The 288,358-nt window shown below is 42.3% G+C and overlaps 1 long non-coding RNA gene and 1 pseudogene across 1 annotated transcript; one reads left to right on the top strand and one right to left on the bottom strand.

Annotated features, from left to right (window-relative positions):
• The first annotated feature begins 58,338 nt into the window (after positions 1-58,338).
• On the top strand, positions 58,339-242,121 carry LOC126249585 (uncharacterized). The gene is made up of 4 exons (XR_007545618.1): positions 58,339-58,438; positions 178,958-179,031; positions 193,124-193,198; positions 241,483-242,121. It is a non-coding gene; the product is annotated as an uncharacterized LOC126249585 (long non-coding RNA).
• Positions 242,122-265,953: 23,832 nt separating this feature from the next.
• LOC126249830 (5S ribosomal RNA) lies at positions 265,954-266,071 on the bottom strand (annotated as a pseudogene).
• Positions 266,072-288,358: the final 22,287 nt, after the last annotated feature.

Here is a 288,358-nt window from a genome sequence, read left to right as displayed (position 1 = left end):
AGTGTGCCCGACCTTGTTTACGCGGTGCTGACTTTCGAGTGCTGGGGCCAGGGCTGTGGCTGGGGCACAGGTTGTTTGCCTCTAGTGAAGCAATAAATGATAGAAATATTACTCACCTAAATTTTGAACTTCGCGTGCATCGATAACTTTAAGCACTTCCCTGCGGCTAGGGTTGTGGTGCTTTAGAATTTCAGTCCGCAATCTTTAACATGATAGATTCTGAATTATAGCATTGTGAAGCATTTCATCCTGATAAGTTGAGCCACAGACAATTGAATTTACAGTCTCTGGTCATGCTCTGCAATTGCGCAATCCGTTCTTTATAGGATTGATCACTACGACGTTGCATGTCGAAAAATTTATACTATGCAGCAGCACTTGTATTAAACTCTCAAAAACTTCGCCCAGTCTTGCAATTATGATCTCATAGGGCCGGGTTGTGGCTCACTGTGGAGAAACAATTTCACAATGAGGCGGTAGATGTACACTCCTTGACATGAAAAGAAAAAAGCACGTCGTGATTCGCCTGTAGTTTTGTAGGCGTCGAAATGTTGATGCAGCTGCGTAATGTATTCTTTCCATATTCCCTTCGTCTCGCTGAACTGTCGGAAGGTGAGTTCCTTCTTTAGCTTCCGTCGCCTTTTGCTGCTGGGCTGCTTGGACTGTACGAAGCAAGAAACTGCTGACAGTAATTTTGTTATTTTTTGTCTCTAAAACTGAACAAGAGATGTTAGACGCTACTCAGCATTTACATATTGCTCTCCCTGGTTTGCCATGATTCCTTAAATATTTCAGCTTATGTATTTCAACTTAACACACACACAAAGAACTCCATAGAATGAAGAAATTGCCCTGATCTGGTGTCCAATGCTCCTTGTCCCACTATCCCATCATCGTCGCCAGTCTGTTATGTCTTCCTTGGCGCGCTGTGTGGATCTTTAGTGGATGAAGGAGCGAGGAACAGATGCCGTTCATGAACAGAGAATTCAGATATAAAAGTAATACACAACTTTGTTGCTGTATTTGGAGCGTCAGTTGCTAACAGTAAGTTTGAATGTTGAATCATATGAAATACAAAATACTTATAACTCTGTCACTGTTCAATACAATTCTATTGAGAAGATGTCGACCACTGCCCACTATGAATAGTCTGTAAATGTTATCCAACTGGCAAACACATAAATTGGGGGTCAGTGCATGAATTTTCGAACTTAAGTACACCCGCCGCATGAGCTCCAGAGAGGGGATGCTTGCATGTCTTTGACGCAGGCGTAATCGTTCGTGGCAGTTCCCCATGACGTGATGGAGGCTGTAGGAAACGCGACGGCGTAACTGGTGGTTCTTGTGTTTGAAAGTGTTGCCCTACCAGATAGCAGCCGTTACTGCAATTAGCATTTCCAATGTCCGTGTACAGATGGAAATGGGTAACACTGCCTGGACTTGGAGCACATTTGGGCTTGACCTCCACCCGATCATCTCAATGTAAGAGTCTCTAAGTGTGTGCTGTCTATGATCATCTTGTTGATAGAGTTACATACTTCCATCCTCGTGTCCCGATTTTCCTCTCGTTGTACTACCGCCTTTCGAAAATAGCACTGTTGCCGTTGGGGACAGAAAAACAGTTGCTACAGGAGCGCAACTTCCGGTAAACGCGGCCTCTCGAATCCTCAGATGGAGTGGGGGAAACCACACGGCTGCTACGGTCGCAGGTTCGAATCCTGCCTCGGGCATGGATGTGTGTGATGTCCTACGTCTAAGTAGTTCTAAGTCTAGGGGACTGATGACCTCAGATGTTAAGTCCCATAGTGCTTGGTGCCATTTGAATTTGGAGTGGGGGAGTGGGAAGGGAGGGGGGAAATAGTTGTGACGTCACTAGAATCTGTCGTCCTGAACGTGTCGAGGGCGGGGCCGCCGCCTGTGTGGCTCACCGATTAAGAACAGTTGATATGGATAGGTCTTGTAGGGACGCTGATGATCTTATAGCCTGTTCAAAAGCTCGAAATAGCGGAGACAAGGCAACAACGAAGGGGCATGAGTCTCAGCATATTGTTCCTAAATCCTTCATCCAGTGAATATAGGTACAAGGGTGATTTCTCTAAGGAAAGAGTCAACATAGTATTATTTACACTCCGAATTGATGCACTAGAAACAAAAACAGCCAAAAAGAACCTGTAATTGCATTATCAGTTCTTAGTACTTTTTGCCATTCGTTTTGTGATAGTTAAAAAATTTGTGGCAGACAGTGGCCACATGTACCTGGGAATCAAAAGAATTTGATAATTTCGTCTAAGTTGGTCATAGGATACACCCGTGTGGTTTGACCTCTGGATTCAACTATTGAATGAGTTTATAAACCTCAGCACCTTCATAGGCTAATAAAAAGGTCCATTGCGGAGTATCACCTGAGAGCCCATATACGACCAAATGCTGTGGCAGACGTGCAAGCAATTTGGCCCTAGGTTTCACTTTCTTATCAAATTCAGGAAGCGACATTGTCGTTGGCCAAAACCCCTTTGTCAAGGAGTTGATTCGTGAAAGTCTGGTAGATAATTCCGGCGACACTGTGAGACCTGCCAGAGTAGCGTAGAGTGGCACGCCGCGCAGCACTCCGAGCCCGCGGGCCCACCACAATGTGCGCGCTGCGTCACACCGCGGGCAACGCTAGGTGGACATGCCGCACTACCGATGGGGCGCACGCGACACGCGACACGCCAAACGTTACTAAGATGCATACGCTTTCAACTGCACCGTCAGATGCCCTTGCTGTAAGATTTTTTTATTCACAGATGTGTTGCACGCATTTGTCAGACATCTTTAAAGCGACCTGAACGAATGTGTGATGACAACTTTATGTGATACTTTCGTAACAAAATACCGGACTTTTGGTTCTGATGATACTCATAACAGTGGAAGTCGGGAAACAGTAATGTTTTATATACAACATTTTCGATCAACACACTTGTGAATAAAATACATTTATAAATACTAAATTTAAAGCAATTTGAGGCTGAAATAAAGCTGCCAAAATTGGCCCTGCTACTCGCTAATAATTTGGAAATAAACTGAGTTTTATTTCATTTTAAAAATTCAAAACTAATTTGAAAAACAGTGTACCTAAATTAAACGTACGCAACAAAATGTGCAATAAACGAAAACTTTTCCACCACCACAAACAATGGAAAACGAAACCTAATGTCAGAAAAGAGTTTCAGCATATTTTTACACTCATTTGACTCGGGTACAGTTGCTATGAATAAAAAGGAGAGCATGTGCATTGTCCTGGTGTGAAGGTGACCGTCTTGCGTTGAGAATAAAACCGGAAGATCTAAAATTTCTTTCAGAAGCAGAGTTAGATGCTTGTCTACACAGTATTTTTCTGGCGATCTTCTGAAGAGTCGGAAAATCTTTCACACTCGTTTTCCAGTAATAATCCAGATTTTCTCCCATTTTGCTGTTCTGATTTAATTATCTCTTCACCTCATCTATTGGAGTAAGACTATCATCGACATCTTCTTACAAAGCAAACTTCTTTACTTTCTATGGTAGTGGAGTTTTCGTGGAATCTGGTGAAAGAATTGCTTCTTCGTCGTTTGTACATGCCTCTTTCAACATAATGCTTTTTACGTGATTGGAAAAATACTAAATCTGTTTAATGTGTCGTTTTGCAAACCCGCGCCAATGCGAACCATACTCTGAACATGAAAGTTTATTGAAAATAAAACCAAATATTTTTTTATTCAATTTCAGGGCTCCGCCAAGGTCGCTCACTAATTCAATATGGCGAGCTGATAAAGCATTATAACATATTCGGCTATTTTTTTAGGTGAGGCTTCATCGATGCTGAACATGAGGCCCATACTCGATTCTGTGACCGCCCTTGGTTTCGACTGAGAGTCGTCAGTTTCTTTTGGAGCTGGCCACTGGCGAGCTATTAACATTGCACTAAATGGATTGTACGTCTTACCATTGCATGCCGGCCGGAGTGGCTGAGCGGTTCTAGGCGCTGCTGTCTGGAACCGCGCAACCGCTAGGGTCGCAGGTTCGAATCCTGCCTAGGGCATGGATGTGTGTGATGTCCTTAGGTTAGTTAGGTTTAAGCAGTTCTGTTCTATGGGACTGATGACCTCAGAAGTTAAGTCCCATAGTGCTCAGAGCCATTTGAACCATTTTCTTACCATTGCCATGTGTATTATGTATTGAACCGGGAACCTAGAAACGACGGGGAGGCTTCGTCCCGCCATAGCCCTCAGTGGTTCACAACCCCACAATAGGCCACAGCAGTCCACCCACCCTACCGCCACCCCACATCGAACCCAGGGTTATTGTGCGGTTCGGTAGCCAGTGGAATCCCCTGGGAACGTCTCATACAAGACGAGTGTAACCCCAAATGTTTGCATGGTAGAGTAATTATTGTGTGTGCGTACGTGGAGACAGTGTTTCCGCAGTAATCGCTGACACAGTGTAACTGAGGCGGAATAAGAGGAACCAGCCCGCATTCGTCGAGGAAGATGAAAACCCGCCTTAAAAACCACCCACAGGGTGGCCGGCACACCGCACCTCGACACTAATCCGCCGGGCGGATACTTGCCGGGGACTGGCACGCGTTCCCGCTCGGGAAGCAGCGCGTGAGACCGCGCGGCTAGCAGCGGCGGGGGGTCAGATATCACTTTTAAATGAGGAAATGGTGGCCAGAGATAAGTCATTACTTCGTGCATCTCTGGACAATTAACTTTTCCCCTAAAAATAATTTGAGGCGTTTATGTGAAAGTCCTATTTCAGGGACATCCCTGTCCTGAGAAGCCTGACTCAAATACTGTAATGCTGTAGTCTTCCATGGCATCAAAATGTGCATTGTAGATGATTTCTCCAGTTATAATTACTTGGACGCCTCCTCAAAGGGGTGCAAAAACACCATCTTTTAAAAACTATAAAATAAACGATAACGTATAAAATGAAATGGAATGATCGTATGGTATTGATGGCCGGGTGTCCACACCCAGGGAAGTTTGGCCGCCGAGTTGCAAGTCTGTTCATTTGACGCCACTTTGTCGACTTGAGTGTCAAATGGTTCAAATGGCTCTGAGCACTATGGGACTCAACATCTTAGGTCATAAGTCCCCTAGAACTTAGAACTACTTAAACCTAACTAACCTAAGGACATCACACACACCCACGCCCGAGGCAGGATTCGAACGTGCGACCGTAGCAGTCCCGCGGTTCCGGACTGCAGCGCCAGAACCGCACGGCCACCGCGGCCGGCACTTGAGTGTCGCTGATGATGAAAGGATGATGATGACCACACAACATCCACCACACAACATCCAGTCCCTGAGCGCAGAAAACCTCCGACTAGCCGGGTATCGAGCCCAGGCCCATTTTATGGCAGTCAGACGCGTTGACCACTCAGCTAAGGGAGCAAGCAGACTATAACGTATAAGAATGACAGTAAAAGAATGACATACATACAGTGAGAAGAGAAATTAGTTCGTTCATTAGCGTGATAACAATTCCTTCAATTCGAGCTATTTCTCCCGTCTCAGAGAGCTCTTCGCACAAGGCCGAATATTGAATTGCTACCGATGCTAAACTGTCAACTGCGTATTCGAGCGAGTATCGCTGGACTGTTCCAGTGATCTATGAGGAGCATTAAGAAGGCCACTTTTCTTTGCGTTAGTGAGGAACTCTTTTGCTGCAGTCAAAAGACCACAGATTTGCGGAAAATTGACGTACATTCAGGGCGAATCACCTATAACTTGTGCTATAAGTATTGCAGAAATACAAAGAGCTGTTGATGTGCAGTTTTCACAGAATTTATTGGTAGTCATGGGCTCGTACTGTTAACCAATAAACAGATTCTAATAAGAAAGTATTTTTTTGTGCAAAGATATACTTTCTAAATGGGGAAGAATGACTATTGACATTAACAAACTAAAAGTAGGGTAAATTGGGATGTGAGTGGTGTTTCTTGCACGATCCTAGTGCGAGTCATATATTAACAAATTTCCATACCGACACTTGGTTGCATCATACAGCCTGGATAGTTGCCAGGTAGGATGTTGTTATGTTTGCTTACAGTGTGCTTGTGTGTTTCATGAATGCAATGCGGCTCGCTAGTCTGTGTGTGTCAGTCTAAGAAGTCAGTCGTGAGTGGACGATGGAATTTAACAATTCAGAAAAAGAAGAATGCAGTTCGTTCTTGTACGGTGTATGCGGCAGGATATCCTAATAGACGTCAGCTATCTCGGCATTTATTTATCAACCTCTTCAACCAGTTACGTGAAAGTTGTTGTGTAACACCTAGACGGCCGGCCGAAGTGGCCGTGCGGTTAAAGGCGCTGCAGTCTGGAACCGCAAGACCGCTACGGTCGCAGGTTCGAATCCTGCCTCGGGCATGGATGTTTGTGATGTCCTTAGGTTAGTTCGGTTTAACTAGTTCTAAGTTCTAGGGGACTAATGACCTCAGCAGTTGAGTCCCATAGTGCTCAGAGCCATTTGAACCATTTATAACACCTAGACAACGTAATAGAAGGAAACAAGTGACGACATAAGAGGGGGAAATTAGTGTTCTTGTTGCTGTTGCAGTTGATCTTCACGTTAGCTCCCGCGCAATCGCACGAGGAAATGACATGAGTTACGTGAGTGTCCTACGCATTCTCCATCGACACAGGTTCCATTCCCATCACATCTCTCTTCATCGAGAACTGATTGGAAACGATTACGAGAAATGTGTTAACTTCTGTACATGGGCATTAAGACAGGATAATCCAGATCTGTCATGTATCTTGTTTAGTAATGAAGCCACATTTACCAGTCATGGCCGAAACGTGCGCTATTAGCCTGCTGACAACCCCCGTTGACTTCGTCAAGTGGAAAGTGAGCTTCCATGAGTGTATACGTGTGGTGTGGAATGGTGAATCATCAGTTAATAGACCCGTTTTTCATAGACGGAACACTGTACACGCCCAAGTATCGCAGCCTCCTAACAAACCGTCTTCCACAGACGCTAGAAGACGTTCCTCTGTATATCGTAAACGGCTCGCACTAAAATCCTGCAACAAACAACACTGATATTCTGATTTGCACTGCTTTTAGGTTTTAAATGTCTATAGGCATTGTTCTATTTAAAAAGTGTATGTTTGAAAAAAAAACAATTTCTAAGTATTATTACAACCTGATGATTGGCTAACAATACGAGACACTCAGTACCAATTCGTTTTGTGAAAACCGCACATCAGTGATACATTCCATTTCCGCAGTATCCGCGGTTCAAGTTTTAGGTGATTCGAATGTATACTCCACATTAAAGAATTTCATAGCTCTGTATTTAGCATTTGGTAGGAACAATTCAATCTTGAAGAATCTCCCAGTGCAGAGACACAGTTATCACTTAACTGAGTCGTAAGAAATGCATTTCTTTCAAAGCAGAGTCGTGGATACCAAGAGACGTAAATTGTCCCAACATTTTTCTTCGAAGAATGTTATCGCTCGTTTTTGGTTTTCATCTGGACACTGTGTTATAAAAAGACACGAGATCTGAGTCCAGTCAACAAAACACTAGACGGTACTTGTCAGAAAATGGTTTCTTGTTGCGCCGCATGTCCGCCTGTCTGTAGTTGCTGAGCATTCACATTTTATTATATGAGTAATTACCTCAAGTATAATTACACTGACGAGCCAAAACATTATGACCACCTGTTTCATAGCGTGGTGGTCCACCTTTGGAACGCAAAACAGCAGAGATTCTACGTGACATGGGTTACACTAGTCCATAGTAGGTTTCCGGATGTATGTGATAGCATATGTCACTCCACAGGTCATGCAGTTCCCGTAAATTACGGTCTGGTGGTTTGTCGGTTGTTGGTACGGAGTTGACGCCCGATAGCATCCCAGATTTCTTCTTTCGGGTCCATATCAGGCGAATTTGATGGCCAGGACACCAGCGTGAGTTCACTGTCATGCTCCTCAAATCATTTTAGCACGAGTCTAGGCTAGTGACACGGACAGTCATCTTGATGGAAGGTGCCATCGCCATCGTGGAAGACATCAACCTTCAAGGATTAAGGTCTCCAAGATACGTGATTTTTCTAACCAAGCAACACTTTTCATTGGTTTATTCATTGGTTTGGGGTCCACTTTCTATGCTCCCGTGTCTGCTGCAATCGTAATTGACTTTGTAGACGGGTCAACACGCAAAACGCACAGGTCGTTTGCTGCAGAGTCCCCTGGTTGTGGTCCGCAGCTCGTGGTCTCGCGGTAGCGTTCTCGCTTCCCGAGCACGGGGTCCCGGGTTCGATTCCCGGCGGGGTCAGGGATTTTCTCTGCCTCGTGATGACTGGGTGTTGTGTGATGTCCTTAGGTTAGTTAGGTTTAAGTAGTTCTAAGTTCTAGGGGACTGATGACCATAGCTGTTAAGTCCCATAGTGCTCAGAGCCATTTGAACCCCCCGTTTGTGCCCTGAACGATGTGCTCCAAAACACTTACGCCCATAGATCGTCACCTATCGTACTTTACAGAGCATGCAATTTTCCAACCTCTACGTTCTGTGATGAGGCGTGGACGTCCAACACCTTGTCACCTGCTCGTTGTTTCATCGCTCTTCAGATACTTTTCATAGATGCTCACCACAAGAGTGCGCCAACACCCGACGAGCTTCACAGTTTTTGAGGTATGCGCGCCAGGTAAAAACATTTTTCATAGTCGTTTACATCAGCTGATTTCCCCATCTGCGGCCCATATTATGACTCGAATCATTCCCCACTCGTCTCTGCTCCGCTTATATATTATTCTTAGAGCGTTACGTGACCGCCAGCGCCACCGGCGGCATTCAATGTCGCGGTGGCAGTGGGCATTATGTTTTGGCTGGTCAGTTTATATCTCATAGTCTTTTAGCACTTTCTTCCAAGTTCCGCAACACGGTTGTGGGATGAGATATAATAGGCTTTGAGGATACTTTTCCGTAAGTCACTTCGGTGACTTACTTCTGAACAAGGAACCGATGACCGTCGCAGTCTGGTCCCTTTAATCCCACAAGCCAACCAACCAACCAACTTCTGAACAAGATAAAAAAAGGCGTCACTTACTATACTTCCGTACGACCTTAGTTCTCACGTATATATAGCCATAATTCATCGAGAAATATCTCCTGAGCAGGTTTATGAAAGGAGGAGGAGGAGATTAGTGTTTAACGTCCCGTCGACAACGAGGTCATTAGAGACGGAGCGCAAGCTCGGGTGAGGGAAGGATGGAGAAGGAAATCGGCCGTGCCCTTTCAAAGGAGCCATCCCGGCATTTGCCTGAAGCGATTTAGGGAAATCACGGAAAACCTAAATCAGGATGGCCGGAGACGGGATTGAACCGTCGTCCTCCCGAGTGCGAGTCCAGTGTGCTAACCACTGCGCCACCTCGCTCGGTGGCAGGTTTATGAAGGCATTTCTCGTCCCAAGAAGACTCTTGTCCATTAGACACGCCTGAATGGTGAGAAATGTGCGAAGTGCTACTCGACACTTTAGCATGAGTATCAATTTCATAGCACAGCGAACTGCAAACAGAATTAACGTTTTTCCCATTGTCATCCACTATAGGCTTAAATACCGCCCAAATGGAAGCTTTAAGATTCGTTTCAGGTTGTGTGGATCTATACTTACCACTTATTAGTTTCCCTTTCACTTCCCTTTTTTTGACATGCTCTCCTTCCTCTGCAAAGGACGTTTAGTTTCCGTGCTCAATTTCTGTGTTAAAAAAAAATGGAGAAGTCGTCCCACTCCACAAAGAACTGCTCTTCTAACCGCTCGCAGACCTTAGTCAGCAACCGCGGTCAGTGCTACCACCAGCCAGTAAGCCGCAGCACACCAATGCTTGCTTACGGTCTCGCTTCGTCCGAGACTGTAGTCCAGAGCGGAAACAGACCGCCGGCCGGGCCTGTGCACGCTCTGCTACTGCCATCTTCCCTATTAGCATTTCTTGCGTGTGCTGTATGTTTTGCAATATCAAGAGTGCTTGGTTGGTAACATCTGTGTTGAAAAAAAATGGTTCAAACGGCTCTGAGCACTATGGGACTCAACTGCTGTGGTCATAAGTCCCCTAGAACTTAGAACTACTTAAACCTAACTAACCTAAGGACATCACACACATCCATGCCCGAGGCAGGATTCGAACCTGCGACCGTAGCAGTCGCACGGTTCCGGACTGCGCGCCTAGAACCGCGAGACCACCGCGGCCGGCATCTCATCTGTGTTGATTGTGGTCATACTGCAAAAAGAACTGAGTATTGCAACACCAGTTACTTGATGCGAACACTTATGGAAAACTATCTTTAAACCGCCGTCAACACAGAGAAACGTCACAACGTGTACAACTCTTCCACAGAACAGCTCCTTGAATATGACTGAATTGATCTTACGTGGAACCCGTAAACAAAACACAGTCCCCACGTAGACATAAAACAATGTCAACTTTATTTTAAAGCCGTGCGTGGTAGCCTTGCCACGGTTCGCGCGGCTCCCCCGGTCGGAGCTTCGAGTCCTCCCTTGGGCATGGGTGTGTGTGTTGTCGTTAGTGTACGTCAGTGTACGTTAGTTTAAGTTGGATTAAGTAGTGTGTAAGCCTAGGGACCGATGACCATAGCAGTTGTGTCCCATAGGAACTTGCCACAAGTTTTCCTTTATTTTCATCTGCATCTACATTTATACTCCGCAAGCCACCCAACGGTGTGTGGCGGAGGGCACTTTACGTGCCACTGTCATTACCTCCCTTTCCTGTTCCAGTCGCGTATGGTTCGCGGGAAGAACGACTGTCTGAAAGCCTCCGTGCGCGCTCTAATCTCTCTAATTTTACATTCGTGATCTCCTCGGGAGGTATAAGTAGGGGGAAGCAATATATTCGATACCTCATCCAGAAACGCACCCTCTCGAAACCTGGCGAGCAAGCTACACCGCGATGCAGAGCGCCTCTCTTGCAGAGTCTGCCACATGAGTTTGTTAAACATCTCCGTAACGCTATCACGGTTACCAAATAACCCTGTGACGAAACGCGCCGCTCTTCTTTGGATCTTCTCTATCTCCTCCGTCAACCCGATCTGGTATGGATCCCACACTGATGAGCAATACTCAAGTATAGGTCGAACGAGTGTTTTGTAAGCCACCTCCTTTGTTGATGGACTACATTTTCTAAGGACTCTCCCAATGAATCTCCACCTGGTACCCGCCTTACCAACAATTAATTTTATATGATCATTCCACTTCAAATCGTTCCGCACGCATACTCCCAGATATTTTACAGAAGTAACCGCTACCAGTGTTTGTTCCGCTATCATATAATCATACAATAAAGGATCCTTCTTTCTATGTATTCGCAATACCATTTGTCTATGTTAAGGGTCAGTTGCCACTCCCTGCACCAAGTGCCTATCCGCTGCAGATCTTCCTGCATTTCGCTACAATTTTCTAATGCTGCAACTTCTCTGTATACTACAGCATCATCCGCGAAAAGCCGCATGGAACTTCCGACACTATCTACTAGGTCATTTATATATATTGTGAAAAGCAATGGTCCCATAACACTCCCCTGTGGCTCGCCAGAGGTTACTTTAACGTCTGTAGACGTCTCTCCATTGATAACAACATGCTGTGTTCTGTTTGCTAAAAACTCTTCAATCCAGCCACACAGCTGGTCTGATATCCCGTAGGCTCTTACTTTGTTTATCAGGCGACAGTGCGGAACTGTATCGAACGCCTTCCGGAAGTCAAGAAAAATAGCATCTACCTGGGAGCCTGTATCTAATATTTTCTGGGTCTCACGAACAAATAAAGCGAGTTGGGTCTCACACGATCGCTGTTTCCGGAATCCATGTTGATTCTTACATAGTAGATTCTGGGTTTCCAAAAACGACATGATACTCGAGCAAAAAACATGTTCTAAAATTCTACAACAGATCGACGTTAGAGATATAGGTCTATAGTTTTGCGCATCTGCTCGACGACCCTTCTTGAAGACTGGGACTACCTGTCCTCTTTTCCAAGCATTTGGAACCTTCCGTTCCTCTAGAGACTTGCGGTACACGGCTGTTAGAATGGGGGCAAGTTCTTTCTGTGTAGAATCGAATTGGTATCCCGTCAGGTCCAGTGGACTTTCCTCTATTGAGTGATTCCAGTTTCTTTTCTATTCCTTGGACACTTATTTCGATGTCAGCCATTTTTTCGTTTGTGCGAGGATTTAGAGAAGGAACTGCAGTGCGGTCTTCCTCTGTGAAACAGCTTTGGAAAAAGGTGTTTAGTATTTCAGCTTTACGCGTGTCATCCTCTGTTTCAATGCCATCATCATCCCAGAGTGTCTGGATATGCTGTTTCGAGCCACTTACTGATTTAACGTAAGACTAGAACTTCCGAGGATTTTCTGTCCAGTCGGTACATAGAATTTTACTTTCGAATTCACCGAATGCTTCACGCATAGCCCTCCTTACGCTAATTCTGACATCGTTTAGCTTCTGTTTGTCTGAGAGGTTATGGCTGCGTTTAAACTTGGAGTGAAGCTCTCTTTGCTTTCGCAGTAGTTTCCTAACTTTGTTGTTGTACCACGGTGGGTTTTTCCCATCCCTCTCAGTTTTACTCGGCACGTACCTGTCTAAAACGCATTTTACGATTGCCTTGAACTTTTTCCATAAACACTCAACATTGTCAGTGTCGGAACAGAAATCTTCATTTTGATCTGTTGGGTAGTCTGAAATCTGCCTTCTATTACTCTTGCTAAACAGATAAACCTTCCTCCCTTTTTTTATATTCCTATTAACTTCCATATTCAGGGATGCTTCAACGGCCTTATGATCACTGATTCCCTGTTCTGCACATACAGAGTCGAAAAGTTCGGGTCTGTTTGTTATCAGTAGGTCCAAGATGTTATCTCCACTAGTCGGTTCTCTGTTTAATTGCTCGAGGTAATTTTCGGATAGTGCACTCAGTATAATGTCACTCGATGCTCTGTCCCTACCACCCGTCCTAAACATCTGAGTGTCCCAGTCTATATCTGGTAAATTGAAATCTCCACCTAAGACTATAACATGCTGAGAAAATTTATGTGAAATGTATTCCAAATTTTCTCTCAGTTGTTCTGCCACTAATGCTGCTGAGTCGGGAGTTCGGTAAAAGGAGCCAATTATTAACCTATCTCGGTTGTTGAGTGTAACCTCCACCCATAATAATTCACAGGAACTATCCAGTTCTACTTCACTACGGGATAAACTACTACTAACAGCGACGAACACTCCACCACCGGTTGCATGCAATCTATCCTTTCTAAACACCGTCTGTACCTTTGTAAAAATTTCGGCAGAATTTATCTCTGGCTTCAGCCAGCTTTCTGTACCTATAACGATTTCAGCTTCGGTTCTTTCTATCAGCGCTTGAAGTTCCGGTACTTTACCAACGCAGCTTCGACAGTTTACAATTACAATACCGATTGCTGCTTGGTCCCCGCATGTCCTGACTTTGCCCCGCACCCGTTAAGGCTGTTGCCCTTTCTGTACTTGTCCAAGGCCATCTAACCTAAAAAACCGCCCAGCCCACGCCACACAACCCCTGCTACCCGTGTAGCCGCTTGTTACGTGTAGTGGACTCCTGACCTATCCAGCGGAACCCGAAACCCCATCACCCTATGGCGCAAGTCGAGGAATCTGCAGCCCACACGGTCGCAGAACCGTCCCAGCCTCTGATTCAGACCCTCCACTCGGCTCTGTACCAAAGGTCCGCAGTCAGTCCTGTCGACGATGCTGCAGATGGTGAGCTCTGCTTTCATCCCGCTAGCGAGACTGGCAGTCTTCACCAAATCAGATAGCCGCCGGAAGCCAGAGAGGATTTCCTCCGGTCCATAGCGACACACATCATTGGTGCCGACATGAGCGACCACCTACAGATGGGTGCACCCTGTACCCTTCATGGCATCCGGAAGGACCCTTTCCACATCTGGAATGACTCCCCCCGGTATGCACACGGAGCGCACATTGGTTTTCTTCCCCTCTCTTGCGGCCATATCCCTAAGGGGCCCCATTACGCGCCTGACGTTGGAGCTCCCAACTACCAGTAAACCCACCCTCTGCGACCGCCCGGATCTTGCAGACTGAGGGGCAACCTCTGGAACAGGACAAGCAGCCATGTCAGACCGAAGATCAGTATCAGCCTGAGACAGAGCCTGAAAACGGTTCGTCAGACAAACTGGAGAGGCCTTCCGTTCAGCCCTCCGGAATGTCTTTCGCCCCCTGCCACACCTTGAGACGATCTCCCACTCTACCACAGGTGAGGGATCAGCCTCAATGCGGGCAGTATCCCCAGCAACCACAGTCGTAGTCCGATCGGGGGATGCGTGGGACGAGCTGGCCGTCCCCGACAAACCCCCATCCGGACCCCCACAGTGATGCCCATTGGCAACAGCCTCAAGCTGTGTGACCGAAGCCAACACTGCCTGAAGCTGGGCGCGAAGGGATGCCAACTCAGCCTGCATCCGAACACAGCAGTTGCAGTCCCTATCCATGCTAAAAACTGTTGTGCAAAGAACGTCTGAACTAATCTACAGAGAGCGCAAACAAATCGACACAAAATTTAAACGGTTATTAAAATACAAGATTGCCTAGTAAATGCAGTAATGCTGCTACTTGCGCACTGCTGACACACTGCTCGGCGGCGGAAGGAGACTACGCGATTTTACGCTATTCAGGTACTAAAACGCGATGCTACAACTCTCAAATACTATAATACGCCCGAAATTTATGGATTAAACAATGCAAGTACCAAAAACACGCAAAGAAATTAAGAATTAAACTATGTAACAAATGAGTGTGCTAGGAGTATACGACTTGCTGCTGCAGCTGCTTATCTTTACATAAAATCCACTAATGTTACTGACTATCTGAATAAAGTACCGGGTGATCAAAAAGTCAGTATAAATTTGAAAACTTAATAAACCATGGAATAATGTAGATAGTGAAGTAAAAATTGACACACATGCTTGGAATGACATGGGGTTTTATTAGAAAGAAAAAAAAACAAAGTTCACAAAATGTCCGACAGATGGCGCTGGACAGCAAAACGTCAGTGACTGTGCATGACAGTCGTGTATTAAAGGAGCTGTAATGAGAGAGAGAATCAGATGCGCCAGCAGTCGCAGCATATTGACGTTACCTGAAAAGACGCTTTTAGTGAAACCGTATTATCAGAATGAAGAATGTGCTAGTTCAGCGTTACGATCCTATCGCCATAGGAAGGGGATTCGAACGGGCAAAGGTCCGTTGACAAATGCAGCTGTGGCGAGAATGATTTCGAAGTTCGAAGCCACGGGCTGTTTAGACTATAGACCCCGTAGTGGCCGACCGAGCACAAGGCGTAATGTTGCTGAGACAGTTCAGGAGGAAATGGAGACTGCAGCGGGTTCGTCTATTCACGGGGAAGTGAGCGCTCGTGCAGTCGCGTGTCGCACCGGTATTCCATACACTACTGTTTGGTTGGCACTGAGGCGTACCCTCCGATGCTATCCGTACAAAATCCATCGGCATCATGAACTGTTACCTGGTGATTTAGTGAAGCGGAGGGCATTTGCGGTGTGGGCGTTTCAGAAGATGGTGGAAGATGATGATTGGTTGAGTAACGTGTTGTGGACCGACGAAGCTCATTTCACGCTCCGAGGTTCTGTCAACGCCCACAACTGCAGAATTTGGGCTACCGAAAATCCTAGAACCGTCGTGGAAACTACATTGCACGACGAGAATGTCACGGTATGGGTTGGATTTGCCACATCTACCGCTATAGGGCCTCTTTTCTTAGAGGAAATGCGTGATTCTGGTTTTGTAACTGCTACCGTGACGGGTTAGAGGTACGCCGATATGTTACAGAATCGCATCATCCCCAGCCTGGCTGATATAAACCTGTAGGAACGTACGATGTTTATGCAGGATGGCGCTCCACCCCATATTGCTAGACGCGTGAAAGATCTCTTGCGCGCGTCGTTTGGTGATGATCGTGTGCTCAGCCGCCACTTTCGTCATGCTCGGCCTCCCAGGTCCCCAGACCTCAGTCCGTGCGATTATTGGCTTTGAGGTTACCTAAAGTCGCAAGTGTATCGTGATCGACCGACATATCTAGGGATGCTGAAAGACAACATCCGACGCCAATGCCTCACCATCACTCCGGACATGCTTTACAGTGCTGTTCACAACATTATTCCTCGACTACAGTTATTGTTGAGGTATGATGGTGGACATATTGAGCATTTCCTGTAAAGAACATCATCTTTGCTATGTCTTACTTTGTTGGGGTAATTATCGCTATTCTGATCGGATGAAGCGCCATCTGTCGGACATTTTTTGAACTTTTGCATTTTTTTGGTTCTAATAAAACCCCATGTCATTCAAAGCATGTGTGTCAATTTGTACCTCTCTATCTACATTATTCCGTGATTTATTCAGTTTTCAAATGTATACTGACTTTTAGATCACCCGGTATATTAAGAATTCTAAAATTATATGAATTGTCTCTTGAGTTATGGCATACTGACAAATGTAGAACTTACATGTCCAGTGCGGACTTCTATCACTTTTGAGTGTTGTGAGAAAGAATTCAAAGTACTGTTGGACCACAGGAGAACAGCTGTTCGTCAGTCCCAAGCACTAAGTTCAATAAACCGGTGGATACCAACTCCTTGCTCCTAAGTATATTGAGGCTGTCATAGAGGCGGATACTCGTTGCTGACTGACTGCTACTCGTTGTCGTGGCAAAGGCGTGTAGTATTGGTCGAGCTGGTGGTCTTGAAGAAGCCGTGCGACGTCCTAAGTACTGCACGGGTGAATGGGCGTGTCACGTACTACTAACTGGCACGTGACGCACCAGAGTCAAGTAGAGTCGAGTTTGCCGCACCTCCTAGTGGTGACAGATTTTATAAACATATGTAACCTGACATTTGCAGCACGTTCAAAAATATATTATGTTTTTCCAGATTATTTTTTTATTATTCTGGATTTACAATGTGAGTACATTTTTCCAGCACCTATTCTAGATTACAGTAAGTCACTAATTATTGTTCTCCACTCTTCTCTATTTGTCCATAAATCTTCAGGAATGTTGTTCTTCCTCATTGCTGACTGAACTCCCTGTATCCATGTATCAGGTGGTCGTCCCCTTTTTCTTCTTCCAATTGGTACCCAGTCGATTATGCATTTTGGTAGCCTTTCCTGTTCCATTCGTCTGATGTGTCCATACCATTTAAGTTGTTTGTGCTCGATGAAATCAATAATTGAATTTTTACATTTCATCTTGTCTCTGATTACTTCATTTCTTATTCTTTCTCGTCTTGATATTCTTGCTGAACGTCTCCAGAAATCCATTTCTGTGGCTAATAATTTTGATTTCAGTTGCCATTTTGTTGTCCACACTTCTGAACCATATGTAATAATGCTCCTAACTATTGTTTTAAAAATCCTTATTTTGTTATCAGTTGTTATGTGTTTGTCCCAGAGAATTCCATTCAATAAAGAGATTGTCGTCTTTCCAGAATTTATTCTTGATCTAATTTCTTTGTCCTGTTTCCCATCATTTGTAATTTTCACACCTAAATATTTATATTCCTCAGTAGCTGTTATTGTTCCCATCCCTTCTTCTAATATTAAGTCTCCATTCACTCCAGCAATTACCATGTACTTTGTTTTATTCATGTTTACATTTAGACCTGATTTTTTATATTCTTGAATCAATTTTCTGGTCATATACTCTATGTCCTCATAGTCTTGGGCTATAATCAGTTGGTCATCTGCAAATTGTAACGAGTATATTGTTCTATCATTTATTGGTATTCCCATAGCGTGACATTTTTTCTTCCAATTCTGTAAAGTTACTTCTGTATATATTTTATACAATGTAGGTGAGATGCTACATCCTTGACGTAATCCTTTTGTGACTTGGAATCCATGTGATAGATATTTACCAATTTTTATTTTTGAAATAGAATTTTTATATAAATTTTGAATTGCTTTAATTATTCTTGGATTTATTCCTATTGATATTAAAGCTTTCCATAAACTGGATAAAGGCACACTATCATAGGCTTTTTCTATATCTATGAATACTAAATGTATAGGTTGTGCCAGAACCATTTTTTTTTCAATAATTTGTTGTAGGCAAAAGATATGATCAATTGTTGATCTTCCAGCTCTAAAACCTGCTTGTTCTTCAGCCTCCTTTTCTTTGTATTCTTGTTCTAACAAATATTTAATAATTCTTCCATATAATCTACTGAAGGTATTGGTCACTGTTATTCCCCTATAATTTTTACACTCATCTTTCGCTCCTTTTTTATGTATCACTGAAATATATCCTACTTTCAAATCATTTGGGACATCTTCCCCATTTAAACATCTTTCGAAAAGGTTTCTTAACAATTCCATTAATTTCTTTGTTCCTAATTTTAATAATTCTGCAGGAATACCTCCAATGCCTGTAGCCCTTCCATTCTTTAAAGATTTTATTGCAGTTTTTACTGTCTATTTCCAAACGGATGTAACTCTCTGCTTGTAGATCTATCATTTCATTATATTCAGGGTTTCCCAAGTATTCTTCCCTGTTTTCTGTTAATAAACTTTTAAAATATTTTTCCCAAGTGTCATGAGTAATATATTTAATATGTGTTGTTTCTTTGGAATTCCTTCTTAAAATTTTTTATAGTTTTCCATGCTTCTGTGTTTCTTTTACCACCAATATAGGATTCAATTTTTTGACATGACTGTTCCCAAACTTTGTTTTTTGCTTCTGAACCTTTTTCCGGATTTTCGCTTGTTGTGCATTAACTCTATTTTATCTTGAAGATTTCTGGTATTTAACCATTTTAAATATTTTTCTTTCTTTAATTTCACTTCCTTTTTAATTTCTTCATTCCAGTAGTATAATGGATGGTTTGTACGTGTTTCTTCTGTTTCTCCTAAAGCTTCCTTGGCGGCTTCATGTAGTTTATTTACAATATAATGATATTGATCTTCTGTATTATCAAACTCTGTTTCTACCAGTTTTTTTCCAGATTAATGAATTAATAATAATATAACAATGATAAAATAATGAAAATCTACAAAGAAAAAAGTAATAATAATTATTAAAAATAGAAATGAAATACTATAAGATGAAATTCTATAGTTATATTCCAGTTATGGAGTATATATAAGCCTTCACCAGTTCTCAAACCAGTTCTGTAACAAATCTCCACTTCTCACCACTTCTTTCACTGTCTTTGTAAAACTCGAGTCTCAGCACCGATACTACCTCCATTGAATTTTTAATTAAACACATCTCTCAAGAATCACAATTACGACGGCAACGACGAGTCGTGTTCACGATACACAATAAGCGGCAGGAAGCCAATTGATTCTGGATCGCGCTACCGAGGAGCGAAAGTCACAGACTCTGGTTTCGGATAGCACCCAAATCCAGAGCATACACATCTCGCTCGATGCTGTTCCAGACGTGACAAATATGAATGTGGGCAGACATCTACACATACTGCGCAATCCATCATAGGGTGCGTGATGGTAGTCCCTAGTACCACTATTAGCCATTGCCTTTGCGGTTCCACTCGTAAATGGTGCGAGGGAAAAACGAAAGTCTATATGCCTCCGCACGAGTCCTAATTTCCCTTGTTTTGTCATCGAGATCATTACGCGAAATGTGCATTGGCGGCATCAGAACCGTTCTGGAGTCAGCCGCAAATGTGAGCTGTCCAATTTTCTCATAAGTGATACGCGAAAGACGGTCGTCTTCCCTCCTGGTATTTCCTTTTAGCTTCATGAAGCATTTCCGTAATAGATTAAAGTTATGGATCAGCCACAAGTCGCACACAACTTTCTTCTATTGCCATGTTTCACACGAATGACACGAATATCTTGAAAATTATAGTAGCCAAGGGCCACACATGAAACATGCTTCGCTATATATAGTAATGGCTTCACACATGTTTTTTATGTGTGACACTGGCATTATACATAGTCAGATATATTTAACGTGTGGCGCTTGAAGATGCTCCCGTCTGTCGAGTGAAACATCTCAACTAAGGAAAGTTAATTCTATGCGACCTTTGGCTGCTTAATTTCGAACAGTCACTGTTCCCCCAGCAGGCGATGCATGCGCTCGCTGTCTTTCCATAATACTCACGTGTTGTTCGAGCCTACCGATAACAACCTAATGGTACGCCTCTGAATTGTTTTTACGTCTTCCTTTAATCCGACCTATTGGGTATCTCAAACACCCGAGCAGTACTCAACAATTGGCCATACTTGTGTTCCATACTCAGTCTCCTTTACAAATGAGCTACACTTTCCTAGAATTCTTGCAATATATCGTAGTCCACCATTATTCGTCTTTCATACTATAGATCTCACATCCTCGTTCCATTTCATTTCACTTTGCAATGTTACACCTAGATATTTAATCAAGGTGACTGTGTCAAGCAGCACACCACTAATATTGTATTCGATAATTGTAGTGGTGTTTTTCAAGTAAGTTATCCTGCAACTATTCCAATTCAGTTTGAAGAAAATGGGATGGTGCATTTCCTTGCTGAAGTTACAGGTCATGGGGCAGTGAATTCTTTTGCTGAAGTTGCAGATCGTCCGCAGGGAGCTGTAGCAGAACCAATGAATGCGCTTGATGAGGCTATAGGCTCCTGTATCGGTCGACATTAGAGACAATGGTAGACGTATCAGACGTCCTATTTAATTCCATGTAAACATTCCCCCACACGAGAATAATTCCACCAACCGAAAAAATACGTTGATGGCAAGTGAGATGTGTCAGCTAGTGCAGTTTTCCATTTGCTTGCACACAGCTATCGCCATGTACCAATGAGGCGCACAAATTGTCATTCTGAACGGCATAGTAGCATCCAGTGACAGTGTTCCAGCACCCATGCCAACTTCTGTCCCCTGTCACGTGCAGTAAACAGAGGTACACGTATAGGACGGTGGTGCGTATGTCCCACGCTGATTTGCATGTTATCTACTCAGCAGTTGTTCTTATTCAGTAGTGAATTTCCTGTATGTGGGCTGTGTGTCTGCTGATACAGTATGCTGTACACAAAACCGACCACTATCATCATTAAGTTGTTGCACATTACAGTTAACTATTGTGGCGCTCATTTAGGTAATCACAGTGCCAGGGGTTATGGTATTACTTACAACCTCGAAAGAATGAAGATGCGATCATGAAACTTCGTGATGGTTAATCCATCTCTACACATTCACCCTTAAATGCAAAACATTTTTTTCAATGATGGATGCTTGGGCGGAGACCTTGGCAATAGAAGTCATCATTGTGGCTGCTCCGGAAGTGTTCCATCTCGAAAAATCACCTCGTTGTCAGTCGGGGAATGCCTGCCACTCAATGATTTCTTCATCCGAGGAAAGAAGAATAAGTCACTGGGGATCATGTCGAGAGAATACGGTGGTGAGGCAAAATTATATAGCCCAAAGAAGCAGTATGTGCAACTGTGTCCTGTGAAGGGAAAGTTGGGACACTGTTGTGGAGAGGAAACACTGCCATGGATAGGTTCCCGAGACTTTTCGTCTTGACAGCCGCCCTGAAACTGCTCAAGAGACTTCGGTAGTACTCTCTTGAGACCGTTTGCCGCTTACGAGCATAATTTGTTAGTACCACACCTTGGCACTGGCAAAAAACATTCAACATCACTTTGCTCGATGATAGTTCGCCTTTGCCCCTAGTCTTCCTCCTGTCTCTCGTGGCCGTGGCGATTAGGTGGATAAAGAAGTTACCTGGAGTGGCCTGACACAGCTACAACATTTCCGCCTTTTGAGTGAGTATGAGCAGTCGTGGAAGATCTTTTCAGGTTCAAAACGTCGTACAAGATATTGAAAACTGATCGATTCTGATTTCACTTTTTTTACTACCACCTCTGTAATGATAATGAGGACTTCGAGCACCGAGACCCCATATCCCCTGCGATTACCAGTTCCTTACAGAGATTCTATTTGCATCTTCGTTCTTCAGACTTGTTCTACCACAGTGAAAACGTCTGCGTCAACTAACCAAGGTGTCATATTATGTTGCATTGTAACCGTTTACTTTCACCAAATCAGCAAATTTGTCTCTCTTCAAAGGTAGGAAACGAATTTCTGTACTTTATCAATTTGCTGCAGCACTTTCTTTTGGCTCCCTGAAGCAGTGTGCACCTGCAAAAATTGATAATTAAAATTTTGTGTGCACGGCTGCACTTACAGGCTGTACTTACAACATATGGTGAGTCCACGGACAGATAGATGGACGGCCCCATACTCCTGGCAAAAACGGTCTGGCTGCATCACCGTGCTGAGATCGCGTGCCTCGCTCATCCTGCGCTCGACTGTCACTCCGATGGTCAGTACGACATCACAGACATCAGACTATTCCCGTTGCCGTGGCGATGGATTCGCTGTCCCTCCAACTCATCAAATATCTTTAATTTAATTATTAATGAATTAACAAGATACGAAGGGGCTTCCAAAACTATGTTACACGTTACTGCGTCAGCCTGAGTAACTTTTATTAGACGATGCACTACACCTCAAAGTACACCAATACACGACACTAGTTTTGGAAATAGCAAGGTTCTGTAAACCACAGTCGAAACGTTCCACCAATCGTTCAGTTCCTCGGCGATAGAACACCGATCCTAGGTCACGGAATCATTCAAGAACCGCTGTGTTAACGTCCTCATCGTTGGAAAATCTCTTTCCTCCAGAAGTTTTTTCATCTTGCCGAAAAGATGGGAATCACATGGTGCAAGATCTAGACAGTATGGCGTATGCTTCCAAACCTCCCGCCGGAAACGAGGAAGTAAAGGCTGTATTGTGAGCATCGTGTGGGGTGTTGTTTTGACGTTCAGAAGAACGATACCTTCGCTTAATTTTTCACGCCTCTTATTCTGTAAGGTTTGTCCACAAGAATCGTATTGCACCGCATACTTTAACTTTGGAGTACTTTTCCGGTTACTCTGTCATTTTATTGCACCGTATGATGCACCAGTTATCGGTATCGCTATAGATCTGTGTCTTCAGAAAACCCCGAACATATACTCTCCGCTGACAGTGCGCCACCCTTGTTGCGCAACGCTTTTAACGTGGGACGATACGTGTAACTTGCTTTACATGTGTAACTCACTTTCTGATGTCCGTACGTACTTGAGCTAATCCCTTTGTGCAATTTTTCAAAATGGTTGAAAGGTGGCTACACTGAGCCACAGCGCCAGAGATCGCGCTAGAGAGTATTGTTCCGCCGCCTCCACTGGCAGTGGTTGTTGAGAACTCGTAGTAGTCAGTGCTTGGGGAGAGCTCATGGTAGTCAGTGCTTGTTAAGAACTCGTAGCAGAGAGTGTTCGTTGAGATGTGCTAGTAGGGAGTGCTTGCTGAGATGTGATACTGAAAAGTTCTTATTGAGATGTGGTAATAGCGAGTCGGTGTGGAGATATATTGTAATGATTAGAGTGATTTTGGTCAATATATGAAGGTAACGAAACTTGATTTATTTTTCATTATTTAATGTCGTAAATAATGCTTCATTACAGGTTCAGTCAACAAAGCATCTGGCTTGTGTTCTGGGATTAGAGTGTAATTCTGGTTTTCTTGAGTAATTATGGTATTTCTATTTCCTTTAATTAATTCAGTATAAATGATATTTAAAATTTCTTGTGTTGTTGAAGAAGAACCGTGCCAGATGCGTACGTTGAGTCATACTCCCACACACAGAACAGTTACACTTGTGCTTTGGTTTCGTAGGTTTTATAGTTGCTGGGGACTTAATTAATTAATTGTGTTAATGAAAATTTCCATTTCATTCTTTGTTGTTGTTCTATGCAGTCAGATTGCGTAATAATACTAGTCAGGGCCAACCGTTTACGAGACTTCGTAATCGGACAGACAGCTACTAAAGCAAGAAATTAAAATTATTTGCATTTTATTTTAATTAAGCCCTCATGCACGTGGCGACCGCTGCTTCGGATCGTCCCTTGGAAATCTTCTGATTGTAAAAATAGTAGACAGTAGTATTGTTGTAGTAATTTGTAGTTTAGTAATTGTAGTCCATATTGCATGTGTAGATTTGGTAATTGGCATTCTTCTGATGGATTTTTCAAAATTTAATTTTCATTGTCTTGTCTACGGGTTTGATAATTTAGTGCAATTATTTCAATTGTTCGTCAATCGTGTTTGAGGGAAGCATTCTGTGTGAATGGTATTGTTAGAGACAAAGTCTCATTGTGTGTAATTTTCGTATAGTGACGAGCTTTGTATGTTTTGTAATTGATTACGCGATCGATGAAACAGGCAAAAATGATGAATAGTCAGAATAACGAAATTGTTGACATGGCGAACTCGCCAACACAGGAGAACAGGATGATGAATAATGAAGTGGAAAACAATATAATAAGTCGGGAAAATAGTCCGGAAACAGTTCAAAATTTTTCACAATCGAAAAATTCTCAGATTACGTGGTTAACGACAGAAGAAATGCAGCAGTTGATGGGTGCAATATTAAATTTGGGATCTGAATTAAAAACAGTGACAACACGGTTAGACTTACAAAGGGGAACAATGGAAACACGGTTAGACTCACTGGGATCACAAATGGGAACAATGGAAACACGGTTAGACTCACAAATAGGAACAATCAAAACCGAGATGGGAACTTTGGGATCTGAATTAAAAACTGAGATGAAAGCAGTGGGATCACGGTTAGGATCTGAATTAAAAACAGAGATAGGAACAAGTAAAACCGAAATGGAAACAATGGAAACACAGTTAGGCTCACGAACAGGGACATGTTTCAAAAACATGAAAGATGAATCAAAGAAAGAAATTAGAGAAGAAGTACAACCGATTTTGAATGCTCACAATAATAGTTTAATTTCAACAGGGATTAGACAAGAGGAACAGGACAGAGAACGGGAAGAAAAAGATCGCGTGATAGTACAAATTAAATTTACAACTTGCACATGATAAGGAAGAAATATTTGAGAGAATCGAGGAATCCGTATCAAATGACAGCATAAATAACTTAACGCAACAGTGTGAACAATCAACTACTAAATGTGACAATACCGAAACCCGAGTCGCGACACTTACGGAAGACGTAAATAATCAGAACGAACAAATAGGTGACTTATCGGAAAGAGTTGAGGAGATTACAGATAAATCGATAAGTCTTAGTTTAAATGGGGACAGAGATTCAGATGGTACAGCACCATTGCTATTTGCAGAAACCGAAGAGTACCAGAACATAAATAAGCATGTTGAAAATCCGGCAAAATTTAATGAACGCGTTAAAAGGGAATTTGAGGCATTACAAAAGCAAGTCAAACAAATTGAAGGCGAAATCGCAGGCAAAGACAGTAGAAGAAATTTAGAATCACAGATAGCAGAAGGGTTTGAAGAAAGTAATTTGTTTCATTGACGGGATGCAACAAGAGAGCGCCAGGCGCGCGAACTTGACAATAATCGACATTCGGACTGGAACAGACGCGGTAGGTCTTTGTCGCCACGAGGCGAAAACTTTGACTATAAACACTTTTTGACTGTTCGGAAATTTAAGATCTTCCGCAATTCTAAGAATGACATACATCCATGTGCATGGTTAGATCAATTTATGTACGCACTTCTGCCAAATTTGCCACTAAGTCACAAACTGAAATTTATGAGCAGCTATTAAGTCCTCAGGGGATTCACTACACTAAGTGAATATGTGCCGTAGCGTTCACAGGGCCCCGAGCTGTAGTGGTGCTATTTCCCTTTTAGTTTTCTGCACCGCTGCCTACTCTTTCACTATTCTTTGCATCTATATTTAAAAAAAAAACAATTCTTCTACTATCCATCTATCTAGACAGTAGGTAAAGATTAACCGGATTTGACTGTTGTACCCAAAAGTGACTTTGGAAATTACCGTTTGGACTTACTATATTTTCTGCAGCATTCATTCGTAGTTTAAAAGAAATTTTACCTGTTTATCTTCGTGACAATATTACTTCATATGTTGACGTCATTCTTATTGCTAAACATTCTTGGAGTGAGCACAACAAAATTTTGGATTCATTATTACGTATCTTTGCAAGAGTTGGCATTACAGTGAACTTGGAAAAATCTGAATTTGGTCGTTCTCAGGTGAAATTTCTCGGTCACATTATTTCTACAGAAGGTATTCTTCCTGATCCAGAGAAATTAGACGCTATTCGTAATTATGCTGTTCCTACCACAAAACGTGATGTTTGTAGTTTCCTTGGTGTCTGTAATTTTCTTAGTCGCTTTGTTAGATTGAATGATTTGGCCACACCTCGTTTATACATTTCAGTTATGCACACTTTGGTCCCAGAAAATGCTTTCATAAATTACGAGAAAATTGCTACTTCAGTAATATGGAAAAACGTATTCGATCTGTTCTTGCCAAATGCAAATTATGTCAACAGGCAACGTTAAAATTTTTGTGGAATGACATACTTTAGAGAAACTAACAGCTACATGTAAACATGCGGAGAGTACAAGGATACCGCGCCGTGTTCCGGCGGCGGCAGATACTCAAAGCAACAGTCAGTCTGCGCGCCGCACAAGGCAGTCGTTGACCGCAAACAATCACTTTCTACGTACGCGCCTACAGCTGATCGAGCGCACAGTGTGAATGCACTGACAGCCGTAAACAAATACACAGTCTAATTTCTCCGACTAAATTCTGTATAAAGCTATGGTGACTTTATAAATTATGTTATTAACGTTCAGTATTGTTCAGGATACGGTTGTATAAAGTATTTAAGACCTTCAGGTAAATTCTGTGTGTGTCCGACGTTAAGAGGACTTGCTATGGAGAAAATTTCAGGAAGAATTTAATTTCGAAGATGAAACTAATAAACTAAAAAGGTAATGATTAATTGAGTTTATTTTTCAGGTAACATATTTCCACTGAGGTACGTACTTTAGACGTAATTTACTGCTTGCGATTACGTGATTCATACTTTGTGCTAAATTTCATGTTCTATGAATTTACTTGTGAAGCGACGTGCTTACGCACATTAACTGATTTTGACGATGATTGATTAATGAACAGGCTTGTTATTTGTATATATTATGCATCGCTTGGCTACACTGCTTTTTCACTGATGTCATATTTTTCTATTATGTGCCTGCTGTGCTTATTTATTTAAATTATAATTGTCACCTGATTAATTGTGCTGACTGTAGTTAGGTATGTAGGTTACACTTTGTGATTTATCTGCTTGCGCCTTCATGTTTACTTATTAAGATTACATATGAACATTTATTTGCTTATGCTGAATGATGCTAATGACTTGTTTATTACGTAAGATATATGTTTGCTGCTGTGCGTATGGATTGCATATTTACACACTTCTGTTTTGTTGTCACAACTACTCTTCAGTTTAGAATATAGCAATGCTGATATACTGTGTACGTACATAGAGTTTAGGTTACACTGTGGTATTAATTATAGATTGTTCGCTTGGCAGAGCCTCGTTGTAGGAATTGTGCTGTATCCATTTGTTGACATTCTGTTCTCTACTGGTATATTTACTCGCTATTGCATGTTTTGCTTACGCTCAGTGCCTGATATTTTTAAGATAAGAAAATGAACTGCTATAATTCGACGAACGACATTAATACGAGAAACTTCATAGAAGTCACATGAGCTGGAGGTTTTATGGAAGCTGTATAAATTTATGCTAATAGGAAGGAAGATAACGACATGACATACCAACACTAGGTTTAGACCATCGACAGTTATTACACTGCATTTTTCGTGAGTAATTGAAATAGGAAGTGACACTTGACACAAGAAATACTCCACTTGTTTGCTTCTGCCATGATTCTTGAAGTGGTGTACACACTGTGAAATATTATGATCATTCACACTCCGTAATCGTAATTAATTACTGAGAGTTATTCGAACTAAGTCTGTTAGAGGTCATGTACGCATTTCTTTTATTTAATGATGGACAAGGTAAACAAAATGTATCTTATAATTTATAATGAGTAGCAGATTTGGATCAAATGGATTACACGAGAGGTTGTGTGTTGACATTGTGTCTTCGGATTGTATGAGATGATGAATTGAGGTTTGCATTAGGATTTTGTCTGCACTTGTTCGAGGAGACTGACTAGAGGAAAGAGTTGTTATGGAAGTGAAATGATATTGATGCTGAGGTTTATATATATCGACGTATTGAAGAGGTATGATTGAGGTATTGAGATTATGTGAAGTTGATGATTATTGGAGTTTTCGTGGACAAGAGGTAAGGTAAATGATATTGATGATCGACGTATTGAAGAGGTATTAGTGAAGTATTGAGATTATGTGATGCTGATGATTATTGAAGTTTTGTGGATAAGAGGTAAAGTAAGTGAGGAGCATATTTTTTTTTGTTGGACTATATGGAACAAGGAGGATGAAGATGGCAGACTAGAACATTCAAGTAGAAGGAAGATTGTCTACACACACACTTTGTTAAATCACTAAGCAGTATATACTTTTTTTTGGAGAGAGGAAGTAATTGCATATCTTGGCTCACTGACAGTTGTTCAGCAACCGTACATTTTGATCTGGCTTGGCAAACATTGGTCTTGACATGATGACTATGACGTTGACTTAACTATTATTGACTGTTATACATTGCTGCCACTACTACTTGATACACATGTCGAACATAAAATTTTGACAGAATTACATTTACACAGTTAACACTATTTAATTACACAGTAGTACTTAATGTGGATGAAAGATGAGTGAGTGTGATTTGTGTGTTTTCCTTTTATAATCCCAGAGAAGTGATCCCAACCTATCTCCTAAATATTATTTTACTTGTTGTTGTGGCTTGCACTGACACCCATAAATATTATAGGTTTACTGGTATTTGTGTATTGTAATAGTTAATAGGACAATTATCTGATATCATTTGTGTGTTTGTTATGATTTGTATGTTTAGTGTAAAAGCATTGTATGTGTATTCAAACTATTGTTCATGCCTGAACTGTCTGATTAGTGATGGTGCTGCACTTTTCAACATGGTGGATGCCACCTGGACATGTTTAATTTCTGCTGATGAACTGTGTGATTAGTGATAGGGAATATTATGAACTGTTATTTGCACTTTTTCTACATGATTGGTGCCACTAGGACATGTTTAATTTCTGCTGATGAACAGTGTGATTAGTGATAGTGAATTTTATGGACTGCGGTCAGCACCTGGTCAACATTACTGGGTGCCACTGATGGACTGCTTCTATCGAAATGGTGTTACTTGTTGATGTCTGCACCTGCTCAACATTGCTGGGTGCCACTGATGGACTGCTTCTACTGAAAAGATGTCACCTGTTGCTGTGTGCACCTGCTCAACATTGCTGGTGCCACTAATGGAACTGCTTATACTGAAATGGTGTTACTTGTTGGTGTCTGCACCTATTCAACATTACTGGGTGCCACTGATGGACTGTTTCTACTGAAAAAATGTCACTTGTTGGTTTTTGCACCTGTTGACCATTGCTGGGTGCTACTGCTGGAACTGTCAACTACTTGTTTCTTGGGCTATGGAAAGCGTTTATGTGAATATTTGTATAAACTGATTTTTTGTGTATTACTGTTTGTAAAAAGTTATGAGACTCTTACCTGCACATATTCGTCATTGCTGACGCTATTGATTGAACTGTTTAACCACATAATACTTGTGTAAACTATTATGTAAAGTCACATGTATGAAAGAATTTGTATTGCTTACTGTATTTTAAATATTAGGTTATTGAAAGGTCAGTGCAAAGCCAAAATTTTATCTAGTTATATGATATTTACGCATTAATATTATCTTTTATTTTTGTCTGTAGTTTTTTGACGAATTTGGTGGTATTTTCACCACCAGTGCTGGCAAAAAATACCATCAAATTCTAGCCCGTGGAGGAAGGGCATATGAAAGGTGGCTACACTGAGCCACAGCGCCAGAGATCGCGCTAGAGAGTATTGTTCCGCCGCCTCCACTGGCAGTGGTTGTTGAGAACTCGTAGTAGTCAGTGCTTGGGGAGAGCTCATGGTAGTCAGTGCTTGTTAAGAACTCGTAGCAGAGAGTGTTCGTTGAGATGTGCTAGTAGGGAGTGCTTGCTGAGATGTGATACTGAAAAGTTCTTGTTGAGATGTGGTAATAGCGAGTCGGTGTGGAGATATATTGTAATGATTAGAGTGATTTTGGTCAATATATGAAGGTAACGAAACTTGATTTATTTTTCATTATTTAATGTCGTAAATAATGCTTCATTACAGGTTCAGTCAACAAAGCATCTGGCTTGTGTTCTGGGATTAGAGTGTAATTCTGGTTTTCTTGAGTAATTATGGTATTTCTATTTCCTTTAATTAATTCAGTATAAATGATATTTAAAATTTCTTGTGTTGTTGAAGAAGAACCGTGCCAGATGCGTACGTTGAGTCATACTCCCACACACAGAACAGTTACACTTGTGCTTTGGTTTCGTAGGTTTTATAGTTGCTGGGGACTTAATTAATTAATTGTGTTAATGAAAATTTCCATTTCATTCTTTGTTGTTGTTCTATGCAGTCAGATTGCGTAATAATACTAGTCAGGGCCAACCGTTTACGAGACTTCGTAATCGGACAGACAGCTACTAAAGCAAGAAATTAAAATTATTTGCATTTTATTTTAATTAAGCCCTCATGCATGGTCCTCATAAACAAATTGAATATAGCAACCTATGCACGAAAATCTGAAGCAAACACGCCACGAGCAGTACAAACATGGGAATTAATCCTGCCGATACACCACCCGAACAGCACTTAGCGCCATCTTCGTCGGTGAAAACTGCGGAAATCTATCGATATCCATAATGGACAGTTTCGGTCTAAAAATAATCTGACCGGTCCCTTTAATGTTAAGCAAAGGGAAAATTTGTGAACATTAGATAAAGGGAAACATAAGTTTCCTACTGTCATTGCCAAGACGCACAAAAATGTATGGATGAAATCTTGCCCTTCGCAGCAAGTGCTCTTACCTGATGCGTTATCGACGAACAACCAGCTTTCACAGCTTCACTTCCCCAGAACCCACCCCCTCTCCCCCATCGCCCCCGCGTTCTAACCTTCGCAGTAGCTTGCCCGTAAATTTCGTTACACTTGTATTCCCGTAAGAAGGAATAGCGTGTGGATATTGTTTATCCATAACCTAGAGTTGTTTCCGGAACTAATCTTTCGTTCTGAAGTGAGGTGTGCGCTACGTTGAAACTTCTACAAAATAGAAAGGAATACCCTAACCGACAAAGCAACACAGGCAGTATTCACTACATACCTTCATAACTCCAGAAGCTGAAACAAGAATACTTTTAAAAGATTTTTACGTATGCATTCCCTTACTAAACGGTACCCAAATCGGGAGATGATGTTTCCAGGAGAAAAATGAGTTGTAACCTACGAAAACCTAATTCCAGCGAAACTCAGTAATTCATTGTCCTCTATGTTCAGGGTCTTGTTTACACCGTTGACTGTTATATTATGATGCTTAAAACTAGATATAGAAGAACACAAAATATATTAGTAGAAGACCATAAATCGGAAAATAAACCTTCATTTGGCCCTGTAAAACACGAATGTAACTTTACACTAGCTGCTCTAATGAGTAAACACATACAAAATCGAATGAGAATCTCTGTAGTGCATCGTCTTTTTTCCATTTGCTGTTCGTTTAATGAAATTTTATCTGTACTTTACACGAGGCTTTCTCAGCAGTAGCAATATTTTCCTCTGCTGTAGAAATCTTAGAGCTGTCGATATTATTATGGCCTTTACCTGTAATACTATTAATCGCAATGCCTTCATTATAGCTAAAAATGTGATTAAAGTTCTTCTAGCGTCAATACTATTTCTCCTTGGACATAAAATTTCTGCTTAGTATTCAGGAGTAAAACAATATGGTCCTGTATTTCAAATGTGTTAATATGTAAATGTGTAATTCAGCTACTAAATAAAAAAGCGCAGAATAAAGCTATTATGTAAATAAGCCACTCTGAAATAGTTATATGCCGTACAAAAGGAATGTGCACTAAAGCGCCTGACGGAAATAGAAAGCCTCGGAAATATTTTATAAAGTTACATAAATTCAAAGAGCTCTGTTGTTTCCGTAATATCAGTTTTCATTAAGTAAAAAATTCTATAACACGTTTAACCATCAAAACACCGACGGTAATGCTGTTACCACAATATCGACCAGAGAAACGACAATCTGTCTTTACTGCTCTCTGTGGGAAGGGGTATTGAAGTACAACAACCAAGAAGTTTCATACAATACGACAGTGGATCACGGACGCCCTGTTAGTTCAATAGCGCACAAAATCACTTCCATGCTACTTTATGAACCTTGAAAGCGGTACGGACTTTTAAGTCCCACCGCGAAGTAAATGGATCAAGTGCTTAGTTCGCTTGTATACCTGATTCCACACGGGCTTTAATTACACACATTATAGGTCCTAAACGAGCTAACTTATCATATCTTGATAATAAACAATTCTTACAACTGATAGCTACATGTTCCCTACATCATTTGAACGATTATTATATCGGCATGATGTGGAACGAGTCAGTTTTAAGAGTATGTATACCTGATTATCGTTAACATTAATCGCCACATAATTTTTAGCCCTACTCATGCAAGCGCAGTTAAACATATTAGTAAACATATTCCCAAAACACGTGTGAGTTGTAAAATTAACGATGAGGTACTACAGTACAAGGCTGAAGATTAGTTTAGTGGATCGAGAAACTAATGAAAAGGTGCCGAACCTAACGGGGGAGAAAAGAGATCCGTAGCACAACGTAACTCTTAGAAGTAACACATCTAGAGGCAGCAAACAATAGTTACGATGAAGTAAAAACGGCACTCAGGTCTTATTAATAACATTATTTATTGTGATAAGATAGTGCTGTCATCTCTTTCGAAATGACAGATCCATCAGACGGCTGCCCATGTCTAAAATTACATGTAGCTCATGCTGTGCATGTGATGTTTGCTGAGTTTCATTGTGGTGAAAGTTAACAGTAGAAGATTGCTGTTTTTACTTTACTGTGATAATTAAAAAATATTTTTACAAAGCCACTGCGTCACTATCTCATTTTTCGACGAAACAGCACAGATAATATTCAGTATCATTGAGCAGGAGAGTATACAGTTAAAAACCGTTAAGGTTTCCGAGACTTCAGTACAGTAACATCAAACTGTTGTATTGTTCACAGCCACGCAGATATACAATTAAGTGCCAAAGAAACTGGTACAGGCATGCGTATTCAAATACAGAGACATGCAAACAGGCAGAATACGGGGCTATGGTTGGCGACGCCTATATACAAGTGTCTGCCACAGTTGTTAGATCGATTACTGCTGCTACAATGGCAGGTTATCAAGATTTCTCTGAGTTTGAATGTGGTGTTATAGTCGGCGCACGAGCGATGGTACACAGCATCTCCAAGGTAGCGATGAAGTGGGAATTTTTCCGTACGACCATTTCACAAGTGTACCGTGAATATCAGGAATCCAATAAAACATCAATCCCCGACATCGCTGAGGCCGGAAAATGATCCTGCCAAAATGGGACCAACGCTGACTGAACAGAATCGTTCAACGTGACAGAAGAGAAACCCTTCCGCAAATTGATGCAGTTTTCAATGCTGGGCCATCAACAAGTATTAGAGAGCGAAACATTCAACGAAACATCGTCGATATGGGCTTTCGGAGCAGAAGGCCCACTCGTGTACCCTTTATGACTGCACGACACAAAGCTTTACGCCTCTCCTGGGCCCGTCAACACCGACATTGGACTGTTGATGACTGGAAACATGTTGCCCGGTCGGACGAGTCTCGTCTCAAATTGTATCGAGCGGATGGACTTGTAAGGGTATGGAGACAATCTCGTGAATCCATGGACCCTGCATGTCAGCAGGTTTCTCGAGCTGGTGGAGGCTCTGCAATGATGTGGGGCGCGTGCAGTTGGAGTGATAGAGGGCCCCTGATACATCTAGATACGACTCTGACAGGTGAGACGTACACAAGCACCCTGTCTGATCACCTACATCCCTTCGTGTCCATTGTGCATTCCGATGAACTTGGGCAATTCCAGCAGGACAATGCGTCATCACACATGTCCAAAATTGCTCGAGAAATACTCTTCCGAGTTTTAACATTTCTGCTGGTCACCAAACTCCCCAGACATAAACATTATTGAGCATATTTGGGATGCCTTGCAACGTACTGTTCAGAACAAATATCCACACCCGCGTAATCCTACTGATTTATGGACAGCCCTGCAGGATTCATGGTGTCATTTTCCTCCAGCACTACTTCAGACATTAGTCGAGTCCATGCCACTTCGTGGGCGGCAGTTCTGCGTGCTCGCGGGGGCCCTAAATGATATTAGGCAGGTGTAACTGATTCTTTGGCTCTTCAGTGTAAATGGAGTTCCACAAGACAGAGTGTCTCGAAAAGCTGCTGTCAGCCAGCCTTACGACTGATGACAACAACGACAACAACAATATTCACGTTGCAAACACATTAACATTGTGGATAAGAGAGTAGTGTTGATAATGGCGACTCTAACGCACTCTTTTTACATTGCTTGTTCTGAGCCACTTTGTATACGAGGCCACGCCATTTATGATGTCATCAAGTCCCGCCCTCTTTCCCATCTCTCCAGCCATTCACAGTGTCCTATTAAAATGAGGAAGACCTTTCAGAATGTAGTCTCAGTAAATAAATAAAATTATTAATTAAAAACATCCAGCTAGTCCAGTTGTGATTTGTACTCTACGACACGCCCTCCTCTCCAGCCAATCATAGCCTAGTATTAAGGTGGTGTGTACAAACTTGTTCGAATATGCAGATTCCATTGCTTTTATGTTTTACTGGTTTTAATACTCAATGTTTTTGCTATACCTTCTTGACAGTAAATTTCGTCTTTCTCTGTTTAAATACTCCACAAGTGTTAATGTCAAAATGCTTTACTTTCTCATCATCAGTAAATTTCATCTCTCTTTCTCTCTCTTTACGTCATATACCATACCACATCATCAGTAAATATCATTTCTATCTTTGTCATGGAGCCTGTATTATAGAGAGAGAGTGAGGGAAAAAAATCAAACAAAAAGATACACTAGATATGAAATACAGGGTGATCAAAAGTCAGTATAAATTTGAAAACAGAATAAACCACGGAATAATGTAGATAGAGAGGTACAAATTGACACACTTGCTTGGAATGACATGGGGATTTATTAGAACCAAATAAAATACAAACGTTCAAAAAATGTCCGACAGATGGCGCTTCATCTGATCAGAATAGCAATAATTAGCATAACAAAGTAAGAGAAAGCAAAGATGATGTTCTTTACAGGAAATGCTCAATATGTCCACCATCATTCAACAATAGTGTAGTCGAGGAATAATGTTGTGAACAGCAGTGTAAAGCATGTCCGGAGTTATGATGAGGCATTGGTGTCGGATGGGTTCTTTCAGCATCCCTAGAGATGTCGGTCGATCATGATACATTTGCGACTTTAGGTAACCCCAAAGCCAATCTTCGCATGGACTGAGGTCTGGGGACCCGGGAGGACAAGCATAACGAAAGTGTCGTCTGAGCACACGATCATCACCAAACGACGCACGCAAGAGATGGCTCTGAGCACTATGGGACTTAACTTCTGAGGTCATCTGTCCCCTATAACTTAGAACTACTTAAACCTAACTAACCTAAGGACATCACACACATCCATGCCCGAGGCAGGATTCGAACCTGCGACCGTAGCAGTCGCGCGGTTCCGGACTGCGCGCCTAGAACCGCTAGACCACCGCGGCCGGCCTCGCGCAAGAGATCTTTCACGCGTCTAGCAATACTTGGTTGTTGTTTTTTTTTTGTTCTCATAAAACCCCATATCATTCCAAGCGTGTGTGTCAATTTTTACCTTTCTATCTACGTTATTCCGTGGTTTATTAAGTTTTCAAATTTATACTGACTTTTTGATCACCCGGTATATTTACATTTCCATACATATTTTCAAGTGCGTACTGAAATCATAGTTAATTTGTCAGCACACATTTTCAGCTGGAGCACAGATAAAGTTTTGTTAGGAAAACCTCACATTTGTTCCAATTTTCAACAACTCCGTTTATTAGAGTCATCTGGGTAAACTTTTAAGTGACAATCACTCCACAACAGCTCGTTTGCGCCTACGACGCAGACCAGGTCATCGCTGTCTCATAGAGTGCATTCATCCAAGACACATTTCCCCCACTGCCTTATGGTCTATGGTACGATAAGCTACAACTCTAGATCACCTTTTTTGTTTCTGGAGGGAACGTTAACCAGCGCTCGGTAGGTGCAGAATGTTGTTAAAGCCGTTCTTTTGCTTTTCTTCCAACAGGAAGGTGATGTGTTGTTCCGGCAGGATAATGCTCTCACGCACACTTCCCGCGAAACTCATTGTACTCTGCAAGACGTGCAGCACTTTTCTGGCTAGCACGACCTCCGAACTTGTCTCTAATCGAGCACATCTGGGATATGACGGGACGAGAAGTGACTTGTGCGACTAGTCAACCTATAACTCTTACAGCTCTATGTGAACGATCTGAGCAGGCATGGCATATCCCAGGACAGTATTTGCTATCTGCACGATCGATTGGATGCCAGAGTCAGCGCTTACATTGCCGCCCATAGAGGTTACACCACGTGCTAATATGGGTGTTTGAGTCGATATCTGGTATCTCAGAACCTCAAATCAAATGGTTCAAATGGCTCTGAGCACTATGGGACTCAACTTCTGAGGTCATTAGTCCCCTAGAACTTAGAACTAGTTAAACCTAACTAACCTAAGGACATCACAAACATCCATGCCCGAGGCAGGATTCGAACCTGCGACCGTAGCGGTCTTGCGGTTCCAGACTGCAGCGCCTTTAGCCGCACGGCCACTTCGGCCGGCATCTCAGAACCTCTTGTGCTGTTGATCTGTAAACGTGTATGCACTGCTACAGCAATAAACATTGAGTAATTTAATGTTTATAGGGAAGACATATTTGCCTATGAGCATTGGTAGGTTTGATAATGTTACCATAATTTTGAAAATCTTGTGTTGTGTAACTCTTTTTAGGAAGCTTAGTTTTAAACAACACACTAAGGCCACAAAAGTCATGGGATACCTCTTAATATCGCGGCAGACCATTTGCCAGGCATAGCACAGCAACTCGACGTGGCATGGATTCAACAAGTGGTTGGAAGGCCGAAAGTGTGCGTGCCATGGCGCATTGTCATCCATTAAAATTCTATCGTTGTTTGGGAGTATTATGTCCATGAATGGCTGCGAATGGTCTCCTAGTAGCCAAACATAACCACTTCCACCAGAGAAACCTGTCCCTTCCACAGCCCACACCATTATGGAGCCACCAAGAATTCACACAGAGCCTTGTTGACAACTTGGTCCACGGTTTCGTGGAATCTGCGCCATACTCGACCCCCATCAGCTCTTAACAAGTAAAATCGGGACTCATCTGCCCAGGCCACGGTTCTCCAGTCATCCAGGATCCCACTGATATGGTCACGAGCTCAGGAGAAGCGCTGGAGGCGATGTCGATCTGTTGGCAAAGGCACTCATGTCGGCCGTCTGCTGCCATAGACCATTAACGCCATATTTCGCAGCACTGTCCTAATGGATACGTTCGTCGTACGTCCCACATTGATTTCTGCAGTTATTTCACGCAGTGATGCTTGCCCGTTAGCACTGACAACTCTGTGCAAACGCCTCTCTGCCCTCGGTCGTTAAGTGAATTCTGTCGGTCATTGCCTTGTCCGTAGTGAGAGGTAATGCCAGAAATTTTGTATTCTTGGCATACTCTTGACAATGGGGATCTCGGAATATTGAATTTACTAACGATTTCCGAAATGGACTCTCCCATGCGACTCCCCGTGTTCAAAGTCTGTTAATTCCCGTTGTACAGTCATAATCACGTCGGAAACTTTTTCATATTAATCACCTGAGTACAAATGTCCACCCCGATAGCTGAGTGGTCAGGGTGACGGATTGCCGTCCTGGGGGCCCGGTTTCGATTCCCGGCTGGGTCGGAGATTTTTCTCCGCTCAAGGACTGGGTGTTCGTGTTGTCTTCCTCATCATTTCATCTCCATCCGGCGTGCAGGTCGCCCAATGTGGCGTCGAGTGTAATAATACCTGCACCAAGGCGGCCGGACCTGCCCGCAAAGGGCCTCCCGGCCAATGACGCCAAGCGCTCATTTCCATTTACCTGAGTACAAATGACAGCTCTGCCAATGCATTGCCCTTTTATGCCTTGTGTAGGCGACACTATCGCCATCTACATATGCGCATATCACTATTCCATGATTTCGTCACTTCAGTGTAGATTATACAGGGTGACAATTATTGAACTATATGAAATAAAGTGGTCATAACTTCTGAACGGTTTGCAATAGCATGTTCAAACTGCACCGATCGGCCGGGGAGCATGACGGGAATAAGTATGCGCATGCGAAAACGCCTAGTTGTTGTCGGCCATTTGCACGTGAAAATGTCACGGTACAGCGTGCCTGAGCGTATTGCGCTTGTGAAGGCCTACTATGCGAGCGATAACAGCCTAACTGCGCCTCAAAGGAAGTCTGCGACCGAGTTCAAGCAGAAGACAACCAGTCCAATTGTGCTAACAGTCAAGAATTTGACTCGCAAGTTTGAGATAACGAGTAGTGTTCGTGATAAAAATATTGGCAATATTGGTCGTCCAAAAAGAGTGAAAACGTCTGAAAACATGGAGAAGACGTGCGCTGTGTTTCAAACCAGCTCCAGGAAATCGATCAGACGAGCTGCACAACAGGTGGGAATCAACCAGGAGACAATGTGACAAATTGTTGTTGAAGACCTGCATCTCTACTCATACAAAATTAAGTCCCAGGGCTATGGAACAGCAACTGTGTTTCGTCAACGTTATTGTCCACAGAATTGACGAACAGGACTTCGATGTGAATATGGTCTGCTTTAGCGACGAAGCCCACTTTCATTCGGTTGGATTCGTCACGAAGCAAAACGGGCGCATTAGAGGGACTGAGAATCTGTATTTCGTGTTCGAGAAGTCTCTTCACCCTCAACGGGTGACTGTGTCGTGTGCAATATCCAGTCATGGTATAATCTGTGCGATATTCCTTGATTAAACAGTGACTACCGATCGGTGCCCCCCTCCCCCCCCCCCCCCCCCCGTCCCTGAACCATGGACCTTGCCGTTGGTGGGGAGGCTTGCGTGCCTCAGCGATACACATAGCCGTACCATGAAGCTGGGCTACGGTCCCGCACACCGTTAGGCCGTCTTCCGCTCACGCCCCAACATCGTGCAGCCCGCCTCCAGTGGTGTCGCGACAGGCGTGAATGGAGGGACGAATGGAGACGTGTCGTCTTCAGTGATGAGAGTCGCTTCTGCCTTGGTGCCAATGATGGTCGTATGTGTGTTTGGCGCCGTGCAGGTGAGCGCCACAATCAGGACTGCATACGACCGAGGCACACAGGGCCAACACCCGGCATCATGGTGTGGGGAGCGATCTCCTACACTGGCCGTACACCACTGGTGATCGTCGAGGGGACACTGAATAGTGCACAGTACATCCAAACCGTCATCGAACCCATCGTTCTACCAGTCCTAGACCGGCAAGGGAACTTGCTGTTCCAACAGGACAATGCACGTCCGCATGTATCCCGTGCCACCCAACGTGCTCTAGAAGGTGTAAGTCAACTACCCTGGCCAGCAAGATCTCCGGATCTGTCCCCCATTGAGCATGTTTGGGACTGGATGAAGCGTCGTCTCACGCGGTCTGCACGTCCAGCACGAACGCTGGTCCAACTGAGGCGCCAGGTGGAAATGGCATGGCAAGCCGTTCCACAGGACTACATCCAGCATCTCTACGATCGTCTTGTAACGCTACCGCCCTTTAACGGACGTACGTTAGCTGTATAAAGCCTGTACTGTAATAAGTTCACGGGCTTCACCTTTTAAACAAGGATTTTAGTACATAAGTTGACCGCGTGTACCTAATAGAACAAGATCGGACTTATATTCAGTCAATAACTACAGTGATGCATCAAGCAAATGTAAAGTATAATTGCTCGTTCGCATGGACAAGAAGTACTCACAGTAGATGCTATCTATCATTAATGATTCGGTCGCCAGCCTACTTAGGCAATGAGTGAGTTTTTCCTTGTACAAGTGAGTGCATGTACAAGCATAGTAACACGTAGTAATGATGCGTTATATGGCAAAGTTTGGAACCAGAAAAATCCACTGAACTAAAGCTTTCTCTTTTGTACTAATTTGGACGAGATAAATTCACACAACACCCCACAGCAATGATTACTACGAACTGCATTCTGTATATTGATCAGACTGGAATCGGGCATAGATTTCCCTAGAATAAGCAGTTTTGAAAGCACACATACATTGTCACTATTAACATTGGAAAACAACACTAATACACTTAGGATTAACATAGAACTTAACTTTACTGGTCAAATCTGATCAACACATTCCAAGGTTTGAAAGAATGGACAAGAGAAGGGGGGGGGGCCCTGAAACTGTTATGGTCATTATACTGAAACTATTAAGTACTGAAGGCAAATTAACACTCAAAATTAGCAATCTATGTATAACTACTCATTTGTCTTACTTCTGAATAATTTAACTGTCATTATTTCTGTCTCAGATTAATTAAATAACATCGCTAACTCAATTCAAAAAACTCTCTTCCAAGTTAGTCATACTTTTGTTCTTTACCAACATTTGCAATAACACATAGAGCTTTAAACTTCTTTACAGCATAGGTTTGTCTGCTAATAATTCTTATTAACGCTAATTTTAAACTTTCAGTTCAGGATACTCAGGTTGCACAATACGAGGTAAGGATCCTGTCTAGGTCAGTGATCAGGATAAGTCATGGCTAAAGCAATTCTGGTAAAAGTCACGTTATTATTGAACATTTAGAAACAGTTTTGACACTGGTCCACACAGATACACTTCTAAAGATGAAATAAATGTTTGACCTGTGCAAGTCGGTGCGGCGGTTGGCGGGCAGCGAGATAGCGGGCAGCACGGCACACATACAAGCACGGCTAAGGCTCCCACTACATCGGCACTTTCCTTCTTCTTAGCGTCGTAATCTTTCCAACTTTGTGCCTCAGAATATAGCCATGCCAAGTAGTCATCGGAATCGGTGCACCCGAGGCTCAATGGAATCCACTTTTCCTGGGTAGCCGCCTCGGTACAGTACGTGTTCCTCAGACCAATTCACCACTCCGACTCTTACTGTTGCTCGCCTCCGACTGACTTACTTGAGCCCGTTGTGCCGAACCGCGCCCAGTGTGCGTTTTCCCGCGCTCGCCTGCCTCCACCTTTTCCCGCTCCCCTACAGGTAGGGTATTCACCACAGGTTTTCTACTACACATATCCTACTGCATTACCTACGTATGGACCAAGTGTTTAAATTACAATTTTCACATCTTACAATAGTTTTAACAATAGTACACTTTCTTTTGATTATCACCTTATTTGAAATCCAACATAAATAATAATATTCATTTCAAAAGTTGCTCACTGTTTCTTTAACATGACACGAAAAGAGAAAGAAATAAAATCAAACATTGTTCACACTAATTTATCGAAATTCATACAGAAAAAAATTATTATATGTACAGTTGTCGTTACAGTCTCCATGGGAGAATAGCAGCCTGCATTGCTGCGAAAGGTGGATATACATTGTACTAGTGCCGACATTGTGCATGCTCTGTTGCCTGTGTCTATGTGCCTGTGGTTCTGTCAGTGTGATCATGTGATGTATCTGACCCCAGGAATGTGTCAATAAAGTTTCCCCTACCTGGGACAATGAATTCACGGTGTTCTTATTTCAATTTCCAGGAGTGTATATGAAGGATGCTGGACATTTGACTAGAAACACCTTGGAAGGGTAGATTGCCGGCCGGAGTGGCCGAGCGGTTCTAGGCGCTACAGTCTGGAACCGCGCTACCGCTACGGTCGCAGGTTCGAATCCTGCCCCGGGCATGGATGTTTGTGATGTCCTTAGGTTAGTTAGGTTTAAGTAGTTCTAAGTTCTAGGGCACTGATGACCACAGCAGTTAACTCCCATAGTGCTCAGAGCCATTTGAACCATTTGAAGGGCAGATTCGAGACAGCTTCATTAATTATAGAACCGAATTTTCAAAGGAGCGTTACTTCTAACTAAAATGTATTAGCCATTGAATTGAACAAATTAAATGTGACCTTCGATAGACTCATTACAGAGAGAATGACGATTTCAGATGTTTCGAAGACGCTCCTTTTTGATTTCGACTGTCGATATATTTTGAACAGATTCCCTCTAAACTGTGTAAAAATGTGTTACACAGACGGTTATAACCTAATAAACCAAATCAAAACCCCAAATATCTACGTAGATATTAGGAGCGATGTGCGCACGGTGTTGGGTACTTCGTGATTTCCAGCGCGTAACAAATACAGTGTTCCGCAGGTGAATGAAGAAGTAGTTTAACTAACGAGGGACGAACTGGATGGCAAGTTGCGTGCAAAAACGTATGCTTTTGAGATGGAGTCTGGACACACAATGCGCAGAGGAAATGGCATTAAAAATCTTCCGTAAACAGGCGTACTATTGACGATTAGACACAGCACCTTGGATTCTGGAGTGAAAACCACTCTACAGTTCGTCATTCGGTCTAACGCCCATGGCGTTTTGACTATTAAACGACGTCAACTTTATTTATCAACATAGGATGACAAACGTCATATCCACTAGTGTGCAAAACTTAAAGAGGAAAGTGATTTTTTCAAGATACCTCACTGCCAAGTACCATAGCTCGATGAAACTTGAACCATACATAGCTGCCATAGTACGAGGGGCGTTTGAAAAGGCAGTACAATGTCCGAGAGATGGCACCACCGGCGCGTATCGAGGTCATCTTTAGTTAGTAGCATCCTTGGAAAGAACGCACACAAAGTTTCAGCAATATTGGTCTATTTCTTTGTGTTTGGCATTCGTGTGAATCAAAGAAGTAGAGTGATCGTCAGAAAATGGACGAAAAAGATTTTCGTATGGTGATTAAACATTACTTTATGAAAGGTAAAACGGCTAAGGAGACTAAAGAGAAGCTTGATAAACATTATGGTGACTTCGCACCTTCGATTATAACAGTTTATAAGTGGTTTCAAAATTTTCGGCGTGACCATATGGGCACAAGTGATGCTGAACGTTCTGGACGCCCTGTGGAGGTTACGATTCCAGAAATCATTGATAAAACCCATGATATGGTGATGGATGACAGAAGAGTTAAGGTGAGTGAGATTGTTAGTGCTGTGGGCATCTCGAATGATAGGGTACATAATATTTTGCATATACATTTGGACATGAGAAAGCTATCCGCAAGATGAGTTCCGCGATTGCTCACGCTTGACCAAAAGCGGAATCGTGTGAAGTGTCGCAAGGATGGTTTGCACCTGTTCAGGAACAATCCGTAGGGCATTAAGCGTCGCTTCGTCACTGTGGATGAAACATGGATACATTACTATACTCCTGAGACCAAAAAACAATCTTAACAATGGGTCACCAAAGGAGAATCTGCACGAAAAAAGGTGAAGACCATTCCTTCCGCCGGAAAGGTTATGGTAACTGTCTTTTGGGATTCGCAAGGGATAATCCTCATCGACTATCTGGAAAAGGGTAAAACTATTACAGGTGAATATTATTCATCGTTATTGGGCCATTTGAAAACCGAGCTGCAAGAAAAACGTCGGCGATTGGACCGCAAAAAAGTCCTTTTCCATCACGACAATGCGGCAGCACACACCTCAGCAGTTGTGGTCGCAAAATTAATGGAAATAGGATTCCAACTCCGTTCACATACCCCCTGTTCTCCACACTTGGCTCCCTCGGACTACTATTTGTTCCCCAATTTGAAGAAATGGCTGGCGGGACAAAGATTTTATTCAAACGAGTAGTGATTGCAGCAGCTAATAGCTATTTTGCAGACTTGGACAATTCCTGTTATTCGGAAGGGATCAACAAATTAGAACAGCGTTGGACGAAGTGTATAAGTCCAAAAGGAGACAATGTCGAAAAATAAAAAAGGTTTACCCCAAACACGTAAGTAGTTTTTATTTTTGCACGGACTTTTCAAACTCCCCTCGTATAACATCGAAGCTAACTGAAATAAACACACAATGAGACGAACGGGAATGACACTTTTATTCAAAAATAATAATTACACTGAAGTCACCGCGATTTTTGATGGTCTGTTGGACACTACAAAATGTAGGATGTATGTATGATGTATGATTACCACGGACGCACTGCAAGTTTAGCAACGTGCTCCCATTCAGGCCAGAAAGTTGGTAAGTAGTGAGAGGCACCCACTTGCCTTTCTCATACTGTGGCATCAAGCAGTCAGGCCTGCAAGATGGGTGGTTTGCCAAGCGAGTGGATTAGCAACATGAATTCTCGTATCTTACGATTTTGTTATAAATTATCCTCCTGCATGAATAATACGCAACGGAAACACGCATCTGACTATAGAACTCTGTCTGCACACTACGCACTGGCAATACCACACTTACTCTTTGTCTTTGATTTAACGGCTTTTATACAAATTCGGGACATTATGATAACATACAATTTAATGAAATAGGCCACTAATCTCTTTCTTTTCACTATTTGATTTATTCATTAGCACACAAATTCTACAACCTACGACAATATCATAAGAGAATTTCCATACTACGGTCTCGTAATCTATCTACCACAACTGTGCACTCCCTGGATCGGATGGTGGATCTTTTATTATACCTCACACTTCGCCTCTCACAATCATTCTCCAGAAACATTCCTCCAGATCGAGCGATGCAGGAGGAACAGGCATACCCACAAAATTTTCCGAAACTACCTTGCTACTCCCATGCAAAACACACATATTCAAATTACAAGACATACCCAATACAACAATCTGAAATAATACACAAAAACCGTTACAACTTCATCATTTTCCGCTTTCCCACTTCAATCAATATTTAACCCAGTTTCACTCGACACTGCCCCAATTTGTAATTCCAGTTTCCTACTGTGAACTCTGGAGATAAACGCTCGTCTTCCTGTGCAATGCAAGCCAAGTGGCGTTGCTGGAAAAACGGCCGACTCACCTTGATTTTCTCTCAGAGTTTAAATTCAGCGTCACACGGAATGATATTTCTTAAATACTTCAATTTATGATACACACGCAATTCTTAAATATATCAGCTTATTGTACACACGCTATTAATTCTCAAATATTTCAGCTTATGGTACACACGATATTAATTCTTAAATATTTCAGCTTATTGTACCCACGCTAGTATCTCAACTTATAACTACACGTGGTCCCTTTGTGACCGTTGGTTTACTATAATCCCTTTAAAATTACCTGCCTCACTTTGTAATTTTCCCCACAAAAGATCCTAGGAAAGAGAAATGATTAGTTCTAACTACTCTTAAGTATTCCACATCCATACCATGCCTCCACGCTTTCATTACGGAGCACAACAAAAAACAGGTCTTCACAGCAGAAGGTTCAGCGCCAGAGTGCCGAGTCTGAAACATGGCCGTCTTTTCGTTCTCTCGCACCTCTCTCGAAGTGGGAGAAGCACCTTGCTACCTTATTGGTCGGCCACATTTCAAACGCTCAAAAGCTCTGGTAACTTCCATCTCTTTGGTCTCACCAAAGGTACCCAAAGGATCGACTCAAAGATGCTCATATCGATTCACTATCTGTGGTTAGCAGACGACCATACATTCATTCATTTACACCACACAGATCTCACCAAACGGGATGTAGGGATTTATTTTGCGGAAGTGCACATGTGATCAATTAAATAAATAACTTGTCATTCTTTCCCACACTGGTATCCGGCTTCGCTGTATTAATTGAAATTATTGAGTTACTTTTACACAAAAAATGTGTTGTTCTGACAAGAATTTCGTACCTATTCTCAATGTTGGGCGGTACTGTACCCTTTCATCACCGGCTACCCATGCAGAAAAAAATGGCACGGTACTATCCTTGCAATGCGAGGGTAGTTCCGAACATTTTTTTTTTTTTTTTTTAAGAAAACTGTATTAAAACAAACGTAGCAATTCATCAAAATAACCAGGAGGAGACCTTAGCCCCTGGTGACCTCAAATAGACGACCAAATTATATTGTACTCTCCACAATCCGGAGTAACGTACACATACAAATATATAACAATCCACATGACAAATAAAACATCACATCATAGAAATGAAAAAATAATATTGAGATAAAAATTTGCTTTAGTTACTGGGATCTTCGTTACCATGAAATTTTAAATGGCTCACCGTCCAAACACAGAGCAAGTAATCTGACAGTCATAAATTGCGCTGTAAAAACCCTTACATAGCAAAGTCTAAATACAAAACAAAATCAACAAAAGAAAAAAAAAATTCGTACACTAGTTACACGTAGAATGTCAGGCTCCATACCATTACTCTAAAATATACCTCAAACCTACAGAGAAATAAAAACTGAGAAGAAAAACAATAAAATATTCCACAAGTTACATACTGGTTACGTAATATAGTTCGTCTAAGACATCATGTCACACCTCATTAACTATCATCACCTAAACAATTGCCACAGCTACTCGACAGTGAGTTTAACCTTATCCTATATCCATCAGTGCAAATACCTGCTGCTGAGCTAGTCAGTCCATCAACTTTGATCAATACTCGCAATAAATAGTTTATCAATAAGTGCTTGAATCCACCAGTAGCTCTCTTATCTTACTCTACTGTTCATTTCTCTGTTGTCTCACATATAGACGACAAGAACTTGCATTTCGACTAGCCTTCGTTACACTTTAATGTGAAATATCACCACTGTGATAATAGAAATAAGTGGCTTCAGTCAAAACACCAACAAGATTATTACTATGCACGACATCAAAATACATCAGTTAATTCCGATATTTGTTGTGCAATGCAAATTCTTCTCCCCTGTGACAACCTTACTGATAAATGCTACAAGGGCCGCTACGTTAGTATTACGCCACTGGCTAATAGTTAAAGCATCATTGTACCAAATATTCTAATACACATGCTACGTGAACTTGATAACCCAGAACAAACCAAAAAACAAACACTAACTATTCTAAACACAATTATTAATAAAATACAATTACGCTTGCTGTCCCTTCAGGAATGAAACATATAAAAAAAAAACATTTACACAATTACAAATACATTATTCCCTATCTTGCGAGTCACACGGAAACATTTCATTCTGTGATTTTCTTGGGGTCAAAAAGTTGCTGATAATTTTCCTAGAACCACTGTCTCGGTGTCAAAGCTCTCCCATGGTTACCCGGACGAAAGTCTTTGAGTCACTCAATTCGGCATTTTGAACACGCACTGAACAGTAAACTGTATCTCTCATTAAACACAAATGTCATAGTCACTCTCAGAGTACCATCCACACGAATCTGTTCGTCCAAAAAAAATGGCCCTACAACTACTATTACCCACGGTTCTGTCCTTTCAGTTCATGGTGTAATTAAAAGTCGTAAGTTTCAACAAACAGCACTTATTCCCGCGCCAATCCAAGAAATGTCTCCTACTACAGACGCAAATGTCAATGTCCCACTCTAATTGTTCACCAAACGACAACTGTCCTCTAAGTATACCAAGTGTCCCACATGCAATTCACAAAGCACACTTAACAAGTCACTGCCAAAAGTTTATGGATCCCACCATTCAGTGGTCAAGACAAAACAAAACAATCGTCCTGTCTGCTAAGGACAACATCTTTTCCACCTCTCACAATGTGGAAACACCAGTCCTTCACTTTCCACCTTATGGAAAGTCGCAGTCATCTTGTTTCACGGCTCCACAGTCCAGTGCAAGTTAATAGCTGCAGGTAAAAAATGCTCGCCGGGCTCTGTCGCGCCCCGTCCATTCAGCAGTAGCGCCGCTGCGCGCGCCGTTGAGCAGAAGAAACCACCCGCTGTTGCCTCCGCGGGATACCTTCCCCAGTCGTAAGGGTGGCGGAACTCATGAATGGCCAGTGATACGTGCGTGTCGCCCCAGGCCGTTGACCTGCTGTAGCGGGCGCGTGGAGCGCACCTCGTCCGACAATGGAGTGGGGAGTGCCGCGGCTGTGTCGCCTGTCGCCATGGTGACGTCAGCTCGGCCCGTTAGCGGTATGGGCGTTACGACACCCAATTAGCCAGATCTTCCGTGCATCTCGCAACATTACAGACAAAAGGATATACTGCATTTAAATACTCATTGATTACATGTATTATCTATTAGCTACATTGGTAACAAAAGAATCTTTGTTCTAAAAAGAACATAAAATTATACACCCTAGTTTTCTACACAGACAACATACATTTATCTATCCTTTTTCTATAGATAGCCCACACTCGTGCTATTCTTTGTACCTGTCGTCCCTCATACAAAACATGAAGGTGTAAAATAAAGAACAAAATGAATAAGAAACAATCTATACAACTCATAATTACAATACAAAATAGTAAACTACTCTAACATCCTATCACAGTGAAAAATATTAGAAACTGTTGATTCTCACGCTACAATATACAATGAACCTTTTGTGCTTATGACACACTGAAATTAAAATCCCTTGAAAGTGTTCTAACAAAAAAATGAGAAAATAATCTACACAACTCTCAATTACCTACCACATGTTATTAAATAGTAAACTACTTTAACATCCTAACACAATAAACATTTTAGGAACTGATGACTCTAAATCTACAACATATAATGCACCCTTGTGCTTGTGACAGACTGAAATCAGTATCTCTTCACATATTTTACATTTCATTATATATAGCAATGTTTCTAGGACACGTATGACAGATCCTGACCTGACATCAAGGTTCATCCCAACAAACAATAAAACACAATAATCTTTTAGTTATGGATCGGTAGCATCCCCTTCTCAGGAGTGTGCGCATTGATCACACTACTCTACGACTCTCACTCACCAGACATCACATTTTCCCTCTCATTCATTCCATTAACACACTAACAGAATAGGTTTAGAAGTCAGTTAACCTTAACACCACCACACTCACTACAACATACCATACCTTTGCTCCCTTATACTCAACCACATAACACATGAAGCTGTTTCGGAGATAGCTTTCCAGTCTCCGAATTCGTCCTTTCACTCTGGCACCTCTCTCCATCGGCTTACCTCTGCATTCACTTTATGCTAATATCAACCTAGAATTGCGACATTTCATCTAAGAACAAAAAATACACAAATTATTCATCCTGCAAAAAATAGCTGTACACATTCTTGGTACCGTTTTGATTAGTTATACTGGTACGAGGCTTCAACAACAACAAAAAATATTTTTCTCAAATCGCAATTGTTATGCTAAGAATTAGATCTACACCTACATTACATCTTTCGTCAGTATTCCACAACGTTCACCATCTGGGTCTCATACTCCCTTTACGTCCTTTCACATTGTGCAGTTGTCCTCATCTCTTCATTCGTATTTCGGCTCTCCGTCCGTCCATTACTCCATCATTTCCTGGTCTTCCTTCGCCATTGGCATCAATCTCTATTGCAGCATACACAGGCCTCTCTGTAACATACATCTAAGACATCTCCACATTATTCAATTCTACTCACCTTTATTTTACCGCTGCTTCATCACGTCGAATCTCCCTTCATCATCCACACTGCTTCACGTCGATTCTCTCCTCAAAAATTCACCTTTATCCACTACTATTTATCACGTCGCTTCTCTATCTACCATCTTTATTCACTCATTAATCATCACGTCGTTTCTGCTTGATCCTTATTCATACGACAAAAAAAACACGTACATACACCACTCTGTCGACTCCTGTTCATGACTCATTTGACCAGTCTATTCCGTCATACTTCCTGACATCCCGCCTGAAAATTCTTACGTTCGATTTGACCCTGCACAACGTTACACACCACAAATAAATACACTGACTATCTACCATTAATCGCCTACTTTAGATCTATCCTTAATTTTTCCATAATTTGATGTTAGAAATGTGATGAGGCCCACGAGATTGTTTTCCCTTGATCGTCTCAATCAGTACAGCATTTTCATGGACAATCCGCCTCACTCTGAATGGTCCACTATACACAATAAAGAATTCGCTAGTTAGGAATATGTGCTTACACGAAAATTAAATGTGTGCAGAGAATATACAAGCTGGGAGAATTGGGCAACCCAAGTGTTAGTAACTTTGGTGCTAGTGGCCTCTCTCACTAACACCAGATTCCGAATAACCATACACAGCACTTCATTATAACTGTCACCACGACAATGACATACTATAGATCACATGGCATCTAATTTAAAAACTTCGATCACAATGTTTACCTCTTACATTACGTGTTTAGTACCTACAATAATCAAATCACACTAATTAAACTGGACTCATTGGCATTATTACATAACAATTCTTTTACTTTACTGTTCGAAATAAAAAGTTGCAAATTTTACTGAGATACCAACCTAACAGATTCCATTACTGCCGTTTTATTCTCTGATCAGAAGTATGGTATTTGCATTCCTACATATTAGTTGATTTTGCCTGCTACATAGACAATTTTCAGTGCCAGCTGCATGTGTTTTAAGAGCAAGATATTAAGGGCTGATATGTTGGATTAGTTTCTCCTATTCTTGAATCCATTGTGACAAGAATGAAATGCCTGGATTCCACGCTCTCCTGTCATTATGATGGTTTCTGCCGTTCCTACCCTCGACACTAACTGACCTATGAGTCGTGTCTCCGTTCACGATATTGCTCTCATTACCCAGTTCCTGTAACAAGTGCTGAAATGACGCGGAATCGTCTAAGCCTCTGCCTGCCATCACTATTCCTCTGCGCAATTTCGCTGGCAACTTCGTTATATGGATTCTAATGAACTCCGCTGGTTCGTATGTCACATCCAAATACCTGTTTCGTCTAAACATCTCTTGATAGCATGACACTGAATCCCTTATACCACATCCGTTACGATTTGGCATTATCAATATGCTTTGCGTAACCTGGTCCTCCTTACTTTTCGACCAGAATTCATTTAAATAGCTACTACAGTCTTTAAGGTCTTCCTGCATTTTCGCTCTAGCCTCGTCTCTCAGATAGTTATATACAAACTTCGTTTTGCGGAGCAATCCCCTCGATGAAGGTAACGAATCTTGAAATTGAGACAGCCTTGGACTATACCCAGTTGGGTCTGCCACCTGTTTTATCTGACACAACCGTTCTTCTGACTCTGTGAATTCGTCTTTCTCTTTCTGCCTATTTTCGCTTTCTGAGTTTATCTCACTCTCCCTCTGAAATCTACCTGGTGGTGTGTCACCTTCGCTACTGCACGCTAATTGCAACTGTGCTAGTTCTCCACTATGTTTCCTACTTATTTCTAATTGTGCCTCTTTAAACTGTAATGGTGGCTGTATCTCCTCCTGATCGGCACAAACCTCTCGCTGCGTACTGTCAGAACCTGTCTCGCCTCTTGTACTGATCTTTTCTACATCTGCGCTAATCGTATTCATTCTGACCACTACCTCTTCGATTCGCTCATCCGGCAAAACGTCCCTACGTTCTGTAACATCGCTCTCTATTGCACTTATTCGTACCTCCAGATTATTGGCTTTTTCTTTTACGGCATCACATACTTGCTTCAACGCATCCAGATTCTTCTCCCCCTCATCTAACCGATTATTAACTGCGGGCAAACGCTCATCGATAACTGTGTGGAGCTTCCTCATTGCCTCTTTATTTCCCCTATCCATTGTTTCCAATCTCTCCTTAGTCTCCCTATCTCTCTCCTTATTATCTCTATTGATTGCTTCTAATCTTTCGTTATTTGCTTCCAATCCTTTCTTAGTCTCCCTATTCATCGCTTCTAATCTCTCGTTATTTGCTTCCAATCCTTTCTTAGTCTCCCTACTCATCGCTTCTAACCTTTCCTTATTCTCCCTATCTCTTTCCTTATTATCTCTCACCAAACTCTGTAACAACTGTAGCATCATATCGTCATTTGCAACTTTCGGCGCGCTCACCTCGTGCGCCTGAGAAGCCGTAGCTTCGCTAAGGGTAGCTGCACTTTCACTCTCTACCTGACCGAGTCCCTGCTCGCCCGCGTCGTTCGGAAAGGCCCCCGATAGTGAACAAAGCCCCCTGCACAAAGGCTCCCCTTGCAGCGGTCCACTGAACAATACAGCCTCTTCGGAGTGCCTGCCGTCCCCTCTCATTAACTCACGGTCAACACCTACTTCCCGCTGCACTGCTACATTCACGCCAGAATCGTTATTCTCCATGGTGACTATACTTTTAGCCTGCGACCTAGTTACTACGGACATTACACAAAAAAATTATAAAACAATCTTCTAGCCTTGTGCTATACTGCAATTAATTACCTAAAATAAAATAAAAGATCCTCACCAATCCAGAAAGAAATTGCAAACGGAAAAAACTTTACTTCTTAGCGCTATCACAATATATTCCATCAAAAAAAAAATTTAACAGCAAACCCTAACAACAAAATATCCTAACAAAAATGATCCTGGCAACAAAATTATCGTGACAAAAACGGAATCTTGGCAACAAAATATCCTAACCAATAAATAATCCTGGCAACAATTATCCTAACAATTTAAACATCCTGGCAGGGTCGAAATTATGAGAGGCACCCACTTGCCTTTCTCATACTGTGGCATCAAGCAGTCAGGCCTGCAAGATGGGTGGTTTGCCAAGCGAGTGGATTAGCAACATGAATTCTCGTATCTTACGATTTTGTTATAAATTATCCTCCTGCATGAATAATACGCAACGGAAACACGCATCTGACTATAGAACTCTGTCTGCACACTACGCACTGGCAATACCACACTTACTCTTTGTCTTTGATTTAACGGCTTTTATACAAATTCGGGACATTATGATAACATACAATTTAATGAAATAGGCCACTAATCTCTTTCTTTTCACTATTTGATTTATTCATTAGCACACAAATTCTACAACCTACGACAATATCACAAGAGAATTTCCATACTACGGTCTCGTAATCTATCTACCACAACTGTGCACTCCCTGGATCGGATGGTGGATCTTTTATTATACCTCACACTTCGCCTCTCACAATCATTCTCCAGAAACATTCCTCCAGATCGAGCGATGCAGGAGGAACAGGCATACCCACAAAATTTTCCGAAACTACCTTGCTACTCCCATGCAAAACACACATATTCAAATTACAAGACATACCCAATACAACAATCTGAAATAATACACAAAAACCGTTACAACTTCATCATTTTCCGCTTTCCCACTTCAATCAATATTTAACCCAGTTTCACTCGACACTGCCCCAATTTGTAATTCCAGTTTCCTACTGTGAACTCTGGAGATAAACGCTCGTCTTCCTGTGCAATGCAAGCCAAGTGGCGTTGCTGGAAAAACGGCCGACTCACCTTGATTTTCTCTCAGAGTTTAAATTCAGCGTCACACGGAATGATATTTCTTAAATACTTCAATTTATGATACACACGCAATTCTTAAATATATCAGCTTATTGTACACACGCTATTAATTCTCAAATATTTCAGCTTATGGTACACACGATATTAATTCTTAAATATTTCAGCTTATTGTACCCACGCTAGTATCTCAACTTATAACTACACGTGGTCCCTTTGTGACCGTTGGTTTACTATAATCCCTTTAAAATTACCTGCCTCACTTTGTAATTTTCCCCACAAAAGATCCTAGGAAAGAGAAATGATTAGTTCTAACTACTCTTAAGTATTCCACATCCATACCATGCCTCCACGCTTTCATTACGGAGCACAACAAAAAACAGGTCTTCACAGCAGAAGGTTCAGCGCCAGAGTGCCGAGTCTGAAACATGGCCGTCTTTTCGTTCTCTCGCACCTCTCTCGAAGTGGGAGAAGCACCTTGCTACCTTATTGGTCGGCCACATTTCAAACGCTCAAAAGCTCTGGTAACTTCCATCTCTTTGGTCTCACCAAAGGTACCCAAAGGATCGACTCAAAGATGCTCATATCGATTCACTATCTGTGGTTAGCAGACGACCATACATTCATTCATTTACACCACACAGATCTCACCAAACGGGATGTAGGGATTTATTTTGCGGAAGTGCACATGTGATCAATTAAATAAATAACTTGTCATTCTTTCCCACACTGGTATCCGGCTTCGCTGTATTAATTGAAATTATTGAGTTACTTTTACACAAAAAATGTGTTGTTCTGACAAGAATTTCGTACCTATTCTCAATGTTGGGCGGTACTGTACCCTTTCAGTAGTACTAGCGGTACAGCGAATCGTTCGTTCACCAGCGAGATTTATAAACGGTGAAGGTCGTCGGTGACGTGGACGTACTGCGCTACGTCTCCTCAACGCATTCCACACGTGCTCAATGGAGTTTAAGTCGGGGGAACGGGTAGACCAGGCCATTCGACGAATAACCTTTCATTCCAAAAGCTCGTACCATGTAAGCGCCGAATGCAACACTTAAAAGACGCACATGGGGAAGGAGTACAGTCACAATAACGTTAACCGGTGGGTATACCGTGTTCAAAGATCTGTCCCGTTCCTCCGCTCCCCCCACGCCCCACCTACCACCCCCATCCCCCACACACACACCATAGCACGTGGACCACCAAAATTATAAAGCCGGATGTAACCTCATATAACGATAAGTAGGAATACATAATGCATACAGGAACACTGTCGAACATAATCGTTTGGTGTTCCAGGTGGCCGGCCGAAGTGGCCGTGCGGTTAAAGGCGCTGCAGTCTGGAACCGCAAGACCGCTACGGTCGCAGGTTCAAATCCTGCCTCGGGCATGGATGTTTGTGATGTCCTTAGGTTAGTTAGGTTTAACTAGTTCTAAGTTCTAGGGGACTAATGACCTCAGCAGTTGAGTCCCATAGTGCTCAGAGCCATTTGTTCCAGGTGTTGTGGTGTGGGGAGGTATAATATTGCATGGGGGCACTGATCTCCCAATGTTTGAGCATGGTACTCTAACCGGTCAGCGTTATTGTAACACTGTACTGCTTCCCCATGTGTGTCCATCCAGGGGTTCATTCGGCCCTGACTCCATTTTTAAGGATGACAATGTGCGACCACATCTAACTGCACATGTGGAGGAACTTTTGAAACGAGAATTTGTTCAGCGAATGGACCGCCCTGCCCGTTCCCCCGACTTAAATCCCATCGAACACCTGTGGGATGCATTGGAGAGATGTACAGCAGCACGTCCACATGAACCAACGGCCATCCACCGGTTGTCACCAACGCTGGTGCACGAATGGTTCGTCATATCATAAATACTCCTTATCAACCTCCAGGCCAGCATGAGAGCACGTTGCTAAATATGCAGTGCCGCCCGTGGTGATCACACATCGTATTAAGAACCATCTCTCGCCTTTTACAATGTCCAGGAGACCATCACAATTTGCGATGCCTTCAGCGTAATTATCGTCTTTGAAGAAAAGTCTCATTTCTTTCAGTTACGTTACGTGCTGTACTGTAGCAGCTCTTTCTTTGTACGGTCCAGGTTTCATCGAGCTATGTTACTTGGCAGTGAGGCATCACGCAAAAATTACTTTCATCCGTAAGTTTTGCACACCAGTGTACTTCCCGATAAAGGATATACGAGGGTTGGAACTTAAATAGTGGCAACTATTTATTCACAACCGATATAAAAGAGTTACATGTTTGCACCTGTTACTGTCCTTCAAAGTAGTCACCAGCGTTGTGTACACCCGTTGCCAGCGATGTGGAAGGTGTAGTATACCGTTAGCAGAGCCTATTCTGTTGATGGTGCGAATGGTGCGGTCTACTGCCTGTCGAATCTTACGCCGTATCGAAACACTGGATGAGACAGGGGCCATATCGTTCGAGCCAAAACTGAAACGCCAATCCAACGAATGGCGTCATTATGGGTCGCCACGAAAGTCGAAAGTGCGTCAGAGCCCCAGGATGATGAAAGTTATGGTGATTCTCGTGTACGACTGTGATAGTGTTATCCTAACTCATTACGTTCCTCCACGGCAGACCGCCAATGCACAGTATTACTGTTCGTTTTTGGAGCATCACCTGCGACCAGCTTTGCGAAAGAAGCGACGACACCTTCTGCGCAACCCACCCATCATTTTTCACGACAATGCGCGGGCGCATATAGCGCAAGCTGTGGCTGCTCTGTTCGGTCGATGGCACTGAGAAGTACTGTACCATCCACCATACTCCCCGGACTTAAGTCTTTGTGACTTTGATTTGATTCCGAATATGAAGGAACCACTTCGTGGCATTCGCTTCAGAACTGTTCCAGAGATTCGACAGGCTGCATTCGCACCATCAGCAGAACAGGCTCTGCTAACGGTATACTACCCTTCCACATCGCTGGCAACGGGTTCTACACAACGCTGGTGACTACTTTGAAAGACAGCAACAGGTGCAAACATGCAACTCTTTTGTATCGGTTGTGAATAAATAGTTACCACTATTTAAGTTCCAACCGTCGTACACTGGCCTGGGGCCATTACTGCATCAAAACTTATTATTGTAAACAGTGTACATAGCTTACTGGTTTATACTGTCAATAATGAAACTTCCTGGCAGCACTACCTACCGGTAGAGCACTTGCCCGCTAAAGGCAAAGGTCCCGAGTTCGAGTCTCGGTCCAGCACACAGTTTTTATCTGCCAGGAAGTTTCGTATCAGCGAACACTCCGCTGTAGAGTAAAAAATTTCACCCTAGAAAATGAATAATGTTACTAGTGAAAAAATATGATGGTTAAAAAGGCTTCAAATTACGGTAAAAATGTAAATAACTGAATGTTGTAAATACCTATAAAAATGTAAATGCATGAAGAACATCTTATTTAAAAGCACTGTATGAGAAAATACTTTTCTTATAATAAATTTTATATGTAACGAAATTTTTATATTTGAGTTGCGTTTATTTTCAGACAAAACCGGGACTCGTCTCTAAATATGCAACAATAGCCGCCATGCTGACATTCTGTGGTGCTTCAGACGTCGTCGCACCGCCTGTGTCGATACTTGTCTTGCTCGAAATAAACCCATTTCCTGACTCAAAATACGTGACATGACTGTACGACTCTGTACGCTCGAGCTGCCACAAGTCGTGTGGAGCCTTTGCGATTCTGTACAGCTTTGAGTATGGTCCTCCTAAACCCATCGATTCAATATTGCTATGACAGCTATGGGATCCGATCCAACGCGAGCAGCAATTTCGCGAAATAATAAACTGTAGTCTTGACAGGCAAAAATGTTGTCATTGTCAAATTCAGACGCTCTTCTGATACACATTTGTCCTCCTACTCGAGGCGTTATGCGATCTGCTCACAAACAACCCACACTGAAAGGCGACTTCGGAAAGAGAAACCCATTGCATTGACTCTCCTTATATGCAGAACGTAGATTGTGTTACTTAAGAAATTGCATATGCACGAATTTAGTAGCTGTGCGCTATGTTCGAGATCTGTCTTTCAACAAGAGAACGCAAGACCGCATATTGTTCGCGCTGTTCTGAGTTACCTCGATCAAGTGTTGTCGAAAGACTGGCACACCACAAATCGCCAAACCTACGATTGGCGAAGCAGCGTGGAAGGACGTATCGTTATCTGTCATCCAAGCTCAGATCGACGTGGTACTCAGTCAGGTTATAGTCATAGTTGCTGCCAGAGGAGTCAGCTGTATGTACTATTCGTAAATTTCACACCCTGCATACCCAGATAACCCACAAATTTTATCACGTGCTCTACTACACTGTATTCGCACAATAAGTAAAATTCTGATATTTCGTAACCTTCGTAGTGATGCAATTTAAATGGCTAGCAGTGTAAATAGCATCGAATTAGCGGCTGAAATCTACGTCGCTCCGAGTGTCTCCTAAAGTTGATTCACAGCTTCCGACAGTTAGCAGGTTTGATTGATTGACTGACGCGGCTCTGTGAGAGCGCGATCACAAGAGGCAGAGACCAGAGAGCGCAATACTCGGCTGCAGTGACACGCGCGGTGGGCAGACGTCGACCGCCAATAGGGGTGATGCGGATGGGATGGGGGTGGGGGAAGCGACAGGGCGCATGCGCCCCCGAACGGCGTCCCTCCATAGACGCCTGGGAGCCGAGACCCGCTGAGCAGCGGCACTTCGTTGCTGGCAGCGTCCTCGTAAACAACGCCAGACGCCTAACACCAAGCCGACGCCAGCTAGCCCCTCCGACACAGGTGCCGTAAACGCTCTGCACTTGCGTTCGCTATCTGTCAGCAATGATATCATCCCATATCCAGAAACGTTCGTTAGATTTTCGACGCATATGGCAGTTACGGACCACAGTAAAATACTGTTTCGTTTCTATCTAGGTGATTACTGGATTCTAGGAACACTGTAGATGTTTTCTGTAATAAGTCTAACTATCATTCGCTGGCAGATAGGAACATTGGCGCTATATGCACTGACGTCCGCTTTTCGTCAATTTATTTTAAATTCGTCTTTCTTAGACGCATCTCTAATTTTATTCGTAATCCATCATTAACTTAGCATAATATGTACTTAATGCTCACAACGTTCTGTTACTTAAAAAAGCTGTGTTACATATAGCTGATAGCATATTTTTGTTGAATTTAAAGCCGCGACGCATGTTATGTATATGGAATTTCATGTTTTTGCCATTTTTTTTCAGTAACTCCGTTCTCTTGTTCTGAAAAGTGCCACTGGTTTTTTGTTTGAATCTTTCCTCATTTTTTCTTTAACATTCTTATGGCAAGCACACATTTATAGAGGTCTCTGAATGAGTGCAAAGGAACATTCACATCCTGCTGATGCTATATTTATCTGTGTATCTAACATGATTCCAACACAAATTACTGTATATGTAACATATATATGTATATATTTCCTGAGTGTAATATTTTTCTATCGCAACGAGGAGAGTATACGGTCGTTTCTTAAATTGATAGTGCAGACTTTTGCCATTACATAACATACAGGCTTAAACTACTATGGCGACACTGTGTTACAGCTTAGTTGCATAGCGAAGTCAGTTTCTGCTACATTTTTTTTTTTTTTTTTTTTTTTTGTGACACGGAACGATTAAACACCAGAGGCAGCGTGAGATTTTCTGATTTCGATTTTTTCGTAATTTTACACATTCTTCAGTGAAAGAAATTAAATTGTAACGATAGCATAAATCTGACAGTAATGTATTTTATAAATTTAGTTATATTATCCTACGCGCCATAGCGAGTTATTCTCTAAAGTATACACCAAAGACGGAAGTTATTGCGTTCTTTAGCTTCTGATTAAGAAAAAAAAATTTTTTAGTTATTTCGGCTTATATTTCTTGTGGGTGAAAGCCGCGAAGCAGTGAGATCTACGCGGCGGCCGAAAGGCTGCGCAGCTTTAAAATACCACCTGTAGGCATCGGAATTGCGACACGTGGGCGAAGCACAACCTCTTTGACGTCGTCTAGTTAATAGGCATCACCGTAAAGCGCTACCACATTTATACAGATTACCATATTATGTAAGGCGTTTAATAGGTTGTACCACACACACTGTGATGAAAATAATGGTTATATCTCAAATATCCTTCTATACGTTATAAATATTGATATTCCTTTCGCACTTTGCCGGAAAGTCTCAAGCGATTCATAAAATAATGCTCAACGTTCTTCGTATCCGTATAAATGTTCGAGAGGCATCAACGACTTTTGAAGTAAATCTATGCTACGATTTGCTTCCAAAATAGTAGCTATGATAAGGCAAATTCTTTAACGTAACAATTTCATATATCTGACGAGAAATTTTGCATTAAAAATACGCATAAAATTTGGTTTTCCTGTTCTTCTTACGATGGACTGATTGAGGAATATTTCGAACGTTGATGTCTTTCTCTTTGGGGAATCTGACAGGCGTAAATTGGTATCCATGCCCACGTACATCAGAATTTCTGGTAACTGCGCTTAAGTTCGTATACAACATGTGATTCGTAAAATATTTACATTGTCAAATCGTTAGATGTTCGTTAAATATAAGCGAGTGAGGTGGCACAAAAGCCCCACGGAATTCGCATTCGAAAGGACGGCTGTTCAAATCCCAGTCCAGCCAGTCTGATTTTGGTTTTCCGTGTTTCCCTGAGACTTACGGATCATTTCCCCTATCACCCTTATTCCATCAGAGCTTCTGCTCTGCGTCTATTAATTTCGTCGTCGACGGGACGTTAAACCTTAATCTTCAGCTTTTTTCAGAATTTGCGTCCAGGTGTTCACGAATTTTTGTAATAGAGATTGGTTGTCAGCGCATTTAATGTGTGGAGATCATCATCAAGGTATACCAAGAGAAGCAGAAATGGATGTAGAAACGTTTGCGGATAGATGTTAGGTCAATACCGCAGAAAGAATTTACGATACAGAGTATTGTCTGCTCATATTCGAAATAATAATGTTACCAGTTCTCGTAACACTGAAATAATACCGCATGCCTACACTACTCAAAATGACTTGAGGAAAATACACCCAGATGGATTTCGGCATAACTCCTAGAAGATCTGATTGGTGCAGACATTGATATTAATTCATAGCCTCCTAAGGTAAGTACATAATTAAGCAGTTGTGTTCTATTTAGCTAACACATTTTCCCAATCAGAATAGCATAAATGATGGGGTGATGCGTTTTTCAGTTCACCTGAAGATCAACAGAAAGAAAATTGACAGAGACTCAAATTGTGGGCCTTTGCCTTTCGCTGGCAAGAGCTCTACCAACTGAGCTACCCAAGCACGACTCACGACCCCTCCTCACAGTTGTACTTCCGCCAGTACTCATCTCCTACCTTCAAAACTTAAAACTTCACAGAAGATCTCCTGCGAAATTAGCACTCCTGGGAGAAAGGATATTGCGGAGACATGGCTTAGCCTCAGGCAGGAAGACGTTTCCAGAATGAATTTTTCGCAGGAGAGGTTCTGTAAAGATGGAAGATTGGAGATTAGGAACTCGCGGAAGTGAAGCTGTGAAGACGGGTCTTGATTCGTGCTTGAGTAACTAAGTCGGTTGCGCACTTGCCCACGAAAGACAAAGGTACCGAGTTCGAGCGTCGGTCCAGCACAAGTTTTAATCTGCCAGGGAGTTTAAACAAAATACCTTTACTGTTACAGGCAAACAAAAAATTTAAGCAAGAGTAGGGAGTCTGTTCTAAAGTGGACGTCTTTACACATTTGAGAGAGAGCAGTGCTAGAAAATGCACTAATGAACCAAAAGAACTACTGCCCACTATAGTGTTGAATACCGCCTGCTGCCGTTGCGAGCACGTGACGCAGTAAAGAAACTACAGGGTGGTTATAGTTAAACCTCTGCTACTGGAGAGGGCTCCCATGAAAACCGAATGATCGTAGGACAATGAAACTTTGTGGAAACATTTGTAAAGATATGCGGAAGAGAAATAACCAATAAAAGATTGAAAGAAACACATTTTAATTTCTACATAGGAGGGTGACATTTGTTAATTTCGTACCATATTTACGTACCAGGTCACAAACGTTGATTAATGTGACGACCATGTGCATCCACGATAACCTGGACGGGTACCAGAGATACCATTTCACAACTTTTCACAGTACCTTTCGAACGGTGGACCATGGAATATATAGCTGTAGTGACACAGCCGGCCGGAGTGGCCGTGCGGTTCTAGGCGCTACAGTCTGGAACCGAGCGCCCGCTACGGTCGCAGGTTCGAATCCTGCCTCGGGCATGGATGTGTGTGATGTCCTTAGGTTTAAGTAGTTCTAAGTTCTAGGCGACTGATGACCTCAGAAGTTAAGTCGCATAGTGCTCAGAGCCATTGGAACCATTTGTTGTGACACAACTCGCGCGGCCCCTCCCGCCGGAGGTTCGAGTCCTCCGTCAGGCATGGGTGTGTGTGTTGTTCTTAGCATAAGTTAGTTTAAGTAGTGTGAAGTCTAGGGACCGATACCTAAGCAGTTTGGTCCCTTAGGAATTCACACACATTTGACAATTGACATAGCTCGTGCACTGCTTGGAGATTGCCCACTGCGTCCAGCATTCTCAGCCATGGCAACAGTAACTTCTTAAACAATTTGTGGCGCAATTGGCCGTAGGTCTCTCCCAGGAGCAATTCCCAAATTGCCAGTTAATTCGAACTTCCGATTCGCATTGTTCAAGTCCGATGCGGGAAAACGACCTGTCTGTATTCGTTTAATGCGTCGGATACTCACGAAGAGCAACAGCACTGTTGCTATTGTTTTGAAGAAACAGCACTACGAGTAGAGCTCTGGTCACCTTGTCCATACCCTTGTTGACTGTCTACAATTTCAAAAAATGGTTCAAATGGCTCTGAGCACTATGGGACTTAACATCTGAGGTCATGAGTTCCCTAGAACTTGGAACTACTTAAACCGCCGGCCGAGGTGGCCGAGCAGCTCTAGACGCTAAAGTCTAGAACAGCGCGACCACTACGGTCGCAGGTTCGAATCCTGCCTCGGGCATGGATGTTTGTGATGTCCTTAGGTTAGTTAGGTTTAAGTAGTTCTAAGTTCTAGGGCACTGATGACCTCAGGAGTTAAGTCCCATAGCACTCAGAGCCATTTTGAACTACTTAAACCTAACTAACCTAAGGACATCACACATATCCATGCCCGAGGCAGGATTCGAACCTGCGACCGAAGCGGTCGCGCGGTTCCAGACTGAAGGGCCTAGACCCGCTCGGCCACAGCGGCCGGCAACTGTCTGCAACTGTAAAGCATACTGATGTTTGTGTTTGAACCCTACGTCGTCCACCAATACCGGTCCCTAACGTCACGTAATGACACTAGCACTGCTAACAACGCAAGTTTTCCAGTGCACAGTCTGAAATCATTCTTATTAAGTTGGGCGACCATACGGTAAGTAGTTTTCATCTCAAGTAGCGGGAATTTAATTCTAACCACCCTATACATGAACGGCGAAGAGATGAACTGGCAATCGTTCTAGAGACAGCTGCAAATGGAGAAATCCTGTGACATTAACGACTTTGGCTATGGCCTGCGAACGAGCGTATCAGGAATCGTGAAGTTGGGTGGTTATTCACAACAAGTGTTGCAATCATCTATGAAAAGTGGTCGAAGGACGTCGAAACCACGAGTAGATGACAGTGTGTTGGACGTGCATGCCTCATAACGATACGTCTGTCGAAGCCGAGCCTGCTCTGCGAAGGCTTCTGTGGCTGATTGGACGACAGAGTACACACCTGACTCACTCACAAGTGATGGAGAGCACCGTTTAGCGCATATAGCTGAACATGGGCTTCGAAGCAGACAATCCATACGTGTTCCCATCCTGATTCAATGACATCGTAAATTACGATTGCAATGAATACGTGATCACTTACGTTTTGTTAACCCAAATCGATGGCAGTGTCCGGATACGCCGTCATCCAGGCAAACAGCTGCTCGAAGCATGCACGGCCGTATAGACACAGGTCGATGGGTGGAATATTAAGCTGTGGGGGAGGTTCTCCTAAGCTTCCATACGACCCGTGGTAGTAATCGAAATCATCATGGCAGCTGTCGACTACGTGAACGTTATTGCGGACAACTTGCATCCCTTCGTGCTTGACGCAGTGGTTAGACACTGGACTCGCATTCGGGAGGACGACGGTTCAATCCCGCGTCCGGCCATCCTGATTTAGGCTTTCTGTGATTTCCCTAAATCACTCCAGGCAAATGCCGGGATGGTTCCTCTGAAAGGGCACGGCTGACTTCCTTCCCCGTCCTTCCCTAATCCGATGAGACCGATGACCACGCTGTCTGGTCTCCTTCCCCAAACCAACCAACCAACCTTCGTGCTTGAGTCTTCGCCGACGGCGATGGCATCTTCAAATTGTTCAAATGGCTCTGAGCACTATGGGACTCAACTGCCGTGGTCATAAGTCCCCTAGAACTTAGAACTACTTAAACCTAACTAACCTAAGGACATCACACACATCCATGCCCGAGGCAGGATTCGAACCTGCGACTTTAGCGTCTAGAGCTGCTCGGCCACCTCGGCCGGCGGTTTAAGTAGTTCCAAGTTCTAGGGAACTCATGACCTCAGATGTTAAGTCCCATAGTGCTCAGAGCCATTTGAACCATTTTTTGAAATTGTAGACAGTCAACAAGGGTATGGACAAGGTGACCAGAGCTCTACTCGTAGCAGTCTTGAAAGACGAACCCATAGACGAAATTTTACCAGCAAGGATGTTCAGCAGACTGGAGAAACCTATCTCGATACTACACAGCTGATAAATTACCCTCGCTAGCGATGAGACGTATCCGATATCTGTATATGATACCAGTCCAAACACGAATGATATACCTCCCTGCTGAGCTCCAGGACTATATTGGTACTTAGCCGCCTCATATTCCTCTAGAACTATCAGGTGTTCTTCACTCGTCGTTTCAGAGATCCTGACGGGTTCCGGTCTTTGCGTTCCTTACATAATATGTGGTTCAAAATATAATTTAAAATTTTCCCTCACTTGCCAAAATAACGGGTATTACAGATACGTACATACGAAACGTTTATTAGACATCATAATTTGCGTTCCTTATATAGGATTTTGTTCAAAATTCAATTTTAAATATTCTCTCAGTTTCCAAAAAAGCGGGCGCTACAAATAAGCACATATATCACATTCATTAAGCACCATGGTTTAGATTCTTTGTATGGGATTTTGCTCAAAATACAGTTTTAAATTTTCTCTCAAGTGCACAGCTGCTCGAAATAAAGGATTTTATTTGTTTTACAAATTATCTTCTGCTGTTTTTGGTATATTTTGGCATACATCCTGAGAAAAAGCAACCTCAGTCTCATTAGTGATTCAAGATCATGGATGATGTGTAATAATGCTATCGCTTTCACAATATGCACTGCATTTTCTACATTGGTTTCGACAGGTTTTTGCAAAATTCATAATTTAACCTCTATGGAACGACATGAACATTCTACGATCATTCTTGACAGAGAACTTATAGTCTTTTAGGAAAAGAGATCATTAAATATTTCTTTAGAGTAAATTCTACATACCCTAAAAAACATATGGTCACTTGATACACGATCCTGGCAAAAAATATATTTCAGATATTTTTAGTCATCCCATTTTTATCGTATGTCGGAAGGTGAATCCATCAAAAACACCTGCGTCGCTCCCCTTGGCTTAGGAGCCTAAATTCACCATAACAAACCCATAATTTGCATCAGTGACAACTAATAATCAAACCGAAAGGGATTTATGGCAATAATAAATGGAACCAGATTTACTTGGATTTTTAATGCGATTGTGTTTTCCATCGATACTGCCAAGACATTTAGGGAATTGCCATTTGTCCCAAAAGCATTGCGCTATTTTTTAACGTCATCCTCTGTTGACACCGGCAAGTAATGCGTTAACGATGTTGTCCATAGACTTTTACAAAGTTCTAAAACGATTGCGTAAATAGCCATTCTTCTTAAATCCTGAAATAAAGAGCGAGTTGGCGAAACTGTATAGTTTGAATCAAATTACAGACTAGGGACCGATGACCGTTGCAGTCTGGTCCCTTTAATCACACAAACCAACCAAATTACAGACTTGGTTTTACAGTGTCCATATACAGGGTGGTATATTGATCGTGACCGGGCCAAAAATCTCACAAAATAAGCGTCAAACTAAAAAACTACAAAGAATGAAACTTGTTTAGCTTGAAGGGGGGAACCAGATAGCGCTATGGTTGGCCCGCTAGATGGCGCTGCCTTAGGTCAAACGTATATCAACTGCGTTTTTTTAAATAGGAACCAACATTTTTATTACATATTCGTGTAGTACGTAAAGAAATATGAATGTTTTAGTTGGACCACTTTTTTCGCTTTGTGATAGTTGGCGCTGTAATAGTCACAAACATATGATTCACAATTTTTGACGAACAGTTGATAACAGGTAGGTTTTTTAAATTAAAATACAGAATGTAGGGACGTTTGAACATTTTATTTCGGTTGTTCTAATGTGATACATGTACCTTTGTCAATTTACCATCCCTGAGAACGCATGCTGTTACAGCGTGATTACCTGTAAATACCACATTAATGCAATAAATGCCCAGAATGATGTCCGTCAACCTCAATGCATTTGGCAATACGTGTAACGACATTCCTCTCAACAGCGAGTAGTTCGCCTTCCGTAATGTTCGCACATGCACTGACAATGCGCTGACGCATGTTGTCAGGTGTTGTCGGTGGATCATTATAGTAAATATCCTTCAACTTTCCCCACAGAAAGAAATCCGGGGATGTCAGATCGGGTGAACGTGCGGATGGTATGGTGCTTCGACGACCAATCCACGTGTCATGAAATATGCTATTCAACACCGCTTCAACCACACGCGAACTATGTGCCGGACATCCATCATATTGGAAGTACATAGCCATTCTGTCATGCAGTGAAACATCTTGTAGTAACATCGGTAGAACATTACGTAGGAAACCAGCATACATAGCACCATTTAGATTGCCATCGATAAAATGGGGCCCCGATATCCTTCCTCCAATAATGCTGCACCATACATTAACCCGCCAAGGTCGCTGTTGTTCCACCTGTCGCAGCCATCGTGGATTTTCCGTTGCCCAACAGTGCATATTATGCCGGTTTACGTTACCGCTGTTGGTGAATGACGCTTCGTCGCTAAATAGAACGCGTCCAAAAAATCTGTCATCGTCCCGTAATTTCTCTTGTGCCCAGTGGCAGAACTGAACATGACGTTCAAAGTCGTCGCCATGCAATTCCTGGTGCATAGAAATATGGTACGGGTGCAGTCGATGTTGATGTAGCATTCTCAACACCGACGTTTTTGAGATTCCCGATTCTCGCTCAATTTGTCTGCTAGTGATGTGCGGATTAGCCGCTATGGCAGCTAAAACACCTACTTGGGCATCATTATTTGTTGCAGGTCGTGGTTGACGTTTCACATGTGGCTGAGCACTTCCTGTTTCCTTAAATAACGTAGCAATCCGGAGAACGGTCCGGACGCTTGGATGATGTCGTCCAGGATACCGAGCAGAATACATAGCACACGCCCGTTGGGCATTTTGGTCACAATAGCCATACATCAACACGATATTGACCTTTTCCGCAATTGGTAAACGGTCCATTTTAACACGGGTAATGTATCACGAAGCAAATACCGTCCGCACTGGCGGAATGTTACGCGATACCACGTACTTATTCGTTTGTGACTATTACAGCGCTATCTATCACAAAGCGAAAAAAGTGGTCGAACTAAAACATTCATATTTCTTTACGTACTACACGAATATGTAATAAAAAATGGGGGTTCCTATTTAAAAAAAACGCAATTGATATCCGTTTGACCTATGGCAGCGCCATCTAGTTGGCCAACCATAGCGCCATCTGGTTTCCCCCTGCAAGCTAGACGAGTTTCGTTCTTTGTAATTTTTTTGTTTGATGCTTATTTCGTGAGATATTTCGCCCGGTCACTATCAATGGACGACCCTGTATAATGAAACGTTGTTGGTAACTTGCGAGCGTACTTCTTGGGTAGCAATATTCAACAATTCAGTTCTTCATACAGATGGTGAAATTCTCCGTTAATATTGGAAATTTGTGGTAAGGTCTTATGTGTCCAAACTGCCGGGGTAATAACGAACTGCAGATTAAAACTAAAGAGTTTGCAAAAACGTGGGAAATGAAGGATATGAGACCTCGATAAGCTGAAAGAACTGCTTAATTAAACTTTATTAACTTACGCTAAGGACGACACACACACCCATGCCCGACGGAGGACTCGAACCTCCGACGGGGGGAGCCCCTCGGACCGTGACCAAACGCCTTAGACCGCGCGGCTCCGTTAATATGCCTTTCCATATATACAACTTAAGCTACTAGTATCATCCCTTTGTCGTAGACGATGTTTCTTCAGTATTTTAATTTTAATATACACGTCATTAAAAACGTCCTTCATCTGTCCATAATGAACGTACCTGTGCTGACTGGACCGGCGTGCTGATGGCGGAATAACGCGCCTATTTCCACGAACTCTTCTCGGCTGAGCTGCTTAGGTAGCGCAATCGGCGCCAGCACGCTCAAATAAAATACTTCAACTTCTGTTTCCTACATTCTGCTGTGAGATATGTCTCTTCGTTCAGTTTTAAAAACAATTCCGGTGTTTTAGTTGCATTTCATACGCAACAATGTATGACCCAAACTGATCCAAACGAAGGAAGCCAGTGACAACATTTCTCACTGTAAAACCTTCAAATTTTATGCGATAGCCTACTTAGCAATTAAGGAGCAGTTTTGAAAAAAAAGACACTTTATCATCAAGCTGCAATGTAAAACTATAAGATGCGAAAAATATTAATTTTATGAACCAATTAGTTTCCTCAGAATCGAATGAGAAGTAATGTATAATGGCGAAAACGCATAAACCGAAATAAGTATTTAATTTTTTAAAGTAAAAGGAGAATCTCTACCGAAAAACTAACAACAGCGGATAATATAGCTCTGCCTCATTAATATACAGTATGTTTTACAGCAGGAAAGTCGGAAGACCCATTTCTCACGTGTAATGGGATCGGCCGCGCTGCGCAGGTAGGACAGAGTAGCCGCATCACACAGCTTTGTATTGGATCGCTCGCCTACACTCGGAGTCCCGCGCTGCGCTGCGTATGCATCTGACCGCTCACGAAGGGAGAGGTGGAAATGCTGTGATCCGATTACTCTGTGCTACGTGCGCAGCCCACCCGCGAGGCGGCTGATGAAAATGCATGAGAAAAGTTTGTTTTCCAAACAACTTTCTGGAGAGGGCAGCCACAGCTCAGACAGATTGTGAATAGCAATAACAGCAGTCAATATCTATTCAGATTAGCATAAAAATTGTATCTGTTAAAAGACAAGAATGATGAAGCCCTTCCGAAAGCCGCATGGTTGTATGAAAGAACATTATTAGCACTACCGGTTTCACGTCAGTATAGACGCATCTTTAGGTTTATAATGGTTACATTTCCATACTCTAGATGAACAGTTAAGGAGTCCCCGCTTTTAGGAATCTGTCCACGTTAAGAATCAAACCGCACTGGTAGGTTGTCATAATGAAATTGAGTACACCCAAAAGATGCTTGTCAAAATATACAAAGTTCATTAAACAGTGATGCTTTGTATATTTTGAGAAGTATCTTTTGGGTGTTCTCAATTTTATTATGACAGCCCACCACTGTTGACTGACTCTTCATGTGGACAACTTCCCGAAAGCTGGAACTCCGTAATTCCCCATCTACAGCACAGAAATGTAACCTTATAAACCTAAAGATGAGTCTATACTCTTGTGAAACCAGTAGCTGCGAATAAAACACCTTCATACAGTTATGCGGAATTTAGAAACACATAATCATTCTTGACTTTTTAATTGTTATAATTTTTATGAAAATTTGAATGCTTATAAAGTGTTGACTGCTGTTATTCGCAATTAGTTTTGCGATCTTCATGCTATAAAGAATACTGTATTTAATGAAACAAAGCTACATCAACTCATGGAGTTAGTATTTTGGGCAGAGAGTCTCCTTTCGTTTTAAAAAATAAAAAAACTTCTTTCGCTTTTGTGCGTTTTCTTTACTATAAAATACTTCTCATTCTATTCTGAAGAAAGTAATCGGTCCAAAAAAATTATTTTTTGCACATCTCGTAGTTTGACATAACAGCTTGGTAACGAAGTGTCTATTTTTTGGATATTCGTCATAGTTACTGCGATATTGTTTTCTGACTAAACTTCGTAAAAAATTTGAAGGATTTACAGTGAAAAATGTGGTCGCTGGGTATTCTACTTTTGGTTCATTTTAGCTGCGACATTACCGATAGCATTAACTAACATATCAAAATAGTTTTTAAAGTTGTAACTAAGACCATCTCTATATCCACTATGGAGAAAAAAAGAAGTTGAAGTATTTTATTTGTTCGCGCTGCATGAGGGCGCCACTTGCATGTTCCTTGCAGCTCACAATCAGTTGATGGAAGTATATGCATTATTCCACATTCAGAACGCCCGCCCAGTCAGCACAGTGCTTTCATTACAGACAGACGAAGACATTTTCAATGAAAAACTCGCATTTCAAGTATCAAATAATGAAGAAACATTGTGCGTGACAAAGGAGTGAAAGTAATAATATGTAGTCTATTTGGAAAGGCCTACACACAGAGAATTTCACGATTTTTATGAATAATTGAAATGTCAACCTTTACTACTCATTGAGTAAGCTAGAATGCTATCTAAAACGTTTCATTATGTAGTGAATGCCATAAAACCTGTTCTGTAATTGAATTCAACTGATACGGTTCCGCCAACTCGCTTTTTCTTTCAGAATTTCAACAACGGCTGTTTCCACAACTGTTGTAGAAGTTTGTAAAGCTAGATGGATAACGCTGTTAACAAACCACATGTTCGAACCAACAGAAAATTACTTTAAAAAATAGCACAATGCTCTTGAAACAAGTGGCAGTTCTGTAATTGTCTTGGAAGTACTGATGGGAAACTCTTTCGCATTACAAAGCCCAGTAAATCCGGTTAGATGTATTATTGCTACACATTCTTCTTTTCTATAGAATTATTAACTCCAGTGATGCAAATATTAGGTTTTTTATGCTGAATGTAGGCTTCTGTGGCAAACAGAATGACGCAGGTGTTTTTGATTACTGCCCCTTCCGACACGCACTAGAAATGGGAACACTAAAAATATTTAATAAGAATATCTTCCAGCATAGGCTAGAAAGTGTCCATATGATCTCCTGGGGGATGCAAATTTACTCTAGTAATGAGGCCTTTTCCGGAAATGACAAAGACTGTAGGTGATGCTGCAGAGAGATACAACTACCGCTTATCTTGGGCAAGAATGGTGACAGAATGTTCTTTTGTTTATATAACATATGAATTTAGAATTTTGCTTAAGCCTATCGAAACCATTGTAAAAAATTCGGCATATATTACGAAAACTGTAACAGCATTCCTGATCCTGAATCAATAAATGCTGCTGAGGCTGCATTTTTCCAGGATGCGTACCGAAATATATCGAAAATAGCACAATGCAATTTACAAAATATATATCACGCTTCTTCACGAGCTGCTCTGTAAAATGAGAGAAAATTTTAAACTGTATTTCGATCAAACTCCTATACAATGAATACAAAATACGCTGCTTAATAACTTTGTTGTATGTGTGCATTTGTAGTACCAATTATTCTTGCAACTTCCTCCCATTCACGGTACGATATTAATATTTTTTATTTCTCATGTCCCACAATACATAACATTCTTGAACACCACTCATCCAACTGTAAGTTAACCGCAGACCGCGTACACTTCGCGGGAAAATATCAAACACACTGGTCAAGTCCTTTAGCCGTATCGCGCGGTATTCGATGACTCGCGTGTGTGCACTCACGTAGGACAATTCCATTCCTTTCATCTGTCTGATATTATTGTGCGGTCACCGCGCCGCACCGCTTTCGCAATAGCGCGCTCACGTAGGCAGATATTCCGTGTTTTGCGTCTCAGGATAGAGACTGAAAGTTCGAATAACTTTCTGTAATATCCGCTAATTCGTTTGTCGACATCCTATGCTGACGAAATTTCTTTTCGTAAAGCAATAATGTGCATATGGACCAAGTTTCAAATGACCCTTCGAAACGTGTTAACAGATTGACGATTGGGCAAAAGCCGCATTGTTCCAGTCGCAGTAAGAGTCGGCAACCCTACGGAAGTGCTCTGGCAAGGAAATTATTTCTAACGGCTATATCTGTGTGAAATTTTGGTTACAGGACCATTATGTGCTTTCTAATGTACTAGTGTGTGTCGCTTTTCTACTAGACTCTTTAAATGTGCTCTATATGCCAAATGCCCTTGCAGAAGCCAAACGCAATGCAAATATCTTAACTATAAATGCAAGTGAGAACTTTCAATAAAATGCTCAAAGCAATATGAATGAGTACAAAACGCACAGAGTAGAAAAAGAAGTTGATCACATTTCATTACTGCGCGTTCTCTATCATCAGCACTGAACGCCACATCAGTGACACTCTTATAGCTGTCCAAAGGTTCACCAACACCGTAGCCAACGTTCTTTCATGCATAACGAAGCGTTTATCTCTATACTTCCACGGATAAATGATGATCAACAACAAAACGCATTTTCATGAGAAAGAAACTGTCATTTAATTTTGATTGTATGTTCCTGGAATGTAGTTTCAGCAGGTATGTTACTCTCTTGGCATTTATTTTATATTTTCTGAAGAAATACACGTCCAGAGCTTGTGCATGGTTTGTAGGTGTAGGTAGAATGATCTTTCAAATGGTTCAAATGGCTCTGAGCACTATGGGACTTAACATCTGTGGTCATCAGTCCCCTAGAACTTAGAACTACTTAAACCTAACTAACCTAAGGACATCACACACATCCATGCCCGAGGCAGGATTCGAACCTGCGACCGTAGCAGTCGCGCGGTTCCGGACTGAGCGCCTAGAACCGCGAGACCACCGCGGCCGGCAAATGATCTTTAAAACTACATCTTTTCCTCCAGAGTCTTTCAGTATACTTGTTCGTCCTTATGTCCAGACCCGGATTCACAGAGTACTAATGACTTTGCTACCACATGTTGATTCAAAACTGACCAAAAAATCGTCCTTAGATGTTCTTTCGTCACCTTCCTGCTCACATTCAGAGGGCACCCCTTTTCTATTTCATTTTACACACGATCGTCGAGACACTGTTCCTCATGAATAGCGTTCTTTCGGAAAAAAGCTCGTAGTTGGACTGACTCACCGTAGTTCCGTAAAGAACCCGTCTTGATGTTTTCTGTCGTGATATGCGCATTGACTTCTTCGTTGTTCTTACATTATTGTGCCTGGAGGATAGTTGCATGGTGTGATGTTATCTTATACTAAAATCCCAGTGACGGTGTAAAGTTTGTACACCCGAAATTTCTGGCTACGTCAAATGCCCTATGATGTAAATGCCAATAATGAACGGAAGAGTCGCATTCACGCGCTGCATCAAAGTTCGCCATTTCACTCTGCTTGATGATATTGAAATGCAGAGTACTATTTCGTTTGAATTCGGTACTGCCTTCTCTTCTCTTTGCCACGTAGTCCAGACGCTTTTAATATTGCTTTTAGCCTTTAGTTCAGGGGACCTTTTCAGCAGTTTATGAAACCTCTGACGTGATAATGATCGCATATGTTCTCAGGTGTGTTGTCATCAAACACCGTGACAACGCTTTCTACTTCAAACTTCTTAGAAGGAGAAGGTTGTAATTCACTTTCACAGCTTCTATCGCTCATTCTCCAACTTGCCGTACCACTATCGCTAGCAGCGAGGTGTTCATCATTATCATCACTAACATCGGAATTAAGTACTAGCCTTACATCAGTATCCGTTTCTAACTGGCGATAATATTTTTGAACTATGATAGATACCAGAGAACATGTGAATTATTGATTTTATACACTAATACCGTCATTACGAAGGAGAGTTCGCCGTAACTTCATCTCAACCAATCGCAATACATTAGTACGGTAGATTACCAACCGCCAATACATTAGTACTGTAGATTACCAACCGCCAACCCATATGACGCTACACTACACAAATAACTTTAAAAAATTCAACTTCACATATACTGCACCATCTTTACTGTCTCGACTGCCATATTGGCAGGCAAAGATCGAATTCAGCATGACATACTCAGCCCCCTCTGACGGACTACTGCAGAGGTTTGCAGATAAACTAATATAATCTGTGCAGTAAGGAACCTTTAAATGATCCCTCACGGGATTTTGGTGCAAATGTGTTTGTCGAGCCCAAGTACTTTCCTTAGCGTTACCGATTTCGAGCGAAGGCTGATAATAATTTTACTGTATCTAGCTACCGCTTGAGAATGAGCCATCGCTTGGAATCGGTAGCGGTAAACAGAAAAAAAGGAACTCTGGTGGATTATTGTTATAAAAGTATGCATTTCATACAAAATGCTAGCTCCTTTACCCAGGTGGCTGTATGTAGCGACTTTTTTGACTGAAACCGTATTGAGACAGGATCAAAGAAACAAATAATGAGAATCATAGTTTAATCAGATGTAAGGCCCTAGTCGGATAAGATTTATTTAGAACGTCAGGGGAGAAAAGAGACTGTATTTATACAACTATCATGAAACAGTTACCTCCTATATTTAATAACACACTCTAATCTCTACTTCTGCTGACAGAGTCACTGGGTTGAAAGTCTGCTGCTAGATTTCTCCTCGAGATTATGCTAGACTTTTATCACGTTCGTGGGCGACTTTCGTTAGTGACACAGTCGACGCTAATAGATGATAGGTCCCGTCTGGGTCAACTGAAGCTGCGAAAATGAAGAACCTACTACTGCCAGCTCTCAGATTAAGAGTCTCATGTCGCCTGACACCATTAAAGTACCTATCCGCACATGGCAATTATATGCACAGTAAATATGCAGGTCCATTTTTATACGCTTGCAGCTCACTGTATTCACTTTCGCCAAACAAAATGCTAGACTTACAGAAGGTAGAATAATTCTCGGGCTCGCCCGCAGATAGCGTTGGTATCATGTGTGATTTTCATCTGCAGATTAATGCTGATTATACGGATTTTCAACGCAGTTACGTTGTATGTGATTCAGTCAAAAGTATAAACTGGAAACACGCCATTATTAAATTATATGCTTTCGTGTTTTATCGTGAACGAAAATTCTTTCTAAGTTGATTCTGATAGGAAACGGGGTATTGAATTCAACCATAGCCGTACTTCTCTTGGAGATGATTCATGCAAAGAACTTCCCAAAATCACAGATGGAAATAATAAAGAGCTGCACGATATGGCATTTGACGATTCGTAACTACGGGTGATTTTGAAAGAGTACCGTACATATTACATAAATATTTATTGTAACGAAATTTTGTTAGGGTGTGGGCAGAATTTATTGACTGCCGACAAAGGGCAAATGCGGAATGCTGTACACAAAACAGGATGTTTTTAAGTATTATCAGTAGTTTGCAAAGTGAAAACAGTTTATTGGACAAATTTTGAAAATTTGCGTTATGTATGGTTCTTCTTCGTTACGCCTTTACGTTATTATTCCCTGTGTTTCCAAATTTACATACTATTCGTTTCAGTACGTAAATGAGTTTACAGACCAACCGGAAATCTTTGAACTGAAAATACAATATGCTCTAGGGAACTCTGGCAACGTGTTAGTAGTTGTGGTATTGGGACAGGCCTAAATCAGTTAAACGTAATGGAAGTGCCCAGAGCTGTGGTTGCAAATATTGATAAGATCCGTCAGTGCCTTTACTGCATTGAAAGCGAAGGCCACGTACATGCAGCCACCTATTGCAGAACAACTGCGTAATCAGCTGTGTCACGAAGCCTGAGAGCAGCGAATATTTTTGTTCCTACTCAAATATTCTACCTTCCATGGAAACACTATTATGTTTAATTTTTAAGATGGTGGTAGGACAGTGCTAACTGAGTAAATAATTCGTTCGTAAATCATTGTATCTAATTTAAAAATTAACTGAGACTTCCTGACAGATCAAAACTATGTGTCGGACTGGGACTCGACTCTAGGACGTTTGCATTTCGTGGACGTGTGCTCTACCGACGGAGCTATCCAATCACAACTCGCGACCCGCCCTCACAGCTGTACTTCTGCAAGCATCTATCTCCAAACTTTCAAACTTCACAGAATTTCTTCTGCATACCTTGCGGGACTAGTAGCACTTCTGCGATTTTTCTCCGTTTTCGAAGATCTCTAATAGTCTGTTCACCATTGTGAAAGTTACGCTCACGTCACCACATTTGCTAATGGTATTTACAGTACCACTATAAAATCAGAAACTAATGGAACTTAGTCCACAAGTGATTAGAGAAAATGCAAATAAATAATTAAATGTACATGTTGTCTTTTTCTTTTTGAGCCATCCTCTGCCGTCGCAGTTTTATAATGAATATGGAAATTATTTCGTCTTTTTCGACAGTAAAATGTCTTACTTGGACCAAGTAAGACTTTCAAGAGCAGCAAAAGGAGCAGCTTCCAATTAAATATATTGGTCAATACAACAATGTAAGAAGCCTAAAACACATATTTGGTGATGCCGTCAAACGCTCTCACATGTATATCTGCACGTCGTCGCTCTGAAAAATAAGGGTTTGAATGTATTCCAATGAATACAGGTTCGGATAGTTTGTTTTCAAGGGCAATAAACGATCTGATATGTCACTGTACAAACAAGGATACACACAACATATTGTGGAGAATTACTTTCTTGGAATAAAGCTCAAAGGACGCGTTAAAGAAAAGGTAGATCTTCATGATCTACAACTTCTGACATAGTAGTCGACATATCCAATTCAGAATTGAGATCATCAATGACATGCAATGGAACTACAAACCATCACAGAAGGTATTTATCAGATATAGCACTACATAATACACATTTAGATGATGATCACACTCTGTCAGTACTCTAAATTAGAATGGTAGTAATCGAAAAAGACGTTTCATTCCAATTCGCGTGCTATTCTGTAATCACGTGCAGCGATAGCTGAAGATATATTTGGCTCGACGCCGTACGTAACTCGCACTGGAGAATACGCACACACAATCCACAGAAGAAAACACGTCTGTAAACTGTGCTGTTGTAAAAGTATTATTATATCATGCGGTCTAATGAGCGTACAGGAAAAGAGGTAAGAATAATTAAGTACACTATACACAATTAACGAAAAGGTCATTTATGTCACTAAACGAAAGCTCCACAGTCACAGATTTTTGCCAGAGTATTCAGCCTGTTTACTGTGTTAATACTTGGCAATCGTACCGGACGTCTCTGAAGGAGCTGAGTTCAAATGTTGTAGCCTGGTCCCATGGCACCCTCGAGTATGAACTAGATGAAATGACTTCTCATTTAAAGATTAACATTTGCATATTCATTTCTACAGTACAGTCGGTTCAAATCTCCGTCTTGCCATCCACATTTCGGTTTACCGTGGTTTTCCTAAATCGCTTCAGGCTATTGCCGAGGTGGTTCCTTTCAAAGGGCATGTTCGAATTACTTCTCCAAGTATATAAAATCTGACCGTGTGCTCACCCTGTAATGACTCCCTCGTCGACAGTACATTAAATGTGTATTATACCTTCCTTCGACATTGATGTCTTTTCAGTTTCTTCGTTCACCTTCTTTATGTTTGTCTAATTTATTTATTTCCTTATCCGCAAGACGGCTACGTTCTCAGTGGTAAAGTGCCAAACTATAGGTATATTGATGATTTTCACTTATGGACCGTTTGACAGCAACTGAATATAACACAATTTTAGTGCCATACGCGTTTCGCCTTTATTTTCTGCAAGGCATCATCAGTGGCAGGTTGCGTAGACAGTTTCTTACATATTACGCTCCTGTTGCATTTTTGGTGTTGTTCTTCTTCCTATGAGCGCCAATTTGCTGTTTTTTCCACATTCCACAGCACTATGCACTGAACGCTTGTTTTAATGCAATGTTTTGGTTTCTGTTGCCGACTGTCAAATGTGAAAATCATCAATATACCGTAGTATTACGCGCAACTGAGGAGGACAGGATCACAAAAGTTGAAGATGCCAAACTATAGATTTAAAGCTCTCAGGTTCGATTCCCGGTCAGTTCAAGGGTTTTTATCGTCACATACAACTTCTTTCACTTATGTAAATGTTTTGTAATCTTGTTGGACACCACAGGCCAACACGAAAATTTTGTTAAAATTATTTACTGGCTACCTGAGGAAGGTATTTCTGATTAATAAATGTTTCGTTGTGAATAATGTTTTCTTGATGTTCTCGAGCATGAACAGAACTTTTTCTTCGCTCCCTGCTCGGCACAATCCTCACAATCGAAGGGGTCTTGGGCTGGAATCCTATAATGCGAAAAATGAGGATTTGAATCGTGGTTTGGTATCCACATTAAACTAAAGGTCTTCCTGTAACAGCCTTGGTAGGTCAGTTCGTAGGTCAGAGAAAGGCAACGGCATGCCTGACTTCACGTCCTAAGGCAGAACAACAGCTCAGGACAAAATAAAATATACGAAAATACGAAATGGATGCTTTGATTACAAATTTACCTCGAAACAACTACAGCCAGTTGAGCAACAAAGATGTGGCATCTAGAGAATCTTCTGGCATTCCAGGATACTTCAATTCAGGACATTCTCTTATCACGTTACCAACAAGTTGTTCAAGATCTCTACGCTCACAGCCAAAAGATGCGGATTCCCCTTTTATATATTAGTAAATTGCGTTCTCCACAATCTTGGTCACATGAATCTGGTTGATATATTTCTCTTCACATAGTATAGTACTCCTAATCAACACGAACCAGCAAGGTATTGCGCACTTTGGGCCACTGCGTTTAGTCCACAGTCATACTGAAGTAACGTTACAGGAAGGTCTATCACGAAAGTATGGAAATGTAGCTGTGGGGACAGATATTAGAGGCGGCCAGGACGCGCAACCATCTCGCTGTTTATTCGTGAGCTTGGCAGCAGCTCGGGAGTTGGCCGGCCGATGTGGCCGAGCGGTAGTGCCATAGTGCTCAGAGTCATTTGAACCATTTTTTTAGCTCGGGAGTTGGGCAGCCATTAACTCGAAGCGCGAAAACAGGCGCTCACGAGCAAGGTTCATGCTCGTAGCGGAGGGCATATCTGCGATGTGTGATAAATCGTTTGCTACTAAAAACTGCACACATGGTAAAATAAGTTTAATGAATAGATTATTTCATTTTCCATTTTCATGCTCTCTCATTTAGAAACACTATACTGTCAGAAAACATTCACACTTTTCGTTCGTTGAGTACGTGCATAGAAGGAAGACTTTTGACTGCTACAATCATAATCCAGTTGTGGAATGTTCTCATGTCTGTTCAGTCGATGTAATAATATTTTTCACGGTATTTAAGTGAAAAATGGAATTAAATATTAACGATAAAAGATTCGTAAAATACTGTAGTATCGGTTATTTTAATGCAGTAGAGATTGAAGACAATGCAATACCGTATTTGACATATGTCTACAACGCAAAAAATTGTATGTAACAGTAACTTCAAAATACAAAACTGTGTATAGAGGCTACTTTATCAGATTCTTTATGTTTCATCTCGTAAGATATGACTGACTCGTAAAATTAACTTCTCCTCTTATTGTTATGAATTAATCTTCATTGACACGGTCTGGATATTTACAGCATCGATCCTCTGACGCCGGCCGAAGTGGCCGCGCGGTTCTGGCGCTGCAGTCTGGAACCGCGAGACCGCTACGGTCGCAGGTTCGAATCCTGCCTCGGGTATGGATGTGTGTGATGTCCTTAGGTTGGTTAGGTTTAACTATTTCTAAGTTCTAGGGGACTAATGACCTTAGCAGTTGAGTCCCATAGTGCTCAGAGCCATTTGAACCATTTTTTTGATCCTCTGACACAACTAAGCCTTCTCTGCTTAAATTTCTTTCGCTTGCAGTGTTATTGGCGGGAGCGCATAGAACTTCCTTCGCCACTTCGGGGAGTTTGGAAAGTCACAGGATTTGGCCGTCCATGTTCAATTGTCTCTAAGGCTAACTTTACAGTTAGAATTTGATCAGCGCCAGCTGTCTCCCACAACTACGCTGCTTAACTTCTGAAGAATAATTTGATGCACGTTTTCTTCCACTTCCTCATTCAAGACCAAGAGTTCCTTAAACATGCGTGTAAAAATGTACCCATATGATGAGAATCCTGCAGTTCGTGAAGGATTGTTCTCTTTTAGGAAGGTATCTGCACGTTCTTCCAACAATTTAGGTACTGCGTTTTCATCTCCACTTTGACACGGTTCTAGTAAACTAAATTCCCAAGGCGCTCCAAAGGTAGGGCCGGTTCTGTTTGCCGCGCGGAGTGGCCGCGCGGTTAGAGGCGCCATGTCACTGATGGCGCGGACCTTCCCGCCTGAGTTGCGAGTCCTCCCTCGGGCATGGGTGTGTGTGTTGTTCTTAGCGTAGGTTAGATTAAGTTAGTTTAAGTAGTGTATAAGTCTTGGGACCGAAGAACTCAGCAGTTTGGTCCCTTAAGAATTCACACACATTTGAACATTTTTCCGGTTCTCTTTGACCCTTCAGGTCATTTATGGATTCTTTAAAAGAGTCCAGGAATTTAATTATGCCGTCCATTACATCAGGAGACATAATTTTTCTCCAGCATACATCTTCTCCAGCATACATTTCAACGTCATTTTTTTGCGAGTGAAATGAACTCAACATCATACAGATGCTATTTCATCTAGTTTCGACGTCTTGTAGCAACGATTTTTCTAATGTTGCCATCAGTCCGAAGAGTCCATATATTCCCCATTTCTACGCACTGTCTGGATGGATTTATAAACGTCAGCCAGTTCTTCATAAGGAACTTTTCATCCATTGTGTGACTAACTGCTGTGATTAGGCAGTGCACTGCATATTTCAGGTGGCGTTGAAGAGCTTTATTTATGTTCGTCCCTTGGTCCGTTACTTTGCTTTGCTCCACATCTAGCTCAGACACTTTTTCATATCACACCGTAAGATTATTTCTACTTTTTTTGTAACATATGGAAACTTACCTGTATGAAACTCATTGTTTCTTAGTTCACACCATGTTCCCAGAGTCTATAATAATGCTGCATGTGACAATAGCATTATGTATTTTGCTATCATTGTCAGTCCAAAGATCATATTTCATAGCACACTGTCTCTTATCAATGGCTTCCTTTACTTTAGGCAATATCTCGCTTCTCACGTCATTGGCTATATCCTGTATATATGGAGACGTTGTTCGTGAAGAAGGCAAAAGACCTTGTCCATTCACTCCGCCGTACTCACCGCCAGTACAAATTAGTTCTAGTTATTGGCGAATAAGCTCTGCTCCGCTAACACTGTTGAAGGACCATAGAACCAACGCAAAGATGAGAACGCAGTTGTCATTTATTGTGTTTTTATCGCTCTTCGAAATTGTTGTACGTGTCGAATGTGTGATAGTTTTTCACTTACGTCCTTTCATCCTCGCGGAGCTTCACTTGCATACTAATACCATTTCGGATCCCTCCCTTCGGCATTGAGCGTAGCCCCCATGAAGATAAGTCTCTCTTTCAGAAAAATAGCGACAATAAATGTTTGTTCTATCGAATACAGCTCTTATCCTCCTCTCTTATTTCTATAAAATAACGAAGGATTTTATTTATTTACTTATTTGAGACTATAAAGAGAGAAAAGAGGAAATCGGGTATTATTAGAGGAACAGCAGAGTAATGTCGTTTCTGCGCATTTCGATATTCGTTTGCCTTTTATCAGCTCAATGTGTACCTCATAGTCGCGACAGAAACGTTTTAAGGTTATAGTGGCCTTTTTACTCGTAAACGATTGATTTTCTTTTCTGTTTATGGTGAAACTGCCAGCTAAATACTAGAAGAGGTACAATTTCGGTATCGTATGCTTCTTGAACTTCACAAGAGTAATAATGCAACAGTTGCTATCGAAAACACTTGCGATGCTTATACAAGTGCATTAGACGTTCGTAAATGCCAAAGATAGTTTTCTAAGCTCAAATCAGAAAGACCATCAACTTTAGGCAATGACATATTTAGAACCGAAATGGTACAAAATCGATGTCAGACAATCGAGGAACTGTCAAACAATTTTAACCTACCTTGGTCCACCATTAAAGAACATTTGCAGTAGACTGGTAAAGAGAAACTAAGCTAACGACAGCAATTTACACTGAAGAGCCAGAGAGACTGGTATAGGCATGCGTATTCACATACAGAGAGTAAACAGGCAGAATATGGCGCTGCGCTCGGCAACGCCTATATAAGACAAGTGTCTGGTGCAGGTGGTAGATCGGTTACTGCTGCTACAATGGCAGGTTATCAAGATTTCAGTGCATTTGAATGTGGTGTTATAGTCAGAGCACGAGCAATGAGACACAACATCTCCGAGGTAGCTATGAAGTAGGGATTTCCCCGTACGACCATTTCGAGAGTGTACAGTGGATATCAGGAATCAGATAAAACGTCAAATTTCCGACATTTTTGTGGCCGGAAAAAGATCCTTCACGAACGGGACCAACGACGCCTGAAGAGAATCGTTGAACGTGACGGAGGTACAACCCTTCCACAAATTACTGCATATTTGAATGCTGGGGCGTCAATAAGTGTCAGCGTGCGAACAATTCAACGAAATATCATCGATGTGAGCTTTCAGAGCCGAAGGCCCAAACGTGTACCTTTGATGACTGCACGGCACAAAGCTTTACGCCTCGCCTGGGCCCACCAACACTGACATTGGACTGTTGATGACTGGACACATCTTACCTGGTTGGACGAGTCTCGTTTCAGATTGTATCGAGCGGATGGACGTGTACGGTTATGGAAACAACCGAATGCATCCATGGACCCTGCATGTCAACAGGGGGCTGTTCAAGCTGTTGGAGGCTCTGTAATGGTATGGGGCGTGTGCATTTGAGTGATATGTGACCCCTGATACGTCTAGATACGACTCTGACATGTGAGACGTGCGTAAGCATCCTGTCTGATCGATTCATGTCAATAGTACATTCCGACGGACTTGGGCAAACCCTGTAGGATATTGCGACACCCCACACGACCATTGTGGCCGAGCGGTTCTAGGCGCTTCAGTCTGCGCCACGTCGCTCGTTACATAAAAAGTGTTATTCTGCAATACCATAGTGCAAGACCGCACTCCGCACTGGAAAAAAATTAATGGCTGGGGTGGGAGTTATTGCCTCAGCCATCTTTTTCCAGCGATATTACGCCACCGGATATCCATTTATTCCGATCGCTACGGCGTTTTCAAATTGGCAAAAATTTGATAAAGGTGAGTGATGTCCAAAACGCCATCTCCATGTATTTTGCTCAAAAACCAACTGATTCTTATCGAAGCGGCATTGAAAATTGTGGTAATATTCATGAACTATCGTCCGTGACTGAGCTTTTCAACTTTATGTGGAACCGAGCTAACTTAAATTAGATGGCGAGCCAAAGGAATGAATCAGCTACCATAACTATAGTCCACCACTATTCTGAAACTAAAAGCATGAAAATAAAACTTAAGTACTCTCATGTTAAATTGTTGTAAGAGTAACAAAGGAAACTCCAGGAAAATCCGATAACACTGTCTTGTACACCTCGTTCATCTAACATCAAATGACTCAAATTCCAAACAAAATTAAATAACTAGTAGCTTGAAATTCTCACCTGGAATTATTCCGGCTTATCCCGGATCGGTCTAGTAGACATAAAACATAACTGGCCAGCTGCAGCAGAGACTATGTCAGAGTCGTTTATTTAAGATGCCAATAAAACCGACCACACTTCAGAATTCCATGTCCGGCCATATGCACGATTTGGCAAGACTGTAGGATGCGGAAGTTTCTGGTGGAAGTATTATCTTCTTCTCGAACTGTTAACAGCGCTTCCTTCACTTTTTAAACGGCATTTCGGCTGTGTGCTAAAAGTATCAGACTCGTGGAACCTCAAAGATAATTTACTACACTTTCTGATCCATCAGTAATAGCGAAACCTTCCAGAAACGTTTCCGTGAAAGAGCTCGTGGCTGTATCAGGTTCAGAACAGTTTATGTTCGAGAGTTGCCTCGCCATACAGCGGCCATCTTCGTAAGGCGCCGCCCAGACAGGTGAAACCGCTGCGGCGCACCTTGAGCGCTTTTCTGCTCCCATATATGTAAGTTGAAGTTGTTTGTTATTATAGTTTGATTCTCTGCACTAAATAACATCGATAATCCGAGTGAACACTGTGCAATAACACGACATGCTGTAAGTGTATTTATATACTGCCATTTTCTTATTTGGGTTTCTAATATTTGACTTCTAGTTACGCATTGGATTTTGCATATTTTATACTTATCAACGTGGTTTTAACATTACAGGATAAAGTCACAAGTGGAAAAATGGCTTACATCGGTGAATAATTGTTCGCTTTCGGTTTAATAGAGAGGTGAAGGCAGTGGAGGCAGTTGGAAAAGTTTGTGCTTTATTTGGGGTAAATTCATCGAAGAAATTGCGTCAGAAAAAGTTTTTCTCGCTTCAGATAGGGTTATTTCTACATGAATTATTTTCCACATTCAAGAAGACCAATGGACTTTTACGAAGGTCGACTTTACGGTTCACCATATGGTCCACCTGATCATTCGAAAATTCGACCATATAACCTTTGTGAGACACTTGCCTTTAGTGCGAGATGTTGGAAGAAATATAAAGTACGGATATTTGTGGTAAAAAGTCCCATCGACTAAGGGGTCATTAGAAACGAAGCAGACGCTACGATTTGGAAGGATTGCGAAGAAAGACGACTGTGATCTTTCAAAAGAAAGATATCAACATTTATCTTTATCCATTTAAATAAATAATGGAAAACTTAAACCAAGATAGACAGATAGGGATTAGAACCACTGTGTGAACTTCATAAAAAGAAAATAATGGTTAGCTCTAACGAACAATATCTGAAGCAAAGAGAGCGTCAGTTCACAAAATGGAATGCTGTCCATCTGGTGGCACTAAAAAGGTGTTTTGCGTTACGAACTACGTCCCAGGGGTGTGTTCATTGCAATTAGGATGTGTTGCAAATAACTGAGACGATTTGTGATCACCATATAAGAAAGGTGAGCCAGGAATCTGCATGAAGTGTTGCTACTCTACATGAACATGCGTCTGCTCTCGGTTTATTTCACTAATGAATCTATCCGGGAGCTTGGCAGAAAAGCAAACCCCGCCGCACTCATTCTTCTAATCTTGTGCCATAGACGTTTACCTTTCGTCCGCTTACCTAACAACCATCAAGAACATTTCATTGTGGATGAAAATGCACTTTAAACTTAGTTTGACGACATTTTTATCTCCGAACAATTAGCTTTCTGCAGGTGTCCAATCCAAAAGCAGTGTGAGCATCATCAGTATTTTTAGTTAACGATTTTTTTGGTAGCCTAAAGGCGTCGTTACTATGAAACAACAGGGATAAAAACTACGAGCAAAATGAGCCAACTGGGAGGGGCTGTATGTCAATTCCGTTCCATGCTCACCTATAGTATTATGGTTTCTCTCTGTCTTAAATTATCTGAAAACTGAAAAGCACATTCTACAGGCGCTTTTCGTTTTTAATGACAAAGCATCACCAACAGTTATATTGAAATCGTTATGAGTAGTTGACACCTTTCGTCCCTTTGGTTTTTGTAGACTGATTGTTCCTTAAGGAAAACATATTCGACACATTAATGTCAGCACTTTTTGTTCTTTGCTCCAAATTCTCATCACCATGGCTTCTCCTGTTATGTTATCAGGAGCTGTAACCGAACGCCCACTGCATTCATTCATTGTTTAAATTTTCTGCCCTGCTTTTGAGCCCTATTTTTCGGTCATTGCTAAAGACTTTCTTGCACAGCTTGCTTTTCTTATGTGAAACTATATGTTATTTGCAGCTTTTTGAAATTTCGTTGTGGATGTTCGTGTTTTGTAATCAATCTTATGTTCTCTTTTCATTTGTGTTGTATGTTCCTTTTGCTTTGGTTTCTCTCTGCCTGAATTGGCGTTTCAAGTACGTAATAGTATAGTGTGTTATTCACTCATAGCGCTAATAGTGCCTACTGATTCTAAAAAAGCGTATAGCTTCTGGTCGCTTGAGACAGGAAGAAAAAACTAGCTACGACAACTACTGAAGAGGATGGCCGACCAAATAATTTCCGTTGTTCTTGATTTATGATGTTAGAGTTGCCGTCGGTGCATCTGTATATTATTCGTATCTACATTTTAGACCTACGCGTAGTTACAGAATTGACAATAAAACTCATTGGAGTGTACTTACGTATTTCGGCTCATAACGCGGTGGCAGCCAGCCCCCCCTCCCCCCCTCCCCCCCTCCCCCTCCCTCCTCGCATCTTCCAAACGTGAGCTTCTCCAGTGTCAGCTAACTCAAGAAAAACTTCGGCTGAACAAACGTATTCTGCCTGTCGATAATCTAATGGAGAATTGGCAACATTGTAGAACACATTTTGCAGCAGTGTGACTGACAATTTGCTTCATGGGGTGGTTCAGAATTCTCCTGCTATAATCACTGGGTATTTTCTTGTTATTTCGATTAAATATTCTAAATAATTCTCTTAAGGGATGACATATACTTAGGAAATTTATGTTCTTCAGTCCAGGAAGGTCGTTCCAACATAAACCGCAGCTAATTTCGTCATTTTCGTTCCAAATTGTCCGTCTTAGCCATCGGTGGTACAACAAGGAAGCGAAGTCTGCTGTAATTGTCTGCTACCTTAGCAGTAAAGTGTTTCTCCTACAAAAGAAATACAACGTAGATTGCCAGTTCTAATGTGTCTGGAAACAAGATTTTTACCTCTTTCGTGAAAGAGCTACTAGCAGGCAGATCGACGGTGAGTAAAGATATCTTAAGAAAACTTTACCACCATAAGTTTTGTCGCTACCTTGATTCTGCAGCCTGTAAATCTAAAGGCGAAAAACCTGCAGGATTGCGGATTTGTTAATGCCTGCTTTTTCTGCTTCTGTCAGTTGAGTGGACTTAGTTGTGGCAGTGAATTCTGTAACTATATTTCGTTATGCATCTATCACCACTGTCACATTTCCAAATTTTCGTGGTAGTGCTTTACCGCTACATCAGTATGACTGTGAACAAAACGTTGACACAATACGTTGATGATGAAAATCGGCCATGCTCTATCAAGAAAACCATCTTGGCGTATGTGTGGAGAGCGTACTGTAAGACCTTCAGTACACACACCATCAGATTATTTGATTTGTCGCTCTAACGAAGTAGGCGAGTGTCAGCAATATGTCTCGTGGTCTTATCGTGGCGTGTTTATCTTCTGCCGTTAGGTCAGACGATAGAAATGCCACTTGCACGCTTACATCTACATCTGCATCTACATCCATAAACCGCGAGCCACCTGACGGTGTGTGGCGGAGGGTAACCTGAGTACCTCTATCGGTTCTCCCTTCTATTCCAGTCTCGTATTGTTCGTGGAAAGAAGGATTGTCGGTATGCTTCTGTGTGGGCTCTAATCTCTCTGATTTTATCCTCATGGTCTCTTCGCGAGATATACGTAGGAGGGAGCAATATAGTGCTTGACTCTTCGGTGAAGGTATGTTCCCGAAACTTTAACAACAAACCATACCGAGCTACTGAGCGTCTCTCCTGCAGAGTCTTCCACTGGAGTTTATCTATCATCTCCGTAACGCTTTCGCGATTACTAAATGATCCTGTAACAAAGCGCGCTGCTCTCCGTTGGATCTTCTCTATCACTTCTATCAACCCTATCTGGTACGGATCCCACACTGCTGAGCAGTATTCAAGCAGTGGCCGAACAAGCGTATTGTAACTTACTTCCTTTGTTTTCGGATTGCATTTCCTTAGGATTCTTCCAATGAATCTCAGTCTGGCATCCGCTTTACCGACGATCAACTTTATATGATAATTCCATTTTAAATCACTCCCAATGCGTACTCCCAGATAATTTATGGAATTTACTGCTTCCAGTTGCTGACCTGCTATTTTGTAGCTAAAAGATAAGGGAACTATCTTTCTATGTATTCGCAGCACATTACACTTGTCTACATTGAGATTCAATTGTCATTCCCTGCACCATGCGTCAATTTGCTGCAGATCCTCCTGCATTTCAGTACAATTTTCCATTGTTACAACCTCTCGATACACCACAGCATCATCTGCATAAAGCCTCAGTGAACTTCCGATGCCATCCACAAGGTCATTTATGTATATTGTGAATAGCAACGGTCCTATGACACTCCCCTGCGGCACACCTGAAATCACTCTTACTTCGGAAGACTTCTCTCCATTGAGAATGACATGCTGCGTTCTGTTATCTAAGAACTCTTCAATCCAACCACACAATTGGTCTGATAGTCCATATGCTCTTACTTTGTTCATTAAACGACTGTGGGGAACTGTATCGAACGCCTTGCGGAAGTCGAGAAACACGGCATCTACCTGTGAACCCGTGTCTATGGCCCTCTGAGTCTCGTGGACGAATAGCGCGAGCTGGGTTTCACACGACCGTCTTTTTCAAAACCCATGCTGATTCCTACAGAGTAGATTTCTAGTCTCCAGAAAAGTCATTATACTCGAACACAATACGTGCTCCAAAGTGCTGCTTAGAGTAGCAGATTGACGGTGACCAACTTTAAACAGAACTTGATTAATTTTCACACACATTTATTAAAATAATAACAAGCATAAAAATTACTTAACCTGGTTCTGGATGCTATTTACAATTGACAGTCTGAAGTTCCTTTGGTATGGGTACGTTAATCTCATTCTCACATATATCTCTGATACTTGACAAAAGTGTCTATAAATTTATCCTCATGTCTATGTACAGGAATATGGTAATCTTATTAGGCACAGACTGAAACTTGACTATAGAGTGGTACAGACAAATGTAGACTGGTGCAGACTGACTAATTGGAGGTCTGTACACTCATTATAATACCTCGCGCGTTCATGTATCACTGCGCGAGTGTGATCCGCGAGGAGAAAAGGTTCTACGTTAGCAGCAATCTCATTGACTGCGTTCCATATTAATACGCGGATCGGCGGAAGCAGAATTTGGTCCGTCTCTTTGGCAGCGCCATCTCGTAGTGCGGGAACGGACGAGCGCTGGGCCTGCGCTGTTTTGCTTAGCGGGGCGCGCTCTAGTGGGAAAGTTGTGTACGCGCTGACTACGCGGAACTATGTACACAACAGTATGCCTTAAGCAGTTTAGGGGAATTACTAAAATGTTCAATGTGTGTGAAATCTTATGGGACTTACTTGCTAAGGTCATCAGTCCCTAAGCTTACACACTACTTAACCTAAATTATCCTAAGGACAAACACACACACCCATGCCCGAGGGAGAACTCGAACCTCCGCCGGGACCAGCCACACAGTCCATGACTGCAGCGCATTAGACCGCTCGGCTAATCCCGCGCGGCGAACTACTAAAATGTAAACCTAAATGACCGACAGGCTTTTCAACTGTTGTGCAGTTGGACAGAAGTCCAGTCTCTTACATGCGTGCCACCTCAGAGAAGACACTAAACTTACAACTTTTAAGTCACAACAAGCATTATTAATTAGATGTATTTAGCCTTGGTAATGCATAAGAATCACGCCTTTATTTCAGTTATTAAATAAAAATTTTCCCCTATTACACTGTCCAGTCACATTAATGTGACCAACTGTCAATAGCGTGAATAATCACTCAGGCCGTTGCGAGACGTGCAGGAAGATAGTCAATGAGGTTCTGGAAGATACCGTCACAAATATGTAGCCACTGTGACTCCAGCACGTGGCCAGCTGCGCTAGGTTCCTCGGTTCAGGATCCACAGTGCGAACAGCTCGATCGAGGTGGTCCCACAGATTCTCGATTGGCTTTAAATCTGGGGAGCTTGGGTTGCCAGGGGAATACGGTAAACTCATCCTGGTGTTCTTCGAACTATACACGTACATTGCATTTGTGAGACCTTGCACTGTCTTGCTGGTAGATATCATCGTGGCGAGGAAAAACAAATTGCATATAGGGGTAGACGAGGTCCTAAGGGATAGGTGCATATTTATTTTCATTCATTGTGCCTTCCAGAATGAAGAGATTACCCAGGGTATGCCACGAAAACATTCCCTAGTTTATAACGCTCCCTACTTCAGCCTGGACCCTCCCGACGCTTGTTGCAGGATGTTTGTTTCCAAACGTTTCACGACGTACATGCCAACGGCCATCTATACGCCGGAGTATAAAACGTGATTCGTCTGGCAAGGCCACCTGCCGCCACTCAGTGGACGTCCAGTTGCCATCGTCGCCAATGAACAGCAGTCAGCATGGGTGCATGAACCAGGCGCCTGCTGCAGTGGTTCAAATGGCTCCGATCACTATGGGACTTAACATCTGAGGTCATCAGTCCCCTAGAACTTAGAACTACTTAAACCTAACTAACCTAAGGACATCACACACATCCATTCCCGAGGCAGGATTCGAACCTGCGACCGTAGCGGTCGCGCGGTTCCAGACTGAAGCGCCTAGAACCGCTCGGCCACAACGGCCGGCACCTGCTGCAGTGCCCCATACGTAGCGACGTTCGCCGAATGAACGTTGAGGGGACATTGTTGGTAGCCTCTTGGTTGATCTGGGCGGTCAGTTGCTCAACAATTATGTTTCTATTCGGTCGTACTCATTTCCGCAGGAGTCGTTCATTTCCGTCATCTATGGCCAGTTGCCTAGGGGCTGATTGTTGCTAGCGCCATTTTGCCTTGCACGGTGTGCTTTAAACACGGTGACACGCTAACAGTTTACATACTTAGGAGTTTCGGAAATGGTTACACCCTTGGCTCGAAAGCTAATAATCATGCCCTTTTGGACGTCAGATAAATCGCTCCGTTTCCGCATTAAGACATCGACTCCACAGTTTCCACGTTCCCTGCGACACGCCTTACGTACCATCCATTATTGGAACTGGCAGGTACCGTCTGTGAGTGGTTATTGCACGTTAACGTCGAACATAGGCGGTGGTCACATTAATGTGCATTTCCTTAGGATTCTTCCAATGAATCTCAGTCTGGCATCCGCTTTACCGACGATCAACTCCTAAGTATCATCCTGATTAGTTGCACGTCATTTCAATATTTCCAAAAAAGTTCGTCGTTGTTGGGTACATGCACATAACTGATCAATAACTGTTAACCGAAACGTCTGTGGAAAGTTCACAAGATTTTTCCAAGATTAAAATGGTTCAAATGGCTCTGAGCACTATGGGACTTAATATCTGAGGTCATCAGTCCCCTAGAACTTAGAACTACTTAAACCTAACAAACCTAAGGACATCACACACATCCATGCCCGAGGCAGGATTCGAACCTGCGACCGTAACGGTCGCGCGGTTCCAGACTGTAGCGCCTAGATCAGCTCGGCCACTCCGGCCGGCTTTCCAAGATTAGGCAACTCTGTCTAGTTGGAACAGATATAGGTGATGGGCTCTTCATTTCTCCCGGTATATGATAGATGAAATGTTCCTGATGTAAAACATGACAGAGTTTGAAGTTGGTGGGATTTTTGGCACACATACACTGATTAACCAAAACATTATGACCGCCTGCTTAATAGCTTGTTTGTCCGTCTTTGGAACGAAATACGTCATTTATTCTGCGTATCAGGAATCCGACAGTTTGTTGGTAGGTTTGTGGAGGTATGTGGGATTAGATATCTACGCACAGGCCATATAATTCGTATAAATAACGGGCCGCTGATTTGCGTGCCGACTTGGTGATGGTGCCCGATAGCGACCAGAATGGGATCCATAGGATTTACATCAAGTGAATTTGTCACCGACACATCGTGAGTTCACTATAATTCTCCTCCAACCACTGTAGCACGGTTCTGTCTCCGAGACACGAACAAGCACACCGACCCTCGTCGTTAACCCGCCAGTGGATTCGATCCAGCGCCAGCGCGTCACCCCAAATCCCGAAAGCGGCGCAGCTTTCCGGGTGGTTCCGTCTACTCACGGCGTATCAGAAACAAATTTGCGAACTAATTTCCTTACTGTGTTCGGCACGTTTTCGTAAAAATAAAAGATTTTCAGTGTCGGCCTGTTACAGTGGATGAAACAAGGAATCACCACCATGCGTCAGAATCAAAAAAAATTTGAAACAAAGGACAAAAGTCCGTTCTTCAGCTCCAAAGAAGATGACGATGTAAGCAGCGGAGAAATCGTGGCATCAATGTTCTGAGTTGCGAAATAAATTCTCTTAATTGATTATCATCAGTAAAACAAAAACTATGGATTGTTATACTACCCTTGTAACAGCTATATATGCAAAAATTCGAGAAAAGAGACCTGCTTTGCAGACAAAAAAATCATCTTTCATCAAGGCAATGCACCCTCTCACAATGTCTTGGCAATGGAAAAAATTGAGGGATCTGCGAGAGAGAGTGCTGGAGCATCAACCCAGTACACAGACTTGGCTCTCTCAGACATCAGTATCTTCCCAAAACTTCCTTGCCGGTCAGCGTTTATCGTCCAAGCAAGGAGCTATTGCAACTGTAAAACAGTATTTTGCAGCACTTCCACAGGCACAGTACAGAGGTGAAACAATGCCACTGGAACATCTCTAAATGAAGTGTATTAATGTTGAACATCTACATCTACATAGATACTCCACAAGCCACCGTATGCTGCGTGGCGGAGGGTACCTTTAGAGGTGTACATGTTCCGCTTTTAACCCGCCCATGCTTGCCCGGTGGCCAGGCGGGCAGGCCGCCGCGCGTTGTCAACAGAACGGACAGGCTGCTTCACTCCCAGCCAAGCCAAGCACAACCCAACCCGGGCAGGCTGCGGGAAACTTGCTTGCCTGCCCATATTACTGCTGAGCGGCGCTACGCAGCCGTTTAGTCTGCGCGCTTCATTGTCGCACTATGAAAGTTAATTAAAAGTTTTTATTTTACCTGAGCACCAAAAGACAAACCCTAACATTATATATACATATTAATTTCAGGTCAAAAAATATTGGGTTTTATTTGTACATTCTTCCTTTACGCGTATATTTCGGGCTTATTATCTATATAAATAAAAATGAATTGCCAAATGCGTTGATAAGCGTAAAACTCGAGAACGGCTGGACCAATTCGGCAATTTTTTTTTTGCTGTGTTTGTAATTCTCAGGACAAGGTTTTTATGAAATAAAATTTTTCGAAAATCGACCGAAAAATTGGAAAATTTGAGAAAAACTGAAAGTATGTTTTCATTGTGTCCGTGTGTTTGTATTGCATACAATCTTGATGTAATTTTGCATACTATACCTTGAAACCAAGAGGAAGGTCACAGTCTACTTAAAATTTCGTAGGGTGCAAGGCAGAGGTTACTTTACCTAACGGAATTCGACAAATTGTACGTTTTTATTCCGATCTTGATGAAATTTGGCATACTTGATATTCAAAGCAGGATGAAGGGCGCTGTCTGCTTAAAATTCTGAATGGTACATGGCGGAGGGTACTTTACTTACACACCTCTACACCAACCTACAGTTTTGTTCCGATCTTGAAGAAATTTGGCACACTTGAGCGTCAAGAGGAACATTACTGTCTACATAACATTTCGGACAGTGCATGGAAAAGAGTACCTTACAAAAGATTTTGACATCGTTTGCGGGTTACCATGAAATCCTTCTCCCTCTATACTGCTAAATGGTCTCAGGTCCTTAGCACACATTTCGACGCCCTTTTCGGCCACTAAATCTTTGTCCTCTTTCAAGATATTTACGGAGTGAGGGAACTGCTTGTCAAATTTGCACACATGTCGTAACATACTCGAGGTTCCTAAATAAGTACTTAAGAGCTTTTTACATAGTTTGCATTGAGACACACCTACCGATTGATTTGAAGCGGCCTCATAAACACACGAAAACGTTTCCTATGGGGCACTTGAGCTCTGTTTCGTTACCAGTATGTATTCGCCATTTGTCAATTTTTTTTCAATCTCACTAAAGTCCGACCTATTCATTGTTCTGCCCCCACCGTTGCGATAAATGTACTGCAGGTGAACTACCTGGGTACTCTAGTCACGGTAGCTTGACAGCGCAACCTGTTGTCAGGCGCAGCAAGCTGAGCGGGTCCCGTGAAGCTTGGCAGGCCTGCGGGAACCCAGGTAGCCCGGGCTTGCGGGAGCCCAAGTCGGTCGCATTACCCACTATGCCTCAGTACATGCGTACTCTTGTGTTTACGTCGCGGCAGGCTGACCTGCATGAATGGTTGCAGAGGAGCTAGGGGCAAGCAGGCTGCAATGGGAATTTGTACACCTCTGGGTACCTTCTACCCCTACCAGAATTTTCTCTCCTGTTCCACTCGCGAACAGAGCGAGGAAAAGACGACTGTCTGTATGCCTTTATATCTTATCTTCGTGGTCTTTATGCGCATTGTATGTTCGAGAAAGTAGAGTCAGTCAGATTCCAATGCGGTTCTCTACGTTTTCTGAATAGTGTTTCTTTCCACCAGGGATTTCCTTTTGAGTTCCTGAAGCATCTTCGTAACCCTTACGCGTTCTTAGAACCTACATGTAACGTATCTAGCAGCTCGCCTCTGAATTGCTTCGATGTCTTTTTTCAATCTGACCTGGTACGGACCCAAATCGCAGGAGCAGTACGCAAGAATAGACCGTACCAGCATCATATATGCGGTCTCCTTTACATGTGAACCACTCTTTCCTAAAATTCTCCCAGTGAACCAAAGTCGACCACTCGTCTTCCCTACCACAATCCTCACACGCTTGTTCCACCTCATATTGCTTTGCTAGGTTATGTCCAGATAGTTAAACGACTTGACTGTGTCAAGCAGGACACTAGTAATACTGTATCCGAACATTACAGGTTTGATCTTTCTCTCATAAGCATTAACTTACATTTTTTCACATTTAGGGCTAGCTGCCATTGATCACACCAACTGGAAATTTTGTCTAAGTCGTATCTTCCTTCAGTCACTCAACTTCGACACTTCACCGTACACCACGGCATGATCGACAAACAACCGCATATTGCTGGTCACCCTGTCCTCCAAATAATTTATAGAGAACAATGGCGGTCCTATCACTTCCCTGGGGCACTCCTGACGATACCCTGGTCTCTGATAAACACTCGCCGTCGAGGACAACATACTGAGTTCTATTATTTAAAAAGATTTCGAGCCACTTACATATCTGTGAACTTATTCCATATGCTCGTACCTTCGTTATCAGCCTGCAGGGGGTCATCCTGTCAAATGCTTTCCGGAGATCTAGAAATACGGAATCTGCTTGTTGCCCTTCATCCATAGTTCTCAGTATATCATGTGAGAAAAGGGCAAGCCGAGTTTCGCATTAGCAATGCTTCTTAAAACCATACTGATTCGTGGACATAAGCTTCTCAGTCTGAAGAAAGTATATTGTGTGTGAACTGAGAATATCTTCAAGGATTCTGCAGTAAATAGCACTTAGAGATGTTGGTCTTTGCTTTCAAATCTTTCAGCTGTTTCTCTACGCCAGGTATGGTTCTTACTATGTCGTCCATACGGTAGTATGTCTTATGGTCAAATGACGGTATGTTTGTACGATTTTCCTGTGTGAACTATGTCTTGGACGTGAAATTTAAAGCTTCAGCTTTCGTTTTGCTATCTTTAGCTGCCACCCCAGACTGATCAACAAGGTACTGAATGGAAACCTTCGACCCGCTTAGCGATTTTACGTACCAGAATTTTCTCGGGTTCTCTGTCAGATATTTTGTTAAGGTCTGACGGTGGTAGTTGTTGTATTCTACGCGCATAGATCTTTTTACAGACGCACGAATCTCTACCAACTTTCGCTTTTCGTCATTTGTGCGTTCCCTTTTGAACCGAGAGTGCAACAGCCTCTGCTTCCTCAGCATCCGCCGAATTTTGTTATTAAAACATGGTGGGTCTTTACGCTCCTTTATCCAATTACTAGGCACATAACTCTCCAGATCACGACTTACAGTCTGCTTAAACTTTGCCCATAATTCCTCTGCACTCATCTTACTGGAACAAGTGTTTTCACTGTCTAAATGAGATATTAACAACTACTTACCTGCTCTATCTAGCAGAAACACTGCCTTCGCCTTCTTAACTGATTTATTAACATTAGTAACCATAGTTGCTATAACGACATCATGATCTATAATCCCCGTTTCTATACTGATATTGACGGTAACGTCAGGCCTATTTGTAGCTACTTTTTTAACTTCGTATTCTGCCTAACGGCAGATCTTGTCATGGGGGAGCTACGACAGAGGGATCCACCGCATGGGAAGTGATTCCAGTGGTGGTTTCCCGCCCGTTCCCTTCCACTGATGATAATGAAATGATAATGAGGACAACACAACACCCAGTCCCTGAGCGGAGAAAATCTCCGACCCACCCGGGAATCGAACCCGGGCCCCTTGGCGTGACAATCCGCCGCGCTGACCACTCAGTTATCGGGGCGGACTGTAGCTACTAGGTCTACGATATTTCCGTTGTTTGTGGGCTGCCGAGCAAGCTGCTCAAGACAATTTTCAGAAAACGTGTCCAAAAATATTTCGCATGACTGTCTCTCTGAACCTCCCGCAATGGATCCATGGACATCCCAGTCTATACTCTGTATGTTAAAGTCGCCTGTAACCAGTATTGCATGATCCGGGTACTTACGCGCTACTGACCGTAGACTTTCTTTGAATGGCTCTATAGCTGTCACAGCAGAATCTTGTGGCTGGTAAACACATCCAAAAATTAACTTGTTTTCATCTACACCTGTTATACGCGACCAAATGACTTCACTATCACACTCAACTTCGGCCTCAATCGAGAAAATATTTTTGTCAGCTGCTCCCCCTCATATGGTCCCTAATTTCCTTTCCAATATACACTACTGGCCATTAAAACTGCTACACCACGAAGATGACGTGCTACAGACGCAAAATTTAACCGAAAGGAAGAAGGTGCTGTGATATGCAAATGATTAGCTTTTCATAGCATTCACACAAGGTTGGCGCCGGTGGCGACACCTACAACGTGCTGACATGAGGAAAGTTTCCAACCGATTTCTCATACACAAACAGCAGTTGACCGGCGGTGCCTGGTGAAACGTTGTTGTGACGCCTCGTGTAAGGAGTAGAAATGCGTACCATCACGTTTCCGACTTTGATAAAGGTCGGATTGTATCCTATTGCGATTGCGGTTTATCGTATCGCGACACCGCTGCTCGTGTTGGTCGAGATCCAATGACTATTAGCAGAATATGGAATCGGTGGGTTCAGGAGGGTAATACGGAACGCCGTGCTGGATCCCAACGGCCTCGTATCACTAGCAGTCGAGATGACAGGCATCTTATCCGCATGGCTGTAACGGATCGTGCAGCCACGTCGCGATCCCTGAGTCAACAGATGGGGACGTTTGCAAGACAACAACCATCTGCACGAACAGTTCGACGACGTTTGCAGCAGCATGGACTATCAACTCGGACACCATGGCTGCGGTTATCCTTGACGCTACATCACAGACAGGAGCGCCTGCGATGGTGTACTTAACGACGAACCTGGGTGCACGAATGGCAAAACGTCATTTTTTCGGATGAATCCAGGTTCTGTTTACAGCATCATGATGGTCGCATCCGTGTTTGGCGACATCGCGGTGAACGCACTTTGGAAGCGTGTATTCAACATCGCCATACTGGCGTATCACCCGGCGTGATGGTATGGGGTGCCATTGGTTACACGTCTCGGTCACCTCTTGCTCGAATGGCTCTGAGCACTATGGGACTTAACATCTATGGTCATCAGTCCCCTAGAACTTAGAACTACTTAAACCTAACTAACCTAAGGACAGCACACAACACCCAGTCATCACGAGGCAGAGAAACTCCCTGACCCCGCCAGGAATCGAACCCTGGAACCCGGGCGTGGGAAGCGAGAACGCTACCGCACGACCACGAGCTGTGGACCACCTCTTGCTCGCATTGACGGCACTTGAAGAGTGGGCGTTGCATTTCAGATGTGTTACGACCCGTGGCTCTACCCTTCATTCGATCCCCGCGAAACCCTACATTTCAGAAGGATAATGCACGACCGCATGTTGCAGGTCCTCTACGAGCCTTTCTGGATACAGAAAATGTTCGACTGCTGCCCTGGCCAGCACATTATCCAGATCTCTCACCAATTGAAAACGTCTGGTCAATGGTGGCCGAGCAACTGGCTCGTCGCAATGCGCCAGTCACTACAATTTATGAACTGTGGTATCGTGTTGAAGCTGCATGGGCAGCTGTACCTGTACACACCATCCAAGCTCTGTTTGACTCAATGCCCAGGCGTATCAAGGCCGTTATTACGGCCAGAGGAGGTTGTTCTGGGTACTGATTTCTCAGGATCTATGCACCCAAATTGCGTGAAAATGTAATCACATGTCAGTTCTAATATAATATATTTGTCCAATGAATACCCGTATATCATCTGCATTTCTTCTTGGTGTAGCAATTTTAATGGCCAGTAGTGTATCTTCCACGACTGGCTAAATATCTCAGAGCTTTCCACTTCGGGTTTCAGCCAGCTCTCGGTCCCAAGAATAATTTGAGTGTGAGAACGTCCCTGGAGGGCAGTAAATTCGGAAACTTTATTACGAATAATTCTACAGTTTACTGAGAAAATGATGACAGTCGAAGTGGCTTTATTCTGAACGCCGTTTGACTGGCGAGTGGTCATTAGACCACCTGAAACTACTGTCTAGCCTCAAAAACCCTCATGTCCACTCCACAAATATTCTGTTGCTCGATTAGCTGCTTCCCCTATCAAGGGGATTAGAACAAATCCCCACACGATAACGTACCTCTAGAAATCTGCAGCCAAGACCGTCTCAGAGTTGTCGAAGCCTTTGGTTGAGACCCTCCACTCGGCTCCAAATAAAAGGACCCAGATCAACTCTGGGGACGATGCTACGAACTGCGAGCTCTACTTGTACCCCACGCGCGAGCCCAGCAGTCCTCGTTACCTCCGTCAACCCCGTGCGCCTGCTCGGACCCACCTGAAGGAGCGGCCACCTGTCCACTCACAAGGTGAAGCGCGAGGCCAGGCGGCCAGTCTCCAGCTTGGCCCTCCGCCTCGAGCGACGCGAACGCGCTGCCACCCGCCACTCACCCTGCTGTAGGGGCGGATCCACCTTGTCGGGTGCATTAGGGGGTGCCTAGGAAGCAGAGCCCGTGGTCAAAACAAGCGACAGCTGAAGTTTCCCATGCGACGTGCCAGATTCTCAGCCACTGCAACATCCTAAGGCAGTAACTTGAATGTTCCCGACCGTAGCCTAAAGCACAGTCAGCTGTTCGCGAACTGCAGCTAGCACCTCCTGCGTCCGCACACAACATGCACAAATCCTAGCAGTCAAAGCAAGACTAACTGAAGAAGTTAACTATTAAAGGTGACAATCTTAGATATGCAATTTGCTACCCTTCTGATATGCCACCAATGTACGCTGATGCGGTGATCAGTTACGTAGCTGGCTGTTCAGTGAGCAACTATTGCGCAACAAAAAAATGGCTCTGAGCACTATGGGACTCAACTGCTGAGGTCATTAGTCCCCTAGAACTTAGAACTAGTTAAACCTAACTAACCTAAGGACATCACAAACATCCATGCCCGAGGCAGGATTCGAACCTGCGACCGTAGCGGTCTTGCGGTTCCAGACTGCAGCGCCTTTAACCGCACGGCCACTTCGGCCGGCTATTGCGCAACAGACTGAATGAACTTACACTTACAAAAACGCGAGATTTAACCATCTAAACAGAGAAACACGCACGAAATTTAATAAATACACTACGAAAAAAATACAGAAAAAGATAAACACTTAACTTGCCGCTCTACAGATGTATATCAGTTGAGAGCTGGAGCCTTATGTTGAATGAGAATACGTTGAAAAATAAAACGTTTTTGAGAACGTAACTATCACTTGAACTATTAGGCCGAGAGCTTTCTAGACCGCTCTCGTAGATTAATTGTATTAATTCCCTGAGGTGAAAACTGATTTTGCATGCAAACTCTAATCAGATAAACTATCAAGGTTATTATAGAAGTTTTAATTGAATCCATCAACTGGCTGACAAACTCAAGTGGACAAGTAAGTGACGAACGGTGCTGTCGTGAGGCTTTTATATTGACTTGGTGTGGTCTCTGAGTTAAGCTAGAGCTGTTTGTGAGCACAGCACAGCTGCCGTAGAGTTAAAGGCGAACACGAAGCCTGTCTGTGCCTGTCTCTGTGTGAGCGCCAGCAGCCACCTGTTGCTGTTGTTTGTGTGTCCCAGCCGGGAAAAGTCGCTGACAGCTTACGAGGCTCACGCCGGCTTTCACAATGAAACGACCAAATCTTTATTGCCATGTCCTGGAGACCGTTGAACGGTTTCTCAAGTGGCATTCTGGCTCTCTCTCTCTCTCTCTCTCTCTCTCTCTCTCTCTCTCTTTATTGGAAACTTGCTGCTAAAATGAAAATGCAAACTTTTTAGAAAATTTATCTGCCTCGAATGGAACTTGCAACTCCCTGAGGAAGTAAAGACTTTTTCCTCTTCTCCTAAAACGTCTGAAAAACGATTTTAATTTGTCTTTTAGCTTTCCACACCTTCTCTTCTCTCTTTTTCTGTACTCCACGTATCACCTGTTCTTGCGGCTGCTAAGGACAGGACATGATCTACCCACAATTGGCCAATTGTTTTTGTTGTTATTTTGTGGAAACATGCTGTCCTCTCGTTCGTGAAATAAAGTTGGCATTAAACATACGCTGTAACGGTCGTGAGCGTTAGTTACCTTTGAGATTGGATGTAGTGAGTTGATGTTCGTCAAGAATGCTTTTGAGGTGACACAGACACCATTACCAACACATCACTGAGTTTGAACGAGGTCGTATAATACGTCTACGAAAAGCTGGATGTTCCTTCTGCGTTATTGCAGAAAGACTTGTCAGAAGTGTACCCACTGTACATGATTCCAGGCAGAGGTGGCCACGGGAATGTACGGTCGCAAGAAGACCGGGCTCCGGACGCCCAAGTGCACAGAGAGGGAAGACCGTAGTGTTCGGCGTATTGCTCTGGCGCATCGTACTGCATCTGCAATAGCAGTTTGAACAGCAGTTGGCACCACAGTGGCGCAACAAACTGATGCAAATAGGTCACTTTAGGGACAGCTCCGATCAGATGCTCTGTAGCGTGCATCCACTAACCCCAAACCACCAACATTTGCGACTTCAGTGGTGTCAGGCGAGAGCTCATTGGAGGGCAGGGTGGAGATCGGTTGTGCTTTTTGATGAAAGCTGGCTCTACCTCGGTGCCAGTGATGGCCGTTTGGTGGTTAGGAGGAGGCCAGTTGAAGGCCTGCAGCCAACCTGTCTGCGTGCTAGACACATTGGACCTAGACCTGGAATTACAGTCTAGACCACTCTCGTGGTTATCTCACGCACCCTGACTGCAAATTATCTCACGCACCTGACTGCAAATTTGTACGTCAGTTAGGTGATTCAACCTGTCGTGATGCCATTCGTGAAGAGCGTTCCAAGGGATGTTTTCCAACACGATAACGCTCGTCCACATACCGCTGTTATAATCCAACATGCTCTAAAGCGTGTCGACGCGTTACCTCGTCCTGCTCGATCGCCGTATCTGTCTATAGTCGAACACATATGGGACATAATCGGACGACAACTCCAGCGTCATCCACAAACAGCATTAACCGTCGCTGTAGTGACCCACCAAGTGAAACATGCATGGACCTTCCAGCCCACAAACTGACATCCGGCACCTGTACAACACAATACATTCACGTTTGCGTATTGCATTCAACATGCTGGCGGTTACACAGCTTATTAATGTACTAGCATTTCACAACTGTAACGGGTTATCTCGAGCGTAAATTAACCTTTGATCTTGGAATGTTAATCATTTAAATATGCTGCATTGACAAATGTATTCCCGAAATTTCATTATTCTACATTAATTATTTTTTGGTGCTGTGATTTCTTCCGTCGGGATATGAATAAGGTGCAGCTTTTCTGCACGACACTACAGGTATTGGCATATTTTCGGATATTGAAAACATTAACTGTAACGCTAGTCCCTTAGTTCGAAATAGAGCAAAAATATCGCTAGTGTTTGGAAATTAATCGTTGTATATGAGCTGAAGATGTAGCCGTCTTCGACTGTTAATGGTTCATTTAAGTAGTTATTATTATCGTTCTCACATTTTGACTATTTTACAGGACAGGACACACACAGTCTTTCAGCTAACTAAAGAGTAAAATTTCGTCTTCACAAATGAGGTGTAACGTCGAAAGAAAAACAGAAAAAACTCTGGGAATGGAGGCATTTCTAATGAAAATTTCTAATTCACACTGTTCATTACGCGAAGAGTACTCCTAAGAGAAGGTAGCAAAAATTCTCATTCTGGACAATGCAAATGCGTTGCGTTGTAGAATTGGCTGAGAACTGCCGTTTCATCAAGGAAAAATTACACTGTGTCAAATTCTGTGAAATTCCCTTAACCTAAAAGTATTTTTCGTTATTTTGTCCATACTATCAGAAAATTCTATCATGAAAGCGTCAAGATGTGCTGCGTGTCAAATACCTTGCATGGTAGCGAGGACAAGGTACTTTGGGAGCACAGTGAAGAAATTACCGACAGTGATGAACGAAATACCGGTAGTGAAGTTAACGCGGTTCATATTCGTACAATCAATAAGCTGTAAGCGCACAAGAACGGACCTGAACATTGTGTGCCTCACTTTTAGGATGCTGGAGCAGAACCAATGAAAGGACATTTCGTGAATCAACAAATTACGCATTTTCTTTAGAGAAATGTGTGCTTCATTATTATCTTTTACTTTGAGATATCCTGCTCAAAAACATTGAAGCGTAAGCATTAAAATTCCTATGATAATATAGATGCAATGCATGGAAATCACGTTTAAACATGCAGCTCTCTATAGTGGGTGATGTTTTTGGCTTACATAGAGAAATCCATACATATCTTTAATGAACATTTTGACAAGAGGGGCAGGCACTGATGAAAAATATTCTGGCGGGGTATTATAATGACAGATTAGCTATACTACTCAGATTACGTTAATTAATTAGCAGTAATGCACTTAGGGTGCTATACAATCCAATTAAAGAGACTAATTAAAGCGACGTAATTGGCTGTAGCATTTGTAATCAATAATACGAAATTATGTGGCTCTAAGCCAGCAGCAAGCAATTGGATTTCACGTCACTTTGGCTGCTTGCGTCTCAGTATCGTCGCTTACAGTATCAGGCAGCTTGCCATTTGGCCCACTAGGGTTGCAGTCTGTTCCAGACATTTCAGCCACTGAATACCTGAGGTTGCCACTAATAATCTAACTTGTCATCTATTAGCCAGCAACGCTAACCACTGGATCGCAGAGTCAACGGAAGGAACGCAGTGAAACTACCTTAAACACAACCGTACCGAAGTGCTCCCCAGTCATTGGCACAACTGCCAAAGTAGCCCTCCCCCCACGCCTCCTGTCTACCCTCTCCAGGGCTAAAAACTGCTTTCTGCGATTTTTTCTACGAATTTTTGCAAATTTTACGATTATGTAAGTGGGTCTGACAGACGAGAAGAACTTTGAAAAATATTAGTTAAATTAACAAATTAAATTAGTTAAATTAACCCATTAAGTACCTTCTACGTCAATTGTTGATGCTTTTTATAACAAATGTATGTTTACAGAAAATTAAAAGCAATAAATCCTACCATTAATTGATTATTGAATACTTTTCGTTATTACAGGCATTTACTTTATCGACAATTTAGTAATACGTGGCAAAGATCTTTTTGTGATTATTTATAGTCAAAAATGTGTCTTTTAAACTACTTGCATTGTTAGCTCAATTGGAGTTATATTCATTGTTTTCCATTGTTATAAAATTTGGTGTACTCGAAATAGGACACTGGGACTTGGTGTTATCATTTCAAATATTTGTATTGCTGCACGTTCGAATATGAAACTCTGCTACTGCTGATGTATTTCCTTTTTAGAACGTGGTAATTTTACCAGATTTTGTTGCTGAGTTAACTAACGACCCCTCTTTTAATATATATATATATATATATATATATATATATATATATATATATATATATATATATATATTGAAATACATTATGTTGCATCATCATAGAATAACGAAGAAACTGTATGTAAAACTTCACAGCCAAGTACATTCCAAGTTTCCAGAAGTAAATCGAAGAAGAAACGTCTTACTGATGAGAAAAGCAATTGGAAAAAGACACCTCCAGTTTATACAAAACTGTCTCAAACTAGTGAGCATGACATGACCACAAAGAGAGAGGAATTGAAGGAACAACTTTCTTCCTTGGCTCCGAAGGAGATGTTTGAAGAACTGATGAACGAAAACATATACGAGTTCTTAGTGAAAGATATAGCTAAATCTGATGGTCTATGTTCATTCACACTCGCCCTTAGATAGTTGTTATTATATGTTGTTGTGTCTAGGAATCCTGCATACTCGGTTCGCTAGATAAACAATAAAACAACTCGTTTTAATGAGTTTTATTACAATAACACAATTATAATATTTAACTTTGCTAGATGTGTCGCAAGCAAAAGGCGACATAAAAAATAGTCTTCTTCAGAATAGACAACACAAGTCCGTGCTACGCAGAGAGTGCTAATGAAGTGGCTAACATTGAAGCTGCTATCCAAGTGGTTACCTCGAGTCGGGCGCGGCGCTTATGGCCTCTCCACATAGGGGCCGCTGCTGTCGCGTTGTCGTCCTGGAGGGAGGTCGGTCAGGTGACCTTTTCTCTATCGTTCCCGACTGGCGTGGTGGCGCTGTCTTTACGCCCTAACATTTTCAATTCGCTGCAGCTGCATTTACAAGATCCTACAGTCACTGGCGTTGTCATAAATATCCTCAAAGATATTTCGATATCTCTTAGCCTCTACTTTAAAAAACATTCAAGATATCAGCTGCTCTTCATAAGCTCTTTCTTCTGAAACTTGAGAGCAGCTGTTGCATTTACTAGGTCCGCTGTATCTATATCTCTGTTTTACATTTCTCTTGAGATGATATAGGACTTTCATTTAAGGCGATTTCTGTCAGGAAACGAAAGTCAGTGACACGATGAATGTGAGCTCTGCATATACTTTGCAGAATTCGTTCCAGTCTTCAGTAGACAGAAGTCAGAAGCCTTCGGTCAAGCAGCGTATATGCTTCCGCACCCGCTCGCCGATCTTTGAGATCCTCCAACACCGTAGAGAAGTTGCAGCAAGAACTTGAGCAAGCTGTGTGAAGGAAGTGCATTACTGTCGTATAAACTATGTTACCGACAGACGTCTGTTTGGCAACAGTCATTTTTTTGTGATGCTACTTTGACGAAAGGGTAGTGTGGGATAGCAGTGTATGTTTACAGTGGCGGGCAGAAGCGGACTACTTCTCCTAATTAGACAATAACAACAACGGGGTCTGATAACTCTCAAGCATCTCACCGCTAATGCTTGAATCTTCTTTCGTTCTTATTTTCTCAGTCAGCCTCTGCACCCCCGCAGAACCTGCACCCTTAACGGGAGCACGTGGAGAGGAAGCTTATGAAAAGGTTTAATCTGCAATTTGATACGCAAGCACTCATTAAAAAATGTTTTGACAGGGTATCTTAACGGCTAATTGGTCATTCCACTCAGGTAACGTTAATCAATTGCGAATAATGCGCTTACGTGCTAGACATCCCAATTAAACAGACTAATTATAGAGAAGTAATTGGCTTTGGCATTTGAGATCAATAATAAAAACTGAGGGAGTTCTGTCAGTTACAAGAATACAGAAATTTCAGTATTATTGTGTGGCTCTAAGACTGGGGCAAGCATTGGGATCTGACCCCACTTTGATAGCTTGAATCACAGTATCGCTCCATACGAGACTTGGACCTGTCCCAGACATTTCTATCGCAGAAAAAATCTGGGGATCCATTAGAATCTAACCTAGCATTCACTAGCCAGCAACGCTAACCAGTGGATCACACCAAGAATGCAGTGAAACTGCTTTGCACCTGCTTTTACTGGCATAAGAAATATTTCTGTGTGGACCACATATCCTTAGCTGAACTATTTCTTGTTACACTTTAAGATATTTATTAATGTATTACTTAGATTACTAAAGGCAAAACGTCTGACAGCTTTTCATCACAAACCAATATTTAAAAACTCATTATCTAGGTAATAAAATCTGGGTCACATTCCTGGGTGTTATTTTTTAATGATTTGATCATAATTTGAACATAGACAGGACGATATTTACTGCGGGAGTAAGGGCATATCATTGCCGGATGGCGATATATGCGTTGGTGTGACGTGACGTGGAAATCTCATGCTGAGAGCAGGTAGTAGCCGGCTCTTCAACAAAGTTGGCATCGACAGTTGACCCAAACGGGACCAAGCGTCTATCAGCAGCAACTCTCATTAACAAAAGTCACTCACGAACTCGCTTACAAACTTCTATAAGATCTGGTGGAAATCTTGTAGCAGACCTTTCAACCCAGATACTATCAGTAACAGTAGAGATTGTAGTGTGTCTCATCGTGTATAGGAGGGAATGTTTCATGGTAAGTGCATAAACACGCTCTCCTTTCTGCCCTGAGATTCTAAGAAAAATGTTCAAAAAATGGTTCAAATGGCTCTGAGCACTATGGGTCCTAACATCGGAGGTCATCAGTCCCCTAGAATTTAGAACTCTACTTTCCATGTCAGTCAGTACATGACGCCTGCCTGGACTCGGTTTAGTGATGTTGTTCCTTCGCATTTGCACTTCACAATAAAATCAGTGACAGTCGACTTGAACAGTTTTAGATAGGTTTAAATGTCCCCAATGGATTTGTTATTCAAAAATGGCTATGAGCACTATGGGACTTAACTTCTGAAGTCATCAGTCCCCTAGAACTTAGAACTGCTTAAACGTAACTAACCTAAGGACATCACACACACCCATGCCCGAGGCAGGATTCGAACCTGCGACCGTAGCGGTCGCGCGGTTCCAGACTGCAGCGCCTAGAATCGCTCGGCCACCCCGGCCGGCGATTTGTTATTCAGGTGACGAGAAACGACTAGTCCACGTTCGAAGTCACGGAGCTCCACTGGCTGACCCATTCTGCTGTTACTACCTCTATACTGACAAGATAATACAATACTCGCTGCCACCTTTTATCGTGACGGGTTAGCCTCTCGTAACAGCAAGAGGCCGATTCCGCATAACATGGATATTACGGTTACTTTTGGACAGATAGCGTGCCTTTAAGTGAGCAGTACCCTAAGGAGAATGCAACAGAAGAATGGTTCAAATGGCTCTGAGCACTATGGGACTTAACATCTATGGTCATCAGTCCCCTAGAACTTAGAACTACTTAAACCTAACTAACCTAATGACATCACACAACACCCAACCATCACGAGGCAGAGAAAATCCCTGACCCCGCCGGGAATCGAACCCGGGAACCCGGGCGTGGGAAGCGAGAACGCTACCACACGACCACGAGATGCAGGCTGCAACAGAAGATAAAGAGTTAGCGGTTTGTTGGGTTGCACTCTATCTTACAATATGTCACCCTAGTTCATGTATGTCAACTCGTAAATAATTTGCTGTCGCTGTTCTCGAAGTTAATTATATTCGTGGTCGTGCTATTCACTGCGATAGAGCCGTGTCGTTGGAATTCTTCACCTTGGAATAAATGATGACTAACTGACAACCTCAGCTGAGGTTGTCAGTTAGTCATCATTTATTCCAGGGAAAAGCTGCACGGTCATCAACAGTAACTGTTCTTTCGAGAACTAGTTACTGTCTTCGTATATATTCTTCACCTTGTTGTGATTTGCGCTTGCTGGAAGTATGCTCCAGTCTGTCGGTGCTACTAAATGACGTAAACAGTTTTACGTCAATTTTTCTGTATTTTTCGCACAATGTTTTTCTTGTACAGGTTTAGTTGCAAGAACAGATGCACCTTACTTCGTAGCTAATCAGCCGGCCGCGGTGGTCTAGCGGTTCTGGCGCTGCAGTCCGGAACCGCGGGACTGCTACGGTCGCAGGTTCGAATCCTGCCTCGGGCATGGGTGTGTGTGGTGTCCTTAGGTTAGTTAGGTTTAAGTAGTTCTAAGTTCTAGGGGACTTATGACCTGAGATGTTGAGTCCCATAGTGCTCAGAGCCATTTTCGTAGCTAATCCAAGTTTTCCACGTACATGTGTACTGATTTGATATTAGCAATCGAATCAATAACAGTTTTTATAACGATTCTTCAGCTTTTTTTTTCTTTCACTTACATTCTTGCCCGAGCTCCATTGCTCTTTGATCTCCAAGCATCGCCAAGCCGCGAGGCCCAAAGAATAAGCGCTCCGCCACAGCAGACGGACAGTTTTGTTCGCCATTGCGCCCTGCCAGTAGCGGAGCTGACGTGAATTACACTGAATCTGCACGCACATAAAGCAAGAGCGCGCACAGAGGGACAATCTAAGCATGACACCTACCTCAACTACGTTTTAAGCTTTCATAAACGTCTGTCGTCAGCCTAAGAAGATAAAGGTGGAACATGTTATCTCGAATAATCCCACGTAAAATCAAAAACTCTGCGCTGCCGTTCTAGAGGCCGCTGGAAGGGCTGTGTCGACACAGATACTACAGAACGCCTCCAAACGATCAATTTCGTCTCTAAATGTCCACTACGAACAGGAGTACAGATCCAGTTGCTGTGTGATGCCTGAAGACAACAGACTAGTGAACAGCTGGAGTGGAACCTGTATCAGTGTCATCGGGATCCCTTCAGCGCCGAGTGCAGGACGCCTCTTTAGAAGAACGTAGAGGCAGCTGAGTACCTACATACGTATCATGCATACGCGTCTCATCCTTATCGACGGTACTTTTTGTACCGAGATAGGACCTTCCAACCAATTTATCATCTCTGCTGTTAAAATTTCGACGATGTCTTCGTCTTTCAAGAAGATGATGCTGTAGTACACCGTGCCCGCCTCGTGAACACCTTCCCCCAGGATACAGGAGTCAACCGAATGAAACAGCTTCTGGTAGCTTCAGACATGAACCACTTAAGCATAGTCGGCAGTGGTTAAAACTTGCAGTACGTTGTCGCAGGAACCCACCTCTCACCCTTGATGACAACAAGAGGGGCGCCGTCAGAGAGTAGAAGTGGCTTCAGTAACATCGTCTCGACCATCATGTGAAGTGAGATCCAGGCATGTTGTAAATGCACGTAGTAGAGAAGCACGATACTGAATACACTGATGAGCCAAATAGTATGAGCACCTGCTTAATACCGTGTTCGTCTATCATCGGAACGTAATACAACAGTAGCTCTGAGTGGTATGTCTTCTATAAGTCATTGGTAGGTTTTCTGTGGTATGTGGCGTCCCATTGCTATGCGCAGGTCATGCAGTTTCCGTAAATTACGCGCCGGTCCTAGATACATTCCATCAGGTTCAGATCAGGCGAATTTGGTTGTGGAGGCATCAACGTGAGGTCTCTATCGTGCTCCTCAGACAAAGGTAGCATAACTGTGGCATCGTGACCCAGACGGTTATCGTGCTGGAAGATGCCATTGCAGTCAGGGAAATCATCTGACTTGAAAGAATACAAGAGGTCTGCAATAATGTTCATAGTCCAAAGCTGTCATGGTGCCTCTGATAACAGCCACAGGTTCCACAGAAACCAAGGTGAATGTCCCCATAGCATAATGCGTCCATTGTGCGGTGCATGTTTCAAGCAGTTGTTCGCCTGGATGGCGGCGTATCCGGACATGTCCATCGACCTGCTGTTAACAAGCAGCGTGAATCATCCGACCAAGTGACACGTTTGCTCTGACCCACGGTCCTTTCGCGATGGTCCTGTACCCAATGCAGTTATAATCTATTATTTCTTTGGATTAATGTGAGAACACGTAGGGGTCGTCCGTTGCGCAGTCCTATATACAACAACGCGCACTTAACGGTGTGCTCCGAACCACTTATTCCTGCATCAGCACTGTACACTTCGTTAAATATACCACATACTGCCGACTGTCTTGCATTACAGAGCGGCTAAGGCCCCAACCTCCAGGTTCTGTGATGATGTGAGTACGTCCAACACCTTGTCGCCATGCCGGCCGGAGTGGCCGTGCGGTTCTAGGCGCTACATTCTGGAACCGAGCGACCGCTACGGTCGCAGATACGAATCCTGCCTCGGGCATGGATGTGTGTGATGTCCTTAGGTTAGTTAGGTTTAATTAGTTCTAAGTTCTAGGTGACTGATGACCTCAGAAGCTAAGTGGCATAGTTCTCAGAGCCATTTGATTTTTGAACCTTGTCGCCTACTCTTGGACTCACTATCCTTGAACCATATTCCGTAGGGTGTTACCACATATAGGCGGTACGCGGTATATTCCCGACATTGTGAGTGGGTCCCTTTGTCCATCTGAGACACTCCATTTTATTGGTTGGTTTCTAAATAGCTTTTACTGTTTGCGTAGTATACGTACCCGAGATACCTTCTTCCGACGTGTCACTTCTTGTGCAACTCGTGGAGTGCCTATTGCTCCTTAGATTCAACAAGAAAGAAGAAAGCCCAAATATAAGCGGATCGTAGAAACTTCTGCTACATGGAACGTCCGTTTCAGGTGGAAAGGGGAGAAACACAACGGTAATGACCAGGGAAAGGCCCTCAGGCGTTGGCGCCATAGGTACCAATTATCTCCGGCCACTGGTTCGACTCCATTCCGACCCGTCTCTAATCACCCCGACATCGAAGGGATGTTAAAGCCTAACCTTCCTTCTTTCCAGTCCGCCACCAGTAGTGGAGGGTGATGCTTTTACAATAACCAGCCACAGATGCTGGGGAAATCTCAAGAAAATTGTTAAACAAACGGCGGCCGAAGTTCCCTAGACAGAAACCAACAGGCAGTATGTCAGCAACTGGCCATGAAAGCTCAACAGTTTCATCAGTGTATTATTATTTGTGTACCATGTAAGAATTAAAATCTGAACATCAGGGTGGAAATGTACTGAGTCTTTCTGGGAGAAATTTTTCGGTTGGAAGACGGACTGAAAAAACCTGTGACGTGTCCTTTACATACTGCGTAATTCATTACGTATAGCAAACAGGAACTTTAACTGTTACAGTTACGGGAACTGCAATGTAAATAACATTCATGGTGATTAACATGAACAAGAAATGGAAGGATTAAATAGAATTCAAAATAGTGAAATGGAAACCACTGATAATCCAATAATTACAGAGTCGCTATGATACTGATTTCATTCATGAAAAGGAAACGTTCCAAGTAAGTACCTCGTTAGATACTGTGCGGCGGCTACCACATGGTCTTGTCAGAGTCCATACTGTAGTCTCATCATGACCTCCTGTTTTCTTTAGAAATTGGATATTTGTGGTAAGGACTATGAGACCAAACTGCTGAGGTCATCGATCTCTAGGTTTACGCACTACTTAATCTAACTTAAACTAACTTACGGCTACCCCTCGCGGCCTCTGTTCTTTAATAAGCAGGTTTACAAGCAACATTTCTAACGACTGAGCTAGATTTACATTGCTTATTCTGCGTCTGCGGGGATGAGTATTATAATTCTGAAAGAGCGCCTTCCTAATAGCTACATGGACACACACTTACAGCTGAAATGAATACGGCTTTTGGGCGTGATGCTAGGGGCCGTAAGCAGATTACCGAGGAGAGATATGTCTTTCACTTGCGGAAGCTGCCAGTGACGTCCTCTCAAAGACGGTACGCGTAAGAGGCAAAAATACCACTATCCCGAGAACCACTCCATCTGATCTAACTGTTCCATGCCAGGTTCTGTCCGCATTTAATCCCAAGCTGCTAGTCTTTATATACTCCCGATAGCATTCTCTCCTGTTCCCACGGAAATAAGCAATATCAGCGTGAATCAAAACTGGGTCTGTTCTCACAAGTGATCGGTCTGTGTTCATGGAAGAAAACTGTAAGAGTATGTAGCTGCGATATATATATGCCTCGTCCGCATGGCGATGTCAGACTTAAGCGCTGTATTCTAAGCTCTCTAAATTTTGCAATTTCTCCTGCGTTCTTCATCAAAGGGTCTTAACGGCCACGTGAAGGAGGAGAGGATTGGTTTTGAGGGGTTTTACGGTAGTTTTGGATAGAAAAATAAAGATATGCGTTGTTGTAATCCGGAGTGTCTCAAAGCCTTGCTGTAATAAACACATTTTTTTTTTTCAAAAAGAAACGAGAACATCTCAGTTCTTTCAAAAATGAACTATTCAAAACACAAAAAGATTACTTTTAGTAGACAAACAGAAGATAAAGTATTGCTCAGGACGGCGAGTGGGGGACGTGGGCAGAATCGAAGAAATATTTATCAAGGGTGATTTAAAGTTGTATACATTAAAAGAACTAGGCTAGCATCACCGGTACTAAATAAACTTGACCTTGAGTGTCAGGTTACAACTGATGCAGTTATGTTTGTTATATTCAAAGTCACCCTACCCTACCCTACCCTACCCTACCTTCCCCTCCCTTTCCATCCCCCTCACCTTGCCTCCCCTCCCCTCCCCTCCTGACTCTCTCCCCAACTTTGCTCTTAGCCAATTACATTATGTAAAACGTCATGTCATCATGCGCTGTTGCTCTGTCAGTGGCCACGGACCCCTCTGTTCTAGGGCAACTTGCTCTCGGCCAGTAGGTAATTAGTGCCCCCTTCCCTCCCCTTTTTATAATGACAATCAAATTCCCTGAGTCCCCCCATTCAAGGTCTGTATGTCATCGTTAAATGATCACCATGAAATACCATCAGCAGGAACCAGCCAGTACCTCCAGCCGTGAATAAGAAGCAGAAAAAGATTCTCAGATTTGAAAGTAAGTAATTATCAGTCAAATAATAATAATAATAATAATAATAATATCCCGTGGAGGCCCGGGAAAAGAATAGGCCTCCGGTATGTTCTGCCAGTCGTAAAAGGCGACGAAAAGAACAAACCACTAATAGGGCTAACCCCCCTTTTAGTGTGATTAGTTGGTACAGGACAGAACTAAAGAAGCCTCGGACAAGCGCCGTCATGGTCGGGGCGACGCTTGAACCCTATGCCAGCCCACAATGGTAACGACACTGCTAGCGAACTGGAAAATGATTTAAATCCAAATAGACGTGTTTTCCAGGATATGCTTCCTGCAACCACCCTAGAAGGAGAACAAAGACAGAGGATGAGATGGTCAGATGAAGTTAACAGACACCTCATGTTCTGTTATTACCAAGCAACAAACCTAGGAACCAACACAACTGGATACAGATCACAAGTATACACAACATTTATTACCAGATACCCAGAATTAAAATTTTCAACAGAACAACGACTAGCTGATCAGATCCGTGTAATAATCAAAAATAACAGGATACCCCAGTCAGAATTAGAACACATCAAACAACAAGTACAATAAATACTGGAACAAAATAATGTGCAATCAGAAGAAGAAGAAAATACAGTAATGGACTCAAACATCCCAGAGCAAACAAACAAAGAACAACACGCATCAGTCAAACAATCAGAGGAAAACAAAATCTTCAGACAGCCACCAGAACAAGCACAAATAGAACACGAAGTGACACAAATGTTATATATAGAAGAAAATTTTCAGCTGATATATATAGAATACAAAGACAAATACAGTCATTAGACCATTCTTGCATAGACCGCCAAATAACCCACAAGTCGAAACAACAATAACAACTATCAACACAATCATACACAACAAAATAAATGAAAATACAACTATGGAAGAGTTACAACTACTGGTTTATATAGGAGCACTCACTACACTAAATATACACACTAGGCAGAGATCAGAACCAACCAACACACAGAAGAAACCCACAAAACCAGCATGGCAACACAGGCTTCTGATCAGAATAGAAAAACTGAGAAAAGACATCGGACAGCTAACACAATTTATAAGAAATGAAATATCAGAAAAAAAAACGAAAAAGGTTAGGTAAAACCTCACAACAAGAAGCAATAGAGCAATTAGATGAAAAGAAACAGAAATTACAAGCATTGGCCAAACAACTTAGAAGATACAAAAAAAGTGAAAATAGAAGGAAACAAAACCAAACATTCAACACAAACCAAAAGAAATTTTACCAGACAATAGATAACACACGCATTAAAATAGACAATCCACCAAACATAACAGACATGGAACACTTCTGGAGCAACATATGGTCAAATCCGGTACAACATAACAGGCATGCACGGTGGATACAAGCAGAAACAGACACATACAAGATGATACCACAAATGCCTGAAGTGATAATATTGCAACATGAAGTCACCCGAGCAATTAATTCTACGCAAAATTGGAAAGCCCCTGGAAAAGATAAAATAGCAAATTTCCGGCTAAAGAAGTTCACCTCAACACATTCACATCTAACTAAATTATTTAACAGTTACATTTCAGACCCATACACATTCCCTGATACACTTACACATGGAATAACTTATCTGAAACCTAAAGATCAGGCAGACACAGCAAAACCCAGCTTAGTATCGCCCCAACAATATACAAAATATTAACTTCAGTAATTACACAGAAATTAATGACACATACAACACAGAACAAAATTATAAATGAAGAACAAAAGGGCTGTTGCAAAGGAACACGAGGATGTAAAGAGCAACTGATAGATGCAGAGGTGACATATCAAGCTAAAACTAAACAAAGGTCGCTACACTACGCATACATTGATTACCGAAAAGCTTTTAATAGTGTACCCCACTCGTGGTTACTACAAATATTGGAAATATACAAAGTAGATCCTAAATTGATACAGTTCCTAAACATAGGAATGAAAAATTGGAAAACCACACTTAATATCCAAACAAATTCAAATAATATCACATAACTGCCAATACAGATTAAGCGTGGAATATACCAAGGAGACTCATTAAGTCCTTTCTGGTTCTACCTCGCTCTGAACCCACTATCCAACATCCTAAATAATACAAATTATGGATACAATATTACTGGAACATACCAACGCAAAATCACACATTTGCTATACATGGATGACCTAAAACTACTGGCAGCAACAAATCAACAACTCAACCAATTACTAAAGATAACAGAAGAATTCACCAATGATATAAATATGGCTTTTGGAACAGACAAATGTAAGAAAAATAGCATAGTCAAGGGAAAACACACTAAACAAGAAGATTACATATTGGATAACCATAGCGACTGCATAGAAGCGATGGAAAAAACAGATGCCTATAAATATCTAGGATACAGACAAAAATAGGAATAGATAATACAAGTATTAAAGAAGAACTAAAAGAAAAATATTGACAAAGACTAACCAAAATACTGAAAACATAACTGACAGCAAGAAACAAGACAAAAGCTATAAATACCTATGCTATACCAATATTGACCTACTCATTTAGAGTAGTGAAATGGAGTAACACAGACCTAGAAGCACTCAATACACTTACACGATCACAATGCCACAAATATAGAAAACATCACATACATTCAGCAAACAGAAAGATTCACATTAAGCATAAAGGAAGGAGGAAGAGGATTTATCAATGGTTCAAATGGCTCTGAGCACTATGGGACTTAACATCTGTGGTCATCAGTCCCCTAGAACTTAGAACTACTTAAACCTAACTAACCTAAGGACATCACACACATCCATGCCCGAGGCAGGATTCGAACCTGCGACCGTAGGGGTCACGCGGTTCCAGACTGAGGTGCCTAGAACCGCACGGCCACACCGGCCGGCAAGGATTTATCGACATAAAAAACCCTACATTATGAACAGGTAGACAATTTAAGAAAATTCTTTTTAGAACGAGCAGAAACTAGCAAAATACACAAAGCAATCACTCATATAAATACATCGGCTACACCATTGCAATTTCATAACCACTTCTACAACCCTTTAGATCACATAACATCAACAGATACGAAGAAAGTAAATTTGAAAAAGAAAACACTACATGGCAAGCACCCGTATCATCTAACACAGCCACACATCGATCAAGATGCATCCAACACATGGCTAAGAAAAGGCAATATATACAGTGAGACGGAAGGCTTCATAATTGCAATACAGGATCAAACAATAAACACCAGAAATTACAGCAAGCATATTATTAAAGATCCCAATACCACAACAGATAAATGCAGACTCTGCAAACAACAAATAGAGACAGTAGATCACATCACAGGCGGATGTACAATACTAGCAAATACAGAATACATCAGAAGACATGACAATGTAGCAAAAATAATACATCAATACATCAACAACTTGCCATACAACATAAACTAATAAAACAACACGTTCCCACATACAAGTATGCACCACAAAATGTACTGGAGAATGATGAATACAAATTATACTGGAACAGAACCATTATAACAGATAAAACAACACCACATAACAAACCTGACATCATACTCACCAATAAAAAGAAGAAATTAACACAACTAATCGAAATATCCATACCCAGTACAACAAATATACAGAAGAAAACAGGAGAAAAAATTGAAAAATACATCCAAATGGCTGAGGAAGTCAAGGACATGTGGCATCAGGATAAAGTAGACATCATACCAATTATACTATCAACTACAGGAGTCATACCACACAATATCCACCAGTACATCAACGCAATACGGCTACATCCAAACGTATATATACAACTACAGAAATCTGTAATTATTGATACATGTTCAATTACCCGAAAGTTCCTAAATGCAATGTAACGTGTACCGTACAGTTAAAAGGAAGTCACGCTTGATCAAGGTCCGCGTCACTTTTATTTTTGACCAGACATAACGTCTGAGAAAAGGAATAATAATAATGCTATTATTCATTTATTAATATATTTGATTACACTTGTATTTTGTTGTTTATTTTTTGAACGCAACAGTGGTACACATACCTGATCTGTACTAGCTGAAATGATTACCCAGAACACGCAGGCGTTTGATGTGTTTTCTGCATCACCACAGCAGTAGCAGCCCACAGGCAATATTCCTGATTTATCGGGCCTGCCACTGAACTACTCAGAGCTCCTACCGCAGAAGTAGCAGCAGCTGCTACCAGAACTTCCTCAGCTCGCCTAGCCTCAGTTACGTGCCAGCAGACTACCGCTATTCACCACCACATATAATTTAACTGCAAGTGGTTCTAAATGCATGGACGGTGGTCTAGCATCCTGTAGTGACAGTTATTGAAATTGACAATGTTATACCTGTTGGGGCAAGAGTACAATATGCACAGTATGAGTCTGTGTAGTATGATGGACTACATAGAGAAGAAGATGATGACAGAGTATGACCCATCGCACACACCAACAGACATCCATATGTTTTGGAGAAGTTTCGGTCATTCATATTTATGTACTTGATTTTACTTCACGGGACATATGCATCAACATGAAATACTCAAGTGTTCTCGTGGCATGTGATCCACGTAACGCATTAATTAATTATATAGGCAGACTAAGCTGATGAGGTGCATATGTTAGAAGTGCATGCTATGACTTTGTGAACTACTTTTATCAGATCAGAGTAAATTTGAAGCAATTAGAACGGTGTATAAATTTTTGCATTCAACCAGTATCAAAGTGTACTAGTGTAGGACATGTAACCATAAAGCCCGTAGAAGTAGAATTCACTAATGGTATTACAACATATGTTGTTGCACCGATATGTTTGAATGCTGTACAGACAGAATTTAAGGCATATGGAAGACAATTTTTCGCAAATTATTGCACAGAACAGTAAGTGTAAAAGTTTTGTGACAGTGTATACATGTATGAGATAATGAAACAAAAAATATTTCCTATAAAACTGTTCTTACTTAGCCCCATCCACATCCTGTCATTGATATGCTTTATAGTTCTCTTTCTCGCTTTTCTAGACCTCAAAAAGGCTTGTGATTGGATATCACATGACCTAATCTAGTTATCGCTTTGAGAACATGGCATTCCAGAGTACCTTCTTAACAGTACAGCTTCTGTATGTTGAACTGAGGAGCTACGTTCAAGCTGCTGCAGGACCATCCAGTGACTTTTGCCTCACAGTAGGAGTCCACTAAGGCTCAGCCATATTATCGCTACTGTTCATTCTTGTAATGGACATTGTCACATCTTACCTGCACATGACTCTACCACGGATACTTCTCTATGCTGACGATGTCATGTTGGCTGTGAAAAATAAATTTTATTTCCATCACAAAAAGCAAGCGTTGAACAGCCAACTTGCATGATATGGCCTGTCGGTCAACAAAAAGGAAACTGACTGTATGATACCCGATCAATGAGATGCTGAACCATCATTGTTGATGGAGAAGATCTACCACAAGTAACAAAATTTAAGTACCTCAGTTCTACAATATTTGAGGATGGTCAACTTACAAACGAAGCCAACACAAGGACGCAGGCAGCCTACATGAAGTAGCAAATGACAACCGGATTCATCTGCGATCGTCGGATGAAGGATCACCTGAAGTCAAGGATCTACCGGACTTGTCCGTTCCTTTGCTCTCTACAGTACCAAGTGTTGGCCAGCTACAAAAGAGACAAAATGAAGAGTGGGGGTCATGGAGACTAAGATGCTTAGGTGAACAGGTGGTATCCCTCGGCTGGATCGATTTTCTAACAATACTACCAGGAAGCTTTGGGAGTGACACTAATCCAGAAGAAAGTGCGAAAAATTACTCATGATGGTTTGGACATGTGCTTAGAGTAGAGGACGACACTATAGCAAAGGCAGCGTATACAGTGTAAGTCATTGAAAAGAGACCCAAGGGAAGACCAAGATAGAGATGGGCAGATACTCTGCACAATGACCTGAAGGCAGTCTTCATCTAGACATGGCCCATAATCGAAAAAATGGAGACAGCTAATCGACTCAGTAGACCAAGCCATCACGTGGGACAAACGCTAAAGAAAAGTGAGAGTACTTATGCACAGCATGAATTGTAGAGTTTAGCCATGGTTTCTTCTGATGAGTGAAGAGTTTTACGCTCGATCTCCAACAGATTGCTCCACATTCTCTTGTAGAATCAACAGACATTTGTCAGCTTAATCAACAGTTACGAGCATGTTGGATTGCATAATTGGCATATATTAGATTTTTGTAAGTGTGCTACTGTGGATGAGTGCAACCTCTCTCATTAAATAGTTTAACTGTTTGTGGGTAGCTGTCTTGCAATTGAGAGTGTCGCTGTACACTTTGACATTTTTACCCTTTGTATTCTCACATGACTGGCTGAACGATTTATCAAGAGCTGTTAAAATACAATTTTTTAGCAGCAGTGTACGTAGCCTGATATACTATACCATCTTAGGTTTCAGTTTTAAAAAATATATACTCTGAGCTCTACAGTCATTTCATCGCTGTTGCTTATTCAAAAATCAACACAGCTATAATCCGTGATGTTAAGTCCAATAAATCCCGGGCGAAAGTTCTCGTAAACTTTTGTGATGGTATATTGAAAGTTATGACAACTGATACATGTCTCTGTATTCTCAACATATTCAGTAACTCGTTGTTGTAGAGGAATACTGACTGCATAACATTAGTTTATTCTAGAAAACCGCTTTGCCCTCACGTACTAGATATTCTGGAACTAATTATCCCCAAAAGCGTCACAGTGATTCAACTGTTGTTTCGACCAGAAAGAGGAAGAAGAAGAAGAAGGGTAACATGTTAGTTCTGCTGCCTCACAGAAGATACTTTAAGCAAACGCAAAATTTCATTAAATTTTTATCCAGCCAGCACTAAGCCAAGTCACACCAGGCCAGTACACCATGTAGCAATCAGAACGACAAACAGGCAAAGCGACAATACTGCAAATATGACACTCCCCGGAAACTACTGCTTCATCACATGACAGTGAGAAGACTGAATCGTTAATTCAGCAACATGACCTCTTTGAGGACGGATCCCAACATCTTTCTCACAGCATAGAATGATGCCGCAAGAACAAGTAAATCTTCCACATCAAAACCTGTCAGCCCAATGATAGGGTGGAAAAACACCAATCTGAACACTGAGGTGCAGTGAAGAACGCTCAGCCAGCTAAGATTCAGACTCTGTAATGTGTAGCGTACCTTTCGCCATATGACTCCTACTATCGAGATCACTGTCTGCCTGAGCTGCTGAACCTAGTAGCTGTGCGCTGCCAACATCTCATTCGCTGGTGTCAAGTCTCGAGATCTTAAACCTCTGGCTTGGTAAAACCTGAGCCGATGGTTTTTGCCACACCATTAACCTGTCATTGTATCCACAAGGCATGCTAAAGGCTGCTGCCCCTGACCTCCATCTGCAATCAGACAGCAGCGTCTATGGCCTACCTCTGATGGACGGTTATATAGTAACTCTGCACTACTGTCTATGTCCCATGTAGAGCTGCTGGAGTTTCACTCAGATATATGCTTTTGATGTCAACATGAATGCCCAAGTAAAAAGTTGTCAATAATCTGGTGATTGGTGTTACTGTATAATCTACACCTGTAACATGCTGTCCTGCATGGCACTGTGGTGTTACGTGAGCAGTCCTGACGAAGGCAACAGCCTCGAAAATGTGGTGAGTTGAACGAGTCAGCAAATGTCGTGTCTGCATGCTGTGTCTGCTGCCTTCACCATCGTTAAAGAGAAAGTGATTCAATTTTAAAAATTAAATCGAATAATTGTATGACTTGCTAATGCTATTTCATTAAAGGGCTGAATGCAGGCAGGCATTCACCATTGTACTCCATGCTTCACCAGCCTGCAAACATAAGGGTCTCGGCCCAGGCTCTAAAAATGTCTATTACTTGTTAGAGTGGCCGGAATCCAGAAAATGTAAAATATTTTTAGAGATTATAAAAAACTTACTGAAAGACATCATACACTTAAGAGCCAACAAACTGGTACACCTGCCTAATATCGTGTAAGGCCACCGCAAGCATGCAGAAGTGCCGCAACACGATGTGGCATGGAGTTCACTAATGTCTTAAGTAGTGCCAGAGGGGATTGACACCATGAATCCTGCAGCGCTGTCCATAAATCCGTACGAGTACGAGGGGGAAGAGATCTCTTCTGAGCAGCACGTTGCAAGGCATCCCAGATATGCTCAATTATGTTCATGTCTGGGGAGTTTGGTGGCCAGCGGAAGTGTCCAAACTCAAAAGAGTGTTTCTGGAGCCAGTCTGTAGCAATTTTGGACGTGTGGGGTGTCGCATTGTCATGCTGGAATTGCCCAAGTCCGTCGGAATGCACAATGGACATGAATAGATGCAGGTGATCAGACAGGATACTTACGACGTATGTGTCACCTGTCAGAGTCGTATCTAGACGTATCAGGGTTCCAATATCACTCCAACTGCACACGCTCCACACCATTACAGAGCCTCCGCCAGCTTGAAGAGTCCCCTGCTGACAAGCAGGGTCCATGGATTCATGAGGCTCTCGCCATATCCGTACACGACTACCCACTCAATACAATTGGAAACGAGACTCGTCTGACCAGGCAACATGTTTCCAGTCACAGAGAGTCCAATGTCGGTGTTGACGGGCCCTGGCGACACGTAAAACTCTGTGTCGTGCAGTCATCAAGGGTACACGAATGAGCCTTCGGTTCCGAAAGCCCATATCGAAGAGGTTTCGTTGAATGGTTTGCACGATGACACTGGTTGATGGATCAGCATTGAACTCTGCGCCATTTGCGGAAACGTGGCACTTCTATCAAGTTGCACGACTCTCTTCAGTCGTCGTTGGTTCCATTCTTGCACGATCTTTTTCCGGCATATGGTGTACCAATGTATGTTAAAATCTAATTTTGGTGCGACGAATTAATATTGTTGTGAACGGCATATACCGACTGCGAGAATCGGAATTTCTGTGTTACTAGCGCATCTCTGTGTCTTACTCAACCAAAGATTTTGTTTCATGAACCCTTTGTGAAGGAAATGGAGAGATTAAAATGGCTCTGAACACTGTGGGACTTAACTTCTGAGGTCATCAGTCCCCTAGAACTTAGAACTACTTACACCTAACTAACCTAAGGCCACCACACACATCCATGCCCGAGGCAGGACTCGAACCTGCGACCGTAGTGGTCACGCGGTTCCAGACTGTAGCGCCTAGAACCGCTCGGCCACCGCGGCCGGCCAAATGGAGAGATCGCACGTGTGAGACTGGCTCTGAGCACTATGGGACTCAACTGCTGTGGTCATAAGTCCCCTAGAACTTAGAACTACTTAAACCTAACTAACCTAAGGACATCACACACATCCATGCCCGAGGCAGGATTCGAACCTGCGACCGTAGCAGTCGCACGGTTCCGGACTGCGCACCTAGAACCGCGAGACCACCGCGGCCGGCGCACGTGTGAGAGGAGGAGAGAGATTGTATTGTTGTGAGACCCCATTACGGTGTATAGTAAATGTTCCAATAGTTTTTTGCACAAAATAAAATCCAATCACTAACATCAAGTATTCAAGTTGCGTATATCTCCATACCGAAATAAGTTAATTATCACGTTACAGATATTACGAGACGTAGATCGCTCGGAGATGAAGTTTGGAACGATAGTTTTTCACCGTCCACATGACTGGTCTTTTGCGCCGAACTGCGTCACGGAGTGGCCGGAGAACATCTTGATAGTACTCCTTTGTCACTGTTTGTCCTTCCGGTGCGTATTCGTGATGCACAATGCCACGGACATCAAAGAAGACAGTCAGCATCACCCTGATTTTGCTTTGCACCTACCGCACTTTCTTCGGGCTTGGAGACTCGGGGTGCTTCCATTGCGACGACTGTCTTTTTGTCTCTGGGTTGTACCCGTAAACCCATGACTCATCTCCAGTTATCACGGTGCTCAAAAACCTAGGATCAATGTTGGTGGTGTCCAGAAGGTCCTGTGCAAAGTCAAAACGGAGGTCTTTTTGTTCCGGCGACAACAACTTGTTCATGAATTTCGCAGCCTCTCGGAGCAAGTTAAAATCATCACGAAAAATTGCATGTGCAGAACCTTTACTCACTCCAACCTCTTGGGTAATCTCCCGCACGGTCAAACGACGATCTGCCATCACCAAATTTTGCACCTTTTCAACAACATCTGCACTCCGAGCAGTTTGGGGCCTGCCAGAACGCTGGCAACTCTCCGCTGATGTGCATCCATTTTTGAATCGGTTGAACCACTCCTTAATTTGTGTTACACCCATCGCATCTTCTTCAGACACCTGCTCAATCTTACGAATTGTTTCGTTTTGAGAATCACCAAGCTCTTGAGAGAATCGGTAATCCGACAAACACGTTGTGTAGCACCTCACACAGCGACCGACTGACGCGTTGGAAGGCGGGGACAAAATTCATGCATGCACGTTAAGGTCCCTTCCTTTACTGTGTACAGTGGCGCCGCGCTATAGTCCCTATTTTGCGCGGGAAAAACAAAGGTCAGATATTTTTTAGACAGACCTCGTATAAGCCTGTGTTTGAATCGGCTACCTTATTCAGCGAGCTAAATTAACCACACATCTTTATCAATATTAACCCTCACTAAATGAAAAGATGAGATGGTAATGAGGCTACTCTGTTTATGAGCTGGATGTGTACATTGTGCTAGTGCAATGAGGTTGACATACTAGTCATTTACTGCTTTACACATGGCATTTGATTTGAATAATAGGCAGATCTCGTATTAATATCCAGATAAATTAATCATATATAATTTACACAGTTTGTGTATCATTAAAATGGAAGCAGGTTGTCAAATATTGTTTGGAGGGTTGCCTTGCTACCCTAACCAAAAAGGTAAACTGTATCTTTTGCACGAAAACCACGTGTTAATGACAAAATAAGGTCATACCAGTAGTACTCACAAACAATACTATGTTTATCTGTTTCATGTTCTATTTTTTCATTGTTGTAACGCTTCTTAGAAGTCAGCCTGTAAGAGAGAAATTGGATATTAAATACTAAACACATTCATAATGTTTGTGAAGTCTGTAAGAAGCTACAATTTATTACGAAGGTGTCCTGAAAAAATGCGACTCATTTTTATGTGAAAATAACCATTATTAACATTCTACATCTTAATCCTTCATGTCTGCATATTTTTCAACATAGTCGCCCTGGCTTCTCCCAACGACGTACCAGTTTGTTGAAACTCTAGAATATTTGACTTTGCTGAAGGAGGCACAACCTCACCTCTACTTGCACCACTTCATCGCTATCAAATACAGGTGCCCGAAGTGTTCTTCAAGTTTTGGAAACACATGAAAATCGGATAGCGTCAAGTCTGTAATGTAAGGAGGCGTCAGATTGTTTCAGATGTCACTGCGCTCGTATGTGGTCTGGCATTGTTATGCTGAAGGAGTTTACAGCAAGCTGTTTCTCACGAACTGACAGTTATGTAACACACTGCCAGGTTACATGCTACAATTCGGAGCGATCTAGCGGCGGAGTGCTGCAAATATATAGACTTGATGAATAAAGATATAGAACGTTAATAATGTTTGTTTTATTTGAAAACCTTTAAGAGTAGCCATATATAAAATTCGAACACATTACTTTTCAGCAAGCACTCGTACATCTGTATCTATCTTCCACAAGCCACTTTGTGGTTTTTGGTGTAGGGTCAAATACGCCTTTCCCTGTCCCAGTATCGAATGGTCCACGGGAAGAACAATTGTTAATAAGCCTCCGTATGAGCCCAGATCTCTCTGATTTTATCTTCATCGTCTTTTGGTGAGGTATACGTAGGACGAAGCAATATATTACGTGACTCTTTTAGGAACATACGCTCTCGGAAGTATAGCAGTAAGTCACACTGTGATGCACAACGCCTCTCTTATGTCTACTACTGTAGCTGGATGAGCGTTTCCTTGATGCTTTTGCACTGACTAAATGAACCTGTGAAGAAACGCTCCTTCCTTATTTGCTCCTTCTCTATTACCTCTATCGGTGCTATACGGTATGGGTTCCAGACTGACGAGCGATGTTCAAATGTCGATCGAACGAGAGGTTTGAAAGCTACCTCCTTCGTGGATGGACTACATTTCATGAGGATTCTTCTAATGAATGTGAGTCTAGCATTTACATTACCTGCTATTAATTATATGAAGTCTTCTCCCTTTAAACTCCTCAGCACGCATACTCCTAGATATTTTATGGGTATAACTGCTTCCGGTGATTATTCTGCGGGTACTTCCTGCGAATTTATGCGCAATACTACACATTTGTTTATGATGGTCAACTTACAGTCCCTGCTGCACCCAGAATCGATTCTTTGCAGGTCTTCCTGCATTTTAGTACATTTTTTCATCGTTGTGGCATCATCCGCGAAAAGTTTTACGTAACTTCAGACGTTCTCCACTAAGCTGTTGATACATTTATGCGCAATACTACACATTTGTTTATGATGGTCAACTTACAGTCCCTGCTGCACCCAGCATAGATTCTTTGCAGGTCTTCCTGCATTTTAGTACATTTTTTCATCGTTGTGGCATCATCCGCGAAAAATTTTACGTAACTTCAGACGTTCTCCACTAAGCTGTTGATACATATATTGTGAAAATTAACAGTCCTATAACACTCTTCCTTGTGGTATGCGCGAAGTTGCTTTTGCGCCTTTAGATTTCTCTCCATTAAAAATGATATGCTGTGTTCTGTTTACTAGGAAATTTTCAACAAAATAGGTCTCATATCTCGCATGCTCGTATTTTATTCATTGCGGGCCTTTATCTAATAACTTGGGGAAGTCAAGGAAGGCAGCATCAACCTGGGTGCCGGTGTGTATTTGCCTTGTTGGTCTTAGTAACGAATAGAGTGTATTGTCATACACCACAATCGAACTTCCTGCCACTATCGTGAGAAACAACTCATTTAATATCTGTTTTTCATTGGTCTCACACGGTCAAAAACACTAGCTTATGACTGCTACGTACAAATTAAGCTGTCGCTGAATAGTGCAGCAGACTTCCGTAGTAACGTCTCGATCACATTGTGGACCGCACGCCTATGGGGATATAACCGTAGTACCAAGCACGGAGTGGAGTCGCAGGTTTTGTTACCACAAATGTGTAAATATATGCAGTTTCGAACAGACTGCCTTTATCGTGGTTATAGTTTTGCTTTTATTTCGCAGTAAAATTTTTTGTGTAGGTTAATAAGTTTTATTCTGTTATTCAATGCACCTCATGAATAAATTTCATAGTCGTTTCTAGATATGAGGTGCTACAAATTTTTGAGAGCAGTTTCTATTCGTTCCTGCTGTCCACATACGACAAGAAGCACTCCATTGTTCCCAACGAATTCAAGTTTTTAGCTCCTTGACTTATTTCCCAATACTTTCAGTGAATGTGCGCTGTCTGACCAAAAAACTGAAGCACACAAAATGTATGGTCAGATATCAATATAACTTCGTACAGAATGTATGGTCACATGTCAATGCAACTTCGTACACGTATATACACCATCGGCGTGTATGTAAATAAACTGAACTGCAGTTCTCTGTGTAAGGTACAACGGCCACCAGGGTACATTAGTGATGTTCCTAATTGGTGTTGTTGACAGGAGTGGTAGGGTATATAAGGAGCTCGTGAACAGTTTCCAATGTTGAGTGACCAGTGCGAAGGACACGCAGATACAGCGTACACATGCGGGACAGCGTTATTAGCACCTGATAAGAGGTCTAAAGGGGCCCCATTGTGGGTCTTCGTATGGCCGAATGGTCGAATCGTACAGTATCGAGATTTTGTAGGACATTTGAATGTGGCAATAACCTGATGTTGGACTGTAAGGGAATGCGTGGGCAGGCACATTCGTCGTCATGCAACCGGTCAACCACGTCTGACCACCACAACGAGGGATCACCGTATTGTGCACCAAGCACATCGTAACGCCTTAACGTTTCCACTTGCCATCCAAAAAAAAATTGTGTCATACTGCACCACAGCACGTATTTATTTAAAATATTTGCGTAATGCTGACGAACTCCCGTGGCCATCAAAATCTCCTGATCTGTCCCCAATAAAAACTAACCGGACAATCTCCATCAGCTCCGTCCCAGTGACAGTATACAAGACATAAAGCACCAGTTACAGTAGCTGGCCCTGAGTGGCAGAGCGGTTCTAGGCGCTACAGTCTGGAACCGCGGGACCGCTACGGTCGCACGTTCGAATCCTGCCTCGGGCATGGACGTGTGTGATCTTCTCAGGTTAGTTAGGTTTAAGTATTTCTAAGTTCTAGGGAACTGATGACCTCAGAAGTTAAGTCCTATAGTGCTCAGAGCCATTTGAACCAGTTACAGTAGTTATGGGAAATCTTTCCTCAGGAGAGGATAAAACGGTTCAAATGGCTCTGAGCACTATAGGACTTAACTTCTGAGGTCATCAGTCCCCTAGAACTTAGAACTACATAAACCTAACTAACCTAAGGACATCACACACACCCATGCCCGAGGCAGGATTCGAACCTGCGACCGTAGCGGTCGCGAGGTTCCAGGCTGTAGCGCCTACAACCGCTCGGCCACCACGGCCGGTGGATAAAACGGCTGTATGACACTCTTCCCAACCGAATCGGTGCATGAATCCAGGCCAGGAGGTGTTTCAGCGTCATACTGCCAAGTGCGCTCATACTGCCAAGTTAATTTTAAACTTGACTCGATATTGTAATCACTGCAATAAGATCACATAACCTCTCAACCCGTAAGGTTTCATTTCGTGTTTGTGAGGCTGTTTATTTACCTTTGTCAGTGATTCCCGTAACACTCCGGGTGCTTATGACCTCAGGACCTCTGTCCTTTTGCGCGCCATATAGCCTCCACCCCCCACCCCCCACCCCCACCCCCCAACAAAACAGTGACTCGCTGAACCTTATCACATTTGCTCGTTTATACGTCTCCACTACTCTTCCTTTTAGCTGCGTTGTCTCTCTTACATAAAACTATAATTCTAATTCTGGAAGCTTTTCTCGCTCACACTTATGTGAAAAGATTCTGTACTGCAGGAAACTTCGAAATACTTCAAATGGCTTCAAATGGCTCTGAGCACTATGGGACTTAACTGCTAAGGTCATCAGTCCCCTGGAACTTAGAACTTCTTAAACCTAACTAACCTAAGGACATCACACACATCCATGCCCGAGGCAGGATTCGAACCTGCGACCGCAGCGGTCGCGCGGTTCCAGACTGAAACGCCCAGAACCGCCTGGCCACACTGGCCGGCCGAAATACTTCAATCATGTGCAGTGACGCCACAGCACAAATAACATTCATCTAAGTTTGCACAACAGATTGGCAGACAATCGTTAGTGCATTTATAGTTAATTATCAGGCAACAGATAAGAGAAGATTCAATTTTCAATTTGAAATCATTTTTCTAGAATGACATCTTAAGGAACATTGACAGAAGTGACCAAAGAGGTTTGGGGTTTCTAGATTTTCGAAAATTTTTCATTTGAGTAATAAAGAAAAGACGTACTGGATATGTACCTTGGTTTACAACTGGATTGAAAACTCTTGGCAAGCAGGAAGCAGCACTACGGCCTTGGCAGATTGTCGTTCACAGACATGGCACCCAGTAACTTCTTCCCCTATCCTCAGGTGAAGAAAACATTGCGTGGCAGGCTTTTCCAGCACGACGACGAGGCGATTTTTGTGGGGGAACGTGTCCTGAGAAGTCAAATTGAAGACTTCTGCAACCAAGGTCTCCGCCGAATCATCCACTGTTCAGGAAAGTGTGTCGCATTGGAGTGTGGATTAGTAGAGATGAACCAACACTACCACCAAGTTTCAACGTCTTTCGAGGTGATAATTCAACATTTATAACTACCTCTTGTATGAACTGCCTACATAATGTACTCCCTTGGCCTCTAAAGTTCAGTCTCTCCCCATATAACATTTGCGAGACCACCTCGGATATGGACTCCTTCCCAGGGACAGTGTCTAAGATAGCGACCACCAGTTACGACAGTAGCTTATGGAAGAACTTCACTCAGCATACACTGGCCCTTCTGACCGCTTAACTTCATTCCGCCACTGGGCGTGTAACTGAACTCACCCCCAGCTTTCGCCGGCGGCTTAAGCAGTGGCGGAAGGACGCCACTTTGTGGTGCGCCGGTCGATCCACCTTGACCTTGGCCGACGCGCGCAGCTTCTCGGCTCGCGGCTCGTCATTGTCAGCTCTTCCGTGCAGAAAAAGTCCCAATTCGTACGCCACACTCCGTGAGTCTCACTCGGGCCCTTATTCTAAAGAGGTGAGTCGAACTGCACCTCACGCTAAGAATTGACTGCAAGTTTCATTATTATTGGGCACAGTATTTACTTAAAGGGCTCTTTATTTTACAATTTCCTTCTTTTCCTTTCTATTGCTTCCCAATTTCCAGCGAGATTATGGGGGTTGGCACGTCATTAAGTGGCAATATTACTGAGTCTTAGAGTATCGCGATTCCCAAATTCAATAAAATCTTGATATATATTCACGAGGGGTAATCTCAAAGTTTGAATTATCATCTCGGAAAAAATCAAACTGTGAACAAGAAATACAGTGACGATGTTAGTCTTTCTCTGCATATTTACCCCTAAATTGAGCAAATTTTTCCTTGGTTGTAGAAGTCTGTATTCTGGTTGTTCAAGAAACGTTCCACCCTATAATCACCTCGTCACCATTCTGAAAATGCCTGCCACGCAAGATGGAGGAAGAAGTCATTGGATGCCATTTGAGGAGAATAAGGCGGATGGGGTGAGGATTGGAGCCAAAACTTCACAGCCCAAAAAAGGTAACATGTGTGACAGTAAAAATGGTTCAAAGCACTATGGGACTCAACTTCTGAGGTCATCAGTCCCCTAGAACTTAGAACTACTTAAACCTAACTAACCTAAGGACATCACACACATCCATGCCCGAGGCAAGACTCGAACCTGCGACCGTAGCGGTCGTGCGGTTCCAGACTGTAGCGCCTAGAACCGCTCGGCCACCCCGGCCGGCCGTGTGACAGCGTCCTGCCCAGTATTAGTCGGGCGTGTTTGTGGTGTAGGGGAAAAAAAAAGGAAAACGAAAACGCTGTTGGACAACTTCCCACAATGCGTCGTCTGGAAAATCTCCCGCAACCTCGTCAAGGGATTCTGCTAGTATGCTCTTGTAACGGCCTGCCCCCAACGAGCATAATCTGTTCATGGCCAACTATGGCAGTCCCAAAAACAATTAGCTTCATCCTGTTTAATAGTGATTATGTCCTCGCTTGTTACGACTTCAGTTGTGGATCCACAAGGTTCCACTGCTTGCTTTACTCTTCTGTGTCTGGGTCGTAGTGATACACCCAGCACTCGCCCATGGTGATCAGGCTGCTAAGGAGTTCATGTGGATTGGCTTGATACAGTTTGCAACACTTCCGCGGTGGCCTCGGTTATGCAGGACTTTTTCAAGTTTGTAAGCAGGCCCTGAACCCAGCGTGCGGCCACCTTTCTCATGTTCAAAATGTTTCATAAGGTGCTGAAAATGACTGATGACTGAAAATGCTGATTAATGACTGATTTTCACTTTCCCACTATCGCCTCGTTTGTGGTACACTGGTCTTCAAGCACCAGGGCTCCTACTTCTTGCGACTCCCGGTTCGGCACAGAGAGCTGGTCCTCCACATTGTTCTTCGTCATTCAGACTTGTTTGACGACACAAGAAGCGTGTGCACCACCTAACTGCTGGTGCATTGCTGCCGTTCACTTTCACCGACTCAGCGCTTTCCCATTCAAATGCTGAAAGCAAGGAACCGCACGATACTTCAGTTTATTACTGGGCTGCGCCATTTTGTCTTGTCTCCTTTGGCCGGCCGCGGTGGTCTAGCGGTTCTAGGCGCTCAGTCCGGAGCCGCGCGACTGCTACGGTCGCAGGTTCGAATCCCGCCTCAGGCATGGATGTGTGTGATGTCCTTAGGTTAGTTAGGTTTAAGTAGTTCTAAGTTCTAGGGGACTGATGACCACAGCAGTTAAGTCCCATAGTGCTCAGAGCCATTTGAACCATTTTTTTCTTGTCTCCTCTAGCACCGTACTATGGTATTGTGGCGCAGGGTTTCCAGTATATACAATTGTAGGCCTGTATAAACACACAAACAAAAAATTAACTACATTACTTTATTCGCTTCATGCTGGCAAATAAAACTTCATAACTACATTCAGTACTCTGCGTGATGAGTAGCACTCGTGTACCAGAGAAATTACAGTAGACCTACATCTTTAATCACCGTTCGTGAGAGGTGACACCATATAATTGAGGTTTGTGTGTGTCTATGTGTTTTGCTTTTAGAGAAGGCTCTAAGGAAATATTGAAAGAAACCTCAACGATGCATAGTTTCCAAAGCAATTTCCACTACACCCAGTTGATAAGATCCGGAAGACATCAGACAGTTGAGGTCAGGTTGCTGTTTCCTGACTTTCAAAAAGCCTTTTTACAGTTCTGAACCATAGTGTGGTAAATAAAACAAGCACACGGAATGTCCGAACAGATATGCGACTGGATTGAAGACCTCCAGCGACAGAATTCTGTACGTCGGTCTTAATGGAGAGGCATCGTCAGGAGCGAAGGTCTTTACCTCATGTTAGTGTGATGGGGCCACCGATGTGCATGATATTCAGGGTGTTGCAGGTAAGGTGTTTTTCTTTATAACTTACAAAGTAATGAGTGAAAGGAAAATGTATTTAGATAGAAAAATGTAACAAACGTTACTTTTCCTGAAGCATTATGAACATTGTATATTTAGTTACTTTCCACAGAGTTACACAAACGACCAACAATTTTTTAAGTAGTGTATATATTTTTTTATGTCTGGTAGCTGATATAGTTAGACCATCTGTAAACAAATCACGTCAAATCAATTTTCTTTTAATTTTTGTTAGGCAGATAGAAACGTTCACAGTATTGGGGATGGATGCAACGCCCGTACTGATAATAAAACTGTAAAACCATCGTCCCTGTCTGAACACGCCAGTCTTCAAAACTACTAGATGAATTTTCAAGGGGTTTTCACAGGCAAATTAAGCGGAAGCTGGGACAGCGTTTAGGCTTTATTTCATCAAAATCTTATCACGAAAAAAAGATACCCTGATTTAAAATATTATCTAAAACCGCCGTGTCTGTCAGTTTGAATCCGATAATCTCCAAAATAACCAGGCGAATTTTCATGTTGTTTTCACAGGTTCTTCAGGGGTTTTTTATAGGTAACTTTCCGTTACTTCAGGTAACATATAGGCTTTATTTTACCAAAATCTAAATATGAAAAAAACAGATATCTTAAAGTTTTAACTAAACTCGTCTGCTCAGCTTAGTAGTTCATACGTTCAATGATTACGGCACAGTACACAGTAGCGCCAATAGATGCCGCTGTCAGTTTCGTAGTACACTAAACGACTTCGCTACTTTTTTTTTTAACACTGTGAGAGACGTAATTTCGGACGTTTACTTCAAATACACAATTAAGCGCCGCAGTCTTATCTTTATGAATACAAACTGTCATTTAATTTACTTGGTTAGGATATACGGATTTACTGATTTCACCTTGTGGATTAAAAACTTAACGAAATTTCTGTGCTTCTTTCACTTGGTTATATCTATGTTCTTTGCTAAGAAAAACGAATTTATTAAATTTGCTTGTTATTTGGGTGCTACTCATTACATTTTGATTTCGTTTTGGTTACGAATAAAAATATCTAAAACACAGTCGAGTCTTCCTGAATACGCTAGAATGGCCGAGAAACTGAGGACTATGAGGTCTCAAAAGTCCAATGACGATGTTGAGGAGAGAGTTGCTGTGGCTCGAGAACGTCAGGTCTCAACTCGCTCTTTGGAAGTTCCTACCAAAAGCAAAGCGCCATGTAACGATATCTTACTCCTCACTATCGATTATAAGCAAATCATCTTAGTGCTATCCATGTGAAGATGGGGTGGGTTACTAATATATTAAATGTATATGAAATATGTGTGAAATATGTATGAAATATATTGTGAAAGTCTTGAGTAAAAAACTCCTCCTAAACTCGTGAATCGATTTCAACTAAACCAGATACACATATTACTTACCACGTAGAAAAAATACTGTGGGAATAAGAACCAGGAACCTTCTGTTGTGTTAGGGTTGATAATTTTCAAGGAGAATGGAGAGAAGGAGATAGAGTGGGGAGGAAGAGATGGATAGCGAAAGAACAGGAGGAGATGGACAGACAAAAGGGTGAGTAGGAGGTGGACAGAGAGGGGGGACAAGGAAATGGACAGAGAAAGATAAAAAGAGGAGGTGGATTCAGAGGACATGAGGAGGAGATGGACTTAATGAGGGTGCAGGAGATGGACTCAGAGGGGGAATATGATGAACAGAGAGGAGAGGAGCAGAGAGCCAGAAGTGGGAGCAGCCGACGGACAAAGGTGGGGGCAGCCGACGGACAGAGGTGGGAGCAGCCGACGGACAGAGGTGGGGGCAGCTGGGGGCAGCCGACGGACACAGGTGGGGGCAGCCAACAGACAGGGGTGGGACAAACAGATGGAATGAGAGGTGGAGAAGAAGAGGAGGTGGACAGAGAGACTGGGGAGGAGCAGATTGACAGAACGAGTGGGGAGGAGCAGACTGACAGAACGAGTGGGGAGGAGCAGACTGACAGGGTGGAGGCTGGAGGAGTGGACAGAGAGAGGGGAGGAGGAGATGGACAAAGGGATGGGGAGGATGGTATGGAGAGGGAGAGAGGGGAGATGGAGATGCTAATAGTGGTAGTAGGAAGTGGTGGATATAGAAAGGGGGAGGAGGAGATGGACAGAGAAAAGGGGAGGAGGGGATGGACAGGGAAAGGTGGAGGAGGAGATGGACAGAGAGTTGAGGTAGAAGGAAACTGTCTTAGAGTGGATGAGTACGAGATAGAGGATGAAGGAGAATATGCATTTATAAGAGGTGGATGAAATGCACAGAGGGGAATGGAGCAGATGAACATGGAGGTAATGAGTATAGATGGAATAAGACATGGGTTGAAAGGGGCAGGAGGAGATGGTCAGAGAGTGGGAAATGGAGGAGAAGGTCAGGTGGAATGGGCAGAAGGTGATGGTTAGAGAGAAGGAGAAGGAGGAGGTGGGCTAGAAGAAGACTGGAATACATGCATACCAGGACAACGCTAGGTTGTTTTTGTTGTTTTGGGGAAGAGAGCAAACTGCGAGGTCATCGGTCTCATCGGTTTTGGGAAGGATGGGGAAGGAAGTCGGCCGTGCCTTTTCAAAGGAACCATCCCGGCATTCGCCTGGAGCGATTAAGGGAAATCACGGAAAACCTAAATCAGGATGGCCAGACGCGGGATTGAACCGTCGTCCTCCCGAATGCGAGTCCAGTGGACAACGCTAGGTACTCAGCTGGTACTGTACATAACTGGTTTAATTCAGCTGGATGTTCTGGTGGGGAATGTTCATGTATGTGAGATATAAAAACGAAAGTCCATTATGCTGAATGCTCAACTCAGGTCCCTTTCTCAACACCTTTGGATAAGATGTAAAGTTGCTGATGCCACAAGCTTCCTCGATGTGCTATTTGAAATAATATTTATCCAGATTGTAAAATATATCCTTGCACTAGCGAATACTAGGATACTGACGTGGAGAAAACATGGCATATTCATCGAGCGAGACACTGTGACATAAGCAAACATTACATCTCTTTCTCACGTCCTTTATACTGTGCATTCAGGAAAATGAGCACTCGCTTTAAGACCTCACATAAACCAATGTTCCTACATTAAAACATCCATCCGAACACAGCCAGTTACGTACAACACGTTACATTCACCCACATAGCTTCAAAAGTTTATACCTCCATAATTATAGGCGATATAAACTTGAATTAATTTGGTCTGTACACAATTCATATAAATATATCAGATATACAATGGAAAAAACTAATGTTCTGCTTAAAAAATTATAACTTGTTACTATACACATCTCCGGAAAATATGGTTTCTTACGTTTACCTACCTGAATAAATATGTCTTTCACTTATTATTTTGTACGATTTGTGCATGAGAATGGTCAGGAAACATCCACAACATTGCTATCATTGTTGGTGGGTCGTATGCAACAGTACAGGTCATCCTCAAGTGTAATTTCAACATAAGGTGAGTTGCCGCAAAGTTTGTCCGCATGCTGCTGACGAAGGAGCGTCAAAATCTGCCAAGACCAGCGTCGGCGTGCCTTCCATTACCCGTCCTTAACGTCGAGAATCATACCAATGACTAAACGCCAAAGGTCGCCGTTCTCCCATCACTGCAGAGATGCAGAGCGAATCGCAGAAGGTGCTTCACACGCTTCGAAAAGAAGCGGAAGAAATGCTGGGAGCACTGTATTGCCGTAAAGGGTAACTATCTTGAAGATATAAACGTAGATATATAAAATACTTTCCTGTACATACAGCTAGGCCGGCCCTTGTGGCCGAGCGGTCCTACGCGCTTCAGTCTGGAACCGAGCGACCGCTACGGTCGCAGGTAGGAATCCTGCCTCAGGCATGGATGTGTGTGATGTCCTGTAAGTGTAAGTTCATTCAGTCTGTAGCGCAGTAGTTGCTCACTAAACAGCTAGCTACGTATCTGATTAACGCATCAGCGTACATTGGTGACATATCAGGAGGGTAGCAAATTGCATATCTAGGATTGTCACATTTAATAGTTAACTTCTTCAGTTAGTCTTGCTTTGACTGCTAGGATTAGTGCATGCTGTGTGCGGACGCAAGAGACGCTAGCTGCAGTTCGCGAACAGCTGACTGTGCTTTTGACTACGGTCGGTGACATTCAAGTTGCTGCCTTGCGCTGTTGCGGTGGCTGAGAATCTGGCACGTCGCATGGGAAACTTCAAGTGTCGCTTGTTTTGCTCACGGGCTCTGCTTCCGAGGCACCCCCTAATGCACCTGACATGGTAGATCCGCCCCCACAGCAGGGTGAGTGGCCGGTGGCAGCGCGTTCGCGTCGCTCGAGGCGAAGGGCCAAGCTGGGGACTGGCCGCCTGGCCTCGCGCTTCACCTTGTGAGTGGACAGGTGGCCGCTCCTTCAGGTGGGTCCGAGCAGGCGCACGGGGTTGGCGGAGGTGCCGAGGACTGCTGGGCTCGCGCGTGGGGTACAAGTAGAGCTCGCAGTTTGCAGCATCGTCCCCAGAGTTGATCTGGGTCCTTTTGTTTGGAGCCGAGTAGAGGGTCTCAACCAAAGGCTGGCGACAAACACATTTCTCCCAACGAGAGCTCTTTCTTGATACCGTCACTTTTTTGACGGAGCCACAACCTCACGCCTCCTTGCTCCATCAATCTCAAAGTGAAACCCTGGAATGTATTCTTTAATTTTTGGAAACAGATGAAAACCACGTGAGGCCAAATAGGGGCTGTGTGGAGGATAATCGCTGACAGTGAATCCAAGGCATCGGATTATTGAAGATGTCGCAGCTCTCGTGTGTCATCTAGCATTTTCATGCTGGAGAGAGAGGGTGCTCCATATATAGACGAACTTTTCGAATTCGAAACTTGATTACAGCGCGCTGTTCCTCACGCACCGACGTTGTTACGTTACACACCGCCACGTTACAATTCGTAGCCCTCTAGCGGCAGAGGGCTCAACCATGAAGACATGAAGAATAAAAATGTAGAATTTTACCGTACTTTACGGACTAAGACGCTACTGATGAAAATACGCATCTTAATTTTTAAGCAGTTTTTTAAAATAACATTTTATCGCTTTTATTATTTGATTGCAAAGCCAGAAAAAATTCTTAATTTATAAAACCGAAATGACCTTTAAAATCCCGTAAAATCGTCATCTGAACTTTTCTTCTTCTTCTTCTTCGTCTTCGTAGTCATCGTTGGCCTCTTCATACATAAGACGGTCTTCACTGCCATCGAGAGCGTTACTTATTCCGCATTTCTTGAAAGATGTAACAATAATATTGCCTCTCACTCTAGACCACGACTTTTATCCATTGACACACTTTTTTTGATCTATATTGGTTTAAAGCTCCCTTCGCCGCGAACTCATGTCGCTTTCATCCATCATCTATGTGTTCCATTCCTCTCTCATGCTATATTTATCAAGACATCAGGAGGTTGCAATTGTGAAGTAAGTCCTTCACAGAATTTTTCAAATGACTGCTAAACTGATCTAGCTCAAGAAGAAAACTCTTCTTCAGCAAAGCACTTTTCCTTCTCTCCCATACTCTGTTAACTCATAATGCCATACCAGCCTAGTCCATTCAGCCTTTGTCACGTAGGTGAACAATACCTGGCGGTGTTTCAGAAGGTTTTGCTATTGTTTTGGGCTTGGAAATGGTCATTGGATTAAGTTTAGTGCCGTCATCACAACATGAAAAGATAACAGTGTAGTGCATTTTTTTATGTTCACTTGTTTTTATAGTTACTTTAAACGCGTTTCATGGTAACAGTTCTGTTACTCGGCACATCAAATGTCAGAGGTGTTTCGTTCATATTCGCTACTTGGCGTAGTTTCACACTGTTTTTTTCTTTTTTCGGTGTTGAATAATAAAGCAATGGAAAGATATTTTCTCTTCTTACTCTTGTGACATTTTCTGAGATACTTTGGTTTTGGTTCGCAAGTCCATGAGGTTTCACAAATATGTAGCACCAACCAACTCCACCCTTAATGTCTTGCGTCCCACTGTAATGCTAGCTTACGAGCGTGTATTTGAATCCTTTTTGTATTAATTCCAATGCCATTTTGGCGTGTCCTTGAAACTATTTCAATGCGTCATCTTCTAGTTCTGGCCATTTTGCATTCGGTCCTCTATTTGCACATTTACCCCTGCTCAAATTTTCAGTTCTTCTTTACTAGCCCGCCAGTCTCGAATGGTTTTATCTGTTGGTGTATGGTCGAAATGCCGCTCAGCTGCTCTGTTTCCATGTTCTGAATATGCTATTACTTTCAGTTTATATCGCCCATCATATGAATACATTTTATTTTTGCCATTACGAAACTACTTATAAAAATATTGTGCTGTTACCGATAACACAAATCACTTTCAATTCAAGTTCACTGACACCGTAGACTGCAATTACGCATCATAGGCTAGACAGTGTTCTGGGTTTGTGATGGCGGGGCGGGAATGAGACAGTCTTAGCAAGCTTGTGAATCCCCACAACTCATGTTCGTCGCATCGCTGCACTGCTGTTGCCAGTTGTATCGAATCTTGCTAGCTGTAGATAGGTTTCCCGTGGCATCGAATATATGGCCACTTTTAAGACTGGCGGGAATTTTGAATGAAACATTGGACATTTCTATATAAATTTCGGGTATAAGACGCACCTGAACTTTGCAGACAATTTTTCGAAGAAAAAAGTGCGTCTTGAAGTCCGTAAAATACGGTAACAATAATTTTTATTTAAAAAGCTTTAAGAATTTTTACATGGAAAAATTCGGAGCTCTTGCTTTTCAGCACACCGTCGTAAATAAGAAGACAAGATTCCATAATGAAGTACACATATTCTGGAACTAATGTAATGCAACAAAGGCCACGAACTCCCGAGATAGATCACGGGTGTTTAGAGGCCTATATAGCAGTTTAGTCGACTGTGCATCTCTCGCTATGAATTTAAGATAATCTTAACGCTAATAACGCATTGTTTGAATATTCTTTTCTCGGCAATGCCGGAAGTATTCATAAGTTATTAAAGTCCAATCAGCGTTGGCAGTTTGGTGTATTTAACAAATTTTTTTTTAGTATATATGAAACACAGCAAACACTGTGAAGTTAGATGTAGATGAATCTAGAACTGAAGCAGCTAGTGAACAAGAAACAACTGTTTGTTAGAAGAGAGAAATAAGTCGCGCCTCTCTTGTGGACCATTAGCATTCTCTAGGTGCAGCATCAGTATGAAGCAAGATATGGATCACAAATTTCTGTTGATTGCAGCTGAGACTAGTTTTCTAGGAGATCCATTAGGAATCACAAGGTTGCTGAGAATAAGACTGATGCTCTTGCTGATGATCCGCTTTCCACCTGTGATCTTCAGAGGATTAAGAAAGGGTTTCTTGAAAATCCAGTAGCAGGTTCAGAGTAAAGTGGAAATATTAAAGGGGACGCAGACTTATATTTAGGGATGGATAATGCTGACAGAAATTTTATTGAAGATCCAGCAGTAATCTCTGGGTTCAGTTGCTGTATTAAAGAAGAACCACAACGAGATTTAGGAACAGATGCAACTGACTCTAACGTCTACTCAAATTGCTTATGAGAAAGAAAGTTCTTCATTTAATCTTCAGAATGAGAGCCATGACGAGCTGGTAATGGATCCAGAGAAGCGAACACACTTAATCCACTTTTATATTCAAACACAAGGAATCACCTAACAAGAGGATAATTCTGATCACAGTACAGATAACGCGACCACTACGGGCAATAACTTATGTATCTTCAACTGCAGTTCATGCTAACTGAGATGTTAGTGAAAATATAGCCTCAGAATGCACGTGTTCATTCACATTGATAGTGTATGGCCACCGTTAATATTTTAGACGTTGTGATGCAGTTTTTCTCACGGAGTTGACCTGAATAATCATGTCATCATGAAAGATGATGACAGGGCTCTGCACATCCATATGCTGACAGGAGCAAGGTATATAGCAGTAATGGTATGTGAATAGATGTATTAAGTTCAAAGACCACTTGTCTGTTTCTCTAACTGTTACTAATGGTAGAAATTCGTATGGACAGTTCACAAACATTGATCACAATATGCATTAAGGATATTATTGTGAACCCAAAAATTGCTATCTTTTTAAAAAATATCTAGGTTAGTTTACTTATGCCATGAACACACAAAGCCATACAAGTATGCCGTCGTTTCTACACTCAAGATCTACGTTGGAGTGCATTCTACGGTGAAGTAACACAAATATGACGTTCGTGGCAAAATGTATACTACAGCTAATCAATTCAAGATTCATTAATTAGTGCGTTATGGAGTTCAGTCATCCACATGATCTTGATTTGTACTGAGGTTAAAGTCTTTTACATTCCACAGCAAGAACGAAAAAGAAAATTTCTTGTGAAAATGCAGCAAAATATACTGCATATACTATTTTTAATATTTGCTTTTGTTAAGTAATTTTAATAATTTCTAATATCTTTTTGTCCGGTGAGGTTTGCAGATATTTTTCGACGCTCATTTAGGCAAATGCTGGTAGTTTCTAATCTTCGCTTCAGAAAGTACGTTACGAAAATTGTTAAAATACCGTAACACACAGTATAAAGGTTACAAGATACACAGGTAGATGGCACTCATGATTTCCCACCCTTTGTTTAACAGGTGACTGTAGCATTCCGTCACAAAGTTAAACTAAAGTAAATTTGTCAGATCATTAATACAGCAGGCCCAAACGACGAGATAAACACTAGGATGGCTCGAAGGCGAGAGCGTAGACACAGTGTTGACAGATTTTTCCACAACGCAGAGAATGGTTCAAATGGCTCTGAGCACTATGGGACTTAACAGCTGAGGTCATCAGTCCCCTAGAACTTAGAACTACTTAAACCTAACTAACCTAAGGACATCACACACATCTATGACCGAGGCAGGATTCGAACCTGCGACCGTAGCGGTCGCGTGGTTCCAGACTGAAGCGCCTAGAACCGCTCGGCCACAAATACCGGCGTGAAGCAAACATAGGCGAACGGCGAATAGACGCAAGGCGCCCAGGTGTAAATATACCTACGTCACCATATTACCTATACATATGTGAACGCTAATGGCCCTAGAACCGCTCGGCCACCACGGCCGACCACAACGCAGAGAGAGCTAGGTGACTGTAAGTTCTGTAAGTGGAAACGTCCAGACGGAAACGAAGACGGGGTTTCGAATTCTCTTACCGCAGCTAACGTGCAAAAATCCTAGATACTGATACATGGTTGTCTCAATAAACATGTTCCCTAGACGGTGAAATAACGGGACTGCAGTATGATTATTTGGCGCCCACAGTTTAAATTAAGGTGATTAAGTGTGTACATGTGTACGAAAATTGTCGCGTGAAGCGTAATACGCAATATGTTATGATTTTAACTGAACGTAACGTAAGGTACATGGATTAAGACGTTGAACTTGATAGGTGTGAGCACAAGTGGGCTAATATCTGTACCCTCGTCGACTACACTGATGGGACGAAACACCAGAAAACGTCCACAGTTGATATGCTCTGCGCCGCTGCAAGCACAGGAAAAACACAGACTAAGTAAACAATGCAGAACACCTTTGGTGAAATCTCCTCTTTGGAGTAAGTTTTTGTCCGCTGGAACAGCGTCAGACAAGCTACAGCCGAAAGTGAAAGTCACTTCATTCAAAATTTAGAAGTTACACGAAAGAACAACATTGTACACTTGGGGAGTATCACACGTGAAAAACTGAGAAAAATATGAGTTCCACGACTTTATTTTAGAGGAGGAGGAGAAGGAGATTAGTGTTTAACGTCCCGTCGATAACCAGGTCATTAGAGACGGAGCACAAGCTCGGATTAGGGAAGGATTGGGAAGGAAATCAGCCGTGCCCTTTCAAAGGACCATCCCGGCATTTGCCTGAAACGATTTAGGGAAATCACGGAAAACCTAAATCAAGATGGCCGGAGACAGGTTTGAACCGTCGTTCTCCCGAATGCGAGTGCAGTGTGCTAACCACTGCGCCACCCCGCTCACTCGTAATTTTAGAAATCGAGAAAGTAAAGTTTGTCTTTGATACTTCTTGTTTACAAGCGAAAAGTACAAAACTATGGATGTTCTATAGTATCCACATTATTTTCTTTTGGCTTTTAAAATTGAAGTTATTCCACCATGAAGCAACGGAAGATCAGTTAATTAACGCTTTATTTTCCGTGTACCAGTGATAAAATTACTCACTTGTGATACGCTATCTTCTGTTCTGCTCTTATTAGGTAAAACACAGTTTATGACCACTTTCTCTGCCGGTGCTGTGGAGACAGCCTGAATAAACAGGCGGTTCTTGTGCGCAAGATCGCCGGAGTTCACAAAAGTGAGCGGAGCCAGAAGCGAAGTCCAGAGCGTAGCAGAAGTCGTCGTAAGCGTGCACTAAACGGTCCAGGCAGTGATCCGAATCGAAAAACGTTGACAAAGGTTAGATCAATCACTCTGATATCAATGGTACTTATGACAATCTTGAGAGAATAACGAGCAATTGAGGGGAAAGTGCGGGCCCACGCTGACCGTGGTGGCCGAGAGATTCTAGGTGCTTCAGTCCGGAACCGCGCGACTGCTACGGTCGCACGTTCGAATCCTGCCTCGGCCATGGATGTATGTGATGTCCTAAGGTTAGTTGGGTGTACGTAGTTCTAAGTTCTAGGGGACTGATGACCTCAAATGTTAAGTCCCATAGTGCTCAGAGCCATTTGAACCATTTTTGCGGGCCCACGCGACATACTTGCGACGGCAGCGCCCCACGCGTGAGCGATCTGTGACCGTCCCACGATGCCTGAGTATCTCTGACTTATCCTCAAGTCGATACTCAAAGTGGGCGGGGGCTCAGAACCACTGTCGGATATTAAACTTTAATTCTCATGTACTTCAGGTTTAATATGCAGCAACAAAAACGTTGAATGCACTTGCAGTCTTTTAAACTGGAATTGCCAATACGTAGGGTTTATACTCGGTCCCAATACAGTATAATTATTTGTTTCATTTCCAAATAAAATATACTGAACATATCAGTAGCTTCATTGCTGACACATACATGGTGATTTCTCTAAGATATGACTGTCGATACTTCCGGAACTTTTGCGCTGTATTCACTAACTGAAAGTCTCATAGGGTCTCATGACGTAATCCATCGAATTGCCTTCTATGCCTGTAACAAGTAGTTAACAACGTGGTTTGAAAGCTCTCTCCTGATTCTCTGATCAAGCACTCGCTCTGATCAAGCATTTGCTCTGATCAGGCACTCACTCTATGCTTCTAATATTCAATTCACAACGTAGTTTGGAAGCTCCCCCATGATTCCCTGAGCAGGCACTCGCAGGCGCCGCTAGGTTAACACAATACAGAGACAAGTGGATAGTCAAATCCAACTTGAAATATGCCCTGAAATTTTTCACACAGGAAAAGTACTCCAAAAGAAATTCACTGTCAAAATTTTAGGTGCAAAGGTGCACTGCAAACATTTTTTTATGTTAGTTATTCATTTTTTCCGCACGAACAATCGCTTATAACAGCGGTTTGCACAGGCTTTCCTGGCTAACGTGCGATTCTGTGAATAAGCAGACGAAGCTGTGACAAGAGGACGGACATAGCGACGAGTAGCGGGCAATCTAGAGTGCACGCACACGAATTTTAAACACTTAAGCCGCACAAAAATGTCTCAAATCATTAATTTTTGAGTAACTTGAAGTTCATATCGAGAATTAAACTGTTGGAGATGTAATTTGTAATCAAGAAAATCAAGGTAATGTATGATGCTACATTACAGATGACTTCCATCAGTCGGGGCTTAACATGTTTACATTAAATATTTTATATCAGTTACTTTAGTACTTTAGACATTTCTTACGATAATGTTTGAACGATGTATATTTTACTAACAATGAAACAGTTCTTTGTAGTCGTCACGAAAATGCGGAGTGTCTATTGGATGGTGAAAACAAACATTTTCCTTACACACTTGATAAAAAGAAAATTAATGCATTCAGGCACTTCACAGTAATTACTAGTTTTCTTTAGGCAGATTTGGGATGGAGTAATACGTGGTCGTGCCACTGCTCTGCAGATTGTGCTAGTACCAGGCATACTTGATCAAATAAAATGTGACAATGCAAACTGACAATGCAGAAATGTCTCAAGTTTAACAATATGGTTCCACTGATAAACCTGAAATGACAAAGAGCTAATGAAGATTATAACGCCCAACAATTTACTGAAGAATGCTTTGGAATGTTGAAAAATTGTTCTATCGAGAGGCTGAATCACGTTATTAATTCCGAGGGGAATCCGAATTATATTAAGCCTTTTCGTCCTCCTCGTAAAGACAGAGAGGCTGTTATGTCCAGGCCAGGAGTCCAACAAAAACAATGAATTATTTTCTACAAATGATAGGAAGACTTTTCAGATGCAACATTGAAAATAATATTCCCCCATTTTTTCAGCTTTTGGTACTTCGAATACAAGACGTTTGCAAGTAAACAGTTTTTTTTTAATTTTTGGTCCTAATTTGCCTTGATGCTCGTTAAGACAGATATAAAACTACGGAAACAGCAATCTACTGATACCTATCACTGGCATTGTTGTATACGAATGTGCCACAGCATTCATCGAGTGCTCAAGCGACTCGGCCTTTTTTTCCCCAGAAATGATAAAGTGCTGTTTGCACGAAACCTGAGTGACTGGCCTTATACGCAGCGTTTTATGGGATAACAGAAAGCTTAGTCTTCACGTCAGTTACGAATTTCTCTATAGTATTACCTATCAATGACATCTTCTCTACATGTTTACTTGAGGTAAACTTCATAATTTCGCTACTTCCTTTTCCGTATAATTTTCTGACTCTTTTTAACCAGGCCGAAATAGCCTGGAATTCAATAATCTTCAAGTCACTAGCAATTCAGAGTGCCCAGTCTCCTAGATTTCGTTTGGTAACGGTGCACTGACTCAAGAGCAGTTCTAAAACTTTCGAATAGGTTTTCTTTCACACTTTTGGTTCAAATGGCTCTCAGCACTATGGCAGGATTCGAACCTGCGACCGTAGCGGTTGCGCGGTTCCACTGAAGCGCATAGAACCGCTCGGCCACACAGGCCGGCTCACACTTTTGCTAGTTTCATTTTCGTGCATATCTCGTACTTCATGTAAATGTTTCTTCCATTAATATATGGCATATTTAGATTTTGTGAAACAAAACCGGTATTACACGCTGCTTACGGACGAACGGTTTCTTCCGCCTTCGTCTAACTAAAAATTTACAGTCTTTTTCTTTGTCGCAGAAAGTTGTTACTGTACATGTTTCCTATGGGACTGGAAGTTACTCGAATTTCGTTCTGGACTTTAATTAGCACAAAAATCTTCGTTCGAATCACAGTTCACAGAATCGACCGAGTTATTTCCTGTTTCGCTTAATGTTTCCACAACTTCTAACGAAATGTCGACATCATTCGAATGAATGTCCAAGAAATTAACTAATAAATGACACATACGGAGGTCTTCAAGAAAATGGGTGATTTCGATTGCATACCACATTCTTCATATTTCATCTTTGCGATGTTAATCCAATACTCCTGTGAAACTCTGGAACCTGATCAGAAACAAATGCTATTAGCAAGCGTATATGAGGAAATCACGATGAAAAATTCAATTTTGTCTCCATTTTTAACACTTAGTGATGTTACAAAGGCAATACCTAATTATTATGGATATTAATTGTGTTGCGCCGGCCGAAGTGGCCGTGCGGTTAAAGGCGCTGCAGTCTGGAACCGCAAGACCGCTACGGTCGCAGGTTCGAATCCTGCCTCGGACATGGATGTTTGTGATGTCCTTAAGTTAGTTAGGTTTAACTAGTTCTAAGTTCTAGGGGACTAATAACCTCAGCAGTTGAGTCCCATAGTGCTCAGAGCCATTTGAACCCAATTGTGTTGCAGATTCGAGCAAACAGTAACTGTGAACAACTGAGTCAGAGAAATTATCAACGGAAACTGAAATTCGCTTCACAAGTTACGGGCGCGTTGTGCCGTGTGATCTATTTACAGATGTGCCATCAACCAATGATATTACCCACCGTGTTGCGTATTCGCTGTTTGCTACAGCTACAGCGGGAGTGTATATTTTTCCAGCCACCTAGTGAACTACGAATTTGGCAAATTTCAACATTTTTTAAAAAAATTGCAGTGTGTCTCAGCAGCTAAAATTTTGACATCTTCAGTTTTTGGTGTTCTCTTCCTGTATAAAAAATTTCAGGGCAGGTTTCGACTCTCCGGATTGGAAATTTCCGTTGTGTGCCTCACATGGATCCAGTCCACTGCCAGAAATGTTCTTGCTTCCACAACCAGGCTCCGAAAATCAATGTAGCTCAGTGTCCAGCATCGTCACTGAACAGGAAAATCATTCGACGTCATAGCTTGTCAACTTGCAGTAGTTTCAAAGTTTTCATGATCATTTTGTGATTCCTACTGCGAGAATAGCACTCCACTTTACATCATGGTGTTAACCAGATTAGCAAACGTATATGAGGAAATCACGATGAAAAATTCAATTTTGTCTCCATTTTTAACACTTAGTGATGTTACAAAGGCAATACCTAATTATTATGGATATTAATTGTGTTGCAGATTCGAGCAAACAGTAACTGTGAACATCAGATCTTTCAAAGCACTCCGTCGTCAGGCCACAAGTGGCCCATCGGGACAATCCGATCCCCGTGTCATCCTCAGCTGAGGATGCGGAGAGGAGGTGCGTGCGGTCAGCACACCGCTCTCCCGGTCGACATGATGGTTTTCTGTGACCAGAGCCGCTACTATTCGGTCGAGTAGCTCCTCAATTAGCATCACGAGGCTGAGTGCAAATGGCAACAGCGCATGGCGGCCCGGACGGTCACCCATCCAAGTGTCGGTCACACCCAACAGCGCTTAACTTCGGTCATCTGACGGGAACCGGTGTATCCACTGCGGCAGGGCCGTTGCACATCAGATCTTTAGAAGTACTCAATTCTCATTGTCCGCGAGTGCATTTCCTTCAGGTGCATAAAAGTCTGTCTTTCACAGAGAGACTATACCTTCACACACAGTGTGTAAGAAAGGCCAACGAAAAAAATAATAACAGCCCCCTATTCCTGCGATTTTTAGCGTCTTGAATCTTACACAGTCGAGTCACATTTATGTGACCACCTGTCAGAAGCCTAAATAACCACCTTATGCAGCGCGGACATGCAGGAAGAAAGTAAATTAAGTTTTGGAATGCAGCTACAGGGTTGTGGAGCCATGTTGACTCCAGTGGTGCGGCCACTTGCGCAACGTTTCTCCGTGGAAAGCCATGGTGCATACAGCCCAATCGAGGTGTTCCCGTATATTCTCGGTTGGATTTAAATCGTAAGAGTTCGATGCCAGGGCAGCACAGTAAACCCATCCTGGTGTTCTTCCAACTATTCATATTAAGTGCCAGCTGTGTGACATGTCGCATTATCCTGCTGGAAGGTGTTCTCATACCAAGGAAAAAATATACTGCGTGTAAGAATTGACATGGCCCCCAAGGATCGATGCATGCTTCTGTTGATACACTGTGCAGAATAATGAGGTGGCCCCATTGGCCCAAAAGCCAATGATCATGCCCTTTTGGACGTCCGCATTACGAAAATGACTGCACTGTTTTCTGCATTCCCCGACATGCTTTATATACCCTCCACTGTTAGTGCTGCCACCTGCCCGGTCCTTGAATGGTTATTGCTCGTTGACGTCGAACATAGGCAGTCGTCACAGTGCAACTGTAAAGTGTAATATTTTACGAAAAGAGCCATATCACTCCCCATTTCATTACAATTAACATTTAATATTTAAAAATATGCATATTTGTGGGGATTATATATACAGGGTGAGTCACCTAACATTACCACTGGATATATTTCGTAAACCACATTAAATACTGACGAATCGATTCCACAGACCGAACGTGAGGAGAGGGGCTAGTGTAATTGGCTAATACAAACCATACAAAAATACACGGAAGTTGTTTTTTAACACAAACCTACGTTTTTTTAAATGGAACCCCATTAGTTTTGTTAGCACATCTGAACATATAAACAAATACGTAATCAGTGCCGTTTGTTGCATTGTAAAATGTTAATTACATCCGGAGATATTGTAACCTAAATTTGACGCTTGAGTACCACTCCTCCGCAGTTCGATCGTGTGTATCGGAGAGCACCGAATTACGTAGGGATCCAAAGGGAACGGTGATGGACCTTAGGTACAGAAGAGACTGGAACAGCACATTACGTCCACATGCTAACACCTTTTTATTGGTCTTTTTCACTGACGCACATGTACATTACCATGAGGGATGAGGTACACGTACACACGTGGTTTCCGTATTCAATTACGGAGTGGAATAGAGTGTGTCCCGACATGTCAGGCCAATAGATGTTCAATGTGGTGGCCATCATTTGCTGCACACAATTGCAATCTCTGGCGTAATGAATGTCGTACACGCCGCAGTACATCTGGTGTAATGTCGCCGCAGGCTGCCACAATACGGTGTTTCATATCCTCTGGGGTTGTAGGCACATCACGGTACACATTCTCCTTTAACGTAACCCACAGAAAGAAGTCCAGAGGTGTAAGATCAGAAGAACGGGCTGGCCAATTTATGCGTCCACCACGTCCTATGACACGCCCGTCGAACATCCTGTCAAGGGTCAGCCTAGTGTTAATTGCGGAATGTGCAGGTGCACCATCATGCTGATACCACATACGTCGACGCGTTTCCAGTGGGACATTTTCGAGCAACGTTGGCAGATCATTCTTTAGAAACGCGATGTATGTTGCAGCTGTTTGGACCCCTGCAATGAAGTGAGGACCAATGAGGTGGTCGCCAATGATTCCGCACCATACATTTACAGTCCACGGTCGCTGTCGCTCTACCTGAGGACCAATGAGGTGGTCGCCAATGATTCCGCACCATACATTTACAGTCCACGGTCGCTGTCGCTCTACCTGTCTGAGCCAGCGAGGATTGTCCACGGACCAGTAATGCATGTTCCGTAGATTCACTGCCCCCTGGTTTGTGAAACCCGCTTCATCGGTAAACAGGTAGAACTGCAAAGCATTCTCTGTTAACGCCCATTGACAGAATTCCACTCGATGATTAAAGTCATCACCATGTAATTGCTGATGTAGCGACACATGAAACGGGTGAATGTCCCGTGTACTCATGTGTGGGTTCATGGCAACAGCAGCTAACACACCAGCTGCACCCGCTTCTCCTGTGACGGGCCTGTTACGGACCCGTTTGCGTGCTACGACCATACCTGTTGCATACAGTTGGCGGTAGATGTTTTGCAATGTGCGGCACGTTGGATGCTCTCTGTCCGGGTACCGTTCTGCATACACCCTGCAGGCTTCAGCTGCATTTCGTCGACACTCGCCATAGATGAGTATCATCTCCGCCTTTTCAGAGTTCGAATACACCATGGTCACAGTTCCTACAACACTACACTATCACAGACGTCTGGTAACACGGTGTACTACAGTTGGTCTGCGTGCGGAGACGAATGCAGAATGCCGGCCGCGGTGGTCTAGCGGTTCTGGCGCTGCAGTCCGGAACCGCGGGACTGCTACGGTCGCAGGTTCGAATCCTGCCTCGGGCATGGGTGTGTGTGATGTCCTTAGGTTAGTTAGGTTTAGGTAGTTCTAAGTTCTAGGGGACTTATGACCTAAGATGTTGAGTCCCATAGTGCTCAGGGCCACGAATGCAGAATAACAATAGCAGCAAGCGCTACATGCGGACACTGCGACAGCTAGACCAAACCACAACAGTGCACTACAGCCATACTCGTAAACACGGTCGTCATCGTAAACATGTCCCTGCAGATGATGCTCGCCGACCGTGGCCCGTGTTTGTTACAACACGCAACTGAACGTCGGAGGTTTCAAGCGTCAACTTATAGGTTACAATATCTCCGGATGTAATTAACATTTTACAATGCAACAAACGCCACTGATTACGTATTTGTTTATATGTTCAGATGTGCTAACAAAACTAACGGGGTTCCATTTAACAAAACGTAGATTTGTGTTAAAAAACATACTTCCGTGCATTTTTGTATGCTTTGTATTAACCAATTACACTAGCCCCTCTCCTCACGTTCGGTCTGTGGAATCGGTTCGTCAGTATTTGATGTGGTTTACGAAATATATCCAGCGGTAACGTTAGGTGACTCACCCTGTATATAGGGTGTTCCATTGATAGTGACCGGGCCCGCATCTCGTGGTCGTGCGGTAGCGTTCTCGCGTCCCACGCCCGGGTTCCCGGGTTCGATTCCCGGTGGGGTCAGGGATTTTCTCTGCCTCTTGGTGGCTGGGTGTTGTGTGATGTCCTTAGGTTAGTTAGGTTTAAGTAGTACTAAGTTCTAGGGGACTGATGACCATAGATGTTAAGTCCCATAGTGCCCAGAGCCATTTGAACCATTTTTGATAGTGACCGGGCCAAATACCTCACGAAAAAAGCATCAAACGAAAAAACTACAAAGAACGAAACTTATCTAGCTTGAAGGGGGAAACCAGATGGCGCTATGGTTGGCCCGCTAGATGGCGCTGACATAGGTCAAACGGATATCAACTGCATTTTTTTTAAATGGGAACCCCCATTTTTTATTACATATTCGTGTAGCACGTGAAGAAATTTCAATGTTTTAAAATGGTTCAAATGGCTCTGAGCACTATGGGACTCAACATCTTAGGTCATAAGTCCCCTAGAACTTAGAACTACTTAAACCTAACTAACCTAAGGACATCACACACACCCATGCCCGAGGCAGGATTCGAACCTGCGACCGTAGCAGTCCCGCGGTTCCGGACTGCGGCGCCAGAACCGCTAGACCACCGCGGCTGGCTTCAATGTTTTAGTTGGACCACTTTTTTCGCTTTGTGATAAATGGCGCTGTAATAGTCACAAACGTATAAGTACGTGGTATCACGTAACATTCCGCCAGTGCGGACGGTATTTGCTTCGTGATACATTACCCGTGTTAAAATGGACCGTTTACCAATTGCGGAAAAGGTCGATATCGTGTTGATGTATGGCTATTGTGATTAAAATGCTCAACGGGCGTGTGCTATGTATTCTGCTCGGTATCCTGGACGACATCATCCAAGTGCCCGGACCGTTGTCCGGATAGTTACGTTATTTAAGGAAACAAGAAGTGTTCAGCCACATGTGTAACGTCAACCACGACCTGCAACAAATGATGATGCCCAAGTAGGTGTTTTAGCTGCCATAGCGGCTAATCCGCACACCAGTAGCAGACAAATTGTGCGAGAATCGGGAATCTCAGAAACGTCGGTGTTGAGAATGCTACATAAACATCGATTGCACCCGTACCATATTTCTATGCACCAGGAATTGCATGGCGACGACTTTGAACGTCGTGTACAGTTCTGTAACATGCACTATTGGGCAACGGAAAATCCACGATGGCTGCGACAAGTGGAACAATAGCGACCTTGGCGTGTTAATGTATGGTGCGGCATTATGGGAGGAAGGATAATTGGCCCCCATTTTATCGATGGCAGTCTAAATGGTGCAATGTACACTGATTTCCTACGTAATGTTCTACCGATGTTCCTACAAGATGTTTCACTGCATGACAGAATGGCGATGTACTTCCAACATGATGGATGTCCAGCACATCTCTCGCGTGCGGTTGAAGCGGTACTGAATAGCATATTTCATGAGAGGTGGATTGGTCGTCGAAGCACCATACCATGGGCCGCACGTTCACCGGATATGACGCCCCCGGATTTCTTTCTGTGGGGAAAGTTGAAGGATATTTGCTATCGTGATCCACCGACAACGCCTGACAACATGCGTCAGCGCATTGTCAATGCATGTGCGAACATTACGGAGGCGAACTACTCGTTGTTGAGAGGAACGTCGTTACACGTATTGCCAAATGCATTGAGGTTGACGGACATCATTTTGAGCATTTATTACATTAATGTGGTAATAACGCTGTAACAGCATGCGTGCTCAGAAATGATAAGTTCACAAAGGTACATGTATCACATTGGAACAACCGTAATAAAATGTTCAAACGTACCTACGTTCTGTATTTTAATTTAAAAAACCTACCTGTTACCAACTGTTCGTCTAAAATGGTGAGCCATATGTTTGTGACTATTACAGCGCCATCTATCACAAAGCGAAAAAAGTGGTCCAACTAAAACATTCATATTTCTTTAGATACTACACGAATATGTAATAAAAAATGGGGGTTCCTTTTTTAAAAAAACGCAGTTGATATCCGTTTGACCTATAGTAGCACCATCTAGCGGGCCAACCATAGCGCCATCTGGTTTCCCCCTTCTAGCTAGACAAGTTTCATTCTTTGTAGTTTTTTCGTTTGCCGCTTATTTCGTGAGATATTTGGTCCGATCACGATCAATGGAACCCCCCTGTATATGCTCATTAGTGAGCAGAGGGCCTTCGTTCGAATCCCGGCCTTGGTACAAACACTTTAATTCATTGCTTCTGCCTGTCTTCGTTATCATACCTAAAGTTGAGACTTGATATGTTTCTGCCACATATAATTTCATATTAAACTTGGAAATAATTAACCACCTTCGGTTTTGAGAGTCCACAATTGTTCTAAGTACACTAATCAGTCAAAGTATTATGACTTGTACCTACCTGGTAGCATTGCGGATGACACCTTAGACACTGAGGTGACAAAAATCATGGGATAGCTATATGAATATATACAGATAGTGGTAGTATAGAGAACACAAGGTATAGTAGGGCAGTACGGCGTGGACTTACAGTCTTTGAATGCGGAATGCTAAGTGGAACCAGACGCATAAGACTTTCCGTTTTGGAAATCGCTCGGAAATTCAGTATTCCGAGATCTACAGTGTCAAGAGTGTGACGAGAATACCAAATTTCAGGTATTACTCCTCACCACGGACAACGCAGTGACCGGCGATCTTCACTTAACGATCGAGAGCAGTGGCGTTTGTGCAGAATTGTCAGTGCTAACAGACAAACAACAATGCTCGAAATACCGCAAAAATCAATGTGGGACGTACGACGAACGTATCCTTTAGGACAGCGCAGCGAAACTTGGCGTTAATGGACTATGGTAGGACACGACCGACGCGAGTGCCTATGTAAACAGCCTGCAGCGCCTCACCTGGGCTCGTGACCATATCGGTTGGACCCTGAGTACTCGAAAACCGTGGCCTGGTCAGATAAGTCCCGGTTTCATTTGCTAAGAGCTGATAGTAGGATTCCAGTGTGGCGCACATCCCACGAAGCCATGGACCCAAGTAGTCAACAAGGCACTGTGCAAGCTGGTAGTGGCTCCATAACGGTATGCGCTGTGCTTACATGGAATAGACTGGGTCCTCTGGTCGAACTGGATCGATCATTTTTTGGAAATTGATACGCTCGGCTACTAGGAGACCATTTGCATCCATTCATGGACTTCATGTTCCCTAACAACGATGGAATTTTTATGGATGACAGTGTGCCATGTCATCGGATCACAATTGTTCGTGATTGGTTTCAAGAACTTTCTGGACAATTCGAACAAATGATTTGGCCATCCAGACCGTCTGACGTGAATCCCATCGAAAATTTATGGGACATAATCGAGAGGTCAGTTATAGACGGCTGTAGAGGCTGCATGGCTAAATATTTCCGCAGGGGACTTCCAACGACTTGTGGAGTCCATGCCACGTCAAGTTGCTGCATAACGTCGGGCAGAATGAGGTCCGACACGAAGTTAGAAGATATCCCATGACTTTTGTCACCTCATTGTACAAGCGGAGCTGAGACGAATGTGGAATCATTCTAACGAGGATACAGGTCTTAAATGGGGAAATACAGTGCTAAAAGCAACTATGACAAAGGACAGAATGGTATATTCCGATGCCAGAGAACGACAATCTCTGAAACAGCGAAGCTGATCGGCTGTTCGGATGCTAATGCCGTGAGCATCTGTGGAAAGTGTTTCAAGTACCGTCAATCTACAGGTGTTGGGCGTCCACGTCTCATCAAAGAACGTATAGCAGGGCTGGTGACTATCTGTGGCAGATCTGACGACAGATTACTATGCTGGTGCAGACAAGTGTTTCGGATCACATCAGTCACCACACACTGAGCACGAGGCTCAGCGGCAGACGACACCTACGTGTTGTCATGTTGACCCAACGATATTACCAATTACGATTGCGGCTGGCATAAGATGATAGGAACTGAACTGTGCATCAACGGAAACTTGTCGTGTGGCCGGATGAACCACGGTTCTTGGTTCAAATGGCTCTGAGCACTATGGGAGTTAACATCTTAGGTCATCAGTCCCCTAGAACTTAGAACTACTTAAACCTAACTAACCTGAGGACATCACACACATCCATGCCCGAGGCAGGATTCGAACCTGCGACCGTAGCAGTCCCGCAGTTCCGGACTGCAGCGCCTAGAAACGCACGGCCACCACGGCCGGCCACGGTTCTTGTTACACCAAGTAGATTGTCATTTCTGGATATACCGTCATCCAGTACAATGACTGCTCGAAACATGTACCGCACCACGGACCTATGCCTGTAGGAGTACTATTATCCTATGGAAACTTTCATCTGGGCTTCCATGGGACCTGTGGTAGTAATCTGGTTCACAAAGACAGCTGAGGCCTATTTTAACATTATTGCAGACCACCTGTATCCCTTCATGCTTGATGTGTTCCGCAATGGCGACGACATATCCCAACAGGATAACTGTCCGTGTCACGAGGTAAGAACCATGCTACAGTGGATCGAGGAACATGATGGTGCAATCAATTTGATGTCTTTTTCCACTAATACCAGCGCTCTGAACCCGATGGAAATCTTCTCGGACGATACTTGGCTCGACGTCTGTGTCCAAAAATTACCCTCCCGTAATTTACAAACATTCCGTGACCTAAGCATAGGCATCTGGTGCCATATTCCTCCGAAAACATACTAAGAACTTTTATAAACTATGCCACGCAGAATCGATGTGGACGAACACCATGAAGTTCTGGTTCCTCAGAGTGTCTTTCATTTATAAAAGACAAACCATCCCAAAATCTATTTTCAAATTTTTTTCTTTCTTTGGCTACTACCTTAGTTGAGCATCAAATTATGAAATTGCGTATACAGGGAGAATCCACAGTAGCTTTCCTAGGTCGCGTCTTGTTATTAGGAAGTATGGAAGTTAAGTTTATTGAATTTTTGGTTAGAAATTGTTTTTAAAGGGCCCACTCGCTGTTTGCTTTATGAGAATTTCGAATGTATGCCGATTAGAAGAAGCAATATGATAGTTGAGACGCTGTTAGACTGATTTAACCCTTTCAGACCCCCTGGATACGTGTAAATTAAATTTACTGTGTCTTAGCTGCAACAGAAGTATTTTTTTCCTAAGGAAACCTGAGATACGCATTTGTGAATTCTCATCCTTTGCATCGTGCGCAAGTGCTACCAACTTTTGGGCAGCAATATGAAAATATCAGAAATCCAATGTAGCAGTGTGCAGCAGTTCGTGACCAAGAGAATTCACGGATGTGTTTGGTTCGCTATATTCCACTGTATAATTGAATATTGTTATTTTGCATGGTAATTAGTGAACGATCATTTTAATATTTATTACAATAGAGAATAATTCGTAATTATTTTAGTCCATAAAATGAAGCAAAGTGTACTAAGTATGATCTTGCATGGGCAGTAGGGAACATTTACGCCACAGCAAACAAGAGTGTGAAAATCGAGGCAAGAACTAAGACTATGGTGTGGGCACTGCTTTTGGCCAATAGCTGGTCAAAATTGCTTTAGTTTGATTCCTGGTCGGCATATAAAAATCTTACTCTTATAGGGCAAAATATTCCTCCTGAACAGTGTGTGACATTGCAATTCATACCACCTGGAACCGCTGGATAGTTGCAGCCTCTGGTAGTTAGTTTTCTGCTTCCCTATAAAACACATTTTCGCACTACCTGCTGCTACGCCATGAAGGATAGTCAGTTTCACGATAAGCTCCACGACAGATTGTTTCGCATTCGATTACATGCCATTACATTCCGTCAGTTCTCATCACACCGTTACACTAATATAATTCGATATGCATTCTTTAAGAGTGGATACCTAGCTGAACGTCCTGCACAGTTTGTAACTCCCAAAGAGATCGTTTCATTCGGTGTTCATTGTCCAAGGTGTTTTGAATATTTCTGGAATGTCGACGACATCCATTTTGTGAAGTTTAAAACGTACATCTCATAGAAGGTTGAACTCTGCACCTCCCGGACACTCATTTTCTGATGCCCATGGTGAGTCATTAGCGGCTAATATTTTTTCCAGTCGTAATTGCTAACACAACACTTTCAAATGCGCATTACTAAAGCTTGAACTTGCGACCTCGCACTCAGGGTGTTCTTGTGAGTCAACAGTAAAGGAAACTAAGTAAAACTAGGAAACGAAATTAACGTTTAAGGAGAAAAAATAGTACTTTTACTTCGCCAGTTGTACCTCTCTCAGAGATGACAAAGAACTTGGAAGAGAAGCTGATTAGAATGGATAGTATCTTGAGGTGAGGTTATAAGATGCAAATTAACAAAAGTAAAACAAGGAAAATGGAAGACAGTCGAATTACATAGGACGATCCTGAGGAAATTAGTTTAGGAAATGAATCACTAAAAGTAGTAAATGAATTTTGGTATGTGGACTGAAAATTAACTGACAATGGCTGTAGTAGACAGGATATAAAATGCAGAAGGGCAATGACAAGAAAATCGCTGCTGTAAAATTGGAATTTCTTAACATCTAATATAACTTTAAATGATGGGAAACCTTTTCTGAGTGTATTTGTCTAGAGTGTAGCCTTGCTTAGAAGTGAAACGTGGACGACAAACAGCTCATACATGAAGAGAGTAGGAGCTATACAAATGTAGTGCTACAGAATAATACTAAAGATTAGAGGGTTAGATGGAATAATTATTGAGGAGGTACTGAAGTTATTTGGGGAAAAAATAAATTGTGCCTCAACTTAGCTAAACTACGGGATCGGTTGATAGGGTACATCGTCTGGTCAGAAGGTATCGTTAATTCCGTGATGGGGGAAGTGTGATGGGAGGAGAGGTGAAGGTGGGGTAAAAATTGTAGAGCTGTAGAGGGTGACCAAGTGTTGGCTATAGTAGACAGGTTCTAATGAATATAGGCTGCAATACTTACGTAGAGATCAAAAGGCTTGCGCAGTACATACTATTTTGAAAAGCTGCATTAAACCGGACCTGACCACAGGAGCATCAATCCAGCCGAATGTTTATTGGCTGTGCAGGTTAGATTTTAAGTTCTGCCCTCGGGCATTCTGCAAGCGAGTGAAAGTGGTGGCAGACGGCGGCGCGGCATCACTGCGAGAAACGCGAGCCGGGAAGAGCCGTGGCGGACGGCAGACGGCGGAGCCAGCTATCGACCAGCGCGGCCGTGATTAATTAGGCCGGCCCTGCACACTGCTGCGACGTGCGCCACGCTTCTTCTCCCTCGGCACTGCTTACGTCCACAGACATACTTATTACGTAATGTGAGTGCCCTTTACACCTGAAGGAAAGGATATGTCATGCTTCGCGTCCCGATGCGAGGATAACGTTTACAACAAACGTAACTGATCTACTGAATAATGTCAGAAGTTCCATTAGTGGCGCAGATCATACTGAGACGATGCGATATGCGATACGACACGTTGCAATAAAGGTCGCGGGTCGCGAAATTTCTCGACACTCGTTTTCCCACTGTAGCGATACAACGAGAACTAAGACGGCACGTATCACGTTTCTGCCTCAGTTGCAACCGTGGGCCCTCTTGTGAAGAGGACGTTATTGGTCAAAGAGACAGGGAGTATTGCGTGAATCCCCACAATGATATGAGTCATAGTTCGGCTGTGCTTTATGGTGAGCTCTTTCAACACGAACACAGATTCTACCACTTGAGTCCAGATAGTCTCCAGTTCAGAGCAGCCGGCCGAGGTGGCCGAGCGGTTCTAGGCGCTACAGTCTGGAGCTGCGCGACCGCTACGGTCGCAGGTTCGAATCCTGCCTCGGGCATGGATGTGTGTGATGTCCTTAGGTTAGTTAGGTTTAAGTAGTTCTAAGTTCTAGGGGACTGATGACCTCAGCAGTTAAGTCCCATAGTACTCAGAGCCATTTGAACCATTTAGTTCAGAGCAACTAGTATCAGATACTCTCAAATTTTCAACTTGCTATTTCTCCTGCTGAGAAGCTACTCGTTACAATTGTTTGAGTGACGTTAAAAATGCCACTATGAAAGATTTATTTTTAGTAAGAATACCTAGTACGGCACTTCATTCATTGTGACACATATATAAATAATGGTAAAAAATTAAGCCAGAATATTATTTCTACAACTTTTGGGTTTCGAAAAGTAGTACATGATTCAACTTGAGGAGTATTCACAAGAAACGTTGTTGGATTTCAAGTTAAGTCAGTCACCATCGATGTTGTAGTAGTGGGTGATGAACTCTGCGTAGGAGTAGACAATGTGTTTGAAGAAGTAGAAGAAGCACGTGATAATAAGGAAATTCCCAACGCGTCCTTCTCAGTTTCGTCCAACTACTCATTCAGAAGTAACAGGAATTTAGCTCTCAGATCTCTTGTATACCTGTCCTAAGGTTTCGTGAAATCAGGGAGCACAGACTGAAGAAACGTACAGTCAGTATCATCAGCTTCTCGCTGTCTTTTTCATTTCAGTAAGCTTTTTCATTTCCATCTTCGGCTTCTATCAGCAACATACGAAGAAGAGAAACACTAGACAACTCCGCACACAACATAGCAGGCATCAATAGACCTCCCATGTATCGCGTAGCTGCCAACCACGTCGTGCACAAGCTCCACCATACAGGGTTACCCAATGGCCGTTAACATTTGAAAATCTAATACTTCACGGCATAATGTAGGTAGAGAACTAAATATTGACACACATGCTCGAAATGACATGGGTGTTACTGAAACCAAAAAGTATCCAAAATGACCAACAGATGGCTCTTCATGTAACACAAAAGCAGTGATAATTTGTAGCAAAGACTATATTATTTATAACAAATGTTCACCATGTCGGTGGCCATTCTACAACTGTACCTGTAGTCGAGGGACAATGTCGTGAGTAGCACTGTACAACATGTCACTAGTTACGGTGAGAAATTGCCGTCGGATGCTGTCCTTTAGCATCTCTAATGAGTCCGGACGATCACCGTAGACTTGCGACCACAAGTAACACTAAAACCAATAGTCACACAGACTGTGGCCTGAGGACCTGGGAGGCCAAGCATAACGGAAGCGGTGCCTCACATCGCCATCCTCGCCAAACGATGTGCGCAAGAGATCTTTCACACGTATAGTAATATGGGTTGGAGAGCCATCCCGTATAATAGTCATAGTGTGTATCAGCCAGGCTAGAAACGATGCGATTCTGTAACATATCAGCGCAACTCGCACCCGTCACACTGACAATTTGAAAAGCAGCACCCCGCATTTCCTCGGAAAAAGAGGTTCCGATCACAACTGATGTGGTAGATCTACGCAACACCGTGGCTTTCTCGTAATGTAATGGAGTTCCCTCGACAGTTCTAGGATTTTCGGCAGCTCAAATTCAGCTCATTTTATACACTGACACGTAACCGTACACCGCCATCTGTTGGTCAATTTTTGTGTTAGTTTTTGATTTCTATAAAACACCATGACATTTGTGTGAAGTTTTACTTCTCTACCTACATTATTCCGTGATCTAGTGAATTTTCTAATGTTAATGAACTTTTGGGTCACCCTGTCTCTCACGTATTTTATGGAGAATGGAAAGAAGAATGACTTTCTTTCACCGTTATGAACAATTTAGATGTTTTAGCTGTATTTCTTATGCGGAAATTAATGAAATAAAATACACCAAATGTAAATTAGGCAGCGACTACATCCTTCACAGCAAACTTTCCAAAATATGAGCCATGTTTTAGCTATTCTCCAAGTATTAAAATAAATATCGGCATCAGTGAAAAGAAAACCGGTTCATTATCAAGCTGTGATATGGAACTACAACATGCAAAAAATTCATTTTTTAACTAAAATGTTTTTATTTTTTTACGCGAAAATTAAAAGGTTTATTAAGAAACTAATTAGAGAGATGGATGTATCTTTGCTTCATTTATATAAAATAATTTTCTCCGAGGCACGTCTGATTACTCAAAAATTGTATCATATGACAAAGTTGTGTGGAGAAACCACACCCCCTGTTGCGTCAGGTAATACGATAGAGATATGAGGCGGAGTGAACCTTTTATGGGAGGAGGGCGAAAAATGTAAACAGTTCTTTAAAAAGTCTTTACAGTCGCAGTTAGCAAGGTAGGCATCTGAACTTTTCCACTTGCAAAGCAAAAGAGCGATATAGTAATGGAAAAAAGTAAGTGGCCCACGATTGGTATTTTGTCACAAATATTAATTTTTGGAAAAATTTTTGTCTACTTTTCAAAAGCCATAACTGAAACCTTAATCCTGCAATCAGTCTGGAAATTTTACTGTAAAATCCTAAGAGGGTTATAATATCACTGAACTTAAGTTATCGATTTGAATTTAAAATATTATTATTTACAAAGTTTAGAATTATGTGCAATCAAAATTAATTATTTTTTTGATAACATACAACTCGGTAAATCATAGTTTAACTGAAGGTATTATATACCATTAGATCCAATTTCAGATCTATATGTTTTGGACGACTCCTGACAATATCATTGCATTACTTCGTATATTATTTTGAGAAAAGCCTTCTAATAATACGAAAAGTGTGGAACAGAGAAAAAGCAGTTTATAGGTTTAGATCATATCTTCCCCATTTAATAGGCTTACCTGTGTTTCAAAATTCTCCATACCGATACTCCTCATACTCCAGGTTTCTCTTCTCTCCCCTTCTAATCTGTCTGGTCTGTATTTGTAGATTATACAGCGTTCTGTCAGCATGTTAATCCCGCTCTGATAGATGGTGTAAAATGCTTTTCCAGTAAACGCAGCTGGATTTACACCAGTTCTCTTCATCACCGTCGTTAATTCCCTCACTGGAACTTAAAGTATCTTTTACGAGCCTCCAAATTAAATTATTTAGGTTGTCATTCGCATTTTGTGTTTTCCCATGAAGACACTTCCTCAATAAATCGTGATTTCCTAGAAACCTGCACGTTGGCTCAATTGCGTACATATCTCCTTCTGGTAGTAAGTGCCTATGCAGATAAGTTTCATTTATTGTGCTGTACTTACGTCAGCCGTCTTTCTGGCACAGATTATACATTAGTCTTTGGTCGGTTGATAGCTTGTGGAAACCCACACTGCACACCTCATCCCCTCTAAATTGTTTGCATTTGTCCTAATAGCTCTCCCATAATATAACTGAAGAGAATCAATTTCTGTAAGTTGTTTTACATCCTCAAGGGTTTCACATCTCTTCTCGTTTAACATGCGACTAATCCTATTATAAAGCCTCTTTTGGATGTGGCCCGCACGTTCCAACTTTTGTGTTGAAGTTTTGTATGGTTTATTATCTATTAAATCTTTGAAGGAATAAGAGTCCCCCTCACCATTTCCCCAAATGTCTAAAAATGTAGTAGTGGCTGCGACTGCAGAGTCTAAAATTTAAATATTTTAAAGGCATTTCTAATGCTGATATCAAGATAAAATTTGTACACTATATAGATTAACATCTGTAGATTAAGAGAAAGTATTTATGAAAATTAGATTTTTTGAACCGATATCTGTAGCATCCCCCTCTCAGTCGCTTCAACTACTTTTCTGTGTGCTCCACCAATGCACGTTGTTTATGCTTCTTTTGGCGATTTTTAAAAGCGGAATTTTATGTGCTCATTCCGTAGAGCGGCCCCAGATTAGTCTAGTGCGATATCTGTTTTATCGATATGTATAAACAGTGACAGTAAAACATGAAGAATATATAGTAATCCAGCAGCGACTCGCACTCACCAGGAACCCATATAAACATCACAGTGGCTTCATCAAGAGTAAGCAAGTGACAGCTTTCCTGGACCCGTCGCACTAAGGGATGGACAGTGTACAGCACATAGATGCGCTGAGACAGTCGGAGCAGATGACGCAATCGAAAAGCGTGTGTCGCCGGACGTAGAGCGTGGCCAAACACTGGGCGAAGAGCTCTGCAATAAATATTGAGCAGTGTTCCGGAAGCCGGTACCGAAACACGTCTGTGCCAATGACGAAGTCACAACCGACACCACGGTCAATCGCAAATGCCGAGATGGTTCCTTTCAAAGGGCACGGCCGACTTCCTTCCCTAATCCGATGAGACCAATGACCTCGCTGTCTGGTCTCCTTCCCCAAAACAACCAACCAACCACGGTCAATCCAACTGCCATCAGTGTACACAAAGATACTATCACGAAGATCAGTACGAAGGTCGTGAAACAGAAGGCGATAGAGCGAGGCTGGAGTAGTGTCCTTAGGAAGTGAATGAAGGCCAAGGTGAACACGGGCCGCCGCACGAAGCCAAGGTGGTGAAGGGCTCACACCCACCGGAAAGTGTCAGGTAGCGTGAAGTTAAGCTGCCGGAGCGAGAGCCGAAGCGAACTCCAGGAGGTAATAGGGAAGAGGGACGCGCCCCATACTGGCGATCAAAGGAGGCATAGGGTGGGTGGCAACGCATGGTAGACAAACGGCATGCATTTCTGCTGAGGAGAAAGTCACGGCGGTGGGACAGCGGTAATTCGTCAGCTTCTGCATACAGACTCTCACCCGGGCTAGTGTAAAAGGTGTCAGTGTCCAAACGGATGCCACGATGGTGGATGGTACTGAGACGGCCTACGAGGAACGGACGCGCAGATGCATAAACGAAACACCCATAGTCTAGTTTCGAACGGACAGGGAACCAGTACGAACGGAGGAGGGTGGTTCGATCTGCTCCCCAGGAAGTATCACAGAGGACACGTAGAACATTGACGGACCGCATACAGCCGACTGAAAGGTAACACAAGTGGGAGGACCAAGAAAGTTTCCTATGGGGCATGAGCCCCAGGAATTTCGTAGTTTCAACGAATGGAATAACAACAGGAGCAAGATGTAAACACGGTGGAAGAAGCCAACTGTGCTGCCAGCCTTGTGCGGTAGCGTTCTCGCTTCCCGCGCCCGGGTTCCCGGGTTCGATTCCCGGCGGGGTCAGGGATTTTCTCTGCCTTGTGATGACTGGGGGACTGATGACCATAGATGTTAAGTCCCATAGTGCTCAGAACCATTTTTTGTGCCGCTAGAAATTCATATAAACGGTTTCGTCAGTGGAAAAACGAAAGCCATTTTCGAACCTTCCGAGTGAAGACGATCGAGACGTCGCTGAAGACGCCGCTCAATAAGACAAGTCCGTGGGGAACTGCAATATATGGCAAAATCGTCAACGAAAAGGGAGCCAGAGATACCTGGTGGCAGACAGACTATTATAGGGTTAATGACAATAGCAAAGCTGACGACGCTCGGGACGGAACCCTGAGGCACAACGTTTTCCTGGATATAGGTTTCAGACAAGGCAGAACCCACAACCCTTGAAAACTCGGTCTTTTAATAATTGCTGAATGAAACGGAACAGGCAGCCACGGGAGCTCCACGTGTAGGGAACACGGAAAATACCAGTCCTCTAGCAGGTGTCTTAGGCTTTCTCCAAATCGAAAAATACGGCCACAATCAGGGACCGGCCGTCGTGGCCGTGCGGTTCTAGACGCTTCAGTCCGGAACCGCGCGACTGCTACGGTCGCAGGTTCAAATCCTGCCTCGGGCATGGATGTGTGTGATGTCCTTAGGTTAGTTAGGATTAAGTAGTTCTAAGTTCTAGGGGACTTATGACCTCAGATGTTAAGTCCCATAGTGCTCAGAGCCTATGGTTAGGTAGGTTCAAGTAGTTCTAAATTCTAGGGGACTGATGACCTCAGATGTTAAGTCCCATAGTACTCAGAGCCAGTTGAACCATTTGAACCGCAGGGGTCATCGCAGCTGCACGGACTAGCCTAGCACGCCTCCCCTTAGAACCAAATTCTGCGCTTCCAACATAATGCACCTTGCCCATTATCCCCATTATTCGCAGGATTACGCCTATTCCCGTTCGAGCCTGGTGTGCATCGGTGCTGAAGATATCATTGGCCGTCCTCGCCATAATTATCGGTGAAGCGCCAAAGAAACTAGTATACGCATGCGTATTCAAATACAGAGATATGTAAGCAAGCAGAATACGGCGCTGCGGTCGGCAACGTATATATAAGACATCAAGTGTCTGGCGCAGTTTTTAGATTGGTTACTGCTGCTACAATGGCAGGTTATCAAGACTGAGTTTGGACGTGGTTTTATAGTCGGTGCACAAGCAATGGGACACAGGATCTCCGAGGTGACGATGAAATGAGGATTTTCCATTATGCCCATTTTCCAAGTGTACCGTGAATATTAGGAATCCGGTCAGATATCAAACACCGACTTCGCTGCGGCCGGAGGAAGATCCTGCAAGAACGGCACCAACGGCGACTGAAGAGAATCGTTCAGCGTGACAGAGGTGCAACCCTTCCGCAAATTGCTGCAGATTTCAATGCTAGGCCATCAACAAGTGTCAGCATGCGAACTGTTCAACGGAACATCATCGATATGGGCCACTCGTGTACCCTTGATGACTGCAAGACACAAACTTGACGCCTCGCCTGGGCCCGTCAACACCGGCATTGGACTGTAGATGACTGGAAACATGTTGCCTGGTCGCACGAGTCTCGTCTCAAATTGTATCGAGCGGGTGGACGTGTACGGGTATGGAAACAACCTCATGAGTCCCTGGACCCTGCATGTCAGCAGGGAACTGTTGTAGCTGTTGGAGGCTATATAATGGTGGGGGGCGTGTGCAGCTGGAATGATATGGGACCCGGGACACGTCTAGCTACGACTCTGACAGGTGACAGGTACGTTATCATCCTGTCTGATCACATCCATTCATGTAGATTGTGCATTCTAAAACAATGGGCATTCCAGCATGACAATGCGAGACCCCACACGTGCACAATTGCTTCAGAGTGGCTCCAGGAACACTCTTCTGAGTTTAAACACTTCCGCTGGTGACCAAAATCCCCTGACATGAACATTATTGACCACATCTGGGATGCCTTGCAACGTGCTGTTCAGAAGAGATCTCTCTCTACCCCCTCGTACTCTTACGGGTTTATGGACAGCAATACAGGATTCATGGTGTCAATTCCCTCCAGCACTACTTCACACTTTAATCGGGTCAATGCCACGTTGTGTTGTGGAACTTCTGCGTGCTCACGGTGGCCCTACACGAATTTAGGTAGGAGTACCAGTTCTTCTGGCTTTTCAGTGTATATATGTATATACACTCCTGGAAATTGAAATAAGAACACCGTGAATTCATTGTCCCAGGAAGGGGAAACTTTATTGACACATTCCTGGGGTCAGATACATCACATGATCACACTGACAGAACCACAGGCACATAGACACAGGCAACAGAGCATGCACAATGTCGGCACTAGTACAGTGTATATCCACCTTTCGCAGCAATGCAGGCTGCTATTCTCCCATGGAGACGATCGTAGAGATGCTGGATGTAGTCCTGTGGAACGGCTTGCCATGCCATTTCCACCTCGCGCCTCAGTTGGACCAGCGTTCGTGCCGGACGTGCAGACCGCGTGAGACGACGCTTCATCCAGTCCCAAACATGCTCAATGGGGGACAGATCCGGAGATCTTGCTGGCCAGGGTAGTTGACTTACACCTTCTAGAGCACGTTGGGTGGCACGGGATACATGCGGACGTGCATTTTCCTGTTGGAACAGCAAGTTCCCTTGCCGGTCTAGGAATGGTAGAACGATGGGTTCGATGACGGTTTGGATGTACCGTGCACTATTCAGTGTCCCCTCGACGATCACCAGTGGTGTACGGCCAGTGTAGGAGATCGCTCCCCACACCATGATGCCGGGTGTTGGCCCTGTGTGCCCTGGTCGTATGCAGTCCTGATTGTGGCGCTCACCTGCACGGCGCCAAACACGCATACGACCATCATTGGCACCAAGGCAGAAGCGACTCTCATCGCTGAAGACGACACGTCTCCATTCGTCCCTCCATTCACGCCTGTCGCGACACCACTGGAGGCGGGCTGCACGATGTTGGGGCGTGAGCGGAAGACGGCCTAACGGTGTGCGGGACCGTAGCCCAGCTTCATGGAGACGGTTGCGAATGGTCCTCGCCGATACCCCAGGAGCAACAGTGTCCCTAATTTGCTGGGAAGTGGCGGTGCGGTCCCCTACGGCACTGCGTAGGATCCTACGGTCTTGGCGTGCATCCGTGCGTCGCTGCGGTCCGGTCCCAGGTCGACGGGCACGTGCACCTTCCGCCGACCACTGGCGACAACATCGATGTACTGTGGAGACCTCACGCCCCACGTGTTGAGCAATTCGGCGGTACGTCCACCCGGCCTCCCGCATGCCCACTATACGCCCTCGCTCAAAGTCCGTCAACTGCACATACGGTTCACGTCCACGCTGTCGCGGCATGCTACCAGTGTTAAAGACTGCGATGGAGCTCCGTATGCCACGGCAAACTGGCTGACACTGACGGCGGCGGTGCACAAATGCTGCGCAGCTAGCGCCATTCGACGGCCAACACCGCGGTTCCTGGTGTGTCCGCTGTGCCGTGCGTGTGATCATTGCTTGTACAGCCCTCTCGCAGTGTCCGGAGCAAGTATGGTGGGACTGACGCACCGGTGTCAATGTGTTCTTTTTTCCATTTCCAGGAGTGTATGTGGTGTCTGTTCTTTTGGTAGTGACTGTGTAATCTTTGTATTTTATATGTATGTAGTGTCTGTTGTTTGGGAAGAGCAAATACGCAATATATCATTATATCATTCAGAGCTGTGTATGCATGTATGTATTCAACTGGGGACCTAGAAAAGGCGGAGAGACTTCGTCCCGCCATAGTCCTCAGTGGTTCACAACCGTAGAACAGGCTACATAAGTCCACACACCCCACCGCCACCCCACAGTTATTGTGCGGTTCGACTCCCAGTGGACCCCCCCCCCCCTCCTCCCCCGGGAACATCTCATACCAGACAAGTCAAGTGCAGCCCCAAAAGTTTGCGTGGTAGAGTAATTATAGTGTACGCATACGTGGTTATGATGTTTGCGCACGAATCGCTGACACAGTGTAACTGAGGCGGAATGAGGGGAACCACCCCGCATTCACCGAGGTAAATGGAAAACCGCCTTAAAAATCATCCACATGCTGGCCGGCACGCCTCCCCACTCGGGATGCACCGCGTTAGACCGCGCGGCTAGCCGCGCGGACGTTAGAGCGGTGTACTCATACGTTGTTTAAATAATTATGGCGCGACAAAGTGATCGTTTAGAGCTAAGTCCCAGCGTTCACCGTTAAGATGGAAATAGACAGCCCGCTAGGAGCTGTATTCCATGATTACATTGACTAGGACCGAGGAGCATTTATAAATGATAGGAAGCTGGATAAACCTATTCAAATTTCTGCCTGCTGTCAAACTGGGCGAACTAACTGAAAAAAAAAACACATTAAGGTATCTTATCGTGGACAGATTGGTACACTAGAGCTTGAATGTCTTACCATGCCAGCCGACCGCTGTGGCCGAGCGGCTCTAGGCGCTTCAGTCCGAAACCGAGCGACTGCTTCGGTCACAGGTTCGAATCCTGCCTCGGGCATTGATGTGTGTGATGTTAGTGTTAAGTGGTTCTAAGTTCTAGGGGACTGATGACCTGAGATGCTAAGTCCCACCGTTCAAAAATGGCTCAAATCGCTCTAGGCACTATGGGACTTAACATCTGAGGTCATCAGCCCCCTAGACTTTGAACTAATTAAACCTAACAATATCACACAACACCCAGTCATCTCGAGGCAGAGAAAATCCCTGACCCTGCCGGGAATCGAAACCGGGAACCCGGGCGTGAGAAGCGAGAACGCTACCGCACGACTACGAGCTGCGGACTGTGGTGTTATATTATAGCGGTATTGTGACTGCAATAAAATTTCACATAATACACTTTCCAATAGATTTACTTCAAGCTCAGTGATCTTCTTCGAAGCATCGTGCTGAGGTGGGAAGTTAGAAGTTGTCTGCACTACGAGTGTTGTTCCTGAATCTACACGTCTTTCACGGCTAATGAGCAGTTCATTGAATATTTCATTTCGCTAGCCTACAACTCACGTAATTCATCGATTCGTTTATTGCAGAGGTCAGTTCACTTATGTTAGATGAAATTTCATTAGACATAGTGTACAGTTTCCCAGTGTTCGCAGACAATATACCACATGCAGCAGAAATTTTAATAAAGTCAGTAGATATTTTACTACATTTAAGCGAACATCGAGTTTTTCGTTTGGTTGACGTCTTAGATGACCAATTAGACAAATGATGACCAATTAGACAACTCAACTGGCATTTTAAGATTTGCGGGTAACACATTTTGTTACACTGACAGCTTAGGTACATGGATGGCATTTCATTGTGTTTTGTTGGAAATTCATTATGTACTTTAATTGAAATTTGATCTACCATAGGTCTGTCATAATTTCTGGCTGACAAACCGGGACATTTCTCTTAAACTGACTAAAAATGAACGTAATTTGGGAAGCAGAAACTGGGACACTTCTCTTCAGCTTAAGAACGCGAAAAACGGGAAAAAATTACTCCTTTTAGTCAGGAGATTGCGAACCGCTGCCGACAGCCGCTCACGGTAGGAGAGAAGTGGCTCACACAAGCAGGGTTGCTGGAAATGCAAAGAGAATCGCATATTTGTTGGACTGTGTCGAGCACTAACATTAAATTCACAATTTCTGTTGATTTTGTTCATCCCAACGTCACATTTTTTACTGCTTCGGAATCATTAAAAAGTTTGGAGCTTCACCTAGAAGTACAGTCCACTGATCTCAAAAACATATGATGTTAATCGGTATGATAGCATGTTACTAATTCTCGATCTGTTACTGATTTACTTGTTTAAAAGAAGTTGACACAAAATGACTATCTTTTTTTGCAGAGTACACGCTAGCTAAATGATCCTTAATGTTTGCCCTTCCCCCATGTGCAACGGAAATATAACACAAATTTCACTTTATAGTCCTTCTTCCTCGTTTTATGAAGAAACATTCTTCCGAATATATCTTTGAACGAACACTTCATCTTTCGCTTTTTGAGTCCACTTGAAACAATGAAACGCTTTAATAATAAACAAACAGCAACACGACTCTTACAGGGAAACAGAGACCTACGTTGCTGCAAAGATTAAGCCGAACTGAGATAAGGGACAATACGGAAAACTCAGCACTTACTGCACAGTAATACTCCTTAAGGGACCAAGATAGCTGCTATAGTAAAAACTTCCATAATTTAGCTTAACAGCTGGAGATCCACGTAAGACTTTGAAGAAAAAGTAGAGTATGATAATATTTCTCTGAAATCCAGGACAAACTGCCGTTCCGAAAGAACTTTTCAGGACACCGACTTCTTTAATATGAAACTGGTACTATCCTCGAAACCCGGGACATCTGGCAACCCTAATCTGACATCTTAGGTGCTAACTGATCCTAGATTCCATAATGTTTAAAAGGCATATGATTTGATATTTCACCGAAATGAGTATCTATTAGATTTGATGTTTCTAAAAATTGCTTTGAGCACTATGGGACTTAACTTCTAGTCCGCATCTCGTGGTCATGCGGTAGCGTTTTCGCTTCCCACGCCCGGGTTTCCGGGTTCGATTCCCGGCGGGGTCAGGGATTTTCTCTGCCTCGTGATTACTGGGTGTTGTGTGCTGTCCTTAGGTTAGTTAGGTTTCAGTAGTTCTAAGTTCTAGGGGACTGATGACCTCAGATGTTAAGTCCCGTAGTGCTAAGAGCCATTTGAACCATTTTGAACTTAACTTCTAAGGTCATCAGTCCCCTAGAACTTAGAACTACTTAAACCTAACTAACCTAAGGACATCACAAACGTCCATGCCCGAGGCAGGATTCGAACTTGCGACCGTAGCGATCGCGCGGTTCCAGACTGTAGCGCCTAGAACCGCTCGGCCACCCCGGCCGGCGATATTTCTAGCATTTCACTTTCTACGTCTGACATTTGACTATCTTTAGTGAATATTTCATTTCGTACTTCAGATTACTCATTAGTAGATATCTGATTTGACAATTCATTAAATTTAGTTGATATTTCAGATGATATTTCAGTTGATATTTCAGTTGATATTTCACTTTTTTTCTGTAACACATGGTACAACATAGCAATTATATCTGGTACTTGACTGGCAGTTGGAGTAATCGTAGAACTCATTATAGTAATACCTGTAGTATTAACCACGTTCGCCAGCCGCGGTGGTCTCGCGGTTCTAGGCGCGCAGTCCGGAACCGTGGACTGCTGCGGTCGCAGGTTCGAATCCTGCCTCGGGCATGGATGTGTGTGATGTCCTTAGGTTAGTTAGGTTTAAGTAGTTCTAAGTTCTAGGGGACTGATGACCACAGCAGTTGAGTCCCATAGTGCTCAGAGCCATTTGAATTAACCACGTTGTCAGCGGCTTCGCCTCGAGCTCGCAATTCATCTTCGCTCACTGAAGCGTTCGTACTGTCTACAAATACGTCATCATACTCTTTCTCGTCAGAACAGATTCAGTATCATGGTGTGTTGCTGGATCTATTTTTCTCCGTTTTACTATCTTCAACATAATAGAATATGACTGAATTCACGCGTCTTAGATGTAACGTAATTTAGAATAAACTCAGAATTCAAATAATTAACTTCTATTTAGCAAGAACGTTCTCGCAGTACAACATGGCTAAGCAGAAACAGTGAAGCAGCCATGCGCCATTACGCGCTCCCGGGACATGAATTCAGCCATCTTGAGCGCCTAATTAGCTGCTATTGTTGGACCACGTTATTATGTAACTGGTTTGTATTGTGAGAACTGCCTGCAATTGACAACACTCTACACATGAACTATTGTAATAGACGATATTTTCCTTATCTGTTTCTGTTCGTTGAGCACAGTGAGCAATAGCTTTTCTTTTGATATCATTTTCCTTGTGGCTCCAATAAAATTTATCGTTGGGGTTTACCATTCACTGTTTCCTCTTTTTAAAATCGGTTGTTCTATTTATCCTCAGTTTCCTCCATTACTGAGGCCGCCAGAAAAATGTATACACATTTTCAAGAATGAGAAGTATTACTTATGTATTTATTTTACATTTAATAACTCATCACACACGTTGTACAACCTTCAGTTTAGCACATGGTTACTTTAAATATTCAAAATGTTCACCGTTGGCGGCTATACACATAACAGAACGACGAGCGGACGCCAGAACTACGTCAGTAAATGTTACAGTGGAGATCGCTGCACATGTCGCTGTAATACCCTGGCGAAGTTCCTCCAGCGTGCGTGTCTTCTACATGTACATCTACATCTATATGGTTACTCTGCAATTCACACTTAAGTGCCTGGCAGAGGGTTCATCGAACCATTTTCATACTTCTCTACCATTCCACTCTCGAATGGCGCGTGGGAAAAAGTAACACCTAAATCTTTCCGTTCGAGCTCTGATTTCTCTTACTTTATTATGGTGATCATTTCTCCCTACGCAGGTGGGTGTCAACAAAATATTTTCGCATTCAGAAGAGAAAGTTGGTGATTGAAATTTCGTAAATAAATCTCGCAGCAAAAAAAAAAAAAAAAAAAAAAACGCCTTTGTTTCAGTGAGTGCCACCCCAACTCACTTATCATATCAGTGGTACTCTCACCACTATTGCGCGATAACACGAAACGGGCTGCCCTTCCTTGTACTTTTTCGATGTCCTCCGACAATCCTACCTGGTAAGATGTCGATAGACGTTATCTTTCACGGTTCCTCACAAGTAAAACTCCATAGGTGGTACATCTGACGACCGTGGAGGGAACTCAATGGGCCTTCTTCGTCCAATCTAATGTCCCGGAAAATGCAATAGTGCAATAACACCAAATATACATACAACATTCACAATAGCTTTCATAGAATCTTGAAGAATGTCCTGTATGAAGGGAACCAGTCTGAGTCTTCCCGTAAAATAAGTTCCCGAGTCACGATAGAATGTCAATTTTTCTGAGACGGGAGACACGAGCATCAGTGAAAAAATTGGCACAATTGTAAATTACATAAAACTTAGATTGCAAAAAGGGAAGAAGCAAGCATTCAGTGAAGAACATTGATCAAATAAATTAAATGCACGTGGTAAAAAAAACGAAGAGGGGTAGAAATCATCCAAGTATCTGTAACACATCCTTTTGTAAAACGAGACAAGTTGTCGAACGTGGATACAGAGTATATGGTCTGTATTACTTCACGACATTTGGGCGCAAACTGGCTCACTGCACACATCGAAGTATTAAGTGAGGATAATCGCCAGATGACAGTACTTTGGAGGCTTATGAAAATTTCATGTTTTGAAATACAGAAGTACGGATACAGTTGATTGATACAAAGTATCTTTAAATGAGAAATAATATTCTGTTATATCTGTCACATCACCTGGTTCATCATCTAACAAATATCCATCTGTTTCAAGAATACTCCAGAAATGGTCAGCGCAAGATGGCGTCAATGTGTAAAAATGTAATTAAAGTAAGTGAACATCTAGCTGTTCAGTGAAATAATGAATTACAACAGATGCATAATCTAGTAACCACCCCTTATATATTACAGGCATTTTCACTATCGTGAAGATATTTTCATATAAACAGAAGTGACTGAAGTAACAAACCGAGTAAATTATAAGTTCATTGTAACTCTGTAGAGGTCTACATGCTTCTTTGGAGCTAGACCAGTGCCAGCAGTACTACGAGATGACCTCAAGTCAAATTAGATCGTCCAGTGCAACAAGACATCCTCACACCCATCACAACCAGCCAACGGGCAACACTACTGACAGTGTTACGAGAATCAAATGGCTCCCTGCTGTTTCTGGTACCTATAAATGCATTGACGACGTCTGCTGCTACAACAATGTGGACTAAAGTGTAAGCTACAAAAATGCTAATTCTTTCAAGAGCAAAAGGAGTACTTAGGCCACATATTGAGTCATAAAGGATTTCAAGCGACATCTCATTCAGTGCGTAGCTGTACTTATATAACAACCAACATATTAAGAAATTTAAACTACAGCAATGTTAAGGCTACCTGAGTAAATTACAAGCATTCGACGGAAGGTAACTTTGTAATAAGATAAGAGATATGTACGTAAATTTTTTGTTGTGTTAATGCTGTTTCTTTAGTTAAGAGCTAAGGACACAGACAGATACAGAGAGAGAGGGGGGGGGGGAAGAGAAAGTGAGAGCAAGAGAGAAAGATGTGAATTACAATCCATTCGTTAGACCGATCCCTGAATATTGTTCGTCGGTCTCGGATCCTTCCAATGCAGGATTAATAGAGGAGATAGATATGGTCCAAAGAAGAGCGGCGAGTTTCGTAAGTCTTCATTTAGTATTGGTGAGCACTTTACGGAGACTTTCACAAAACTCAAGTGGCAGACGCTAGAAGAGATGTGCTGTGTATCATGAAAAGGTTTGTATCACTTCCAAGAGTCAGGCAAAATATTACTTTCTCCCACATACTTTTCGTGTGATGGGCGTGACAAGAAAATAAAATAAATTAGAGCCAAACGGAGGTTTACGTGCAGTCGCTCGTTCGACGTACTATTCACTACAAATATTGTTTCAGCTAACTCATTTCATTTATAAAGTTTTGTGCAATAACCATACCACGTAACTAGAAACGGATATTTGTGTTATAAACTCAAATTTTTCTCTTGTTCGACTGAAGATGATATTAAATTTTATATTTTAAACCGTTTCAATCAATCGTACTGGTTCTTTTGAAAAGAAATTTAGTCGTCAGACTATACAAGGTTTTCACCTATCATGTGCGCCCTAAACTCTCCGCAGATTTCCAAACACGGTTTTCACCATATGACTGTTTTAAAAGGCGAGTATTTTTCCGTACGGTTAACACTCGAAATGTATAATTTTATATATTAAATTGAACTACGTACTTTTTAAGTCCATTCAGTAGTTCGTGAAAAGAGAAGTTCAGTGATATAGTTTATGCTAATATCCGCACCGAAAGATTCGCAAAAACCTGGAAGCTGGTCGAAAAGCGATGCTAAAGTTTGTCGACGCAGTGCAGTTTTCGTCATGTTAGCCTATGTTGACAAGAAAATGGAGCTGAATAAACCTTGTTTTAGAAGATTGTTGTCTGACTTTCATCACAGGATCCTGGTTTCTCATGCTATCGAATACGCTAAAAATTACGTTGTTCCATTTTAAAGGTAGATAATTGCTTTTATATATCTGTAAATAGAAACACTTTGAGTGGTCAGAATGTAGAAAAATTTGCAGGCCTCCTTACGTACCACCATTTGGAGGAAACCGTGTTTTATATCTGCAACCGTCGCAGGTATTTTGATCTGTTCACGTTAGGTGGGCCACCCTGTGTAAATGGTTTCATTTTAGTACGTAAGCGTGTGATTGTTCAATTGCAAGTGTTTGAAAATGATAGAGTTTGAGTTAAGTATTGAAAAACATTCTACACTCTGATAATAGTGTTTCAGTAGTTTAAAGTCATAGTATTCACATGGCGTAATCGTTACATTAAATCTCAACTGTGACTGAAATAAATTATCAGCTAAAACTTTCCCACAGTTGCCATATCTCTCCACAGGTATTGTCTAGCATTATATAACACACATTTTAGTGCAGGCGTTGATACCAACGTCATGGAGCGCCATAACTAATCATCGTCGTTTACTTTCAGTTCGTGGGACGCTACGGGTTGTGTGTGGAATTAAGCAATGGAAGCCTCTCACCTCCCCCCATTCTCTCCCCTTTTCCCAAATGAGAAGACATTTCTAGAAACAGCTTCCCGTGCCCAATTTACAAGCTCACACAGCCATAATCTGTATACTTGAGTTTACAATCGTAGTGCCACGTGAAATACTGTTAATGTCGAATGCACACTTCCACATCATACCGTGTAAAATATGGCGTTGTCGAAGTTGTGAGAGTTCGTTGTTGATATAGATCTTACATAACACATGAATTCTAGCATTTTCAGACCAATGCGTTTCAAATGATGTAACAAATTACGTCGCTACACGCTCGCCCTGGATCCGCAGCTGAATCAGGGGATGTTTGGTATAACCTCTCCTCCTCTTACCAACCATATACTACTAAGAAAATTTACTTCCACTTATAGAATTTGAACCGACTGCCTCCATTTTGTGGTGCAGCGCGTTATGACGAGTTAGAAAACCCGACCACAATCTAGGTGGCAAACACTACTCGAACACATAAAGGATTGTTTGCACAGTAAGGAATGATATACACTGTATCTGAAGTGTGCGGAGAGTATTCTGTGGATTTATAATCAGGTATAGAATTTACATAACATTTGTATACTTTAATTCGATTGACAGGGAAATATCATTCAACAACTCAAAAGATTTTGGAGCTGACAACAAATAAGGGGTAATCTTAAAAAACAAACAGTAACAAATACAAAATGCAAAATTAAATTTTTAGGTGTAACCTACAAGGCTTTTGAAATACGAACTGGTGTAAGACAGTGAGATGGATTCTCCCCACTGCTGATAAGCTGTGTACTAGCAAGAGTAAGCAGTAAATGGAGGAAGAGAACAGAAGAAGAAATAATTAAAAATAATTGGGAGAAATGGGGATAATTTGAGTACTGATCGTTTGGCTTTTGTGGACGACATTGCTGTCATAGCCGAATCCATAGAAGATGCAACAACGCAAATAAATCTCCTACAAGACAGCTTGAAAAGCAGGCCTATGTATAACTTTTGGAGAAACAGTGTATATGACATATGTGAAGGAGGCGCCGTAATACATGGAAACTGATAGTGAAAGAATACAAAAATGCTACAAAATTTAAATATCTGGGTAAAGTAATACATCCAAAAGCTTTGGACAAAGAAGCTAGCTTACAAGGGAAAGGAGATGGCTTTTCAATTAATAAAAAAACCTATATAACAAGAAATCTATTTCCGCAAATGCAAAACCCCGGCACTACAGCACTTTAATTACACCAGAATGTCTTTATGGTTCAGAATGCCTTTCATTAAATACAGACTAAATTTTTTGTGAAACGTAATTGAACGAAAGGATAATTATCAGGAAAATCTTGGAGTCAAAATATGAAGACGGGAAACTGAATGAAAAACTAGAATGAATATTAGACACAATGAGGAAGAGAAGAGTTGTATTCTATGAACACCTAAAGAAGCTTGACGAACAAAGAATATTAAAAAGAATTTTTAACATTTTTGACAGGAATCCGCTAACATCAATGGCGTGGATTAAAGAAGTTATAGCAGACCTGAGCGAATTGGAAACAACGGAGGAAGAAGTAGGAGAAAGAGAAAAGTTGAGAGAAAAAGTAAAAAGTTTGGAGAAAAAGACAGGCGCATTATGAACAGAAGAAAGAAGAGAAAAACATAGACAGAGAATGAAAAGCTACTGGAAATAAAGAAAGGAGATAAGAAAGAAGACAAGTTATTTCTTGTGGTCCTTAGTAGGCCTTACCAATATTAAATAATAAAATAGTAGATCAAATGCGTGCAAGCTTGTAGCACATACAATAACATCATTGGCTTTCGCTGCTATATCACCGATTGCTCTGCTAGTAATAGCTCTTTAATTTTAACAGAGCTGTTATACCAATTAAAGCATTTATAAATTCGTAACCCAGTATAAAAACCAGTTTATTCAGCATCTTGTAGCGTTATAGTTCATTTCTCTTTCTGAAACATGAAGCTACAAACAAGTATTTTTCGTTATACGTTATTTATCACTCGTTTACTTTCTCTTGCACCTGGAAACTTTCTGAAAATATTATCTGTTGTCAATTAGAGCAATAATTTTTTCGTTCTCTTTATCTCAGTGTACAACTCTGTAAAGTACTACAGAACGGATGTACATACTTTATTACTTTCTTATTAAACTAAAAGCTGTTTGAAACTTTAATATATAAATCAAGAAATCATAAGCTTCAGTTAAACCGAATCGTGTAATTTCAATCTGATGAAATAACTATTTGACTAAGTGAGCTTTTGACTTTAATTTAGCAAAATTACGGCTACACAGTTTTCGTCTATCTTCTACTTTGAGCTGGGTATTATCTTGTATCCTTGTAGACTGGCAAAACTTGGTTCTACAGTGATACTTTCACTATTTCTTTTGAATTACTACTGCACTTCTCTTGCACAGAAAAGACACACGACTGGCAGAACATAACACGAGGCAGACAGCATTAAAGGAAAAGCAGAATTATTACTTATAATGAAACTGCTTCTTTATTCATGCGATGAAAACAAAGGCTGCAGCTAATACAGTAGCCATTTGTTTGACCACTAACGCAAATCTCTATTTCAAATAACTCTTCTATTAATTCTTAAAATCAGGCAACAATTATTTCCACCCACGATAATGTAGTTAACCACACATTACACAACTTCCTGAGCAAAACATTGGATCCAATACAAATACATAATACCTCCGTATTCCCTGACAGACAGAACATAAATGACACACACATACGTATTTTCTTACAATTCTTTTTCAATTGACATAATTTTTATTTTGCTTAATATTTATAATCCAAGTCCTATGGCCTATTTTAAATAACGGATACATAAATTTACACGAAATTTTGGCGTTGTCTTTTCATATTTCATATACTGTGGCAAAATTTTTGACGTAATGAATGACGTCGTAAGTTCCATAAGGTGTTCCGCGAATGATGCTGTTTTATACAAATGAGCCGCAAACACTACACAATTATAACAAAATTCAGGACGATCTGGAAAGGATCGACGCTTGGGACAGGGATTGACAATTGACCCCCAGTATAAAAAAAAGTAAAGCACTGTGAATAAATAGCCAGAAAGACGCTGACTACACGACTGCAGAACAATCGCTGGAAGATGTCACATCTCCAAAATGTCACGGAGTATGAGTACGGAGCGATATAAAGCGGAACGACCACATAAAACTAATCGACGGTAAGAATTCTCAGAAAGTGTAGTGTACCCACAAAGAAGGTAACTTACAAAACCCTCGTTCGAATAGTACTTGCATATTGTTCGTCAGTCTCGGACCTGTACGAGATACGACTGATAGAGGAAAGAGAAGATCCAAAGAAGAGCAGAGCATTTCGTTACAGGTTCATTCAGTAAGCGCGAAAGTGTCACAGAAATGATCAGTCAGCTCCAGTGATACACTACAAGAGAGGCGTTCTACATAATGGTGTAATTTACTGTTGAAATTCCGAGAGTGTTCGTTCCTACAGGAGTCAACCAATATACAGTATTACTCACATCTATGTATATCGATGCAATGTTCCTTCGGACATGGGCGCATCGTTCTTCTTAACAATACAGGCACTGCGATATTGTAGTTATCCGCCGATACCAAGCAGCGACTTTCAATTAAAATGTCCCCTGTACGCGAATTACCTAATGTGTGTACGAGTACATATCATGACGCAGGAACATCGAAGTATGGAAGTTTGGTTCTGACCGTGGGCTGTGCACAGATAGCCAAACGGTCAAGGTGACCGCTCGCATAAAGCGGGAAATTCGGATTGAGTCCCGATCCAGCATAAATTTTCATTGTCATCATTTCCCTACACAGCTGATGGTTTTTCGTATTCGCAACTGCGAATACATTTCATATATTTCACGTAGAACACGTAAATCTTTCCGTGTGATCTCTGATTTCTGTTATTTTATTATGATCATAATTATTCCTTTTCGAGGCACCATGATTAGTTGCAGTGATACTCGTGTCTGGGCCAAGATTAGAAAAAAATGACGATACTCTAATACTGTACAGATTTCTAGTCTGTCCTCTTAGCCAGTTGCACCAACGCCGCTTGTCGACGGCTGGCCTCTCGTATAATATTCAACAAGCCCCTGAAATTTCGAACCTCGATTGCCCGAAAACGCTTGAGAACCTGATCGCACTATACCAGAATTCGTTACATCTGAATATGTACTACAATAGTGCGAAAGCTGAGCAAAATCTGTAGTCCATTGGGTGATTGCTTCCCTTGTGAGGCATGTCGGATGCCTGTCGAATTTGGGGCCCGACACATGTAAGAAAATTATTACAACCACGTTTAAAAACTAAATTACCAATGCACTGTGTTGAAATATTGTCGGGTGTGTGTAACAAGGCATGCTTTGTGTGTTGCAGGTGTGCGGGTGCTGCACAGCAGCATGTGGGTTGGCGCCGAGTGCGTCGCCCAAGGCGTCCTCAGTGCTGGCGAGGTAGGCATAACAACGCCCTTACAGTCTTCTCTTGTATCGTATAATCTGCCATCAGACTATGCTTCCTGCGTGTCAATAACTATCTAAACTGCTCAAATAAGTTGTATACCACTTGCATACAGAAATAAGGCAAATAATTGTGGCCACATGCAGAGATTCTGCGTGGCATGAAATCGACAAGTCCTTGGATGGCTTTCCGCAGGTATGTAGCACCAGATGTCTACGCATGGATCAAGTTGAGAGGTGCCGGTGCTAGCAATGTATCTAACACTAAATTTTTCTAGAATCTTCATATGAAAATGATGTTCTAAGCCCCCCCCCCTCCTTTCCTAACTCCGACTTTTGCTGTTGCGCATGGATTAAGATGAAACGCGAACTGACTCTAATCGACCCCGCAAGTGGAGTAGAAAAGAGTTTGGCACCTGCAATAATTTAGTTTGATAGAAATTAATTTGATAAATAAGTTTCATTAACGTCGTGAGAAATGAAAGGGTTGCTCTACCGATCTACAGAATGAAAGTTCTGTCCAAAATAACAATTTGATTTATTATGACTAAACTCAAAATAATAAACACAACACATGAAATATTTACAATACGTCAAATTGAATACTCAAATAAATGCTGTGAAGGTGAAGTTTTCCGTAAACTAGCTTGTGACGTTTATGACCAAGTGGTATGTGGAGCCAATTCCTTGCAACTCAAATCTTAAGAGAAACACCCACCCAACCCAACATTAATTGCTGCTACAGTAGTGAGAACTCAGACAATGAACACCCAAGACAGTACCACGTAAGAAAAGATGGGAACAGGCGTGCTCTGCTGAGCTCTGATTATCACAGAGCAAAATTCCCTAATTTGCCGGTGCTGCGGACATACATTACCAAGCTGTCTTCTTAACTGCAAGGACACGATCTGGCGTACCGGAAGCGATGACTGGTTGCTTCGACATCCAGTCGTGGTGATGATAATGTCGCGAGTTTAGCCCGAAACTAATTATCCTGATCATGTTGTTCCAGACTAAAGACTTCCTATCAATACAAATGCGCCTCTGAGGGAGACGAAGAAGGCTCGCTACACAATCACTGATGGTACAGTGAGTGATTTTAACAAGCAAAGTCACACAGTAACTCCGATACAGACAACTTTAGCCAAAACTGCTCAGGACGGACAACATAGGCCGCTTATTCACAGAACGCTCAATTGCCAACTGTACTCGGAAAGTTACGTTGAAGTCGAAACTTCAGCAACTTCGTCAAACAGTTACAGTTAAATGGAAGTATATTAGACAGCCAACGGAAGGCAGGCTGTCCAGAGCAGCGAGAGCTCAGTCTTGTAACCTACTCCGACCGAAAGGGGGGAGCCGATCCTCTCAAGAGCACCCGTACAAGCCGAACACCGAACATTCCCGCCCCATGACAGTGGCCATGGTTAAACGTTCCAATCAGCAACTCGAAAACCGGCGGAAAACTCCACTGTATTGCCGACGGACTACTATTCCACCAATGGAGATACTTGGCGCCAATTTCTGCGCCGATTTTGCTACGTCACGGAGCTATCCCCTGAGCAAGCCAATCACAGTTACGATTTTGCAGAAAACGCGGGAATATGCCCGCCAAGACTGCCTGGGAACACAAGTCATTCCCACGCCTCACTGGTAGCCCGCCAGGAAGTGTTTTCACTAAGTTTCTACGAAGTAACGGAATCTCTAGCCCAGCCGCTCCGTCAGGCCCCTGTGGGCGTGTCGGTCCCGTTCTCATGACAATGTCGGCGTCTGGGAAGCATCCACTCGACTCTCTCACACCCGTCAGCTTAACCCTTTCAAGATCAGCAGAACCCGCCTGTCACCGGAACGCCCGGGTGACGAGACGCTGCGTGGGAAGTCCGCGTGTGAAGGAATAGCAACTTTTCACTGCATGCAATTAGAGAGGAAAATCAAATTACTCAGAGTAAGATAGAAATATGAAAGTGGGCTCATGCCACCTCTCAAAGTAATTCCCGTAAATTACGAACCTGTGGTCTGTTCTCACCCTGTAAGATGCCATTGATGTCGAGGAAGACATCAGCACAAAGCAATGTAGGTGGTCCACAATAAAATTCACATAGTCCGCCTCTGTCATTGTGCCTTCGAAAACTACCGTAAGTCCCATGACAGCCCAGGTGAATATTCCCCATAACGTAACACTGTTCGCACAGGCCCACGTCTGCTGCATGGTGCATCTTTTGAGAAGCTGTTCGCCTGGATGACGTTGTATCCGGACCCAACTATCTATCTGGTACAACAAACAACGTTATTCATCTAACCAGGCTACACATTTCCATTGATTGAATGGTTAATATCGATGATTCCGTGCCCACTGTAATCATAATTGACAATGTCGTTGGTCAACACTGGAACACGTACAATTGTCTGCAGTGGAGCTTCAGTTCAACAATGTGCACTGAAAGGTGTGCTCTGAAACGTGGCTGCACCAGCATTCTATTCTGCCCTCTGATCTGCCACATATCGTCGTTCTGCTAAACAGAGCGGACAAACCTACCACTTCCACATTCTGTAACGAGGTGCGGACATCCAGCAGCTTGCCACCCACCTCACTTCAGTCATTTCACCGTCCTTCAACCACTTTCCTTAGGTTCTCAGAACAGTAGCATATGAACAACCGACCGTTTATGCCTTTTTCGAGGCGTTTTTTCCCAGGTGGCAGTCCATAACAATCTGCCCCTTATCAAAGTAGCTTATGTCAGTGGATTTCCCGTTTTCAGCCACTATCATCCCTAGATCGAGTCCCAATTCCTCTCTGCTCGCTTACGAACTTTCGTTAGAGCTTTACATGCTCGCAGTCCCTCCATGTGACATTCAGTCTCTCAGTGAGCTGTGGTCAGAAGGTTCTCCCCAACCATCGTATATGCGAAAGTGTGCGCACTTAGATGCAAATGAAGCAGGAACTGAAAGTACAAGCCATGTTGTTCTGGTCTTCAGTCGAAGACTGATCCGTTGCAGCTATCCATGCTAGTCCATCCTATGCAACTCTCTTCATATCTGCATAACTGCTGCAACCAGCATCCATTTCTCTTGTTTACCGTAGTCAAACCTTGGTATACTTCCAAAGTTTTACCTTCCACCCTTCCCTCTATTAATAAATTGACAATTCCTTCAAGCCTCAGGATGCGTCCTATCAACCGATTCATTATTTTAGTCTACGTGTGGCACAAATTTATTTACGACCCAATTCAATTCACGACAATCTATCCGATCTACCTTCGTAATATTCTACATTCTTCTGTACCACACCATTTCGAAGGCTATTCTCTTCTTGTCTCAACTACACTCCTGGAAATTGAAATAAGAACACCGTGAATTCATTGTCCCGGGAAGGGGAAACTTTATTGACACATTCCTGGGGTCAGATACATCACATGATCACACTGACAGAACCACAGGCACATAGACACAGGCAACAGAGCATGCACAATGTCGGCACTAGTACAGTGTATATCCACCTTTCGCAGCAATGCAGGCTGCTATTCTCCCATGGAGACGATCGTAGAGATGCTGGATGTAGTCCTGTGGAACGGCTTGCCATGCCATTTCCACCTGGCGCCTCAGTTGGACCAGCGTTCGTGCTGGACGTGCAGACCGCGTGAGACGACGCTTCATCCAGTCCCAAACATGCTCAATGGGGGACAGATCCGGAGATCTTGCTGGCCAGGGTAGTTGACTTACACCTTCTAGAGCACGTTGGGTGGCACGGGATACATGCGGACGTGCATTGTCCTGTTGGAACAGCAAGTTCCCTTGCCGGTCTAGGAATGGTAGAACGATGGGTTCGATGACGGTTTGGATGTACCGTGCACTATTCAGTGTCCCCTCGACGATCACCAGTGGTGTACGGCCAGTGTAGGAGATCGCTCCCCACACCATGATGCCGGATGTTGGCCCTGTGTGCCTCGGTCGTATGCAGTCCTGATTGTGGCGCTCACCTGCACGGCGCCAAACACGCATACGACCATCATTGGCACCAAGGCAGAAGCGACTCTCATCGCTGAAGACGACACGTCTCCATTCGTCCCTCCATTCACGCCTGTCGCGACACCACTGGAGGCGGGCTGCACGATGTTGGGGCGTGAGCGGAAGACGGCCTAAAGGTGTGCGGGACCGTAGCCCAGCTTCATGGAGACGGTTGCGAATGGTCCTCGCCGATACCCCAGGAGCAACAGTGTCCCTAATTTGCTGGGAAGTGGCGGTGCGGTCCCCTACGGCACTGCGTAGGATCCTACGGTCTTGGCGTGCATCCGTGCGTCGCTGCGGTCCGGTCCCAGGTCGACGGGCACGTGCACCTTCCGCCGACCACTGGCGACAACATCGATGTACTGTGGAGACCTCACGCCCCACGTGTTGAGCAATTCGGCGGTACGTCCACCCGGCCTCCCGCATGCCCACTATACGCCCTCGCTCAAAGTCCGTCAACTGCACATACGGTTCACGTCCACGCTGTCGCGGCATGCTACCAGTGTTAAAGACTGCGATGGAGCTCCGTATGCCACGGCAAACTGGCTGACACTGACGGCGGCGGTGCACAAACGCCGCGCAGCTAGCGCCATTCGACGGCCAACACCGCGGTTCCTGGTGTGTCCGCTGTGCCGTGCGTGTGATCATTGCTTGTACAGCCCTCTCGCAGTGTCCGGAGCAAGTATGGTGGGTCTGACACACCGGTGTCAATGTGTTCTTTTTTCCATTTCCAGGAGTGTATTTATCGTTCACTTACACTTATAATCGATGTTAATAAATTTCACTTTTTGAGAACCTTTGAGGTGCCTCTTACGTGAGGAAGACATTTTTACCAGTTTCAATAAATTATGGTCTGTTATTGATGTATTCACGATTGTTAGGAAGTGCTGTAATCCGTAGCCGGCCATGAGTCGGAGAGCATTTCCCACGCTGGCTGACTAGGTGACGAAGCGACCATATGTCGTGCGTAGTGGGGTGGGGCTCGGCGCTGGACGGTAACAACAATCGTCAGCCTGGGAAATATACATGACGGGAAGTACCGCCATCTTGGCACCAAAGTCACCGATTTTGTTTATTTATATTTAATAATTAAGTCATTTATGACAACATGAATACTAGGAGGAGCCTCTGGATGTTTAAAACTATTTATCATAATTTTGCCACGTTAAAATTCACACCAGTTCATTAACAAATGCATATCTTAATAAGTACGAACTTGATCGGAAATCCACGAACTGTGACGAAACTAGTAAGAGATACGAACTGCGCGCCAAAGTCGCCAGTCGGCGTTAAGAGCTCTCTTCCTGTCTTGTTCGATGGTAGTCATGCTCTCGGTTACGAGTAGTTTGTGACATGAGTGTTTCATTAGTGATCTAATAGGAATAAAAGTGATATTACGGCATTCTGAATGCTAATTTCGAGGAAATAGATACCCCAAAGTTGATCGACATTAATTTCAGATAATTAGCTTCCACCGACAGAGACATCCAATGCGCCAATGAAGAATCTGCACGGGACGACATTTACGAGAGCTGCACCGCCCACAGGTAGGAGGAAATCCGACGACACGACCCACCAAGGCGGATCAAGGAAGGTCCGACTTACTCGCCAATTCCGGGTTATGCTGACCACTTATACTATACGTCACATACACCACCCTCTACGGACTCGCGGCTAAGCTGAGTAATAACAGCATCAGTTCAGAAGCGAGGGGATCTTGCAAACCCCATTTCCTTTCTGTAACCAGTCTGCATTTAATATCGTCCATACATTGACATTCGCCACTTGTTTTGCTGCCCAAATAGCAAAAATCTTCTACTAGTTTTAGTGTCTCGTTTCCTAATCTGAATCAATCAGCACCGTCTGATTTAAACTGACGGATTTCCGTTACCCTTTCGCTATTTTTGTTGCTCGTTATGTGTTTTAACGATGTTAGCCATTCTGTTCAACTAACATTTCAAGTTTTCGCCGTCTCTCACATAATTACAGAGAAACAATTATCGAATTGTATGAAATAAAATCGTCATAACTTCTGAACGGTTTGCCTTAGGACGTTCAGACTGCGTGGTTGGCCGCAGAACATGATGGGAATTAGTGTGCGCTGTATGCTTTGACACAGCGACGAAGTCCACATTCATTTGGATGGGTTCTTCGATAAGCAAAATTGGCGTATTTGGGGGACTGAGAATCCGCATTTCGCGGTCGATAATTCTCTTCACCTTCAACAGGTGATTGTGTGGTGTACAATGTCCAATCACAACATATTCGGTGCGATATTCCTTGATGGCTTAGTGCCTACCGAACGGTACGTGAAGGTTTTGGAAGATGATTTCATTCCCATTATCCAAAGTGACCCTGATTTCGACAAGATGTGGTTCATCAAAGACGGAGCTCGATCCCATTGAAGCAGGAGAGTGTCTGATGTCCTAGAAGAGCACTTTGGGAGCCGCATTCTGGCTCTGGAGTACCCAGAGGCCACTGGCATGGGCCTCGATTAGCCGCCATATTCTCCAGATCCAAACACATGCGAGTCCTTTTTCTTGAGTTATATTAAAGACAAGGTGTGCAGAAACAACCCCAGAACCATTGCTGAGCTGTAAACAGTCATTCAGGAGGTCATCGACAGCATCGATGTTCCGACTCTTCAGCGGGTCATGCAAACTTTCGTGCCACAGCATCGCCGATGATGGCAGGCGTATCTAACATCTCATAACCTAAATCCGAGTATATGTAGTGACGTTAACATTTTGAATAAAGTGTGTGTACGCCGTAGTTTGTAACTAATTTACGTTTTTCTTCATATAATTTAATAATTGCCACCTTGTGTATGTCATCGCAAACCTCCAAGTTTTTATTTCTTCTCGCAAAACTTTAATCCCCTTTACAAATTTCTCCGTATTTTCCTTTATTTATTGCTTAGTGTACAGACTGAATTATATCTGGGACAATCTAAAACCCTCTCTCACTCCCTTCTAAGCTTCCTTTCACGTCCTTCGACTTCTACAACTGCAATTTGGTGTTCATTCAAGTTGTAAATAAACTTTTCCTCCTTGTAATTTTCCCTGCTGCCTTCAGGATTTAAGAGAGTGTATTCCAGTCAACATTGTCAAAAATGGTTTCTAAACTTACAAATACTGTAAACACAGGAGTGCCTTTCTTCAGTCTGTCCTCTAAGGCGAGCCGTAGGGTCGGTGTTGCTTCTACGAGTCTTTCTAGACTTCGGTAAATAATAAGTGTCAGTATTTTGCAACCATCATTTATTAAGCTGATGGCTCGTTAATACTCACACTTGTATGCCCTGCCTTCTGAAACAAAGAAAGGTTTGTTTAGAAACAGACTTAAAAAATAATCAAAATTAAGGCATTCTGTTGGAAAGTGCCATCAGTGAAGTAAGAAACTGCTGCTTGAAAACATTCGTTACCGTGTTACCCCACCGCGTAACTTTCAATATGCTTGTATACTCTTTGGCATGCTATCCATTTGATGGTAGAGCCGTTGCTGCTCAAGTCTGTACCCCTCTTCGACTGTGGCACTCCTGGGATCATCCAGTGTGTGAAAGAAGTTCCGCAACGATTCACAGCAAATTTCAATTGCTCTCAAACATTATCAGTGGCGTTCATTTTAGCAGATACTCCAGGACATTCTATTCGGTTAATTCCTTCCTACTAGAGAGAGGTATTTACGAAGTGGGTGCCGTTTCTCGTAAATTATTGCCTTTAAAGACAAACTCATCACTGGAATGTTTACCACATGGCTGGACAATAGGTTTGAGGATCCTGTCTGACCCTGCACAGCTATCAAATTGCTTCTGATAATGATGAGAGGTGTCCGACATACGTACGTGATAGCAGCGCAAAACATAACTGACCCGCCTCCCTGTTGGACCTTGGCCGCATGCCTGTGACGTACTTTGCCTCATTGATACATTTCTGCGACGATGAACGGGAGTAGGAAAAATCTTGCACTCGTCGGTGGAGAGAACCCAGCGTCGTTAATCCGGGATCCATTCCAGGTGTTCCCTTCCCATTTTCTTCGCGTACTACAATTCTGTGTGGTTTATACTGTTATTTCTAACGGGTAGAGTGGAACGGTTGCATACTGTCTGGATCAACGTCGTCCATACTCTCGCCTCCGAAATGCGACACGCTGTTCTGTTGCGTTATCCCATGAGCCATAATTCAGAGGCAGGCGTCATCTGCTACAGTTGCTGACCGCGCTTGACCACTATTAGGCAGATCATCAACTATTTGTGTCTCACGGTAGCGGCTGGCTGTTTGAATGACTTCGCTCTTTGTTGTATACCAATTCGGCAGGCAACTACCCGTCCCGGTCGCCCTTCTTGCAGTTGTCTGATACAGCGTTCACCGATTAAGGCTGGATCGACTCTCTGAGGCGTGTTCATAAAATGAACTGTGTTCACAAAGCGCATTATCCTGCCCACTACCTGAGGTACACTGTCTCTTTTCCATCTACATCTACACTTCGCAAGTCCGTAAGCCATCTTATTGTGTGTTGCGGAGGATATTTTGTGTACCACTGCTACTTTCCCTTTTCCTGTACCGCTAGCGAATAGTCCATGGGAGAAATTATTGTTGGTAAATCTCCAGGTGAGCTTGAAACACTCTACTTTTACCTTCATGTTCTTTCCGCGAGATATAGATAGATGGAACCAATATATTGGTCGACACTTATACAAACGTGCGCTCTCGGAATTTTAACAATAAATTACACTGTAATGCTAAACGCCTCTCTTTTAGCACCTGCCACTAGAGCTGACTGAGCACTTCCGTGATGCTTTCCCGCTTGCTAAACGAGCCTGTAACAAAATGTACTGCTCTTCTTCGGCTTTTCTCTTTCGTCTGCCAGTCGTATCTGGTCCAGGTCCCAGACTAACGAACAATATTCAGGTATTATTTGAAGGAAGGCTTGGCAAGCTACCTCCTTTGGGTGTGCACTACACTTACTAAGGATTCTTCCAGTGAATCTCAATCTGGCATCTGCCTTACTTGAGATTAGTTTTACACAGTCGTTTCATTTTAAATTGCTCCTTCCTCATGTTGTTGAAGTTGTTGTGGCCTTCAGTCTGAACACTGGTTTGATGAGGCTCTCCGTGCTATTCTATCCTGTGCAAGTCTCTTCATCCCCGAATCGCTACTACGACTTACATCCTTCTGAATCTGCTTACTGTATTCACCTCTTGGTCTGCCTCTACGATTTTTACCCCTCACACTTCCCTCCAGTACGAAGTTGGTAATCCCTTAGTGAGTTAAGGAGCATTGCGCTCTCATTTAAACATATGGCCGAAACAGTCAGCCTTCAGCAATTGTGAAATGAACCCTGTCGTCCAGAACCGGGTGCCACAATGGGTGCAGATTCACCACGAGATGGGGAAACTCACAGGCGTCTATTGTCTATTGAGGCCTAAGCGCTGTACTGTACGAGTGAGACAGATGAGAACCTACATCGTAGGGAAACCCAGTAGAGGCCGTTTGTGGCCAAGGAGACGTAGCAGTGTTAAATATGGCGGACCTAAGATCGGGATCGGCCATAAAGGAAAACATTCATGAAAACTATTTAATTCTGTAGTAATGCAGGGAATGAAGCCACAGTAATTTTAATCTGCCATCCTCTATAAATTTTCATGGTGATCCCAATAGAACTTGAGTATTGATCAGATCTATAATAGTTAGGATTTACTGTTCAAGTGAAATTAACAAGTTTTGTAACAAAGACCTGAATGCTAAAATTTGAACGCTTAGGTCGATCTTAACGATCGACATTTCATATAGAAGCGCATCATGAAAATGACAAACTTTGTAAATATCAACTCTTTAAGTTTGTTTAAAAGATATAGTAAATTTAAATTATCAGTATTTTTAGTTAAGCATCAGATCATCATTTCCTCCACACAAAACACATTGAACTATGACAGCTTGACACCTCATTGAATCATTAGGTAACAGAATATTTGTTGTAAAGTTTAGTGCATGGTAGTTACTTTCGTTCTTTATTTATTTATCAGAAAGCACATTGGTGCAAGGCTACTGGCCGTGACAATCAAAGTTAAGAGGGAAATTGTATTGGTTTTATGTAAAAGAATTTAACAATGGATATTATTGTTACTTTATTTAGAACGTGAAAGTGGTCAAGCTTTGATTATTTAAATATGTTAAAATGTAAAATAATGTAGAATAAGCTGTAGACAATCAGATGGACGGCTTCAGGAAAGGTAACTGCCCCAGTCAGTTGAGCGAGGATATTCAGCACACAGTTAAATGCGGCTGGAGAGGAGCAGAGGCAGTACTGGTGCAGTTCGGCTGGAGTCACCAATGCATACAGTATGGGTGGAGATGCGAAAGCGGACGGTCGGTCTTTAGGCAGCTAGGAAGTGAAACGACCTAGAAAATTTCGCGTTGTGTGGTATTGCGGGATTTAGTATCTCAGCGGTGAGCAGCCGCGAGCCTGGTGTGAGGTGGACTGTTGGACTCTTAATTCACGATGAGATTGTGAATGATCGAACTGTGTCAAATGGATATGCGCTCGAGTGTAATAGCAATTCTGAAACGACCACTTTCTCTATTATTTTGCTTTCTTAATAAACATTATTCTATACAAATCGCAACTATGTGGCCTACATCATTTATGGGTCGTTAATTTAGTTCCCGATATTATTATTATTGTTATTATATGTTAAATTAACTTTTTTATTTCGCAAACTTGCCATCAGCCAGACAATTTAACCAAAAGGTCACAAGTGCGTAATTTAGGGCGTGTAATGCGACACGTGCGGTTAAACCCCTAGACGAGTTTGAGCCAAGACATTTCGACGAAGAGGAACCGCATGTGAACCCGAACATCTTTGGGATGTTAGCTCGTACCTTCATATCTCAGAATGTATCCTGTCTACCAATCCCTTCTTCAAGTCAGGTTGCCCCATAATTTTCTTTTTTCCCCAATTTTATTCAGTACCTCCTCATTAGCTAGGTGACCTACCCAGCTAATATAGAGCGTTCTTCTGTAGCACCACATTTCAAATACTTCTGTTCTCTTCTTGTCAAAACTGTTAATCGTCTCCGTTTCTCTTACATACATGGCTATGCTCCAAACAAATACTTTCACAAAATACTTCCTAATACTTAAATCCATATTCACTGTTAATAAAATTTCTCTTCTTCAGAAATGCTTTTCTTGACATTGCCAGTCTATATTTTATAACCCCTCTATTTCTACCGTCATCGGTTATTTTACTGCTCAAATAGCAAAACTTATCTACTACTTTAAGTGTCTCGTTTCCTGAACTAATTCCCTCTGCTTTATCTGATTAAATTCGACCAGGTTCCATTATCCTTGTTTTGTTGATGTTCATCTTATATCCTCCTTTCAAGACACTGTCCGTTCCGTTCAACTGCTCTTCCAAGCCCTATGCTGTGTCTGACAGAATTATATCATCATAGGCGTACTTCGTTTTTATTTCTTCTCCCTGAACTTTAATTCCTTCTCAGAATTTTTGTTTTCCTTTACTGCTTACTCAGTGTACAGTTTGAATAACATCTGGGATAGGTTACAACCCTGTTTCACTCCCTTCTCACTCATTGCTTCTTCTTCATGCCCCTCGACTCTTATAAATGTCGTTTGATTTCTGTACAAGTTGTATATAGCCTTTCTCTCCCCATATTTTACCCGTGCTACCTTTAGAATTTCAGAGAGAGTATTCCAGTCAACATCATCAAAACTTTACGCTAAGTCTACAAATGACATAAACGTTGGTTTGCCTTTCCTCAACCTATGTTCTAAGATAACTCGTAGTGACAGTGTTGCCTCGAGTGTGCCAAAGTTTCTCCGAAATCCAAACTGATCTTACCCGAGGTCAGCTTCTACCAATTTTTCCATTGCTGTCTAAAGAATTCATGTTAGCATTTCGCAGCCATGACTTATTAAACTGATAGTTCGGTAATATTCACACCTGTCATCATCAGCTTTTCTTCGAACTGGAATGTTACATTCCTCTTGAAGTCTTAGAGTATTTCTCCTGTCTCGTATATCTTGCACACCAGATGGAAGTGTTTCGTCGTGGCTGGCTACCCCAAAGCTATCAATAGGTCTGACGAAATGTCGTCTACTGCTTGGGCCTTGTTTCGACTTAGGTCTTTCAGTGCTGTATCAAATTCTTCTCGCAGTATCACGTCTCCCATCTCATCTTCATCTAAGTCCTTTTCCATTTATGTAATATTGCCTGCAAGTTCATCACCTTTGTACAGACCTTCTATATACACTCCTTCCACCTTTCAGCTTTTCCTTCTTTGCTTAGGACTGGTGTTCTATCTGAGCTCTTGATATTCATATAGCTGCTACTCTTTTCTCCAAATGTCTCTTTAATTTTCCTGTAACCAGTATCTGTCTTTCCCCTAGTGATACATGCTTCTAAATCCTTACATTTGTCCTCCAGCCATTCCTGCTTAGGCATTTTGCACTTCCTGTCAGTCTCATTTTTAGACGTTTATATTCCATTTTGCCTGCTTCATTTGCTGCATTTTTATATTTTCTCTTTTCATCAGTTAATTTCATTATCTCCTCTGTCATCCAAGTCTTTCTACTAGGTCCTGTCTTTTTTCCTATTTCATCCTCAGCTGCCTTAACTATTTCTTCTCTCAAATCTACCCATTCGTGTTCTATTGTATTCTTTTCCCTGTTCTAGTCAATCGTTCCCTAATGCTTCCTCTCAAACTCTCAACAACCCTCGGTTCTCTAAACTTATCCAGTTACCATCTCCTTAATATCCTACCTATTTGCTATTTCTTTACTTTACTGTGGTCAGAGTCCACATCTCCCTCTGGAAATGTCTTACAATTTAAAATCTGGTTCCGAAATCTCTGTCTTATTATATAATCAATCTAAAACCTTCCAGTGTCTCCAGGTCTCTTCCACGTACACTATCTTCTTTCATGATTCCTAATCCATACGTTAGCGGTGATTAAATTGTGCGCTGTGAAAAATTGTACCAGGCGGCTTCCTCTTTCATTCCTTTCCCCCAGTCCATATTCACCAACTATTTTTGCTTCTCTTCCTTTTCCTATTATCGAATTCCACTTCCCCTTAACTATAACATTTTCGTCTCCCTTAACTATCCAAACAGTTTCTTTTGTCTCATCACATATTTCTTCAATTTCTCCATCTGCGGAGCTAGTTGACATATAAATGTGTACTACTCTGGTGGGCGTGTGCTTCGTATCTATCTTGACTACTATAATGCAATCACTATGCTGTTCGTAGTAGGTTTCCCGTATTGTTGTTTTCTTATTGATTGCCCCTATTTGATTTTGTATTTAAAACCCTGTCGCCACCCGACCTGAATTCCTGTTGCTACTGCCACTTAACTTCACTAATTCCTACTATATCCAACTTCAACCTATCTGTTTCCCTTTTTAAATTTTCTAACCTACCTGCCGAATTAAGGGGTCTATTCATTCCATGCTCCGATCCGTAGAATGCCAGATTTGTTTCTCCTGAATAGTCAGCGTCCCCATATTCCTAGATAACTTATGTATGCCAGCAGCTGTGGCCGAGCGGTTATAGGCGCTCAGTCTGGAACCGCGCGAAAGCTACGGTCGCAAGTTCGAATCCTGCCTCGGGCATGGATGTGTGTGATGTCCTTAGGTTAGTTAGGTTTAAGTAGTTCTAAGTTCTAGGGGACTGATGACCTCAGATGTTGAGTCCCATAGTGCTCAGAGCCATTTTGAACCAACTTAATGTATGTGAGTGCTCCCAGTGATCGTTCTGCATTCACGTAATCATACACTAATCGATCTTTCTTCCTATTTATTCTCAATACGTGACATTCACTTATGCTGAGAGTCTACAGTCATTCCCCGCACCTAGCGTCGATTATCTGCAAGACTACTTACACTTTGCTATAATTTTATTTACTATACAGTTGGCTATAGGTGAGATTTCCTGTGGTGAAAGCTGTATTGATAAAAAGAGGATACAAAAAAGCTACACAGGTCACAAGGAGGGTGCAAAATATTTTTTGAGGAGTTCATTTTGAGCTTGGCATTGTGTTATTTTATCCACGTTTCTTCCGCAGGCGTCAACTGAGGCGTCATCAGGCGAAGAAGACGATCCAGGTGGCAGTACCAGCGCCATGGTGGAAACAGCAGCGGTAAGTATCCTTGATAAGTAGAGAATTTTGCCTAGTAATCACAAAAATTTAGTGTAGTTTAGCATGCTACTCATAGCAGGTACCCAATTTAAAATGGTTCACTCGCTCACAGAAAATTTATTTCCTGTCGGCCTACAACCTCTCCCCTTCCTTATTCCTTATCTAACCACACGAAATGCTGGTTTTCTTTTTCTTTTACAATGTGGTGTTCCACACTGTAATCTGCTTAAAAAGACGTATTTATAAGGGACGATCAAGAAGTTTCCGTTTGAGGGCGTATATGAAACGTAGCGCGACTCCGATGCAGGTATAAACGAACCCACATGTTGCCAAGGGATTAATGTGCAAGTCCTGTCTTCCTGATGCGCGTTCGGTAAATGCGGGAATGTGAATTATGGGGACCTTATTACTAAACACGTCCAAAAAGGACCAACATGCTGTTATTCTTTTCTTGGCTGCCGAAGAACAAACACCGTTAGACATCTATCGGAGAATAAAGAATGTATATGGGGCAGCATGTCCGTCGAAAACCACTGTTGTGGAATGGTGCGTCAAGTTCCATGGTGCTTGATGATAACGCACGTCCAAATACAGAAAGTGTCGTAACGCAGACGTTACGTCAACTTCAGTGGAAGACACTCGAGCACCCGCAGTATAGTCCTAAAGTAAATGTGTGACTAGGGCCTCCCGTCGGATAGACAGTTCACCGGGTGCAAGTCTTTCGATTTGACGCCACTTCGGCGCCTTACGCGTCGATGGGGAAGAAATGAAGATGATTAGGACAACACAACACCCAGTCCCTGAGTGGAGAAAATCTCCGACCCAACCGGGAATCGAATCCGGGCCCTTAGGATTGGCATTCTGTCGCGCTGACCACTCATCTACCGGGGGGCGAACGCCGTATAGTCCTGACCTCTCACCATGTGATTATCACGCCTTCGGTTCCTGAAAAAAAAAAGGCCTACTTGGAGAGTCGTAGACTTCTGTCTGACGAGGATGGGCAGCAGGCACTTTCGGACTTCTTCACACTGCAGGACACTGTTTAACCGAAGTGATATCTTCAACCTGGTGCCTTGGCGGGATAGTTGCATCGGTGTTCGCGGTAATTGGCATGCCGATTCTGGTCTGCAAAACCTTCAAAGAGTAAGTTTTTGATCGCCCTTGACATACAGCATCCGCTACTGTATAAACTTTATTGAAATGTGATACTAGTTGTGGTCTATACGGACCATCTGCTGACATCTCGTAATTCTAAAAACAAAAGCGATAATGGTCTAAATACCGGAGTAAATTTTATAAAGAGTCTTAAAACCTGTTGAACAAAGTGAATATGTACTCACTGGACGTGAAGTCGTTTTACTTTCTTTATCATCCTTTAAAATAACACGATTTACATTCTATTCCAATTACATTTACATTGTATTTTCCTCTGAAACAGTTACTTCTTAACTGGGATAACTATATTTTATACTTTACAATTATGTTTATCATCTGTTTCGGAAGTGTACTGAGCCTTCGTGCTCATTTGGACTTTTTTCATACATTAATATTTCCTCAGGAATACCAGTAAGAGGTCTTAGTGCCACTGAATTTCCTGTAACTTGATTTACGATAGTAGTTCTTACACATATTTCACCACAAAAGTTATTATCATCGAAGTAATATCGTATAGGTCCAAAACATTGCTTACAACATTTACATCGTCTGCAGCAATAGGTTAATACAACGAGTAAAGTTAAGATTGTGATAACAAATGTAGTGAACAGTATGTCACTTATGTTTCATCCTTCCCTGCTGTTCACTAATCATACAATGTAAATCATTTAGACGCTTTCCAGCAAGCTTTAATGCATGTACTTGTGTGACCACATGATGTAATGGTAACGCTAAGTGGAGCAAAGAACTGTTTGTGTTTTCCTTATTCACTATGCAACAGTCAACTTCCAACTTTATTTGTGGTATTACACACTTTTTATTTGTGTTGGTGCGTATTATTCGGTTTGTCTGTATGAAGGCTCTTGTACTATATCTCGTACATATATGGTAGAAACTTATTTTTCCAACTCCTCTTAGCGCTACATCCTTTTGGGCTTGCTTCCCACACAATATCGTCAGACTTCCTTTCTTAGGAACTATGTACAACTATTCACTGTTGTTTAAAGGTGTCCATACACTTCGCTGCACTAATATTTTCACAGTCATCTGGTATTATACTTGTTGGCTGAAGCAACCTTGCCTCACACTCTTCCTAGTCGAAAGCAGGCAAGAGAACAAATATGTGTATACAAATTCTCCTGTTCCTGTTTAGATTCTTACAGTCTATTGCTCTATCAATTATTTCGCGTAATGCCTTTTAGATTGTCTAGGAGTAGAGACTCCTTTCCTGGCCGAAGAAAAATATTCTTCCCTTTTGACCGAGGGAGTCCTTGTGGTAAAGTGAACATTCTGTATAAGGAAAACATGTTATTATCTACTAAGGGAACATTTATCACATATTGTAGTGTGCTTCTCGCTATAAACACATCTATGTCGATTAACTTCAATTAAGAGGTATCCTGATGAATCGGCCAGAGGGACAAGAAACCTTAATCTTTCAGATCATCTCTCATTAGACTGAAGAATTTCACAATTTGTATCGGGTTTATGATGTGAGGCTGCAATATAACTCTCTGTGCAATAAGTATAGCATTTATCGTTTGTTCATACTCTGAGTCTGTATCCCCGACTGCATCTGCTTGTTTCAGTAATTGTTCACACATGGTTGCAAACGTTGCAACTCTTTTAAGTCATATGTCAGCCTCCTTAACAACAGACTTAATGAATCTTTCTAGCCTTCTGAAAACGTTCAATTATAGCATCTAAATTTACATTATTTTACAATTACCGAGCGAGATGGCGTAGTGGTTAGCACACTGGACTCTCTTCTGGAGGATGACCGTTCAAACACGCGTCCGGCCATGCAGATTTAGATTTTCCGTGATTTCCCTAAATCGCTTCAGCCAAATGCTGGGATGGTTCCTTTGGAAGGGCACGGCCTACTTCCTTACCCATCCTTCCCTAACCCGTTGGGACCGATGACCTCGTTGTCCCTCCCCCCCCCCCCCCCCCCCCCAAAAATCAACGAACCAACCTATGTTAAAATTTTCCATATTGCGCTGTATATTTCTACTTCTCATAAATCGTGTTAGTGAAGATTTATCTATTTTTGAAACTTCTTAATCCGTTGGAAATGATTTAGCTCTTGCTGTGCTCGCTAGTAGTTGTAGCAGTAGTAATAGCAGTAGCATTCTTCCTGTCTGCGTCATACCAGAAATTAGAAATGCTGTTTTAATCTGTTTGCATGCACCTCTGATGCTTTATTCCCTCTTAATTATGATTACATTCTACGTGTCTATTCCGAATACTGCACATGGCCCTCGCCACTGTGAATCTAGCTTCCTAGATCTTCCACATTTTACTGTTTCATCGTACAGCACCACTTTGTCGCCTTCCTTGAACTTTTTTGACTTTTGTCCTTTGTCAGATCGTTTCTTCTTAGCTTTTTGTTTTGTAATATTGACTGTCTTAATATATTATATCTCTTTCATTCTCATTTTGTCTGTTCGTATATGACTCGTGGTTATAGCTTACCTTTGCAGATTCTCATTGCAATTTCTTGGAATGTTTACTTTTCTGCCATACATCAGTTCAAATGCGTGTAGCCTGTACTACTGTGTGGTGTGTTGAATACGAAAACTGCATATGGTAGCCACTTAGTCAGTTAGTAGTACCGACGGAATTCCGAGTCTTAAAACTATGTGTTATACAAAAGCTTCTGCTACTGTCTCAGCGTCTTGATATTCTATATGCACAGTTAAAGTAAACTTACTTAAGTTTCCTTGGAATGCCAACTTTCTCTTGCCTGTGCCTGACACATTTAAAGGCCCTACAGTATCTATCGAACACCTTTCGAATACACTTTCCGACGTGTCTGTTATTTCTAACGGCATTTTTGTGTTTGGCTGTGTAAGCATTCTATTTTGGCATGACGGACATTTACATACGTATTCTTCTATATCGCGTTTCATTCCCTCACACTGATTATACTTCTTTACCCTTTCGAACGTTTTATCCATGGCTTGGAGCACTTCTGCATTTTCTGTAGTATCCATTTCTTTTCCTCATGAGGTAATTTCGCTTTCTGCTTGTGTGTCTACTGATGTCTCCTCATCATGTTCTATTGCAGCGCTCTCTTGGGTTTGCCGCACGTTCACCTAATTATCCTTATTCTTGCGTTCCAGCTGACCTCTGTCAATATGGATACTCTCGCTGTGTCGTATCCTTCTAAGAGCGTCTGCATTGCTATTTAGTCTACCCGGCTCGTAAATTACGTCGTAGTCATACTCTTAAAATTTAAGTCTCTGCTTCAGAAGTCTTGAACTAGGATCCTTTACAGCGGATATCCATGTTAATGGCTTATGGTATGTTACCACTGTAAAACGACTTCCATATATGTGTGGTCGGCATTGATTCACTATAAATACTATAGTCAAAAACCCTGGTACTCGGTGACGAGTCAGCGTCGCTGCGTGCAGCTTGTGTCTGCTGTGGTACTATAATTTAGCTCACGTGCGTTGTCATTATGAGCTGTTTTGTGAAATAAGGATACTGAAGTAGCTGCGGATTAACCAGTTTCTTCTTTAGTTCCTCAAAAGCATAATTTTTTCTTTCACGTCGTTCGTATTTTACGTCGTTCTTTAGCAGTTCGTGTAGAGTCTTCATGATTTTGTTAAAATTTGCAATAAACCGGCCGTAGTACCCGATTAATTGTAAGAATCTTTTCCACCTCTGCCATGTCCGCTGTCATCCCCGTATCCGTGATACAACAACCCAAGATAATCATTTATTTTCTTACAAACTGGCACTTATGTTCTTACAGCTTAAACTTGTGCTCTCGTAACCTATCAAAAGTTAAACGAAGTTTATGATTATGCTCCTGCAGCTTTCTTTCTTATCACTTTATATCGTCTACGTATGTGAAACGTTTAATACCTTGCAGAGCTGCTGAAACTATATTCGTTAATCATTGGAAACGTCCTGGGACTGTCTTCAACCCATTGGCATTCGTTTGTACTCGTTGATACTTTGAGCTGAAAGCAGTCTTCTCTCTGTCCTTCTCGTCCGTCAATATTTGGTAATATCAGCTTGCAAGTTCAAGGGTCGTGAAGTACTTTGCCTGCCCTAATTGACCCGAGATATGGGATGTATTTGGTAGCGGAAATGCATCGCCTACAGTACTGTCATTCAATTATCTGTAGTCCACTACGATTTTCCACTTATGTTTACCACTGGCACCTCTTTTCCTTGGAACAGAAAATAAAAGTGTGTTCCAGGCACTATTACTTTCGACAGTTATATCGTAGTTCAACATCTGTTCTATCTGATCTTTAAAAACCTCTTTATTTGCCTCGAGTATTCTGTATAGTCTAGCGTTTATCACTTTCCCTGCATGTATCGGTATTGGGGTTCTATGCATCGCTGTGGAGATATGTGACAGTATGTCACCTGATAGATGAAATACATCTACATACTCTGTGCAAACGTCTACTGATACACTCTTTTCTTTGATATTTAAATGATCCATTCTCAATTGCTTTCGCAAAATGCTACACGATTTCCTCTTTTTCCTATGGCTTCCTCACTGCTTTTTACCTCGGTACCTTTGAAAATTGTGCTAGTTCTTCCGTCACTAATTTGACGTTTTTAATTCTACTTTGTCTTCTGATAAATGTATTGCACTTACTACGTACCTACCATTTCGCACTTTCACTAGCGATTCTGGAACGTACACTCCTTTTGACATTTACTGTTTCGAGATAATTTCTTCATTTTCCCCTTCTCGAGGCACCTGCCGTCCGTTTTCAACAACAGTATCTTTTCCTCTCGTTGTTCGATATCTTCTTCGGATTCCTAATCGGTCTGGAACTCATGTCCTTTCGGTTCCTTTTCCACTGTTAAGGGTGTGTTTTTCCCTTGTAAACTAAAGACTTTTCCCTTGTAATCTAATTTAACTTTATGCTGTGTTAGAAAATCCGTACCGATCAACCCGTCATATGGGATATCTAACCCTAACGGATATACATGAAACGTGTGTATCACGTCTCCAACACCTGTCACAGTTAGATACATTTCCACCACTTCTAACGTACATACTGCATCGCTGGTAACACCCTTAAATCGAAGCCTTTCCACTTCATTTATACTGACTGTGCAGTCTACGGGAATACTACTTCTATTAACAGCTAAAATTTCTTCCTTAATTTTTCACAGTATAACACTGACTCATCATTTTCTGTGGCACAGTATACTAATCTAATTGTGGGCTTGTTTACTGTGACAATTCCTAACTGTACATCTTTGTCGCCCTTCAGTTTCACTGAACTAATTTTCCTATCTTCCTTGACAGTGGAACTCTGATTTTTTCTTAGTGCATACCAAGGTCCTTCATTACAGTCCTTATCGTAGTGCTCTGGTAGTCTACATTGCAAACAAGTCGCGTCTTGTATCCTGGTGCACGGTACACCGCATTTACTTGGCAGATTACTCTTCCACTCACGCATGAATCCAGTCGGTTGACTTCTCTGTAATTCCCCTCTAACGTGCTGGGGTCTATTTCCATCACTTTCCTTGCCCATCCCATATTTTTTGAACCTGTGACCCCTGGTTTGTCACAAGCATAGCAGAAATTTGTGAATTGTTTTGCCTGCACAGTGCGAACCCTTCCTTCCGCTTTATTTTTTCTACGCTTACTTGCTGTATGCCCTTGTATTCCACACGTAAAACATCTTAACTTTTTTCTTTCCCTAGCTGATATCAGTGTTTCGTGTGCACACACACTCCTTGTTCGCAAAGCTATTCCTCGTTCTTTCATTGACAATAGAGCACTTTCTTCCTGTAATGCTAATTCTACTGCTGCAGCCAATCCCGTTTCGTCATCTTGACTGCTGGCTATTGTTTGTATTCGATCATTCCTCAGCTCTTTTATATGGTGTACTTGTAATGTTGATGGTCTGAGCTGAACGCAGTCTTCCCTCTGACCGGACGGGCAGCTCATAATTTTGTGGGAAAACAGAAGTGGCACGAGGGAGATCTGAACACAGATCTCCCATTTTTTTCTCTGATTTTGACTCTAGTTATGGCTTCCCTAAAATCTTTCTACATTTTGTCAATCCTATTGGCCCACGTAGACATTGGTTCCCCATGGCCTTGCCTTTCATGAAATATCCTACATGCATAGTAATCTCGGCTTACTCGCTTAGTTCTCTTGCAAAATATGTTTCATCTCTTCCCATATTCCCGTCCTCTCTCTGACGTGAAGTCTCCATCTTGCCATCCCCTCGATTTTTGCTTTAAGAAATGAAAACAAGATTAAAGGTTCCTCTGGATTCACTAATTAAATTGCTGACTCGATATGTTCAGTGAATTCCCTCAGTGTCCCTCTTGTTGCTCTCAAAAATGGTTCAAATGGCTCTGAGCACTATGGGACTTAACTGCTGAGGTCATCAGTCCCCTAGAACTTAGAACTACTTAAACCCAACTAACCTAAGGACATCACACACATCCATGCCTGAGGCAGGATTCGTTCCTGCGACCGTAGCCGTCTCGCGGTTCCAGCTTGTAGCGCCTAGAACCGCTCGGCCACTCCGGACGCCTGTTGCTCTCAGAAGATTTCCCTAGAATACACAACGCTTCCTTAGCACTTAATTTACTATTTACTACAGAGCGAGGTGGCGCAGTGTTTAGCACACTGCAGGCTAATAGGATGGTTCCTTTGAAAGGTCAAGGTAGCCTTCCTTCCCTAATCCGATGGGACTGATGTTCTTGCTGTCTGGTCCCCTCCCCTGAATCAATTAACCAACCAAAAAACCAACCAACCGCTTACTGGTGAGTCATCTTCGCTAGGGGGCCCATTTTAAATGACTTACAACTAGCAGTTTTAAAATTACAATATAATTGTTACAAATTGCTTGAATACTCACCGATTTATTCTGGTACTCTATGACAAACCAGCAGCACTGCGTTCAGCTTGTGGCTGCTATTCACAAGGAAAGCTCCCCATCGCACCTCCATCAGATTTAGTGGCTAAATGTCCCAGCGATTCCGAACTGCACGTTGACCCTCATCTGTACTTACAGCAATATAGAACCATGCCATACTGCATTTCACGTCTTCAGGAGTCGTCGGTGTTTCCTTGCAGGTCTTTTGTTACAAGTTTCCCCAGAGATAAAGCTCTGGAGGTGTCAAGTCGGGTAAGCGTGCAGACCTTTTTGTATTTCCTGAACGAACGATCCACCTATCTCCATATATTATGTTAAGAAGATTTTTAATTACCTGTACAGCATGGCTTGCACATCCACCATCTTGGTAGCGCAAGTCTTCCTAGAACTGCGGAGACGTACACTATCTGATCAAAATTACCCAGACACCGGTTAGTGTACTTTAATATGGGTTGTGTCCATCCTTAGCCTTTGTGAGGGTTTGCGCTCTGCTGGGGATTCTTTAAATGACGTGTCTGAATGTCTGTAGAAGAATGGCGGCCCATTATTCCTCAAGAGAATAAACCAGAGATGGGAGAGATGTTGGACGCTTCGGTCTCTGGCGAATTCGACGTCGTAACCCATCAAAGGTGCTCCATTACGTTCACGTTGGGACTCTGGGCAGGTCAGTCCATTACAGGAAGGTTTTTGCCCACAAACCACTGCCTCACAGATGCTGCTTTATGACAGTGCATTACCATGATGATACTAACAGTCATCGCCTCCGGTCTATTCCTCTTCTGTACGCTGCAGAAAAAACTATAAAACGTATTCACCCCTTCCACTTTTAGCGTTTTCTGAATCAAAATAACGGGATCGTGGAAAACATCGCCGGCTTTGTGGCCAAGCGGTTCTAGGCGCTTCAGTCTGGAACCGCGCGACCGCTACTGCCGCAGGTTCGAATCCTGCCTCGGGCATGGATGTGTGTGATGTCCTTAGGTTAGTTAGGTTTAAGTAGTTCTAAGTTTTAGGGGACTGATGACCTCAGATGTTAAGTCTCATTGTGCTCAGAGCCATTTGAACCAGTTGGAAAACATCTCCATACCGTAAAACCACCTCCTCCATATTTCACTGTTGACACTACGCACGATGGCAGGTAACGTTCCCCAGGCATTCGTAAAACACAGAACCTTGCATCGAATTGCCAGAGGGTATACGGTGATTCATCACTCCAAATCACTCGTTTCCAGACATGCAGTGACCAGTGGCGTCGCTCTTTACAGCAGCTCAAGTGTCACTTGGAACTAACTACAGAGAGGTAACGTCGATAGGGACCTGCTCGACCCTTTTGCCCCACTCTTTTTAAATGCTTCCGTGCCTTAAAGGGGCTATATGTGCTGCTGGTAGCACTTGGGAATTCATGAGTGATTTCTTCAGCTGAATTCATGCGGTGTTTTGCTACCACCCTCAGCAATGCTCGGTGATCCCTGTCCGTCAGTACATAAAGTCTACCTGGCCTTGCTTTATCTGTGGTAGTTCCTTCGCGTTTCCACTATCCACATCACAAACAGTCGACACGGGAAGTTTTGAAATGTTTCAAATGTCCCTGATGGATTTATTACTCAGGTGACATCCAGTGACTTGGTCACGTTCGAAGTCACTGAGCTCTACTGGCGGACCAATTCTGTTGTTGCTGCTTCTCTATTTACAAAATAATACTCACCATCTCCTTTTATACTCGTGAGTCCGCCTCTCGTGACGTCTAGTGGTCAATATCACATTACACAGGGGTGTCATGATATTTTCGATCAGATAGTGTACCTGTTAGGTGCCGTAAATACTTGACACTATTTGGAGTCCCATCAATATTCGTATATTTATTTGTTATTTCCTTTTAGTCTGTTATCTGGATACAACAGGAGACCAAATGTTGCATATGAATTGGCATGAATATAGGACATAATATTTTAACCTAACCTCAAATTTGTTAGTATAACTAAGCATTATAGTGGGGATCTACATAAAGAATTTTGAAAATCATAATTTTAAAAGAAAAAAAATTCTACATATTAACCTCTGGCCATATGGCTCACAGATATACGTTCACGCAGAATCCGGGAGGCACATACTATTGTTATATTGCACTATGCTGAATTGCTGGATCGGAAATTTTGTAATTTATACTTCTGGACTACACTACTACACTATACTACATTACTATACGTGGTATCAGAACCAAGCTAGATAGCTCATTTGTCTGGGTAGTCAGTCCTTGAAACGCTGAGGCTCAACAATTCAGATCTTGAGGCTGCGCTGCTCTGCCACGCAAACTATAGAGACTGAGAGATGGCTTTCAGGGTCTCAGGATATCTTCATGGTCCTCTCCGAGGCTCACCTCCTCATTGCTTCCGGAAGGTTGTTTTAGGTGGATGTTCTGCCGTGTTGCGTCTCGTTGTCATGATGTATGACCTGCTCTTGCTTGTCTCTCAGCTATGTAGTCTTGCAGTTAATAAGCTGATATTTTAGCTGTCAGCGAGTTCAGCTTCTGCCGCAGTTTCTCATTCCTTATTATGTTGTAGACCTTTAGATTACCAAAGACGTTAATGTCCTGGTTTGTAACATCTTGTCTAATGACAAATTCCCAGACGATGTTGTCTGTGGTGACGATTGCTCCACATTCATAAGTGTCAGTGGTGAACTGTTGTATTTTTAGTAAGTACCAAGGATATAGACCATGTCCCAACAGGTAGTTTATAACTCCTTTGGTCGGAAGAAAATACGACATTTCGGATCTTTCTTTTGTGTTGAGAAGAAACTAGTAAGATCTTCGCCCTGTTTCGGCCCTGTCCCAGATTTCTTGCCATTCTCTATTAATGCAAGCCTTTATTTCCTTATTCTATGTGGCTCTTGTGCCCAGTGTCAGCTTCACCCTATCATATTCGCCCTTTCTGAGCCAATATTGTGCAGCTCTCCTTCTTATGGCTAGGTCCAATATTAGTAAGAATACTATCACCAGCAGTGCCATAGTCGGTGTTGTTCTGTATGCCCCCGTCAAGTGCAGGTGTACACCTACCTCTGCGCGCCGTAAAGCCTTTGTTCTCCTTACCTTTCTGGGGTCTATGGCCCAGACGCTCGACCCATACTCTACAACAGCGATTAACATTCCCTTGTGGTACGTTCTTATGGCACTTAGCGGCAAGTGAAAACTTCTTTGACCAGTTGTTGTTATGTTGTTCAGGATTTTAATTCCTCCCTGGAAGACTATTTCTACGTGTGCAGGAAAGTTTTGGTTTTCGTCGATGTTAATTCCGATGCACCTATATACTTTTCTTTTCACAAGTTGATCATTTATTGTGACTGTGAAGCTTCTCATTTTTGAAAATGTTCCTTTCAGCGACTTATAAATTGTTTTCTGTGCTGCTATCGCTGGTTTTTCGGTGTACCAATTACTTAGTCTTTCGAGGACTACCCAACTATTTTCCTGTAATTAAGCCCCTGTGTTGGCAGATACTGTGACCAGCAGAACGTTTGCGTAGGCGATGCAGCCTCTAATGTTTGTTATGCTCTCATGCTGGTTCAGTAATGGCTCTATGACAACAACACAGCTCTGGACCACAATCAGAGCCCTGTGGATAGCCTTTGGTGATATTTTACACAATTTTCTTCCCGCGACATTCTAACTACATCTTCCTGTCTCTGCAATAATCTCGTAGGCTGTTATAAAGACACTTAGGACAGTCCATTTGTTTCAGTCTTTCAACTATCCCTGGCCGCCATAAATTATCAAACGCCCCATCTATATCAATCGTTATCCCTACAACGTTCTTGTCGTCTGAGGTGTTCACAATATCATGGTGTGATATATCGCATCCTCGGTGAATTTCTCTTTCTTAATGCCTGCTATTTATTTGTGGTTCCTCTGGTGGCGGTACAGAAGCTTCTCCTGTACTTTGGGTAGAGCATCTACCAAACAGATCGGACTGTACGATCTCGATTCTGTTAGGTATTTGTCTTCCCCTGGTTTTAGTACAATGTTTTTCGAGTTTTCCAGGTTCTGGACACCCAGCCCTGCCAAAGACATTCGTTTAATAACACTGTTATATATGGAACAATTTTGTCCACTAGCAAGTGCAACAACTCAGCCGTATTCTATCAGGCCCTAGTGCTTTCTTTTTCTTTAACTTTATTATTGCCAGTCTCACTTCCACCTGGGCAAATGGAATCACAGCACTAATATTCGCATGCTGCTTAAGTAATAAAGATCGGAGATTCTGATGGTACTCTGTGTCTTCCATCGTCGTATCGTCCGGCAACAGAGTTCCAGTAAGTACTGCACTGATGTCTCCAATTCTGTCATCATCGTGCCATCCTATCGTCTTACAGTTGATAATACAGTGGGTGATCGAACCTTCTTCGTTGCAAGTTTATATGTAAAACCCCAGACATCAGTAACCATTTGGTCGTTGAAGTATGCCTCCCAATTTCCTACCCTAGTTTTATGCAATAATTGTTCACGTTGTTGTTTGACTGTTCAATAGAAACTCAGCCTTATCTGATGTACTGTTTCCCCTGAGGATCCCTGGTAGTATCTTCTCGTCTCCTTTGTTGTGCGTCTTAGAGACTGTAGGGCAGAAGTCGAAGGAATTTAAAGTCCTAACAAATGTCGGGATCGCTTTGTCTTGCACCGTCTGCAATGCTCGCACTAATTCGGCTTTGACGTCAACATCAAATCGGCTTCCTTACGGCGGTTTTATCTTGAATTCTGTCTTTAAAAGTTCCCTGTTCGCTTTTCGCAGATTGTATAGTCACGCGGGCTGAATGTTAGCGTCTAAATCATTACTGGCAAATAAATATGAAATAGTGAAATATATGATATAATGTTCACTTGGGGTATGTCCATCGCAGACCTTCTAGTTTGCAATGTGGTCACTGACTTTCGAGTTCTCGAGGGTGATATCTATATTTGCTGCCGCATCTGCACGTTTTTGGAAAGTTGGTGGGTTGACAGGCCTATTCATGACATGAAGGCTAAGTTCCTGTACAGCGCCCTGAAGACAATCCTCTTTCTACCATTACTCTGCTATGTCACAATGCTGATTTCGTATTTGTATCCTTTATGAAAAATGTGTCTGTCGTGTCCACCACGATTGCTGCCGTTTTTAATTGTTCAGTATGTGGTTGTATCTCCTGAATTGTTGATTAGTTACATAAAATTTTCCTAAGTCAGTCAATAAATCTATTGTCCCCGCGTGTTCGTAACACAGTTGATGTATCTTTGTTACAGTTATATCTGTACCTGCCATCAAAGATCGACCTAATGTTACGATCTGAACTGTAACTAGCATGTAGGGTAATTACATGTTCCTGGAATATGGCATCTGTATACATGGTTTGTGTAGGTCCATTTCCACTAATACTTTTCCTAGTTCTTGCATCAATAAATGCGAATCGCATTTATATGACAGATTTTAATCATACGTCTATGTTTCATTGCCGTTAGGAATGTTGATTGTATTTGAATGCTACGGTAAGTTCGTGAGCACATAGCTATGGGGCCATTCTAACCTGTGATCATATACAATTCAGCCGTGAGTCATCACTAATTCCTTCTACAGATGCTCAATATCAAGTGCCTTCTGCCTACTCGTAAAGACGACGTCAGGTAGGATCTGTAGTTCCTCTGTATTTATAGGCAAGTTCTTTTGCACTCAGCTGAATATAATCAACTTCCTCCGTGACAGGTAAATTTATAGTACAGCATTTTGGATTAATGTACCTAACCAGGTGTCTTACTGCTATGGTTAACACATGCACATCCTCCAATTTACCCAGCCTCAATCCGATAATAAACTTATTTCATTTCTCAAGTCATGTCCACCATTGTTATCCACTTCATAATCCCTGTATCCATCTGTAAGTTATCCTATGATGTATATATTTTCATTAACATCCTCTATTAGCGGTTGTGTGCTATCACACTGCTCTTGCACCTTGCATTAATTGTACTTTCACCTTTTTCTGAATTTGAGAGTATGTTCTTCTTTAAGACTTGCTTGTATAGAGGTAGGCACGCTGTCTGTAAACTTTCTTCCCTTCTTGTTAGCCACTTTCAGAAACCCCACTCTTTCTCTTTATTATTCTTATTATTGGCCTTTTTATTGTCCATCTCATTATAGCCCATGTTTTTACGGTCAGTCATGTTTTCGGTTTGTGTGGCTATGTCTCATTCTACCCTTCACACTGACCAGAATATTTTGTCTCTTTCTGCATCCCACTTTTTTCTTCAACGTAAGTTTCCATTTCTTATAAAGATGATAGATAATTTTATAATCTGTTCGGTCAATGGGCTGGGGTTTAATAATTTTCTTCGTAAAAGGTGTTTCGTCTCCTTCGACAGTCGACGTGATATTTGCTGCGTTTATATTTACTCTGTGGTTTCCTGCGATGCCCATTAGCAGATTATTAATGGTTCAGAATCAACATTCCGTTCTCTGAATGTCCCGCTCCAAGAACATTTGGTATATCGCACAGTCTTTATCTCGTTGGCTGCATGATTTCTTCCTTTCCGCATATGAGATGCACACTGGAACTCGCTTGCTATTTTTACAGTCCGTTTTCAGATGGTCAGGTTCTCCACAGTTGAAACATATCGGTTTGTTTTCCTTACAGTACTTTGCAATTTGCCCATAGTCGTGCAGTTGTAGCATCTGGCGACTGCAATGTGCTCTCCACAGTGGTTGATCGAAATCCAATGTATATTATTTTCTGTGTATACAACTTTAGTGTGACTTTGGGATTTACTTCCAGTTCTCCGGCGGACCTGTTTTAAACCTGACTCTTGTTTCTTCCAAGAAATGTTTCCTATCTATAGTTCCGTGCTTATTCTGTTCGTGTTTCTGGCCTATCATTTCATTATTTAACTCCGACTTTTGTTTCAGCTTCCTGATTTCCTCTTCTGTTTCAGTTTCCATTATGACTACATTGTTTGCCGTTTCGATTTTCTTCATTCTGATCTCTTCATCTGTTCATTCATCAGATCAGTTAGCTCTGTGAGACATGTTTGTATTTCCTTTGCTTCTTTCTTGTCCATAGATTTGATTAATAGCGTGGCTTACGTGGTCGCGATGTTTAGTGCTTATCAGTAACACAGGAACCATTGATGTGATTCTTCGAAAATCCGCACCGCACATTCATAGATCAAAATTAGTTTATCCTCTTCTCTGTCAGCGTGGTTTTCAGTTGTCCAGTAGGGCATATTTCGAAGGTTGATTTGCCATAGTTTGTAAACGATGCTACATCAGTAAGCAAAATCGTATATATAAATGCCACATCAATTTACAGTTTTCGTAGAACCATTAGAGGAACAATAGCCGATTTTGAACGTCATTGCGATGAACCTGTTGAAGGATCTAAATGTGGAAAGGATTAAATGCGCTGAGATGTTGCATTCGTAGAAAACTATTTGTTTATATATATACTGTAGATGGCGTTACACATACCCAATTCGCGTGGTTGTGCTGAAATCACTTGCATGTTCATGAACATAGTTGCTGCACCCTGTATTAGGCTTCTCCGTGGCGTTATCTTTCAACAAGGTAAGTCTAGACTGCATGTTGTACACGTTGTCTTGAGCTACCTCGGTCATGGGTTGCCGAGAGCTGGCGCTCCACAACTAGCCAGCCGCTATAATTGACGACTGCTCGCATGGAGTTGAAGTAGCACAGCATGACGTAGTCTTACCTGTCACTCAAACTCAGTTCGACTCGATGTCTAGTCGGTCTGGAGTCATAATTGCCGCCTTAGATATCAGTTCTGTGTATTAAATTCGGCCCATAATGAACTGCTAATCATCTGCTTATCTAGGCATGTAGTGCTCCTCACGGCAATTTGACGTTTGTACGGTATTCTAATTTTAGTAACCAGCAGTGTAAGTAGCTAGGATCTGACAACCACAAGATTAGTCATTAGTGCCATGTATGTGTGTGGTAAGACAGAAGACCTGATATTCGCCATAAGACAGATCCCACTTGACTGGAGCAATAATCAAACTCCCACAAGTCCACTATAGTTTTGATGGCTGGGACGACTCTCGTGCAAGTATGGGATCGTTAAGCACTTTAAGCAACATCCAATACGACGAGCCCGAACTGTCCTGTACTTCAGCCCCCCAGCGTAGCCTCCAGAAAGGCGCTTGTTCTCGAGACCTGTATTTTCCGTTTGCCTACAGTATCTCTTTGTTACTATCCTGTCACATCTCGAATACTTTCTCTCGGTTGTAAACCATGTTGGATTGATTATACGTGAAAGTTTTTGTCGGTATTTAGCTTATTACACTCTCCAATGGTCTATAACTCTAAGACTTTCCGCAGAAATGACGCTTTAATTCCATATTTTTTGCTCGTAGAAGTGTAATTTGGTTACTATTCGGACTCTGACGTAATAATAGTGAGTTTTCATGGACACTATACCTTTCCTTGCCATTGTAGCTGATTCTTCTAAATGCCATTATACTGCTTCATCCTAAGTGTCCTATAGACTGTCTAGCGAGACAAACTTCATATTAAATTTCGAAAGTCGCGACTTTTTTTGCTTGCGAGATCTAATCCGACATAAAACCCATATATTTTGCACGTCATGACATTGAGCATGCTCTATAGCTTCTTCACAGCCTATCTACTTAAGGTATGTGCTGCGGACTAATTTGCAACATTTTAGTGCTTACTGTTTAACATACAATTCCTTTTCGTTACTGCAGGGATGTTTTCTTGTCAAATAAAAAAAATCGCTTCGAGCCATCTGTAGACTTTACAGGATACTGTCATTACAAAACCTTAGAAACTCTCTCAATCCTAGGGAGAATAAAGGCCATTTGCACACTTTGCTTTCGCAGCGGTCATTTTGGATTGACACATATTAATTAGAAAGTATTCTTGGTGACAATATTCAAAATTACCATAGTTCATTTTCTCAATTTATTTGGACTGTCTTCTGTTTACATTAAGCGATTTAGACTTGTTGATATAGCTAACAATTCACATGTATACCACGAGACATATTATAGTTTCGATTGCACACTGATGATGCCATTCACAACGTATCTGGGATGGTAAATATCAAAATTGCAGCGCACAGGAGCGTTTTGTTTATAATAGAATGCTTAAATATCTCGTTTGTATAATTTCGTAATAATTACTTTCTCAGAGCTAATAAATACTGGAAACAGTAGTTCAGAATAGCAGAACCATAGTTACACTGTTCAGTGTATAAGCCATATTACAAACCCATACTTAATTTTCTTCATCTTCTGTGAGAATGAGCTACTGGCTAGGACACCACATGCACAGAAACGAATGCTATGTTTAGCGTCTAACGTCCCATTAAACATGTGAATGATGAGTAGAGTTAACACAAGGTCTACAAGCGGAAAACTTTAAGAGAACCCGATATGCTCACAACTATTACACAATATATTGAATGCTACGTATCAGCACTCAACTCGGAACAGTTCAGCGCACACAAATAACCACGTGTAATGACAAAAATCCACTCATTTTATATCTGATACAGAACATTAAAACCACTGAATGCCGTCTGATGGCTCTCAGGGCTCTTCACGCGGTGGGGAATGTGTATAAGCGGAGCAGAGGCGATGGAGAATCAGTCATTGATTGAAATACTCAGTGAACGCTGTGGAAACGTGCAGGGGATAACGCGAGCGCGGAGTCGGCAGATCGCCGGCCGGCGCGCTTGCCGCACCGATGATCATTTCAGCCGCTCCAGCTACGACGGCTCCGGTGGATTACGAGTAGGACACGACAGCCTTGGGAGTACCGCTCACAGTTTCGGAAGTTGAATAACCCATTAGGTCTCCACCAACTGGAACTACTGTGACAAACAAAAGAAGAGCTCCGGCTGACACCGCCAACACACGAAGCTCGCCGAAGAGAAAAATAGAGAGGAAGCACCGGTACGGGACGCCGACGTCTTTGTGCAGGCCAGAAGAACTGCTCGCCGATACAATTACCTACCACTCTTGCAGCAGAAAGTACTAATGCATTTACACTGTTCTCAAATTTCCAAGAAGGCTCAGAACATGCTTTAACAGTGCCAAAATATTTTCCATCACTTCCACCATTAATACTTCAGTTTTTAGAAAATTTCACGCCGCTTTAGAAACTTTTTCGCTGTATTCAAGATGAGGATGGCCAGTAGCGACTTTTACAAAATACCACTGCTTACTGCTGACGATTTCTGACGAATGACACAGGAAATGTCGGGAAAAAAGCTACCATACTACACTTACGCGTACATACCTGACAAACTTATTAAGGTCATACTCCTCGATCTGTCCTTCAGTGTGGACCCCGTTCACGTGAAGAAAGGTCTGGAATTGTTTTTATGGACGGTCGTAAAGTTCAAATTACCGAACACGATAGAGGAAATGTCACCATTTCCGGTTATTACAACTGAAAGGAGGAAAACGAAAGGTTTTTGTAGCTGACTCGCCTCGCAAATCTCACGGTCCGAGTAGAGAGTTAAACGTAGCCCAACGCAATGCTGCTGGTGCCAGAGCATCAGCCACATTGCACAGCATTGTTCCATGCCCAATAAGTATGTCAAGTGTGCTGGCAACCACGTGGCTAACTGCCGTGGCTGCACGGTAGGGAAGCACACTGTACCTTGTCAGTGTGGACAAACTACTGAGCAAAAGAAGATTGCCAAGATACACCCTGCAATTCACGCATCAACGGCGACAGCCAATGCAGAAGCATCTGTCCAGAAGCGCCCAAGCACGTCACAGAAGGAAAACAGTCGAGTGCTGCGTCTAGAAGTAACAGGAGTCGAAATAAGGATGAAGACCAGAAGAAACAGTCAGTTGAAGTTCGCCCACTCTCGAGCACCGTCCTAGAAGGTGCCGAGGAAACTGAAATCAGCACCTCTGTCATAACAGTTGCTCCAAAAAACTATCTCAGCAGCCTAATTGTGCAAGTCACTGTTCTGGTGAACTACATAACAAAGCTGGTAGAGCTCACTCCGCAGAAAATAGCAAATTAATGCTGCTGTGGAAGCAGCCATCTGATCCAAACCACAGTGGTTGTATTGTGGACAACATTAATGAACTGACAATATCCGCGTGGAGCACGAATGGCGCTCCGGAACCGCGCTGCTGCTACGGTCGCAGGTTCGAATCCTGCCTCGGGCATGGATGCGTGTGAAGACCTTAGGTTACATAGGTTTAAGTAGTTCTAAGTCTAGGGGACTGATGACCTCAGATGTTAAGCCCATAGTGCTCAGAGCCATTTGAACCATTTGAACCACGAATGGCGCTCGCACTCGAGCTGCTGTACTTGATGTTATTGACGTTTGCCTGGTGTTTGAAACACATCTAAAGCCCGGAGTACATGTTGATGCTCCAAATTATTACTATTTCCTCACAGACCAACGGCAGGCGTTGCTACCGCTGTGTACGTGCGAACCATCATTTCCCACTACGCAATTCAGTACGATGGAGGCCAATGAAGTCGTCTTCAATAATTCTGTGGGTTGTATCACTCTTTTCGGAACCTATAGACCACTGCTATCCGCATTACAGGCATGGTTGTCTGTACTCCGGCTCGACGAGACACACACCCGTGGCAGACCCAGAATGCAAAGTTACGCTCGGCATGATATATCAACCATAAGAAGCTATGAAATGGAGCACCAGCCGGAAACTTGCGGCTCTAGGTTCGCCACGAGAGGCGTCAGACTCGATACGAGTGGCGCGAGCATCTGGTCAGTAGCACCACAATCGGAAGCACTACATTGTCTCCCGAGAATCACGCGCCAGCCAAGCATTGAGCAGATATCACTCTGTGTCTAAGACTCGTCACAAGTTCAGTCCTTTGAATCACTGCGAGCAATCCTGGAGCAGTGTCACCACCAGGATGAACACCATGCGGTTCTGGCAGCAGCCCGATCTACACTCATGCTCATAAATTAAGGGTAATGCTGATACATGGTGAAACAACGCTCTGGTGGGCGGTTAGCGGGTTTAAATCTCCTCAGGGTATGACCATGTGGTGCATTTGACCTGCTGTCGTCGCACGGTGGCTCTGGCAGCAGTCCACATACGCAGAGGTGTGTGGTGCATGTCAGAGTACGGGGCAGCGAGTGAGAGTGCAGACGTTTTCAGACGTGCTAATGGTGACTGTGTTGAAAATGGCTCAAAGAACACACATTGATGACGTTATGAGGGGTAGAATACTAGGGCGACTGGAAGCTAGTCAAACAAGCAGGTCGTATCACGGGCCCTCCGTGTGCCACGAAGTGTGATGTCAAGTTTATGGCAACGATTCCAGCAGACAGGAAACGTGTCCAGGCGCTACGGTACGAGACGTCCACAGTGTACAACACCACAAGAAGACAGATATCTCAGCATCACTGCCCGCAGACTGCAACGGAGTACTGCAGGTAGCCTTGCTGGGGACCTTACCGCAGCCACTGGAACAGTTGTCTCCAGACAGACAGTCTACAGAGCAGACATGGTTTATACGCCTAGAGACATGCAAGGTGCATTCCACTGACCCCTGGTCACAGGAGAGCCCGTAAAGCCTGGTGCAAAGAACACTGTACATGGTCACTGGAACATTGGTCCCAGGTTATGTTCACGGACGAGTCCAGGTACAGTCTGAACAGTGATTCTCAGCGGGTTTTCATCTGGCGTGACCAGGAACCAGATACCAACCCCTTAATGTCCTTGAAATGGACCTGTGTGGAGGTCTTGGTTTCATGGTGTGGGGTGGGATTATGATTGGTGCACGTACACACCTGCATGTCTTTGTCAGAGGAACTGTAACAGGTCAGGTGTATCTGGATGTCATTTTGAACCAGTATGTCCGCCTTTTCACTGGTGCAGTGGGTCCCAACTTCCTCCTGATGAATGATAACGTACGACCCCACCGAGCTTCCATCGTGGAGGAGTACCTTGAAACAGAAGATATCAGGATAATGGAGTGGCCTGCCTGTTGTCCCATCGAGGACGTCTGGGATGCTCTCGGTCGACGTATCGCTGCACGTCTTCAAACCCTTAGGACACTTCAGGAGCTCCGACAGGCACTGGTGCAAGAATGGGAGGCTGTACCCCAGCAGCTGCTCGACCACCTGATCCAGAGTATGCCAACCCGTTGTGCGGCCTGTGTACGTGTGCATGGTGATCGTATCCCATATTGATGTCGGGGTACATGCGCAGGAAACAGTGGTGTTTTGTAGCACATCTGTTTCGGGACGGTTTTCTCAACTTATCACCAATACCATGGACTTGCAGATCTGTGTCGTGTGTGTTCCCTATGTGCCTATGCTATTAGCGCCAGTTTTGTGTAGTGCCACGTCGTGTGGCACCACATTCTGCAATTATCCTTAATTTATGAGCATGTGTGTAGAAGATATGGCACCACAACCACTACTAAAATCCAGCAGCTACCCAGGGAACTTCGCCTCCTCTGACGTGGCCTCCTGTGGAATCAGAGCTCCAAGACTGGTACTCCTGACATTGATGATGATGTCTTGCTACTGCCACGGCGTGGAATGTCACTGAGAGGCATCAACTAGAATCACTACCATGCCAAAATCCACCGAAAAACTTACCAAAGTCTCTCCACCTTCGGAAACCGGATTTGACGCATTGCTACTTCAGATCAGTGAAACAGCATTAGCCGCTGCTATGGAAGGAACATGGAAACACATCAATGGATAACCCACGACAACTGCCACCAGGCATTCTTGCATACATAACAGAGAATAACAGAATATATGGAGAGTGAAAACTTACAAAGAATGTAGCCACTAAACGGTTGCTCGGTCACCTGTGCAGAAACGTCAGCTGGCAATAGGAACATATAGAAACCGGCAATAGGCAAATAGGGTCGCTACACTCCAGCTGCTTGATGACTTTTCCTGGAGAAAAACCAAACATTTCCTTCAACGCAGTTCCATTCCAGGACGGTCGCAGCATCATCAGTGAGCCAAAATGGGAAGCAAACACTTTAGCTGACGACTTTTCTGCAAATGTCACACATAATGTCTATCGAGTGGGTACAGCGTGTATCGCATTGGTGTCTCAGCAGCCGTCACATTGCTTGAGGCAAGAGATGAAAAGGACGTGATGGAAGAAAACTCATTTGGAGAGGTCAAGGCGGTACCTCGCTATCTCAGTACCAGGAAGTCTGGAGATCCAGACGAAATAAATAATATCCTACTAAAGTAGATGCCATTAGCTAATACCGCACATCTGATCGGCATATTCAGTGAGATTTTCCATACCTGTCACTATCCCTGAACGTGGAAACGTACAGAAATAATGGCCGTACCGAAAACTGGTAAAGACCTGTGACTTGCGCAAAATTGTAGACCATAAGCTTATTACGAGAATTATACAAGGTCTTCTAGAGGGTGTATCTCAAAAGGCTACAGAGTTACGTTACTTCCAAGGAACACTAACCAATGGGTAGTGCGGTTAATGAATGGTCATTCAACCGAGAATCAGCCTCTGCGTTTAGTAATTGAGGCCTTTCACGTTCTGGAGCGCCACGAATACTTCAGGGCATTGCTAGTCGACTTTTCCAGAGCGTTCGACAGTGTGTATCATGACGTCTTCTTCTTCTATACTGAGCATGGAGTGGCTTTGTCACTCGTCCACCTCATCCGCTCGTATTTCAACGACAGGACCTCCCTCGTGGGAACTTTAGCTGGTATGTCCACAGCTCGTCGTATCTATACTGGCGTGCCACAGGAATCGGTTCTCGGACCGATCCTGTACACACTGTATACCGCTGACGCACGTAAGACCGACTGCAAACCACTCGCGCTGTGCGTTGATGAGACAGCAGCGTTAATGCCAGCTCTCTCCAAAGTTGACTACAACTCTCCTCTGGCAACCTGCACACCTGGGTCATCAAGAGCTCTCTTAAATCCAATGCTAGCAATACGCAGCTCTCTGTAGTTGGCACATACCAGCAGCTCTGTCTCACATCAGCTTCGAAGGTAGCCCCATTCCACGGAGTTAAACGGTACAGCATCTCGGTGGCACACTAGGCCGCAGTCTAACGTTGCATCAGCACAGCCGAGACGTCAGTAACAAAGCCCTTGGTCGATTTGGCAAGTTGTACCCATTGCTGAGTCGATCCTCCACCCTGCCAACGCAGTTTCATATCACATTGTACAAGACGATGTCCTCCGCCGTGTTATAAAATGGTGCCGTCGTGTGGGGTCAGGCCGCCGAAAAACATACAGACACTACAAAGAGTCCAGAACCGTGCACTGCAATTGACTCTGTACCTACAGAGGACCTTTTAGACTGCTCACCTAAATAAAATGGCTGAGATCCCAGGTCTAAGAGGCCGTCTTAGAGCTGCTTCCCGCATTTTCTACGAGAAAACGCAGCGTCCGCGCAACACGAAAATTTAGGCGCTATACCGAAAAATTCAGCGTTGTGTCCATACAAAATGTCCGTAACAGTTAGCTGCGTAGGTAGCTGCTACTAATTCAAGACAAACTGGATAAACCAGAAGACAGTCATGCTCGGAACGAACAGGCCTTGGAAGGGCCAAGGGTACCGACCGACTGCCATGTCATCATCAGCCGTAGGCGTCACTGGATGCAGATGTGAAGGAGCATGTGGTTATCACACTGCGCTCCCGGCCGTTGTCAGTTTCCGTGACCGTAGTCGCTACTTATCAATCAAGTAGCTCCTCAATTGGCATCACATGGGCTGAATGCACCCCGCTTGCCAACAGGGCTCGGCAGACCCAGACGGCCCCTTCCAAGTGCTAACCAAGCCCGACAGCGCTTAACTTCGATGATCTGACGGGAACCGGTGTTATCACTGCAGTAAGGCCATTGACAGATAAAACCGATATAGAATAAAATCAACAAAGAATAAAAGGCAAACACATATTGCGAACTCCAAAAATATCCGGAGAATGATGCGTAACTCCGGGAAGATCCGTCCGGTGCATGGGAAACATTATAGCGCCTATAAGGGCGGCAAATGGGGAAATCCACTGACATAAGCGACTTTGACAAAGAGCAGTTTGTTATGGCTCGGAGCCTGAGAACGAGCATCTCGGCAACGGTGAAGCTGGTGACTAATCATGTGCTATCGCCGAGAACATCTATATACAATCATTGAAGGACGTTGAAACCAAGACTAGGCGACAAGGCAACAGATGATCACCTCTCATAGCGGAACGTGGAGGCCGGTCGCTTCCCCTCTCCGTAATGTAGGACAGATGGCGGTCTATGGAAGAACAGATGACATAGTACGTTGGTGGTCCAAGCACAAGTGTTTCGGGGTAAATCGTTCATTGTAAATTGTTGAAAATGGAGCTCCGCAACAGACGACTAATTCGTGTTGCTATGTAGACCCAACGACATCGTCAGACACGATAGCGATGGACACGGAATCATCCAGATTGGATCATGAGGAAATAGAAACGTGTCATCTGGTCGGGTAAATTACGTTTACTATTACAAAAATGGTTCAAATGGCTCTGAGCACTATGGGACTTAACATCTTAGGTCGTCAGTCCCCTAGGACTTAGAACTACTTAAACCTAACTAACCTAAGGACATCACACACATCCATGCCCGAGGCAGGATTCGAACCTGCGACCGTAGCAGTCGCGCGGTTCCGGACTGACGTGCCTAGAACCACACGGCCACCGCGGCCGGCTTTTATTATTACACCATTTTTGTGAGAGTATCTGGTTACGTCGTCATCCAGGAGAACAGCTGCTTGAAACATGCACTGCGACACGGGTGCAAGCCGGTGGGGGCAGTATTTTGTCATGGAGGACATTCAGCTGGGCTTTCATGGCATCTGTAGCAATGATGGAAGACACCATGGCAGCTGTGGAGTACGTGAACAGTATTGCGGACTACGTACACTATGTGATCAAAAGTATCCCGACACCTGACTCAAAATAACTAAAAGTTCGTGGCGCCGTCGATCGATAATGCTGGAATTAAATATGGTGTTGGCCCACCCTTAGCCTTGATGACAACTTCCTCCCTCGCAGGCATACGTTCAATCAGGTGCTGGAAGATTTCTTGGGGAATGGCAGTCCATTCTTCACCGAGTGCTGCACTGAGGAGAGGTATCGATGTCGGTCGGTGAGGCCTAGCACGAAGTCGGCGATTCAAAACATCCCAAAGGTGTTTTATAGGATTCAGGTCAGTACTCTGTGTAGGTCAGTCTATTACAGGGATGTTACTGTCGTGTAACCATTCCGCCACATGCCGCGCATTATGAACAGGTGCTCGATCGTGTTGAAAGATGAAATCGCCAACCCTGAATTGCTCTTCAACTTTAGGAATCAAGAAGGTGCTCAAAACATCGATATAGGCCTCTGCTGTCATATTGCCACGAAAAAGAACAAGGGATGCAAGCACCCTCCATAAGAAACGCGACCACACCGTAAGACCATGGCCTCCGAATTTTACTGTTGTCACTACACACGCTGGCAGATGTCGTTCGCCGAGCATTCTCTACACCCACAAACTGCCTTCGGATCGGCACATTGTGTACCGTGATTCGTCACTCCACACGACGTTTTACCACTGTTCAATCGTCCAATCTTTACGCTCCTTACACCATGCGAGGCGTAGTTTAGCATTTACCGGCGTGATGTGTGGCTTATGAGCAGCCGCTCGACCATGAAATCCAAGTTTTCTCACCTCCCGCCTATCTGTCATAGTACTTGCAGCGGATCATCATGAAGACTGGAATTCCTGTGTGATCGTCTGGATAGATGTCTGCCTATTACACATTACGACCCTCTTCAACTGTCGGCGATCTCTGTCAGTCAACAGACGAAGTCGGCCTGTACGCTTTTGTGCTGTACGTGTCCCTTCACGTTTCCATTTCACTATCACCTCGGAAACAGTGGACCCAGCGATGTTTAGGAGTGTGGAAATCTCGCATACAGACGTATGACAAAAGTGACACCCAATTACCTGACCACCTTGGAAGTCCGTGAGTTCCGCGGACCGCCAGATACTGCTCTCTCACGATGTCTAATGACTACTGAGGTCGCTGATATGGAGAACCTGGAAGTAGGTGGCAGCACAATGCACCTAATATGAAAAACGTACGTTTTGGGGGTGTCCGAATACTTTGGATCTCATAGTGTACATCCCTTCATACTTCACGTCTTCCTCGACTGTGCAATGGCTTTTTCCGACAAGGCTAGAAATGTGCTGTAGGTATTTGAGGAGCATTACAGTGAACTCGTGTTTATGTCTTGGCCACCAGATTCGCCTGATGTGAACCCGACGGAACACATCTGGGAAACATTCGGGCGTCGGGTGTAAGTTCCGCGCCCAGAAATCACTGCCCCGTAATTGAAGGCAATCACGTGACACAGACATCCGGTGCCACATACCTATTTTAAACTACCAAGGATATGAATGTTCCGGCATATTATATATTGTGTGTGTGTGTGTGTGTGTGTGTGTATGTGTGTGTGCGTGTGTGTGTGTGCGTGTGTGTGTGCGCGCGCGCGCCTGTGTGTGCCTGTGTGCATGTGTATACGTTTATTATTATACGTTTGAATGTTGTATTTTTAAGAGTTTTGCACATACTTAGGTATTTAACAGATGAGTACTGCTCACTTACTCTCATATAATGTTGTTCTGAAATAACAACAATGAACTTGTAAAATGAGTCGTTCCATATCCTGTTCTGTATACACCACATGAGACACGAAATAAATAAACCAATTTCGCTACGGGCAGAATAAAAAAGCAGAGTGCTGCGACTTTTCCGAACCACTCAGATTTCAAATGTTTTTACGTTCACCGCACATCGGTTCACATATCTCTAATCTAAAATTCGACGCACCAATTTAGCCAATATACCTCGTGAATTCGAGGCTTCCGATAATTACTGGTAATTTAATTTTTCGCGTGAGCCTCACTGGGCGCGGCTGCCATTTCCCTCACTCCCCCTAACCTCCCGTCTCCCGTGAACGCGTAAGCCCTTTTTACGCGATAGAGTTTTCTGGTCAAAATCGACTATGTGGTGGCGTCCATCAGATGGCTGTGTATAAATAAACAGTAAACCACGTTTGGAGTGGATCAGAGACGATAATGAGCAATTGACCGTATTGAGTGTAAGGGCTTTAAAATTCTGAGTGTGCTGAACACTGTGAATGCGCATAAACAGGGAACGGTGGTGTCGTCTGCTAATGCAGGATGGTTATAATGAAACTTCCGCTACTTGAGAAGGCCCCAATGAAAAACGAGTGCACAATGAAACTTTGTGGAAATATTTGTAGGGCATCCGGAAGAGAAATAACGAATAAACCCTTGAAAGAAATGTATTTTAATCTGTACGTGAGAGGGTAACATTTGTTAACTGCGTTCCATCTGTACGTCCCAGGTTGCTCAGTCTGACGACCATCTGCATCCATGACAGCCTGGAACCGCACTAGAGATACCATTTCACAGCTTCTCCTAGAAGCAATTCCCAAATCCCCAGTTAATTCGAACTACCGAATCATGTTCTTGAATCTCAGTGAGGAAAGAGGATCTTTCCGTATTCCTTTAGCGCGTCGACACACGCGAAGAGCAGCTGAACTATTGCTGTTGTTTTGATAAAACAGCTTTACGAATAAAGCCCTGCCCATCTTGTCCAGACCCACGTTGACTGTCTGCAACTGTAATGCACACTGAGGCTTGCTTCAGCCCTACATCGTCGTACCAGTAGCGGCCAGTGGCGTCTCGCGATTAGGATCTTAAGGCGTTGGCAAAGAAAAAAATACTCGTTGATGATTTACTGCTTAGCCATCTTTTTGTGAAAATCAGAAGAATCTCATTTGTGACTCTGAATAGCGTTAAATGTTGGAAGGCTTTCAGTCCCGTCTCGTTAACTGCAGAACGTTTTCCCTAAGCGCGACCCAGTGTAGGTCGAAAATTGCCGTGCAATTGGCCACACAAGGGAGGACACGCTTATGTAACTAAAAGGGACACGGCAGTGTTTCGATTCTAGGAGACATGTATAAAGAACGATGAGTTCAACCAAAAAAACCGTATGCCAGGCCCTTTTAGTCCACAAACTCAGATCGTCACTGTATAATTAAAAAAAGAAAACAAAGACGAAACGGTTTCTAGGACAGTTGAACCTACAGTATGGGCTCCCTGTTCTTTTTTACTTTCTCACTGTGCATTTCTATTTCTACCCGTCGTTGAGAATCGTCAATTTTACAGGGCGGACAATAAATCTGTTGAATGTTACAAAAAATAAATAGGTGAATTTCAGATTCACCATGTTTCTTCACGGTATTATTAAGATGATTTAAATCACAATACACTTGTTTATTCGAAATACTTTTCTTTGTAGCAAATAACAGACAGGTCCAGTTCGTCACATCACATCTGCAAAGCCAGTTTGATAACTCATACAACTCCTTTCGAAAATGCCTCTCAAATCCCTTTTCTGTAGAACCATATTTTGCCTTTCCACACGTTGATACTGTTCAGTTAGGATATGGTCTGCCATTGTCAACAAATTGTTTCTTTTCTGTGCAAGATAATAATGAAAAAGGACTGTGTAATAGTTTTTGCTTTTACTACCCGTTTCAAAACTATCGCGGTCTTCACGTATGCAAGAAACACAAGACACGCAAGACGTAAGCAACACAACAGCAATCACCCAGCCAGCAACGCACCAGGTCTTTGCCAAAAGAAACATCCTGGCTGCAATCTGGCCGACCAGCGGATGGAGCTGACTCATGCTCAGTGATGGTCGCAAAGTGAGGGATAAAAGCAGCGAAGCCGTCCCTATGCCTTGGCTTATGTTTCACACGTTGCATACTGCCAGGGGCTAGGCTGTTAGTAAACAGTTGAGTTGAAGCATTATCAAACAAAATCACAGATAAAATTTACTGTATACTGATTAAGAATGATAGGATAATTTCCTAATTTTATTCAGAGGTTGGTGCACGACACGCACAACTCCAGGAGACGCCATTTTAAGCGGCACCCAACGGCAAGTCATGACGCAAAAACTACTAACAACACAAAACCTGCAGCGCACAGTCTGAAAATCATTTTTATGAAGTTGGGTACCCATACTGTAAATAGTTTTCCGTTTACACAGGCTCAAGTAGTGAAAGTTTAATTATAACCACCCTGTATGTAAACTTAAGCGATTCTTGTTGCATTCATTCACGTCGTAGTTAAAGCTATAAAATGATTTTAGCTTTGGTTATTAATAAAGTCTATTACAATAGTTAGTTCCTTACTGATGTTACTGTATTCTAAAGTTTTCTAAGGAAGATGGTCCTTCATAATATCGATTTCACAGCAGACAGCACTTGGTGGTGGTGGTGGTGGTGGTGGTGGTAGTGGCAGTAGTGCTATGTATAGGACACTCAACAGTCAGGTCATCAGCGCCCGTACTCAGCTGATGGGAGACGAATGTGGTTTTGTTTTGTGAAAACTATACAACAGATGATAAGATATAAAATGTAACCCTCGGCCACTCTGGGACACTCTTTTTCACTCACACTCACACTTCCACACAGAACAACAGAAGGTGTACCCTCAAGGCAGTCTCTGATTAAAATACGCAGACTATAACCACGCAGCATCTAAAATAGTGTAACAAGGGACTGTGCCTCGCTGATCAACTGGAAAATAAAATATTAAGCAACCACCCTGTAAACAAGTAAAAATCTTCTACCTAAGATACTGCAACACACGGAACATGCCAAAATTTGACGCCGATGCTTAAACGAAAAACGACTACTCGTGAAAACGGGATCTCACCAGAGGATTGTCCCTCTTCAATTTCCTTCATACTATCTGAAGTCTATTCCCTGCACATGACTCTCCTAAAGTAGCACGATGCAATTATCGAAAAGCTCGAAAAAAATCACGTTTGAAAATTACAAGATTTCCTAGCGCCGGTAAGTGCAAAACATCTGAAAGTTTTAGTATAGTCGTCGATAGCGAGACCAAAAGTCTGTTAAGTGAATAGTCGCCGATTCAAATCTAGATTCTAACAAGAAGTCTTTTTTAATTTTATTTAAATTCCATATTTATTTACTAACAAATATTTTATCATAACTTATTAATAAAAATAACACATTTTTACTCTTAATTACTGCTCGTATGAAAATAAAATTTGATCCAGACATGCGAAATATTTAGTGCGTTTCACAATTAGTATTAAGGGCTTTGATAGGTTGCAAAGCGTACTTAGGAGATGAAGTTTTGATACAGAACCCATTACCGGAAATGTATTGTCTAGGTATAAAATAAGTTTGAGGATCTAACCACTTTCAAATCTCCCCTTCAAGGTAAGTGCACAAACTGAGAAGAGGGTGCCGTCGTCAGTTGCTGTTCTATGACATCACATACAATTTTCGTCTGACTACAACAACGGCTGCAAGAAACTTGTACGTTCGAAACTGGGACGATTGAATGTGGTGCTCCACAGAGGTGCCACACACTACTTTCAAGTGAGCATCTTTCGTAACGTATAAGAGAACCTGATGACGAGTACTGGAAACAGTGTCCGTATCATCGTCTCCCGTAGAGGTCATACGTCAGAGCTCGTTCTCTCCGCTCTATGCTTAGCATCGTGCGGGTGACTTGAAAGTGATCCAATCTTCAAACTTATTTTACATCCAAACGATGTGTTCCGGAAATAGTTTTCCTACCTGCTGAGCCTCCTCTGACCCCTAGAAGCTAGTAATAAAAATTGTTAAATACCCTGTATAAATTAATAATACTAGTAATAAAATATTATATAGAACAGTCTTCTTTGCACAAAAACACTTTTCATAAGTGGCAACCGATTTCGATCCGATGTGGATCATCTTCGGACCATACTCCGGTGGCGACATGTGAAGAATATGGCACGGAGCAGGAACTGTGGATACCACCCACTGATGTCGATTGCTATTAATATCAGTGCGTGGTATCCACAGTTCCTTCTCCGCGCCATCGTCCCCACACGTCATCACTGGAGTATGGTCCGGCAGAAACCGGTCACTATATATAAATAAAAATGTTTTATGCTATCAAGACCGTTCTATATAATATTTTATTACTCGTTCGTTACGATCGCTGTTGTTTCCCATACGATTACAAAGATTATTAATAATATTGCTCAATTTTACAAAATAAAAAATTATTTAGTTTCTATTTGAATTACCGAGTTTTTCTCGGATGCTTTTATTTATTTCAGATCCTGTGAGTATTAAGAAAATAGAAGAGGGCCAGTCCGTAATGTCCCTTTGTCAGTAATATGACAGGAGCGCTGCAGTAGATTCACTTGCAGCAAGTAGTCAATTATAAAAAGAAAGTCACTCGTGTAAAAGAACTTTACTCCCAGCTAGTAGCAACAAAGACTGTGCTGATAATGGCCTTACAGAGAGCATATAGAAAGGTAGTTCCAGAGTCGCCCCTTTCCTCCGTAATGATGCATCCTTGCCTTTCGCGTTAATGTGATGCCGGCTAACCTTTAACAAAGAACTGAATGATGAACCTCACATTACTTGCAATGTGTTGGAATCTGAAAGAATCCACGACTACTTCAAAAACACAAATTTAAGGATGGTGAAAAAGGAATTTTGTTGAAAAGAGCTCCTTGTTTGAATTAATTTTTGTTCCTTTTTAATGTTGTGGCGATTGAGTTGTACCTTCAAAAACCTTTCCTCTGCACTGAAAACTTGACCAACACTTAAGAAAAGAGAGAAAAAATTTTTTACGCTAATGGGTAAAGTTAAAATATTTTAATCAAGAAACACCTTCTTCCACAACAAATTTTAAATAAATGTGTTTTAGGCAATAGTTACGATACAAAGATGCATGATTTTCTACAGCAGGAGCTATAATTTTCCCTAAAGAATTATTATGAAACTACACATCTGTCAGTTTTATGTTTATTGTAACAGACTTGCAAAATGTTTCCCGCCTTGTTTTAAGTACACTCGTGCCTCACTTTAGTGCATTTTGCATAAGCTGAAAACGTCCCTGAATGTGGTACGATAGGCGCGCTTCCAGGATACCTTACATAGTTTTTTCTGTCATTACACTGCTTACAACTGTATAATAATGGTTCAAATGGCTCTGAGCACTATGGGACTTAACTTCTGAGGTCATCAGTCCCGTAGAACGTAGGACTACTTAAACCTAAGTGACCTAAGACATCACACACATCCACGCCCGAGGCAGGATTCGAATCTGCGACCGTAGCGGTCGCGCGGTTCGAGACTGTAGCGCCTAGAACCGCTCGGCCACACCGGCCGGGTACAACTGTATATTTTATGTGCCTCCTGAGTAGTTAATCACACGATGATTTCATTTTCTCAACCTGTCGACCATAAAAATAGTAGGTTTGATCAACAAGGATAAATGGACAGGGTGTACTGTGACGATAATGGCTACATACATTACCCATATACATTATCTGATCGAAAGTATCGAGACACCTATTAGTGGACATTTATATGGGGTGAGTCCACCCTAATTGTTATGAGGGCACTTTCAGTGAGATGTCAGAATGTATTTTGGGGGATGGCAGCCCTTACTTCTTGAATAACCAGAACCAAATGATAGTGATTTGGGACACTGGAGTCTGGAGCGACGTCGACTTTCCAACTCATCCCCAAGTGTTCCTTTTGGTTTAGGTAGGGTCTCCGGGCAGGCCAGTCTATTTCAAGATAGTTATTGTTCACAAACCATTGCCACAAACACGCTGCTTTATTACAGGGTGCATTGTCATGCTGATACAAACAGTCACCATCTCCAAACTGTTCCTCTACTATTCGCGTTACTCAGTGCTGTAAACTGTTTTCACATTCATCTGCATTTAGCATTTTCTTAACCGAAATAAGGAGATTACACGTTTAACCACGAAAAACAGCCCCATACCGCAACACCGCCTCCTCTGTACTTTACTGTTGGAACTACACGTGATGGCAGGTAAAGCTCCTCAGACAGTCGCCAAACCCAAACAAAAACAAAATCGGATTGCCACAGGATACAGCGTGATTCATCTCTCCAAATCACTCGTTTCCAGTCATGCACTGTCCACTGCCATTGCTGTTTACACGATCTCAAGCGCCGCTTAGCAGTTACTACAGAAATGTGTGGCTTATGAGGTGCTGCTCGAGCATTATACCTCATTCTTTTTAATTACTTGCGCACAGTCATTCTGCTAGCTGGACTGCTGTTAGCACTTTGGAATTCACGACTGATTCCTTCTGCAGATTTCATGCGGTTTTACACAACTCTCAGCAATGTTCGGCCCCCCTGTTCGCCTTTACACGAGGTTTGCCTACTTTTGGTTTAGCTGTTGTTCGCTCGAGTTTCCTCTACACAAACGTGTTACCAACAGTCGTTTGTGTAGCTCTAGAAGGATTGAAATGTCCTGCGTGAATCTGTTACTCAGGTGACGTAATCATTCCACGTTAGTAGTCATTGACCTCCCCTGGTCGACTCATTCTCTGTTATTGCTTCTCTGCTGACGACACAATACTCCCCGCATTCTTTTGTACTAGCCGTCCTCCTATTGTGACATCTAATGGTCAGTTTCGCATTATATAGGATTGTCCGGGTACCTTTCATGAGATGATGCACAAAATGTAAGAAAAGGGCGAGGCAAAACTGTAGGACATATTCCTCGCACACAGAAGAAGAAAATAAGCCTATTAGACGAAATATTAGTCACACCCTTAAAAGAGTGCACTATTCGCTTTGATATGCTGTAGATGGTATAGAACGCAGCAGGCGGTCGGATGACCCTCCACTGCTAACGTAAGTCATGGCATTCATATGGTGTGTATGTACCAGTTGGTTTTATTGAATCAGCATAGTAGTTAGGGTCGACTTGGAGACTTGGCAAAGTGGCAGAAAGGAGCTATCGTGCATGGAAGTCTCCACGGTCACATCGAGAATGAAGTTGCCCGATTTGTTGCTGTATGAATGCGGACTGTCCAACATGTCTACAAGGACTGATTGACCACTCGCAGCCAAGTAACGCGGCGTAAGAACATCGGTCGTAAAAATATCCTCACCGACAGTTCAGGTCGGAGATGGTATTGTTATGTTTTGGGGAACTTTTTTAACATTGTCCTCACTGACGTCTTCCAAGACGGTAAAACCGTATCCGCATAGCCGCAGACATACGCTCTGCATTGACGAAAACTCAGGCACTCTTTCGCACCTCGAATGGATCGCTAAATCTCGCGATCTTAATTTCACAAGAAAAGCCTGGAACTCTCTGGGACAGCGGGTGAAAAATAGCAATCAACATAACTACAATATGGTAGCGCTGCAGCATTTAATAATCAAGCAATGCCTTCAGCAGGATGTGGCATATACACTCCTGGAAATTGAAATAAGAACACCGTGAATTCATTGTCCCAGGAAGGGGAAACTTTATTGACACATTCCTGGGGTCAGATACATCACATGATCACACTGACAGAACCACAGGCACATAGACACAGGCAACAGAGCATGCACAATGTCGGCACTAGTACAGTGTATATCCACCTTTCGCAGCAATGCAGGCTGCTATTCTCCCATGGAGACGATCGTAGAGATGCTGGATGTAGTCCTGTGGAACGGCTTGCCATGCCATTTCCACCTGGCGCCTCAGTTGGACCAGCGTTCGTGCCGGACGTGCAGACCGCGTGAGACGACGCTTCATCCAGTCCCAAACATGCTCAATGGGGGACAGATCCGGAGATCTTGCTGGCCAGGGTAGTTGACTTACACCTTCTAGAGCACGTTGGGTGGCACGGGATACATGCGGACGTGCATTGTCCTGTTGGAACAGCAAGTTCCCTTGCCGGTCTAGGAATGGTAGAACGATGGGTTCGATGACGGTTTGGATGTACCGTGCACTATTCAGTGTCCCCTCGACGATCACCAGTGGTGTACGGCCAGTGTAGGAGATCGCTCCCCACACCATGATGCCGGGTGTTGGCCCTGTGTGCCTCGGTCGTATGCAGTCCTGATTGTGGCGCTCACCTGCACGGCGCCAAACACGCATACGACCATCATTGGCACCAAGGCAGAAGCGACTCTCATCGCTGAAGACGACACGTCTCCATTCGTCCCTCCATTCACGCCTGTCGCGACACCACTGGAGGCGGGCTGCACGATGTTGGGGCGTGAGAGGAAGACGGCCTAACGGTGTGCGGGACCGTAGCCCAGCTTCATGGAGACGGTTGCGAATGGTCCTCGCCGATACCCCAGAAGCAACAGTGTCCCTAATTTGCTGGGAAGTGGCGGTGCGGTCCCCTACGGCACTGCGTAGGATCCTACGGTCTTGGCGTGCATCCGTGCGTCGCTGCGGTCCGGTCCCAGGTCGACGGGCACGTGCACCTTCCGCCGACCACTGGCGACAACATCGATGTACTGTGGAGACCTCACGCCCCACGTGTTGAGCAATTCGGCGGTACGTCCACCCGGCCTCCCGCATGCCCACTATACGCCCTCGCTCAAAGTCCGTCAACTGCACATACGGTTCACGTCCACGCTGTCGCGGCATGCTACCACTGTTAAAGACTGCGATGGAGCTCCGTATGCCACGGCAAACTGGCTGACACTGACGGCGGCGGTGCACAAATGCTGCGCAGCTAGCGCCATTCGACGGCCAACACCGCGGTTCCTGGTGTGTCCGCTGTGCCGTGCGTGTGATCATTGCTTGTACAGCCCTCTCGCAGTGTCCGGAGCAAGTATGGTGGGTCTGACACACCGGTGTCAATGTGTTCGTTTTTCCATTTCCAGGAGTGTATGAACAAACTTTTGAATTTTCTTTCTTGACAAACCGAGCCATTATCAAGTATGGACGCGGGCTTCAAGGTACTGGCGACGTTTCCTGGGAAGGACTAAGATTTGTCTTGTGTGCTTTTGTTTTATGGACATGGGTCTGGAATTTTTTTTTTTTTTTTTTTTTTTTTTTTTTTTTTTTTTTTTTTTTGCGTGTTAGAACTCGATTTATATAGGGAACGATCAAAAAGTTTCCGTCTGAGAGCGTAGCTGTAGCGTATACGCAACGCAACACAGCGCGTCTCCTATGCGGATATATAATCACCGACATGTAGGCAAGGGATTAGTTTGGCAGTAGTGTCTTTCCCACGTGCGTGCGGCAAATGCGGAAACGCGAACGATGGCGACATTATTATCAAATACATCCAAACAAGACCAACGTGCTGCTTTTCTTTCCTTGAATGCCGATGGACAAACATCGGTAGACATCCATCTGAGGATAAAGAATGTGTATGGGGCAGCATGTCCGCCGAAAACTACCACTGTGGACTGGTGTGCCAAGTTCCGTGCTGCTGCTTCATGATAACGCACGTCCCCATGTCGTAAATGCCGTAACGCAGAAGTTATGCAAACTCTAATGGGAGACACTTGAGCACCCGCCCATAGTCCTGAGCTCTCCACATACGATTATCACGCCTTCGGTCCCTTAAAAACGCCTTGAAGATTCGACGATTCTTGTCGGACGAGGATGTGCAGCAGGTAGTTACAGAATTCTTGACGCAGCTGGACACGACGTTTCACCAAACTGCTATCTTGAACCTGGTGCGCTGGTGGGATGATTACGCCAATGCTCACAGCGATTTCGCCTGATTGACATACTGATTCTGCACTGTATGGTCTTCGAAAGTCAAGTTTTGACCATCTTTTAAACAGTTCTCCATAGTACGTTAACTTTGCGGAACACTGTAACAGAACCTACCAGAACATCTTATGAAACTTATTCTTTAATGAAATGTTCAAAATTTCGTCTGTTAGCATTCACACAAGTCTCACCCCTTCGTCTTACTGAATTTCGGATGCACTAATGGATCGCACTTGTATATCATATGATTTCCCTAAATATCTCTGTCTCTTATACCGGGAACAGATACACCATAGCTTTCAAATGCCCCCAAAAACAAAATTTTATTAGGTTTAGGTCTGGAGAAGGCGGATCCGGCGAAATGATCCTCCTCTTCTTATCCATCAGTAACAGAATCAGTTACTTAAAAACCGAAGATCATCAGCACTGAAATGAGAGGAATATTAAACATTTCGTAAAAGAAATACTTTGATGTGGTATACTGTAACGGTTTGCTTCCCATAATTAACGTAGTATAAGGTGTTTTAGCAAATGAGTTATAACATGGAAATAACCTGATGCGTGAAAACATTGTGACCACCTACTTAACTGGGTACCGGTCCAGCTTTGGAACGTAATACAGCAGTGAGTTTACGTGGTACTGATTCGACAAGTCGTTGTTAGGTTTTCGCAGGCACGTGACACCAGACCTCTTAGTATGGATCGCGTAATTCCCGTAAATAACAAGTCGGTGGTTTGTGGTCGTGGAGCTGGCGCACCATAGCGCCCCAGAAGTGCCCCCCGGGTTTAGATCAGGCAAATTTGAAGGACAAAACATCGACGTGGGTACACAATGAGACTCCTCAAACCAATGTACCACGATTGTGCCTATGTGACCTGGACAATTATACTGCTCAAAAATATTTCCGTCGTGGTAGATATCAGGCATAAAGGAATGCTGGTGGCTTGCGGTAATGTGTGCATAATCCACAGGTGTCATAAAACATTTAATTACTACCGCAGTTCCCGTGGATGCCCATTCGAGTCCACCCCCCCCACCCCCCAATAACGAAACATTGCCCCAGCCGGCCAGTGTTCGTGGTGTGGTGCATATTCCGATCAGTCGTTCGTCTGGATGACGACGTATCCGGACATTACCGTCGACCTGGTGTGACAAGGAACATGATTGAACTGACTGGGCGACACACTGATACAATGACTGCAATCGTAGCTGACTACGTCGTTGGGTTAACATGGGAATGTATAGGGTACAAATAAATTCCCTTTAAGCACTTCAGGCACAGGTTCCTTACAGCAAAATATGAAAGAAATTTCTGGTTAATGTGGGATCTAAAATTCATAAAATAAGAGCTTTGAGCTCTTATTAATAGTAGGGGGACAACAGGGTTGTGGCCCCACTCTCCATTATTGAGAAATTTATTCAAGATAGTGGATCCAAGATGGCGGCGTAGATATGGCAATGTCGCAATGACGTCATCGTGGGAAGTTCAAATTTTGGAGGGAAAATAGGTCAATTGGACTACCTCCACTAACCTAACCCCCTCCCCTGTCCCCTCCCCACCCCTCACCCAGAAAATGTCAGGCAGTCAAATTCTGTCAGGACTATGCAACACACCACGGCTACCTCCACTAACCTAAGAAAATGGTGGGTAAATAGGTCACTTGGGCTACCTCCACTAACCAAAGGCACCCGACCGCCACCTCTTCCTAGAAATTTGCAGGAAAAGGACTTTGCCTCGCCACCTCGTCCTAGAAATTTGCAGGAAAAGGACTTTGCCTGTGCTGGATAGGATGGACACAAGTCTTTATTTTCAGTCTTTATTTAAACAATTAGAGGCAGTACCATCATCAGGTGTGTTGACCACGAGGTCTGGAGTCCAACTGCCCTAGTACACAGTACTGCCACCAGAGGGTGCCATTACCCCTCCCATGAAGTAATCCAAGATGGCGGTCTGTGGGAAAAATGGCGGGAAAAGGAATCAATTTGTCTTTATTTAAACAATTTGAGGCCGTACCACCATCCAGTGTGTTCACCACAATGTCCGGAGTCGAAGTGACTTAGTACATAGTACTGCCACCAGAGGTCTACTGCAAGCTCTTTGCTTTTCATACTTTTGGAGGAGGTATTATGGACCAGTACAAGGAAAAAAAGGTCCTAAACATAGCCTGTAAAATATCTACTTTAAGATCTATGAGCACTTGTTTTTCTTCGCTGTGGTGGAACACATATCATCTATTGAAAAAGTGCTCGTAGCTCTTAAGATCCGCATTTTAGAACCCATGTTACTGGAGATTTCTTCCTGGTTTTGGTCCATACTATCTCCTCCCAAAATATGGAAAGCAAAGAGCTTGTAGTAGAAGAGACGTGTTTCGCAATATCGAAGATGAAAAAGTCCTCATACATCTTAAGATATTCATTTTAACCCCCATGTTTACCAGACTTCTTTCTTTGCTGCAATTTTGTCATGTATAGTAGACATGGTCGGATACTGGCAGTTTGACTGTGAAAATACAAACACCTTTGAGAATGTATTTCATTGCTAGAAAACTGCTAACACCAACACGCCAGATTGGCATTTCACGTAAGTTGAATTACAATATAAATATGTAGCGCAGCCATTTTGGTTACACATTTGTAATTTGTAAATAAATTTTTTATCCTAGGGCCACTCACAGGCAACCAATGTATAATATGTATTGATGAAAGCTTGAAAAAACCGTCTGATAATGCATTGTAAAAAATTCGAAACCAGTAACGGTACTTTCCGAATAAAGTAACACGAAACCAATTTGTGGCTGGTTGCTGCACACCAACAACTACTTTTTTTCTTGTTTTGGTGATAGGAACCTGTCCTTGGTTTGTAAAGGGAATTGATGATGGGAGTCGTCTGCTGCGGAGCCCTATGTTCAACAATGTTAAAACAATGGCGTTTTTCGTTGCGGCGGAATATTCCCACGAAATTTCGATCACCAACATTCTCCTCCGAATGCGAAAATATTTCGTTGGCACCGTCCTACATACGGAGAAACGATCATCATATTGAAATAAGAGAAATCAGATCTCGCATGGGAAGATACGTGTGTACGCTGTACGAGATTGGAATAATAGAGAATTATTGTGAAGGTGGATCGATGCACCCTCTGCCAGTCACTTACATGTGATTTGCAGAGTATCCATGTACATGTAGATGAAGATGAATATGCGCTATCCGATGTGCTCTGAAATGGTAGTGCCTGCACCAGCGTTGTACTTAGTTGTCATATCTGCCACAAGTCGCCGTCTATCCTGCTTTACACATTAGGCGTGGAGGTCCAACTCCTTGTCCTCTACTCGTGGTTTCACCGTTCTTCAACCACTTTCCATAAATGCTCATGACAGTACCACGTAAACAGCTGACAGGATCGCAGTTCCCGCGATGATCGTTCCCAGGCGCCGGACCATACCGATTTGCTCTTTATCAAAATCGCTTATGTCAGTGGGTTTTCCCATGGGAGAGGATGAAGAATCATGCTGTCGACGATACGGAAAGGTATCGTCGATAGCATGATTCTCCATCCTTTTCTTCTCCCCTTATATACACTATGTGATCAAAAGTATACGGACAACTGGCTAAAAATAACTTACAAGTTCGTGGCGCCTTCAATCGGTAATGCTGGAATTCAATATGGTGTTCACCCACCCTTAGCCTTGATGACAACTTCCACTCTCGCAGGCCGGCCGGGGTGGCCGAGCGCTTCTAGGCGCTAGTCTGGAACCACGCGACGCTGAGGTCGCAGGTTCGAATCCTGCCTCGGGCATGGATGTGTGTGATGTCCTTCGGTTAGTTAGGTTTACTTAGTTCTAAGTTCGAGGGGACTGTTGACCTTAGAAGTTAAGTCCCATAGTGCTCAGAGCCATTTGAACCATTTGAACCACTCTCGCAGGCATACGTTCAGTCAGGTGCTGGAAGGTTTCTTGGAGAATGGTAGCCCATTCTTCACAGAGTGCTGCACTGAGGAGAGGTATCGATGTCTGTCGGTGAGGTCTGGCACGAAATCAGCGTTCCAAAACATCCCAAGTGTTCTATAGAATTCAGGTCAGGACTCTGTGCAGGCCAGTCTTTCACAGGGATGATATTGTAGTGTAACCACTCCGCCACAGGCCGTGCATTATAAACAGGTGCTCGATCGTGTTGAAAGATGCACTCGCCATCCCTGAATTGCTTTTCAATATTGGGAATCAAGAAAGTGCTTAAAACATCAATGTAGGCCTGTTCTGTGATAGTAGCACACGAAACAAGGGGTGCAAGCCCCTACCATGAAAAACACGACCACACCATAACACCACCGCCTCCAAATTTTACTGTTGGTACTACACATGCTGGCAGATTACGTTCACCGGCATTCGCCATACCCACACCCTGCCATCGGATCGTCACATTGTGTACCGTGATTAGTCACTCCACACAACGTGTTTCCACTGTTCAATCGTCCAATCTTTACGCTCCTTACACCAAGCGAGGCGTCGTTTGGCATTTATCGGCGTGATGTGTGGCTTATGAGCAGCCCCTCGACCATGAAATCCAAGTTTTCACACCTCCCGCAGTGGATCCTGATGCAGTTTGGAATTCCTGTGTGATTGTCTGGATAGATGTCTGCCTATTACCCTTTTCAACGATCTTGAACTGTCGGCGGTCTCTGTCAGTCGACAGACAAGGTTGGCCTGTACGCTTTTGTTCTATACTTGTCCCTTCACGTTTCCACTTCACTGTCACATCAGAAACAGTAGTTTAGGAATGTGGAAATCTCGCTTGCAGACGTATGACACAAGTGACACCCAATCACCTGAGCACGTTCGAAGTCCGTGAGTCCCGCGGAACGCCCCATTCTGCTCTCTCACGATGTCTAATGACTACTGAGGTCGCTGATATGGAGTACCTGGAAGTAGGTGGCAGCAAAATGCTCCTAATATGAAAAACGTACGTTTTTGGGGTGTCCGGATACTTTTGATCACACAGTGTATATCCCTTCATACTTAACGTCTTCCTCGACTGTGCAATGGCTTTTTCCGGCAAAGCTAGAAATGTGCTGTAGGTGTTTGAGGAACATAACAGTGTACTCGTGTTTACGTCTTGGCCACCAGATTCGCCTGATGTGAAAATTTTGCGTTGGCTTTTTGCTACACCCTGTGTATTCCGCAAGTCACTGTGTAGTACTTGACTTCGCGTGCTTCGTACGAAAATTGGTGACTTTTCTGTCCAGTTCCATTTTCGGATGGCTGGAGGGAAAAAATGGTGACCCATATGACTTGGTAAACACACTAGCCTCTCACATACTACTCTCGTGGTGTACACGCAGTTTACAGTGAAGACATCAGAATTACTATACAGCATTCCCCTAGTCCTGGTTCTCTAATTTTAAAAGACGGTTTTCACGAGAACATTCTCATCTTTCTTCCATAGAGAATTCATAGTATAAAGTGACTTAAACGTGTGTTCATATTCGTAGTGCTGTGCTAATGAAAATTCGAACAACACAGAGCAGACTAACAGCTTTAAAACCAGAACCGGAACAAGAGCACATATAGAACACAATATACAAAGGTTCCCACTGACGATTTCTTTCAAAAAATAAAGGCGAAACGCATATGACATGATAAAATTCGTTTTATTTATTTACACAACGAGACAATTATCAACATTGATTTCCGATACACAGAAAGCGATATGTAGTACACTTCTCCCAGCAACCATGGCTATGGTATTGAGTCGAAATGAATTTCGACATGGCTATGAATATGTTATTCAACGCTGCTTCAGCTCTGTGCCGGAGTTCACACTTCAGTGCCTGGCAGTGGGTTCATCAAACTACCTTCACAGTAATCCTCTATTATTCCACTCTCGAACAGCGCGCGGAAAGAACGAACACCTATATCTTTCAGTGCAAGCTCTGATTTCCTTTATTTTATTATGATGATCGTTTCTCCCTATGTACGTCAGCGTCAACGAAATATTTTCGAATTCGGAGGAGGAAGTTGGTGACTGAAATTTCGTGAGAAAATCCCGCCGCAACAAGAATCGCCTTTGTTTTAATTAAATGCACCCCAAATCCTGTATAATTTCCGTGACACTCTTGATGTACTCCATCAATTATATCTGGTAATGGTCCTACACCGCGCAGCAGAACTCAAAGGAGGACGGAAAAGTGTAGTGTAGCCACTCTTTTTAGCACATGTGATGCGTCTTCCACCAATAAAACACCGTCTTTGGTTCGCCTTCCCCACAACACTCGTGTGAATGACCTCACACTCTTCATTATTTAGAGTCAATTGCCATACAAAAATGTTACCTATACCGCTTCGCAATTTTTTTATCTTCTGACGAATTTACTAGACGATAAACGATAAAATCATCTGCAAACAACCTAAGACGGCTGCTCAGATTGTCTCCTAAATCATTATATAGATAAGGAGCATCAAAGGACCTATAACACTACCTTGGGGAACGCCAGAAATCACTTCTGTTTTACTCGATAACCTTCCGTCACTTACTAAACACTGTGACCTCTCTGACAGGAAATCACGAATCCAATCACATAACTGAGACGATACTCCATAAGCACACAGTTTGATAATAAACCGCTTGTTAGGAACGGTGTCAGAAGCCTTCTGGAAGGCTACGGAATGAATTTGTAATCCCTTGTCGCTAGCACTCAACACGCCGTGTGTGCAAAGAGCTAGTTGTGTTTCACAAGAACGAGGTTTACTCTATAAGCGTTGACTGTGTGTCAGTAGACCGTTCTCTTAGACGTAATTCATGATGCTCTGACACAATATATGTTCCATAATCTTGCTGCATATCGACATTAATGATATGGACTGAAATTTAATGTATTACTCCTATTGCCTTTTTTGAATATTGGTGTAACCTGTGCAACTTTCCAGTCTTTGGGTACGGATCTATAGTCGAGCGAGCGGTTGTATATGATTGTTAAGTATGAAGCTATTGCATCAGCATACTCTGAAAAGACCCTAATTGGTATATAATCTGGACCAGAAGACTTGCTTTTATTCAGTGACTTAAATTTATTCACCACTCCGAGGATATCACCTTCTAAATTACTCATGTTGGCAGCTGCCCTTGAATCGAATTCTGGAATATTTACTGCGTCTTCTTTGGTGAAGGAGTTTCGGAAACCTGTGTGTGGTAACTCAGCCTTAGCAGCACTGTCATCAATAATATTTCCTTTGCTATCGCGCAGAGAAGGCATTGATTGGGTCTTTGCCGCTAGCATGCTTTAAATATGACCAGAATCTCTTCGGATTTTCTTCTGCCAGGCTTCAAGACAACGTTTCGTTTTGCAAATTATTATAAGCATCTCGCATTGAATTCCGCGCTATATTTCGAATTTCTGTAAAAATTCGCCAATCTTTGGGATTTTGGGTTCGTTTAAATTTGACATGCTTTTATCGTTTTTTCAGCAACAGTGTTCTGACCTGTTTTGTATACCGTGACGAATCGGTTCGATTGTTCGTTAACTAATATGGTATAAATCTCTCAATTACTGTCGATTCTGTTTCTTTGAATTCGACATCTAGTCTACACTTACATTGTCAATTTAGGAGTGGAGGGTTTCACTTAGGAAGGCATCAAGCGAATTTTTATTTGCTTTATTGAATAGATATATTTTTTGTTTATTTTTGAAGTATTTGGGGGTAAGCATATTCAGTTTCGCTACGACAATCCCGTGTTCACCAATCCCTGTATCCGTGTTGATGCTCGTTATTAGCTCAGGATTATTTGTTGCTAAGAGGTCAGGTGTGTTATCACTACCGTTTACTATTCGAGTTGGCTCATTATCTAACTGCTCGAATTAATTTTCAGAGAATGCGTTTAGCACAATTTCAGACGGGTGATGTTTTACGCTTACCTCCTGATTTAAACATGTCCAACATATCGAGAATAAATTCAAGTCACCACCAACTATAACTGTATGAGTCTGGTACGTGTTTGAAATTAGACTCAAGTTTTCTTCGAACCTTTCACTAATTGTATCATCTGAGTTGGGAGGTAGGTAAAAGATCCAGTTTCGAAGCTAGATAAACTACTTCTAACATCAACAAACACGCCACCGCTAACTTTATTTAGCCTATCTTTCCTGACCACAGTTGGGTCCTTCGCAAAAATTTCGGCTGAACTTATCTCCAGCTTTAGCCGGCTTTCAGTGCCTTCTGGTGAGTGGTGATGTGCGAGTCCCGCGGCATCTCAGTAACGGATGTCTTTAATGAGAGAGGGATCTGAAGGACTCGTTGGCATGAACAACACTCGGACACTCCTTTTACCGAGGTAGGACAGGATAGAACGAGCAATATGATCTTGCGTTGTCTCATTGAAAGACAACGTCCCGGAGACCTCGAATACAGGGCACAGCCATACGTCCAAAAAAGTCAGAAGTGGAACGGCTACTGCCCAAAGTACCGCCTATGCTGAGTAGTTATCGTCTTGTGTATCCAATGGCCCCCACACAATCTAGCCAAGTGCATAGCGTATATGACTATGACGAATGTAGTTTGGCAGCGTTAGTTCTCTTCGGTGCATCCACACATGGATGATTCCATCGTGCTGCTATAAGCAAAACGCTGACTCGTCTAAAAGGACTACGTGTTGCCTCTGATCTGTGCACTGGTGTCGCTGAACACATCACTGTTGGAGCACCTCTCTCCACTGCCACATCAACAGAAGCCGCAATAATAGTCCCTATCTGACAAACACTGCTGCTCCAGATGTCATTGCACTGTCCGTGTGGATACTTGTCTTGATGAAAACAAGCCCATTTATTGACAAAAGAAATTAGCATTTTTAATCTTAATAAAGTAGATAGCATCATCACAAATCTTATATAATTAACAGTTATTGAAGAAACAAATTCCAGTTTTTCGATTTTTGTTTTGAATTTAGTTTCATGCATCGTGAGAATCAGCACACTCATAAAGAAAAATTCAAAGCGTAAAAATTCTGAGCAACGCAAGTAACTTGCGAAGGCACATATACCACATTGACATTTTTGGTGGGAATATCATTACGAAAACAACCTCACGGTCTGGCAAACTTTCGACGCGACTTCATCAGTCCACTCCTGCATCGTAAAACCACGTTAATTGGTAGTGCAGTGCCTAACAGCACAGCTTCGAAATTTCGCGACCCATGTTCAAATCTAAAGCTGTATTTTGTTTTTCTTTTGTTGTCGACGAAATACGACACATCGATACTTTTTGACCTCGTAAAACGCAATGGAATTATTGACAAAAGAAATTAGCATTTTTAATCTTAATAAAGTAGATAGCATCATCACAAATCTTATATAATTAACAGTTATTGAAGAAACAAATTCCAGTTTTTCGATTTTTGTTTTGAATTTAGTTTCATGCATCGTGAGAATCAGCACACTCATAAAGAAAAATTCAAAGCGTAAAAATTCTGAGCAACGCAAGTAACTTGCGAAGGCACATATACCACATTGACATTTTTGGTGGGAATATCATTACGAAAACAACCTCACGGTCTGGCAATAAAGTCGCGGTAAACAAAATCGAAGCATTTTCTCAGAATGGATCGCGGTTGTAGTTTAATTGCATGTGGTTTCTTTTTGCTGTACGATGAGAGTAGGGCACTTCTGCGATCGCAGAATTACTTTTAATGAACTTGTCAGTATTCCGATTTCATCAACAAACTAGTACAGGGAAGAATTGATTTGCCCACCCCATGATTCAATAGTGTACGGAAACGACTTCACTTTTACGTAAAGTCGTAAAACTTTTTCGAGGAACTGATGATAGCTTTCTTTTGTGAGCTTTCCAGATTTTACGGCTGTTGCGTGCACATTATGATATCGTTTCATTAATAGGTTTACGTCAGGATGGACTCAAGGACCAAATTTGTCACTAACTTTTAGGAGAGAAACAAAAATTGTTGGTAGCAGTTGTGTAGATGGTGTTAATCCGTGTCAGGTGTCATACTAAAATCTATTTTAATAAGATTTGAAATCTTTATTTTTTGTCTTTAATTCCATTTTATTTCATGTTGTCATAAAAATACTGATGTCATATTAATCTGCAACAACAAAATAAAAAAAAACTGGATGCGAACACGGGGTGCGAAATTTCGAAACTGTGCTCGTAGCCACTGCGCTACTAACGGACAGTACTCGACGACGCATGAGTAGCCTGATAAAGTCGTGTCGAAACTTTGACCGCCATGTTCTCGGAAGCTGTTGGGTGTTGGCACCTAAGTCAAAATAAGTATGTATCCCTTTATTTTCATCATTCTATCGCCCTGCCAACTTTAGACTGTATCAGAGAGCGAACTATGGTGGGTTCCCCTTGTCAGTGGCTACTCAATCCCGCATGGCCGAGGAAACGATATGTCTGTACTCTCGATCATGTCGCGCGGGATCGTTCACATCCTGCATGGTGTATACTACGGCCCTGCTGAAACCATGTCTTCGAAATTTAATGTACAACGTGAGCAGCAATATCGCTGAACAATGAATCGTGTTTTCGAAAGGCACGACCCTCCCGCTAGCTAATTGTAGATCGCGGCGGTAGACGTTTTTCATCCTTGCACATAGCACAATACGATATTCTCACAAACGAGCACTTTCAAGTGCTAATTCTGAATGAGAAACACGCCGCGTAATCGTCCCTTATATACAGAGTGTAGGCGACGTTACTCCTACCTTCTTCGCGCTGATGTGCTGCAATGCTAGTCACTTGCACATCCAAGCACGCGGTACACCTCGCGTCAGTTTGACGTTGTTTGCATGCCACTTCAATAGGACTGCAATTTTAATGGCCGGCAGTGTATTTATCTAAGACGCAATTCATGATGAGTTAAGATTTAAACCACACCTCTATGTTTTTCGGATTTCAACTGAGTAAAAAAGGTAAATGTGTTCCATTTAAGTGAATCCTAAAGTAAAATATTATTTTTGATTTTAAGGTCATGATTTTTAACGGTAAATGTATTTTTAAACCTACTCATCATCCTACAAATATTGTGTTTTGATTCTCAAAGTGTTGTTCGATTTGTTAAAGCCAAGAAACTTTTTAGAGGATATTATTGAATCGGCCCAACAGATTAAAACACGTAACAGACCAAGTAATGTACCTTATTGGGAGTTCTACGATACTTATTTTGGACAAACTTGACATTCTAAATACTGAAGTCGATTTCTACTCCTTCATTTTCCATCCAGTACCTGACAATGTGAGTATTTACCAATGTATGCCTCCTTAAAACTTAACCTGCAATTCATTTAGCTCGATAAACTTTAAATTCAAGCTTTTTAAAAGCGAAAGGGTATATTATACTCTGCAGATCAAATTACATTTGAATATCATTTTGTACAAAATCTAAAAACAGTAACTGTTTCACAACTCAGCTGAATGCCTAACATAAAAGACCGTATGCTTCTCTTACATGAGTCTATCAACAAGTTTTTAGAATTATTTTCATTCGTTCTCCTGCGATACGTTTCACCGTTGAAACTATCACACAATATTCTACAGATGGCGTTACTTGTGAATGACTTTAATTTTATGTTGCAATTGTATGGTTTTGAACCTGCAACTATGTTCATTCTTTCTTTTGTTACAGGATTGTGAGCGGCTGGACCAGAACCTCTACGGAAAGAAAAGCCCATAAACAGTACTGCGAGAATATATTGGGTGCCGTTTCGGCCTCTCTGGAATGCTTACTAATTAAAATATTTGTTCTTGTACGTTACATGTTTAAATGCGGACAGTAGATTTATGAAATTTGTTTAGAAACGGGAGAAATTTGAGCAATCGTGTCACTGTACTCTGAAGAACGTGTTTTGACAACTGCATCAAAACGAATTCTGTCACTATGATTTTTGTGTCAGTTAAATGACAGCACAGTGTGAATAACACCCTTGTACACCGATCATTTGTATTATCCACACATCTCACTAGTGCTCATTATATGCAACACGCAGGAATCATACATCCATACGTGTAACAAGAAACCTCTTCACCATAATTAATTTAGAACATACAGAATTCTGCAAATGTTAATTTTTCGTGCCTTATATAAGTGTTTGCATGTTTGACGTACCCTATTCTCTGTTTATGTTCATATTTTTTTCGCCAGACAACCCACCATGAAACAGGTATATCCAAAAAATTAGTACGAAACTTGGGGTTCTTTGCCCCAAGTCAGAAATTTCGAATTACACCAAGAAATTCTCGCGTCTGTGCTTATATATTGTAAGAAATCCAGGATATTGTTTTCAAACAGAAAAATGCGTTGAACTGAAACACAGATCGGAATTTTATAATGATTGACGTCGAAATAAGTATTACCTTATTCCCATTCTGATTATAAATATCCACTGAAAAAAGTAATCTGCATAAACGAAGTTCTGTGCTGAAGTGACCTACACGTCATCTACAACTATCCATTAAGATTTATGTGATTCTTAATAAACATTCTTGATGAAGTTAGATATTCTTAGAGTTCTGTAATTCGCTATGTTTCAGCATAGAACACTCTCACTGTGCATAACTGTACCGCTATTCCAAGTATAACACGCTCAGCAGAGCACAGCAGAACACTTCTCCATGTTTACCAAAGTATAATATTTAGTTTCGTAGTACCTAATGAGATTTCTTGTTTTTATGCCATTGGTGCTCTGTAATTAAGAAAGTATTACAAAGAAATTATAATTCCTAGAAAAAAGGTGGAAATATCTGGATTGTCATCTTTTCGACTTACTGAATGCATTGAATACACATGCTCAATTATTTGACCAAGGTTGTAAGTTTTCCACGAGAAAAAGATCATGTTCTCATTGATAAGTTCTCACTGATAAGTCTGTGAATTATTGTATAAAATCAGTGCTATTAAGCAAGGATGATAAAAGGCGTGTCTGTTAGCTGTCAGTTCATATTATCACAGAAAATTCATGAATATTTCTTTAATTCAGAGTCCCCTGAGCGAAAGACGCATATTGACCATTAAAATAATTTTTTTTTTTTAAATTTTTTTTTTTTTTTTTTTTTTTTTTTTGTTCTACGAAAGGTATTGTTGGTGGACATGACTCTATACAATAAATATCGGTGTGGAGAGGTTCAAAAGGGAAGAAGGTGGTGTTACATGATGGATTGCATTATCATAATTGGCATTGATTGTGTGTTTGATTCAGAACTAAGTCAGCAAGTTACTGATTTTAACCCTGTTGAAGTTCACTAGTTCTAAAGAAATCGCATTATTCTGCAATAACTGAATGATGAAAATTAAATTTGTGAAAGTATCGTGAGTTACCATATCTAACACTTTGTCTTATCACATTGACTAAATGAGATCGTCCTGTGGGACAGTATTTAATAACTTCTATCCGATCCTACGGTTTGCTTATCCCAAAGTACAATTTCATTAATATCCAGCCATTGCCCAGCTTGCATTCTTTCTTCTTGTGTTCTGGATCTAATACCATCTGCGTGTGTAATTTCTAAGACAGAAAAAAGCAACAATTTCTTTGTTATCAAGAGGGTTAAGCTTCAAATAATTCAAAATTAATAATATTTCCTGGATTCATAAGACTGTTGAGAGAGCTTGCGATTTTACCGAACTCTGCTAGTGAGACCGAGGTTGTCATTCTGTCTGACTTCGAACTTCAACCGAGATATAATGTCGTCATTACCGTTCCGTCTCTCAGTAATAACCTGGAAATATCATGATCTCAAAAATCTTAATGTCGCAAATATTACGTAGGAAATATAAGCTATATTTGCGTAAACGATAGTTATGGTGCTCCTAAGCATAACAGTCGTATCAATATGGTCCCTACAGTTAACAATGCATTTCCTGTATGAAACAGAGCACCCAATATGAAGTATGAAACTAGACGAAACAAACGATGAATTGAATACCCTGGGGGTTATATTGTTGCAAAAACTAAACCCTTATTTATTTGCTAGCACTTTATCATATTTTAAAACGTAAATAGAAAACTTGAGCAACTTATAGCAGAGTAGTCTGTGACGATAAAATCTATTATTGCTATATTAATCAATACCATTACTCCCTCGCATACAGCATCTTCTTTCTTGTTTAGACTGTACGTAGCTGTGTAGTCAAATTTCCTAAATATTCCGGATTCGTACGAAGTGTCCACTTTCAAAGAACTTACGAAGTTATTACCTATACGGTTTCCGATTTAAAACTAATGAATTGGGAGTATGAAGCAGAGCACGTACATCAACACGCTATGTCGGTTCTGTTACAGTAACTATAGAACTGAAAAAATTGTGTTTATGCAGAGTGAATGGAAGTAATTGAACAATTTGTCTGTAACACCAATCACTGTTTGTCGTTCTGTGTATTAGTAACAGTTGTAAATAGATATATTATGTAATTTGCACTGATTAGTCAGCATAAGTTCGTAATGGAAGAAAACAATATAAAAGTAGTATGTAAATACACACGTGCCTTATTAGATTAAGTTGACGCTTGCTCTAAAATACATAAGAAGCAAATTTACTTCAAGCTGAACAAATGCAACTAGCATACATAATCTTCCCGGGTACAGAGAAAGATGTATCCTTCACCAGCCTGCCGCCGAATTAAGCGGCCTCCTTCGCTTTCAGCTGCTTTCAAATCTCACAACGCTCCGTCTATGAGCCCACAATACGCCATCTTGTAGCCTCTAATTCTAAACTTCAAACACCAATAGAGGCTACACAGTGCTAGCTGTCGTTATGCAACTAACCGGGCAGCACACATTAACAGTAGAACAAATTTCGCCTGTGTAAATAGGACTCTTCGCTACTTCTCTTGCAACATAATGACTCAATACTTGAACCGCGTTGCCATGGATTGGCCAACAAAACTAACTGAGGTAATACAAAAATTGTACGCTAATCGTAAAGAAATATGCTTTATAATCTAGTTTCGTCCTTATGTGTAATGTTGAATGTAAAGAACGTAAATGTTGTATGTGTGCCACTGTAATTAAGACTAGAAATTAATTCTGAAGAGAAATAAATTACTTAAGAGCTTCTGAAATTAAAATTATAGTCAGTCTACGTGAGATTCTTTGCTTTAAGTACACACGATAAGTAGTGGTATAAACTTCGAGAGGGTTTACTTGAGACGAAGAAAACGGAGAAGTCTACGTAATCACACCGCCCTAATTATGCTGTTTGCAGGAAGTAATCTTTTTATTTAAAAACTATACGCAAAACATTTACTAGAATGTAAAAGTGTAATATGGAGGCTTTTATGACGGCTCTGCATCCATCAACTTGAAAGGTAACTGTTAGTTTTCTATTTTTGCCGTTAGTTTCATCGTTCCACGAGTGTAGTTTTAGTCAGGTGAATTTTTCCTGCAGAGATTCCAATGACCTGTCGGCAACTTCAGCCTCGGTACCACTTACATTTTCTCGACTATCGAAATCTACAGCTGTGTTATAGTTTCCGCAAGCTTCTTCAAATGCTGCCAGACATTCCTAGCACAATTTTTCGTCTTCAGGTTACCAAATTTTCTACTTATTTAATAGTGGGACTCTTTACAATGATCTATTTGGTATGACGCTACAATAAGATTACGGAAATCTGAGAAAACGTTTTTCATGTCTTCCAAATTGAAGCTATCCAGAACATCATCATGATCCTCTATTCTTCCTATTTTCTTTATGGTCAGTATGTCCCACAGGTATTTCACTACCTGCTTCAGCAACTTCTGCCCGTTCCTGCCCTTCCAATACAAGGTTTGCTGGTGGAATTTTTTTGGCACAGCTGCCTGGTTCATTAGATGACGGCTGAAATGCATGTGTAGAAATTATAATAAATTCTAAAAAAAGGATGTCTGAACGATTTCCGGCTTGGACGTTGATATCTTGCCTCGATATTTCGGCAGACAGCCATTCAGCCATCTTCAGGTGAGATATCTGAAGAAGGTTGAATGATTGACAGCCAAAATGCTGTGGCAAAATATGGACGCCATTCGGCGGCAGCCCCGGAATCTATAAAATACTCATTACACCAGGAAAACTTCAAGAATGAAAAAAGGGATGCTTTACGATGAAGAAATGAGGACCCATTGGGATCGGAAAAGAGGCAAAGGATTGTGGCGATCGTGAAAATTAAGAGTCGAGAGCCCCGCCCCCTTAATATGCGTGCATTTAACATTCACTGGCAAGTCTGTACACAATTCACAGGCAGATTATAAGACAGTGCAACTCAGAGGGTTGGTGGTGAAGATCTGAGGGCTTATTTTCGATCGTGCTATCATCCTCAGACATCCATGTGCGTAATAGTCGGAGCTGAAAGCTTTCACACATGTATTTCACAAATGAATGACAAGGCGAACATTCGGTCAAATACTGATCCGTAAATTCTCTGGACCTATTTCAACAGGAAATACACAGGGTATCACTCGTACGTTCGCAAAATATCATTATACTCTGACCGCCACAAGCATCTAAGTAATTCTGTAGTTCGAAATACCTATAAAAACACTCGATACAAGGCAGAAATGTAGAGATGCAGCCAACAGGCAACAATCCATGGCTGGATTCCGGTAGGGTCACACTTTTTTTTTAATTTCTCCTTCCCTACCCTCTTACCCCGCCTCCACCCAAATGTAATTTGCTGTCTCTCGTCTCTCCCACTTATTAACAGTAAATTTGAAAAATGTTTTAACAATGTAATATTTATTTATCTATTTATTTATTGTTGTACAATTATGTTTAATTTGTCGCTTGATCATACCTTACACGAATAATGATTTACTTAATACAAAATCGGAGTGCTAACTCACCATTACCGGTGTATCGTCCAGCACTACGATTGTGAACGCAGGCCTGCGGACTACGGCTTTGCGTATCAGTCAATGCTATTTCTTTCAATAGTTTCTTATTTCATTCCGAAAAGTTAGACTTCTTCTAACTTTTGCCCTGGTGGAGGGTCCTTCCCTTTCTCTCCTGTCTCATCAATCTTCCTGTCGTTTGTCACCCATAACTGTGGACCCATCAACATACCGGATATGTTGTTGTTGCCAGGAATGGCCAAACTTTGAACGGGCGCATTCACTTGGCTGGAATCCTCCATGCAGCCGGTTTGCTAGCAAGCGCATCTACGCAAAACTGTCTTGTGATAAACATGGCTCATAATGTATCACAATTCCTTGTCGTTTTTCATTGTTTTCATGCTTCTTTACTTTCTGAAAATTATATAAGAACCTTGGAAATTGATGTGCGTAAAAATCATACAATCTTGAACGTGATTGACTCTCAGCAACCGTATTTAAGTTTTAATCAAGGATAAAAATAACCAATCGGTTTCACAAATTTTTCTTGCATTGACCTGGTTTCGATACCAACTAAGAGTATCTTCATCAGAATAAATTACTGTTATCTCTTCTCAATTAACATAGAGAATAACAACCACATCAAAAGCCTCAAGTAGCACCAGAAGTATTAAAAACCGGAAAAGTTTTACTTATATAAATTCACAATACATGGAAACATAATAAAAGCATATAGTCTGAAGTGCTCATGTCAAATAAGTAAAAGTTATCTTGTAACTCCAATATTAAGACCATGAATGTAGCAGGCAACTAGATCAGACAACATACCGAAAGGATTAGTCGCAACTGTTTGACATACTGTCGTTCTTTGGTTGAAGGTCTTTACACACAGTTCTCAGACGTCTTTCCTAGCCCGTCAGTTGTTTTTATTGTATTCCATAGATGTTATTTCTGCTATGTTAACTTTGCTCATTTTAAGCACTTTAATGCTATTTGCACCGGAAAAATTGCACGTACAACTGCAGTTTCATTTTACAGCCTTATCCTGTAAATTTTATTTGTGACCTATCCTTATACCTCTCTTGCTAAGCTTGGTCTCTTGTTATAACTATTTTCATTTATAATAACTTATAACTGTTTTCTTACTTTGTGCCGCTGAACGCTGTTGGCACCCCATAGGTGGCGCACACTGCGCTGTTTCCACGTACCGGCAAAATCCGTTGACAAACCTTTCAGCCTGCTGTTAGTCCTAGTGGGTTGCTATTCAGCTGTAATAGAATGAAATAGTTATGGGGTGAGAAAGAAAGAGACTGATGTACGCATCAAGGATCCGTGATAACATAGATCGAGCTTCGTATTTCGTCTGCTACAACTTGTTACACGTTAATATCTCATATTTCTGCTATAGTGTTAGGTCAGGTAGTATCGGACAGTGGACTGTAACGGACAGGAGCTGTTTCTAAACTCTAGCGCTACTCGAAGTACCTAAGACTCCAACGCAGTGTGAATTACGGTAGAATAAGACCGTTCACGCGATTTTTTATAAAAACAGCAGTGCGTTTCGGAATGGCCACACTATATGTTTCCAATATGTTTTTCGGTGCACGAACTTATCTTTGAAGCAGTGTGTTTTCTTTGCAAATAAGTAATAGTACATATTTGTTGTAGCTTTAGATAACACTGATATTATTCTGTATATTGTAAGTTGTGGCAATGGCAAGCATAGCTAATAACAATGTGAATCACATTACTACGTTCGGGTTTTATTGGGCAAAGCATTTTCAGGTTGTACTGGACAAGACAGATACCATAAATACTAAAATATTTACAGTTTTTTTTCTGTAACAGGGAAATAGACAAAATTAGACTTCGTGAAATGTCGATCATGGGAAATAATCAGTTTCAAGATTTACAGTAGGTGACAGGCTTAAAGATTTACGGGAAAATAATGACGTAGCCACGAAACCTGTTTTAGAAAATGACAAGTCTTTTTCAGAGGACATTCAGTGATGGACAGGAAACAATACCATACGATCAATGAAGATTGGATTCAATGCCACATTTGCGATGGGCTCTTGTAGAGCTGAACAGTCTTTATCGTAGGTGTGATAAGTTTCACTAAAGGTTAAACTAATATTTGATTTACAGTTATTTTGCCCAGAGCCTTAGTTTACTAACTTTAATAATAATTTTTCCTATTTTTGAGTCAACTTTCTCTCGAAGTGGAAATTTCGAACTAGGGTGTATAATTTTTACTTACTTTGGTTTAATATTAGTAATCATTTCCACTCCAATTAAAAGTTTCTTATCACAAAAACGACTCCTTACTCGTTACAGTTTCATTGCCGATACAACCATTAACGGTACAATTAAAACTTTTTCTAACAAAAATGACATTTTACTCGTTAAAATTTCATTTTCGATACCACTCTCCAAAATTTAAACGACAAAAATACAAAAAGTGGTAGCAGTACAAGAAACAACGAAAATATATTCTTATGACATTGAGTTTTATAATTTTATCAAGAAACCTACCATATTATTGTTTAGTGCGAAATATGTTCATAGACAACCCTCTGAAAAAAATCATAATTTCGGAAGAGTTTACTTGTCCAATACCACCCGACATTTCCTTATTCTTGGTTGATTGAATTTCGTCCACACATTCCTATTCATATAAAACCCCTATAGTATCAATCACGGATTCATGATAAGTTGACGATTAATTCCGAGCGAATTTCGTTCTTCTTTGATTTTTAGTTTATGCCCTGTGGATTATTAGGGTCATGCAACTTTTCCGGTTTTCGTATTATTAGGGGTAGTAGCTCCCAGACAAATAAAATTAAATACAACAGTAATTTCTTTGTTGCTATAAGCCTTCAAAACAACAGTTCTTTGCTCTTTGTTGACGTCTTGTGCTCTTTGAAGGCTGGTAGATTGGGCATATCATAAGGAAAATTCGGAATGCCGCTTCACGAAACCGGGAAAAAATTTGTTGCCAACAGTTTTCTTGTACCTATTGAATCGATGCAGTAAGCACAAATGTCCCGCTAAATCATAAATCAGTTTTAAAAATTCTTTTATCTTTAGGTCAAAAAAGCAAAGAAATAGTATTCTAAATGTTTAAGATGTTTCATTATCTCGTCTTCAACTGATCTGTGGGACTGTTTTTAAATTATCCAAAAGTATGTGTCACCACTGTACTCTCCTAATGAACGCTTGTGGACAGAAAAGTGCCCTGCTATTTACTGACGTTGAAATTTCCATTTAATACGCCACCGACAGTTTCTTCCGTTGCCTTCTCACCCATTCCGATTTCTTAGAAACTGTCATTCTGACTATAATCCCCGAAACATGAAAGACAGCTTTAGTATGTTTGTCTGTAGAACTGATTCTCTGCCCGGAGATCGGCCCAAACGTAGTGCCTGAGGCTGAGGCCAGGCTTAAAAAGGTTACTGCTATTCAGATAGCGATAAGTTTCGTTAACAAAACAAAACTATCTTATTCTTAATTCTTGCATATTTTATCAACATTATAATGGTTTCGTCAAACTTAACATAAGAGGGCCAAAAATTCCTATGAAGATAATCTGCGTAGCACTAGTAACAATGGATATTCAGTTAACAACGGGCCAGTACATATTCATCACATAATTATTTGGATACCATACGGACACATAATTCCACAACAGCTATTCTGATTTTTACATTCTTCTTTAGTACTGACGCGATGCAAGTTTTCAGTGTTAGTAAGTGCTCAAAATAAATTTCGGTAATTTCGAAATCCAGTTCCTAAGTTGGAAATGCTATGTTTCTTACACCAGAGCTCTGTTGCGTATTGCTTGTTCCAAGATTTTGAAACAGCACTAGCATCTACACAATACGAATGGTGTAATTGTGACGAAATAATGTTTCAGATAGTTTTCATCGAGATCTGATGGCAAATCGACGAAACTTACTATTTGTGAAACGTATAAAACGTAAATACTCACGACCTAGGTTGACAGTTGTCATAAAAGTGCCAAACATGGTAGCTACCTCTCAAACTAAGGTCTTGTTTTGGTAGCTAAAGCCACGTGCTTTTTTTTCGGTTTAAAGACCATTATAGTATATCCCGTTCTGATTCCTGGCGATATGTTCCCAGTGTGTAACATATCACAGAATGTTCTTTTTAGCCGTATTCTGCTATTTATTCTAAATATCGAATGTAACACGAGAATCTTGAGGCTTTCGCCGTTATTTCTCTTGTTAACGGAATAGATCTGAAAAGGTGGTATTTTCTTGTAATTTAGCATCAGTTTCATTCATCCAGCTTCGTGTCCGTTTCAGCTCTGATGTCAGGATTTTAGGCAACTTTCTCAGCTCGCGATTGAAAGTTCCAATTAGTATGGGGTTCCACTTGGTTCTCGGTGATAATTGTTTGATGCACCATCTTGATTACACAATCTTGCTTTTTTTTTTAAATTTTCGTTAGGTGATTTCTCAATACTAGGTCTCTAGAACCAATTTCTAATTCTGAAAATTAATTTCATTTCTTCTATCACACCAGGATTTTTCACAAAATAAGATTTATATTTTAAATATTTAAGTAACTAAAGCACAAAAATTAAAATAAAATCAAGTTCTATGGTATATAATTACTCTTTTATTTCTTAGGTATGTACAAATGGTTTCTTAGCTTTATTGTTCCTCTTCAAGACGCAAAAACAACCGGCCATCATACTTTCATTCGTCTTCTCCATCTGCTAAACATCCTGGTGGACACTGCTCTTCACTGTTATGTCTTAGATTTTCAAGGAGGTAGGCAATATGTGAGTAGTGAATTTTTACACTCATGTTACAGCCCATCTTCTTTAAATTTCCCAACATGGTTTTCACAATGTTTTTGTAATTTTAAAGTTTCTACTCCCTTGAAAGTTTTCAACAATACACCAGAACGTAGTCTATTTATTGCATTCTCAAATTTGTGATCCTTACTGAATTTATAAGTCTGAGCAGCAACAAAAATTCCAGTATGAATTTTTCTCCACTGATAAAGGGAAATTTGATAAAAAAAAGATATTATTCCATCGTGAAAAAAACTGTACGTGATAGACGAAAACTGAAAACAGTTTCGAAATGAGCATAAAAATAGTTAAGAACACTTATTGATGTTCAGTCATCTGATGTCACCCAGAATAATATTATATGTGAGCTGCATGTTGAAACCCTGGTCAGGAAGCGCGTGTGCCGTATTAGGCCGAGAAATGAATTTTTAGTCGGCACATGCGTCGATGTGCGCAAATTAAAGATTTCTGCTGAGCCGACGCGAGGCGTAAGGGGCTATGTAAAACGCCAAAAGCGTGACGATCACCTTGTCTATAGCACATCCTGCTCGACTTATGCGGGGACAAACGAAATGTTTGGCTTATGCCATACCAGTGTGTCCAGCACACGTACACGTAGAGTAGGATCTGTGATGTGCTTCAGATCCTAGTAAGAATAAGGAAATCAGTACATTGCCATTGTGAGGTTATGCTGAAATGAGTAGAATGTGTTTCGAACAGATATTTTTCAACGGTAAACGGTAAATAAATATTTAGGATATTAGCTTTAGACATATCATGTTCCATTATCCAGAAATAGAAAGTATTTAAAACTATGTTTCTATGGGTTTTTCTTCTCCTCTTGATCCCAGGAATACTCTCTCGAAGTTTGTAACGTTGTTCATGAATACACCGGATATGTTTGTCCTTTAGCTTTCCATATTTTTGTAACACCTAATGCATGAATTATTTAGTACTACTACCTAATTTCAGTTGTGGAAACACTCATCAGCTAAGAAGCAACGCATCTGCCGACGCCGTAACGACACAACGGTGCAAGTCAGTCAATGCTAAGATTATGAATGGTTCCTAATTTCCAAGTTTCTACAAGTTTCTGTTCGCTAATAAGCCTACTGATTCGGAGGAAATATAAACGTCTTTTCATGAGTTTTCTTATTTAAGTAATCATGAATGGCATGTAAGTAGCTACTGTATAATATGCGAATAGTATTTGTAAGTCAAGTTTTCGTAACCATAGTTTCTACAAAGTCAGTTTCCTTTATGGCACCACATCATGTGCCTTGACTGTAAAAAAGAAAATGTTAGTAACGATACCCGAAAATCTTAAGCAATAATTCTGTAATCGAGCAATAATGACACCGGCATTACAGTTGAAGGACCTGTTCCTCTACACAACCTATCGTTTGCACTACGGTAACATGGTACATTGTGGTATCGCACAACAGCCAGCGACGCTTTAGAGAGTGATTAGAAATCAGAGTTTCATTTGTATTTTTGACATATCGTTTAATGTTATCTGAATGCCGTGTGTGTGTAAATGTTAGTGTTTTCGTATGTGTATGTCTGTATATGTATGTTTATATTTGCGTATGAATGACTAAGAAGATTCAGTGGCGGAAACCCAGGCATTCATTAATCGAAAAAGAATACGGATAACATACACGGTAGGAGACGTTTCATTGTAGATAATGTTTACATACATAGTAAGAAAAGTAAGCAGCGGAAATAGAAGCGTCTATTCGCTCTAATCTGTTTGGTCTGTGCAATGTCAGGGTAGCTTCCGTTCACAATCTTCAGCGCGTTGTAATACAATCATAAATTGTTCTCCTTACTTTTCTATTAGGCATTTTTCGCCCGAAATCGCAATGAATGTGTTTTATTTCACAATCGTCGCTGAAAGTAAACCTCAGAAAGCAATGAGAACAATGTATCCATGAAGGAACTTTTAGTGTTAGTGCTGTGTTTTAATAGTGTTCGTGTATTATTGTATGTGTATACTGTAAAATTATAGAGCGTTATAAATGTTGTTAACTATATGTATGCTGCGACAGCAATTTCTGTGTTTACTGTTAAAGACTACAACGAATTAATTCGTGTTTTATTGATTTCTCCATTAATTCCGTTGCCGCAGACTCACTACGTGAATCAAACATGCGGAACGCGTGTATGAAGCAATACAAATTGTATTTAAGTCACAATTGTCTCTTTCTCGGAAGATACAGTACGAACTTAAATATTAAGTGTTATTCTCATTAAGGAAAAACAATACTGGTGAAATGAGAATATTTGATCATTTCACCAACCTAAATGTGCTTTCTGGAGTGCTGTGTTTTAGTAAAACCCAACCCCGAATGAATGGTGAAGTGAATGTTGTTTTTGAATTTTTTGTAAAGTTAAGTAGGAAAACTACGTAGAGGCGGTTATGATTTTATTTTACTTGCCTTCTGTGAAGCAGTACACTACTCCTGAAAAGATGCACGCAGTTTGTAAGTTTTTCATTTTTATCAAATCGTTTCTGGTGCGAGTGGCTGAAAAAGCGTTTTATTATGAAAGAGATGTTGCTACCATAAATGAGAAGGCTGATTTCTCGTGGGTTTTGGATGTGAGTATTTGTATTATAGGGGATACTGTATGGCAATTGTTCAATAAGTGTCAGCTTAGCACTAAAATGTATTCGCTAATGTAGTTGAAAAATCGCTTACTTTATCTCCAGTAACATAACCTAACATTTGTGTTGAATGTACACTAGTTCTTAAAAATCAAAGGTAAAATATGGAAGGAAGTTATTTATAATTCAAATCAGAACGGAACCCTCATGGCGTAAGTTGGTCAAATACGCAAACATCGCTTAATGACAACAGTGGCTCTCACAGTTAGAGTAATTTACCACAAATGTCACTAGCTTTCTTCAGCTCCTTACAGGAATAAGAAAATAATCACATCGGATCTAACTCTAAGTTAACATCCAGAACAATGTTTTTGCGAAGAGTAACAGGTAATAACGACAATATTTTTATTATCATCACACTAAATTTAAAAGATAATATATCTTTCAGTTAATAATCAGAATACAAAGAATTGTCACAGTGGGAAAATTTCAAGATGTGTATTCAAGCAGTATTCTTAGTTATAGATGACGAGACAACAGATATTTCCACCTTCTTTCTACGGAGTATCGTCTGTTGTACCTATAGCCATAAAATTTTAGTCCTTGCCGTTATTTTAGGAAGTTATAGTCCATCAAGGACATATTGGAAAAACAGCAAAGTAAAAAATCGTTTTATCCTGCTATTTACAGTTTAAGTTTTACTGAATCAAAGATGTCACATTATATCTTTATTTGAAAATTTGGATAATACGATCCAAAAGTAAGTAACAATGATGTGGTCAGATGTATTGCAGAATTGACATTAACTCATGAGACAGCAGTATAATGGTCTCGTATACTATATTGTCAATGTAGCGTTTATTGCATAAATGAGTTATATTTTATTAAAATACCCATCCCAAATGCATATCATATAGCATAATTGAACAGGGCTGTTTGAATTATAATAAGGCATATCAGGAGAATAATATACTGAAACATGTAGAGAATTGTAAATTTGCAATATGACCAGATAAACGTCCGGTTAACATATAAAATGCCTATAGTATGAAATAAGGCATCACATGTCATGAGCTTTCTTCTTATTGGGCATCACACAAAACCATTCCAATCCAGAAGAACATGTTCGTTGTACTGTCTATTATCTGCTTGGATGTTTTGTATTATATTTCTGGTTATTTCTATGAAGTGTTGTTTCTGAAGCTATTATTCAATAAATGTTTAAAATTCGAACAGCTCTTATTTCAATAATGAACGACTCACTGAATTTGTAATTTTATAATCTACATTACAGATGATGTATATTAAATAGATTTCCGCTTTTTAAAAATTATTTTAAAATAATACTAATGTCATTGAATGATACATTACATATTGTTTATATATATTTATACATATCAACTTTATGTCAAAGGTATATGAAATAGTAACTGAAAATTACAGACATTTAGAGATACAAAATTCCCTTCATTTGTCGTAGAATAGTTTCGTATTTTAAAATATAACCTTATCTTTTTGGTACCTCTAATAAAGTTGTATTATTTCGCTTCTTTTCTGAAAATTCCTTTACCAGTATATATTTTTTCCGCACTGCCGCACAAGTCTCAGCATAAAAATGTGGGTATATTACTTCAACAGACGGTCAGAAAAATATTCATTTGAAACAACGAATGCGGTTAACAGGATAAATACAGTGAAAAAGAATGGTTTCGCACTCATTTCCTAGCTTATTTTATCATTTTAGAGATAATGTTTGTACACTAAGAATAGCTATTTAATAACTTCAATATTTCGTGTGAAACAGTAGAGTACCGGAAGTCTTTTCCAATGTATATGACTACAGCAGTAACAAGTTGATTTCTTCCGACCGATATCGTCTGAATGTCTGTGATACTGCACAATTCTATTCCTGTAAAAGGCATTATGCGCCTCTGTGGTGGTAAATCGTATTGTGTCACCATAAGGCACAATTCCTCACAGTGAATTGTTAGACTGGGACGCTATGAGGAAGTACTTTGTTTATTCTTAATTCTGCATATAAATAAAACACTTATTTCAACATTAGGCATGGCCTAAGTTTGAACATAATCTAATCAAATCGACGCACAACAAAAACTTATCTAAATCACAGTTCTGTTCTGTACGTTAGTCGGTGTCGACGAGAGATTTAACTGCAAACAGAAGTTTCAGGAGGTGGTGGGAGTGAGACTTCAAACCGAGCACCTGTGCTGTTGATTTATGAGCTCTGTTTCCTTCTCGGGACTTCTTTATCGCGGCTAAGCGAATGAAGTTGAAAAACGCAAATGGAGTATCATCTCGTATAATAATGCCGGTTCCACACAGCCACTAAGTAACAATACATTGTACTATGGAAGACAATGATGGTTGTGAAGAAAATTTAGCCTTCATTTTCGTGTTTTAAGTGTGACTACTATTTAAAGACTGCATTTCCATGTTCTGTGTCATTACATTCAAGGTTATCAGTAACTAGAAAAGCTTCAAGTGTAACAAGCTGTTATAAGATAGTGGCGTAGCTAGTTTTAAAGAATTTTATACGACTATAAGAACAGAAATTGAGAATGTATCAGTCTTTCATAACCATTTCACAACATCCATCGGAAACCTTAAAAATCATAAAAAGTCTATTAAATATAAAATGACACATTGATGTAAATTTCAGTTTTATGCATTGGTTATTGTCCCAACGTTTGCGTATTCAATAGCTACTAAGTCACTCAGGAGGAACCTTGGTGTCATCTTGGCAGAACAGTTTCATGTTACACAATGGAAACACAACTATAACGATTTAGTCTTCATTTTCATACACGATATCCATACTGTTATACAGGATGTTTCAGAAGTGAAGGTCAATATTCAGGGATATGACAGGAATGAGCATCCGAAACAAAAAAGTTAAGTAAAAATGGGAGCTAAAACGCATAGGTTAAAAGCTATGAGCAATTCTTGATCTTCGAGACTGTGAAACAAATCTCATCTACTGCAGGCTCTTTGCTTTCCATATTTTGGGACGTGGTAGTATAGACCAAAACAAGAAAAGAAAGTTTAGTAAACATGTGCTCTAAAGTGCATACCTTAAAATTTATGAGCGCTTGCTCATTAGAAGAGTTGTGTTTCCAAGTAGCAAAGATGAACAAGAGCTCGTAATTTTAGAGCACATGTTACTGGTTTTCTTTCTTCTTTTGGTCCATCCTACCACTTCCAAAAACATAGAAAGCAAAGAGCATGGAGTAGAAGAGATTTGTGTTACAGTATCGAAGATCAAGAGTTGCTCATAGCTGTTAAGGTATGCGTTTTAGATCCCGCGATTACTTCACTTCTTTGTTTCGAATGATATTTTCGGTCATGTTCCAGAATATTGACCATCACTTCTGAAACACCCTGTATAAACAGTTTATTACCTCATAACGATGACAAGAACGAACTATCAAACAAACCATACATTTGCCGACCGCTTTAAACAACGATATTGTTGGTCAGTTACAAGAGTATGTCAGTAACATCAGAAATCTCTGCACCTTTAGGGAAAACTACCAAATAAAGAAACCGCTAACATAAAACTACATCTGCATAATCGGTAAGTAACAGATGGAAACAAAATGATCTACATAATCGTAGAATATTTAGCAACATGAACCAGTGAGGCAGAAATAATGTATTACTCATCTTGTTCCGCCCCCACATTGAGCTCATGAATGAGAGACTCAACGAAGCAAAAACTTCTCTCTCTCTCTCTCTCTCTCTCTCTCTCTATCTCTATCTCTCTCCCTCCCTCCCTCTGTTTCTTCTAGCTTCCTCCCCTCATATACGCTCCTTCCCTCACCTTCCGTCGTTGCCTTGACATACATACATTTCTCCTACTCCTTACTTGTTCATTTACCTTACTAACTTTAATCAATGATAAAAGTCAATTTTACTGGTTTATGAGCTCCATGGTTTCGCCCACCTATAACTGGAGTAATACATACTTAAATATTCAAGTAAGACACCGTTAAGACCATCGATGCGATTTGGATGCTGCAGCTGGCCTGTCCAAATTAAGAACTTTTGTTTCTTCATTACACTTAGTGAGTTACATATTTACAGATTATTACTTGTTAGATGCGCTTACTTTCTACTCTGCTTGTTGTTGCTTCTACTTGTCGATTTATAAGCGTGACATGAAAACTTTTCCTTTGTGTCATGCTGCGCCGTTATTGCGCAATACGCAACGAAAAGCGATTTTTCCACGTTCATAAATTCGGAAAATAGGAGCAGCAACGAGCAGAATATAAAGTAAATGCATCTAACGAGTAATACATTGTAAGTATAAAACTCGTAAAATGTAATACGTAAACAGAGTTGTTATTTTGCACAGGCCAACGGTAGCATCAAAACTATAGTTGATGTCTGTCACGATGTACTAATTGAAGGTTTAAATATGTGTTATGCCAAGTGAAGATGGTCGAAAGCCCGATAAAGCATATTGGTAAAAATAAGAACAGTGTTGCAACCCAGTCACCTGGGGTAGTGTTGTGAGCGGAAGGCCGGGCACGGACTGTGAGTGAGTGGTCCAGCTTACGCCCGGAGGCGTCAATGACACAGTGGTATCTGCAACATTTATTTCTCTTTTTGAGTTTACAGAGTTTTAAGGTGTCTTCAGGGTGGCGGTCGGCGGCCGGTCGTCAGCATCTTAGGATGTCAGTTGTCGTGAAGAGCACGCCCTGGTCATCCACCATGGATCGACCAAGATTGTAGCAGATATTCATGAGTCGGCCAGAGGGCTGCGCGAACGTGTCACGCCTGGTTGGTGTGGAGGTGACAGCTTACACATCATCCACGCTGACCCGTAGTGGAGGAGGGCTGGCAGCACAAGTCTTCTCACCCGCGATATCCCAGCAAACACCAAAGGAAGACCAGGGCTGTGGTATGCATCAGGTTGGCTAAGTTTTGGTGTTGATGTCAGCCCTCAAATAACAAGCAGACCATCTGCCATCAACTTGTCGTGATTTCATTAAAATTCAGTAGACTTTCATTCTCTCTGGTTCTAGCATCACGGACAAAATGGCAGCATGACTAAATGTGTCTTTGAGCTCCGAAAACCTCGTTATTTAAAGGGTCGAGCCTGTGCCTATAACACGATGGCTCTGGTTGTGTGAACGTATTTGTCCTCGTTTATTGGTCCTATCAACTCTCCTGGCATCACTGAGATAATTCAATGATTATTCATGGTCGCCGAGCTCCTCGTGTCTTTCTGTGTACTTTTGAATATTGCAGTGGCGCCCTGGAGCTGAACTTACAAAGTGTTACTTCACGATAGCCTGTTCCATAGCACAGGGACATTCGTATTTCTGCTTTCCTGGCTCGGAATTTGTGACAATGCCCTCTTGATGCCCTGAGGTCCGCTACATCGGCGGTACATTTTGTTGCCGACTGGCACATTGGCCCAGAACTAGCCTTCTCTCTTCTGAGCTCAACTGCTACAACGTTAAAAAATTTAAACATGTACACGTATACAATAAAATTATTCTGCTGGGCAACACTCCCCCATCATTACAAAAAATTCGTCCCAATTTTGCCTTTGACTATACTCTGCAACAATCTCAAATAGAGGGTGTTTGGGGAGGAAAGGTCAATATTTTAAACAGTGATAGTATAAGTAATTCTGAGCAAAAACTGGTATAGGAACATGGGTCCGCAAATGCTTCGTTAGGGAGGTATGGATACTGAAAGGAACTTTAATTCTGCAAAATTGATGTGTACAACGTATACGCAATACAACTGGACCGTAACATGAATTTCTTGCAAACAATGCACGGGTACATGCCATGTTTACGCTATGCAACCTACCACGTATCATGGTCATGTGACGTACATAGTACATTCACCCGTTGTTTGCACAATTGTGCCATGTAAGTCGCATTGTGTAGTATACCGGCGACGGATCGGTTAGCTGTGTAGTGTATGGTGTTAACTGTGTTCGTATTAGCGCTGTTAACAATGCCACACGTCTACAGTAATGAGGAACACGCAGATATGGTGTATGTTTATGGCTTCTGCGACGGTAGTGCTACCGCTACAAGAGAAGAATACCACAGGCGCTTTCCGACTAAACGATTACCTGATCGCAGGGTGTTTACCAAAGTGTTTATTACTTTGCGTGCAACAGGCTCTGTTACAAGTAGACGTTTATCGTCCGAGCGTGCACATCAACAAACTTTGCAAGAACAGGAAGAAATTATCGCAAGTGATGAGCGAAGTCCCAGTACGAGCATACGAAGAGTGTCCCTGCGTATGAATGTCCCACAGACACGTGTATGGGAAACATTGAAACAATACATACGGAAAACCTGTATGCATTTCACATACAGCGTGTTCAAAATCTCCACGTTGGCGACAATGCCCAACGACTTCAATTCTGTCACTGGGTAACTGAGAATAGTCATTTGCTTCCATACATACTATTCACCGACGATGCCCAGTTTTCATGACATGGAATAAACAACACACGCAGTAATCGTCGATGGTCACCAAGTTCGTTTTGCCATGAATGTTTGGTGTGGCATGATCGGTAACCTTTTGATAGGTCCATCAGCGATTGACGGGGGAGAGGTACCTGCATTTTTTGAAAATTCATTTGTGGAACTATTGGAAGACGTTGCTTTAGCCAATCAAACTAGAACGTACTTTCAACATGACGGTGCCCTTCCACATGTTATCTTACGTGTGTGAGACCATCTCAATAGCACCTACCCTAATCGCTGGATTGGCCGTGGCAGTACTATTAACTGGCCTCCAAGATCACCTGACCTTACACCTTTAGATTCATTTTTATGGGGTTGGATGAAATCAGAGGTGAACAAAGTGACGGTAAATACACGAGATCAACTGCTTCGTTGCATCAGGGACGCTGGTAAATTGAATAGAAACCAACCACAAGCAACTGAAGAAGCAATACAACATGTTATCGCTAGAGCGCAAAAGTGCATTGACGTTCATGGTGGGATATTCGAACATGTTCTGTGAACTGTTAAAGCCGATTGTAAAAGATTTGGTAAGTCCTTTTCAACTGAATACATGTACAAGGTGTACAACTTTGCTTCCGCCGTTTACAGATAGGTGGCGACAACGGTAAGCAGCGGTCGAAAGAAACAGATTATAGACGTCAGGTAGTTAGCTTGAACCTCAGTCAACATAACCTCATTCAAACATTAGTCGATTTGTGTGTGCATTATCAAGTTGTTCTTGATTGAAAATGTCAGTTTACGAGCGTAATTCTCCTCATTTGCGGGAGGTGTTACTATTTTGTTTCAATATGAAGAAAACAGCGGCCGAGTCTCATAGAATGCTCTCAAGTAGGTATTATAAGGACGCTTTTAGTGAAAGAACGTGTCGTGAATGGTCCCAACGCTTCAAGAACGGTGATTTTAACGTCGTAGACCAGCATAGTTGTGGAATAGACAATGTTTTCGAAGATGCGGAATCTGAGACATTGGTGAGTGAAGACGAACGTCAAACTCAAGAAGAATTGGCACGATTAGTGGGAGTGACACAGAAAGCCATTTCAAAATGTCTCAAGGCTATGGGCATGATTCAGAAAGAAGGAAGTTGGGTCCCGTGGGAGCTGAAACCAAGAGACGTTGAACGACGTTTGTGTGTTTGTGAACAGTTGCTTCAGAGGTAAAAACGGAAGGAATTTCTGCATCGCATTGTGATCGGGGACGAAAAATGGGTTCATTACGATAACCCTAAACGCAAAAAATCATGGGGATATCTCGGCCATGCGTCCACGTCGACAGCCAAACCGAATATCACGGCTCTAAGATTATGCTCTGCATTCGGTGGGACCAGCCCGGCGTCGTGTACTATGAGATGTTAAAACCGAGCGAAACAATCAGAGGTGCTCGTTATGGAACGTAATTAATGCGTTTGAGCGGATCATTAAAAGACAAACGGCCGCAATACAGTGAGAGGCACGATAAAGTGATTTTGCAGCACGACAACGCTCGACCCCACGTTGCAAAAGAGGTCAAAACGTACTTGGAAACGTTAAAATGGGAAGTCCTGCCCCACCCGCCGTATTCTCCAGACATTGATCCCTCTGACTATCACCTGTTTAGATCAATGGCGCATGCCCTGGATAACCAACACTTCCGATCTCATGAAGAAGTCACAAATTGGATCGCTTCAGAAGATGAACAATTTTTTCGACGCGGGATTCGTACACTGCCCGAAAGATGGGAGAAAGTAGTGGCCAGCGATGGAAAACACTTTGAATTGTACATGTGTAACCAATTTGTTTCATTAAAGCCTCAGATGTTGGGGAAAAAACGACTGAAGCAAAGTTGTACACCTTGTAACATGCACGTTGTAATGCATTATGTACTAAATGCAACGTAAGTAAACATTATGCAAAAATGTGTAACATAACTGTACTTCTCTGTAACATTGTTTTCAAGAAAATCACGTTACCGTCCAGTTGTATTCCGTATACGTTCACGTTGTGCACACCAATTTTGTAGAATTAAAGTTCCTTTCAGTACCCATACCTCCTGACGAAGCATTTGCGGACTTATGTTCATACAAAATTTTTTGCTCAGAATTGCTTATACTATCACTGTGTAAAATATTGTCCTTTCCTCTCCGAAGACCCTGTATTTACTTAAATAATTGCACCTTATGGCCATTGCAACAACTTCTTTGCTCATGATAGCTGGCTCACATGGAGCTTCTCTTTATTTCCTAGTAGTATACCATTATTCTTTAGTTTCGGTTTGCTGAACCCTTTTCACAGATGTGCTACATTATCCTTATTTTTCGTCTTTACAAGTTATAACAATTTACAGTTTTCTTAGTCTACATTTCTCGGATTACGTTAGTTAACCACTCGACAGGTATCTGATGTGTCGGTAGGTCTGAAGAATGGATACTTCTACATCTGGCACTAAATAATTGTACGCGAATTGATATCAGAAACATGGCAAAACTAGTAGTCGTAATGCTTATGGTTACCATATTTTGGCGTCGGTTCTCTTGATGCTGAATACGTTACAACATTAACCACATGAAGATTTTTTCTTCCTGAGATGCCATTAGCTTGTCTAAAGAGCGTTCGAGACTAGGATTCAGGCTGTTGTTGAGGTAAGTTAGATTTTACATTGGCAGCAGAATGGAGGTTGGATTAATTGGCGTACAGTCGTACCTGTGAGTGTAGCTGGGAGGGGGAAGTTAGTCACAGCTACCTCACAAGTTGTTCCGTTCATCAAAAGACTACCCTTACGTAACTCGAACTTTGCCACGCCCTGAGGTTTTCATGATCGCAGTTTCCAGTGCAAAAGCTGAGTAGATTCAGTATTCTCCTACCTTCTGAAAATGCGGTTGTAGTGCCAATATTTATTTTTGACATTCCGTCGGCGCTGCTTTCCCCAGATACAGTTGTACTTCGTATCGCTGTACGACAGTCTAGAATTCGATGGTTGGGCAAATCATCATAATTTCCTTGCGACACACTTGCACACTCCGTAGTGACATAGCAGCGTGCGATTCTCCATACTCAGAAGTAATTAACACCTCTCTCGTCTTTACTTGTAACCATCCACTCATAGTTCCCCATATTACTGTATAAGGGTGAGCTCTGCAACACCGATACTGCGTGTTAATTCCTACCATTGGTAGTCGAACATATACATACAACTTCTCTCTGTCTGTATTCGCTTCCACAGTTGCTATGGGGTAAAACATCCCAAAGTTCTTTTCCGACATTTCTGTCATGTATCGTAATTCCATAGTAAATTCTTTGTCTAGAATGAAATTTTCACTCTACAGCGGAGTGTGCGCTGACATGAAATTTCCTGGCAGATTAAAACTGTGTGCCGGGCCGAGACTCGAACTTAGGGTCTTTGCCTTTCGCAGGCAAGTGTTCTGCCAACTGAGCTACCCAGCACGACTCACGACCTTTCCTCACAGCATTATTTCCGCCAGTACCTCGTCTCCTACCTTCCAAACTTCACAGAAGCTCTCCTGCGAAATCTGCCAGGAAGTTTCATATCAGCGCACACTCCGCTGCGGAGTGAAAATTTCATTCTGGAGACATCCCCCAGGCTGTGGCAAAGCCATTTCTCCGTAATATCCTTTCTTCCAGGATTGCTAGCTAGTTCTGCAACTTTCGCAGGAGAGCTTCTGTGAGGTTTGGTAGGTAGGAGACGAGGTACTGGTGGAATTAAAGCTGTGAGGACAGGTCGTGAGTAGTGATGGGTAGCTCCGCTGGCAGAGCACTTGTCCACCAAAGGCAAAGGTCCCGAGTTCGTGTCTCGGTCCGGCACACAGTTTTAATCTGCCAGGAAGTTTCAATTCTTTTTCTGTTAGATTCAACACTGACAAGAAATGTTGCGGTGGTAATAATATCGAACTCAGTTGTGTGCTTACCATATAGTAGTCTGCTTCCTGTAATGACCCCGTACCAATTCTCGCATCGTTGAGAGTGTCTGAGGCCCATAATAGTCTGGCTACTGCTAGTTTGCTGTCCAGTTAGGTCGGTTGTTATTTTACTTCACAACTGTTTTCATTATATCCTGGGTTTACTGCGCTAACTCAATGGTTAATTCAGGTACCATTTTGGTGTTATTTAGTACGCCCTGCTCTGTATACGACAACTGCGTGGTACGCCACTCTGCTGTGGTTTGGTATTGTCTACCATAGTTGGCACTTGCATAATCGTGTCAGCTCCTGGATATCTTGGTTATCCACTGTTCAAAATAATATTTTTGACAGTTTTCCTCCTGCTACCAACCATCCCCATTTCCTACGAACTAGCGTCGGTGTAACAAAGTCAGTGATCTGCGTCAGCTGAGATCTTGGTTCAAATGGCTCTGAGCACTATGCGACTTAACTTCTGAAGTCATCAGTCGCCTAGAACTTAGAACTAATTAAACCTAACTAACATAAGGACATCACACACATCCATGCCCGAGGCAGGATTCGAACCTGCGACCGTAGCGGTCGCTCGGTTCCAGACTGTAGCGCCGGCCGGTGTGGCCGTGCGGTTCTAGGCGCTTCAGTCTGGAACCGCGTGACCGCTACGGTTGCAGGTTCGAATCCTGCCTCGGGCATGGATGTGTGTCATGTCCTTAGGTTAGTTAGGTTTAAGTAGTTCTAAGTTCTAGGGGACTGATGACCACAGATGTTAAGTCCCATAGTGCTCAGAGCCATTTGAACCATTTGAACCAGACTGTAGCGCCTAGAACCGCACGGCCACTCCGGCCGGCAGCTGAGATCTCAGTTCGCCATAAAATAGTCTCACTTCCTAGAATTCATCTTACACCTCGGTGGTGACTGTGTTACTCTGCGCTTCATTGTGCAATTCTATGAATGTATCCTGCAATCTGCGAACTCCGTTGCTTATCTCCCACACATCAACGGTCAATCGTAATGTTCATTGTTGACTGTTCAGTAACACAACCGGTTGTCGGGAAAATAACGCACCTGATTCTAACCGTTGACATGCAGTAACATCAGGATTTTCCCAACCCATCCGTTTGTCCCTGGTGATCTGCCATCTGAGGAAAGGAACTTCTGTTATTCCGTCACTTCTTCGAAAATGCATATACAAAACAAAACAGCTAAGAAATAATCACGTAACTAAACTACACTAAACTAAACGCCTCCCACACAGGCCATGAAGGCCCAAAGGTACCGACTGGCCGCCGTGTCATCCTAAGCCCACAGGCGTCACTGGATGCAGATATGGAGGGGCATGTGGTCAGCACACCGCTCTCCCGGCCGTATGTCAGTTTCCGAGACCAGAGCCGCTACTTCTCAATCAAGTAGCTCCTCAGCTTGCCTCACAAGGGCTGAGTGCACCCCGCTTGCCAACAGCGCGCGGCAGGCCGGATGGTCACCCATCCAAGTGCTAGCCCAGCCCGACAGCGCTTAACTTCGGTGATCTGACGGGAACCGGTGTTACCACTGCAGCGAGGCCATTGGCAGTATAACACGTAACCAACATACAAATGTAGCGACCTACAGTTACTAATACAAATTCAGAATACACTCAGCAAAGAAAAGAATAATACATGCATTAAACCGTTCATAGGAATACCACAACTAAACACAAATACTACTACTTGTCATGCGACTCACTAAGTATTTTATGCTATGTGCATCGTGCTTGTCCAGTAGTACACAGTCTTTTTTTATTCTTTTTCAGTCGTTTTCATGCGCCCTGACTCCATCGTCAGGACTTGTACCAATGCATCCACTATTCTCCTAAAAGATTTAATCCTACATACGTGGACAATAGACGTTTTAGTTGGAAACTGCACTTCATCATTCACTGGAGAAGTCATTTAAATGAATTGATACAGACATTGATATTTAGTCGAGAACTTCTTTGTCTTTACCATAGGCGTTTAGGAGTTAGTTACGAACACCCATTGTCCCGCTAGTGGCAATTTTCCCACCCATTTTCCCATATTCTTTTTGCAAATTTTTTAACTGATTTGCAGTTAGGTGCTAATTTAGGACTCATGGCAGCAAAGTGAGACGGCATTTTCCTACTGTGAAAAGTTGATAGACTAGTACCAGTTTGTACTTTACAGTTATACGCACAAACTACGTACTGCAGATATGTCTCACAGTCACTATGATGGCTGTTAACATAATAACTCAAAATTTTAGAGATGGTCCTATGCACTATTTCCATCCTGTCATTAGTTTGTGGGTAAAACACACTTGTCCTTAACTTCCAGGTATGAAGTACGTGAGATATCTACTTCATCAAGTCTGACACAAAATTTCTCCCCTGAGCTGAAAATAGGGTATTAGGCTCACCAAATTTAAGTTTCCATCTGTTAATTAAAGCCTAGGCGACCGTACCGAATTGTCACCAGTGTCAAGAAACTTGAAAAATGATCTATAACTGTCTGTTCATATTCATTTCCAGCGTGGGCCCTTTTAAATTTCGTTAGATATCAATCCCAGTCATTCAAAAGGATTTAAAAACCTGTGGAACTCTTTGTAAAGGGATTTCTTGATAACGAATATCAGCTCTTTGTTCACAAGGACACAGTCCTTCACGTATTTGTCGACATCATGTTTTGTTGTTCTCCACAAAAATCGTTCTGCTACTCATGTGTCCATTGTCCCGCATCCTCTGTGACGTAACAAAATATGGTAGATGCTTGTCGTAACACATTGTCCTTGAGTGCCGCCGAAACCACTATGCATGATCTGTATTTAGTCGTTCCGCAGTGCAAGTCCTCATGTATCACGAACTGTGTTTTTTGTGGTTGTGACCTGAATGTCTAACAGGCTTTGTTGGCTACTTGTGCTCTCTGTCACTGTTACACTTTTGCCTAGCGTGTTCAGCACTGTAACCTTCCTACTCAATGTATCTACATTTGTGTGCTTCCTGTCTTGTTTATAAATCACCTCATAATGAGAATCACAGAATTTGAATACCCATCTCATTAACCTATTTGATGAGTCATTCAGCTCTAACAGCCATTTTAATGATGCGCGGTCTGTGATAACCTTAAACTTCTGTTCATATAATAACAACGAAACAATGCTATTCCATATATCATCGCCAACATTTCTTTTTCCATAATGGAGCAGTTATGCTCCACTTTTTTCAGTTGCCTTCACACATTTGCTACTGGATGTTCCTACTCATCGATATTCTGCCCCAAATTACAACTAGAAGATGATAAATTCCTTCTCAAAATCAGGAAAGACCAGTATTTGATCATAAACTTATGTTGCCTTCAGTGCTTCAAATCGTGTTTGGCGTTCTGCTGACCAAAGAAATTTTATACCCTTCCTCAGCAATTGATTCAAAGGTCCCGCTACCTGCGAAAACTTCTTTACGAGTTTGTAATAATCACTGCATAAATCCAGGAATGACTATAGTAGTTTTGCAGTATGTGACGATTTAAAGTTCCAGACTGCCCATGTTAAGTGAAGAGAAGCTTGAACACCTTTCCAGAAATCACACGTTCAAGGTAGTTTACTCACGTTTGTGCAAAATGAACTTGCCTGTACAAAGTGGCAGTTGTGGCGATCATAGCCTGTTGAATATGACTTCCTAGCGTTCCTCATGCTCTGGTATATCCTTTGAGAGTACAATAATATATCCATATATATAATTTGCAGGTTTTGGGTTTCAACCCATGTAAGACCTCACCTACTAACATTTCGAAGATGGCTGACACATTTTCCGACTTAACAACATAGTTTTATACTATTAATGTCCCCACATGATTGTGAAGGTGGCCTTTGGTCTAGCTTCCATGTCTACCTCCAGCTTGTGATATCCACTTCTTATATCTATAGTTGTAATGTACTGGCACTGTCCTATAATGTCCAACATTTCCGTAATATTGAGGATGGGATATGAATCTGCCACAGTTTTCGCATTCAAGTAGCGGTAATCACAACAGAATATGTACTTTTTAGTACTGTGTGAAGACTATTCGGCACAGTGACAACATTTGCATCCCATAAGCTATCACTGCTACCTATTCTTTCTTCCATTAACTGCTGTTCTATAAACTCCTCCATAATAAGTTGCAAAAACATTGCTATGTGGCATGGCAGTAGGGAACTCACTTCCTTCCTAAAATTGGAGCCATTAAATTCAATTTATAAATTAAAGTTTAATTGAATTACATCAATTAAAGTTATTAATTTTAATCAAATGTAAAACAACTAAAAGTATCATACATGAAAAAGTTTAAATTCTTTATTTTTTAACTTTTTAATTTTTTAATTTAAACTTATGTTAGTTTTAAGAATATAATAAATTTTTCCTTATAAATTATACCAAAAAATATCTTAGAAATTAGCATTAAACTCATTTTTCTACCTTAAAAATCTAATAAATGAAAGACACAAAAAATATGACTAATATATGGGTTGAATTTAAATTTAATTGAAATGCATTTAATGAAGCAAAAGAAAAAAGTTAAATGTAATGTCTGCAATAAAATTGTAAATCATCTTTAATTAAAGAACATTTGAGAATTAAAAAACATAATGAGGGTACTGATCATCTGAAAATAAAATTACGTGATGAGTACAATTTATAATTCATAGTTACTTATAAAGAAAATATTACAGAAAAGTCAAATTCTCTCTATTTATGACTGTAACAAAATTGCTAATTATCGTAAAACAAGATAATTTATTTTGACATGTTTATTGTGATAATTATGATTTACCAAAACATATTGTGATTATTGTTATTTGCCAAATGTATTGAAAAATATATAGAAGTTATAGATTATTTTAGTAAGTTTCTCACTCAACAATGAAAAAATAAATATGTGAATTAGAAATAATTTTTTCAAAAATTCTCAGTCAGTGTTCTATGTTGAATACCATAAGCAAAAACAACACATTGTGTCTAATTCTTCATTTTCCCTTAGTGCGTCTACCACATACAGTGCTTCATGTGGTTAATCATTATCAACGGAAACCTACACTAACTTCCTTATACCTGCTAGTATTTTAGTGTGGGAACAGATCTTTAGCACACATATTCGCAGCTTAGTGGGCAACACCTTTGTGAGGGGTATGCTCTAACACGGCTGCATGCTATGTCTAATTGAAAGGCATTGTTATGTATTATGATGATAATTAATTGCATTTCTTCAGGTAGTCATATAGTTAGTATGAATAATATAAGAAACAGCAATGTGAAAAGAATCTGTCCTTAAATGGTTGATGCAATGAGCAAAACTGTTAATGTTCATCTTATTTCATGGATACATTTGTGGCTCCAAACGTCCTCTCCTCTACGGAATGATGTAAAGGTCCAGGTTTTATGTACGTAAGTGAAGATACAAATCCACATTTTCATCACATTTACTTTATTTCCCATCCCGATATAGCAAATAATGACATTTAAACACCTTCTTGCCGGCCGTGGTGTCCAAGCGGTTCTAGGCACTTCAGTCTGGAACCGTGAGACCGCTACGGTCGCAGTTTCGAATCCTGCCTCGGGCATAGATGTGTGTGATGTCCTTAGGTTAGTTAGGTTTAAGTAGTTCTAAGTTCTATGGGACTGATGACCTCAGATGTTATGTTGCTCAGAGCCATTTGAACCATTTATACACCTTCTTTCTGCATATCGCTAAATAGTGTCTCCTTCCAAGCATACACATATTTAATACTAGTCGCTGTCCTCAACTAACCAGATCGTAAAACATTTCCAATTCATTTTCAATACAAATCACAGTTTCCAACGTAAAAGTCGAACATGTGGCTCTTTCTGTCCACAACACAAAGACGAACATACAAATCTGCATCTAGACAGAGACTGTCCCACTCTATCTCGAAACAAAGAAGTTTTGTCACGTATGACATATGATAAATTGTATTACTGCATGAGATTCTACATTGTTCTAGAACAGGTAATTGGTCCTAAACTTTTCTACATAGTTTTCGACATACATGAGTGAACAATTATAATGAAAACACGCCTCATGAGATTAGCAAAATTTATAAAGATAATAATAATTATATATATTGCTGTACACAATTTTAAAATAGACTTTTCCAAAACTTACAGTGTATGTCGAGGCGCCAAAATAATAAACGTTTTCTATTTTCCTGCATATGACGGATTTTCATGAACAATTGTGTTCCCTTTCAATAAATTATAATAGTTTTTAATTTAATGGATAATTAAATGGTATGACAAATTTCGTAGCAAATTATCTGTAAAGTGCGAAATAAATTATAAGTCATTTGTGGTAAAATGAAACAAACTGAATTAATAGGATAACCAACTTCTTTTGAAAAAAAAATTAAAGTAATGTTCAAAGTACAAAACTGTCAAAGCTTTCGTGGCCACTTGTTCACAAACTGCCTCTTGGCTTCTGTCTCGGGTTCTTCAGCCGACGTTTGTCTGATGAGTATTCTGACGTTTCGCCAGCACAAGTCGAAGCTTCACCCTCCATTGCTGGTGGTTGACTGGAGCCGAGCTCGCGGCCGCAGACTTACGTCCAAGGGCTTCTCCGCGGCCATTTCCGGTGCAGTTCTCCTCTTGCTACCTGCAACGGTCGTTCGCTGCAGCACTTGAATCCAGGATCCGTTTACCTAGAGGCTTTCTACTTCCTTGTTGAAGCTAATCTCGTATTTGTGTCTTTCTATATCTTCTCTGAACAAGCGGGCTTGATAGCTCTTCTCTACAGCCAGAACTTTCGTGTCGGCGAATTTTACCATGTGGTCGGCCTCACACAGCGCGTGCTGTGCCACGGATGATTTCTCCACCTGCCCTAATCTGCAATGCTGCTTATGTTCTGTGATCCTGGTGTTGACTGATCGTCCAGTCATTCCAACACAAACTTTTCCGCATGTGCATGATGCGGTATATTCCCGTAATTGCAAGTGGGTCCCTGTTCTCCTTTGCCGACCTCAGACACACTTTGATCTCCTTTGCTAATCTGTCCGTCACTCTGGGAATATACTGCATAAAGGTCATACCCGACATTTCTTTTTCCGATGTGTCACTTCGTCGAGTGTTTGAGTCTGTTATACTTCTAATGTAACTTGCTGAGTACCCATTGCTCCTCAGAACACTTTCCAGGTGCTGCATTTCGCTTGTAAGGTACTGCGACTCACATATTCTTCTTTCTCGCGTTCGAGTGTATTTATCATGCCTCTTTTGTGGTTCGTGTGGTGATTTGACAGTTGGTGCACGTATCGGTCCGTGTGTGTCGGTTGTCGATACACGATGTGCCCCAGGTTTTCGCCATCCCTTGTGACCAGTACATCTAAAAACGGTACTTGTTTGTACTTTTCTACTTCCATGGTGAATTTTATGTTGGCATGGAGGCTGTTCAAATGTCTTAGGAAGTTAGCGAGCTGTTCCTCAACGTGGCAGCACACAACGAACGTATCGTAGATGTATCTGTACCACACCTTAGGTTTACAAGGTACCAAGACCAGTGATTGTGCTTAGAAATGTTCCATGAATAAGTTGGCCACCACTGGACTAAAAGGACATTCTCTTGTGACGCCTTCCAGCTGTTCATAAAAGTTGCCATTCCACATGAAATCGGTCGTGGTGAGGCATGCATGAAAGAGCTTGGCGATGTCTTGCGGGAATACGGAACCATTGTGCTTCAGAGTATCTGATAGGCACTTTCGTAAACAAAGAACCAACATCAAAGCTGACCAGGATGTGGTTTGGTGCAAACTTTAGTTTCTTCAGCTTCTCAATGAAATGTCCTGAGTCCTTTATGTATGTGTCAGTCTTCCCCACTTGCGGCTGGAGAGGAGAGGCCAATTGTTTTTCCAGTTTATAAGTCGGTGAACCAGGAGGGCTAACAATCGGTCTTAGTGGAACGTTATTGTTATGGATATTAGGTAATCCATACAGCCCATGTAGTGGGGCTTCTGTGTTGTGCAGGTTCTTTAGTATGTCCACTGCCAGAGAAGTCGCCACAGGTCAATGAGCCATAGCTCTGTGTTGTGCTGGTGACAGCGGTGGGATTAGGAAGTGTCGGCCGGCACAGACGTTCTGCGGTACAGTGATGATGATGATGATGATGATCATTGGATTGTGGGGCGCTCAACTGCGCGGTTATCAGCGCCCGTACAAAGTCCCAACCTTTGCTCAGTCCAATCTCGCCACTTTCATGAATGATGATGAAATGATGAGGACAACACAAACACCCAGTCATCACGTGGCAGGTGAAAATCCCTGACCCCGCCGGTTCAAATAGTTCAAATGGCTCTGAGCACTATGGGACTTAACTTCTGAGGTCTTCAGTCCCCAAGAACTTAGAACTACTTAAATCTAACTAACCTAAGGACATCACACACATCCATGCCCACGGCAGGATTCGAACCTGCGACGGTAGCGATCGTGCGGTTCCAGACTGTAGCGCCTAGAACCGCTCGACCACTCTGGCCGGCGACCCCGCCGGGAATTGAAACCGGGACCCCGTGCGGTACAGTGAGGCTACCACCTCAGCACTCTCGAAGACAGCACTTTGCGCCCTCAGGTGAAGACAGCTGATGGTGGTTCGGGATATCGGTTGTCGGTAAACTAGGCCCAGGTCATTCAGCATGGGTCAAACCAAGATAGTAGCAAATGCTGACGAGCCGGCCAGGGGGCTGCGTGAACACTTCAATATCAGCCAGGATAACCTGTAGTGGAGGACGGCTGCCTACACACGAGTCTTGTACTCATCCGCGATATGCCAGTGGACAGCATCGGCAGACCACGCCTGTGGTATCCATCTGGTTGCCTGTGATACGGTGTCGAAGTCAGCAAGGAGGTAGCAGGCAGATCATCATCGATCAGCTTGTCGTGGTTTCACTGAAGCTGAATAGGCTGTCATTCTCTCTGATTCTAACGACACAGATGACAGCATGACTGCATGTCTCCTTCAGCTCCGAAAGCCTCGTTATTTGAATTACCGAGCCTCCGAGTATAACATGGTGGCTATGGTTGTATGAACGTATTTTCCCTCGTTTATGGGTGCCGTCAGCGGATTTTTCCTCCTACGTCTGAGTACTGTAGTGGCGCTCTGGCTCTGAAGCCGCGAAGTGTTACTTCACCTTACTTTGTTATGTAACACTCCGACACTAGCGGCTCTGCTTTCTTCCCTTGGAGGTTGTGTGGCAATGCTCGCTTCATGCCCTGACATCCTTCACATCGGTGGTACCTCTTGCTGACATTTCGACTGGCACACTGGCCAAGAACTAGCCTTCTATCTTCTGAACTCATCTGGTAGAATTTTAAACAATTTAAACATGTACAATTAAATTTTTCTGCTGCTCATAAATAACTAAAAAAGTGGCTGGTTGTTACACAGTATTACATGGGGCCTCCCGGCCAACAATGCCATACGATCATTTACATTTTCTCTTTAAATAACACACGAGCATTGACCGGGGGCACATGAAACGAAGGTTAATGTATTTTCGCGACTTCACTCATCACCTAAATGCAGTATCAACTCTAATTCTTATAATGAAGTAACAGCAGCAGCCAATAACTGCTAATAATGCTACTTGTTAAGAAGAAACTCCGATTCTTCCATTATCGGTTTCGAACGGATACATTTATCCTCAGACGGCTGCTCACAGTTAAAATTACAGCGTGTACACATGAGATGTTCGCTGGTTGTGTGGTACCTTAGCGTGAATGTACCATACAGAAAAAACTATATCACTTTTCGACAGCATAGCAGTAATCCATTTTCTATATTTTTTGTGCTGTTTTTGTGTCCATTTGAATAGCGCGCCACACATCACCCATATATTTTTCCTTCCTTGTCATATATACGATAGAGACATATGACAGAATTTTTCTGGTACATCAAAACACCATAGTTCCATTAAAAACATTGATTCCTACATCTCGATGAATAATGAGGTTCTGAAAACGGATTGGTCTTAGTTTCATGAGTCCCTTTTCACTGCTTGTTTGGTGCCTTAACTTGCACATTACAAAAACGTAGAGAAAATCACAATATTTTAGAAATAAAAATAAACACTAATTACAGCCGACAGCTTGGTGAAACTGCGAAAGCAAAAGTAAACATATGTGATCGGCTCCTTTACTTTAAGAAACGGCGAGTTAATCCTCTTCTGCTATAGAATAATACAGAGGCTCAAGTTGCAGTTAATTTATTGACAAGCCCACGGTTGGTTTCAACCTTATGGAAAGCCGTTATGTTATTGTCTTTCTCCAAATTAAATCCAACTGGAGCCGTGGAATTCATTATTAATAAGCAGAAGTCAGTTAACTGAAACCTGTAGGCACATACGATGAACGCATTAGAATATTTAAAAATGTGCGGCATCTGGAAAATATTGGTAGCTAAGAAAGAGGGAGAACAACAAATGCCAAAGCTCGAAAAACCAGTATAACGAGCATGCAAACAGCAAATCCGTGTGAAAGGGTGAAATAGGCGAAGAAAAAGCCGTAAGTATTTGAACCTAAACTGAGTAGTTTAATAACTGAACTGTTTTTGGATTTAGAACGAGACAAAATGCTAAAATGTGTGTAATTCTCAAACATTTTATGAAGTTTTCAGTCAGTGAAACAAAAAACAAATGCTAACGAAAAATTGAAGTTTAATAATTACGTAGATATCAGCAGATTTAATAAAGTATACACAAAGTACGAATTCTGAGATATCAAATTTTATATCCTTGTCGTGATCGACGCAAATGTAAGAAGTAGAGAATATTTCCAAACGCTTTGGAATATGTCCAGTAATTTTTGGGACCAGCTTCTGTTCATGACGTTGGTGGTGTTTCGTCATGGCGTGGACTCTACAAGACGATGGAAGCATTGAGGAACGTTGTCGTCAATTACCATTTTCATATCGGAACCAAGCGAATTTATAACTGATGTACGAATAGGGAGAGTTGAGCATGTGTCTTGTGTTTCAGTTTTGTCCCCAATCACAAATTGCTTCCCCGTTATTGCTGCCAGAGTGTCTACTTTTGCTGTTGTACAGGGTAGGGAAAATAAAAGTTGTCCAGATATTTTCTTAACATTTGTGGCAGCACTAACGCAGGAGGAAAAGACCTACAGTTACTTCTAACAGGATGGAGCAACTTCCCATACACCCGGTCGAACCTTGGAGCACATTTACACAATCTTCACACCTGACAGAGTTGTTAGCAGAGGTCAGTCTGGTCGTGGGCCTAGCTTGCCATCCAGGTCACCTGATCTGTCATTGTGCGATTACTTTGTGTGAGGAGCCCTCAAGTTTAAGTTGTATTGCAACAACCTTTATAGCCTTCAAGAACTCCAGCAGAACATTTCGAGTGAGTCTGCAGCAATCCCAGCGGTCCATTTTCAACCCCCCTTCAGCAGCTTACTGACCAGTGCCTAACAATGCCAAGAGATGAATGGTAGTGCTTTCAACATCTGTTATAGTCAGGTTAGTGCTGTATTTTCTTTCCTCTGTTGTGTTTCTTTGTAGCCTGGAACTCTGTTCTCCGGACCACTTTTATTTTCCCCTCCTTGTACCTTTCCATTGCTAATAGTAAACTACTCAGGAATTTTCATACCAGGTAGCTGTCACCACTGTGGGATGAACAGCTATGCTGATCACACAGCTTGGAGTTTTTTATTAATAGGCTACAGCCGTCAGTCGACCGAGCTGGCTTCGATAGGAATACACTTTTCACACCCATAATCATCCAGGAACAACAGGCAGCGATAAGTAAAGCTGCGTTTATACAGACCATATTTTACGGATATGTGTGACGGCAATAGCGCTCCATTATCATTACTTTTAATGTGGCTACAATATACAGCAATATTGACATATGGCCCGGCAATACTGCTGACGGATCAAACTGTTGCTGGCAGCTGGCAAGGTGTGGCCGACGAATTGCCGGTGTTGTCCACCAAGGGTGGCGAATATGTCGTGTGGCGTGGTGCTATATATCTCTGGTCTTCTCTGTAATTACTTCTCTCTCATTCCCAGCCTTGCGTCCTCCCTCTCATGCCGACAGTGTTACAGTACCAAATCACGTAATCCGAGAGGTGAGAGATTATCATTTTCGAAAGTTAGCGCGAACTTAGAAGTACACGATTTACCTGTTGTCTATAAGAATACAGAAGTAGGCATACGAGAGAAACCTGAACCTCACAAAACGGCCTTCCGCTGGCTAATTCTAATCAAATTTCCCATTCCAAAAAGAGGTACATGTGGGTCATTCATTTTTCTTCTGTTATACTTTATATAGTAGATAAAAGGCTATTATCCTATACATCAATGGCTTCATTCTGATTGTCTTTTGTTTTGTGTGATTGTATTGCCTTACCTAAATCTTGTGCAATAGTAATCTCTTTTTGGGAACCTTATGTAGCATTTTTTATTTTTTAATATCACTGTCTCAAGAGATCTGTTGAAGCGCTCAACCATCGAAGCTTTCATATACGAAAAAGTGGAGTAATTATTAACTTTGAGATGTTGCATTAACTATTTAAAACTTGCATTATAAAATTCCTTTCCTAAATCAGTTTGTTTATATGATGGTATTGTACAGCTTTTTAGGTATATACTTCTATGAAAATTTGCAATTCCTACAACAACTTTCGTTTTCAGAGCAGCATTAAATGTGTATTTGAAGTAAACATCTATCACTGCTAATAAATATTTGTGCCCAGAATTCCATGTGGAATAAGCAATCATACTACTAAATCTACTTGGTGAAAATCATCAAGCCCCTTCATTATAACTGATCGTTTTGGATATGTCCTGCAGGCAGAACAATTCACCTCAGGCGGCTTGCATCTCTCAAACTTCTTAATTTGTTAATGTTTATTGAAGCAAACATGGTTTCGCACTGAAGATATTGACCTAAAATGCTTGCCTACATAAATTATGAGATCATAGTTTCACGGGATATCAGAGAATGAAAAATTTTAAAGAAACATTCTTGAATGTATTTTAACTTTTTAAAGTAATATTACTTTGGCTTTTTCCATACACCCATCTCCAAGCACACTGCAAGATTTTCTCCACGTTTTCAATACCGCACAATACAAGTTCTACGTGTTTCACCACTCTGACAAGATCTACATCTAATAAAGTCGATGTTTATCCAACTTTCACTTCTCTCGTAGCCATAACAGGATCGCTAGATTTACTCTAATCCTACAAATTTTTTCTCACACTAAGTAATGTTTCAAAATAGTATTTCATTAGCAGTCTCACGTTAGATATGGCCCATACACTTGTCCTCAGGTACACCACAAAATTTTTCTCAACTTCTTCAACAATCGACAATATGACATTTTGTCACTCTAAAAAAAGGAAAAACTATTCTGCTTAACCCATTTTTTAAACTGTGGTCCCTGGAAAATCAGTTAACATGTTATTGTATTGCTCTGTAAGAAACTCATCTTATGTGCAGAACGTTTGTATAAGATAAAGATACTCTTGAATGAAGTTTTGTTGATGAAATAATGAGTATAATGACTTTCCTGGAGACTAGAAATCTACTCTGTAGGAATCAGCATGGGTTTCGAAAAAGACGGTCGTGTGAAACACAGCTCGCGCTATTCGTCCACGAGACTCAGAGGGCCATAGACACGGGTTCACAGGTAGATGCCATGTTTCTTGACTTCCGCAAGGCGTTCGATACAGTTCCCCACAGTCGTTTAATGAACAAAGTAAAAGCATATGGACTATCAGACCAATTGTGTGATTGGATGGAGGAGTTCCTAGATAACAGAACGCAGCATGTCATTCTCAATGGAGAGAAGTCTTCCGAAGTAAGAGTGATTTCAGGTGTGCCACAGGGGAGTGTCATGGGACCGTTGCTGTTCACAATATACATAAATGACCTGGTGGATGACATCGGAAGTTCACTGAGGCTTTTTGCAGATGATGCTGTGGTGTATCGAGAGGTTGTAACTATGGAAAATTGTACTGAAATGCAGGAGGATCTGCAGCGAATTGACGCATGGTGCAGGTAATGGCAATTGAATCTCAATGTAGACAAGTGTAATATGCTGCGAATAGATAGAAAGATAGATCCCTTATCATTTAGCTACAAAATAGCAGGTCAGCAACTGGAAGCAGTTAATTCCATAAATTATCTGGGAGTACGCATTAGGAGTGATTTAAAATGGAATGATCATATAAAGTTGATCGTCGGTAAAGCAGATGCCAGACTGAGATTCATTGGAAGAATCCTAAGAAAATGCAATCCGAAAACAAAGGAAGTAGGTTACAGTACGCTTGTTCGCCCACTGCTTGAATACTGCTCAGCGGTGTGGGATCCGTACCAGATAGGGTTGATAGAAGAGATAGAGAAAATCCAACGGAGAGCAGCGCGCTTCGTTACAGGATCATTTAGTAATCGCGAAAGCGTTACGGAGATGATAGATAAACTCCAGTGGAAGACTCTGCAGGAGAGACGCTCAGTAGCTCGGTACGGGCTTTTGTTAAAGTTTCGAGAACATACCTTCACCGAAGAGTCAAGCAGTATATTGCTCCCTCCTACGTATATCTCGCGAAGAGACCATGACGTTAAAATCAGAGAGATTAGAGCCCACACAGAAGCATACAGACAATATTTCTTTCCACGAACAATACGAGACTGGAATAGAAGGGAGAACCGATAGAGGTACTCAGGGTACCCTCCGCCACACACCGTCAGGTGGCTTGCGGAGTATGGATGTAGATGTAGATGAAATACCACTTCCTGAGCAGTATCACATCAGCTTTAGCCATGCATTCTTCCACAGACACGCTGCAAGATTTTATCAGTGCGTTTGGTGATTTGGTGATGGATATTAGAAGTTCTACGAATTTACCGTTCTGTCAGTATCTACTTCCAACATAGCTGACAGATATCCAACATTGTCCTCTCCCATAACTATTGTGTTTTTTTCCCAAAATTGACGTATATGGTCAACTTCTCCTTCCTCAAAAAGCAAAGCCAGTTATCTTGTTTTATCCCAGTTATGCTTCTTTTTCTTTTCCTATCTCTATGAATCACACCACCTTCACCTATCTTATATTCTTTAAATGTGTGCTATCACGTTCATCTTTCCCTTCCTTGTCCATCCCTTGCTCCATGCCCTTTTCTGCTAGCACTCATAATCAAAAAAGTACCCTACTGGAACCTCTAAGTATAGTTGCATTTACCATGTACAAATTTAAACTGTGTTTATGGTTTTCTTCTCTGTACTACTGTAATTTTTATTTTTCTAAATCTAGTATGACATGCTTACTGTAATACATGCGATGTAAAATACGTAAAACGCCTGGTTATGTGTAAGAGAGGGCCTGAAAGAAATCAATAACTAAAATAAATAAAATTTTGTAGTCACAGCGTTTTTGTATTTTCCACTTATATTTTTTGTAACAATTTAGACCATTAATTCAGTACTTATGATGGTGATAACTTCTTGTTGCCCACAATTTGTACTTTGATTTTTATTAGAAGATAAACTTTCGCAATAACTTGCCTTCCAATGAAAAGAATACCAGCAACCTTTTTTGGGGAAAGGATTTTTTCCGTCATCCTTAGAGTCTTGTAAGCCAATCAGTGTTATCTTCATTCTTAATAAGGAAAAAGATAGTACTCAATAAATTTTTAAACTATGAATACTACGTATTCAAATAATGCCTTGATGAACGGTTCACAAAAGAAAAAGAGAAATCACTCAAGTTAACTGTATCTTCTGTCAGTTTTTGATAGAACAACATTATAATAAACTGTTATATAATTTAACTGTTCTACAGCATTACTTTTATTGTGTTAAACGGTTTTTGGCTTACAAGGCCATCTTCAGACATTTACTGAGTATTGTCAACAAAGAAGTTACCATGTTTCCAAACAACATTGGAAGAGAAGTTACACATATAGATTGAAGCAGAAACGTACAGTAAGTAACGTTTTTGACAGTGTGGTTATAATGCAATGAAAAAGTAAAAACTTGAACAGTAAATAAATAAAAATGGAGTAGACAGGAAAAACTTTAACACAAAATAGGAAAAAATGTAACACAAAATAGGATCAGCTTGCCTACATAAAAGTTTCTATTAATAAACAAAACTAATAAAATAAAATAAAATTAGTACTTGACAAGAGGTATAAAACATAGGGAGTGATACATAAATCAATTAAAAGAAGAAACAATTATCAGTGTAACTACAGAATACATAAGTAACAGAAGCAATATCAGTAAGATAAACAGAAATAAATAAATGCAGGAAAATGGAGGAACTTGAGGGAACATACACTAAATGCAATCTCATCCCATCTGGAAAGCAGTTGCGGAAATACGTGTCTTGATAATGAAAAGCATGGTTGGAAAAACTTGCACTGGATGCAGGTTTTCGACAAGAAGCCCTATTTATAAGCAACTCTCAAAGCTGGTCGTATAGCGAATGTGTCTATCAGCTTATTAACACTTACACTAGTGTAAAAAGATAGCCGCAAGTTCCATTATCCTTGCAGACACTGAAGGGAGAGAGAGGTGGTATTACACTTGTCCCACACGTTAAGAAAGCTGCTCAATGGTAAGTTTTTAAAGAAAAGTAGCACAGTTAGCCTCCACATCTGTCCCTTTCTCAAATAATCTCTAGCAAGTATGACAAGAGCACATATGTTGACACCCTTTGATGCTAAAAAATAGTTAGCTGCTGTAAGAAAGGTCAATGCACTGGTGTTTTGCCAGGGGAACAACGCCCTCTTCCTGTTAAGACCAGCTATGAAAATATCTTACGTGATATTATCTCGCTTCCCGCGCCCGGGTTCCCGGGTTCGATTCCCGGCGGGGTCAGGGATTTTCTCTGTCTCGTGACGACTGGGTGTTGCGTGATGACCTTAGGTTGGTTAGGTTTAAGTAGCTCTAAGTTCTAGGGGACTGATGACCATAGCTGTTAAGTCCCATAGTGCTCAGAGCCATTTGATATTATCTGATACGTTAAATCATCAAAATAGCACAACATAACTGATGCAACAGCAAGATAGTACACAAGCTACACAACACGATAAAAAATTAAGACAGTAGACAGCAAAAATACGAATATTCTAGATACACTAACATGGGGGCACCTTCTGTTATTGCAAATAATGTTCAAGGGATGGTGGCTACGATAAACGAGCTATCATCATCTGACGTTTTTCGATGTCTTTCAGTAATTGTTCACTTTACTAAACATCATTTTAAGGGGGAAGATGAAAATACATCATGTTCTACATTACAAAAATTTGACACATGTAATTACTTCAGATTTTAGACTTACTTGAGGTTATGTCCCACTGGTGGTACAATCAACTAACGATCATCACTTTCCGTTTTTAGAAGTTTTTCAGTAATGGTTCACTACCCCAAACACAAAACAACGGCTAGCTGAGATGATAAAATTGATCAATCTTACAGTATATATAATGATGTTAATAGCTCTTACAACTAGGAAATGAGCCGGCCAGGGTGGCCGTGCGGTTCTAGGCATTACAGTCTGGAACCGCGCGACCGCTACGGTAGCAGGTTCGAATCCTGCCTTGGGCATGGATGTGTGTGATGTCAATAGGTTAGTTAGGTGTAAGTAGTTCTAAGTTCTAAGAGACTGAAGACCTTAGAAGTTAAATCCCATAGTGCTCAGAGCCATTTGAACCATTTTTGAACTAGAAAATGATGTAATATCTTCCAATGTCCAATTACGTGTGGGCTCCTTGTGATGGCACTTTGTTACTAAAGATCAGAAATGCTACACAAAAGTTGTTTACTTTTGAGCCACCACTGAAACAGTAATAAATACTGGCTCTGTGAGATCAGAACTGAAAACCTGAAATACTGGCCCTGGCTCCATGACGTCAGAATCCAAGATGGCGACCTGACCTTCTAAGCTGGCTCTATAATGTCAGAGTCCAAAATCTAGAATACTGGCCCTGACGTGATACTGTGACATACCCTATGACGTCAGATTTGATGAGACAAGGAATGTTTGTTTCCAACAACAAATCCACGCTGTGGTTTCTTAACAGCTTTTTCCGCAACCTACTGTTCACTCAGAGACGTGTATGGTCCCTACACGACAGCCACCGGATTCTACCCTGACGTTACCCACCGCTGCACCAAATTAATGATCAACTGTCCGACGTTTAAGAAATCCCCTCACTCCTCAGACATCATAGTTTAAACAATTAAGTTTGTAGTTGGGTTGCCTTAAGTTTCATTCCAAATAGCGTGCTGTTACAACCTATCAATGCGGCACACCATTAGCTGGGAGTCAAGCGACTGTCATCCGATGACAGCCGACCAAATTTGCGGTGACCCATGCAGGGCCATGAGCACAGAGGCCCAGTTGCCCTGAATCATGCCATCGTCTGCCAGTGAGAGCCCTATGCACAGAGTTGCCACATACATACTGTCGATTCAGATGCGTAACGCGAAGTTGAAGGTATATGGTGGACGCTTGTGTGTTGGCTCTGAATGAGAAAAAATGATGAAGTGCTATGCTTCTAAAAGTCGTGATAAGAAATTGTGTATGGAATGGATGGTGGCTCTTTACCAGCAATAACATAGCCAGCCACCCCAGAACTGTTGCAAGCTCACCGTTCTTATATGCAGCCGCCATGTAGCAACAACATCTCGGAATGAAACACACTTATGCTTATTTACATGTCGAATTGTAGCGATCAAAAACGTGTCAGATACATATGATCGGGATCTATGGTATTTTCTACATGAGTAGTGGTCAATATCTTAGCTGTACACAGCATTTCCAAAAGAAAAACTGAACTGCCATTATCTTCTCCATGTCATCTGCTTGACGTCATATGTAGTCAAGAGCTTCCAGCAACAGCCATTAACGGTAATGACATGTTAAAGAGACAGTCAACCAGCATTGTCTATAATTCGTGCTCAGCTTCCAGGCAGAGAGCGACACATGACACCAACCATGTGACAGGGTTTCACATCTCGGTCCCCACCTCACTGTATGTTTTACAATGCATACTTAACATCAGACGTCTCCATATGATTTCTAAATGGGGACAGGAAATACAAATACAATAAGATACTGAATTGCCACGTCAGTTCTATGATAAAATTAATGAAAAACATATCGAAATCAATGAAATTTTCACCTAAAGAAATATATACATATTACAAATTCCAGTCAATGATCGGTTCAGTTAGACTACAGGACCCAATTTAGTTCCATGGCTTCTTGGGGCCCGTGCCACACTCGAGCCCTACCATCAGTTCTTATATATATATATATATGCTCTTACCTTTTTAAAACGAATATTCTACCGAAACACCGAATTTTGAGTTTAAAACAGTGAATATCCACTGGATCTGCCAGGCAGATCGGAGACGGGTCCCGAGTTGTCGCTACGCTGTCGTTAGCCAGGTTCGATTGGTGGCACATTTTCGTGACCGTAACCGATCGGCGGCGGCTGATAATTCGAGCTATCGAAGTTTCAAATCAATTTTGTCTTGAAGCAGCCAATATTGTACCGAAATCAGTGACATTTGTACCTAAAGAAATGGGAAATTCTTCTCGAGCTATGCTCTTTCGTTTGCTACAACGAGTATTGTACCGATAACAGCCAATCTTGTGTTGAAATCGGCAAATATACTACAAGATAATCAATTTTCCGCATCAAAGCTATCGCCCCTAAAGTTGGACATATACATCAAAGAATCAAATATAATTACCCGCTCAGAAAGCGGCACATAACACCAACCATGTGACAGCGTTTCACATCTGGGGGCCCACCTCACTATATGTTTTACAATGCATACTTAACATCAGACGTCTCCGTATGATTTCTAAATGGAGACAGGCTACACAAATACAATAAGATACTGAATTGCCACGTCAGTTCTATGATAAAATCAATGAATAACATATCGAAATCAATGAAATTTCCGCCTAAAGAAATGTTAAGCTCCTTTCCACGTACGATCTTACCTTTTTAGAACGAATATTGTACCTAAAACACTGAATTTTGAGTTTAAAACAGTGAATATCCACTAAATTATCACTTTAAGATGCATCCAGATTTTTTTAACCTTTAAACAGTTCATAATAGCCTCAAAAAGTTCGAGTATGTGAGTGGCTCGAAGACTTCTTAAGTAATAGAACCCAATACGTTGTCCTCGATGGTGAGTGTTCATCGGAGGTGAGGGTATCATCTGGAGTGCCCCAGGGAAGTGTGGTAGGTCCGCTGATGTTTTCTATCTACATAAATGATCTTTTGGATAGGGTGGATAGCAATGTGCGGCTGTTTGCTGATGATGCTGTGTTGTACGGGAAGGTGTCGTTGAGTGACTGTAGGAGGATACAAGATGACTTGGACAGGATTTGTGATTGGAGCAAAGAATGGCAGCTAACTCTAAATGTAGATAAATGTAAATTAATGCAGATGAATAGGAAAAAGAATCCCGTAATGTTTGAATACTCCATTAGTAGTGTAGCGCTTGACACAGTCACGTCGATTAAATATTTGGGCGTAACACTGCAGAGCGAATGAGGTGGGACATGAATGTAATGGCAGTTGTGGGGAAGACGGATAGTCGTCTTCGGTTCATTGGTAGAATTTTGGGAAGATGTGGTTCATCTGTAAAGGAGACCGCTTATAAAACACTAATACGACCTATTCTTGAGTACTGCTCGAGAGTTTGGGATCCCTATCAGGTCGGATTGAGGGAGGAGATAGAAGCAATTCAGAGGCGGGCTGCTAGATTTGTTACTGGTAGGTTTGATCATCACGCGAGTGTTACGGAAATGCTTCAGGAACTCGGGTGGGAGTCTCTGGAGGAAAGGAGTCGTTCTTTTCGTGAATCGCTACTGAGGAAATTTAGAGAATCAGCATTTGAGGCTGACTGCAGTAAAATTTTACTGCCGCCAACTTATATTTCGCGGAAAGATCACAAAGATAAAATAAGAGAGATTAGGGCTCGTACAGAGGCATATATGCAGTCATTTTTCCCTAGTTCTGTTTGGGAGTGGAACAGGGAGAGAAGATGCTAGTTGTGGTACGAGGTACCCTCCGCCACGCACCGTATGGTGGATTGCGGAGTATGTATGTAGATGTAGATTTAGGGAAATGGTATCTGCCGCATTTTGATTCTCGTGGCTGAACAGGGCGAGCTACGTTTCACACACAGTCAATGCTTCTGGAATGCATGTTGTTATTCTGTCTCCAGTAAGGGTGCAAAACGTTTTCCAAAATAGGACAGCAGACTAGCACTAGTATTATAGACCTTTAGTTATGTGCATCAACTCGATGACAGCTCTTGGAAAATGGGAGTTCCTCCTTACTAGCATGTTGGTCCACCTCTTTTCTCGACGAATACAGTGTCGCAGTTCTGTGTTACATAGACTGGACAAGCTCTTGATAGGCTGAAAGGGACTGAAAAGTACAATTCTCCGGTAAATCATTTATCGTCTTTCTTGAGTGAAATACACTGAGGCAACACAAGTCATGAAATATCTCCTAACATACCTCTTTTTTCCTGCCGTAGTGCAGCAGCTCGACCTGCCATGGACTCAACAAGTCGTTGGAACAATTGCGAAAGTGTTGCCGGTGCAGAATTTTGTGCACAAACTGACCTCTCGATTAAATCCCATAAATGTTCAATGGGATTCATGTCGGGCACTCTGGGTGGCCAAATCATACGCTCGAATTATCCAGAATGTTCTTCAAACCAATCGCGCACAATTGTGGCCCGGTACATCGCGCACTGTTACCCATAAAAATTCCACCCTTGGTTGCCTGCAAATGGTCTTCAGCTAGCCGAACATAACAATTTCCAGTCAATGATCGGTTCAGTTAGACTACAGGACCCAGTTCATTCCATATACGGAGTGATCATAAAGTCAGTATAAATTTGAAAACTTAATAAACCACGGAATAATGTAAATAGAGAGGTAAAAATTGACACACATGCTTGGAATGACATGGGATTTTATTAGAACAAAAAAAAATTGCTAGACGCGTGAAAGATCTCTTGCGCGCGTCGTTTGGTGATGATCGTGTGCTCAGCCGCCACTTTCGTCATGCTTGGCCTCCCAGGTCCCCAGACCCCAGTCCGTGCGATTTTTGGCTTTGGGGTTACCCGAAGTTGCAAGTGTATCGTGATCGACCGACATCTCTAGGGATGCTGAAAGACAACATCCAACACCAATGCTTCACCATAACTCCGGACATGCTTTACAGTGCTGTTCACAACATTATTTCTCGACTACAGCTATTGTTGAGGAATGATGGTGGACATATTGAGCATTTCCTGTAAAGAACATCATCTTTGCTTTGTCTTACTTTGTTATGCTAATTATTGCTATTCTGATCAGATGAAGCGCCATCTGTCGGACATTTTTTGAACTTTTGTATTTTTTTGGTTCTAATAAAACCCCATGTCATTCCAAGCATGTGTGTCAATTTGTACCTCCCTATCTACATTATTCCGTGATTTATTCAGTTTTCAAATTTATACTGACTTTTTGACCACCAGCCAGCCTGTACAGTGCCTTGTTGACAATTTAGTTCCATGGCTTCGTGGGGCCCGCGCCGCACTCGAACCGTACCATCAGCTCTTACGAAATGAAATCGGGACTCATCCGACCGGGCCACGCCTTTCCAGTCGTTTAGGATCCAGTTGATACGGTCACGAGCCCAAGAGGGCACTGCAGGCGATGTCGTGCTGTTAGGAACGAAACTATCGTCGGTCGTCTTTTGCCATAGCCCATTAACGCCAAATTTCAGTACACTGTCCTAATGGATACGTTCGTCGTACCTCCCACATTGATTTCTGCGGTTATTTCACAAAGTGTTGCTTGTTTGGCTAGCACTTGCACTGACAACCCTACACAAACGCCGCTGTTCTCAGTCGTTAGGTGAAGGCCGTCGGCCACGGCATTGTTCGTGGTTAGAGGAAGTTCCTGAAATTTGGTATTCTCTGCACAGTCTTGATACTGTAGAGATCGAAATATGAATTCCCTAACAATTTCCGAAATGGACTGTCCCGTGCCTCTAATTCTAACTACCATTCCGCTCTCAAAGTCTAATTCCCATCGTGCGGCCATAATCACGTCGGAAATCTTGTCACACGAATCACCTGAGTGCAAATGACAAGTGTGCCAATGCACTGCCCTTTTATGGCTTGTGTACGCGATACCACCCCAACCGTATATGTTCATATCGTTATCCCATGACTTTTGTCACTGCACTGTTCACCGTCTAGTCATATTAACGTGACTACTACCTATGTTCGATGACAACGTGCAGTAACCATTCACAGAGGGCAGGTGGCAGCACTAGTGAAGATGGATATAGAAAGCGTGTTGGGGGACGCGGAAAACTGTGCAGTCGTTGGCGTAATGCAGAAATGGAACGATTTACCTGATGTCGAACAGTGCATGATCATTGACTTTCGAGCCAAGACTGAAAGCATTTCCTAAACAGCTAAGTTTTTAAAGTGTACGCACGCTGTCGTGATTAAAGTACACTGTGCATGTTAAAACGGCACTACCCAAAACCGGCGCCAAGGCAGCTATGTTGCATCATAGTTCATAGATGACAGGGGTGAATGATTGGTGCAGGGATGTGTACGGGCAAATTGACATGCAACTGTTGAGCAACTGACTGCCCAGACGGGCTCTGCAGCAGGCGCCTGGATAATGCATCAATGTTTACTGCTTTCATCGGCGTCGAAGGCTGGAATTTGCACGCCAGTGCCGCAGATGGATGTCCTCTGACGGGTGACAGATGGCATTTTCACATGAATCACGTTTTATTCTCCATCGGA

This window comes from Schistocerca nitens, chromosome 3, assembly GCF_023898315.1.
Source record: "Schistocerca nitens isolate TAMUIC-IGC-003100 chromosome 3, iqSchNite1.1, whole genome shotgun sequence".
NCBI lineage: Eukaryota > Metazoa > Arthropoda > Insecta > Orthoptera > Acrididae > Schistocerca > Schistocerca nitens.
This window is presented reverse-complemented; position numbering and strand designations above follow the sequence as displayed.